This window comes from Anopheles coluzzii, chromosome 2, assembly GCF_943734685.1.
Source record: "Anopheles coluzzii chromosome 2, AcolN3, whole genome shotgun sequence".
NCBI classification, from domain to species: Eukaryota; Metazoa; Arthropoda; class Insecta; order Diptera; family Culicidae; genus Anopheles; species Anopheles coluzzii.
In genome coordinates, this window is record NC_064670.1 from 82,682,660 (window position 1) to 82,971,017 (window position 288,358).

The 288,358-nt window shown below is 40.8% G+C and overlaps 9 protein-coding genes across 25 annotated transcripts; 4 read left to right on the forward strand and 5 right to left on the reverse strand.

The window, feature by feature from the left end:
• The first annotated feature begins 697 nt into the window (after window positions 1–697).
• On the forward strand, window positions 698–5,422 carry LOC120953414 (uncharacterized). Its single transcript, XM_040373312.2, has 10 exons — window positions 698–988; window positions 1,059–1,173; window positions 1,237–1,361; window positions 1,415–1,466; window positions 3,744–3,796; window positions 3,857–3,908; window positions 3,995–4,089; window positions 4,170–4,221; window positions 4,309–4,457; window positions 4,530–5,422. Exons 1-10 carry the CDS (start codon window positions 839–841, stop codon window positions 4,632–4,634), a joined length of 948 nt encoding a protein of 315 aa, XP_040229246.2. The 5' UTR covers window positions 698–838; the 3' UTR covers window positions 4,635–5,422.
• A 1,568-nt stretch (window positions 5,423–6,990) lies between these two features.
• On the forward strand, window positions 6,991–9,440 carry LOC120952857 (optineurin-like). Its single transcript, XM_040372402.2, has 11 exons — window positions 6,991–7,352; window positions 7,420–7,498; window positions 7,579–7,742; window positions 7,810–7,861; window positions 7,956–7,996; window positions 8,053–8,104; window positions 8,175–8,302; window positions 8,432–8,483; window positions 8,558–8,706; window positions 8,770–8,936; window positions 9,013–9,440. Exons 1-11 carry the CDS (start codon window positions 7,110–7,112, stop codon window positions 9,143–9,145), a joined length of 1,260 nt encoding a protein of 419 aa, XP_040228336.2. The 5' UTR covers window positions 6,991–7,109; the 3' UTR covers window positions 9,146–9,440.
• A 15,420-nt stretch (window positions 9,441–24,860) lies between these two features.
• LOC120952239 (poly(rC)-binding protein 3) lies at window positions 24,861–143,692 on the reverse strand. 14 transcript variants are annotated; one of them, XM_049607667.1, is made up of 12 exons: window positions 86,817–87,041; window positions 76,716–76,830; window positions 76,341–76,638; window positions 51,506–51,562; window positions 47,808–47,924; window positions 47,620–47,716; window positions 47,384–47,547; window positions 42,265–42,384; window positions 41,069–41,200; window positions 39,249–39,342; window positions 38,816–39,092; window positions 31,785–36,480 (listed from the first exon to the last, which is right to left on the reverse strand). In XM_049607667.1, the coding sequence occupies exons 3-12, from the start codon at window positions 76,431–76,433 to the stop codon at window positions 35,979–35,981; spliced, it is 1,653 nt and encodes a 550-aa protein (XP_049463624.1). In that variant the 5' UTR covers window positions 76,434–76,638; window positions 76,716–76,830; window positions 86,817–87,041; the 3' UTR covers window positions 31,785–35,978. The 14 variants fall into 14 exon arrangements, with proteins under 14 accessions (XP_040227399.1, XP_040227400.1, XP_040227402.1 ...); XM_049607665.1 differs by having other exon boundaries at window positions 76,716–76,833; XM_049607666.1 differs by lacking the exon at window positions 76,716–76,830 and adding an exon at window positions 78,941–78,981.
• A 31,564-nt stretch (window positions 143,693–175,256) lies between these two features.
• On the forward strand, window positions 175,257–196,933 carry LOC120953151 (uncharacterized). Of its 4 annotated transcripts, XM_040372872.2 has the most exons (8): window positions 175,296–175,568; window positions 178,601–179,182; window positions 182,345–182,488; window positions 183,219–183,380; window positions 185,519–185,695; window positions 186,814–186,960; window positions 191,796–192,082; window positions 192,161–196,933. In XM_040372872.2, the coding sequence occupies exons 2-8, from the start codon at window positions 178,834–178,836 to the stop codon at window positions 192,248–192,250; spliced, it is 1,356 nt and encodes a 451-aa protein (XP_040228806.1). In that variant the 5' UTR covers window positions 175,296–175,568; window positions 178,601–178,833; the 3' UTR covers window positions 192,251–196,933. The 4 variants fall into 4 exon arrangements, with proteins under 4 accessions (XP_040228803.1, XP_040228806.1, XP_040228807.1 ...); XM_040372869.2 differs by lacking the exon at window positions 192,161–196,933 and having other exon boundaries at window positions 175,257–175,568; window positions 186,814–187,466; window positions 191,796–191,936; XM_040372873.2 differs by lacking the exon at window positions 186,814–186,960.
• A 191-nt stretch (window positions 196,934–197,124) lies between these two features.
• LOC120953149 (heat shock 70 kDa protein cognate 4-like) lies at window positions 197,125–199,640 on the reverse strand. Its single transcript, XM_040372866.2, has 3 exons — window positions 199,491–199,640; window positions 199,049–199,255; window positions 197,125–198,963 (listed from the first exon to the last, which is right to left on the reverse strand). The coding sequence occupies exons 2-3, from the start codon at window positions 199,251–199,253 to the stop codon at window positions 197,225–197,227; spliced, it is 1,944 nt and encodes a 647-aa protein (XP_040228800.1). The 5' UTR covers window positions 199,254–199,255; window positions 199,491–199,640; the 3' UTR covers window positions 197,125–197,224.
• A 1,506-nt stretch (window positions 199,641–201,146) lies between these two features.
• Window positions 201,147–203,944, reverse strand: LOC120953150 (transmembrane protein 161B). The gene is made up of 7 exons (XM_040372867.2): window positions 203,741–203,944; window positions 203,131–203,505; window positions 202,982–203,061; window positions 202,683–202,898; window positions 202,490–202,606; window positions 202,279–202,419; window positions 201,147–202,200 (listed from the first exon to the last, which is right to left on the reverse strand). Exons 1-7 carry the CDS (start codon window positions 203,741–203,743, stop codon window positions 201,570–201,572), a joined length of 1,563 nt encoding a protein of 520 aa, XP_040228801.2. The 5' UTR covers window positions 203,744–203,944; the 3' UTR covers window positions 201,147–201,569.
• Window positions 203,945–204,651: 707 nt separating this feature from the next.
• On the reverse strand, window positions 204,652–209,402 carry LOC120953148 (membrane-associated protein Hem). Its single transcript, XM_040372865.2, has 2 exons — window positions 209,267–209,402; window positions 204,652–208,815 (listed from the first exon to the last, which is right to left on the reverse strand). The coding sequence occupies exon 2, from the start codon at window positions 208,599–208,601 to the stop codon at window positions 205,236–205,238; it is 3,366 nt and encodes a 1,121-aa protein (XP_040228799.1). The 5' UTR covers window positions 208,602–208,815; window positions 209,267–209,402; the 3' UTR covers window positions 204,652–205,235.
• A 4,239-nt stretch (window positions 209,403–213,641) lies between these two features.
• On the reverse strand, window positions 213,642–218,259 carry LOC120950981 (uncharacterized). Its single transcript, XM_040369430.2, has 2 exons — window positions 217,834–218,259; window positions 213,642–213,924 (listed from the first exon to the last, which is right to left on the reverse strand). The coding sequence occupies exons 1-2, from the start codon at window positions 217,993–217,995 to the stop codon at window positions 213,769–213,771; spliced, it is 318 nt and encodes a 105-aa protein (XP_040225364.2). The 5' UTR covers window positions 217,996–218,259; the 3' UTR covers window positions 213,642–213,768.
• A 50,474-nt stretch (window positions 218,260–268,733) lies between these two features.
• LOC120952249 (uncharacterized) lies at window positions 268,734–270,616 on the forward strand. Its single transcript, XM_040371486.2, has 2 exons — window positions 268,734–269,817; window positions 269,977–270,616. Exons 1-2 carry the CDS (start codon window positions 269,719–269,721, stop codon window positions 270,535–270,537), a joined length of 660 nt encoding a protein of 219 aa, XP_040227420.1. The 5' UTR covers window positions 268,734–269,718; the 3' UTR covers window positions 270,538–270,616.
• The last annotated feature ends 17,742 nt before the right edge of the window (window positions 270,617–288,358 follow it).

The window sequence follows — 288,358 nt, forward strand, 5'->3', positions numbered from 1 at the left end:
GTCTCATAGCAAACAACATATTTGTCTTACTTGTTGTTTAAACGTTTTGTACCAAACAACACTACAACGCACGATCAAATGGAAGGAACGGGGTAGAACCTCTGCCGCAGAATTGTTTAGCATCACTGCGAATAATTTGGTAATTGTTTATACATTTTCAACACGTCGGTAGAAGAAAACAAAGATTTCTTGCAATTTGAATACCTGAATGATTTAATCACTCTACCATTGCTTGTTGCCTCGAAGAAAGGAAGCTCCGCAAAGAAATAAATATCATACAAGCACCCATGGTTGGTTACCACCACCGTTCTATAGTGAGCAATTGCCACCTATGAGCGTAACGTGAGCGTAACGTGAGAATAACATGAGAGCGTCACCTCTTACTTCTTATTTGTATAGGACGTACTTTCAATTGCAAATATTAAAGCACTAAAAATATGTGTGAAATATTTAAATACGAGCATAATGACGACTCTGTTACTCAAAAAGATCACAAATTTATTTTCATTCAATTGGGTTCAATTTACATGTTCTAACAATCATATACAACAAGCATTTCCAAACACATCATGTTTGTTAACTTTTTTTTAAACCGAGTGGCTCGTACAATGAGTGCAAAATGAGTGTTGCGCATATTTTTTTAAATACAATGCTGTTACACGCATGCGTGATTCTAAAGATTGGAAAGCGAAACAAAGTGCTCAAAACACTCTATTTCCCACTGTCATTCTACAAACACGTATATTAATTGATTCGGCTTTCTTATCGTATCAAACATTTAGTACTTTCCGGTGTTGTCGACGCTGCTAAAGGATAAATCAAAATTTCAAACAATATTATGGATTTAGATGCGATTGATGTGGTAGAAATTGAGAGTAAAAATTCTGGTGATGAAAAAAATGTTGATTCCAAGTCAATATTAAACGATCAAAGTGATAAAGATCTTGAAGACAATGAAGAGGAAAGAAACGAGGAAATTAAAACAGCTGTAAAGTATCAATGGGAGCGACTGTTTTTATCTTATTTTTAGAGCTAATAATTTTGTGTTTCGATGGTAGGAGGTGAATCATGAACAATTAGAAGAAGGATTTTGTGATTGGATAGTAAAAAGTCTGAGCTGTGTGAGCTGTATAACCTGTGCCAACTGCCCTGACCGCTTTGGAAAACACTGTTGTGAGTCATGATGGAAAATATTTCTTTACGTGTTACGCTTAGTTTTTTTTCTCATAACTCCAGGTTCATTATGCAAGTGGGACTTAGATATCAATTTAAATGCAACAAATCATAACACCAATCCATCGCAACCAGTGGCAAATAAGCGCGATGAATCGCTTTCGCAAGATAAAGAAACGATTAAAAATGTAAGTATTTTTTTATCGTAAATACACTGGTTTAAATACTCAATTACTTTCAGTTGGAAAACAAAATTGAAAAGATGAAAAAGATGCAACAAGTTAAACATAATGGTAAGTAGTGTAAACATAATTGTTATAAACAAACTACAAATGTCCAATGGTACTGTCACGTTTTTCATATAGAAATTGCTGCAATATAATCATAAAAAACCGGCCCTCCTGAATAAAAAAGCATAAAAATATTCAACATTTACACAGGACAATATGGTATACTCATGGCTCCTCACACTTTTTTATTACCTGAAAATTTTAAATTTATATTGAATTATTATGTTTAATTATCTACCTCGTAAGCGAACCAATATCTTCGCCTATGATTATATCCAATGCTTAATTTTTATCCTAGCACCTAAAGTAAACTCACCGTGGTCCCCAAAGAATTCCATAAATATTTTATTTACTTACTTACTTATCCGGCGCTACAACCGCTTTGCGTTCTTGGTTAAATATTCTATACTAGTTAAAATAAACAAGAAAAGAAGGAAAATACAAAATGCAGTATATTATTCATTATTATTATTTATTAACCAATAATAGGTACGCCAAATTTTGACTTCACCCGTTTATATTTAACTTAAATTTAATTGTTCTTAACGACATATGGCAAAATAAGGAGGACATAAATAAACGCCCTACTTTATATTAACATCTTATTGAACAAAGCGTAAGCGTCTATTCTGTGCTCGTTGATGGACGGAAGTCAAGGTGCTGTGTCTAACCATTGGAGTGCAGAAGCGTCTGTTGTTGCGGGTCTCGGAGTACTGACATTAAATGGTTCCAATATATCTGATGCATTAATATTGTCGCGAAGGACTCCAGCAACAAACCGCGCTTGAGCATTTATTCGTCTTCTAGTTAGCGTTTTTATACAAAATTTATACAAAATATATACAAAATTTCACTATTTTACAAAATTTCTGCATCAGGAGATGCTGCGACACTTCCATATTCTAATGTTGGTCGGACAAGGGGACAATACAACGACTTGATACACATAGGATCATCAAAGTCTTTAGTAATCTTGAGTATTAATCCTAATGCCCTGTTTGCGCGCCGAATCATCCTGTCGTGAAACTATCTGAAATACAAGTTATCATCCAAAATTATTCCTAGGTTCCTAGGCGCGTTTATAATTCAGTATCGAGTTTGTTTGGTCTGTATCAACAATCATTAAGATGTGATAAATGTTATTCATATCTTATGATGTTCATTCTCTTGTGATACCATAACAATTGCACATAGCCGAAATGGGGGTTGATTGAACACTCAAGCAAGAACTAAAATAATTCTAAGACTATGTTATTATTAAAGACCTTCTCAACGTTATGATTTCCTTCAAGCGTTGTCGTATTCAGAATAGTTTTCGTAGTATACGTCTGTTGCGAATCCGCAAAACAACTGAATTGTTAAAACTACAGCTATGTACAACCAAATTTTTGCGTTAATAATTGTTTTCCATGGAGCTGCACACTCTAGACTCCTTAAACCTAAAAATGAAAATATGATGTATGTGAGTATGTAATACAGGGTTTTACAAGTCATTTTGCAATGTGTGCTGCATATTTTGTCGAGCACGAAATTTATTTTGACTCCTAGTGCGTACTTGGACTGGGCCAATGTTAATTTTGACAGTCCTATCGAGGTGCAGGTTTTCCTATGTTTTCTATATTATTTTACACTTTTTGACACATTTGATGCACAAAAACGGAAAGAAGAAGACTTAAGCTTTAAAATGATGGGTCGTTTGACCCATCACTCGTTTTACAGGGTTTCGAATCATATAAGGGAATAGTTCAATCACTTAGGGGAATGTTGCAAGCAAGCTTTGGAGCTGTCATCAGACTGTGGGTGCCGGTGTAAAAAGCTTCAAATTGATACCGATGTTGTTTTTTCAAAAACATCATTTGGAGTTATTTTCGTGTGCGATTCTGCTGTACACATGATAAACTAAATAAATCCTGCTGTGGAGCCATAATTAAACATGATAAGTTAGTAAGATTGACGAAAATATTTTAAGGTATTTACAGCGGCACCCAAAGTCTGATGACAGCGCCACAGTACGCTTGCAAAATTCCCCTAATCGATTGCAACATTCCCCTAAGTGATTGCAAACATCCAAAGCTTGCATGCAATATTCCCCTACCGATTTGCAACATTCCCCTAAGTGATTGAACTATTCCCTTATATGATTCGAAACCCTGTATTCGCTGAGTCATTAGCGTAGTAACATTGCAAAATGACTTGGTAAAACCCTGTATTACTATAACATAAGTTTTTTTGAGCATCTACTTTATGTACCACGTTTACTGATAGAAAAAAATGTTACAGAATGTATACGATTGAAAACTAAAATTGGAGAACTGTCGGAGGTAATAACGAAGGTATCGGTTGATTGAACAAAACGAAAAGAAAAAGATAAAAATGTCTCTTTTTTATTTCAGTTGGAAGGGCAGCTTTCGACAGTAAAGACCGATAATGCTCGCCTGCAAACAGGTCAGTAAGAAAGTATTGATTGAAAAGAAGTTGTATTGTTTTGATCAATTCAAACTAAATTAATAATCTACCATTCGATTACATAGATTTGCTTGAGTGTCAGAAACAAAATGTAGATCATAAGACAGAAGTTAACCGACTTGAATTGGAACTCACAAAAGCTGCTTCAGAGTTGATTAGGGTATGGTTTTTGATTTAATAACGATAAATGGTACACATTTCGAGGATTACAATAAGTGTTAAACATATTTTCGATTGTAGCAATCAATGAAGACACAGGATCTGGAGGAAACTTTGGAAAGCTGTAGAACAGGTTAGGATCTCGCGTTCTATAAATATAGTATATTCACCTAAAACTTTGTTAACAAGACTACTATTAAAATTACCATTTAATTTGCAGAACTTAATCAAATTTCAAAACAACGCAAGGATCTAAGTAGAGCTTTCGATGAGACGGATGATCAGCAACGTTTAAAAATGAAAAAGCTGCACGAAACCTTGCAGAAATCGGATTATGAGAAAGCTGAACTGGATTGCCAAATCAGACTGGTAAAATCATTCCACACTGTAATCTTTAGATATAAGCATTTACACTATTTCCAACTTGTTGAAAACTAATAGCTTCATGGTGAATTGCAAGCTGCAATAGCACGGGAACATCAGGCTTTACGTGACAATGCGCTACTGCAACAGAAGCTGACAGCGCTTGAAAATCAATCAAAATAAAACCCATATAGTTTGGAGTTCCCACTGCAAAGGCAAATTTCTTTTAAAATTCAATATTATATATATTGTATCTAAGTCCTTAAACAAAAGTGTTTGCTCAACACATAGAATAACGATTGTAAGAAAAGCCGTATCGTATATGGAACGAGTTGCAGCTAAAATCGCTATATAGACCGTTCTTGACCGCATTGTTGGCTAAATTGATCATATTCCAGGACGATGATATAGAGCCGGTAGTCTGTTTATGTATTAAAATTATTGAAAATTGTAGAATGTTAGGAGATTGTTTTCATTATAGAAGACGAAGCATTTGTTTTGCAACCATCACGAATCTCTAGTGTGAGTTATCTAGAACGTTTAGGAAACTTGTTCATCGTTTGTTTTAGGGAAACAGAATAACAACTAATGCAAATTTCCATGTTGATGTTACTGTATTCGTGCTTGTGTTCGTGCTATATTATGCCCTATAAATTTACTCTTGCTCAGAACGAAAAGGTCAAAAATGATCACGGCGAAATTTATATTGTTCATTAGCTACAAAATATAACATGATATTTTTCATTATTCTTTCATCGGGTGAACTATGTTATATTTATAACCTTATTTGTATATTGCTATTGTAATGCATTGCTAGTTCCAATTACATTCAAAGTATGTAATGAATGATAACAATAAATGTTGAGTAATTACTATCATTCTTCTCATCACATGTTGTTTTCATAGGCCAAAATTTAATGTAAAATACAAATAATAAAATAAAATATTGAAATGTCAAATTAAAAGCTCCAGACACTCGGCCTGCCTGTGCCCCTTAGTGTTCGATTATGCACGATTATGTTCGAGTGTGTCAGGACCTAGGAGTACCCCTTGATGAAAAGTTGAGCTTCCACGACCAGCTAGAGCATGTTGTCGCTATGGGAAACTAATTGATCGGCTTACTAAAGCAAATTGCTCGTGACATCGCTGACCCGGTCTGCGTCAAGACGCCGTACTGCACTTTGGTGCGGTCAGCGCTGGAATACGGTTCGGTATGGTGGCCTTCAGCTGTTCGTCTCCTGGCATGTTTTGTGTCGATCCAGCGCAAGTTCACGTGGTTCACTTTGCGCTCCTCGAATGTCTTACTGGGCTATGAGGGGTGCTGTGCGCTGCTTGACCTGGAGTCTTTGAAGCAACGGATCTGCAATGCTCAGAGGCTGTTTGTCGCGGGAATTTTTGATAATTCGGATCGACTTGCCGACGCTTCTTTCGATGATCAACATGTAAGTCTCGCTGCGATCGCTCCGAGCTAGAGCGGTACTCGACGTGGAGGAACGGCGCACTCGCTTTGGCTCTTCTGATCCGTTTATTCGCATGTGCCGTGAGTTTAATGTCATTTGTGGTCGTCATCAATCTGACATGTCGCGCGCATAATGGGTGACAAGACAGCCAACATACATTTTCCAGATTCGAGTTGGGATTTTACGCGTTCAAAACCTAGTGTTACCAAATCGAAAAGAGTTTACGGATTCGAATTGTATGTACGATGTTGACAATCGTTTAACATGTTCGAAAAATAGTGTTAAGGCCGGGCTACATTGATCGTACTCTGTAGTATAATTTTGATTTTCACTAGCGCATCTGGCGGCGGCTGGTGGAAGCTTTTTATGGTCATCGAGGGAATGGTCGTGCCGGATCTCAAAATAAAGTAATATTTCCATCGTTTTTTGATGCGAAAACGACTGAAATTTTTGCACAACATATTTAGCTATCAATTACAAAGCTTTTTCAGCCCGGTTAAAGTAAAAAACATGTAACAATAACGTATTTTCTGAAGCGGCTCCAAATTGTTTGGCAAAATGCTTCCACCAGCCACCGCCAGATGCGCTAGTGAAAATTTAAATTACACTAGCGAGTACGGACAATGTCCCCCGGCCTTACGATGAGCTGGCTTGAGAAACCCTGTAACTTGGGTATATCAATCCCAGTCACCTATAGCTAAGTCTGCTAGGTTTTCTATTGGTTCTACAATTTTTACTTTCAACTGATTATTTGATGATTAATCGGTATTTGATTTTGACTTTACTATACAATATTTTTAAAGGATTTTGCGCAATCCATTTTTTATTTTTAAGCCTCAACCCTTCTAAAGCCGCTAAGTCTTCTCTAAAGACAAAATTTTCCTTCTAGGGGAAGTTTCCTTCACATTGAAAATTAAAATTTTATGGCAAATGTCAGCAAAGTTTGTGTACCCATATTAATAAAGTACAAGGTGTGCCAAAATTTCAGAACGAAAAGCATTTTTTGACAGGCTGTGAGTTTGGGATGCGTAAAACGGTTGCGTTGAACTATTTTCGCCACAAGTTGACTTACGCATGCGCATCACGAAGGAATGCTAATGTTTACGGGAAGCTGCAACGAGTCAGTTTGCCGTCGGTGTGTCACGCAGTACGGTTGCACGATTAATAAATAAACCAAAGTGGTGTTTTCACCTTCAATATGGCTAGCAAACACATTCTAGAACGGGCGGAAACTGCTCTAGAGTTAGCGCAAGAGTTTCTGCTCGAGTCGGAAGATGAAATGTTCGACGAGGATGATATTGATGAGGAGGAAGAAAACGAGAGCGAAACTTGTGATAAGAAGGAAAATGAAGAAACTACCCCAGTGGAAGGTGAAACTGCAGATGACGAAGAAAAGGGACGTAAAGGCAATGCAAATGGCAAAGAAAAAGACTCAACTACGGTAAGGTGAAGCAGAGCAATTAATATGGTAGTTTGAATTTAACCATGAGTGTGTGATTTATTTGCAGGAGCCTAAAAGCAAGAAATCGTCCAAAGGTATGGGCAAAAAGTTGAAAAGTTTGATGGGCGTAGTAATGCAACCGCTTGGTGAGTCATTGTGGTTTACGTCTGATAGAAAAAAAAGACCCGCGTCAAGTACACCAACCGCTGCTCTTTACTGTCTTTAGGTTCAAAGGTGAACTGGAAAATAGATTTCAACTTGGGAGTAAATGCATCAAACCAGAAGGACAAAAGCGAGAACAAAGTGGATTCTAAAATCGAGAAAGCCGGTACACCACACAATCCAAAGAAGAGTGGACAGTTGTCTGAAAATGATAAAAAGATTGCAAGCGTGAGTATTCTGTGGGACTCCATTCAAATCGATAGCAGAAGTGGTTGATTTTCTGCACTTTTTCTAGCTGGAAAACGAAAATAAACGATTGGAAAAGATTGCGCATAAATTTCTTGACGGTAGGTACTCTCATTAACCCACACTATTGACTAACAATTTGATATCTGTAAATGTCTGTTAAATGAAATTATTTTACACAATTCACTGTTACAGAGTGTATTCGACTAAAAACAAGAGTCGGAGAGCTTTCAGAGGTAGTAAAGCATATAATACTTAGACAGATAATTCTACACAAAGATTATGTTTGCAGGTGGAAGCACAACTTACGGCGGTAAAAGCTGATAACGAGCGGCTCAAAGCAGGTTAGCGGGTAAATCTCTAAAAATACTGCATTTTAATAAAAATGCTATTCACTCTTATGCCATTACACAGAATTGCTCGATCAGCAAAAACTTCGCCAAAGCTTGACAGAAAACTTAGCAACCCAAACTGAAGAACATCGGAAGGAAGTCAAACGACTTGATGAAGAGCTTAGAACGGCTAAGACCGACTTCACAAAGGTAAGGGATGGTGTGTTTTTTGTATGCTTATTGTATGATACAATAAATGTACAAAATTGTAAAGCGTAGCCCTGTAACCGGGCCAAATTAAGTGGTATGATAAAGTTAACCAAACCCCTTTGTTCACAGCTAAAATGCAAAAGCCAAGAACAAGAGCAGGAACTACTTCGCTCGAGAAAAGGTGAGCAAAGAAGTTGATATGAGTAGCAAGGTTGTTTGCACCGTAGTTAAATGAGAACTTTATTTCATCCATAGAATTGGAAGCACTTTCAACACAGCATGTGAATCTTAAGAAAGATATGGATTGTAAAGCGGAGCAGTATCTTTTAGAAGTGACGAAGCTCAATGAAAGCTTGCAACAGTCAGAAACGGAAAAAAGTGAGCTGAATTTGCTCCTTGAAAAGGTATTAAATTCAAACAATGGATTGAATTTATCACAGTAAAAATTAATCAATACTTCTTTTCAGCTTAAAGCTGATTTGCAAATTGCACATGAGCACAACACAAACGCAAACACACAAAACGCGCAATTGCAGCAGAAGATGAGAGCGATGGAAAATGATAAAAACATGTTAGGGTTACAGTATGAAGCTTCCAACGCTAAAGTGTCTGAGCTGCGTCGTGCGATACATGTGTAAGGAGATTGGGAGGAAACATTCCAGATGAGCTATTTTATATACTCACAACCATCTTTTTACTTTTTATTTTAGTTTGGAATCAAACGCTTTTACAACGACTACGGCACAAACGTCGAGTGATGGTTCGTTCTCTTGTCCCATATGCGGAGCCCAGTTCACCAGTTTGGCCAATATGCAGCTCCATGCAGAGGATTGTAATGCATAAATGTGCAATGTGGTTCAGCATTTTCGTAACTTTTTTTGAAGTGATCGTAACATTGTCCAACACAATTATGAATTCAGGCGATTATTTTAAGTTCTAAGAAGAATAAAAAAGATTGTTGGAAGTTTAAATACTTTCAAAGGAAATTATTTAATCGATATAAAATCTGATCCTCTAATTGTTTCAAACTAACGAAACATAAGATACAAATGTCTTGTTGATAGTGTGAAATCGTTCCATTAAATGTCGAACGAAAAATCAAACTGCCCATAATTAAATGAAGTTATGTACAACATAATCCTAAAGTTTGTGTTTTAATATCTCCTTGCTGCCACAACACTTTTACGCAAAATACACTGAAGGACCATACATTTATGCTAGTGTAAAATCTCGAGGCTAATTATTCCGTACATTCTATAAAGATAGAGAATATCTAAGCGTTAGCAGAGTCTGGTTCGTTCTAACTAAACAATATGTCAGCTAACAATAGTTGACGATGGTAGGCACAGGCATTCATTAACAACTCAAGGTGGTAAATATTTCATTGTATTTCCTTCTACTTCCCCAACTACTTTGGGCTGGCTCAAACGTATGTTTACTCACTCTTTTCCATATTTTTGATAATGTATGGCTTTTATCGCTAAAACAGATTGGCTGTTTGACCGCTATCCATTTTCACTCTCTTTTTTATGTCTTCTAAAGAGTTTCGATATGTAATGGAAAGAGTACTGCTATGTCAGATCATGCTCTATCAACTAGAACAGTTAGTAATCCCTGGGAGGTTGATCCGGCTGTTAGAGGCCACCATGAACGGGAGGCAGTGCAAGGTGAGAGCATCGATCTTGATGTCGGTATCGTTCGAATCTCAAAGGGGGCTTGAGGCGAGGTGACGGACTTTAACATCGCCCTGGAAGGTGTCACGATATTTCTTGGCATCGCAGACATCGACCTCATCGGCAGGACAACAGCGAAGGTGTGTGAAGCGTCTCACCCGATTCCAACGTGAAGCAGCAAGAATTGGATTGAGAATCAAAGTGACGAAGACGAAGTACAAGCTTACCGGATACTCAGACCATCTGGAAAGCAGTGACAATCTCGAGGTAGTATAGGAGTTCTGCTGAGATCTAGATGACTTCAAGCCCGCCCGAAATGTGAGATATCCGGTGGTACTCTATGCAGTGGCGGATTAAGACGAGAGCAGGCCCTAAGTGGTCACACGAATGTAAGCTTGGTTTGAAGCGTCGAACAGGGACTTGAATCAAATATTTAACAATTAACAGGTTGGCTGATAAGTCCCCGGTCTGACACATAGATGGCGCCGCTAGTATTAAATGCATATTTTTTTTTATATAGTACCAACCTTCAAATGATTCGTGTCAAAATTTTACGTCTGTATGTCAATTAGTTTGTGAGACAGAGCGTCTTTTGTCAAGCAACTTTTGTGTTGTGTTGTTCCACCAAGACAACGCACCGTGCCACAAGTCATTGAGAACGATGGCAATAATTCATGAATTGGGCATCCTTTTGAGGTCTGAGAACAAGAAAAAGTCGCTGGGGGCCAGATCTGGAGAATACGGTGGGTGAGGAAGCAATTCGAAGCCCAATTCATGAATTTTTGCCATCGTTCTCAATGACTTGTGGCACGGTGCGTTGGCTTGGTGAGCGGGGTGTGGGTTCCAATTTCGGGGCCCCACGCGGCTTAGTTTGCCTCTATGAACTCGAGTCTTGGATCTTTCGAGTGGAGGATGCAAACGCTCTGGGCGGTGTGTTCAAGAATGGAGCGTGGAGGAGAAGAATGAACCACGAGCTTGCTGAGCTGTACGGCGAACCGAGCATCCTGACGATGGCGAAGGTTGGTAGGATACGATGGCTGGGGCACGTCATGAGGATGGCGGACTGATGCCCCTCCAAGAAGGTGTTCGACAGCGATCCCCAGTTCGGCATAAGGCGCAGGGAAGCACAGCGAACTTGATGGCTGGATCAGGTGAAGGAAAACGTGTCGGAGATCGGATGTTTGCAGTCGAAACTCTTGCAAACATTACCGATTTGATATTTGATATGATTGTGACTGAATTTAACAGTTTTAAACCTATTGAATTAGTTTTAAACATTCGATCAAAAGGGAAATTATTTGGCATTTGACAATTGATGTGGGGACTGCCTGTGGTAATTTGTTTTATCAATAAAAAAAAACAGAATAAGATAAAAAATAACAAAAATAGCAGGTTTTGTTCAATAAACTAAGCTATTTCAGGGGGAGGGGGTCCATCTGTCACGTAATTTGGGAGACGGGGGAGGTTTCTTCCAACGCTTCAGTTTGTTGTTGGGGGGGGGGGGAGTGTCAAAAATTTACAATTTTTTCGTTACGTAATTAATGGATGACGCCTTATGTACGATGCCGTTCGGTAGCTGTTTTTCTAAATATTTAAAAATAGTGAAGCAGAGCAGGAAACAAATTCAATGTTTCCTCCGTAGCAGAATAACTAGTAGTTGAAATTAAACCCTAAGGATGATTTTTAATTACTGTACAGTCATTTTCCGATATACGCTATCGTACGGGACCGAGCACAATAGCGTATCTCGAGTTTTCGCGTATAGCGGATTCCTATGGAAAAATAGTTTACACTACTGGTTCGAGAATTGAAAAATATCGCCACAGAGTTTTGCATCTAAGTTCTTTGTTGTAAAACAGGTATCTTTTTCACAAATTTAATTGAAAATGCTTTAAGAACAGTAAATAAATTCAAAAAGCGCATAAAATATCTCAAAAAATTAAAACATTTACAAAAAACACATGGAACTGTCCAATTTCGAGGAATCGCGTACTGCAAATTCGCGTAAATCGAGTATCGCGTACTGCGGATAATTGCTGTACAGTCTCTTCCTGAGATACGCGATTTGTGCGTTCCCGGGGCATCCGCGCAACTCAAATACCCGCGTCAGTTGAATATCACGTTTTTCGGCCAAAACTCTTTTAAATGGGTAATGAGTATTGAATGAGTATTTTTGATTAAATTTAATATTTTTATACACTTTATCATTTATTAAAAATTCAGCAAGACAATTGTTATATTTATTGCTTTTGAGTGGTTCAACATTTTTGGCTAAAAGGCTATTTATTTTGCATTTGTAGCCAATTGTACTGTTTGTCTCGTGTCAAATTGTCAAATTAAAAAAAACCGCGAGAGACGAAAACCGCGTATCTCGGAAACGGACTGTAGTTTTAGAAATCACAGTCAGCAAAATTATTAAGTTAAATTAAATTAAATTAAATCAAGTTAAAGCCTGTACTGAAACCACACGAAATTATTTTTATGTATTCCAATAAATAATTGAGTAAATCATTAATTGTAATTGTTAAGCTTTCAACACAGGAAAAATGTCCTTTATATCCGGTTTAGAACAGGAGTACGAATGCAGGAAGAGAAGTAGAAGTTGTCACGTTAGATCAGATCCATATTTTTATCCGAATATGTGTTTTTTTTTCAATGCTTTAAGCTCGATGCTTTTTGCCATCAATTAAAAATGTTTTTTGTGTGTACAATTGTTGTATGTTAGGGACGGACGGACACCTAAAAATGAAATTCAAAGAATATGTTGGATATCCATGAGACTTTATAAATTTCAACAATGCGTATTGTTTTCCGTGTATTGGGACATACATAAAAATGTCCTGATGAGCTACAAAGGGGATGTGCGTTTTGATACCGCTTGTAAATAAATTTCGGAATGCGAGAACTTAAACTTTATTATTGTCAAGACTTTGAGCCTTTTGGCTTCATTTGCCTCTTTAAAATGAAGTTCTTTATATAGCATGACGTAGTTCTGATTCACTGCGTTCTTTCAGTATATCACTGCGCCACTTTGCTTGTTTCCATAATCATGAAAACTATTTCATATAGTAAAACTATCAACATCATCAAATTATTGATTAGATTTAATTATCATAACTGCTTAAGATAAAAAAAAAATATCAAGAGGATATTCACCTTTCCTATCTTACCTTTATTACCAAACAAGCTAAAATGAAGTTGCATCACATGATAGATTACTGAATACACCAACAGATTAATATGGATTCCAGTCAAATTATAGAGTTTTTTTTAAACATATTTCTATATCGTTTGAAAGCAACAAATGAGTTCTAGAAAATTTCAAGAATTTCAAAAAATTTCGGCGACAAAACTATTACCACTATTACTAAATTTTGTGTGTGAAACGAGTTCAGTTATAATTTTACCCAATGATGGATAGAGATTCGAAGATGCGGAGAAATGTTGCCCAGCGCTTTGTATGAATGACGGTTTGTCCAACAACGACGCTAAACGGCCTACTTTGTATACCGCTTGAAATGTTGATAAACGTCCATAAATTGCAACAAATAGCCTGATCGAAGCTTGATGAGACACCAACTATTAATAATTTTGACACATAAATTATACCCACATCCAGCTTGCGCTGGTCGTCGCCAGATGCGCTAGTGAAAATAAAAATTACAGTACGGACAATGTCCTCCGTCCTTAACATGTCACATTTCGGATAATCACAACTAACAACAATGTTTGCTGTTTGGTTTTGGTTTTGTTGTTTCCTTCCTTTATTAAGTGCGTTTTCCATAGTTCTGTATGTGTTCTTCATTAGATGATGAATTAATGTATCCTTTCTGTCTTCTTTCCGTCTAGTTTCTGCATTTTGAACGTAACTTAACGATACACAATGATTTGTCTATTTTATTTTTTTGTTCTTTTTCTTCTTCACTACTTCTCTACTCGTCACGTTTGCTATCGTTTCGGCAATTTGGCAAGAATGTTGCACCATGTTGTACAAAAGTCATTCCCCTTGCATGTAATGTACTAGATAAGTTATTTATCTTCTGTTTTTTTGCATTCGGCATACCAGCCTGCCACTGTACAGTAGTAGTAAGTAGTCTTCAACGATCAACCCTCACACCCCATCACACCTCTACCAAAGTGGCATTCTTCGCATTCGGCACGTTAAAAAAACGGCTCCCGATGCTTGCTTGAATGGTTTTTTTTTTGGCAAATATTGTTTCTGTATATAAAATATAAATATATTTCATATAAACATGTGCTGCTTCCGTTATTAATTGCAAACGCCAGTTCTGTTAAGCGCCGATACGGTTCGGAGCCTTTACTGTGAATGCTCTTGAATCTAGTTTGGGTAATGTAACATACCTAGCGGTTGTTTTCACTATATTGTTTTTTTGTATGTATGTTTCTTTTTTTCTAACTTAATATAACACGAACGAGTACAAGCTTTCACTAGTTTTCTTTGTTTTTTTTTTGTTCGTATGCTTTATTTTCCTAGTTCTTTCTTCAATGTACCGAAATGATTTCCCAACGAGATACAAAATATGATTGGAAATGTGTTTATCATGATTTTGGTTATTTAGTCATGATAGTGTTTACAAACCCCTCTGCAATTGTTCACACGTGGTTGGTTCTTGTCGAACGATATTTCGCTTCTACTGTTCTACTGCAGGCTGTCACATTCAATCGAAGTAACCATCCCCTTCACAACTACTGATTGGCCGCCACAGCTCTAGGTCTACTTGCGTATCTACTGCGCATGTGTGGTTGCCGCAGTTACTTACTAGCACACTACGGACTTCACTGTACTACGCGTTGCTTTCCGTTGCTGACTGCCGCAACACAACTTGCTCCCACGTGCACGTGCATGTAGAGTATTAATTTCACTATTCTTGAAGCTGGTTTGCTCGTCGTGATTGGTTGCAACATGTTTATTTATTTTTTTGTTTTGTTTTAAAAAAGAAGCTCTATTTGTATGATTGCCATGCATTCCTAATTTCTTGTTACGAGACACTAAGGTTTATCATTTGCCATCTTTGCTTCGGTTGCAGTGTAGTCTACGGATGTTTAATTTGTTACTTTCCTGTTTTTTCTTCATTCTCTCTCTCTCTCTCTCTCTCTCTCTCTCTTTCTTTTTCATTTTCTTTCTTTATTTTCCTTTTTCTTTCTCTTTGCAACAAATTTATGCACGAATTACACTCTCTCTACTTTAAGCCTACATGCTATCGGTTTTGTTTGCCATTCCAACATTGTTCTAATATTTGCACCACACTTGCACTAGTTTGCGGGCTTTTCACACTGTCAGCGTACTACCAAACCAATCGAAACAAGCGAAACCCAACAATTAACATCTGGGATGCTGTTGAACGGTGTTTTTGTATCATGTTTTGTTTCTTGCTTTGTGTTCCATTTTTACGGTTCAATTTTAATGGGAGAATTTTTAATGCTTCAAATGCGAGTTTTAAATCGGACGAGGAAGAAATGTTTAAAAAGAGCCGTTGCACAAATAGTTTCTTACCATTTAATTTAATAGGAAGGTAAATAACATTCACAAGAAAAAGGGGTCCCTTACCACATTATAACACAAAAGTGGAAATGCGAAGGGCTGGGGTCTAGCTTTACCCCAGTTTTATACACTTTTAAGGATTTTTTGCTGTTGTGTATATAAAACAACAGTTTTCAGCTCTTTTATATAGTTCCTGTTATTGCCTCAACACGGCGATAAAAGGGAAACGGTGCTCTCTCAAGGTGCAGATGGTGAGAATAAATTGCAACAATTGCTAGCAAATTGTGTGCCCTCTTTTCGTGTTTTTTTTGGTGGTGGATGCATAAAGTGTCAAAAAGCAACACCTTTACTTTAGAAAAAAAATAGCACAATATAAGAGACCTTTCTTCCATACTCCTATCTCGCGTAATCTCGTTTGTGAAAGCACATGTAGAACGTTTTGACTGTTTTTCCTTTTGTTTTGTTTTTAGCACAATAAAGTGAGATGGATTTATGATGGAATAATGAGTGATTGTAAAGTGCACTATGCATTAAAGTGTGCACCTATTTGTAACAATGCATCGGTGTTGAGTAAGGTGCGGAGGAAAGTATTTACTTTCGGAAACATCATTACGTATGTACGTTTCTGCCGTGTTTACTGGGGGGGCACACGGTCATAAAGATTTGCGAATAATGAGACACGTAAATTGGTTGGAATTATTTTAGCACGATTTCTCTGCCACAATCATGTCTTCCTCGGATCGGCTTTATCATATAAAGAAATACGCGTGATCATTCTTCATAAACTGGCACTCGCTTGTTGGCATAAACTCTTCCCACCAGTGGTTCATGTATTTAAATTTTCATTTCAGTTGCTGGGATTACACATAACTGTATTTGTTGTATAGGATTTTGCGGTTGTTTGACAATAATAGATATGTTAGCTTTTCTTTTGTTTATAGTTAGAGCTTATTACGATGCAAAAGGGGTTCACAACGGTTATACATGGATTAATAATATTGAATATCGTTACTTGCGTGTTCTTTTTTATCGCTTTTATCTCTACCGCGTTACTACGGCGAATAGAAAAAACTGGGCAAAACTTGGCACAACTTTCACGTTGAAAAATTCCTGTATTCCGGTTTATTTTGGTTTTTTTGGTTTTTGGCTTCTATTATCGTCCGTACGTCCCGTCCGTCCTTCCGTCCGTCCGTTTGTCTTTTGGGTTTTATTCTGCACTTTGCTTCGCACACTCCTGTGCACTTTTGTTATGTTTTATACGCAAATACATAGAGTTTATGTATTGTTTTTTGTTTGTTTGGTTAAACAATATATATTCTTTTAAACCATTGCGATGTTCTATCAGCATGCTTGCACGGAGCAATTGGGAGATTAGGGTTGTGTTCTGTTCTGTGGTACACGATGATGATATACATGCAAATTAACAGTCGTAAAATTACATTTTCCTACTTCCATCTTTGCTGAACCAAACTGCTGTTTTGCTCGACATAAAACATTAGATCTTTTTCTGTTGCACTGCAGATATCGGAATATTCAGTTTTTTAAGTACATCGGTGTGTGTGTGTGTATATAAAAAAACTACTACCCACGCTCTAGTTGCAGCATCATTTGTTTGCTCGTTTATCAACTCTACACACTGCCTTAACACACTATTCCACCCAGCTGCAACCGTTTATTTCGAGCTGATTTTTAACGATCGTTTCTAATGTTTCAATTGATGGTTGCGTGTGGCAAATGTTTCCTACAGCTTAACTTCATTTTATTGTTTCTCTGTAGGTTTGCAGCATACATTTGGCTGCACATACGATTAGCTTGCTGTACCCCGGTTCTCTTACGTACGCGTTTTGTTTTGTTCCTTTCTCCTCCACACTATCCTGAACTAGGATTTTATTATCGATCCTTTTCTAAACCATTTGCTTTCCTTCTGCGCCCCATGACAGGCGCCCCATTTGCTCTGCACCACGACGTTACGTTGGGTTTCCATTCCATTCATCCATCTGCTGAGCAGCTACTTCAGGTCTATGTTGTTGCATGAATTGCATATATATATTTTTGTTTTCTTATTGATTTGTATATGTGTATATATTCAATTTCTATATATTTTATTTATCATTTTGTTTGCTAAACCTCACGCCTCTCCGGCACTTTCTTATCATGTACGCTCAAACACACAGAAACTACCCTCTTTCTCCCCTATTATGAATTCATGTTCCTTCCTCCTTTCTTCCGTCAATTGTCCTAAACTGTATATTATAAGTATAAAACAGTTCAATTAAATGTAAAGCTTCTTTTTCTCTTTTTTACTCCCTTTTTCAGCTGTTGTTGTGTGTAAATTATGTCAAGACTCAATCAATATGTATCGACATTGACACAAAATATTTCTTTCCAATCTTTGTCTGCTTTTTTTATTTTGTTTTAATTATGTTTCTTCTTTTGTATATATACGCTGTTTCCTTGGTTTTCATTTGTCGGGATTGGGTTTTGCTTTTCTTTTTTTTTATACATGGGAAATTATACTTAAGTAAAAATGTACCAATATTTGATTTTCTATTTGCTTTCGAAGAGGTTTGCATTGTTTTTGCACTCTTGGAAGGAGAATAACACATTTCTACAATTAAAAAAAAACAAACAATCAGATCGAGTATTTTGCTGATCTTTTCAAAAAGAAAGCAGCAAACAAGAAAAAAAAAATTGTAAAATGTTTTCATTATTGATACACAATTGCTTAACATGATGAAACCTCGTTATATGTCGCTTACAGTATCATGTGATCATGGCAAGTTTGTACGATCAACACACAAACAAACTGCCTATCCTGTGGCAACAGGACTGGAAAGTTAAATCTGAACGATCTTTAAATTAGAGATTGAAGTTATAGAAGTTATGGTAGTTTAAAACTTAACAAAAAAAGTGTAAATAAGGAAAACAAACACAAAAGAAAAACTTTACATTTTTTTTGTTAAACGGTTTTATTTATGCAAAGTAGTACACAATGTGAAATTAATGGCAGAATATTTGTTGATAGAATAATACTATTACTATTAAAGTGTCCGACCAAAACCAGCTTAAAACAAACATAAACAAATAAAAACGCATCAGGTGCGCAGAACACACTTCAAAAGACACTTAAAATGTTAAACACTTATTACCTAACCAATATAACGATCTTATCATATTTTGACATTTCGTGTTATGATGTAGGTATAATAAAGGAACATGATTGTCCTCAACTGATCAAATAAAACTAAGACAAGTCAAAGAAAAAAAAAACAACAATACGATCATTCGTACAAGAGCATGAGGACGATGAAATTTTGTGTTGTATTATTCGTGTGGGGAGCAGAGCGAGCAGTGCCAGCTTGCGAATATAGATCGCTCAATACTGAACGAGATGGTCAGGGTAGGCATTGCTTGAGGATCAAGATTGGGGTCTTTCATTTTGTTCAAAGTCGTTCACACGCAGTTGGAAGAAGAACGATACTTTTCGAATGGTATAAAACTTTCTCAGGGATCTTTTTGAGGCTAGTTTTACTAGTTTTACACCATGGTTGCTGGCTATATCGATTGCGTGTGTCTTTTTTATATAAACTTTTCATATCTTTTGCATTCATATGTGTATTTGCTTGCTTACATGACTACAAAGTATAATGGTGGTGATTGCTAGTGGATAGAAATGAAACGAACAATCAATAACCCTTCCTTTTCTTTGTTTTATGCTGATTTTCTTTTTCTCTGCGTTACACTGCCAAACTGCTTTACTTTCTGCTAAAACCTTTGTATTGTTACACTTTTCCGGTCGATCATGGCCTCTGCGGTCAATCTGTCAGTTAGCTCTCAAACAATTTACAAAACAAGAGTAAATTTGGCACATTTTTTGAGACATTCTCGTGACGCTCCTGTGTGTTATTTGTGGTTGAGCTGGCTGTCCCAAGGAGGTCACACAAATAATTCATCGAAAAGTAGGTTGGAATGACTGTTTAAATCCAATAAATCTCCCCTTTGAAGGGAGTTTTGGCAACGTTTTGGCTTAGCTTGGCGTGGCTAGGCTAGAGTAGGTATTAAGTGATCAAGTCAAGCTGGTCAGTCTAGGGATAGATAGCAGGATACGTTCTATAGCGCAGGAAGTCCGACAACAAGATGATCTAAGCCTACGTTCTAATTGCAGTTAAATCTCTTACAAAAAGGGATGATGTTTGGTTTTTTTTTAATTTTTTAGTTATTGGTCTTTATGTATATGTGAAACAGTTACATTGGTTTTTTTTCTTTATTTCAGCATTCTATATTTTCAGCAGAATTCTGAAGCCATATTAAGTTGAATTACTATTACAGGGGTTTTCAGGGGTTCTCATAGCTGTGGGCTACGTTCTTGAATCTTTTTTGTGGGAAATGAGCTTTATAAGATGGGAATTGGACTCTATGGCAACCCTTTTTGCACAGGCTCCTTGAAAATTCCTTTTAGATTCAAATAAGATGCTATTTAATCCAAATCCTTTCATATAACGTTAATTTCCTGTAAGAAAGTAAGTCATGAAAGCATCCCACAAGTATGAAAACTCCTGAAAACCCATGTATTGTGAAACAGTAATGAAAACATAAATCTTTCAAATGATATGAAATCAAAACTGCTTTCCTAGCGTAGTATATAATGTTTACACATAAAGGGACGTGGTTTAGATATTATGCTCGCGTCTGGTGGTGGATGTTGTTGTATACGAGCAAGATGTTGGTAGGTTTAGCGTTCTTTGTATGTTTTTTTTTCATGTTTTACTGTATACAGTAGGTGTTGTTTGCCTTAACTGGAGTGTAAAAGGTGTCAGTGGGTGGTGTTGTAAGTGTACGTCTGCGTGTCTGCGTGTCAGCCAATGGTAGCCTGTTGGAAGGCGATGGAACCGATGGAAGAGTTGTTTGTTTTTTTTTGCATGATTCGCATTTGAAACGGAAAAGGTTCTGTCTGCAGACAACGACCAATGACTCAGTCAGGCGATGGAAGATTAGTGGCGACGGAAGTGGCTTAGTGACTTAATAATTAGGATGGCCAATTATATTACAAATAATACTTGTTCTGTTTTTAATTTAAAACAGTTTCTCGAATTGGTTAAAGGCAATAAAATAGAATGATTTGGATATTGTGTTAATAAAATACACACAAGCTACAATAAAAAAGCATGTTAGGATAAAACATGCTTTATTTAGGAAAACAATTGGAAGTATGCAATGGGTTGAGTTTTTAATACGTTTGTTTTATGGTCTAATTTAGAATTTCAATTGTGAAAGTTTTAACGTGTTCACTAAAAATAGTTCACAAATTGTAAACATCGAATGAACACTTACCAATGTGTTGAAAATAACTCTTCTGTCGTGATGTTTGTCCGCATGTGTGTGTGTGTGTGTGTGTGCATGTGTGTATTATTGGTGGATACCATACTATGTGGATGTGTTTATAAGGTCCTGCCCTTCTTGATTCAATTACATTCTTTTTTTTGTTTGCATTGTACTTTTCCTCTTCGCTAATCACCATCATTTTCATAATCTCAATCAACAATATCTCATCAGCCCACTGCTCACTGCTCCTGCACATCCGTACAAAGCATGCACAGGAGGAGTGATATTCAAACAACGATCAGTTCCGCAAAGCTTTCTGCTGACATTTTACGTTACGAAATAATGCTTTCCTCGTGTGTTTTCGTGTTTTCATCTTAATTTGCTTTTGTTTGTTTGTTTTTCTCTTTTACATCTACCACTAAAATCACAGCCCTTTATGCGTTTTTAGTGAAAAAACGAAATCAATGTAAAAATTCATCACATATATCACTTATAATCATCATCCTGCCTGTTTGTCTTTGTTAGTGTTTTCTCCCCTTTTTGCAACAGAGTGCTGTTTTGTTTTTGTTTGCTTCTTTTTGTGTCGGTGTGTTACTTTTTGTTTTTGTTTTTTTTTAATACAATAGTTAAGAAATAAATCTGAGCTTTTAGTTATTTGTTAGAACGTCTCTATTACTGTTTAGTGAATAAATTTTGAAAAAAACAGCTTATTCTATAAAAAAAAGTATTTCCACAAAGTAGTTTAATAAAAGATAAAACAAAGAGACAAACAAAGAAAAGATAAGAGGAAGACGAAAAAACTAACTAAAAAGCAAGAAAATGCCGTCCTTTTAGCATTTCAGAGATTGTCAAATAAAATAATTTAAAATCAAGATTTGTTATCGCTAACGTCATAAGTAATTCTTTCTTCTGCGTACTGCTTCTAGTATTTTGTCCGTAGTCCGTTGTGTATAACAGTGTATGCAAGTATGATTGATGATTTTTTAATGAATTTTCTTTGGTTATTGATCCCTTAGTCGATTATTTTAACACTTTATTGTTGCCTTATGGTGTGTCCTCATTCTCCCACGAGCACACGTACAAACACACTAGTCTACTTATGTTTGTATTTTTCTCATCCTGTTGTTTTGTGTTTGTTGAGCTACTTTACTTTACTTTATGTTTGTTTGTTTCTCTTTTTTCTGTTTTCTGTTACTACTACTTCTCTATCAACACGCCAACGCCAGTCAACCATTAGCTTTCAATTTGATAGTGATCTCTTTATATTGTTTAGTTGTTTAATGTTCTCTTCCTAATTCCTACGTACATCTTACACTCTAATGAGATGTTGCACAAACTTACGCAGCCTGAACACGACCCTTGTCATTTTACCGTTATTAACGTTCAATAATATTAACATTGAGATTGTTACTGTCATTTCCCCTCAGTTTTTTTTTTGTTTGGTTTGTGTCTTGTGTGTCTTCTAACTGCATTCCGTGCGTGAAATTTGTTACGAAATTGGCTAGCATTTAATTGTAATTGAACTATTACTACAGTGAAGACACGCACATAAACTCACAGACACACCTACACACAAGTACGTACACCTATCAACGATTGTGATCTTAAAAAACGTGAAATCGATATGAAAAACGGCTGCAGTTTTTTTTTATTTCTGTGTCTATGTGTATATTATTAGATTCCTTACCCTTCTGGCAATCGCATAAACTATTGCTTTAAGTTATACAATTTAATTTTCTTTTCCTTCTCACTACAACTATGCTGCTCAGCTACTACTATGGTTTGAAATGCGAATAAGCATTTTGATGTTGTACCAGTACAGTAGCATTTGTAAGCATGCCGGCTCTGAATTGTGATCCTGTGGGTACATAAACCACATAAGGACGTACAATGTCTGAGTGCAACGCTGTGTGTTTTTTCCCGTGCGCACGTCTCTGATCACTATGCATTTGATCCATTTTAATGATGATCTTTGTTCTCTTACCTCATGCCTCATCTACCGCACTATTGTTTCAAAGTCACGTCCTTCCATTCCGATGCGAAGGAAGTAAAGCTCTTAATATTGATTGACATGATTGGTGCCACTTACCCCCGATGTGCAGCTGTCCCCGATGTGTTTTGTGATTTTCCGATCGTATGGCTTTCAACTGTAACTGTTTTAGCATTATGCTCTCGTGTGCTTCGTGTGCTTTTACTTGCTAGAAGTGTGATCTTGAAAGTGATTTGCTTTGTTTCAACACTTTACAAATGATAGTTTGAAAGTGTTTACCAAACCAGTTTGGTCGCTTGAGTGCATGTGAATTCTTTTCTCCTTGTTATAAGTGGATATAAAACTGGTGCATATTAAACAACAGATTGCTTTCTCCTTATTTGTTTGCTTTTGTGTACTTTATTTTCGCAATTATTCGGCGTGCGTGTCTGTCTGGTATGTAAAAAAAAAAATAATAACATCATAGAAACTGAGTAGTATTCCATTTTCTTGTATATTGCTTTTCGATTAAATTCTTTCGGTCGGATTATATTAAGATCTCCACTGCGATCGCGAAAACAGAATGCTAATATAACGTGATCATACGCCTCCAGACTAACTAATGTTATTTAAGGAAAGTAAGCAAACATAAAGACGCTCAGTGCATGTTATACAAGAACGTACCTCGATATTGTTAGTTAAGAGTGAAGAGATTTAGTTATTAAAGAATTGCAAAAAAAAAGTTTTATAGGAACAAAAACACGTGGTCGAGAAATGGGACCCTACGAATTTTACTTACAAAATTAACACGAAATAAACACGTTGAAAATGCTTTAACTTTCCACATTGCCCCGTCTCACATCGTCTGCGTAGGAAACTATCATGATAGAGAAAATCTAAAACTAATTTTATTCATTTGTATAGTGATATATCGTCATATTTCATTGATATGTGGTAAAGCAAAATATAAAAGCCAGGAGCCTGCTACGAGAAAAACAATATACATACTAGAAAAGGGTGAGGGAAGAGAAACTCTTCGAAAGCCCGGATATAATGATATGATATAGTGGCATGGTTTGATTTGTTTTACGTGTAAAGTTTTATTATTGTTGCTTCATTTTGTATGTGTGTATTTGTGTGTGTGTGTGGGTGTATGAATGTGTGTTTGTGTACAGAGGTTTATAAAAACGATCGCTTTTGTTTGGCGTACTAAAGGGGGGGCATTTAAATTTAAATTGATAAACGTGAATATGAGAGCCGTTGGCGTTTATGCGGCTGAAGAATTGTGTGTGTATGTCTAATCATGTCAGCGCCTCCCTGTGTGAATTGAGCCCATTTCTAAATATAATATATATTTATATATGTATATGATTATATAAATGGTTATTACAAGGCATAAGACTTCTAGTGTGTTTGTTTTGTTTAAGATTACAACATTAAATAAATTCGTTCACTACTCTTGAGCCATTTATCGGGAAGAAAAAGGGGGATGATAAAGTGCGTGCAAACACATTAGTATAATTTGTTTTTTTTTTTAATAATTTTAATCTATTCCAACACTAATATTAAATATGCATTTTTTTCTCGTCAGTGATTTCTGTGTTTGCGTGAGTGCACATGCACACCACCTACACTCGATAGTCAGGGGTTAGTTGCATTGTCACGTTATTTCTATGATAACAGTGTTGCTTGCCCGCACGCCACGCAGGTACAGACACATCAAGAGTATGAGTAACACCGTAATTTTGACCCTGTTTTCCAGACATCGAAAATTCGACAGGTTCCGGCCCTGATTGATTGTTTTTAACGGTTTAATGCCGTTTCCATCGCTCTCTTTCTTTCTCTCTATCCTTCTACTGCATTAGCTTTTTTGCATTGTGGCATTTTTGCGTGCAGGTTTTTTTTTTACAGCCATCTGCTTCTACAAACGGGCCCGCTTCCGTCCTACAGCTCTTAAGAAAATGTGACTTTTTTTTGCTAGTGTATGAAAACCCCAGTCTATCATTTGGGGTTCATCTTGGATGTAAGATAGAAGCATTAGCTAATGATAGCGAAAGAAAAGAAAATAAAAACACAAAGCTCACCAAACAGTTAAACGATCATGTCTTTTCATTATTAAATCATGTTGCCTTAAGATAAATTGTCCAATTCGAATGCATACGTAATTATGACTACACTAATTGTTCAACCAATAACATGTCATTCCACATTGAGCCTAACATTTCTGCCGATATACTACTGAATTTGTTTTGGAAAATACGTCAACCATCTGCAGGCTTTGTTTACACGCACGCGCTTTCAGTTGGATTTTTGCTAAGGAATTAACTGGGTGGGGCATATCAAGGGCAAGAATAGATCATCCCGGAGCCGAAGGAGTTTCAGTCAAACGCTGTAATCCATTATTCCTTCCTTATTCGTCATACACCCTGCTATTATCTCACATTTGTTTTTCTATCTCTGGCTATTTCCTATTTATTTTTACTTATTTTTGGCACTTACGTTTCACTTAAGTATTTTAAATTTTCAGCGTAAAGCCCCATTATAACATCCAAAATACTTTGCTTCAGTGTAGTGTCGACCCCAGCCATTTAGAAAGATTCAGCCACCACCAACATCGCGTACTGCACACTGCACTCGTTTGCAATATGTACCCAGGTTTGCAGCAAACCGAATTAAGAATAGTCAGACAAAATGTGAACAAAGTTAAGTTGGAAACATTCACCCTGGGTCCCCATTTACTTGAAACGCGCTCGCAACTCAAATCTTCCAGAGCGCAGTTCAACCAACGTAAGAGAGCATTTTGGTATGAAAGTAAGGTGAAATAGCGCCGAGCTTATTTCAGTACAATAATGTGTTTGTTTGTAATGGCTCTGAAGTATTAATTTAGCATTACGCGACACACTCCGCACCTTTAACTCCCAGTGCCCAATGCGTCGCGCAACATCATTACCGATAAAACTTTAACAATCTTTGAACATTACAAATGTCTTTTTGTCTTACACGTTTAACGCTAAGAGTTTGCTTGTTTTTTTAGTTTCTTCTACCTCGTAGTACATAAAATATAACAAATAAAAATCACCAAAGCAAACCGAGAACTAAAACCAAACCGTATCCTAATTCAAAAATTGTTTTAAAAACTAAGTTACTTAGTTGTACTAGCTTTTTGTTTGTCGTGCTTTGTATAAGAAAACACATTTTTGCGTCATATTCCAGTCTCAAAAACGAGTTTCCTTGCAACACATATTTCCAATCATTTCTAATATGTATTCGATATGGAGCTTCCGTGTATGTGTGTATGTGTGTGGTTGTTTATGATGCCGATGTCCGTTTGTTCCGAAAGAAGTATGGGGAAGATAAACGAAACAGGTTTGTAATTTTCCCTCAACAGGTTGCTCTCAGCATGAAAATTGCACACGATATGTTTTTGTTGTTGTTTTGCTAAATTTCTTAACACGATATGGGTTTTAATCTTCATCTCGCAGTGTCCACGTTTGCTTCCTTTTGTGAGGGTTTTATATTTTGATGTTCTTTTTCATCCCTTTTTATATATGCGCGATACAACTGTGTGAGTGTTTTTTCACGTATTAGGAGATTTTTACGTTCCAGAGTAATCATCATCGTATACATTTTTACTATCGGTTATTTTTCCTTCCCCTGTTTTTTTTACCGTTTTCACATGTTTCTTGCATTTCTGTCAAACAAACAGATGCAAATTATGCTCATGTTGTTTGCAATTCACTCGATTCGAGTCAACCTTTGTTGATCGTTTTCAATAACCTCTACATACGCTTTTATGCCATTCATGGATACTGCACAGAGTTTGTGTGGTTTTGCCTTTTCTAAATGCTTTTCTAAAAGCAACAAAACAAAAAAAAAAAACAAACAAGAAAGCTATTTGCTAGTTACTCTATCAATCAATACAACCCTCATTCTACTGCAATGAGCGCCCGAAAAGTAGAGAGTTGTGTTAAAGCATCGCGGCAATTGTTCCATCAAATCTTTTGGAATCATTCATGCTTTACAGACTGTCCTTATGTGTGTGTGTATGTTTTCGCTTAGTTCTTCCTCCTTTTCTAAGTTACTACTGCATCTACTACTGCCGCAACGATTATTTTCAAATCCTGCTATTCAACACTCTCCCTGGTCTGCAGCTTGCTACTGCTACAATTCGGAGGACGGGCTAGGTTGTGTTAAAACAATCAACAAAATACGGAGAGAAAAAAACATTACAATTATAAAAGGACAGTACAGTACTTGAACCTAGCGATATATAAATCAATTTTAGTATTTCGACATTCTAAAGATAATTGAACTACATAATAATTGTGTAATGTGAATTTTTGCTCTCTGTGTGGCTCCCTTCTGCTTGCAACCCCGTGCACAACAGTCATCCTCCCAGTGGCGATTATTTACGTTCAACGAAAAAAAAAGAGTTCCTTTGCATGCCAGTTCTTTTTTTTACCACATACCGTTAATCGAACGCTAGTGCGCATCAAAACAGGAGATATTATTCTTTTTCTCTTGTCTTTTTCATTTTTAATATGAAGATCTAATTACTCCTATTTTGCCCGTCGCATTACATTATCCGATGGTGATGATCATTGCAGTTTTGTTGTAGAGTGATGTTGTACTGGTTTACACTTTCTTCCGCTTTATAAACCCCCTCGATGGTAGTAGTGAGTGTCCGATTACTTCCGGTCCAGGTTCAAGCCGTAGCGTAGAAAGGGAAAGGCAACGGTCCCGACCGCTGGTGTCATCCCGTTGTAGCCCATGCCGGCTGCATTGCCCGGTCCGGAGGCGGCTGCTGCTGCAGCTGCTGCTGCCGCTGCCGCTGCTACTGCGTTGCCATTCCGCACGCTGGCCGCCGCTGCCATCGTGGAGGTTGCCATCGGTCGAAGGATACTGCTGTTGGCGCTGCCATTGCTACCACCATCACCACTTCTAAAGCTGAGAGGGAGAAGAGAGCGAAAGTTTTAATGGATCGGCGCTTTCACGATGTGATTCGGGGTGATGTAGTGATAGCCCGGGATTGGCATTCCGGCAGTTTCCATCGAAATTCTGAAAGTAAAGGTTTTTTTTTGCGGGAGTTTACGTAGCGTTTGCGAGAAAATAGGCGTTTGCGTTTAAACGTGGTTTTTCATGGATGTATGTATGTATGTATGTGTGTGTGTGTGTGTTTATGTGTGAACATATGAATGTTTGGTTTACGATTAGAGTGACAGTTTTGTAATATCAAATGATTTCAGGTATATATTTTGTTTCAAGTGATCGTAGCATGATAATTGAAATCAAATCAGACAGGTAATCGATAATTTCAGAAGCAGCATAAACATGAGGTGCACGTATTGGAGCAAAAGGAATAAACGGGAATAAATTGGGATAAAAAGAGAAAATAGAAAGAATAGAAAGAGAGACAGAGAAAGAGAGAAAGAGAGAGAGAGAGAGAGAGAGAAAGAGAAAAAGAGAAAAAATGATATATTTTTTTATATTGTTATTCGTATAATTTAAATATTTCACTAGTTGCGCTTGTACAGGACTGATCACTCGATGTAAAAAAAATACAAAAATGTTCAAACTAATACGTGAAATTATGTACGGTGTTTTATTAGTGTAGGTCCATGTTATGTGACAATAATGGTTCTTGTAGTATTGATTGGCAGAGTACTCAAATATATCGAACCGGTGGGATTATAGAGCGAAACGTCTAATGCAAAATCAATCAAACACAACAGACTCTGTTTTGCTTTTCAAGCTTGTTTTGACTATCAACAATAACGTTTGTCTACTGACTAGAGCATCGGTGAATATCAAAACGGAAGAAAATTGGGCTATACGCCAAAAGCACAACGAATATATCAACTAGGGAAATAGTAGCTCTTGAGTTATTTACTAATGTGGCTTGAATGGGCAGAACTTTTGCAACTATTTATATCATGTTGCAAACAAAACAATTAGCAGCGATAGCTTTGAGCAAATTATGTGTCAATATATGTATTGTGTTATGTTGCAATCGTGTGAATACCACGAGGATACATGGGTTTTGTGTCTGTAAAAAATCTGCTCCAAACTGCTCTCAAACAACTTTTACGTGTGGTTTGTAAGCGCTTATAAAGATTTCATTCAAAAGAAAATCAATATAAAACGATATTAAAATAAAAGAAAGAAAAGAAAGAAATCATAAAACAAACAACTATTGGAACGTGAAGAGCAGGTTGAATGGAAACGGATAAAAAAAACAGGGAAAAATAGCAAGATAGTGAGATTGAATGTCGGTAGGGTTGTTAATACAATTGAACGAAATATAGGAAAAACGCACACATCCCTAAAGGACGTGCAACCTAGATAAATATTGGAACAAGGTAATGGGAAAGAAAAACACGAACACGAAACGCAAACACACACACACATACACACACAAACACACACTAGAAAAATGGTATGACGACGACGACCGACTGACTAACTGCAGATTAGCAGACAGAAGAGGTGGAATTTTGTTGTTTGAGGTGTTGATGGTGAAACTTGTCGGTGGTAATTACTTGCCGTTGGCACGAAACAGGATCAGGAAAACTAAGTAAGATATATTGGTACAGGATTTGGGACAAATAAATCTAGGAACAGGAAAGCATCAAATGGGAAGCAACTAACATGTGGTCATAGTTCGTAAAAATAATAAGGAAAGGAGAGGAGAGATAACGAGAACTAGTAGTGGAATAAAAAAAAAAACAGATGAAGATAAATAACGTTACCGAGCTCTATCTAGTAGTGATGGGGTTTGTTAAAAAGCAAAAGATTAAATGTAAAAATACATAACATTAGCGGTAAAATGTAAAAGAAAGTGCTAAAATACGTCGCAACAATGAAAGGAAATCGTTTAGAGAAAGAAAAACAAAAGTATTTGCAATAAGTAATTTCTTACCAGAGGGAACGGTTCATGAAAACTTTGAGAGGGGTTTGATTGAACTGGTTTTTAACGCATGGCTTTGATTTAGTTGGACGGTGATATTTGGGCAATTGGACGTACGTGGTGGACGTGGTGGTGGTTTGTGGTTTGGTTTTGGTTATTGACACATTCAGTGGCATTTTGTTGGACGGGTGGTGGTGGTGGTTGTTGGTGGTTGACGCTATAAAAATGGGAAGAGGAAACGGATTGTTTGTTTGGCACATTGACGATGGTAAAACAAATAAACACGGATGCACAGAGCGTTAGTGAACGGCATCGTTCGTGCGTCGGGCGATTGCGATGGTAATTATGAAGCCAATAATAGTTCTAATGATCTGGGCAAATAGGAAGCTAATGTGCCTAAATTAGTAGCTCTATATAATAATTATTAAGTATTTATTTATTTATTTATTTATTTATTGTATACTTTAACTTAAGTGAATGACAAACTGAAACATTTGTTTGTATAAGTCTCGAACAGAGCTCTCTAGTTTATAGATTTTAATCGACTCATCACTCGCACTGATTTTCAAATTTAATATAATTGTAATTGAAATTGATTTTCTGGGACAATGCTTTGTGTCGTCGTGTGCATGGGTCGCTGATTTTCGGAGATTCAAAACTTGTGATATATTAGTGATGCATGTACGAAGCACAATAGAACAACGATGGATGGATGGTGGTCATGATCATGGAGAGGTGTTGTTTAACCTCGAATGTTGTTTAAGGTGGTTAAAGGTTTAACTGGAAAACAAAGTTAGATGATGCACCATTTTGCAGGATGGGAATATATTAGATGATGGATGTTGGAGTCTTGGAAAACCATGTTTTTCGGGATCCAGCACCATTTAGACAGGAACACAGACGGAAGTAGCGCATGTTGGTGAATGTATGCTGCAGGTGGTCGGTTGACGTAGCAAGGATATAGAAACGAAACAGAAGAGAAAAAAAAAACAAACAAACAAACGTAAAACAATACACAGAGCGACACACAACAGATGGAGTGTTTTGATGGATTGCGTGTTATGGATGTATCTAAACACCCGCAATGGAATGGAATGTTTAGCTTCGAGCTAGTCCATGTCCATTCCATCACATTCCTTTTTTGGACTCGTTAAAAATATTCAAAAATAAATGATTGATCTGCCACCGTTTCTTGATGCTGCATATGATGCGATACACCAACAGCCAATCGTACACGCGACGACTGATTGAGGTGATAAGAGGTGTTATTTTGATTAATTCCCGTCATGAGTCGTCCCGTCACCCCAATGTTTACGTTCTGTAATGTTTACGTTCTTCAACAGTTACAAATGTTTAGAGATAGGAATAAGGAAGCTTTTGTTTTTGTGGCATTTGTGTGCTTGAAAGCTTGTTGGTATATAAAATAATAGTAATTAGTTGTGGATGCGGGAAGATGATGCATTTTTAATTGGTTGATATGTTTATGCTCAGGACACAGGCAGTTATATGCAGTCTGGTGGTGGTGGAATGTGGTGTTGGATTAATCCGATATGGTACGGGCGCACGCACAAAACGGTACACTTCACACATACATCGGGCATAGATAGGGACGTGTGTAGATTTTCGGTGGTTTTGGACATTTATTAATAGGTTTGATAAAAAGTGACACTGGTGGTGGTGTAGAAGAAAGGTCGGAACGGTCGGAATTGTGGACTGAATGAGGAGATGACGTGTAGGATATTCCCATTTGTTCGTTGAAGAAGGCGAATTTGTGATTGCTTTTTTTTTTAAATGGTAAATCCCACGCTGATCCCGCGATGGATGACGAAAAATAGGCTGAAATTGGATTTACATTAGTAGTAAACTAATCTTTCGTTCCCGCTTTTCCTATTAAATGTTTCGTTTTGTTAACTCACAAGATCACTATCAAACGTAAGCGTAGTTCTAAATAGAGAGCTTTCATGAAACAATCAATTCTGTTTAGTGTTTGGAAAAAAACATCTTTCCCTTAACACATCGTTTACGTTTGCTAGTAAACCAGAAGCTTTATGTACAAGAGCACAAAAAAGCAATACCTAGTTCTAGGAAGAAAAAAAACACGCGTTAACTAGTAGTTTTGTTCGTCTTAACTCAAAATCTATTCCTTTATTCGCTTTGAATTTTTCTTTTCTTGACTTGCATTTTTCTTCAATTACACATACTGTGGTTGGAAGAGTCTTTATAATGGGGGTAGCTTTAAACGTTTCTTAAACTGTATGTTCTTTGCAGTGAGCTACAGGTAAGTATGTGTATTGTAAGGATGTGGTGAATAATTGCTTCTACGCGCCTGTCTATGCTGGGATTTTTCTCTCTTTTTGGTTCTCCTTCAGTTTTTATCTCGCTTTCAGAACAAATCCAATCAACAACTGCTGTGTAATACATGTACTATATAGGCTAAATGTCAAGGTTGGATGTGATATACTTTTTTGGCTTGTGAAAGTATAATATGTAAATGTGTATTGTTTGTTTTCTGTTTTTGTTCTCGGCTGTTTGTTCACTCCTGCGCTAAGGGCTTTCACCCGCTACGTTGAAGGATTTCCAACATTCAATGAACTTTCAAAGGGGCTTAGATATTGAAAAGATACACATTAAATGTAAGTGAGTGGTTGTTATATTCATTAATATGGTTTGTATAGAGGTAAAAATTGAGTGATCTGTGAATCAATAGTCTCCAGTATAATATTGTAGCCATGAGCACATATTCTTATCATCTACAATGGATGTTGCTGTCATCAGTTTATTCTATCCATTCTGATATCCTTCGCATATCTCTTAATGTGGAGGAATAAAGTAAAGTACTGCATAGTTTAAAAAACATCCTTCCACACAAATAAGGTGCCATACTGCTTTCCTACGTACGTTACTTAACAACTTTAAAATATTGTTGGCTACGCCTGTGCCTGTATAATTAAGTGAATATTATCGGTTTTGCTGCACTGTTTTCACCGTGTGTTACTAGCCAATCATTAGACATCAGTGTATGTCTGCCATATGTAACTGAAACTGTTAACAAATAAGACAAAATCGAGCGTTGCACTTCTTAACGGATGTCAGTTAAACTCCCTGCATGTAAGATTATGCTTAATGCGATGAGCATGGTTGTGGGCATGCCGTTTTTTTATTTACTGTTTTATCAGTAAATTTATTTGTACTACGCTTGCATTTGGTGTACCTTTTACGCCCCTTCGTAGTATTTTTGATGTTTTCTTTTTAAATTGTAGCTTACAATTTGCAGATGTAACAAGGGCGCCTAGCCTATTAGAGCAACCGAGTAGACAAAAACAATAATATACGGGGCCAGCGACAAGGGATATTTTAACCTTGCATAAGCTAAAAAAAAGTCTAGTTTCTATTATAAAATTTTGTTTTACAATCGTTTTTATAAGCTGAGAGCCTAGATGCAACTATAGAAGAAAATTGACCAATCAAATTATTTCACAATATTCTTTAATTTCTGAGCACGAGAGATTCTTCAAACATCTCTTCCAAATAGCTTAATTTTTGGACGACGCGTTTACAAGAAGAAATTTAACACGATCAGTATACAACCGACCTTTCTTAGCAAACCTGAATCATTGATAGGATCAATGATAGGAATGGCCCCGGTGAAATGCAACGCAGCGAATTGCGTCCAAATTCCAAAGGGCTGCAAATAACTTAGGATATAATTATCCAGAAAAGGCAAAGACCGTTCAAACTGCGAATAAATTTGCGACTTACTGCGATCGGGCGGTCCCAAAATAGGCGTCTGTTTTCCAAATCCGGCAATGCATCGGCTAATTCCTATGCGATCAAGGTATGACTGACGGTTGCATGGTGGCACCTCATGCTCCTCATGTGCCATTTTCTGTCCGGCCCTCTACAAACAACATTGCAAGGGACCAGCAGACCGTCTCCTGCACGGTTTGACAGACTGACTGATTGCGTACGACTCGTATGACCCCCGGAGGTACATTATACTATGTGTGGCAGGCGCACAGTAACAAACGCAAAACTAACACCACTAAAAATAGCCAATGTAATTTGAAATTAAAATTCGAATCATTTCGTAGCATTCGTAGTAGAAGCTGCCTTTCTGTTGCGACAGAGGTACGAAAGTACGATACATCGCTGCAGTTTGCGCGGAGTTTCCCATTTTCCCATCTTACAGTGTAAGAGGTAGGCAATAGAATTCATTAGTTGGAAATAGAGAGCGGTTGACAGCGCAGAATCAATTCACATGTAAAGACACAGACACACAAAATCTGCACCTCAAGGCTGGCGGGTTAGCGTACTATCTTCTATCTGTCGGTCTGCATATCTATTCATCGCAGAGCATAGCATCTCATCTTCTTTTTCGTCGCTAATATCTGGGATTAAACGTAATTACGGACGCAGGAGCGTCCGCTCTTTCAAAGCATTTCTTGGAATTGCCCCACCAAACAGCTGAATTTGAACAACGTGCAGCTGCTTATTTTTAGCGCCTGCAGCTGCATCATGGCAAAAGAAGACGCACTAATGTAGCATTAAAACAAAACACACAAAAAACTAATGACAAATTTGCAAATGGGTTAAAATTAATCCATCGCAAAATCAGTTCTGTATACACGCTAGGGGCTGGTTGGATTTTGAGAACTGACTTTGCATCGCAGCGGTGAACAAATGATGCAATTGCGCATTATCAAGAGCGCCTGAACAGAAGGGGCTCCATTATACACTCTTTCGTCTAATGTTAGGACATCCTTTGTACTGCTTTCAACTATGTATATGAACCGATGCTGTTTGTTCATGATTTCCAGTTGGAAAACCGAACAGCCCGCACACATGTATAACATAATGAAAGAATATATCGGAATGAGCGCCCCGCCGTTGGTTGAAATTGGATTTGCCAGGATGGTGCGTGGCACAGCATTGTGAAGAGTATTGCAAAGAGAAACGCGTTTTAAAGTCCTTGTCGAATTAATGTCTAAAAATAAAACCTCATCATCATAGTCTAACTGGGGTGGTAGCAGCAGAAAGCAGTACAACAATTCTGCTTGTTAGGGAAAGTATTTTTGTCCCTCACATATCTGTTTCTTCATGTATCCACCTTCTCCAGGTCGGCAATGGCACCGTGGACAGATAACAACAGTTACGCAAACAGCACTGAAGGTATCGACGATTAACGATCGTGACGGGGGAATGGAAGAAGAACATTCGCAAAGTTCGTTCTCGAACTCAATTAAAGTTCTACCCATTACTTTGCTATTGTATGATTGTGTATCTATTTTCTTGTTCATAATTTTGAATTGAAAAAATCTCCTTACAGCATTTGCCATATTCCCTTAACCAACAGACACCCATATAACAGAACTGGTACAATTATGAAACGACAGCATTCTTTTAATATTTTTCAATTAATTGAAAATTATCCCGTTTGGTTTACTTGACAAATGTTTAAAAATAATCAACTGATGATTTCTAAGTAAACAATTGCATTTTGTTTGATAATTTCACGGATTTGAAAAAAGCAGCGTCTATTCGATTTTTGCTTTACGGTCACGGTCAGGGGCAGTGATTTTTCCGTAAAATTAAATAAGGAAAATTAAAACGGCAAACATAATATTTGTAACAGATTTTCATTCCGTTCTGCTCGAAAGTTCCATATACTTCATAATGAATAATACATCCTTACGGTGTTTTTTTGTGGCCGACCGATTTCAACACTGCATGCATACGCACGTTTGGTCTGTATAAAATGAGTTTTACTGCAGTAAACTACATGCTTGGCATAGAGAAGCATTCCTAAAACTTATTCGACAAAACATTAAAATCAATCCATGTAGTTGTATGCATACAGCGATTTTGTGTATGCCTTTCGCTTAAACTTCAATCAAATCCATCCCTACGCTTATACCAACTCAGTCACTTACACTAGTACTACAGTGTACGACTCTAAATATTGAATCTTAAGTAGTAGCTGAACCCCCGGAAGTTGACCTACCTACCGAAGTGTTCTTATCTAACTTTTAATAATGAGTTAGTACGAGCATTCTAGTTACTGCTTACCTCTTGCTGTCACCGTACCACTCCTTTCATCCTTTTATACTCACGCTTTCTTCAACATGCTTATGAAAATGTGTAAATTCTGTCGTTACATTGTCTTATTTGCCTTATGAGACCACCTTTGCCCTGCTCTAATGTGCCCTAACGGCTATCTACCAGCTTCGTCGTCCCGCTGTAAGTGCGCTTTGCACCGATATCTCTGATTTGCTCTTTCCCTCCCCCAGGACGACACACTAGCTCTAATAAGGGTTGAACTTATTACGTTCGCTTTTCTTACTGCTGTCACCGTTCATGCTGTTGTTGGTGTTGGGAGAGCGCATACGCGTAGTCTTGGGCCGATTTACACCGGTCGTCTGGATCGGTGCTACCGCGGCGGCCCCGCTGGACAGATTGCCAAGCAGATCGGTCAAGCTACCGAGGGCCGACAGACTGTTCAGCGCATTAAGCGTACCCGGTTTGGCTAGCAACTGTGCCAGCGGGATGGCCGTAGCCAGTGGGTTAGATACCGCCGCAGCAGCTGCGGCCGCGTTTGCACCGGTCGCACCCGCACCGGTAACTCCCGAGTTTGCGGCCGCAGCTGCAGCTGCGGATGCCGCCGCGGTAAGCGTGGCCGCTGCCGATGGCGGTACGATACCGGCCGTGGCCGGCTGTGCACCGGCCACCTGTGCTGTAGCAGCCGCGGCAGCGGCGGCAGCAGCTGCCCCCGCTTCGTCACCTAAATTCGCCTTCTGAAGCTCGACGCTGTGGGAGGATAAGGAGGAAGTTTGTTAGGTTTGAGAAGAGAGAGAGAGAGAGAGAGACAGATAGACAGAGATAGAGAGAGAGAGAAAGAGTAGAAAAGAAACGTGTAAAGGATATTTAGAGGCGGCTATCGGACAGACGGACGGACGGACGGAAGGATAATTGGGCGGCGGAAGTTTATTGACAGAGACACAGATAAAGATTGTGAAAGGTGTACAGAAATTATGAAACCAGGACAGCGGAAAATAGAATGGTTGTTTAAGGAAGGTGGGCTGGTTTTGTTCCGGTAGGATTTTAGGAGTGGTTCTGCGTACAATAAGGATGCATTTGTAATGCACAATGCGATCACTATTATTGGGTAGTTAGTAACGGAGGGTTGTATTAGGGCTGTGTTAAGGAGAGACTGGTGTATATGTCCCACTAAGACGATTGCTTCATCTAGTATCTTTTGATGCGTATATAAAGTTAAAAAAGTAATGTTTCCAAACATCCTTTAAATTTTGAAAAAAATACCTTGTTTGAGTTGTAGGAAAAAGGTGAATAATAAATACGAGCCCTGATCTAATGTGGAATCGTCGTTGTTGTTTAAAGAAAAAAGGAAAATGGCCACTTGCAATGCCTTGCTGTGGAAAGTCCTTACTGAAAAATATAACGTTACTGAGCGTAGGCGATCAAAAGGATATAAACGTAATCACACATTCTATATTTTTAATGAGATTCATTTTTTCTCCGCAATAAGTTCAATGTAGAACGATTCAAAAGATTATCTGGGGGTGGTAATTGCGGTATACATAAAATATCAGAAAATATTGAGAACGGTTTCATTCACGAGCCAAATTAATAAAGTAATATGTACTTAACTGCAACTTCTCGTATTAATAAGCGCAGTTCAGACAATGAAATATAGTCATATTGTTTGATTTAAAAATCCAATTTTAAAGTAATACAGTTAGAAACACATACATATAGATAAGGGCAGGGATTGACATTGAGTTTCACATCTGTGCTCATATGCACAAGTTATCCAAATGACCAAAACACTGTCAGACAAATTTCTTTGAAGAACATAATCACATTAACGAAGCACCTCCACCACCTGCGCTATATAGTTGACATATAGTTTTGTATACACACATATTACACAAGATACTCTAGTCTCGTATTAGTGGGGCAGTTATTGTAGCAATACAATGACAATGGTATTGGATTATGATATGGGTTTCTCGTCAAGGAGGAAAGGAGAACATAGATCACTGAATTCAAGGTATTTGCAGCTTTGGGATGTTCACTGACTTCGGGTGGGTGGATTGGATTGAAATGTTCTCTCTCGCTTCAAAAGCCGGAAACGTAGGAAATTGTTTAAGGAACATCAACATCACCACTGATGGGCAGGGATCGACAGAGTTCAGCAGCGGGGAATGGTTTGGCGAGGGGGAAGGGGTGAAGTGCATAAACAGCATAACCTAACGAACACATAGGAGCAGTGCCGTGCAAATGAGCCAGACCAGGAGAAAGTACCACACGATAGTATCATAGGAAATGCGTAGAACGGAGGAAAAGGATTTTTAATTGTTTCACAGAGCACTGCAGCAGCAGCAGCAGCACAAGGAGGAGGTGCAATTGATGAAAAGATTGAATGAATTGGATATTTTGTTTGCGAAACAGCAGGAATTTGGTATACAAATAAATTGTTTGAGTAGTATTAGTTGAAGGTGGTGGTGTTGGTGAGATGAAGAGAGTCGTCGTACGTCGTGTTTTACATTTCAAAGAGAAAATGGAATTTATTATCGAAACGGGAACATTATCCAACGCAACATAAAAAAAAACATATCGACACAGAGCGAAAAGGAAGAGAACGGAAAAGGACTTCATAGCATAATCACATGAAACGGACCAAGTATCAAACAAATTTAAGAACGGTAATCAATATCAATAGTAGTGGGTCACTTTGAAAGTGGCACGAAGTGACTATAGAACGTGTGGAGAAACTAAAAACATTACTGTTCATTTCAAGAAATAAAACAGCGCATATGTTACGAAACGCAACGACAGAAAGGTGGACAGAGTGTGGTGGGATAACCAGACAGAGATGCAGAAGATGGGTAGTTAAGTACAAAGCACAGAGGAACTGAACATGTCTCAACAATCGAAGAATGTTACTCTAGGTGTCACCCCTGTTGGACGAGACCGCAGAGTCATCAGCCCAACAAAAGCCGCAAACCCTCCAGAATACGCGAAACAACCCCGCCGGATATGTCGATCGGTAGTAACGATAGTAATATTAGATAGAAAAGGCCAAAGTGTATATATATAAAAAAGCTCAAGTATCACCTACCTCATGTTGATCAGATACTGGGCTAGTGCGACCGAGTCCGGATTGCCGGTGATAGTAATCGTTCGGTCTGTGTTGCCGCTGTCGCGCTCCTCGCAGTTGGAAATGCGTATCATGGCGCCGGAAATTTGGCGAATCTCTGCAATCTTGGTGCCACCCTTACCGATAATGCAGCCTATCAGGTCGTTTGGCACGGTCATTTCGTGGGATTGAGACTGAACTGGAGCTACGTTGCGGTTGTTGTTGGTTCGCAGTTGAGAACCGGCCAATGCGGCAAGAGCTGCGTGGGGTATATATTCAAGGGCATTAGCTTTAGTACAATATAGCGGTAGGAAGGTGATAGTAGAAGGTGTGGAAGAAGTAGAGGTACAATTGTGGGGAATATGATGTTATAGGAAATGCGGGACCAGGAAGAAAATACGGCTAGAATACTTACCAGTTGGGTTAAGTCCACCCGTGTTGGAGGGAATCGCACCAGCTAGTCCGAGCGCTGCTAGCCCTGCAAGCGGATTTTTAGCGATTCCCGAAACCTAGAATTAAAATAAAATAATCCAAAATGTGTATTCATTACTTCTCGAATCAGCTAACGGAGTGTGTTCTGGTTTTTTTAAGAAGATTGTTTTGTATTACTTTTATAATTCTATTTTGTGGAAGTATGTTAATCCTGTTTGGAGATAGTAAGGCTTAAAGTGTATAGAAACTATATACATTGCACTAACCAACAACACCATGAAATCTTTAGGCATCTCTTTCATTTTAAATTAACAAACATGTTAATCGACAGTTGCAACATCAATACACCAATTGAGTTTGTGAACCAACATTCCGATATAATATATTATATATCAATGTATAACTACTAGCTAATATGTATCTGAATAATAGTGCAGAATGGTTTGAAATTGAAGAAATAGCGTGCACGTAATCAAAACAATCGTAGAATGTCTGAACTAAACTCAAAAATGTGACGCGCGTTCTCAAATATTTGTAATAACGCTGTAATTTCTTAGTCTTGTATTAAAGCAATGAAAGGATTGGCAAGATTAGCCTAAACGTAGAAGAAAAAAAAAATCGTTGATAAATAAAATGAACCGAAAAGAAGAATGAAAAATTTAAAAATAAATGAAAGAGCAACAAAGAAAACTAGACAATTAATTTAAACTTTGTCGAATCAGGATCAGTAAACATCTAAGCAAAAAAGATGAATGTTATGTCATGAATGAAATTTGCTATAAAATAGTTTCATGTTGAAAGGAACTATGCATGATTCAATTGGAATTGATTTGGAAATGTATTATTTACAAAAGAATACAGTAGTTGCTACATGTTGCTGTCGTTAAGAATGTACATGCAGCAGCATGATGCATAAATACTCGAACGTGTTAATAAAGTGTAGTTTTAATCGTTTTACAGACTGTTTTAGATATGAATACACAACTTATAGCTACATTACTAAAAAGGACACAATATACATGGAGAGCATATGATGATGTGTAGAGCGTCCAACTGAAGATACAGTTGCAGGTATACCACAAGAGGGGGATGGAGCTGGCGTGTGGGGGGGGGGGGGGGATTATTAATCTGCACATTTCCAATTAGTTTACCAGGGGGCCCAGGGGACAATTGTGGATGTCAGCAGTTTGAACAAAAATTGCGAATTTTGCTGGAGGGTTCAGGGAACTACAGCAGCTATTATCTAAAGCTATTGACTAGAATAAAAATTAATATTAGAACTTGCTAGGCAAACGGAAACTGTCTAAAGCAATTGCATTCTTCTCTGCGCTACCCGGGAAGGTGGGAGCTTTTACGAGGGACACATTCATCTCATTCATCAACAACGCTCTTCGTCGGGGGATTGAATACAGTTTAACATTATCTACACATGGGAGGAAGATTAGATGGGGACACAGCCGCAAAGCGAAAAGGTATTATGCTGCCCAGTAGAATACGGATTGAGGGGGGAGTCGGATCGGGATTGCTTAACATGTTATTCAAAGCCACCGGATAACAGTAAGGGACTGGACTGGAGAGAGAGAGAAAGAGAGACACGTGTTACCGTGAAAGAAGTCATCAATCTGCTGGACAAATGACAACTCAGGGGGGGGGGGGGGGGCGAGAGGGTAAAAAAGGGCGGGGCGTGGGGGGTTGGCGGGGTTGGTTTATGATAGTTTGGTGTGAGAGGATTTTGCTCGGGTTGGGTAAAGAGTAAGTTACTGCCAGGCAAAATCAGCACCAATCAAAAACGATTAAACTCACATCAGGTATCGGTTGTAGATGATGTGGAGGTATCGCTCCCTGTAGATGTGTTCCTTTTAGTAATGGATCGGCTAAACCGGAGATGCCCGCATGCAAGCCACCGGTAATGGCTAGTGGATATACTGTGCAGGTCTAAACGAACGATTTATGAGATAGTTATGTAGATAGAGAGATAGATATAGAAAGAGAGAGAAAGAGAGAGATACAAAACAGATAGAAAGACATAGTGTGCGCAATGTTGGGGTGGAGTAATTTGCAATGGACTTCTTTTTCAACTGTCTTTTCTCGTACCATTGACCAAGAAGAGCTAGTCCAATTCTAGGAGGAGGGGTTTAAAAAATCACAATTTTGTTAAACATAGACGTTAAGTAGCAGAGCGATAAATCATCGCTTTCCACAGAGAAGGAAAGATAATACATCCAGTAGGCAATTACAACACAGGGGGGTAAGGCGCGAAGTGCAACAGTAGTAGTTGAATTAGGAACAGAAAAAATGATCAACGAATATGAAAACAAAAACAGAGAAGACACAGAGAAATGGCAAAATGGCACTAAGTTACTGAATGAAAATTAAGCATTTTTTAAACGGTAAATCCCTCGTTGATTAGCAAAACAAGAATTAATAAAATTCAGATATTTAAAACAGTGGTTGATGTTTTACGCTTTGTTAAATAAAGGTGAATTTCAACAGCAACAATAAAAAAAAGTTAGCAGAGACAATAGTGATAAATATACGGGAAACAGAGCACAACCGGACAGGCGAGGTGTAGTGGTGGTACACAAGAAGTTTTCGCTCAGCGCACATGTATGCTTATGAGGAGTTGGTCGTTTGAGCAAATTAACTATAGGTTACATTGTAGGAGGTGTATTATAACCCGAAAGCAGGCGTAGCAGAGCATTACGTTCGTAAAACATTTGGTGACAAACAGCAGCAGACAAATGATAAGGCGGCACTAAATGAAAACTTCATAGATACAGTTGAGTGTACGGATATTAAAGTTCTAAAATAATCCCGCTTCATGTCGAGAGGATACACATATGTCGTAAAAGAATGTCCCACTGCATAGTTTCGTGGCAACGGACACAGAAAGAGAGATAGAGATAAAAAGAGGGAGAGATGGGGATAATGATGGAAAGAGATTTGACTACCAAAACGAACAATAGAGTAAATCATTCCATTAAGCATCTTATACATACCTCCTGTGCCGGTACGGCGTAGTTACCCTGGATGGTATACGCCTGGCCGTTAGCAACTATTACCGGTCCATTCACCTGCGGCTTTGGCCGGTACGGAATTGTGGCACCCTTCGGTGGCGACTGAAAAGGAAATGGGGAAGAAAATTAGAAATGTTGGTTAGAACACTCATCGATTCTATTGTTATGTACACTGGTGTGGGTTCAATCACAGTCTCGCAATAGGCCCGTCTTCAATGCAGTACTGCACAGGAACATTAGATGAATAGAATTCCGATTGAGTTCGATGCGAACTTAACCCCGATCGAGCTCACCACTTCATTGAATGCGAACACGTCGATATTTACTATAGGCCAGATTACTATTGTTTGTTTTCGATTGTCGTGACAAAACTAAGAACCGCATTTTGTCTTATTTAAACCGAGTTGGAAGCTTGTGAAAGCTTTACAGCAAAGATGCATACGTAGACAGCTTCGCACGATCGTTAAAACTCATCGAGTGCACTTGCAACATTGCACATATTGCAAGTAAATAAATCGTAGCTAACTAGCTGTAATCGTAGGTAACTAGCTTTGAATATGTCCTTCCCAACCATAAATCACCCTTTTGGCACTGATGCTGTCCTGTACCGTCGTGCAACGCCAATTAATAATGGACCCATCGATTCGAATTTCACTTATCCATCACATGTTACACTTACCATGCCACACCACGAAACAAGAGTGCCAATCATGCGTTAATGTCCATGTCTGCGAATGTCGTTGTAAGCTAGCAGCAAATTTAATAGCAAAAGTCCTCCAACCCACACCTTCGATCGTGTTGCAAACCTTCTGACTCTTCAGGCTATGTTTTGTCAAAAGAATTCTCTAGCACTGCCTGCACCGGTCGCAATTTCAAATTACGTTCCATGTTGCCTGGAGCAAGCAATGTGTGCGTTAAATTTAGTGATTAATTATTCACCGAGGTTTCATTAGAGGTTTGGTAGAAGAGAACGATGCACATAGCGCGCCATGCTCCGCTCCGAATACCATACCAAAGGCACGAGGAAAACAGAGGGAGTCAGAAAGAAAGAGAGGGTCAGAGAGAGAGAGAGACAGAGGGAAGGGGCGATCGTAAAACGTGTCCTGGTGATTTTTCTTCCCATTAATTAACGTCGTTTTCCACCTTCCGCGCACGTAATTATGCTGCTGGTGCTGGCAGGACTGCTGGCCAAAAGTAGGCCACCACCGCATCTGTTTGCATTCGGTCACATTTGGTGTTGTGCGCGCGTGCTACGTAAGTTACGTCAAAAATTTCGTCTAGTTTTGGCTAACGGCCGAATGGATCACTCGCCTCGAAATGCCAACTGTGTTCGGGCAATGCTAAATGGCGAATTTTGCGTGGAATGGACCAGGTAGGGTTAGAAGCAGCCAGTGGTCTTTACTGTGATTTAGATAGCCTTTTTGCAAGGCTACGAAAAGGTATACACTACAGGTATACTACTAATAGCGCAACGGAAGCGAAATGGAAATTGAGAACAGCGGTAGAGGGGGCAGAGGAGAATTTAATTATGACGTTTTTCTCTCTTTTGTTCTCTACATTTCGAATAGCCCTCTTCTGATTCTGAACATATACGCAACGGGATGGTTCGAATGCAGGGGAAAGGCACTAACTGGCAGCCGAATATATGTAACAGCTGCAAACCACATTAAAGGTCGACCGACACCCTTTTGCCCCGTGTTTGACAGGGCAAAATGCGGTCAAAAGCTTTCTAATCTGCAAATTGAAATATTTCACCGTGCTAAAATTCCATCACAAACCTCAACAATGCCCCAAAGGGTGTTGGGTGGTACAGAAAAATGGAAAGGAGTGATGCTAACCCGCTGTTTCGTTTTCTGGTAGTAGTTCTAATCCGCCCATTCGCTTCCTGTCGCTACTAAAAATGATTTCATCGTCTGATGACAACAACTCCATAAGGCAACACACACCTGTGTCACACATATGAATAATATACAGAATGTGCGGTTTGTCCAGCCAAACGTGCATCCGAAAATATAAAACACGAAAATAAATGTTCTCCCTCTCAGGAGCCTGAAGCCGGGGACCACACCAGAGGATTGGGAGTATTATAGGTTTAATTTGTGGTGCCGACGAATTATCAGTCAAACTACACCTGTTTAGCAGATTTTAGATTCCCCATCAGCGTTGTTATGAGTCGTATTGTAGTGAAAATTGTACAACGTAATCCTGATTGATTTTATTTCAATAGAATTTATTCTCTCTGGTTTGGTTATGAGTTTTAGTTTTAGTAGAATGTAGAACAAAATCAGCAAAATGAATTTAGCAGTGGCGAGTGGTTACCGAAAAATATATTATTCATATTTAGCTTACATGCTTTGTATAAAAACACAATGAGACCAGAGCCATAGTGGTAGACTAGGGCAAAAACTAACTTAAAACAAAATACACTACCTCTCAGTACATCAGCAGAGGATTAGAATGATATAAAGAATTATTTTCTCATAAAAAATTATCCTTTGCTATCTCTCACGGTGCAGTCAATAAGCAAAAGCTCAAAAATCCCTAAATCCCATTTGTTATTATAACTTCATAATCAGCTAGTGGCAGTGAAATGGTATAATTAACGATGCTTCTTTTCAGTTTGCGCACACCACTATTCCTAATTGCCAGGTGGATCGAGCGATGGAAGTACTTTGCCGTGCTGTGCTGTGGGCCAAGAACAGGAAATCCACCCATCAAAGATCTTCTGTGGCTGTGCGGGTAGCAGGTAGGAGTTTTCTTCTCCACTGACTCTACGAGTGAAAGCTGAATCAACTGTAGCACACACACAGCACAGAACGCACACAGAAGAAAATAACAATTAGTTTTTAATGGAAAGTGAGATCAGTTTTGACTCGATAGCACAAAACTCACCCCAAAAAAACGCACTTTGTTGTCCTCCTGCTGGCAGAGCCGTCGTGAGGAAATCCATCGTTACATTATTAATTATCTTCTACCGCGCGAAACGATTTCTATACTGCTTACACGCAAAAGATCATTGAAAAGTTTTGCACTAAAGCGCTTCTCTGGCGCTGCTGGTTGACGGCGAAGGTGGGATGCAAAAGAGCGAAGGGACGCTGCTGCTTGGGCAATAGTCGTAACCCAGAATCATCCCCGCTGAAACTCCGAATAATCGTACCACACCATTCGAAATTACTTCATTAAATAAATTGCGAGTTAACACTAAGCGGATTATTTCTTTCCCATTCGCTTACAAACACTGGCGGGGCTCGTTCATCCACAATCGTTACGAAGAAAATCTTTACCGCCGGGCAGCAGCAGCAGCAGCAATGTACCCAGCGCAGGAAAAAGTAAAGTAGTAAACCACCACTACACACCATTCCCAGGACGATGATGGAAGACACAACGTGCACGTTTTGCCAGAGTTGGAAGTGTCTATCCAGGAAATTTTAAATGAAACCCGACAGAAACGATTGCAACCCGGGTGGACGACGGTTGGGCAGGGACTCGACGGAATCCCAATGAAAGCGACGGCATACGGCCGAAAACATTGTAACGTTAGGTAGGTTCAGCATGGAAGGGGGAAAAAAGGGAAAACCACTCTCGAAAATATTGCTACTTGCGGGTTGGAGGGCAAAAAACCGGAAAATATCCACGGGAAATAATTTCTATAAAATTCGCAGTTCATTTTTCGACCACTTACTTCACTCCGGTATCAGCCGTTTGCGCAATTCATTCGACTCGTAAAATCTCCTTTTCCTCGCTCTACACCTCGCACAGACAAGGGCAGGGGGCCAGTATTCGGCTACTGAATGCTATTTCAACGAAATCTTGAGCCACATCTTGCCAGCAAGTTGGTAGAGCGAGGAAACTGTATAGTCATTTATATTATCATCCAAACGAAACGAAAAGATCATGCCATCCAGGAGCTGGGTGACAGTACAAAAACAGAGAAGGGTACGGATTTGTTGCTTTTGTTAATGGTATTATTTGTGGCGATGGTTTTTGTTAAGGTAAGTCATGCGAAATGTACAAAAGCTTCAAGAAAGTAAAAAGTAATTTTTGTGCTTTTCCATTTTCCACTCTGCTTTGTTTAAGTAATCGTTTAGGCTTACTACCATAATAGGGTTGTTAAATTGTGCAAGCTAAACTTAGTATTTGATTTTCGTAAAAAAAATTCAAGTTTTCCACATTGCTATATATTAAAGTATTCAGCGTTAGAACTATTCTAGCTCGTACATGATAATAAAAATGATATTGAAAAGCGGAAGTGTTAACCTACGTGTTTTTGACCATTACACAATGGGTAAGAATTTAAGCGACCCAATTTGTTATCCTATCGCGAATGAGTGTACCGAGCAATGGCCATGTATTCGTAACTACGACACGACGCATTGAACATACGCTCGCGCTCGCTGCAACCAACAGCAGCTGCCTAGGGATAGATTAATCATCGTGAAAGTAGTTCGCAGCGTTGCATGAAAGCACAAAACGCGGGAAGAGAGTGCATGGCTTTTGCAACGAAAATTTATTGTTGTCATTTAGCATGAATATGTGCACTCGCACGGTGGTGGGACTATCAAGATGAACGGGATCACATTATGGTTGAGCAATGCTAAAGATCATACGCCATTAGTTACAGTCGCAAATGTCGCTTGAAGTGAAAACTCTGCTGAGATCAATGCCGGGCCGAGCGAGCAGAACAGTGCTGCCCCCGGACCAATTAGAAATTCTGAATTGGCAACAACACACGGAGTTACGAAGGTGCGCGATTGTGGTAAATGCCATTAGGGGATAGGAAAAACATGGGAATGTCGACAAAAGAACTATAATTAGAATTTGATTTCGAGACATATTGCATTTGTGCAACATAAATAGTAGTGACGAAAATTGAAGGACAACTAAAAACTATGTTTAATTAAGTTATCCCTATAATTTAAAAAAGAAACACTAATAATAATAAATGTATCGGTCAATAAAGGGTATCATCATCGAATGATGTGTTTAATTTCATCTTGGTGCAAATGAATTAATACACATTAAAAAAAAAAAACTTCCATTTTTGAGCAATTCTTAATTTAGCAATGGTTTAAATAAAATGTAATTCTATATTTCTACTTACCTCCAGCATAACGCAGCATATATGATAGATGCATTGCGTAATGGCTTCAGCGGAACCACTCAATGTCACGGCGCGTTCCGTCGAGTTGGGCAACATTTCGCTCGCAACTTGTATCGAACAGCCGGTGATTTCACGAATTTCTTTAATTTTCGATCCACCTTTTCCTGTAATTGAAGACATTTGGTGAGTCTGCAGCAAAAGGCCGGGCTTTGTTTTAATCTGAATTAAAATCTTACCGATCAAAGAACCACATTGACTAGCTGGCACAATCAAACGGATGGGAATTTGTGGTTTACCCTGTGTGTTCGCATTGTCTTGAAACTGGGAACACCACTGGGATTAAAGTATTAAAAATAAAAAAAAATGCACAATATTTAGATTTTAATTTCAACGAATTCAAATCACTTTATCTTAAAAAACGTACCTCTTCGAACTTCTTGGTGATGAGCGTAAAGGCTTTGTAGATCGCACTTCTGGATCCGGAGACCGTCACGATTCGTTCCGGACACGAGCAGTCTGATATGTTGATTTTTGCGCCGGACTGTTAGGATGAAACAGTAAAGAAAGACAGAGAGTGAGAGAGAGAGCGAAACATGATAAAAAATTAGAAAACTTTATTTAATTATGAACACTTAAAGTGCCAGTACAGTGTTGACCCGAACCTCTCATCGAAGCTGTCTACTAAAACGCTTCCAGCGCTTTTACCACGGACCCCATAGTGAGAAAAAGAGACAGAGAAAGCACCCATCCTCTGTCCATCTTCGGAATTGAAGTGAAACAAACTCTAAACAAAATTTGGAAGCGACAAAACTTTATGATTTGGCGATTTTGGGGCGTTGTAGTATAGGCCCTCCCCGCTCAGGAAACGACAATATAGTCTCCGGGTGGTCGTTTTGGTAGAAAAACACCACCAAACAACAGGCCTATATAGCAAAAACCTCGATTGCATAAAAAACAAGTCCTGGACGACCGTCGACTAGCAGAGGGGTCGGGTCGTCGCAAATATCCAGCAGCAAATCACATGCTCGAGCATAAAAAGGCCAAAAGTTTTCTCGCTTTTAGGCCCGGTACGCGCGGTTGGCTCGCGCAGTATCCTGCGCCATACCCCTTGTATTCCCGACGCCGGAAGCGGACACGGATGTTTATATTCCGGTGAAAAGTTCATGGCCAGGGGCGCTTTTTCCTTTTCACTCATGTTTCAATCTTCTCTTTTTGCTCATTGATTCGCGAAGAGCAAGACGCGTTTCTGTACGCACGTAATTTTTAAAAGATTTCCGCTTTAATTCAAGCGCCATTTATTTAAAGGCTGTGTTAAGGCAATGGAATGATTGTTTAGGCGTAAATGTGCTGTTAAGACATTTTGAATTACTGTTTAATAACAGTCTAGGAAGCATTAAATATGACTGTAAGCTGTTGAAGTAATGCTAAGCAACTAGCAAAACGATTTATTATTTAATAGTATGTTTTACAAATTCAATTGCTGTTTGTGTACAATTTCTACTTCTTTTTAATAAGGAAAACTACACAAACCGGAAGTAACAAAGTAATGATAACACTCCGCAATTCATTGTAGTATTAATATCAGAATCATGCTAACAACGGGTTTTTTATTCTTTATTTTGATGCACTACTACATGAAGCTTTCTTGAAAAGGAAACTTAATTTTTACGTTATTGATAACATTCATTTGTAAGCAAGTTGTCGTCTATTGAACTTATTAGAAGGAAAGAACACGTTTGTCAATAATTAATATACAATACAATTGTACACATACAATGTACTCTTTCTATATTACTTGTCAATGGGTTTAACTTTTTCTTAACTTTTTTCTTCTTCTTTGGCACAACAACCGCTGACGGTTAAAGCCTGTCTTTATCACTAGTGGGTACTAATGGTACATAGTTCTACGTATGGGGACACGGTCTTTTCGGGGCTTGAACCCATTACGAGCATGTTATTAAGTCGTGCGAGTAGACGACTGTACCACGAGACCAGTCGTTCTCTATCTTCTTATGCAACCTTCTAATGCAAAGCCTTTCATAGCTAGTTATGTGGAGCAGTACCCATAAGCAAGATAGTTAGTCCTGAGTATGAAGGACTCGAACAATCTATACTGGGCCGCATGAACTGACTCCATCCATCTGAACATGTGGTTCAGACGTACACTTAACGATTGTACCACAGCATCGGCATGCTACCGCTTTAGACGGCAATATTACATTTATGTCAATGCTACGAAGGCTCCTTTCTCAGACATAATGACGTCATTTTCGGGCGCGAAACTAGTGATATAGTGGTTGTACAAAAGACACGCTACTTGCGAGTAGTTCCTTTTGGCGTATCATGGAACATTGTTAGCAAAAAGGATATGAATAGATGCACTAGGAACGTAAGAGCAAACATGGCGCTGTGGCTCCATGTTGGTATGGTTAGAGATTTTAATAATATTTTCTCTACAGCGTCAGTGTTAGGGGTAAAAAAGAGGACCGTATCGTATCGGTGTGTTGGCAACGAGCAGTTGGCACCGTAAAGCATTCCTCAGGCGGTGTGAAGACGAAAAGAAAAGCATAGAATTTCGATAATGGGATTATTTCATTTCCCTTTCAAGGTAAAGCCAACAATGGGAACTAGAGTTATATGTTCACTCGAAGAATGAATCCATATAAGCGTTGCTTCCCAGTGATCACAAAAGTAACCAGAAACCGAAATAGATATGCTGTTTGGTACTATCTTGCAGTCTGTCGCGATAAACATTAAACACATATCACATTCTATTGACTTTCGTTTGGGTAGTTTGAATGAGTGTAAATCGCATTCTCTTTCTAACCTGTGACAAAAAAACAATGTTTTGCTTGTGTGTATCGAATGAGTGAAAGTAGAAACCTGAACTAAAAAGACGATCGGTGTAAATGAGCTTAACTATTGCTCTTATAGTCATTTGGAGGCGTAGTATAGATTCTACTACCATGCACATAAAGGACAGCAATTGCCCATGAACAAAATGAAATATATAGCACACAAAAGAGGAAAATTGGAGCTTTGCAGTAAGGATTCATTCTGTGAAACACCGTCATTGTTTGGGAGGAAGATTGTGCTATTCGCACAATAATGAAGGCATTTAATGATAGCTGACACCTCCTACAAATTATGAGCCCACTAATTAGGTCTACAGATTGGTGTGGTGGTTTCTTGTGGAACCGTTTTTACATTTGTCTGTATCTTTCTATCTGTTATATAAGAGCTTCAGAGTCCAAGTACTTCTTCTTTGGCACAACAACCGTTGTCGGTCAAGGCCTGTCTGAATCACCAATGGGCTTGGCTTTCAGGATAGTCAGTCCTACGCATGGGGACACGTCTCAATCGTGGCTTGAGCCCATGACTCGCATTAACTTAACAACTTAAGTCGTACAAGTTGACCACCATGTGACCATGACCGGCCCAAGTCAAAGTCAAAGTACAGATGATATATAAACAAAAAACAAATTACTTTCAAATGAAAATTGGATTAGTTGAAAAATAAAAAGACTAAAAGTGTTGGTTATAATGAATGTGCCTGAAATTCAATTTTTCATTCACTTCATTAAATTACATCCAACTTGTGTAGACAACAAAACGGACAAAAACAACGCATATAACAATGTGTAGCACATGAACGAAGTTTTGATAGTTAAAAAAGATTTATTTCTCATTCTCTGCGAAATAAGCTTATCAAAACGAAAGAGGTAACTTACAATCAAACATGAAATATTTCAGACGTGACATATGGCAGCATCGAACAGCAGCGTTATTGGATCATGGATCGTGCGGAAAGTGTTGAAAGGAACGCACAAACATACAAAAAATGGATTCCAGATGGAAGAATAAGATTTACTTCACACAACATTGCACTTTACTTTATCGTTCATGGCAGTTCCGATAAAAGGATGCTTTGCCAAATCTGTTCCTTCAAATACAGGAATGAAAATATCGTCAATGAAAACAAAGAAGAAAGAAATGAAAACAGAACCCGAAGTAAATCATCTGGTACGAGAACAATTGCAGCCACGAGATAGTGTGTGTGAGTGGTACGGCAACGCAGTGGGAAGAAAATCAAATTGCTTTTCGTTTTCACCAAGTACTTACCTCTTCCCTGAATCGCTTGACGATTTCTCCCTTTTTTCCGATAATGCTTCCAACTTCCTATGGAGAAAAAGACAAATAAAAAGAAAACATCAATTTAAAGATAAATCAGCGTTGATGTATGTTTGTTTTACAAGTGATTGTTAGCGAAACTTTCTCTGAATCTTCTGCATTCATCATATTGAAAGTCGAAACGCCTTACTGTCAAAACGAATGCAACCCAAGACATCAATTTGGCAGGCTACAGGTCTACAAAATGTTTTACGGTACTTGTGTGTCAAGAAGGAATAATTACAATCAAATGTGCTAACGAAGACGTCGAATAGAAGGATTTACTGCAACATAATGCACGTTTCGTTTGGCAGAGGTAAAGGATATTAGGGAGAGGAACAATTTAATTGCTCACGTGTTGCATATGGCACCTTGCATGATTAATTATCCATACGTACTGTAGCGAAACGTATTTTTTATGCTTTTTATTGCGTCGTTAATAGCCTTAATTAAATAAATGTTATGTGTGGTAGGTAGTAAATCATTTATAATATTTTTTGCCCATTCGACAATTTCGCCACAAGATCATAAATCTTGAAGTAATTAACATTTAATTCCATGAAGCTAATGTAACATTGTGCATTGTGCACTAAAAATCCAGCATTTGTATTTTGGCGAGCTTCAGTTGTATATTATTGAGTGTGCAGAGCGATACTCAATTACAATAAAGTGTATCAATGTTATTGCACCACAAAATAGAATCACATAATTCATGAAGATTTGAAAATTATTAACATGTTGTTGATGAATTACATGGGACTGGTGAATTTGTTGAGTTACTTGATTGCCATTGCATATTTTCCTAGTGGAAACAAACTGCAAAATGTAATAAAACCCAATAAAAACCATTAGAACTATTAACAAAAATAGGAAAAGGAAATGAATAACAGATTTTCCGCAGATTTTCCTTTTCAAAAAACATGATCTTAAAACACTTGAAATAAATATGGTTACATATCTGCAGCATCTGTTTGCTTTTCTCGTTATATATTGTATTTGAATTATATTAGAATTATGGCATGGGATTATAGCAACGGTATTAGGATCAGACAATTCTTAAAGGCTAGAACATAACCAGGAGATTAGATGAATATTAGATGAATTGTATCATGAATTATAGCATATAAAAATGAACTAAAACGGACAAGTGAATAACCATTAGCAAAGTGAAAGTTCAACTGTCTACTCGTTAATTTCCCCCACTTACACAACTATTCTAAGTCATTTAAAACACATATCTCAGATTGCCCATACTGAAAATCTCAGTAGAACCAGTAGAATATCATTTTCAATCCAACCCGTAATGTTTGGTTTCAACAGGAAAATCGAGAACCTCACCCAGCTCTCAGGTATGTGTATTTCGATCATCAAATGATACAAGACTCGGTAAATAGTTTGTAAAACGAGCCTTTCGAAGCTATTCCTCCGAAATTGACTGACATGTGCGCCATCATTCCACCGCGTCAAATTATTTGAAGTCACAAATAAAGCAGTTGATATCATACGCACGTGGAAAATGTCGAAAATCAATTCCCAGCTTTAGCTAATTAGGATCATGCTCGAAATACTTGTACAAACTGTGCTTCTTTTCAGGGCGAAAAATAAGCATTCCTTTGGCATACTGCTTTGTTTTTGATACGACACTTATAACGTTTAATATAACACAGGGTTTACCAAGCCGCTTTCGAATGTATCCACAGTGGTGATGGTGTATGTGGATCAACACATCAATCTGATATGTCATTTCCATCATCAATTAATAATTTATAATTTCTTCAGCATGATTTTCAACATGTCTCAAGCTAGATTGCCAGTTTTTGTGATGTGTTGGAAATTATGTGTAAAAACTGAAATGTTACTATGAAGTAACTACACCATTTGACAGCTGTTGAAACCCATCTTGGAGGCGCTGAATAATTATGTTGATATTGACAATTATGAAAGAGTAAGGGATATACAGTAGGTGACCGCTAACTGAGAGGTAAACAAGCTCCAGTTAACGAACCATGTTCGCTAACTGGAGTGACGTTTCTATGGATTGATTGTTTTGATTGGCGTTGACTGGAATAAACATACCAAACTTTTTTTCATTTATGTTGATATAAAGTATAGTAATTCGTGTAATAACATAAATTAATAGCAAACGTAGGCAAAAGACCCTAAATTTGCTTGAAAAATGCACATTTGCTATAAATTTCTCTTCATGAGATTCCGGATGTTTCATGTTTTGACGTTAAGTGTTCGTTAACTGAGAGTAACTCCAGTTAGCGAACCTACAGTTAAAAAGCACTCCATTTAAAACACATCCAGTTAGCGGTCACCTACTGTACAGGCTGTCAAACACAAGCCTCTCTTATAAAATAACCATTCCTCTGATTATGATGATATTTCCATCATATGAGGACGATGCTATAACCTAAAGAAGAAGAAGAAGAATTATGTACACATTCGAAAGTGACTTGGGAAACAATGTAATGCTCAACCCCCCTCGCATGGTGCGTCGGTCGTAGTAAGGACTGACTATCTGGCTGAGTAATACTGCTTAAAAAATCTCGAAAGCCTGTATAGGCCGACATGACATTTCAGTCGTTACGTCAAAAAGAAGAAGAATATATTTCTTAATGGCAAAATCATCGGATACCTTGGATGTAGCTAAATATCAATTTTAAAAATTTTCGCATACTTTGAAGCCACTTCATGAGTTCTTCCATCCGGTTGAATAACTTCAAAAAGAAGAAGAAAACATTTGGATATGACAACATCATCGAAAACATTAGCAATAGCTTAATAATCAATTTTAAAAAGAATTTTGCATACACTTTTAGTCATATTATGAGTTTTTCCATCCGGTTGAATAAGCCGTTTTAGTTCTAGATTGGGTTTGATAGTAAAATTATGAGAAAGCAGTTTCATCTTACACCTCCATGTTATTAAATTGTAAATGAGTGGCCGATATTGTAGTCCGAACGCCTCTTAAATAACTCTATCCTGCTAATTCGCATCATCACTAGCGGCTCGTTCTCGCTTCTCATCCTGGGAACATTGTCAAGAGACAATTTTACGCACACCCGTAACAAACTACCTTTTTCCATTAATTGTAACCACCTAAAAGTTAAAAATGGATTAGCAGCTGTCTCTAGCTTCGACCCGGTACACTTATTTTAATTGCACACATAAGCATTTGTTTTCATAGTTCCGCATGCAACTAGCTGTCTGCGCCAGGGGTAGGAAATACAAAGGGATTTAGTCTGTTGCATTTCTGTTTTCGGTTGTGTTGCTGAGAAAAATAGAATGCGCCGAGAAGGACCATCCGCTGCTTCGAACAAACGATTGAGACGGCCACACACCAAAAGATGCAATCATTCCGCATCTTAAACGAGTCCTGGCAATGGAATAGCGAAATTTGCCATTCGCTTTGTTTGCGTTACAAAGAAAGATAAACCAAGCGAGTTTGAAAATAGCTTATTTACTTAAAGAGGTTTGAGCTGCTAGTAGAATATTGTACAATCGATTACACATTGCACATGTCGAAACAGTTATCTTACATTAATTAAGCGTCTCGTCCAAACTATCTATGCAAAACGAATTGTTTTGAAAATAAATATGGCTCAGTTCAACATATTAAGGAAAGATTATTTTAACGTAGGAAGAGTATTTAAACATTTAGAATAACTATTATCAATTGGTATATTTGAATAAAACAAGTTTGAAAAGCTGAACAAAGGTTGTACAGCGTCGTGATTTAATTTTACTAATGTTGTAATGAAAATGAGACTTTTATACACGATTAAAAACGGTAATAAGGTGTACGACTCGTACATTCTAGCAGAAAGCACACGGATAGTACGAGATAGCATTACACCTCTCAGTTGACAGTTACGAGAAGCCATCCCAAAAGAATTGAAAATCTCAACTTAAAATCGATTACAGTAACATGACCGAAAAATCTTCCACCCTAAGGACAGTTAAAATGCATTTAATTTGTTGTTAGCCTCATCCGATTTAAATTAACCAGAAAATACGTGTCGTAGCTGTCTCGACCCGTCGGACCGCTCACCCGCTGCACCGCACCCTTTCTTACACCCTTCGAACTATTAATATAAAGCGTCTAACACACAGAAAGCGGGAAGAACAAAAAATCAGCAGCGCACGCGATGTAACTTTTTGCTTGACACACAATCATTTTCCTCAAATTGTTAGAATAAAGAGCAGTAACACACACAACCAAAAAAAAAAAGATGGAGCTCAGCTCAAGTGAAACTTTCCCTACGTCGGCCGAACAAGGCAAGGTCGGTATATAGGTTCAGCTTTTATCTCCGGTTATTTAATTTTCAGTTATGCAAATGCTCATGTTTATTTAATGTTTTCCCTTTTATCCAGCCGTATCCGGTTTTTTGAGTCCATCTCCACCACTCCTAGGTGTGCGCCCGGTTGCCCAAAAAACCCGGCACCTTGCAGCTTCCTGCTGCCCTCACCTTCTGTACCATCAATTTCAACATAACCAACCCAGCATCCAATCACCGCGCGCGGACTACCCGTTTACGTCGCGAAAAACTGTACAAACCGTTTTTCGTCGCCGGATTTCCGCCGGAGAATATTAAGACACTGGGATGCAAACACCACGCGAAGGGTAATGCGGATGAGGTGCGCAAGGTTTGGCGGCAAATTATGTTTTGCTGATCGTTGGCGGAATTACGGAAGAAGTGCTAGTTACAAGAGAGAAAAAAAAACTTGTCCCCCGGAATTGGCCATTTTTTGTAGTAAAATTTCTTTTCTTTTATTACTTTTGGATCGCTTAACGGTTTCCGACATTTTGCCCGCATATAAGTATTAGTTCACTCTTTTTTCGGTAGAACCTTTGGTTAAAAAAAAAGTCATGTTCCAGCAGCCAATTGACATAAGAAACTGTGCTTCCATCATTTGGCGGAAATTCGCATAAAAACCTTACCTTTTGCTAGTGTTATTTATAGTATCCAAATATCCACTAGGAGGCGATCCCGTGGTATAGTCGTCAACTCCCATGACTTAACAACATGCTCGTCATGGGTACAAACCTAGAATGGATCGTCTTTCCATAGCAAGAACTGACTATCTGGCTGGCTACATGGTATCGAATAAGTCTCAAAAGCCTGTATATAGGCCGGCATGTCCGCGTAGGACGGTACACCAAATAGTAGATATCCACTTGATAAGTCCGACTTAAAGTACTTTTTGTAGACTAACATAATAAATAATAATACTCCAGACCCGGAAAAGTACCGGGTTAAATTGAACGAACAATGATTCTGTTTACTTAATAGTTATTATTTTTCCAATCGATAGCATTCACCGAATGAAAAAATGTATAACACATATTTAAATTAGAATTGGTTGCCGCTCAACAAAAATACACTTGTAAGCCCCTACCCCCAACCCCCCTCCCCCTCGCCGGGCGGTGAACACACCGAAACAGCCGTTAATAATTATTAGTTCTTTTTTATCGCTTATTGTATCGGTCCAAGGAAACCGGACCCCGGACCAACTAACCTAAATGGATAAAGAATGAATTAATCAGCAAACCCCTTTTTCCTCTGGCGATTAATTTTCGAACCGAAATAACTTCATTCGGCCCGAAGCATCGCTCCCAACAATGCCTAAACTTTGGTAATAAATTTAAAAAAAGTATATACACACAACAAAATTGCTGCACCTTGGCGGTCAAGGGGAGCGGACGCGTTATGTACTGTGGGAGATCCATGCGCCCTTTTTTTGCCGCCCAGCCAGCGCTCTGGGACACATGCTGCACCATATACTGGGCTCATTAAGCGACAGAGCAGCGGCGGCCGTTCACTGGGAAAGTGCGTAAAACGGTGTCCACCACCATTTGGGATCGTGCCGAGGAAAAAAGCGCAGGACGAATGAATACTTTATGTTTCTTCAGGTTGGTTAAAATTTATTTCAATTTTCACGCAACGCCGCATTCGCAACGGCGTCATAATCTCGGGAGGCTCCCCGAAACGGTCGACCGTAGGCTTGGCTCTTGTGAGCACGCTGTCGTTCTGGGCCAGTATGGAGAGTGAGAGAGTGTGTTGGAAAGCGGGGACACGATCGGGGTTTCGTCAGGAAAAGCCTTCTATTTGCTTCCTCATCATCGGGGGGGCTGGCTCGGCGAATCCTTTCGCGGTTGTCGTTTTTTCGATTTTTTGTTGCGCCTGGTTTGTTTTCTTTCCAGCGAATAAAGCTGACACTCGTCCTCCGCTGTGCAGCGAAGCAGTTAGAAACCGTTAACCTTAACCCCGACACGCGTAAGCGAAAGCAAAGGCTTACGTGCGCAGGCAGTAGCAGCAAGCTGTGCGCCATGGTTCTCGCCTCCTGCCCACCGCACACGCGCCTGGTTGGACACACGATCCCCATAAATATTCACTCCGGTAATAAGCCAAACAATTTAGTATGAATTATGGCTCTCCTGTTTCTACCCCGCAGGCTGGTAAATGGGGAAAATGGTGTTCTGTGTCACTCTACACACACACACACACACATACACACACACACACACACACACACACAGAGCTCCGGACCATCGGCAAAACATACGGCACGAGTCGGCGTAGCAACACTGAAGTGTCCTTACGCCACGGAAAAAGGTGATTTAGCCAGGACGCACCTCCCACCACGCTACCTTTTTTTGCAGTGGTCTTGTCGACACATGCCTTCGCAGTTGGTTTGCGGTTGTATCCTGTTGGAGGGGGGTTGGGAAAGGTGGACCATAATCCCTGCGGACCACAGAATTTTTGTGTTAGTATCTCGCCCACGACCACCACCATCAGGTCTCGCGCTCTTGCGCCGTCGTTCAATCCTGTACACTACGTGTTTTCGTCGGATTTTGTTTCCGGAAGACCAACCAACCAACCAGGAACAATGGCACGTGACGTGCGCTTGTCCAGCCGCGATTGGATATGCTGGGTGATTTTGATCGAAACTTGTGCTATGCCAAAATTAGGATACATTTTAAACAGCATCATATTTACTTTCCCATAAACGAAGGTACCTCTCTTTCCAGCACCCAAAAGCAGCAGAACACAACTATCCGCTGGGAGACACAGGTAATTGAGTTATAACCATAAAATGAAGCCTTCGTGGAGGGCGATTGCTATTTTTCTCCATGTCAAACAAGCCTTTGAAATTAATTTGCTTTCATACGCTTTGGGCAGCACGAGGGATCGATTCCTTGGTCCCAAGGTAGCTCGAGCTGAGAAAGATGCTTTTCTCCTTGTAATATGACCTGGTTTTCAGTCGTACATCATCCGGTTGCCTGAGTCGTGCCCCGTTAATGTTGTTTTTCCAGCATGCTACCCATTTCCCAACATGGTCACAAAACAAGCAGAGCGTCCAACAACATTGGGCGTGTGCAGTCTACCCACCAGTGCTCAGCCAATTTGTAACCGGTTTAGCAGATGAGCGAGATTCGTGACATAGAACGAAGGAAAATGATTGCTAGACCAATAGCGGCATCGTAAAGTTGGTGTACTTGGCGCGGAAAGGAGCGGTGCGGCATTTACAGTTTTTCACCGCATTTTTTTACCGACCGATGCGAGTTTTCTCCGCACAGTGCACAATGGGAAGTTTAGAACAAATTGCGGGATAAAATTATTTTTGCAGAAATTGTTAGTTTTTATCGTTTGTAGTAAAGTATTATGATAGTAAATAACATTTTATTTGTAGTTCGCATCCATACCACCAGGTGGCGCTACATAAAATAGTGTTTTAAGGGATCTTTGCTTAGTTTTATTAATTTTGTGTGTTTTTTTTTTCTTGTATTATTTGTTGCTAATAGTATAAACCATTTTAAAATATACTGTAATGTTCCATAATGAAGATTGAATAAATAATAATAATAATAATATATAAACAAAACATAATAATTTTGAATAAGATAATTTTGTCTGCTTTATATAGGACAATTGTAGCTAATTCTCGTCACTTTTACTCACAGGTAGTACAAATATTAAAAATTTACATACACAACTTAGGTGGATGCTATTACAAGCTCCTGACGTCTAGTTCACTTTTCTAAAGACATGAATAAAGGCATTTAAATAATTAGATAGAGCAGGTGCATTGAAATAAAGTACTTCCCAAATTCGTAATGAAAAGCAGCACATATTGTTTGTCTTTGAATATTCATTCAATACCTTTCCAAGTGCTGTACTGCCTTCAGAAGGGGTAGTAAAACTAAAAATCCTTCTTGGTTTTACAACTATCTGAAAAAATCAAAATTGCACGATAGCTACAAACTAAGTATTTACTTCATTTGTAAAGTTAAACCCTGTCTTTGTTTTAGTGCGTGTAGCTACTGATATTGAACTGGTTAACGAATCAGAGGAATACAGCTCATTATACAAAATGTCCTTCTGGATGCATTTTCTTTCTTGCAAAATATTCTTTGTAGCATCTCCCCTCTATCCTTATATTTAGTTTGTCATGAGTTTTGGGAGTTTCTTCTCCCAAAACGCCAATAGATGCTACTGCATTCATAACGTTTTCCTGTTATGCGTATAATTTAAGAATTACTTTCCTTATATCCTTCTATAATCTGCAGTAGGACCAAAAGGTATTTGGTTCTGATTTGCTTCATTATATTTAATGATAAAGTTAGGTTAGAATAGAAATTTACATATAAGATGAGCTGAAACTAAGATACACAGCTTCGTAATTGAAATGAAAGTTGATCAAAAGCACGTAGAATATATTTTTGTAGAATACACGAAATACGCTACACTAGGCACCTATGGAGCCGCCTAGTTACGCATGTGTCTGTTTTCAGAAAAAGTTGATGTGAAAAAACTTCAATAAAATTCGCGTTCGCAAACTTTCGCAGAATATTTCTTCACAGATTGATAGTATATATATTACACTATGATGTGACATATATGAGACAACGCCACTCTACGCCACTTTTATAATGACATCAAGTCAAAAATTAAAATTATGAAAATTTTCAGGAGGTTTCTTCAGTTGTTATCGTATATTTTTGCATAAAATTAACTTAGCTCAAAATTTTTCATGTGTTTATAAAGTTGACTAAATATCCTTTATAAAATGTCTAAATTTATCAAAATCGGTTCATATTTGAAAAAGTTACAAAGGTTTAAAGTTTTCCAAAAAGGTGAAGATTTTTCTGCGTTTTTTTAACAAATCTCGACTTTGAGAGGTGTTTTCTAGAGAACCAGAACAGATAAAGAGCTCATATTTGGTATTTTTCTTAGTTTAACCCTTAGTATTCAAACCTATTATTTGGAATTGCGCTATTACAAAGTTGATTTTTTGAATTTCATCCCGGCAAATGCCCATTGTGCAGTGGAAGGATGCTTCGTTAGATCAATTAATGCGCTTCTGGTTCAATTGCTAACATTACTGCAGTGGCAGCAAAAGCAGAAGCAGGAGAGGAAATCCAAATTCCCACTTGTCGTGCCTAACAGAGGAATTAAGAAAATGATGCCACCTTCAAATGGTCAGACCAGCGAGGGAAGGGGAGACCGCATTGAGCGGTTTCCAAGAAAGGGAAATCGTGATCTTGCGCTACACCATCATCGAAATGTGGGTTGTGGTGTAAAGGTGTGAATGTTGGCGAGAAAGGATACGCATAACAACAACAACAAAAAACTCGATTTGAACCATAATCTGACACGCAACATTGAATTCAGAGCAATCGTGGTGAAGATCGCGTGAGAAAATAAATTGCATTAATGTTGGAATGAAAAACGAGTAACACACGAATGTTAAACAAATGTTGTCGATAATTTATAGGATCTTCGAAACAGCCGAGTTTGGTATTGTGGATTGTCTAATTCAATCCAATATGAATGTACACTAGGAAATGAAATAAACTGCAAGGTGGGAACTAATAAACTGCTTCTATAAGGCAATAAGGCAATTAAAAGAGGTTATTGCTTCAGCATGACCGATAATTTCCTATATGTGTGTTGTCACCTCTGTCATATACCGCAAGGCTCAATCGGTCGTTTTGGGGTGTTTTTAGAATTAAATTAATCTTACCAAAGGTACGTGAATGTGACATGATGTTTAAATATATCATTTTCTTCATTACCTGCAATGAAATAAAAGATAAAGGCATATATTAGTTTAGACCAACAGATACATAAATATCGAATACTATATAAAGTAATACAAAAGATAACACGAGATCAAATTTCGTCGGTTTGACAGGTGTACATTACAGAAAGCGAAATTTTATCACAGAAAATATGAAAATGATCTATGTTTATCGTCATGATGGTCGGCTTGCATCGTGGTACTGCGACCAACGAAATACCATCACTATTCGTCGATGGAGTAATAAATGGTATGGGTGTAAAAATTTTATTGCCGAATTCTGTCAGCATGCTAACACACACCAACCACTCTCCCGCAACACTAACCGGCATTCGGGCCGTAGAGAGAATGATGATGGTGCACGCGTTGGAGATAAATTTAGAATAGCGTCGTCTGGCTGCCCCCGACAGTAGCGGCATGAGACTTTCTCCCAACCGTGCAGCTTAGCTTTATGCTTAAACTTCAATCCTTCCTTTCCCCCCACATGCGTCGCTTGATACGACTATGAAGAAGCAGCAGTACACACACCTTGATGTATTTTTTGGTAGATATTTATAAACAAAAACTCGCGCGTTCGCGAAAACGAATTATCATTCTTCGTTCTTTGATATGTTTTGCGTTGTTTTTTCTTCTTCTTTTCGTACATATACACCTTCACATTTAGATGCCTTCCCCCCAACTACAGCATTCTTGCCCTATTTTTCTAAGAAACCTGTTCCGGCAGCATATATATCCGTGGACACTTTAATAACCTTTCCCATGCTATTACTAACAGCGGTCTAGTGTAGTAGCCGTAAATCTGCATTTATAAACAACAAGACGACCGAAGACGTTTTCGTTTACGACAAGGAAGCGGACGCACGGCAACAAGGGTGTTATACACAACGGTTTTGAGTTGGGTGGTGGTGGCGTCTACTCCAATTTTTAAACGCGATAGATGAATGTATGTTTGAGTAAGCAATGGGAAAACGATGATAATACACAGAATTAGGATGCTCGATGAGGTGAGTTTGTTTGCGGGGTCCGCCGATATAAATGTGGCACATCTTTAGAAGAAATGCGAAATAAGTTCTTCTAAAAACAGCTTTGATGCTCAATGCAAGCAACGAAATATTTTTGGAAAATGCTGCACTAATAACCAATTATAGAATGCCCCGGTAGCGACCCGCGCACAGCAATGGAGATTTTGGAGGCCTAAATCATGTTCGTTTGTAACAAGGCCGAAGGCAAATTGGAAGCAATCGTACACGGAAAAGACGTTCTAATGAGGGATCAAGAGAAATAATTCCCATTGATTTTTGCCGTCAAACTTCATCGACGCACTTGCTACTGCTGCTGCTACTGCCACCGCCGATACACAATTACCCTTATTCACATAATTATCGGGGCGATGATAGCATCGCCTTTTATGCCTCTCTGCTCTGCCTTCTACAATGCGTAGTACCGCGGCATGTAAATGAAAAACTGAGGGTGGGGCGGCAAGCATCATCTCTTGACTATCGCGGTACTGTTGAGGTGTTGGAGAAGCTCTGACTGGAGGCTTCCGTTTTACCTTATTGATAGAAGGAGGCTTGCATTTGGTGGATTGTGTGTGCATGCGTTGAAATCATGTTTTTGAATGAGTCAATGCTACACTGCTCGGTGGGAAAATGTTTCTCCCTGAAACACGGGGTACAGCACCAATGAACAGGGACAGGCAAGGGAGAAATTTGTGTTCCAAAATTTCTTTTTCCAAACGTACGGAACGCAAACGCACACACGCCATCACTTCCGAATCAATAGCGAGCACAACGGACCCAGATATACATGCGCTTATTGGCGGAAAATTGGATACGCAGCAGGACGAATTAAGATCTGCCATCGGCGGAACCCGAACTTACGATAAGCACCAGCCGTCTGTCTCGTTTTTGCCGCTTTGCTCCGTTTAGAATGGTTTATCTTGCTGGGCGGAGATTTCCATTCCACGCTAGGGTGAAGGCACGTGTACGCAGGAAATTAGGCTGTAGGAAGCAATTTGTAAATCTGTTTCACACCCTTAAGCAGAGTACTTGAGCAAACGAACGGCGCGTACCTTGCGTAATGGTTCAATGTAATTTATAGTGAATTTCAGCCCAATAATTAACTGCGTCAAACTATCGGAAAGTTCATAACACGCGTCATTTACACAATTTTATAAATGAGCTGTAATTTAAACGGTTTCTCTACAAGTAACATCATGTTCAGAGAATGTATATATCCAGGAACTATAAGACACGGTACAAAAATAAACATCATCATGTGAAACTTTCTATTAATATCAATTTACAATATACACTAAGCAACAAGGTATTCTCCCGGCAAATATAACAAACAACTAATAACTTTCTCCAAGAAAATCTGCTATCAGTGGAATCCAATCCAATCTGCTGGGGGATAAGCTATCGAGTAATTAATTACAAATCACTTCCATCCTGACTGTCAAACGTCTTCTTCCTCTAATGGTGTGTTGTGCTGTGGGTTGGTTGGTGTTACCTCCTCGGCTAAATAATAAATTCAGTCCATTTGACTTCCACCGTACTGTCTTGTGGCTTATTGTTGAGACGCGTTTGGATCTACTGAATGATTAATGAAATAAATTTAGCTAGAATTTGAGTGGCTTAACTGAACAAATTCATGTTTGTATATATTTCGGGAATATGTACAGACAGTATATTATGTTTTGATTTATTGTATATCGCTGTATGTTTCTAACCTTCATAGCCAACGGGTATTTTTAAAGCATCGCAAAAAGCTGCCAACCCCGGTGCATAACAAAACAAATCGAGCATTTGGGTAGTTCTTGTCAATCAAGAAACTTTATAGAATCAATATTTATAGCATCGTTCATATGTTTCTGTTACACAATACAGAAGAAGGGAAGGTACTTACACGAAACAGCAGGTCTTTGGACTATTTAAATTTCTTCAATTTTTTGGTGCTTTCTTTGATCATGGCCCCCCTTTGAGTCCGAGACCAAACAGTAGCAACAACGAAAAAACAAAGAACCTCCCAACCGTTTTCGAGAAACGGTTGAATGCCGCTTCTAGCTGGTTTTTAATTATGGGAAACACATCAGGTTACGAAAACATTACTTCTCATAGCGAAAGCCCGGAGCTGGAAACCGTACAACCGAACTAAACATATTCCTTTGAAAATTATATTCCACTTTTTCGGTTTCGTGCGCCTTTCCAAACATTGCTAGCCAATTTTACAACGTCGTCGAAAGGTCCTCCGTACCAATTGTGTGGGCGTTGTCGGGGGTGTTTCAAGGATTCGAAAGAAAGTTAGAATCTAGCCTAGCTGGGCCTGTGTGTTTAGACAGCGAGAGGGGCTCGCTTCAGAAGCACCGGAGCCAAAGCTGTGCTTGTCTTTGCCTTAGGGTTGATTTTTTCTTTTTCCTTCGTGCAGCACCCACCAGTGGGTTTTTTTTGTTGTAAAACGATATCAAACCAGCAACGGGAGTTGGGCGGTGGGAAGTGGACTAGCACACGCTTGAACAATTTTCAGTTCAGTCATCTATTGTGGATGCTGCTTCTGCTGTTGCTGCTGCTCCTGGTTTCAATCTTTTCGGTTGCCTCGAGCAAGGCATAAAAGATACATCAATTTCGTATACCTTCTAAAGACGACATGATGACGACGCGACAGTGCGAGATGCTACACAATTCTCTCCCCCTTTTTTTCAAAAGTAACTTTTCCGAACATGGAAAATAATGGTAACAAGTTTCGTTTGAACATGATCGAAAATGGCTGGGGGATGACAAATAAAATGCCGTCGCACGGTAGGAGGAAGATCAGGCAGCCTCCTCCTGGTCTGATGAGTTTACAAACTGAATCAAAATCAAGAGTGACACACTGGAAAGGAAGGGAGAAAAACAAGTTCTATAACTTGACCATTGCCTTCATCCGAATGTTTCAAACCAAACACGATAAAAATTTTCCCCATCCGTATGACGTTATTTTGTACAAGAGCACAGAGCTTTTCATCGCTGTACAATGTAAGCGGTACAGAATAAAACCTTTAAATTAGAAATAAATTTTAGCCTGCAATCAATAAATATGTTTTGCTATATTGACACCCTTTCTAGAATATTGTTACAAGTATTCTGGAAATGCAAGATCATTGGAGCAATTTCTGTTAAATGAAACGCCTACAATCCTGTTCAATTAATAGCCTTCGACCACAATCACTCTTGCCTTTGTAAACGATGGATTGTATTTGAAACTCCAGTAGAAAGTGACTCGCAAAAAGTTCCAACTCGACCACAAATTAGTCCAGCCTAATTGGTTTTCTTCAAACCATCATCACCACACCGCTATCGTTCATCTCCGAGGACGTTATTTTCGTCACTTCAGCAGACATCTCGGGCCTGCATCATGGGTGTGTGATTTGAGATTCCAGGATTAGCTGGTTCTATGACGTACCGAGCCTGTCACTGACACACATAAACGCGTGCATACCTCAACTACTATCGTTGAGCAACGCTGACGCTGAGCTTGACCATCAGAATGTCCGTTCAGTCAAAACATTTCCAAACAAACTACTACTACGAGATAGTCCCAAGCACCAGAAAGTATTATCCACCATGATTATGATGCTGCGAACTCTTATTCCCAGGTAGTACTGAGGTGGAGGAGGGAGAGGGGCTGCATCAGCATCCCCTGAGTGGGGTTGCTAAAAGGCCAGCAAATAGCTTCGTTCTGGTCTCTCGGCACAAACGACATGAAAATGCAATAAAGGCGCCTGCAATGCCTTTCTTCCAACAGCACATATACATACACCGTCCGGTATACACGCAAAAAAGGTGGAGGATGAAAAGACTCGGTTCTAACAAGTATACTTCAGCAGTAAACGAATTCTAAAATGAAAATGAAAGGTTCGACTACAACCACAAGCGAAATGTGTGTAATTTTCTTGACCTACGAAAATGGATAGTGAGGGACGCCGGCTAGGCAAACTCCGTTATGAGATTTCCTTCTGTGGTTTGAAAAGCGGCTTATGGCTAATTTGTGAAAATAATTCCCAACCCAACCAATGAACAATGTGGGGAAGAAAAAACTTGTACAAACACAGTTTCAACTCGAGTACCGCACACATTTCTTAGGTAAAAATCTTTAAATGTTGTTAAAATGTGTTGTGCTAGGGGAAACCGAATTCGACTATACAAAGGGGAATACGTTTGCAAAGATCTTAAAGAGACACAACATCATCATCGTCGCTGTGGCAAAGCCAGAGAAAAGTTGCTGTTCGTGCTGCTGAGAGCACCAAATTCCTTTCAATAGGGACATTTCGAAAATTGGCGACGCACTGGCAAGAGAAAACAAGCAATCAACAAGAAGGAAACAAAAAACACATACAATGAGGCGAAAATAAGAAAAAGTTAATTAAAAAAGTTTCGATATGTAAACCGAGAGAAATATCGTTTTGTAGGTTCGGGGCGGCTCTGTGTATACGACGACGCTCGGTGTGCCATGCCAAAAGCATTCACCCACATTTGTTTCTGTCGCGTGAAGAAAAGGACTTGCCTAAGGCACCATGGGTACCACAGGTAGGCAGGATTCAACCACACACACACATACACATTCCCATCTAGACTGACTTTCCTATCGATGATGGTGGGTAGGTGGTAGCGATGTTTGTTGTATTCTTTCGCTTTATTCACGATATTACGTGCTGGCTACGTGGCAAAGGAAAGACCTGCTATCCATCCCTCGCGTGCGCACCTCTCCACACGGGGAGAGTTTCGCTTCCGGGCCAATTGTTGTTTGTTGCGTTTTCCTTTGCCGAAAAACTCTGCTCTCCCGGCTGCTACAGCTTCGTCCCCGGGAAATTGAAAACCACGCGCATAGGTTTCTTTTTGTCACATTTTGCTTCCCACACACCGTTTGAGCATTTCTCCTCTAAGCCTCTGCTGCCATCACCACCACACTCCCTTTATCACATGCGGATGATGGCGCTGTGTTTGCTGTGTCTTTTGTGGCAATGACAGGACACAATCGTTATCTAAACTTCTTTTATTTCGTGCTGTTGTCCACAAGGTGGTTGGCCAACTTTCTTCTTTTCTCGGAAATCGTTAGTCTTAAACAGAAGCAAATACTTGGTAAAAGAAATACTTATATGTGGATTCTACTCTTCCATTAGCCACAATTGTTGATGCGAGCACACGAAAAAGGTTTGGAAACATGTCTATATTAAAAACACACTTCTTCATAATACCGATCGAAAAACGCTTTGAACGTAACACAAACACAAAGTAAGAGAAGAAACTTCCAACCACGAAACAAATTGCAATTGACGTCCCTCTAGCCACGCATCTGATGCTAATTCATCGCAGCTCACCATATAGGGAGTTTCCCTGCATCTGATGCGCTGCATACAATGAAAGAAAATGTCAAATGTTTTCCCCATTTGCCAAGCATATTATTGTACATCCACGTACAGTTTCCTTTTACGGAAGGCAAAGCTTGCTTCAACGTGATGCAAATTTGGAGAGCTACAGCCCCCATTCTAGCAGCACACGATAGGATCAACATAAACAGCAACAAAACGGAGATGCATTGAACCGATATACCGACGACATCAGGGGGCCGCAGCAGCCGCACGCCGTGATGCAATCGCAACAAATCAAGTTATTCGCGTTATCAGTAGCGCGGCGGCATGCAAGTTGTAGACAGGAAAAGCGGAAAATCGTGCAAAGGAGTACTCACATTCCTTCGATTACAAGCAAACTATTGTGAGTATCTCTTGCTCCTTCTTTCTACTCGCGTCTCTCACGAGTCGTGCTATGCAGGGCACATCTTCAACACGATGATCTCTTAATCGGGCTGATCAATAGGTTCATAGAGCGCAGCACGGCTAGTGTGTGTGTGTCACCGCTTTCAATCGATACGAGTGCTGCCTGCTTTCGACATTCGAAGATAACGTGACGGCACTCGACTCTGCCTACAGTGTGTTATGTTGCCAAGAGGAAACGGGCTAGTCTGCAAATGGAGATGGTCGATTACGAGCCCACAGACCTCACAAAGCTTACAAACTGGTCCCCAACACACACAACACAAACCCACACACGCACACACGGTACTACCAAGGATAGCCAATGTAGCATCAATTATTTACCGTCCAGTGGATGCAATGCAAGACGCATCCGTATCTCATTTGTGTAATATGATGATGGCAGCTCGGCATGCCCTGAACGGCCACAGGATTATGCGATTCCACCTGGTGCGGGGCACACTATGGTTCGGGAGCGTGATTACGATAAGTGGAACAACAACGTGCCCTAGACGACCGGATTTATGGTAGTTCTAGCAACTCATGAGCGGTAAGAGTGCCATAGTTTTGTATATGTCTACAACAATGGTAGTCCATGAACTGATTGCTTAAGACATCCCCAACAATCATTTCTGCTGTGGACTGAACTAGTAAATTGAAAAAAAAAAAAATCGGAAGCTCATTAGCAGATTTTATTTAAGTTATCGTTCGAAATAAAAAAAGGTATCATCCACCATCTGATAATTGAAAAGAAAAACAACGAAAAACTAATTGTATGTTTACATGCTTAATTCAAAATTCATTCAAGAATACCGTTTCTCTAAGAATTATCTGGTTTTCCAATAACATAAAATGGTTCATGTTAGCTGAAAAGCAAGACAATATCGCCTGTCCTTTCTTTGCTAACCTGCACCACAGTTTTCTTGGGGCAAGCAATTAGTTGATTGTATTTTTGTGTTGCCGTAGTGCCAACACATAAGCATCTCTTATGGTCAAGCAATAGAACCTGTGTCGGAAAGACGCCTTCTGAGAAAGCAGAGCCTATCATCATTAAAGTTTTCGAACCGGTAAGCATCATCCATCGCAAATAGTGGAGAGCATGCTTAATGAAACCAGCTCAAGAAATAGAACACGAACCGGCTTCGTACAGAACTTGTGAAACGGGTTAAATATTTTTCTCATCGTTACACTAAGGCAATGCAGCAGTTTGCACACTGTGTTTGATGATATCGTTACATAATATCAACATTTTGAGTTCGTTTTACATCATTAGGCGATGAGAAGGAGATAGAAATGAATTCTCTTTCGATTTGTTTTCTTTTTTCTACAACGTGCAGCATAGCCTTGCATGTAGATTTCAACATAAATTACCATACATCTTACCAACTGCAGAAACAACTATCTGGTTGCACGGTATCTGCCAAAAATGTTCCAAATACTGGTATGCTAACATTTACCGTACGTCTGGATTGAAAAAATAGTTGCAACGGTATCTACTAATCAAACATACCGGTGTCTGGTGGTACAAGGTTGATGGTGATTTGTTCAAGGAAACTACTAGGAAAAAAACTAGACGGATGATAGCAGCAGTTCCAGCATTTCTATGTTTGACGTTTCCCCGGAATACACCACTACATAGTACGTAGTATTAGCGTACAGAGCATAGACAGCACTGTACATGAACAGGAGCAACGATTCAAAATGTTGTTTTTTCGGTACTTCCTCCAGCGTGGGTCTGCTAGTTTGAAATCGATCGGAATGAACTTTTCAATTATGAGAAGAATGAAACCAATTCAATTAAGGGGCAAATCTCCGCACACTATCCTACCTTCATTTTTCCTACCAGAGCCCATTTATTGCTCCTGGTCGGTCTACGAATCTTATCAACGAAATACAAATATTGTACATCGGGGTATGATGTAAGTGTACATCGAAGTACATTTGGAAAGTGTAGAGAGCACAGCAATCCAACATGGCATAAGGTTATAACCACCGTTTACAGAAAGCGTAACAACGGAGACGCACATCCGCATGTTTTGGAACATATCGTTTGGAACATCATACTGTAATGTAATTTGCATTAAATTTGGCAACGGTATTTATACTCTAATAATAGATATACAATTGAAAATATAAAAAAATATCAACATTTTTGGGGAATAATAATCATTTAAAAACACCGCACATTTGTTATGCGTACAGCTAAAAATGCCGCCTCAAAAGTAGCCCCCGTATAGTTTACCAAGCAGCAGAGCAGAACATGCCAAACAAAGGCAGTAATTAGATTATGAAATTAAATTTTTCAATTTTAATTTACACACCATTTGCACGACACATTAGATTTAATTACGGGCAAACAACAGTCTCGGTACGCCGGTAACCAGTGAAACTGAACCATTTTGCCTGCAAAGTGAAGCGATAACGAGTCCAACGTTCAAATAGTACCGCGCTCGCTGGTGCTTTCCCCGTTTCACAATTTTCATGACACCCTTTTTTCCCCACAAGTCATCACTAGGTGGAGGAAGGCGGAAGAACGCGCGGTACGGAGGCATGCAATGTAACAGGGCATATACACACACACACGTTCCTTTAAATTGGAAAGGATTTTTGCAAAAATCACATGCCAGCTTTTCCGTAATTCAATTGCGAGTGAATCCGTAAAAATGCGCCAACACTTGTGAGTATCGTAAGCGGGGATGATGGGTACTGATGCTTCACTATGGGCCTCCTCCCACCAGCCTAGGACAACGAAAAGGGTGTAATTTTGTATCATCGCACAAACACACAAACACACACATCATGCAAACGCTACTTAACAGGAATCAGTCAACGGTGAAAAGTCATAAAGTCGTCAAGCTCAGCCAGGAGTTAACACAATTTAATTAAATCTAGCTACGTTTGATGCAGGCGTGCGAATCAGCAGTAGCAGACGGATCCCTCCCTACGGGGTGAACTCAATACAGTGAGCTCAAAATGTGCATTATAGAGACTATAGATATCCTTTGATGGATAAAAACAATATTGGGGCCCTTCACGATTCTAGTTAGTTTTTTGTATGGATTTTGACATTTTGAGACTGAAATCATGTATGGAGTGTTATACAAAACCACACACAAAACTAGCCTGTAGCCTCAAAGGTAGAATTAGATTTGAGTACCTGCTCAAAAAATGGCAAAACAAGGTGGTGTTTACATTTATCCCAAGGTGCATTAGATTGCATTAGATTAAGTGCAAGAGATTTGTTGATGGAATCCAGAACCAAAGTGTATGTAGTCCAGGTGGTCTCATAGCATGTTTTTTTTATAACTAAATTTGAAAACACTTTTTGACAGGATATGTGATTTTTTTTGTTCAAACAAGCTTTCTGGAGGCTTGACGAATACACAAAACACCTTTGCAATCTTCATTCAGAAGCAGAAGCTATAAAATCAACCTTCTAAATTCATACACCTTGGAATAAGTCCACCTGTATATCATACCCACTTAGATAGCAGCTCGAAAACTGCTATACAATGCAAACAGCTAATAGGTTCAATTTCAGCCTACGAACTTAAAACGGAAAGGGCCCTATTATATATCTTTTTTGTTTTACAATTCAGTGTAATAATTAACACAAATACAATAAATTCCAAAATTACAGGAATGCATTTCAATCAAAACAAGAAAACTTGATACATTGAACACTATCTTACGTATACCTTTAGTTCATGTAACCACATGCTTGCCCATTGCACGTGTACTACACGCATAAGAAATGGAAACATCTGCGAACGGCAGCTTCATGACGGCGTAGCAAGAGATATGCTTGTTTCTGACAGCTCTGTCTGATTTTTTTAGTAACATTATGCTGTAATCTGTGGTGACGACAGGTGTGTTGTTCAGTGGCACAAATGATGGCCTAACAATAGCCTCTAAGGATAATTTCAATTGCCATTGTGAATGATACATAAAATTGATCCAAAACAATAGTGATCCAAAACAACCGTTTCACAATTGGCCAACACAAAACAACTGCATAACTTGACCACCAACCACCAACGAAGCGGGATATGAAACGGCACACACTAATTCTAGCTGGCGTGCAATTCAATTAATTTAATTAACCATAAATCACACAGCTCACGATCACCTTGACACAAACTTTCACCATCATAACAGCTTGCATCAGTTAGTTGTGGGGACTGGGCGCAGTAGACCGGTGTCTGCTACCGTCAACTCTCATCGTGCGCCAAAAATCTCCTAACCATTTGGCGAAATGAGCTTCACATTTTCTCAGGAACTTGTCGCATCGCCCTAGCACAAGAGATGGGGCAGCGCCGCCTACCACACACCGCGGGCCAAATGATCAACACATTCCTCTGTTGGACTGAATTCCGCTTGCAGCTAATTAGAATTCAGTGACCGCGTCGCGGCACAAGGAAATGTGGAGATAAAGTGGCATTTGATGTGGCAATGCAGCACAGCGCAGCAACAAAAGATTCTAGCTCGAAATGCACAGCCTAACATTAAAACCATAACGACACTCCACTCCTCCCCGTGGAGCGTCGTGTTTGTTGTTGCCATTGCTTTCTTCCGCCTGTCGCTCTTAAAGGTGATGCGTGCATAACCAGAAGTGCATTCTGCATAGGGTTCACCACAACAAGTCTTCCCGCCTGGTTGGCATGTCTAGACGTGCTTTAATAGTTGGAACGGTTCGCCGTGCACCTTGTACAATTCTCTCTACATTTAATCCAAAGGACGTATTAATCTAACGTCACCGAGTCGGACAGCTCATCCAAAAAGTTGAAACACATTCTCCCCTCTGCCCGCATTGGACCACCATTTCACTCCGCCCAGAGTTACAGCGAGCAGGAGAGCAGTACAGTTCATGAGACGAGCCGCTAGGAGGCAGACTGATCAGACCGCAAATGAAACCAGACAGTGCCATTCCCCCAAGCTGTGAGGACAAATACACACATATACCTGGCATGATATACTACATTTTTCATAAGCAATGAAATAAAAGCCACATGCTGCACAGGCGCGATCATTGCCGTTGCGCACACGAACCGAAGTAGTGTGAACTGGCATCAGTCATCTCGAACAACCACGAGATACCGAGAGACCGAGACACAACAGCATCTAAACAGCGCGCAGCACACGGTAGCGGGAATGATCTTTCTTCTGCCGTGTGAGTGTGCTGTTTTTTTTTTCGACACACGACTAATTAACGGAATAGTCCTTAGATTTAATTTTAGAAGCAACCCAACTCTAAGCACATGTATTTGGCATTTTCACCGCGGTGATTGCAACACACGCAAATAGTGTTGTTGTTGTTGTTAGCCGGATTTGGCCACACCTTGGTAAATACTATTTCGACGAAAGTAACCATACAAGATAAAGGAACTAGACAACTATTGCCTATTGATTGGATTTTTATGTTTTTATTTTTTGGTCAGTGTACTCCGGTGGACATATGATGTATATAACACCAAACAGTGAGTAACTACTAACGCTTGCATGTTGAAATGAACTTCCTTTTTGGTGGTGTAATTATTAGTGGATTAGAAAATACAATGAAACAAAAATAGGCGCTATAAATCATTGTAGCATATCTAAACAAAACAAAGGTTAATAATGTCATTAGATGGTTGGTCCCGTGGTACAGTCATCAACTCGCACGACTTAACAACATGTACGTCTTGGGTTCAGGCTTAAAATGGATCGCCCCTTCATAGCAAGGACCTACTATATCCGGCTGTGTGGTCTGTACAAGTATGTACAGGCCGGAATGTCTGCACAGGGCGTTACGCCAAAAAGAAGAATAATATCATTAGAATAAACCATTCTTTGTCAATATCCATTATGAAAAGAGTTTTATTTGCAAATTAAAGAAACTCAATTATTAAATAGAAACATACTGATCCAAACGTGTGTAGTTAATGAAAATACCCGAAATTTTACTTGTTCAATGCATAAGCCAACCTGCTGGCTTTCATTACTAACGGGGAACTCACATCATAATCATCGTGTAACCGCTACCCGTCCCGTCTCTTGTCCTTTCGCATGGTAGCAACCGAGCGAAAAGACCCCTCTGGTGTGCTTCGGGATTTTTACCTTTCAAACATGCATAAACTCTTGAGCAATGATATCCTCCTCCCATCTACGGCACTCGCTCTTCAAGTCCCGTGTAGGAACGTGAGCGAGTGGATTTGAAAGTGTGGGAAGCAGACATCTCACTCTCTCTTTCTCTCTAGTTCCTAGGTTGCTCTGACGCTCTGCACTCTGTCCTATTTCTATTGCTCCTTTGTGTGTAGTGCCCTCAGCTCCCAGGCTCCCGAACCTGATGTTTCGTTGGATATCGTCCTTGCTTTTTATAGTTCCCCTACACACGTTCCAAAGTCACCCCCGGTGAGAGGGGGATTGGGACTACAGGAAAAGTAGCAAAAAAAAAGGCCCGGAAAAGAATCCTTTTGATGGTGGTGAACGCTCTACGGTGATCATGAAAATGATGAACCTGATGATAGGAGCAGCGCCCACAGAACTAAGGGCCTCAGACCCCCCTTCTCCTCCTCCTCCTACTGCTTACAAATACACTCACACACTCGTATATATACGGTGTATGACCAGAAACAGCATGGCGGATTCGAGAATCGCTGCTGCATCTCGCACCATACCCCGGCGTCGTCCGTTATTATTGCAGACTATGTATAAAACATATCCATCATGAGAGACGACCACGAGACAGGCATTTTCTGTCCTCCTTTTCCACACTCTCGCCCTGAGTGGTACGGAAATCGTGAAGAACACTTTCCAGCAACTGGAGTTACTGCCGCGACTCATGGCAGGGAAATGACAAGAGTGCGACGACAAGAACAACGTGTACAGAAGACACGCGAAACGAGGCGATTTCCCTCGGTGTTGGGTCGGTTGCGTACACCATGCAGCCTCCATCCCTTTGCCAAACCATTGCTTCAAGTGTTGTATAATTAAAGAGTCTTCTTTCTGCCTACATGGCAAAATCTCCACAGCTGCTAAATGAAAAGAACGCGCGCGGCGTGCATACTCAGCCACGCGCGCTTAAGGATTTCGGTGCCATGCGTCTCCTCTCTTTACCGATCTTATCCTTGTTGCTTCCTTCCAGCACGTTCCATGGAGAAGGTGTATGTAATCTACAAAGGATGACTTTTCTCAATCATTTTTTTTTTGCATATACCAGTATGGCAATACATATCCGGCCATTTAACGATATCCAAGCAAACCATGGTACAATTAAACTAGCTATTCCATGTTTAGCGCATTGCATCGTCGGAGTCGTCCAGAGTCGTAGTCGTCCAGAGTCGTAGTCGTCCAGAGTCGTAGTCGTCCGGAGTCGTCCAGAGCCTCTCGGAGAAATCCGGAGTCGTCCGAAGTCGTCCGGAGTCGGAGTCATTCAAAGTCGTCCAGAGTCGGAGTCCACAAGAATCAGCGTTGGTATGAGTCAACTGGAGCCGTTCGGTGCATTGTGCTTGTAATCAGGCATTTTATTTCGTTGTATTTTTTTTTTCGTCTTTCCCTTAGCGCGTCCCCTTCTCGTACAGGTCTTTATTTTAACGACCGACTCCGGCCGACCATGAACGACTCCAGACGACTGCGGGCGACTCCGGGCAACTCCGGGCGACTCCGGGATACTCCGATACGACTCTGAATCCGAACAACTCCGGGCGACTCTGGACGACTCTGGACGTCTCCGGATGGGCGGACCTACCTTCCCGAAATTAACGGAGTCGGATTGGAGTCGACTCCGGATTTTTGCCAACTTTACCCATCACTAGTCCTGCAAGCTTGAAGTTTATAGCTATTTAAAGTAATTTATTTTCAGTCAATATGCCCCGAAAATACCACACCCATGTCAGTGAAGTCGTTAAACAAACAGTTGAAAGAACCTACCTTTCCCTGCATGATGAGCCGAATGGTGAGGGTGACTGCCGGATCGTCGGACAGGTTGATGTCCCCGATCTTGACCATTTTTGCGTCCTCCATTTCGTTGAAGGATTCAATGATGCTTGCCTCGAAGGTGGTTATTTTGACTGATTTTAAGCACACGGGTACACTGGATATAATAAAGCGTTCTCACTGGGTTATGGGTTGAGCGCAGTCACTAGGTAGTGGGAATTACAGGATCCGTTTTATACGCCGTTGTATGCCGTTGTTCTGATGCGAAAAGGGAATCTGGTACGCTGGAGAACTGAACAGATGCGAATATTAAGTGGCGATGCGCGTAAAAATGCACCACGAGAGTGTAATAAAGATTGGTTGTATTACATAACAAGGCCGTGCAACGACACCGCTTATTCTATCCTGCTCATTGCGCAACAAACATCCTTAAATCGTTTCTCCTTTGGGTGGTATGAACACTGGTAATGGTGCAGTCAATTTTCTGCTTTAGTTACACATCAAACGAGGAAAATTATTATGAACAGCCTTACGGTAACAAAAAAAAACCCAACAACGATAAAAAGCACCAAAAAGGGGGGACCAAAGTTGATTAATTAAAAACATCCTCCAGAAAATAGGCAAAAGCGACTTCTTTCTCAAAGCTTGGCACACTTCTTGTTACACAACCGACAGGCAACATCATCTTGAATCAGGTCCTGCATTTTAACATCACGCCCAAAGCACACACACACACACCCCATCCATACGCAACGTGTTTCGTGCGTAACTCGAACGGCTTGACAAAGTGACGCACAAAAAGCAAAATGTCCTTTAAAACATTCCGGAAGAGTTCGTAAGTCTTTTGGGGAGGTTGGCGCAACGTTGTCATCGCCCAAGATAGATTAAATAAATTAAAAGTAAATCTCGGCTCCATGGTTTTCCACTCCAATCCATCTGAAAAAAAGGTCTGGAGACACTGATGGCTTTAGCTTGTGCCTAAACAGAAGAAAAGAGTGGTGGCTTTCCCGATTTAGACGAGATTCTCGTTTCTTCTTGTCTATCAAATCAAAAGGATGGGTTAAAAAGTTTCAAGTCACTTTTTTCTTCCGATGTTGTTGTTACTTTCTTGACATTCATTCGCCTTTTGCTTGAAATACGTTGAAATGGGCTTATAGAAGCAGTCATTCTGCTAGTGAGGAAAAAAAAAACTCAAATCTAGGTGATTTTTTCCATCTTTGGAAAACTCCAGACCCATTAATGCCACCATTACACGGTCAGTGACATTTGCCCTCATCTCGCTCAAAATGTAGGGGAAAATCTGATGATGCGGAAAATTGCGCTCTAAAATCATCACCTACATCAGATTCAATTATCCCGCTAGGGGGGAAAATGGCGATCGACTTGAACTTTATCAATAATATTAACATCTTACAAGGCGCCAGCAGCTCGCGGTAGCACACCTTAAATTGTTTAAACGAAAGAATAATTTAAAGAAAAACTCTCAGCAGTCATAGGAATGTTGAATGAAGGGATAAATGTTATTTTACATTAATGTTATACGTTAAATTTTAAGATTCCTTCCTAATAATATCTAGTTGTACGCACCGTGAAGAAAATACTCTACGTTTCCGTAAGCGAAAATAAGTCCACCGAGCGCGCATACTTCTTAGTCGTAAAATCCATTTACACTAAGCAAAACATCCTTCCAGTACGTAGTAGTACCACACTACGCTTAGGTAAAACCGCCAATAAACCGAAGTTAAAGTAGAAATAAGAGGGAGACGGGATTGATAAATTGCATCAAAATTGGGTTTAATGGCAAACAGTTTGTCCGGAAGGAAAAGTTTTCGTTAAGCTGCCGTGTCGTTAAGACGGTTGTTCTTATGCGGGTTCGGTGAGGATATAATGTGTGGGTGATGCGTGATTTAAAAAGGAAGAGCACAAGCGCATGTTGCCTTCGGTGGGTAGCGAACCAAATGGAGGGTATCATCGTGTGTACAACACATGTCATTACGCAAGAAGAAGAAATTTAGCAAGGTTGTTGGGTAAAGTGAAAAAAAAACACACACAGCAACGGCACATGTCGGGCAAAACTAAATGGATAAAGATTCAATTATGCGGCGATACGAGATGAATATTAAATTCTTATCCATCCTGCCCACATTTTACCACGAAGCTATCACATTCTACTTTCGCGTCGTAACTGGTAAGTCTCTCTGCTGCCCGTAGGCTTTTGAGAACCTTTGCAGCGTGATGTTTCTTAGTGGCTCTGTTTTTTTTGCCAGTCGATTTCTCCCTAGCCTATACGACGGGAAGGAGTTTGACAGTGGGTAAAGTTGTGTATTCCCTTTACACACTGTTTCTCGCTAGTGTTTCTTGAGATGGTTTCACTTTCAGGTGGTTAATTGCACAGTAACAAATACGCTTTGTTTAAGTTTGTGTATGTGTGTGCACTGTTTCGTTGCTTGTTCATTTTTTGTGTGTTTTTGGTAAGCAGGTATATCTAACGGGTGGTTTTTGACGGTCTTAAGCAGGGTCTAAGCACTTCCACTACCACCACACTACCACCAACAACACCGGGGGGGCTGATATTCAGGATGGCGGCCACAAACCGTTGATGGTCTTGTTTGGGATGGATCGAGGGTTAATTCGTCTGGAAGAAAACGGAAAGAAAAGTACGTGTCAAAATAGGAAGGAACAGGATAAATTTTGGATTAGTATCTAATCTACAACACATTAAAACATCAATCAACTTCAAGCAAACATTGGCACGGCAGGAACCTATTGCACTAAATTGCTGTAAGCGGGGAAACAAACAGTATTGCCTGGACCTCGCTGCAACGGCGAAAGTACGTACGGAGAATTAATACGCTCCGGATTGGGTAAACAGGAAGAGGAAACGTGCAATCGATTTGGCGGACAGATAACAATCGATGAGATCATAAAATTCGTTCAGTAAATACTACCCCTCCCCTCCCAGCCGAGTGGAGAGCAAACGCTTTTTTCACGGCAAATGTTTCTGGAAATTTTATACGCTACATGATATGGGTGCAAAACTATGATGAACACAAACAAATCCTCTTTATCTAAAGGGATTATTAGTTGAAAGAGCAGAATGTGTACTTTTGAATCGATTGTATTTGATCAGTCTGGCGAGAATCGAATCGCAATCTAGATGTGTTGTCGTGAAGAACTGTCGAACAAAACATCAGCTTCAGGGATGGGCTTAGTTTCATCATTCGATATCTGAACAGTGATGTGTAATCATTCAACATACTTTTTAAAAGTTTTTCACGTGCTCTTCCCGGAAGGACCGGCCACGTGATGCTGAACATGGTGTAGGAAGAATCCCGGAAGATTTTGTATACAAGCTTAAATGGCAAAGCCCATTTCACTGCCACTGCTTTGATGTGCTTCAAATTCAGATCGGCGGTTACCGATGGATCCCAATCAAAAGGATTTCATCAATGTAGCAATGTTGAACCGTAAACTCTTACCGTAATTTTGTACATTGAGCGTTACGGCACAGCATTGTAGAAGAGTCGCATTAACATAAAGTATAACACCAAAAGCTCAGCATAACCGCTCTGTCTTGCATAACGAGAAGAAGCAGCAATTGCTGTGCGGGATTAAATAAATTGTGTTGGATTTTAGTTACCTTATACATAACCAACGGTGGGTGCTGTTCGAACGCAAACGTTACAGGGGAACAACACCACTATCTACATCATTTGTGAGCAAATATTTGCAATAAAAGTATAACGCAACCACAAGCGCCCATAAATGTTCGCTATGAGCATCACACAGCTTGTTGTTCGAATAGAATTTAGCCTGCTTTTCTCTACTTGTTTCTAAATCCAATACTGCTTGCTGCTGCCGCTGCTGCTACTTGCTGCTATTTCGCGTTCGCGTTCATCAGACAACGAAACGCACATATGTCGCCAAGTGCCTTCCATAGCTATGGAGCAATAAAACGCGCTTGGGGAGAATGAGCTGGTTGGAATAGTGGTGGTGTGCAAGCGCAGCCTGTCCTGGGCCACAATTTGAAGCTTCTTTTTTATCCCACTGCAAACCTGGGCAGTGCAGCGGACAGCATAGGTAGGGATCTGTTAAGTTATGTGAGATAGAGCTGAGAACCAACCAACCGTTTTGCGTTTGGCATTGCTGCTGGCTGGTCGATCGCCTGGACCCATAGCAAACACACATGGTATTACGGTGGAATGTGCGTTTTATGCTACAGCAAAAAAAAAAAACGCACACATACTCACAACAACACTAATACACGCACAGATCACACGGAGAAACGGAAACGCAGCAAGTGTAGCGGCTTTTGTGGCTGAGCCGGTATCAAGTTAATACCGTTACATGAACTAAACCGAACCAAAGAATCGCGCAAAAAAACAAAACTGGGAGAATCGAATATCCCATCCATGATGGGTGGTACAGTCGAGGAGAGGCGATACACAGCATCACGACCGCAAAAGCAAACACGCGAAATAAGTTATTCGAGAGAAGGCAACGGGGACAAAAACAATGCAAAAAAAGGCAGGCACAAGGGAACATATTTGGCGTGAGAGACGAAAAGAACATGATTGCGACAAATGATCATACATTGCCGAAGCTACCAACGCAGAAGCACAAAAAATGGGGGTTGGGCTATTGATATAGGTTCTTAAGCAGGCTCTTTTCAATAAACTGCGTCTCTTCCTAATATTTTTCACTTTACCAACAAAAGACAATAAATTACACGATTTAGTTGTATACAGCAACCATTTTACTGCCAGGTTATTTTGATTAAAGTATCAATTCGAGATGTATGTAAACCTAACCATTACAGGATAAAAACTGCATCCATCTAAATATTAATGATTGGTGGCAGCAGAGAGAAGGGCTCAAAATGATGATTACTCCCTCCAAAACAACGATGATCGTCGTAAAAGGAAGTAGAAAGCAAAACAAAACACAAATGCATGATCATTGGATGGATCCACCCCTCTTGGCGGTAGTAGGGAAATAACGAGAAGAAGCTTTATTGCAATCTCGATCTCCATCGAACTCTTGCAGCGGGCGAAGAATTCGATACAGCAAAAAATAACGAAAAAGGCTCGGCAAAACTGAATGCTTTGTTGAACACTTCTATTTACGAAAAAAAAAATAAGTGTGATTTAGATAATTTTAAATATTTCATTTCATTTCATTTCATTTCATTTCATTTGAAATATAAAGAAATTTCAGTCAAAAGTGTGAAACGCGTGGTGGAAGAACTTGAAGTTATCGAAAATCTTTTCTAAAATAAATAATTTAATTTAGTTTATTCTAATTTAATGCTCTCTACCCGAAATGTATCCCAGTTAATAATAACTTAAACTTTAAAAAATGACAAACAGAATGGTAAATTGGCTATTTTCGAGGAAAAAAGGATCAATGAATCTCCCAATTTTTATTTATGTGGTGAGTTGTGTGGGGTGAAATTACCTGCAAATAAATCAGCAATGGCACCCTACCGTCGTGGCTAACTAAACTTTCATCGCAGCTGTCAAAACCTACTGTATTTTGGCCACATTCGAAAAATACAGAAAAAATAACACCTTCATTGTTATTTCAAATATAACATAAATAACTAAAAACTCAACCAAATCGAAATGGATGAGGTCAGTAATAGTATGAAAGTAACGCCAACATACTGTTGTTGCATAGTATTTTACAACACCAGGGGAAAAAATAGATAACAACGTTCCTATTGCTGTAAACAGCTGGGAGTAAACCGGCAGCAACATCACCCCGTCCGTCACGATACACACTACTTCCTACGCAGTTGACGCAGTTAGGGAGAACATATGTCATCGGTTTGGTTTTACATGTTCGGGAACTTATCGATCACATTTTGTTGATAACAAGCAGACGGCAGCAGCAACTGGTGGTGGACATGATAATGGCTTTTGTAAACAGGGCGGCAGGTCGCTAACCTTATCTACGACCGTGTATAAAAAAAAGAGTGTCAAAATATTCAAATTGCACATACAAGTAAACGGTCAGCATTGTATACTGCTATACTTTTGATTTTCCTTGTTGAATGAATTTAATACATTTAAAGGCGATATACTCATAAATAAAAAGAATTGTTCATTTTTTAATCAATTACTCCCCACCACAGCCACAGAGGCTTATACACAACTCGCTGCGGTCAAATCGGAAAAGTGGACATCCGTCATGCGTGGCGCGATAAGCACGAGACTTCTCTCCCGATCCCAAGTGGCGTATCGCTTAGTTGTTATTTTAGTAGTTGTTTTTTAAATTGCTTGTAAGAAAAGGCAGTCCCAATCGACGGAAGAAACAAAGGCAATGCATAAAAGCAAGCACACATGCACATGTGCATCGCTGCACTCCACCATGCTGCCCTACAGTTGGCGCAGAAGAAATGTGACGATTGTAATGAAGAAAACCGACCCCCAGGGGAGGTAGGCTCGGTTCGGTGGTGTGTCTTCTGCTGATATCGGACGCGAAAGATTTCTTTCGTAAAAGTGGATCAAGCCTCAACGCGAGACAACGGCATCCATCACACGCTGCCCGGTCCAAGATTGTGATGACAATGGCCAGTACACAGCACCACCACCACCACCATCAGTAGCAGAACCAGCAGCAGCAAATGAAGGCAACTGAATATACGAGTCGACCAGTGGCCCATCGACTGTTGCAAGTAACAAAAACAAAACAAAAAAAAGCGTTGGGAATAAATCCTCTTATCGCCTTACGTTCGCAGTACTGCAACAACACCACACACCGACATAAATATCTCTGCTGCTGTGCCGTACTACCTCCTCCTCCCGGTCGGTGTCCGGTTAGCTGGTTTCGCCCGTTACAGGCTTCTGGATTTGGTCACACAGACACGTCGTCCCGTTTTTCCGATCGATGACCAAGCCGCTCTCTCTCTCCCTCTCCCTCTCATACCACACTGGACGGAGGCTCCCCACCCGTCACCATCATCATCATGTAGAGGTGCATCTCTGCACAGCAGCTTATGGCATTATGAGCCGGATATGGTATGGCTGGAGAAAAGCAACCCTCCTCTCCTCGCTCATCCGCCGCAAGGAAGCCTCTCCGTTTGTCGCGCTAAGGGAAGCCCTACAAGGGGCGGATACGGGCGCCTCTTCCTCCGCTCCACATTGGTGCGAAGGGAGCGCAATACATAGCACCGCTGAAGGCTTCCGAATGAGGCTTCTAAAATCAATACACACACTGAATGGTGTTTTCCACCACCACACAACAAGCAAACGCGTTTTGTGTTGTCACAAAGAAATGTGTCTGTCGCGCCATCGTTTGTGCCTGGTTGCAACCTGTTTCCGACCCCGTACCTTGGCGCGCGTGTGTGTGTATCGATTGCTCCCCGATATTATTTTTGCCCTACCGGCCAGAGGGGGGAAATGGAGAAAATTATCGACTATAAATGTCTCATTGGCACACTTTTGCGCTCGGAGTCGTACACCAGTACACACCCAAATTCGTGAAGCTTAGCCAAAATGTGCACGCAAGGACCTCAAAAATACACTTTGTTTGAAGATTCGGTGGCTAGAATGGGCTCCAGCCGTAACTAAATAAAGACCAGATGCATTGCACGATTGATTTCCCTTCACCTGCCAGAAGTCCACCGTACACGTGTGTCGCATTGTCGGCCAATTTCCGCCCTACAAGAAGAAGAATATTTAAATGTTTGCAGCAATTTGGAAGCAACGGCCAACAAACACCGCACGATGAGGGGTTTAGTGCACTAGGCTCGATAACGGTTGGACGATAACATAGCACAGAAACCCATCCCTTCTCCCCGTGCTGCCATGTTATGCATGCACATGGGCATGCTTTTGGCACCGTGTGCGAAGGGAAAGCATCGGACTGCCCAATGTGACCGCAGCGAGCGCGCGCACAAGCGAGATAAAGTGTAATACACATTATAGTGCAGTGAAGGAAAGACACAAAAGAACGAACCAAACCGACGTGCACCAGGGCGTTGTGGACACGCTGGGAGAGCGCGACTTTCCCAAACCGGTCACATTCCTTCCGGTCAGTATCAGCCCGCAGCCGCCGTGAGGCGACATTTTACAGTGAGCGGTGCTCTGTTCGGTAGTGCCAATCCCGGTTTGGGATGGTAGTGCCGGGGTAGTATAATCGGGAGCAGTTAAACCATCCCAATTGTGGCAGCAGAAACCATCACACCGGGCGAGAGAGTGCGCGCGATGCTGAAGCAAACTGTCACACTAGTGTGTACGCTCTCTTTTCGGGGGGACGGATGATGCTGCCGGTTCGAGCGATTCTTACGTCGTCGTGCATCATCATCATCATCATCACCGTCGTCGTCGTCGCCGCCGTGTGCCCTCTTCTCAAGGGTGAGGTACCCCTTTCATTGAAGCATCGAATACGTAAGATGCCTGTACTGACGCGAAGAAAGAAGGAAACTGCGAATGAACGGAGCAAAAGGACCGCAAGAACTGATTTCGTTCCGAATATGTTTGTGTGTGTAGAGCGGCCGCTGTGTAGTGCGCGCTGCTGTGCATACAAACACATACGGTCGCTGCTCTGCTCTGTTTGAATCGCAGCAGCAGCAGCACCAGAGTACCAGCACACGTCACATCCGCTTGGGGCGGAGGAGATTGACACGAAAAGGGGTGATTGTAAGCGTACCGCCGTGTGTTGTGGCTCTCTGTGATTGATTTCCCCATCCCGTTTTCTCTGCTTTCCCTCCCCGAACAGCCCGATGTGTTGTTTTGCTTCTTTTTCACTATCGAAAGTGCTCACTTTTAGCCACCGAAGCCTCTGGTGTGGCTGGTGTGCAAAATCACGCTCCCTAGAATGAATGGACGCCCAGCAGCACGCGAGCGGTGATTGTGTTGCTATGCAGGGACTTTTGCGTCTGTTTATCGAGACAAGAAGAAAATGACATGCCAGGAAATGAAAGAATGAGGCGTTGGGAGATGATGCACTTACCAGAAGAAACGAATGCGGTGCGCGAGAGGCCGCGTCCTTTCCAATGCACAGGGAAGGACACTGCTGCTACGTGGAGATGGGAGTTTTTCCTCCTATTTTTTTTTTGTTCTTGCAACCGTTTACACACCACACCGGCGAAAGAGGGTGGAAAATCCAATCGATCGCACTATCCGCGTGCATACCGCACACACACACACGAACACAAGCACGCGCGAGCGCATACACTTGCAAACACACCATGGAAACGTCAAACGCTTTGCTTTGCGGGCAACACCATAGAGCGAAGGAACGCGGCCGCAATGGAAACAAAACATTTATCACCCCGTAAACTACATCACCAGAGCGCACTGCTACGACCGCCACCGTCAGTCACCAGTGTCCCCTCGCTCCACCCTGACTACCCCCACTCCACCCGTCGTACAGTTCATCATTCAACGATTCAGCGTTTTTTTACTGACGCGAAAGGGAATCGAACACAGCACAATCCCGCAGCACGAAAACACGTAGTAGGAAAGAAGCCGAAACGCGATTCTTTGCGTCTCGAGAACCCGGGGGCCAGTACTACTTCATGCAAAGTCAACGCTGACTGCCATGCCTGTGTGTGTGTGTGTGTGTGTGTGTGTGTGTGTGTGTGTGTGTGTGTGTGTGTGCGCGCGTTTGCGGGAATGTGAAAGTGAGCAAGAGAACGAAATCCACGCTTGGGCCGCGTGCGCGAGAGTGAGCGAGAACGATTCTTTTTGCGGTTTCCACCACACACAAGCGCGCACGAAATATTTCACCCAAGAAATGGCCGCACGGGGTTTGGTGGTGGTGCATGTGCCGAATTTTAGAAGCGCAATGAATCTGCCTTTGGTCGTAATGAGTTCTGGGGTGGCAACTTTGCACTTTTCTTTCTGCTGGCTTGTTAGCCATTTTCCACCAACATCTTCAGGGGGGGTCAATTGAGCTGCAGGCTAAGCGCACGCACCGGTTTTCTGTCACACAGGCAGTTCCAAAGATAATCTTTCAGTACCGCTGTCCCCCTCTCGTGTCCTGCTTTCTTCACGACCGGACGCACCACCGCAGGCTTGACGGGATAAAATCCGCCTTGATATGTTCGCGACGCAGCATCGAACCACGGCGTAGCAGGCATGGGAAAAACTTCCAGATCAATATACACACACATACACGCACTTTCCTCCCGCGGTCACGAAACAAGCGATCGAATGTTCAGTCCAAAAACACTTGCACCCCACGAATGTGTCACACTTTCTTCGATATTAATATGATTGCGTTTCGTAGGTCCAGCAGCACCCGATTACAAATCACTTTTCTTACCGGATGCCACCAGCCGACCCGGTAGAAGCCGTCTGTGTCGCGGGTACAGCAGAAGCAACCGTGTACGGTGGCGAAAAATCGAAACGAATCAGAGAAAATCGACCACCACACAGACCGTCGTCACACCACGCGCGCCGCAGGTAGCGAGACACCGAAAACTTGAAAAAATGCCGAAAAATGCACCGATCTGCTTACCGGAAAGCGCTGAAGGATGGTGGGTCGGCCTTAATTTGCCAGTGTGCCGCGTTGTGAATGGTGTTGAAAAAACTACTATTTTCGGGATTAATGAGAGAAGTGTGGGGAAGCGTGTGTAGCTCAAAACAAAGATAATACAAAACTAGCGAGCGGTTCTGAGGGAAAACACACTCGCAACTACGTACGGCAAACGGGACAACGCGAATCACTGTGACAGGCACGATATCACGCACACTAGCGCCGGCAGGCAATCGGAATACGTCTGGGCGTTCTATGTGTGCGTGTGTATGTGCAGTGTGTATGCGCATTGCCACCTTGCACCACTACAGCCCAATGGCGTGTGCTTGATGGATGCGTTTTCGCTTGCTCGTTGAAAGGTTCGAGCCGGCTTGTATTATATGCTGGAGGGAGAATTTATATTTACTGTACCAAGAATTTGGCTTAAGTAACGAGAATGATAGGATGAAAATGAATAGTTTTTTTTTAAAACTGCTAAAAACGTCCAAACCCGTCCAAATACTAAAGAGAAGCCACTCAAGGTAGAACATGTGGAGCTGGCTTGAAAATAGAAATGGAATTGGCACAGCAAGTAAGAAAACTTTTGTAGCATATTTATTTTTCAAGAAAATATTTGTGCTGTTCTTATTTGATTTTTTGAGACATCGTTACAAGTACTTATAGCATTGCAATACATTTGACCAATTATAATGATAATTTTCAATAAACAACCTAGACTGATTTTACTTCATAAATTCTTTTCGGGCCACTTGTGCCAAAAAGAAAATGCTGGATTTGTGTTCCTCAAACGAAATCTTGACGACTGCTTATGCATTGTCGATTGAATGTGCCGTTTGGTTCTTCACGACGCTTTTGTTCGGTACTTAAACTTTGTTTAATGGGCATGCTCAATCAGATCGGTGTAATGATTATTTTTGCACCACGTGGTCGCTCTCGTTGCGGTCCAGTTCATCTGATGAATTGAAGTTTCAAGCTCGTCTATCAATTCAAACCCGAATAGCGAAAGCATTTGGGAGGAAGCCGATGGACGCTATCAATTGTTTAACAATCAGAACCGTATCAGCGTGAAATGTAATCTAGATGATGATTTTCTACGGCTGGTAATTCGTAGACAGCAATAAGTGAAGTAAACTTAACCAACAACAATAACAAAAAATCCCTTTTTTGGTTTTGGCGCTATAAAGCGGGTAAGTTTACCCAACGAGTATGACGACGAAATTGCTTTCTCTGCAACCCGTGCGTTCGGCGCGGTTTAGGTGCACTATTGAACCAATGCCAAACGACAGAATAGTTCAATAAGGATATCTGTCCTGCACGATTATTTCACCTTTGTTCCAATGTGCTCAGGTTCCTATTATAGTTGCCGTCCGGCCATGGGGATCACATTGCGCGAGACGCAGAAGAAACAGCACAATAGAAGGACCGCTTTTATCATGACGAACGTGCCATTCGCGAAATATCGGAAAAATTGCTGCATAAGCTTATATTTTGATCCCTTCACTTTCCTTGCTCAATATATCTTCACATCTTCAGTTGTTTGAGCAGGCAGCAAAAAAGGAGGAAAAAACAGCGGAAAACGTGGTGGACGGTTAACACAATCGCTTTTTTGTACACCTTCGAGGTCTTGTTCCATACTCTGTCCGATGAATTCGTGCCGGTATCCCGGTATCAGTGCCTAGGGAAATAGAACGGTCCCCCAAAACGAGTGCTACTCACGAGATAGAAAAGCTTTCCACCTCGTCGAGCATGTCGGTACTACCAACCGGCGCGCTGTTCCTTTTCTTCGGTTTTTCGTCGATTAAACAATTGAACGTGGAAACGATTGGGCAGTACAACGGGGAAATTCCGGCATAGAAAAACGACAACCGATTTCAGCGGATCGTGTGGGAGGCGAATGATATTTTGAGTAAATACTTTGCGCTTAATTTTTTCCGCCAATGTTGTTTCAGCAAATAAATCTGTGGTATGACGGAAATTGAATTTGCGTTTGTCTGGCACGTTTGCTCGTGAGAAATAAACGGAAGAGAGTGCGGCAAAAAAACTGTTTGCTCAGCAGTTAGTGCCGATTTCCAATAAAGATAAAGGAAGCCTTTGCATGCAAATATGCACAGGTAGTGTTATTTTATTGTAAAACAAAGTTAGGGATGGGGAGGTGGTTGAAAAAGGAAAATTAGATAGCTGGTAAATAGTAGTAGTAATAGGCACTATTTGTTTTAAATTAAACAAATTGTTTCTGTTGTCGTATTGGTGAGATGGATATGGAAGTTTTTGCTCTACACGAACTTTTAAAATGATGTAGAAGGATAGAAGAATGTAGTAAATCTGTTTCAGGCAAGTTATTTAACTGAAATGTGCACATAGGAGCTTGCTTTGCTGGATATTCCCTCTAGTACAGCGGTCGCCAAAGTTCGGCCCGCGGTCCAAATGCAACATTCAATCCAGCCCGCGAACGAATTTCAGTGATTTTGAAAGATGGGAATAAACTATTCGTAAAGAACTACTAAAGATCTATTAGTGTGATATTTTGTAGTATCGTACTCTTTCAATTTTAATTAAAGTAATATGAAATGACAGACCGATCAGTATTTCGAAATCGTGGTCAATATCCACGTATGTAATATAAACATTGTTCCTACGAAATGTAGTATAGAGAAGATACACTAATGTCTGGTTGCAGTAAATTTATTCAATGTTTTGAATGTGGCTTTGAGACTTAGCAATACAAAGTTTTAAATATAGTGAAATAGCTCCATGCATTAGCTCTTCTTAATTTCACACAAATTTGTTGGTTTCATTTTTAGCTATTTCAGAACTATTTTCGATCGCATTTGAAAACCAATTCGACGATTTTAAACTCTGTTGTTTTTACGAGTACGACGATCCCACACGGTTGCTATTTACGAGTACAACGATTTTCAAAGTGCTTTTTCGTAAGGATTCAGTTAACAATTTATCTGCCATGACATTACTTGTTCGTAAAGCATTTCAATAGTTACTAAAGGCACGTTTTTCTTGATAAATTCAGCCTATAAAGCTTTTGTATCATACCCATAATATCTTCAATATTTTTTGCGTCTTGGAGGATGCTAGATGTCAGATGATATAATTACAGAAAACAACAATTTCACCAATCACATTGCTTAACATCATTAACCAATTATTTTGTTTCTTAAATTGTTAAATCTAATAATTTAAGCGCACAAAAACTTCATTTTTCTGGCCCACGGCTTTCTATCATTCGCTAAATCTGGCCCTTTACTTCAAAAGTTTGCCGACCGCTGCTCTAGTACGTTTCTTCTCACCGCCTGAAGGTATGCAATATGATATTTAAAAAATGATATTTATTTTATGTCTGAGTTTCTGAACACTCGATAACCATTGAGTAAGCAATTTTATTCATTTCATCACAGGCCATTCATTTCTCCACATCATCAATAGAGCAAACTAAGGGGCCCCGAGCTCAACTGAGGTCCCGAACTAAACGAACATCTTGTCTTTCAAACAGTTTCATACGCTGTACAATACTAGACGGTATTCAACCGTATTTTAGCAGGTAAGAAGAGGAGAGCAGGTTTTTTAGGTAAGAAAATGACCAAAGTCAGATGTAGGAGTTTGTTTTTACACGGGTGGAAACTTTTCAATTGCAATGCAATGTTTGTAGAATATAATGACGAGGATGACACAATTGATAATTCGTCTAAAAGCAGTGCGCTCGAAATTGAGCTATTGTATAAACTGTTGATTAAATCATTTACAATGATTTTGGAAATCAAACTTATTATGCCAGGTTATGCCAATGGTCCTCTGTATTCAGAAGTGTACTCTGAAATTGTTGGCTTCTAAACCCAATTAACTTAAACAAAGCCGAACCCATTAAAATCCTTAAAGAGATACTAAACCCATACCGCCCCAAGAGTTGATACTGAGTTTATAACAACCCTTAAATCGCTCATTAACCTGTAACAGTCCTGGAACTGTTCCTAAACTCATACTAGTCCTGGAACCGATACTGACCCCATACCGGTCTTGAAAGTGATACTGAGCTCATACCGGTCCTGAAATAGCTCCCGATGTTATTCCCTTTCTGAAGCTATACCTTGACCTGTTCCAAATTCTGTACAGGTGTGGGTAAAATATTCAGGTCCGACCAAGTAACTGATTCTGCTGGTCACCAAATAATACCCAGCAGTACATATGCAGCGTAGGAAATAGTATAGGAAATAGCGTAGGATTTTTTGCAGAATTAGTATAACTAAAAGTAACTAACACTTTTTTTTAAACTTTTAAATACTCGCAAAAATATGGTGCCTCAGCCTGACACTATATTTCTCATAAAAAAATTATATAGCGGGCTTACCCAACCGACTGTCCTTTATTACACTTTATTTTTTATTTTTACCTAATTATTAACAATGCGTTTGACCATGCGGTTAGATAGTACGAATGGTGAACGTCTGTTCTGAATTTGTTGGTAACGTAGCGAGAATAAATTGGCCCAGTCTGTAGCTGTATTGATGGTGATAACACTAACAGTCTTACTAACAAATTCATACTTTCGTAGGGATGACGTAAAAATAGGTGAAAATGAATCGCACATTTATTTATTTTGTTAAAAATATGTGCTACGTCAAAAGTCCCTGTCAACTTATCAACTTACCGCTTAGGACCTGCTTTGCTCATGATCTGCGACTGCATATCTAGTGCTAAAAATTATCTAGTTCCGAGCCGGGTAAAAGCTGGAGTATGCCGATAGCAATGAGTTTATCGGTTCTATTCATTACATACTCTCACAAAACACATATTGGAAAATGAAATTGAACCTACCTTTAGTTATAACAGTAATTATCAAAAAGTTATTATGTTAATTACATTGTATGTTTCTATTATTTTACAAACAAAGCTGTTAATAATCATTGTTATTAGAGCCGAAAATCTGCAAATCTGTAGGAGTAATGGGGCAGAGATGAACAATAGAATCTTATCTTTTCTTCTCATCTATAAGTCCTTATAAACAGGTGTAAACAATCGTACAAGATTAGAGCTACAAAAATAGTGAGATGCTGATTTTTTGTATTTAATATCTATAATTTAATTCCATCGAAATACCGTATCGGACATCTGGAATTATATTTTTTAAACAATGAGTAGTTGGATTACTTAAACCAACTAGATTTGTCATTTAATTACGGACAGTATTCTCACTTCGATTGACAAGTGTGAATTTTAATATAAGAAACGCTTTAAAATCAATTGCATTCCAACATATTGAATCGATGAAATGAAAATAAAACAAATTCCCAAGCACTCTCCCACGTGTGCTAAAACGTAATCGATCTCTTTGACTACTTCCTTGCCCCAAAACCTGTTGTATTCGCAGAAATCGCGAAAATGTATGCGACCATCCCGTCTGTACAAGAGCCAGACCAGACACCATCTGACAAATCCAGATCACGCGAAGCCAATAAAAGTACGACTAAAATACAACCGTAAACAAATGGGTCAAAATGCCAGCACATCAACATTTGATGGACGTGAACGTCGAGAAGCAGAGCAAATCTCGCAACAAACGAGTATCGATATCCGGATGATTAATATGTCCCTTTATCCTGGCAGTAATCCTCGCAATATGTGCTCCATCCTTCCGCCGGCCAAACATACTTAACACCCGTACCCGTACCACTGGTGGTGGCGATGTCTGAAGCCACGTCCGGGGGGAGTTGTTCGGGGTGGATCCAGAAGTCGCATAAAACCTAATAAAAGTGAATCCTACAACCGCTGCGCACCCTGTGTCTGGCACACTCCATGGCACCCCTGTAGCGCTCGTGCTAATTTATGATTCGTCCCATTCTTGAGCTTTGCAAAGTCATTCTGTCTTGTGTAGCGATAAACACGGATGCTTCGCCAGATAAGCGGGGCAGGGAGAATGGGAGCCTGTTCCCCGGGAAGAAGCTGAACAAGTATATCACTCTGTTCGTGTGACGTTTGTCGTTTTTTTCATTTATTTTTGTTTTGCTAGTGACGGTGTGGCGGGTGCGAGAACGCCGAACCGAAAATGGAACCATTGCAAGGCGACCGCGGTGTAGGTGGCACTGGCGCAAGGACATCAACGCGATTTCAATTTTGTCGCCTTCTGCAGGCGCACTTTTGTGCCGGGGCCGCTTTTCTCGGGCACAGCATCTGTTCATTGGCAACGGCGACGGTTGGGGTATTGGTCGTGTGAGGGAATGCTATCACGATGCCCTCCGGAGCATGGCCACCCAGTCTTTGACTTAATGTGTCTTCGCGAACAAAACCGTTCTACCGAAACACATCCGACATCTGACGCTGTACACCGTTGTGCTCAAGTTGACGGATTGTGGCAGCTCGCAATAGAGCTGCTACATTTAATCAGCGCCGGGTGTTTATTGCTATCGGTGAGACCGGGTGTCATTGCTTTTGTTTGGCGCGTTTTATTTGTACGTACCGGGGGCCGGCGGTGGGTTGGCGTAATGAGCAGTTAAAGTTCCAATAAAAAAGTAAGTTTAAAATGCTTCCAAGTACCTTCTGGGCTGCGCGCGGCAGGGATAAAACAAATCCGACCCCATTAAGCAAAAAAGTATCGTACAGCTCAAATGTTAAGGAGCTAGGTCCCTCTTACGGTGTCCAGGTTAACGACAGAGCGGTGGAAACGGGTCATCCTTAATTTATGGCTCATTCATTAAAGATTTCGTCACTAATGCGCAATCGCGTGCTGCGATAAATTAGCAGGATGCTGAGGGACTTTTCTCATCTTCATCCGTTGCACTTCATCTTGTTCAGACTTGTAAAAATGTTACACTGCGTAAAAAAAGATCAGGCAGGACACAACGAGCACTTGCTTTTAAAGGATTCGCTGCAGGAATGATAAGTATTTGATGTAATGTAGGAAGCAATAAACCATATTTTACACATCCCATAAAGTCACTAATTGGGATGGATCGAAATTTTATACACTTATTAGAAACTCTAAATTTGAATAAGATAACTATTTGATACCACAAGCAGAGTCACTTTTTGAAACTGGAAATAACTCTGTAATGCAGTAAAATAATATATTCATAATAAACAAAAATCTAGTATTTACTCGGCAATTTGCATGATGCGATACTTTGTTCAGATTTAATCATGTTTTTATTACACATAAAATCCTTCCAATTAATATAATAACATTTGGAACAGTTTGTGTCCAACAAGAGGTATAACTCTTTGACTATGCAAACTTTTGTTGTGATTCCATTTTTGGTGTTGCTCAGTTTAATCGATTCTCCCTGCTGCTACAAGGGCGTGATACCAGTTTTATTACTATAATCGTGCTGAGTTTATGTCAACTTGCAATAGGGAGAAACCCCAATCAAAACCAAAACTCAAGATGAGTTCTTTTCTTTTAGCCACGTTCGCTCTTCAACGCACAAACGCAGTCTCGCAAAAAGCGAAGGGACCAGCGAGTTTAAACATCAAACATTTGCACCCTTGTTCTGTGGGAGTGCAAAGCGAAGGAGAGAAAGAGAGAGATAGAAAAGTACCGTAGTTCTTCTTAGGGGAATGCGGGAAGAGCAGAGCACGCTTGTCAGGAAGCATCACCGATCAACATCAATCTCGTCGTCCTCCTTCCCCAATTTTGACAAGGGCGGCCTCCGCCACATCGCTGGATGCTGGCTGGATGGTATGCGTGTCCCTGTGTAAGGACGCTCCACACAAATGCGGGTCTGCAGAGCATAGTGGAAGCATTTTATTTTCCCTTATTTCCCTTCAACTACCAACGACAAGTGTCCCGCACATTGAATGCGGCAAAGAAGGAGCACAGATTTTACAGCAGCAGCAGCAGCAGCAGCATCAGCAGCAGGGAGTGCAGAAAGTAAAAGAAAATGTGTTGGAGTAATAATAATATGCTCTGACATTGGATCGAAAAGCAGCACGAGCCCAAAATCGGTAGGGGACTGTCATTGTGCAACTCACGCTCGGAAACGATATTCCAGGACAGGAATTTGCTCGCCTGTGAGCATTTTTTACACAATCCAGCGTACGCTTTACACACTTTGCGTTCTCTCTGTCCCCCTTCCGTTATGATGGCGGTGCGACACGACCAAAAGGGAAAACTTACATTCAAACAACTTGGGACAATGGTGCCGGCACAACACCGTACGTAAATGGTGATAATCTTGAAAATTCTTTCACACTTGTACCGGCTTTCCGACGGGTGTGTTATTGCGTTATCTGTGTGCAGGCTGAAAAGTGTTGAAACATAGCAGCTTTGTTCGGTGGTATGAAGAAAACAAGGCAAACACACATACATTTTCATAACAAAATCATAAACGGCTCAATATTTTTGACGATCTTACGGACAAAAATTCATGTTTGCACCAACATTGCACCTATACTGGTATGAATGTAGAAATTAAACTTTACATAGAACTACTTGCTATAACGTATAACTATAATTCTACTGCAGACTGCATCTCTAAGATGTATTAAAACATAATATGTGAAAAATGAGGAAAAAAAGGAAAGTGAAAATAATTAACTATAACCTATGTAACGCCTTACACGGTATAGTTACACTCAACTGATTCATTACATAAACATAAACATAAACATAAAAATATAACTACGTTTGAGCAGTTTCATTACATGCCGGCTCCATTGCTCTTCATGTCATCAAGAAGTGAGGATTTTTGTTTCTCTCCCTGCATTACCATCACATCCTATGTCAAGTTTTTACTCTTGAAATGCGTCATGCGCAGAGTTGATGATGCTGCTGATGATGCTGTATTTATACCTGTGAACAGCTGTAAAGGTGCATTATGTTCTGTTGCTGATTTTACATAAAATGTAATCTAGCTTCATCAAATGTAAAATACCCGGCGAGGCACAACATGCACCGAATCTGTGAAGAATTTAGTGGAACAAATATTTGTTCAATAATTAACCTCCGGAATGCATTCTGAGTGCATGTGCTTTGTGCAGTGCCTTTGTTGGATAACGTTCGTGGGTTGCACGTTATGAGCAGAGGGGTCCATTGACCATTGATTCATATCTGGTTGATATGAGGGTTTTTTTTATCCGAATGCATATCATTAAAATAACGTAGCGATTGGACTCTCCTTTACAAAGGATCGTAACACCAAAGCACATCATTTGTGAAGCTAACAAATGAGCCTTTTTTTAGAGTAAACCTTTGAAGCTCACTCGCACAAATAAAAGTACACTGCAGGCATGCAGCACCCACAAACCTACGCATTCTTTGAAAGCGTCCGCTGTGGCATCAAATATATCATAAATCCTACCCCACATAAGCCTCTTACTAAACATAAAGGATAAAGAAGACCTTCGCTGAAATCAACCTTCTCTTGCTTCATTTCTGCACCAATGAAACAGCGAACGTTTTGTGGAGGGAAAATATTGAGAGTTAACGCTTGACGGCAACTCCTGGTACATGTAGTGAAGGTGGGAAACACGGCCCAACGATGGGTGGAAGGTTTTGACAATTTTAGAACCTACACGCTCAAACACAGAGGCTGATGATTATAATCATGAGCATGATGATGATGATGATGATGATGATAATGTTGATGTCAGAAAGTCAAAATAATGATCAGATCGGTTGGGTTTCGGTTTGCTATTTTAGTTCTAGTTTCAATACGTCAAGCTCCCGCGAAACTGTTTATCGTTTCAGTTGAGAAAAACAGACCCAATGCGCCATTTGATGATGTGATGTTGTGGCTACCGCCGCACAGGTAAGAATCGAATCCGTTGACAAAATGTCCTGCATCTTCGGTGACGGATTCGGATGTAGTTCACTGAGCACGGTCGAAAATGGTGTCCCGTTGTCCGGGTTTCCCGCTTCATTTAGCGCTGCGCTGCGTGTTGCGGGTGAACGTGAACGCCTGTCTATCCTGGAGCTTGCGGTTGAAGCGTGTCTGATTAAATTTTCAACAAAACTGCCAACATAAGCTTAAATCATTAGGCAATATTGCGCTCACAGCTCTGGTTCGGGTTCATCTTCGTCTACGTGACAAGTGCCAGCTTATACTAATTGAGGGCTTAGCGGGGATGGATAGATGCTGACATGCCGGTGACGTCTCCATGATATCGTTTTCCGATTGGATCGAAAGTTTTTTTTTCTATAGTGGTTACAAGCTTAATCAGCCGATGGTAGTGCACGGAATGTATCGGGTTGGTCTATTTCTATCAATAGAGGAATTGGCAGGAAGCCAATAACTATCAGAGCTCCAGCCTTGCGCATCTTACAAACAATGCTTAATGCTCTGCCTATCTGGTGCTGTAGTTTACAAAAAAGTGTCTCAAAGTTCCGGTATATATTGATACATTATTGAACAAGACGACAACACTGAAACCTTTGCTGAGTGTTTGTGTCATCAGTAGCGATGGTCTGTTGCTATAACGTGTCTGCTGAGCAGGATAAAATTCGACTAGAATAAGTTTATTTAGAGACGCAACAAGAAAAGAAGCTTCAGCAAGTATAGTTAGTATTTCTCCTATCTTATAGTGTTTCTAGACGTAGTAACTGACAACGTGTATGGTGGACGATTCGTGCGTTTTCTTAACGACAGTCTTTAACGGACAGATACTTTCTTGATCTTTTGTATCATTACATTTTTATTGAATTAGACTAGATGATGCACTAAGCCGGTCTTGTGGTACAGTTGTCAATTTGTACGACTTAAAAACATGCTCGTCATGGGTTCAAGCCCCAAATAGGCCTTGCGGCCATACGAAGGACTGAATATCTTGCGATGGTAATCAATAAGTCACTGAAAGCCAAAGCCCGCAAGTGGTATAGGCAGGCCTTGACCGACAACGATTGTTGAGTTAAAATGCAAAACACCTTTTTGACATTGCAGTATAAACACTATTCTTCTTCTGCTTCTTTTAGGCGTAAACGTCCTACGCGGATATGCCGACCTACACAGTCTTTCGAGCCTTTATACAGTACTACTCAGCCGGATAGTTAGTTCTTGCTACGGAGGGATGGTCCATTCTTGGCTTGAACTCACGACGGGCATTTGTGGCACGAGGATTAACACTGTACTTCAAAATTCTTCATAAAAGCTCCGTATGAAACAACCTATTACACACAGTTCAATGATCTACGCAACGAAACGTGCTTAATTTCGAGATAACCATAACTCTCAATGAAATAAATAAACAAATAAATTAAGTAAATAAATGTCAGCTGTGGTTCCTTGTGATTGATTATAGATGATTTTTGTAAGAAATAAAGTATTAAAAAGTATATTAGCAGTATCATGCTGTTATAATAGCAACGAAACGTGCTTAATTTCGAGATAACCATAACTCTCAATGAAATAAATAAACAAATAAATTAAGTAAATAAATGTCAGCTGTGGTTCCTTGTGATTGATTATAGATGATTTTTGTAAGAAATAAAGTATTAAAAAGTATATTAGCAGTATCATGCTGTTATAATAGCAATACACGATCCCACACGATAATTGTGACAGAAAGTTTCTCACTAAAAACATTGGTATATGTTTTAAAACGGGGAAATAACATCGAATAAATCTATCTGATAGCTACAACCAATAACACCTCAATAAAACTTTGTTACTATATACTTCCATTTCACCAAGCATAACACTGTATGTACGAAGATTCACCGAGTGCGACTGTTGTACTCAACCCCAATAGACAGCATCGTAGGTCGCTAAATGGTCGCTTTATAATGTTCAATTAGCATATCTCATCAATATTCTTCCCCCTGTGCCATCGACTTCACTGCACTGCCGATCTTAGCGATGTTCATTATAAGGAGGATCGTTTTTCCCTTTTTGCTTTTTGCCCCTCGGGGGTGTTTGGGTGAATTGAAAAGGAATGAATTATGCTAAGTTTAATTTCGATTCGAATCAGCAGTGCAAGATCTGTGTCTCACTTTATCGCAATAAAGTTGAAAGGAAGATGAAAGGGGATGGATGAAGGTGGTTCCGATTTTGCCGGGCGCCAAAGAGCAGATCCTACGCTCGGAGGGAAATTTAAACAACTGTGTCAATGGCGCTGGAGAAGCTCATTAATGGATTTCCTGATGAAGCACCAGCAAATCCAGCCAGTGCTACAATGCTGTCTGGGAGCATCTTGAAAGAATAAAATAGCAGTAGCTCGTAATGTACTTAATAATAATAATAAAGTTTAAATAATGTATGCTAAGAAAAGGTTTTATATTAAAGATGTATGTTTGATATGTTGTATTGTTTGAATATAATATCATTGTAAGTAAAAATATATTTTATAATATGGTGTTGTGTTAGAAAAATGTAATATTTCAAATTTTCTTAGATTTTTAACTACGGATGATGTAATAAATAAACATAAAAAGAAAACATGTCCATGTTCAAGTAAAGATCCTTCCTTATTCAGCTTCAGTGTTGTTTGGTACTAATACCATAGCGAGAATCTTCTCGGTACATGATTTTCGTATGTTGACACGTACGATTCAATTAGAAAGCGATTTGCTATACATTTGATTTATGTATGGTGCTGTACGACGCCTCCCACTATACCTTAACGGTACTGTGAAGAGCAACAAACAAAATCAAAACACCTACAGTTCCCATTCCGAGGGGAAAAGGTGTGCTAACGCGTTATAACGTTGACGACCTTGCTAAATAATTCCTATCAAAACGACTCTACCCAAGCCGGGGACTTTAAAACCATAACGTTTCACGCCGATGGGTAGGAGGGTGTGTGTGTGTGTGTGATTTTTCACTTCCCCTGAGGTTAATACATCCGGTGTGTTCGATCGTAAGACAGAATGTAAACACCTCATATTTGCTCGATGAGTGGGGCCATTTATGGGGCTGTTTCCGCTGCTGTGTTTATGTCGATCCGACCGAGTGCCCAAGTACTGCCTGGGTACGACTTTGGGGATTTCACTATCGCGACATCAACGCAAACAACGCACCCGTATTAGGTTGTTTGTGAAGTATTCGAACAATATTTCCACCAGATTGCGTCTTATCAACTCAATCTCGCCACACTCACTCAGGTCCCTTCTCCGGTCTCATCCATTTTTCCTATATTGAAGCTGCACAGCTGCTCTTCACCGGTTACCAGAGAGAGCAAGATAGTGACGAGATGCTAGCAGGATTCTGCCAGTATCAAGCTTAGCTACGAGACTCGGACGGAGGCAACGGTGGAATATTAATTCAGGGAAGAAACAACGTACGAAAAACAGATTGCTCTTGGCGTTTGCTTCGTCCCAGCTTGTAGCCTTAGCGTCACACGATAGGTTTCTTTTTTTAAAGAACGTTCTCGGTGTCGATGTTGCATGGGAGTGCTGGGAGACCTGAGAATAAACAACATTCTAAAACCATCACGACTCGTACATATGCGGTGTAGCAGTACCCCGGAGAGCATCTGCGTTGACGTTTACTGGTGAGCTGTGCGCCGGGATGTTCGTTTTGATAGCCTGCTCGTGCACATATTCAAATCGAATCGCATACGGGCAAAGGGTTAAAAAAGATGAAACCTTAAATCCTCCCAATCAATGGAGCTCCCCCTCGGCTCTTCCCCGATTATCAACTACGGTCAGCAAGGCAGAGGGAGAAAGAGAGCAAGAGTGGTTTTGTTTGATTTTTAAGGGAACGGTTTTGCCTGCCTCAGTTTTTGCCATCTTCTTCGCATCTTTCCTTGTGCTTCATCCAATTTTGCAACCGAACAAAACACAGAAATAAACATGAATAAAAAAGCACCCGAATAAGGATGGGAGCCTGCTTATATTTATCACCATTGCAGTGACAAATTTATTCCCCCCGGGGAGTATATTTCCACAACCGGTAGAAGAAATGGGCCTTTGGCGGAGCAGTCGAACTGGGAGTGGAAAAATAAACTGACAATTGAATTAAGGAACCGAGGACGTTTACGTCCCTGCTTGCCTCGAATCCGGAGTCAAATGCCAATGGTGGGATGCACGTAGGTACGGAGAAGGTTTATCAACTGCCTGTTTGGAAAAGATGAAAAATGTGTGAATACGTTGTAGGGCCTAGGCTAGAAGTGGGATAAAGTGTAGGTTGTAAAGCGGGTTATGTTGGGGTAACTTTATACTTCTTTCTTTCACTAGCATAGAATGGTGTGTTGAAGATGTGGCGGTGTTTTTTTCCAAAGTAGTGTCACCAGTGAAGAGTGAGTTTAAGATGCCCCTGTTGGGAATTTGGCGAACTTATGGGATACGTTTTGGTTTTGTGTGTGTTATTTTTGTGAAATTTTCTAATAACACAATTGTCCGGTTAAGTAAATATTGACTCTTTTCTTTTTCAAGTTTGTGTGGCTTACTGAACTGCTATAAGGGTAGAATGGAATTTATAATTCAACCTCAAAAGGACACTATTTGAAGTTAGAATGATCCACAGTTGAGTAAGAGTATTTGTGCTTCCAATCATGCTAGAAATAATAGACATTCACTTGCATTTAACGTGTCCGAGAACTGGCCATTTATGGTTCGATGTGATACCAAAGGCCTTTTTTCAGGCTCACATAAAAAAGCATGTACTATTAAGTCATGTGAACCAATTGAACAACGAAAACCTATTGTCTGTTAAGCAGAAGCGTAAACGAATTCACTGTGACATATAATACTCCAGGGAGAAATTAGCCCACTTCAGTCATGTGAGCCTCTCGAGCCCCGTAGCAAATGTTGTCCAAATACCCCACCATCGATAGTTGTCCCCCAGGCTGATGATCGACTCCATATCAGTGAGAGATTGTTGATGAATGCATCATTTCACACTGTTTGACCATCTAGAGCACCCAGACGCTCTCAAGGGTTTGCCACTTTTCAATGAACATTTTTGGCCACCCACTCCACGTGGACAGGAACAGCACACGAACAAGGAAAGTGGAACGTAGGCCGGAAGGAAGGAAGGAAGGAAGGAAATGTGTTGACAGGAACACCCGCCAGCATATCCGCCAGCAAGGAGCCCAAACATGGCACAACTGCCGAAGCGCAGTTCGGTATCTTGGGCAGACGTGAGCAATTTGAAACGTCGGATAAATTACCACGATGTATCAAGAGAGCGTTCCCGTGTTGGGGCCATCGGTGACGATGGCGAACGTCCCATTTGCCCATGGACCGCACGTAGTCCTCCGGGTGTAAACAAAATATAATAAATCTTTATTAAAGTCACCCTCTGGAGGGTTTTGCGGAAATTACCTTTCGGAGCAGGCCGAGGCCGACGAGGCCCCACCGACCGGTTATCGACAGAGGAGCGGGGACCTTATGATACCGCACCAGTGTATGAGGAATGTTTGCCCCATCATTGTCCATGTGGCTTCTGCCTCTTGGTGTGGAGGGTGCCGCCAGCAAGGAAACACACACCGTTTTGGTCAATTGCGGTCAAACACATAAGTCATTCTGGTGTCATCGGTGAAAGTTAATTAAGATGATCAACGGACAAGTGCGTGGCGGAATAGCATTGATTTAGTTTTGGTGTTTTAGGGCACTGGTGTGCGGGAGTCAATTCGGTTTAGTCATTGCCGTGCGGCGAACAACCGATTGGAATGTGCATCTGCTGGAAAAGCCAGCGATTGCTGTATTATGTTTCTGAAGCAACACAATTGTTCACGGTTTCTTATTATTGTGAGTCAAATTTGAAGTTTCATTATGTCGGCTAATGTTCGTACTACGGTGGAAAGCAGAATTGTTATTTGTTTCACCTTTTTCTCGACCACTAAATTAAAAGCTCCTATGGTGCGAGATATTGCTCAGTTCTTCATTGTTGCTCATTATATATATTTTTTTAAATGAACGAATACATTAATGAAGCTGGTAGACAAGTCAGTCAGAGACCTTTCAGCTACACAACAGAAACAAAATTTCACTTCAGTTTCATTTCGCTAGCCGTTGGGATGCTAGGGTGAGGAATAAACATTACACGAAAAAGTGGCCAGTTGAAAAACTTCCCAAGTTGAATACGTCCAACGGCTAGGTAAACAAGACTACTGCACTATGCGAGCTGAGATTCTCGAGCAAGGTATGTTCATGGAAAGGTGGGCGAAGCAGGCCCTGTCAGAAAGTATGGAGAGCCTTTGGGGAAAAAAGTCTCTACGGATAGCAAGGTTTCAATTACCGAATGAACAGCAGCAGAAAAATGTATCTGTTATGGCGAGGAGTATTGTTGCGAAGAATCTGTGTGGAAAGTGAGAGATGGAATGGTGTTTTTTTGTATTTAGCTTGAACCCCGAGCATCTAAAATCGGGGTGGAACCGAGTGGAACTTAGTTCACAGAAAATGGGCCAACAAAAACGGAGCTTGGTTCACAGAAAATGGGCCAACTTAAAATATAGCCTTTTTAGTTGCGGTACTTAAATTACGAAACAAATTTGGATGTGATGGCTATTTGCGCAACGAATAGCTGTTACGTTAAATTTTGTAAAAGTCGTACAACAAAGCGTTGAAGCAGTTGATCAACACACAAAAGGTACAATAAATGTAAGGTAAACCCCATGATTTTTTTTGCTTAATCACTCAATGTCCAAACCCTACCGGCGTGAACAGTAATTACATTGCAAGGGCAGACATTATCATCACCATTATGCAGCGAGTAAACGAAAAGAAAATGGCAGCAACACAAAACGGCACGCCAAAAACGTCCATGCAGTAAAGGCGGGAAGCATCTGGTTGCAGGATAAATCATCCTGATTTTTTGTTGCTTCCCATCCTTTTTGCATAGTAGAATGGTTGCAGTGAAATGATTCAGATCTCGTTTCAGGATCAGAGCTTGACGGTGGGAGGGGTCCGATCCACCACGCTGCTAGATCTCCGAGATCTCATCTCGTCTCATTATGCATCGGACGGTCGGGTTTGTTGGTCGGGACGGTGGACCGGTGTTGAAGCAAACTTTTCGACTTCGATGACGGAAAGGAGCTAAATGGAGCAGTATTTCCCCTATCTGTCTTTTGGTTGGCGTACCGTTAGGGGCAGCTTTTGGCAGCTTCCGTGCACACGTGCATACTTCATGCCACCCAGCAGCATACCCACGTACCTTCATGGGAAGCCAAACTTTTTTTTCAGACCATAGAAGTGAACCAGGAAGCACCGTGATTGTCCGTAGCAACGAACGGAGCGCATGCTCGCCGAACGTTCGCATAGTGAATTAAAAAGATAAACTTTTGGCAAAACCGTTCGTCTACGGGCGGTAGACGCGAAACCGCTCGACCACTCGACTCGACCCAGGTCGACAGGGACGCGTTTTTATTCATCTAGATAAATTAAGCTCATTGTTCTTCATCATGGAACGAATGGGTACGGAGAGTGGACAGTGGGCGATATACAATGTTTGTTACAACGGCGAGAACGAGAATCGATGCTTTGCGTCCAACAGCAGAAGGGTCATGTTGGTTGGTACTAAAAAGTTTACTGTTTTTTTTTTGCTGTTGCGGCTGCTGGTGATGCTACTCTGCGGAGTTTGAGCTGCTCCCGGCACTGTCAAAAGCAGAGCTTTCGGAACGGTAAATCCGTACAGCCGGGTACAGCACAAAAGTATCGGATTACATTACCGCTTCGTGTTTGTTATTGCAAGCCTATGGAAGGCGGGAGAAGGGATGAAGTATAATTTTACACACGCTCTGGGGGATTTGTGTAGAACTGGCGTAATGTTAAAGCGAAATATTTTAGTTCAAACAATGTACGGGCTATGGATTGGAGCCAGTTTCAAGCGTTCATGCGTTTCGTTTAATCGAGATGTAAACTGCGTGCGGAGGTTCGGCATTGAAACACAAGAGGTATTCGCTCACAACCGACGATACGGAGGGAAGGAGAGAGTCGTGCCTTTTACCTTGATTCTAATTATAAACAATGGATTATTATACAATTTACAGCAAATATGCTCTCTGGCAGCGCTAATGAAACCATTTAGCGCCATTTCAACCCATTCTCTGTCCCCAAACCTGCCTCTTGTCTTAGTATCGCAGCTTGCCCAGCCCGCCCTGATACCTGATATTTGCTGTCTTCAAACAAAGAAGGCACTCCACCCATTAAGGCTTTGGTTTTTCCCAGCGACCAAAGGGTGAAAAATGCAAATTAACAAACATTTGCCCAGTGTTTGCCGGCCTACTACAATGAAGACTGCTCGGGCGACGGTGATGGTAGGATACCGTGGAAATGTTGCAAATATAATTACTCCCGAAACGCGCGGCTGGTGCTTTCCGTTTCATTACTACTCATTAGGGAGCCGCCGATCATAATGGAAGGAGGGATGACGCCAGCCACCCCCCGGTGAGGTAGAAGCGGTTGACTTTTGGGAACACAATTAGCCGAAAACATCTGCCACGATGCTAAGTGCCACTTCCGTTCCGCAGGGGGCAGATAAGTCGCAACACAGCCGTTTCCTCGCAGGAAGCCACCAGTTTGCTACTGTAATGGGAGAAAGCTTTCTTCTCATTTCCATAAGCCACAAATCGCTGTCCCCGGTACATAGGGTGGATGCGGAGGGGCAATGGCAGTACGGGAAGGAGGACGATTGAAACCCGGGTAGTGTCACCAGCGTTTTGGATGGGAGGGAAATTTGAAATTTAATGCATGTGTATTAGCACACGATGAGTTCCTCCGAGGGAGAGCAGAGCGGGAACAAAAGCTGTGCTAAGATTTGCAATAGTCAGTGGAAATTTGCAACTTTTGCTTCTAGTTGGTACGTGTTGTCGGGAGAAAGCACTGCATCGAAGGACGCCCAACACCAAGTTTGCTACTGTACGGCGAAGTTGGAAAGGTTCGCCTTGCAACGGAAGAGTATTAGCACTTGGTGTACTGAGGCTGGCCGCTGCGTGTTTTTCGTGGTAAAACTTTACCATTCTCTGATGTTGTTTCACAGGAGAAAGGTGATCATTCTTGATTTCTGTCAAACGGATGACGGGGAACCATTAGGAAATCTCTAATTCAGCCCCATTTTGCTTTTGGTTTTGAACTCTTTCCCTAGAAGGATGCCAATCCATGGAAATGAGTGAAATTTTGAGCACATTACTTAATTGGAAATTTCAAACGCAGTCAGTAGTAGATGCGAGGAACAATTCACTGAGCACATGTGTTTACCTTGATTAAAAAGTGTGGCAGTGTTTAGGCAAGGGAATGAATAAAACGGAATATTATTTGAGATAACTTTAAAAGTCAATTGTGTGACTCGAGTGTTAGTGATAAAGTGTCAAAAATGCTGATTTGGTGCTATGATGCCTGTTGGCCAACTTAATTAGACTCTCGTTTGACATAACTAACTAAGCGTACGATTTTGCCAAGCATTTGCATTATCTGACTCCAGCTCTGATTTAAAAAAAAAACTGGTGCTCTGATACAACAGGTAATAATATAATATAGACTAAGAACTATATACTAAACAAAAAAAAAAATCAAAAAAGTTTAATTATTTTGCTGCTTTAATGCTGCTTTTACGTTATTATGATGTTTGTTTGTTCTGTAAAAACAGAAGCATTTACAGAGCAATGTGAGAGCAATTTAAAGAGTAGTGCACGGTAAGAGTAGTTAGTGAATACCCCATTGAATCGAATTACAGACACGTAATGCAGTTTTAGCATGTTATTTTTCCTTAGTAATTAAAATTCAATCGGTCATAGCTCTTCATTATTGGCTTAACTGAAGCAAACTTTCAAAATTATGGCAAAAAAAGATTTACTATAGTTTTACTCAAAACATTCCAAAACATACATAAAATTGAAACGATGTTTCAATTAAGTCCGTGATTCAAATTCAACAGGTAAAAAGTCTTTTAAAGTCCTTCTGGACCGACAGCATGACACACTTACTGACAACTATGTTTGGATGCTGTTTTTCTCTTATTAACGTGTGAATTGAAGTGAGGATTGTATCGAAATACTGCTGCGAGCATTAACGATCTTTCCAGTATGGTCATCAAGGCATTTATCAAGGCATCAAGGCAGGTTGAATGTTACTAATACTGTCTAAACGTCTACTGGTTGAATGTTACTAAACTGTCTAAACATAACATGCATTGTTATGTAATTAATTGTAACTTTGGTTGGCCGGAAACTCAAACAACATGAAAAATCTTGCTTCAAATTCTACACAGAGTTAAAAACTTGTTAAAATAAGAGCAGAATATGAAAAAAAAACATTATTATTTCAACGTTGGTAACCACATATATAATGAATTCCGATGCATCTGGACCAGATTAATAAAAATTATCAAATAAATTACACTGTAGTTGTTTTAAACTAAAACTCACATTCTCAACAGCGAAGCGGTGAACTGAGCGACAGAAAGTATATCGTGGCATCAGCACCTACTACACGTCAGACATATGTTTAATTCATTCTAACACCATGGCATCATGGCAATTATGTAAAATAAAATAGCGGCATGACCATGGACTGGATATAAAGAAGAAAAAGGAATGTCTGGAGTTTGAAGCTGTCTGTAATTTGAATTAAAACGGTAGTAATTATTAGTAACCAAGGTAAAAGAACACCATTATTTGCAACTTTAACCTTTGTGACTTTTGGTTCACTTTGGCTCACTCTGGCTTAGTTATGTTCTGGAAGTTAAGAGCACCGACGAACCGATGTGACTCTTCGAACAAAATGAGCTTCAAAAGTTGTCTCCTTATTTCGAATGAAAATACGTTACACACCAGCACCATCTCTATAATGATTTGCTTACTACTTTGACACTAGCGAAAACCTGCAGGACCTCCTTTTTGTTCTCCTCCTCTAATTCCAACGCGCGATGTTTTGTCCACTTCTCACTTCTTTTGATGTTATTTATTTGTTTGTTTTTTCTATTAGGGCCTGGCCGTATTAACCCCTTTCGAGGAAGTGTATTTTGTTAAACATAAAAAACCCTGTCTATTGTAAGCTCTATTGATTCTGTAAATGTAATGTGAACAATGTGAAATGTAATGATTATATGGAAATATTTTTATTTTTCATAACCATGTGAATAATTTTAAAATAATCTATATCTAACATAGCTAATAAGTCTCGAACTGGGATGAATGGTGTCTTTTTAGAGTTTTCAATGATGCAAGGAGTTGATAACTAGTGTTTTGGTACGTTTGACACAACCACGGTAAGTGGTCAATGTCATGGTGTCCTATACCACACGGACACTCTTTTGTCTTAGACAAGCCGATGCGCTGGAGATGAGCGTTTAACACATAGTGATTTGAAATCAGTCTTGACATAGCGCTGATAAAAGAACGTCCAACCTTCAAGCAGTGGCGGATTTAACGGTGCGCGGACTGAGCGGCCGCGGGGGGCCCCGTCAATGTAGGGGCCCCGTGTATGGTAATTCCAGCATATCGAACAATGTGTACAGTAGTCTCAGCAAGAGCTTCTGTACTAGTTAGAGGCCCCATGTATGAAGGGACTCATAAACTACAGTGAGCCCTCTCTTATTTGACACCTCTCCAATTTGAAAAACCTCTCTTATTTGAACATTTTGCACAGTCCCTTGATTTCCAGTACATTTTTGTTCCTTTAATTTGGAAAACCTCTGAAATCTGTGTCCCTCTTATTTGTGTATGGTGTTGCCATGGTTATTGAAAGATGTGTGCTCAAATTGGCGATTCTGTTCGCAGTTTCCTATAGCAACAGTTAAGGCTGCATACTAAATGTTCTGTCTCTTTCTTGTTTGGATGGACCTTTCATTCACTTTTCACCTCTGTAATTTGAAAACCACTCTTATTCGACAGTCCCATCGCCTCTCAAATAAGAGAGGGTTCACTGTATAGGGGCCCAGCAGAGGGATTCTGAGCACCAACCCCCCCCCCCCCCCCCCCCGTTCAACACCAACCTGGAGGCCTCCACTCCTTTTAACGCTTAGGGCCCCCAACACCCTAAATCCGCCACTGCTTTCAAGCCTCTAACCCATGGGTGTATATTAACATTCGGTAAAATGGAATGACAATGGCGACTAAGATCATCTTCACTCCAGCTCTTTAGATGATAGTTGAAAACGTATAAAATGGTTTTTCTGTGTGTTTTGTCTAATTATTCTCCAATTATTATTAGAAAAGATGTTTTTCCATCTAAGCAGCTGCGAACAGAGCTCATTTTGACAGAAGTGATCGCCTCAATAGCAAATTACAGTGCTTACGTGTGGGACACTTTTGTAACACAAGTGTCAAGTCAGTTCGTCGGTGTTAAGAGACTCTGTATTTGTATGAAATAAATGTCGTTGCCTATTTTTCTTTCTAATATATTTATAACGCTTACTAAATGTGACTTTATTAGTCGGACCCAAGGGCGTTTCTTATAGTGACGGAATCGAAACTTATGTTAGATAGTTAGCGAAAATAGTTATTAAATAAAGAAATATTAATTGATTTTTATCACAGCTTTAACTAGAAATCTGCACAAAATGCTGGGAGCCCTATTTGACTTTATTAAATGATTATTAAATAATCCGGTTGTAAATAACAGCTATGCTGATTTATTTCAGACAAAAAGGTAGACATTGTTTGCATTGTTTGAGCTGGACGCAAACGAGGTATGTTTCACGCATGACTCTTGTGTTTCTTGTGCATGCATAGTTGTTTTAGTACAATGTACTGGAATAAACTATTCAGATATACTTTATTTAAGGTAGATAGATGGCGTAACTACAGTTTTCAACTTCAATGTTTTAACTATTTTTAAAGTGACGATTATAGCACATAGTGCACCAAAAACGAAAAAAACCTATAATGATGTAATTGTTTCGAAACAGCAGAGCGTTATTTAATCTCTTAAAACTTAATTACAAAAACTTGTGAATAATTAAACTTTCTTAAAAATCGCTTTAGCTTTGCTGTAGTTGATTCTCTACAAAAAAGAATACATTCTACACGCAGTTCCATTAGCTAAATGAATGCACCAGTGGTGCATGCCGGCAGTGTTAATATTTAATGCACAATTCAAACACGAGTAAGCGAATGTGCCTTACAATTGTTTAGGAAAATAAAAGTACTCTCAGAACGGAAGCAAACAAAACAAACACGCTCCTTTTCATAGCACTATGGGAAACCTGCTTCCGGTAGAGGAATGTGTGTATTCATCCCTCCAGCAATGATTGCGTCGTTGGACATAATTCTTACTTGCACCATTTCTATGTACGTACGGCGTGTTTGTGTTTTTTTTTTCATTCTTTTTTACACAACGTCTTCAGAATCCACACATGTCTACAGCGTCTGGTACTATCATGTTGGTGAGTGGCAAAGCCTGCAAGGCGTCTAAAAGGCCGCGAACAACCGAAAAATTGTGTAGAAGTAAAATCCTTCGCTAATGGAAAATTGCTTCGTGCGCTGTAAATGCATCATTCCCTCATACACGCTTGTATTGAAAGCGATTTAGTGGGCACTTGTAGCTCGGGTGTGTAAAAAGTGCTTTGGAAAATAGAAAGAAATCACAAATAGCCGTCGGAATGCGCTGAATAACTCGTCGGGAAGGATGACTGTTGTCGTTGCACGGTTACGTTGATTCGTCCTGGATAGCAATCCGCGTGCAGCAGTGAAATACCAAGAAAGCAGTTTTATTTTAACTTTCCTTCTTTACCGTCAGTGCAACCAGAGCTTATTGGACCGCAATAACTACTATTAAACCATTGGCAAAGAAAAATTGGCAGTAGCGTATCTATTTCACAAGCGGCATTTTGCAAAAGTTGGCCAAAAGCCTATAACCTCACCGCTTCTGTCAGTTCTCGCTCACGTTTCGCACAAACATAACAGCATGCCCATTATGTTGTACATGGCATGCCAGGGAAGACGTGCTCGATGCATCGTTCACACGTGCACGCTATGACAGAAGTTTTGGTACGTGACTGTCCTTTGTTGTCGTCGGCAAACATAGCTGTGAAACTATAAACGATACACTTTCTTTTTCAAAAGCATTGCAATCTTTCTGTTATTGTTGGAAAGGTATCTTTTACCCGTCCGTTGTCAACTCATGCACGAGGATGTATCTATTTCCGGTATGATAGGATATGAGCGTTCCCATTAGAAGTTGGGTGCCGTTTGTTGGTTCTTTTTTCTTTTTTCTTTAAAAAACAGCTCGAAATGTCCTTCATAAATGGGCAAGCATAGGATGCGGTCTAGTTGTAACTCTTTACTTCAAATGCCAAGCGTAAGTGATGAATGTTTTGCAATACAATACAGGAATCTGTTTGATGGAACGATAGCAATCTCATTTTGTTTGTGACAAGGCTAACCAAAGCAACTTTATTTATTTTTAACCTTGGTTTACATTATGGTCCTACTGTTATTAACATACGTTTTTAGTTGATAGTTCCTTGAATGTGAACTATTTTTTACCCCTTATTACTTAAAATGTGAATTGAAATCGAATATTAACCCGCATTACATGTAATCTTTTAACAAATGATATGAATTTCTTATTCTTTTGAAAAAACACAAGTTTTCCAAACACCAAGAAAACTTTTTCTCGCCTTTTTTCATTAACTTGCACAATAATGACCGAAAATGTCATTCAAGTTTTCCTTGTTTTAAAAATCTTTTAAAACAACGTAAAATTTAAATAGTTGCTTGTCTACCTGTTTGTGACAAGAATACAGTCATGCGTGAAACATACCTCGTTTGCGTCCAGCTCAAAGGCTCTTCAGTTCAGCTCGGAGCAGACCTTACTCGAACTTTTCAACTTTTCGACTCTCCAACATAAGTTATGCAATTTATAGTTGAAATGCACCTGGTGTTTATTTGGGAACTTTCTCGTTTGGCTATGATACGATTTGGAAATTGGTTTGCCGTGCTTGTTGCTGCTCAGTGTCTTGCTGCAGGAAGTAAGATGGTGTGCATTTACAGTTTATGAAAGCGCGAATATCAATTGGACGGATGGTAGTTGTAGAGTACTTGTTATAGCGAACTGCTACCCATGGTGAACTATCCTTTTGCAGAAATATGGGATATGGCATCCTACAAAAATACTTAAAGTATTGCTTATTTAGTCAGGTTTCAAGTCAAAGGAATTGTTGCAAAAAGGCTTTGCTGAATAAGATGGTAGAATGAAGGCCACGCATCACATTTGAAATCATAAGCTTACGAACATTTGTGTTAATCTGTAAGTGAATAAATATAAAGGGAGAACTTCTGGATAACTTCAAACCAGAGCACAAATTTATCGCAAACATAATATTTGCAATGATTTTGCACTAGGGCTTTCGAGACTTTCTAAGAACCACACAGTCCTTACAACCGGATAGTCAGCCCTTGCTACGGAGGGTCTGTGCCCACGACGGGCGAGTTTACAAAAGCGTTAGTACGACTATAAACGTAACATAATTAAAGTAATAGTTTACATTTGTTCAGCTTCAAGCTCAATATTTATGGAAAATCGAAGATTTATAGAACTCGATTTAAGTTATGCATGTAATTTAAACATAAATGTAATATACATCAATAAATTTTATGCTTTACATTAGAAGTGAATGACCGTACGATACCTGATACCTCAATACCTGAAAAATTAGCGAGCACATTTATCGCTAAATTGTATGCATGAATTTTCAAATTCATGTTGAAAACATTTTTGTAGACAAACAATTTGTTGTATTTTTGTGGGGCTGGCACATTTGTGACCCGAATTTCGTGTGTTTGAGCAAGAACATCATTCAAGAATGCATTAATTTTGGTCGTTTATAAATACAAATAGTTTTTAAATTTAAATATTCAAGTACGGGTAGTTAAAGAATCTTCATAAATGGGTATGAAACGATTATCAGTGAAAATATATAAAAAATACAGGTATTCCCCGATATACGCTATTAATGCTGAATGGAGGTAATCACGTATCTTGAAAATTCATGTACATCGAATTTCGAGGATTTCAGTCAAATTACGGCGAATTTTTGTGTAATTTTGCTTGTAGTCGTAAGTTTTATTTGATTTTAGTTATTTTACTAAAGTAGTTGTTTGATGTGATACCAGCTGCAAATTAAAATTTTGTACCTTAATATGTACCTTAAAATAATTTTTGAAATTCAATCACAAGGGCATTGTTATTATTATTATTTTATTTATTTCTTTTATTTATTTATTTATTGTTTTGCATTTGATAATTAATATTTCAAATCAGTAAAATTTGTTAAAAAAACATTTAAACTTAGAATATTGTGTTTTTGGTATATATCGATGAATGGCATATATCGATGAATAACTGTATCAATTACAGCTAAACGTCAAGATTGAACTGTCAAAACCAAAATAATCGTAACTCGATTGGTGACATAACCCATGATCCCCAAGATTCGAGGCTCTATGGAGGCATCTCGTGGCATAGGAGGACAATGCTATGACCTAAAAAAAAATAATCTCGAGGCTATCCTGTGTATAGGCAAATTTGAACGAGTTAAAATTGAACTAATGTTTCTGCAATATTTTCATGTTCCTGGGCATTCTATCAGAAAATCAGTATTATTTTGTTAGAAGTAGATATAACAGCTGTATGCAAAAACGAACTGATACTGATTGGGGTGGCAAAAGTGTTCAGCCTCTAATATTGCCAATCGGAATGGATTTATGGAAATGGAATTGAAATCCTAGATATAATTGGTACATTTGTTGCTGTATATGTGAAAGTCTATTTTACCCCTTGGCAGCATTACATTAAAGAGAGCTATTGACAGAAGAAGTCCTCAAGTTTTCTTCTCTATGTATATCATGTGTTCTGTTTTTTTTTGTACTCACCTACACAAACCACAATAAATAAGCTTTCGATGAACTTAGGAATCAATTCTCATACCATTTCCTTATGTGTTTTTTGCCTACACATACGAACAATAGAAAAAAATAACGAGGGCAGCAGAATGAAGGGGCAGCAATAGCAAAAGAAAAGGGGAGAAAAACAATTCACTTCTTGTTTTCGCCTTGTGCAGTAACGAAGCATGAAGAAGTATCAGCTTATCGTTGATCTCCCTGGCGAATGGTAGTGCTTGCCGGTTTTTGCTTTATATTTCTTACTAATTCTATATTTTTTGGAAATGTTGAGCCATGCTATGTTATTAGGGGAGTGTCGGGAAAGATATGCTGATAGCAGTAAAGTGAATTGAAAAGTTTGTTGGATCTTGAAGAGTTATAAAAATATAAAATTAGTAAAATAGTTAAAAAAGTATACACGCCAAATAGGTAACAAAGCAAACCAGAAAATAATTCAATAATTTGAAATAAAGCGAATAAAACAAAATTTACTTAAAAACAAATATGGCTCATCATAAATAAACATTTCAAAATAGTATTTTTCTAACTAGCCATAAAATTCAAATTTAGCTTGACTGGAGGATTTTCATTTCCTTTTCTCATGATTCAGGGAATATTATTCGACGAACTTTTCGTCGTTTGTGTTCTAACCTTCCCTCTCTCAGTTCTGTCCCGCACCATTCCACTTTCACACACATGAAGAGAAAAAAGTGGTTCGTTGGCTGAGTTACGAGGAAATAACGACACCCAGTGGCAAGAGATCGTACGTTGAAATTGATTATTATGAGATTTTCCCTCAGAACGCAAAAAGTGGAATGATGTATATTTGAGTGGTTTATTCAAGTGTGCACAAGACGGCAGTAGCGGTAGCAGCAACGAGGTTCAAGCAGCGGGCTCGGCTGCATGGAAATGGCGAGCGAAAGAGACAGCGAAGGAAAAACCAGTCGAACCACCCAATGATGATACTCCCCGCACTGACGATGATGCTGATGGACTGGAAGCCGTACTTGAATCGGTACGCTCGTGCCACACTGTGAAGAAAAGCCGGTGTGTGTGTGTGTGTATGGATTTTCTTATGTTTCACCGTACGTTGCACATCGTGCTCGTGTTGGATCACCTGCCATACACCGCTTGGCTTTATTTGCCATGGACGCTGTCTTATGTTGTTTTTTTGTCGTTCTTGTGCGATACGTACCGTCAACTTGGTGGGGACGCTGGTAGTAATGGTAACACGGGTAGCCCTGTTTAGTATTTCACCCCTCGGATCAAGCGTTTCGACAATTGCGAGCTTTCGAATCATCATCGCCGGCACTTATGAACGTGTTATTTTATATGTTTTCCAATTTTCCTAAGTATTCTTTTGTACGTTTTGTAATGTCATATAAACTTAAGTTAATTGGACAAGATGGAGGCAAGCCAACGTAAGCCTCGGGCAGGGCCTCGGAGTTTACGACAAGCAGTTTTATTTCTTGTTTTTGTTGTCATCATCATCATCCATTTTGTAACATTTTGTTTGTTTTTGGAAGGCAGCGGTTTTTATGGATCAAAAATGATGATGGGCTACATTAGCCGTAACGGCACATGCCAAGTACATGTATATTCGTACCTTTAAACAGAGGTTTTTTACGATTCTGTGAGTCTTTTTTCATGATTTATTTACCTTGATGTAGATTCGTAGGATAGACGCAACTTTATTGTTTGCGAGAGCTGCACATGAGACACAAATGAATCAGATTTTGGTCGGGTTGAAAGGTTCACCATACCCCAATGTACCTAAGACTTAATTAGTATAAGAGCGTTGTGTGTGCATAAAACATCATAACGCACTAATTGGTTAAACAACTGATTACATACGTCGGAAAGGAGGAAAAATAGATTTATTTACGTACATTATTTTGGACATTCTTAACGTGAGATTCATTTCTGGCAATCTTAAAAAAAACAACAGTTTTAACAAGATAATTACCATTTTGATGGTTAAACTTCAAAAGTAGAAAATTTCAACCTTTGCCAGTGGAAATTAAATTGTTTCATTGATCAATAGCAGTGTAATGCAATAATACAAATTATTGAAAACTTTGTATTTATTTGGTTTTATTTTAGCTCGATAAAAGGATATATCACTTTTACGGAACTGTAAAACATTGTTCCAAACTGTTTCGAGATTTTCTTGATAATTTGAAAAATTTAATCATACATGAGCCTCCCTCATCAATGTTTTTGTAAATTTACTTTCAAATTGAATAAATGTAAACTATGATGCTAGCTTGATGCTAGCCTGTACATAATTTCAGTAGTAAAATATATACAAAAATCCATACAAAAATGTACTACAAGTATTGAAATTTTCTAGTGATAAAATGCCAGGTGTTTAGCATTAATTAACTATACTAATTAGGATGATATAAAGAATTTACCATCTTTCACACCCTTAGAAAGTATATTTTTGTTCATATGTACAGACTATTCATAATCTATAAACTATTCATGAGCTTTTACATCTTTCTGTGAAGGGTAGGTTGTTTTTTTAGCACGAAATAAAAAAGAATACTACAATTATACTCTATCAATACTTGAGCAACGACCCATCTTTTGATAATACGGTATCATAACATTAAAAAAAAACCCGTGAACTTTAGTAGGTGACTCTCTTGAACATACTGTAACATTGGCTTTTGCCACGTTCCATTACGCTGACATGCTGTCAAACTGGGCAAAAATAACCCAACAGCAGCTTAGGTCGCACCATACGACATCATTTGCACTTTCTTGGGATGGTCCATGTTGCTTTCCGTTGCGAAGAAGTTTATCACAGCCAACGCTTTCAAGAACGTGTTAGAAGCATTTTTTGCTCCTTTTCTTAAAGGCACCGGTATACAGCAATTATGTGGCAAGCGTCGACTAAATCGGGACGACACGCAGAGGCTCACTCAGGTTGACAATTTCCCTTCGTGAGTCTTGAGGCATGAGAAGTGAAAAGAGGAATGAAAAAAAAACGCTAAAAGCTTGTCTAATTGAATTTTCTTTCCTATAATTTACCGTAAAATGATTCGCTCTTACATCAAAACCCCACACGATGACAGCACAGTCAAAGAGTGCGCATAGATGAATGGCACACGGAAACGGTCCAAGAAGCGGACTGTAAAATCTTCCCCTTTTCCATGCGACGCTTCTAAGAAAGGGAATCTTTTTTAAATCCATTTTTATTTAATTTTTTATTCCCGCCTAGCAGTCTACGTCGTTTCCTAGCAGTCAAGAAATTGGTAGAGTGAAGCGAACGAGCTTCGCGGCTATTATCACTTACTTACTGTCATGGTGGTTTGATCCTTTCTCTCCTGTTGGGCGATGACGGACGGAAACCCTTGATGGGCCTGGCATTTTTTAGTACGATTCAGTGTAGAAATCGTAATTCTAGTAATAACGTGCACAATGCATGCGGAACAAATGCGTACAGACCGTTCTTGCAAAACAATGAGCTGACTGCTATGGGCACGCTAATGAGATAGCCAGTTTATCCTACTTACCGCAAGTGACGCAGCGAACCGGGATCTGAAAATGAAAGCCAACATAAAAGAAACAAAATGAATAATAAAGTACATCTATAAATCCCGAGTCTATGAGCTATGGCGAGATTACGCATTAGTATACGATCCTTGGTGGGATGGGACGTAAATGGAAAGTAAAGGGAATAATTAGATTGAGTCCTAATGCCTTTTGTTACGACTGTTGCACGACTGACACTTCCGGCGGTGCCAGTCCGAATCGGGCGATTAGGAAAGTTAACCATCCAAAAGCTGAATTGATGAAGGGGGGTGGTGGGGGGTGGAAGTGGTCGAAGGGATGATGTGAGCAGCTACAAAAACCCTAGGTTAATTTCCGTTTGACTTAACCTCATCCCTTCCTGTTTGCCGGTTAAAGCGGGTTTAGAGAATATGATACGATGTAATACAGGCCAGTACGGCTAGTAGCGTCAAGGAGGTTAAGGATCAGGGCAAGTAGTGATGCATTGTGTGACATTCGCGTCGATTGGAAGGGACAGACTGAAGTGTGTGATTTTTCTACCGCAGTGAGCGCGGGTTCACATTCCAGGCACGGACGTACACGTGTCTGGCGCGACGCCATGGATATGAAGCTGGGCTGCTGGAATGGGTACGGACATGGAAGGTTGATTTATATTCCGAGCATGACAGCGATCACTTTCGGCGTTTTGTGGGGGAATGGAACGGTTAAGGATACTTGAGGTAGATCAGGATTCTTGCCACATGGCTCCTACTGGGGGCAACCAACTAAAGTATACCTTGTTTGACACATGCACAATGTTAGCGGTATAGGTAGCGGTATATACTGCTTGTTTTATTATTTTTGATATCAGAGCAATTGTGCGGATGCTAGGGAGAATATTTCTCACAATGCAGATTTGCCAAATAAATCATATTAAATTGATATTGCAGTGTTTACTAACACTATTTTAGAATAAATATTTTTAATACGTTTGCATCTTGGGTCATTAAATTGAGTGTTGTTTCTGAACATCATTCAATTTAGTGACTTAAAAATGAAATTAGGCCGGTCTGGTGGTACAGTCGTCAACTCGTACGACTTAACAACATGTCCGTCATGAGTTCAAGTCTCGAATAGACCGTGCCCCCATACGTAGGACTGACTATCCTGCTATGGTAACAATAGGTCACTGAAAGCCAAGCTTACTTCACTAGTGGGTAAAGAGGCAGGCCTTGACCGACAACGGTTGTTGTGCCAATGAAGAAGAAAGAAATATATTCATTTTATTGGAATCAACATAAAATATGAACAAGCAATTCTAACCAAGATAAAATACACAATAGCTTTAGTTGTACCTCTACCTTACATTTATATTAGGTTTATGCGTACTTATCATCATCTCATTTACGTTCATCTTGCCGAATTGGCCTTCATCTCGTTGGTGTTTTTTCGTTTAGGTCCTAGCTAATCGTCTAATGTCTCAATCGTTTCTATTTATAAAATGTAATTCTTATATTAAATGATTGAATTTCTACAACAAACGTCGTGATGAGATTTTGAGATCGCATAAAATGTGTTGTTTTATGAAATTGAGTAAAGTTTATCAAAATTGATGTAATGTATTATGATTAACTAGGGATTTCAATATAATTCCACTTTGGACCGTTTTCCACCTCAGTCGCTCTTAAATGAATTGACCATAAAGTCACAACAAATCAATTCGTCCTGCGATATTGGTGACATTCACTGTGCAGCTCTTTTGAGCAGAAAACCGCATGCGGCGAACCACCGTTTTGTAACTAGCCCTAGTTTCTACGCTCGCAATAATAACAGCTTCGACTTCTGTACAAATATTGACTTAGTTCAAAGTTAAATGAGAGACGGCCGCACGGTAGAAGCGATCTATTAGCGGTGCGGAACGAAAATTGTCATCGAGCAACTTCGCAGCAGCTTCTATGCATCCCGTTTCACTCCATCCTCTCCACATCGGGCTTCGGTCAATATTTGGTTTGCGAGTGAAACCACGAGTGCAAATAAATTTAATGATTTGCAGCCAATTCAAACCGACCGAGCTACCGAGTCAGCCAAAGACATGCCCACCAGTTTGAAGTCCCTTTAGGTTTGACTTAATGAAAGTGATTGTGAACTCGGCCAAATCGGTATCACTCCCTCCTTCCCTAGTGGCAGTATGCAATCGGAGCGTAACACGGTTAACGAGAACTCTTGAGAAATGTTTCTCGATGGTGCGTGAATGATGGGAACGGTGAGAATGAGTGTACGTGAAAAAAACTGCAAAATGTTCATCCTTATTAGCACGGTGTCCGCATGAACCGACAGGATCATTTCCACAGCTTCATTTGTATTTCTAGGAAGCACCGACAAGGTTGTAGACTGACAGCAGAATGTATTTTTCAAAACCTCACCTTGGTCCACTTAGCCCGGAACATGGTTTGACAGTACTTAAGGTTGGGAAATCTAGTTCCAAATTCAAATGAGTTAAAAAAAACAACAGACACACATTTCGTTTCAGTAGGCCAAAGGCTAAGAGCATCGTGCCGAAAAAGAGTGGGCATTTCAGCAGCGATGCGACTGGCATGTTCCATTTGTGCTCACCGTGTTCGATAGAGGCAATCTAAAATTCATGCTGCATTAAAAGATAGAAATGACAATTTTAGAGGTACACTTTTCCTCCTTCACTGACCCTCGTTTTCCTTCATAGCCTACCGGTGTTTTACTTTGGTATCGAAGCAGCAAGTTATCGGGCGGGAGCTTTCGCGACTCGTACGTATAATGCTTAACTTTTCCCCTGCTCCACAAAACCTCACCGCTCTCCGTTCGGTCGCCAATGTCAACGGGGACATGAAGTGTCGGCTCGTCTGACTCGTTGACTATTTTGTAAAATGTTGCTTTCCTACCGGTCCCGAAGTCGGTGCGCCGGTAGCGGGCTAGAAGAGTGTTCTGAATCCTGGTGGGACTGAGAGGCTGAAACATAAATTGATTTTGCTTGTTTCGTGCGACAGTCTCGTTATTATTCAATTACTGACTGAAACTTTCCAAGCTTCGCTGTTTCAATTTCGTACATTTTATCCTCGCCCCCCCCCCTCCCTCCCTCCAACCCCTCATCTTCTCGTTTTGGTCATGTGCTTTTTCTCTCTCGCGGTCGTATGTAGCCTGGCATCGTATCTAGTCGGCATTGGTTTATGTCACTGTTTTTCCTTCCTGTAATGATCTTTGCCTTTGGCAAGTGTACACAGGATAGGCAGGCGCAGCAACAGCACTAGCAGCAGCCTTGCGTGTATGCCTAACAGAACAAACGCATCCTGCCCCCTCCCACACATGCCGGTGATAGGTGCATGCATATGGGAAATGCTTTGTTCGATTTCAAATTTGCAGCCACATCCATCTTATGGCAGCTGCTCTGAAGAGGATGCGGAATATTTTACAAGCTACAAAGCACCACACGTAAACTTGCAATCGAAGCGACAAGTCGGTGATCGTCTATACCGTCTTCCGGTTCCGTCGTAGCCCAACCGCAGAGCGACGACTCAACGGAAATGGGACTCCAGGCTCATATGGAAGGGGATGTGAAGTGCCCAACTATGCTACAATATGGTGGTGCGAGTGATGCGCGAGCGTTCGGGGATTTCTGGCAAGCATGCGGAGGCTAACCGAGGCACTGGGATTGATTTTGATAGTGTTATGCAGGAAAAGAGCAACGAACACTGGTTTGGAGTGTTTGGGAAGTTGATAATTATTTCACACAGTCTGTTACACCGATCGATAACAAAACCACCGCCGAGGAGTACAGAAAGAAGTAAACGGGAGGAAAGGAAGATACCATGAACCTGATGTAAAAGGCAATTGACGCGCTTACTGATGCGTCAAACATTTCTATCAAAATTCATTTTCCCATCGGTTCTTGTGTTTCTACCATAAGCTGGCTGATAAATTGTAACGTTTTAAACAGGAAAACACCCCACTCGATGAAAGTTTAAAGGTTTATACAACTATATATAGATGACTAGATATTCCATTATAAAACTATTTGTTATTTGTTATTGATTGACTAAAATTCAACAAACCGCGATTGGCCCTCTTGGAGCGAATTTGGTTACTTACATTACATTACATATATACATGGTTTAGTCTATGTTGGATATGATGTTGGAGAACATCACTAGAAACTTCTCTTTCGTATTCAGTCAAAAACACAATTGCCAACTTGGACTTTGAATAATTTAAGTTATTGTATTTAAAAAAAACATTTACAATTTTTGTTTAAAATAAAAAAAAATATTGCCATTGAATGAGAAAACGTTGCAAATATAATATATAATCAAAAAACTTGAGGAAAAATGAACATAACTAATATTTTTCTTACACTGATATCATGTAGCGTATTCTTGAACTAGTTTAGAATTATTATTCAATTAAAAACGTGCGATCCCGTGGTAAAGTTGTCGCACAACTAAGCATTATGCTAAATGTGGGTTCAAGCCTACAATAGACCGTCCCGTAGGATATGACAAGGATTGACAAGGCATGTCCGAGTGTGACGTTACGCTGAATAGAAGAAGTATTATTCAATTCTGCTTAAAACGACATTTATGTTACAATAATTAACATATGCTCTTGGCAAATTGTAAGCCATACAGTATATAAAAAATGATAGAAGTAGAGTTAGACCTGTTTTATATTTAATTTGAAAACTTGTGAATAACAAGTGCATAACACCTTTTGAGCTATTATTATATTATTTTAAAAAAATCATAAGTTTGTAATAAAAAGAATATGTAGCTGAAAGAGAATGAATTGGAACATCATACAGCTTTGGTGTAATGCTCGCAATATATAATTCCGATAAAATACGTAAACCGAATATGCTATGCAATCTAAATTGTAGTTCTTGTTTTAACGTTTGATTTTATCGTATATTCGTATATATGCGTGTTTAATGTTCTATTAGGAAAATGAGAAGAGTTATAAAGAGTAAAATAAATAAACATAATATTGGTATGTCAAATATGTCCTACTGAAAGCAATGCTATTCAGTTTGAAATTCAATACAAACCATATTCAATTTCCTGAAATGGGCTGAACTATGCCGTAGTAAAAAAATCAATGAAACAATATATTTTCATTCCAACAGCAAAATAATTCATGATAAACAATCTTTTCAAACAATGAAGGACATTTATACCGATGAATTAAATCTACTACGTTTCTTTGATCTCTTTTTCACACATGACAAAGCAATCGGCAGACATGCTCTCTACATTGTTCCCTAGCTAATGAAATCGTACTGTTTTGTTTCAAAGCAATGTTCCAAAGCACTCCATCTGACCATATGCTGATTGCTTTTCTGTTGCAATCGGGTGACTTTGCGAAGCGGAATACAAAAATTGGTTTCATGGCTTCATTCATGTGGTTTTTGTGATACTGCTTGTCCACCTGGTTGTCTTACGTAGGGAATCTGTTTTATTTGGGGGACTTTGCTAACAACAACGAAGCCGCAGCGTGGGCAAAAAGTGAACTGAAAACAGAAGTCAAATTAAAAAAAAAAGTAGAAAGCCCCGGACACCCGCCGTCCCGGTGAGCGATAGGTTGTGACAAGCCAGTGTCCGCGGGCATTATTTTCAATTTTGATTTATTTTTCTTGTCCGTGCCCAGTAAAAACCAATCTGTGGTGATGTTACCATTCTCTCGTTTCTGTTGGTAGAGCTTACTGCGTCCACAATCAGGTGGAAGATGATAGCAGACGTAGTAGTAGATGGGAGTGAAATGAAAACTGCAAGTTTCCATATTTCTTAATGCAACCATTAAGGGAGACTACCAATTGGTAGGGTAAGCGTAGGACAGGTGCTGCCGTGCGGAGAACGAAGTCCTTTCACTAACCAACACATTCCCAAATAGACACACACACACACATTAACAGTATACGTCCATACACGTATAGAAATAGTAGACGTTCTTTCCTATTGTTGTCCTGCTCGGTCGAGTCTTGCTGTGAGGTTGCAGCGGGAGTATAATCGTGAAACTACCTTCTGTCGAGTGACACTTCTCCACGACAGATCGTGACTGGGAGTAAAAATACAACCTTATAAATCTGTAATGCCGCTAGAATATTGCTTGTTACAGGTCGTGCCTGCTCGGTTTAGCATTCCACCAGTATTCTGCACACCGCAAACCACCCGTTCCACTGCATGGCCAGCACCGGAAGGACCATTACCGGGCGATACTTTCATTCTTTATCACCAGCACCGTTAGTATTCATCTTCATGTCTGGCATACTTCTATTAGCCTCTTCCTCTTGATAGCTTACCGCAGTTGCTTCACACAGCTCGGAAGCCTCATATAGCATTGTGAGAGCAACAGAGATTGTGAAAAGCAATGGCATCAGTTCCATCCGCGCTAGGAGCAATTGCTCGCGCTGTAATGAAAGGAAGGCGCAACGTCTGCACCAACACCATTCAGATGGAAAGGAACGAACCATAGATGAATATTATTAAAAGGCGGCGCGACTTCCTCTGTTGTCGCTGTTGTTGCCGCTAGTAGATGAGGAAGGAGTTGAAAGGTCCCCTTTTATCGTCCTCGGTACTCTCATCGTACCTCCCTTACCACAAAAAAGATTGTGGTAGCGGGAAATAATGCGTGTACTAAACATAACGACGAAAAGACGCGACCACCCATTCCATTGCATGGGAAGCGAATAAAATACTAACCTGTAGCGCCACAGAAAACACGCACACACTGTTCTCGCTGAAGGAGAGCGCTATCGGGAAGAGAGAAAATGCTATTCTTACCCCGTTTACCAACACAAACCCACTCCTTTCCCGTCTCATCAAACCTACCATCGCATGCAGAAAACAGGCGAAGACATTAAGCGTTCGTGATAAGAAATAATTATTATTCTTTTATGACTCCATTTCATTCCACCACTTTTAGGGAGAAACACATCGCACACCGTCCCAAGGTGGGTCGTATAGCACGATCGTAAAGCGCCTTTGAATGCCCCTTTTGCTTGCTGGGCCCTGGGTGTACCTGTGTTATTGTTTCGCAGTTGCTTCGAGCACGCAGCGCGTAATTGAATTATTGAAAAGTATTATAAATTGAATGTAATGTACACCGGTTCACCCGGTATGTGTTACAAATAATTGTTATCGCGGGAGCCACTGTCGGGAGACAGCTCGCTGAAGTGGTTCTGTAGACCGTTTCTGGGTGCAGTGGAATTTCAATAAAACGCGATGAAATTTCTTTAGGGTGCGAAGCGGTTGAAGTACGTGGCTGTCATTAATGTTTTATTTTACTTGTTTGAAATGGCTTTTAACAACAAATTTTGAAAAATTGGTATATTATATTCATTCAGGAGGGACGGCTTTGCCGTATTGCTTATTGGAAAATTATATAATATTATATAAAAAGGGTTTTCGTTCCAAACTTTTGCTGATTATTTTCGGTTAAGTAGATTAAAGGAATGTTTAAAAATTGTATTTAATATTAAAGCTGAATACTGATTATTAATGATTAAATCATTGGATTTTGCATTTAAAAATCGTATTTTTGCATTGCAAAATCGTGTTTTGGCAATTCGTGATATAATATTTGTAGTAAAAAAAAAAAACAAATACATTTTGGCCAATATTTGCGAGTACATAGCGAATGAGCATTTGCACCCATTATTTAATGCTGTTGATATAAAATAACTACAGTATTTAAAATGTATACAACTCCAGCTGAAAACTCTAAGCTCATAGTAAATTTGTAATTATGATTGAAAATGCTGAGATTTTCACAATATAATCCAAAAACGACCAAACAATTTTTTTTAAATTAGTTCTACTTTTGATATACTTTATAAATTACAATCATGTTTTTTATTCAGGAGGAACTGTTATTTGACTTTATGTTTTTTTATTTAACATGTTTGTTAATATATCTGGTTAACATTTGATTGGCTACTAAGAGAGGTCAGAGGTCCTCTCGTGGTTGGCTTAATTGTTTTATGAATTACTCAACGACGAATTTAATAAACAACTAACAGCCGAAAAGCTATCAATCGACTGCATAATAACATGCTATCACAGTGTAAGCCGGAAACATTAGTTTGTAAAAAGTATTGCATATTACTTCTTCTAATGATACTAATTTTGTAGGCAAAGCACACAAATAATATGAATATCAAGTATTGAAATTATTAAAATTTCATTGAGTTTGTAAAAACTCATTATTTAAATACTTGATATTCATATTATTTGTGTGCTATGCCCGTAAAAAATAGTACTATTAGAAGAAGTAATATGCAATAGTTATTTTACAATGAAGTACTAGAAAAAACATGAATTTAAGAAACTTTATTATTTTCACCTTGTTCTAGACAGACATTTTTATTTATCTTTAATTTTCTTGTTAAAGCTATTGCCATAGCTCTCTTGAATATTAAGTAATTTTCTTAATAAGACATTCATTTTAAAGGTTATTAATTTACCTTTCAAAAACACTGTTAACTCTGAAAATCAAAGCATTTTTTTTTAAATATTGTCGCTGAAAGATTCACCCTTCATTTACCATATGAAAACGGTGAATGATTGAAACAATTTTCATGTTTGAAATTTTTTTCCTTGCGATTCACAGTATTAAGAAACATAAGTTTTTGCCTTTTTTAATGTAATAATATCTAATAAAGCAAAAATACTTCGAGCATTAAAATCCAAAAATAAAAATAAAATCATCCCGGTCTACTTGCACTGTGCAATGGCCCCTGACACATACCCTGGGCTTAGCTGTCTACTATGCAATTCTGCGCTTGAAAGAGGCATCTGGGATGCAGTCTCCGTTTCTTGGTAAATGTTTTGATTAATCCCATATCTGGTCATACGCTGATGAAATCGACAACATTGGTTCGTGGTTGTTCTATACAAAGCCTTCCAAATAATAATGTAATTTTGGATTGCAGATAAATAAGACATGAAACCAAACTGATGATGGTTCTACTATCACCATCACTACTAACTAATCCAGGCCGAAGTAGCAGTGTCGTATTGGTAATTGAATCTAATGCGTTCAGGATATCATTAATATCTGATCAAAGGTCAGCACCGACAATAGAATGGAAGTTCTGCGCATGGGTGTTGGCAGCCGCCCGGACATTCTACAGCCAGATGAGGCAATTCATCTCAAATAACATATCCAGACTAGCGTTGGGAATTTCGTTAAAAAAAAGGAACGGAACGGAACTAGTTCATTTTTCAAAAAGAACAGAACGTGAACCTGGGTTGCAAAAGAACCGTCCCAGAGCCTAGAAGCCAAACTGTCATCCAAAGGAGGGAGGGGGGGGGGGGGGGAGATTTTGTTACTTGTTACAGGGCATGAAAAGGCGTTTCTTCAATCTGAAATCATATCTGACACCAAATCTAGATGGGTTCAACCTTTGCCCAGTAAGCTGTACAAGCTGTGCTAATATAAAGCATGCATTTATTATGTAGCATTTTTTAAACTTTTTAGATGCGATGACCATTTTCGGTCAAAGCCTTCCTGTACCACTAATAGGCTTGGCTGTCAGTTGTAGTCGCATACGCATCTAAGGCATGGACATGGCGGCCAAATATGACGAAACTCTTCAAGTCGCGATCGAGAGGCTGAGTGTAGTTGATTTCGATGCGTCGCTGTCCAAGTCGCCCATAATAGTAGTGCCGCTATCACATATAAAGATGTAGCTATAACTTTTATTGGCGTAGGAGTCTGCCGTACGGTTTTAGCTTGGGATTTCGGGGTGCGTGTATGAATTTCACTGTTCCGAACGTACCACACGTTTTTTTCAAAACAGTTGAGACCGTAATGCAGAATCTTAACTTTGTAGCTGTTCTGGGTGGAACCCATCTGACACCTTATCACATGCTATGTGCATAACCAGTTCCATGTGGACAATGTGTATTCCCGAAGGAATGCCAGGTAAACATGATCTAGCATCCAAACCCTGCGTTCGTGAAGATCTATCCAAAGTTGCCAAGATTAGAGGAAAATTCCGTGTCGGGAATTTCTGGTTGGCACATTACTTATCTTGATTGTTTCATCCTCCATCTCGATTGTTGGTGGATTGGTCAATAGATGTTGTACTTATTTCTCTCGTGCATAATGAAATGTTTCCCAATCTCATCATTCACGATCATCAACACACGTTCAAATGTAGGCATGGTAGCATAGACTGCACTTTGTGCAGAATTCCTAAGGTTTTCACATCAGTTTTTAGGACGATAAACAGGGAATCCACCATTCAATTCAAGGGATAATTCCGTCTAAAGATGTACTGACTTCGTAATGACATTAAATAATCAATCGAAAAATGATAGAAATAAGCTAATATGACAATAAAAAAAGATATTCATTGAAACATGAGTCATACGTTTTGTAAAATTGTAGCACTCATTTATCATAAAGCGAAATGTGCATATGTTCAACAGTGAATTTTGCAAAAACCGGTAACTGTCAGTAAAATTATTTGCTGCTTTTAAAAAACCATAATGACGTTGGGAGTTTGTGTTTCCATTGCCAAAATGCACCTAGCACGGTAATTGAAATCCCGTGTGTAGTACTGTGTGTTAATTAGTGCTTACCCATGACATCCTAACATTCGAGAAAGGAAACGGAATTGGCCGACAGCGCATTGAAAACGAATGCATTGATCTGACGTAAAATCAATATGCACTTTGGGCCATAGGCAGGCAACAGTAGCCAGCATATTAAACTAACCAACCAACCTAGACCGAATGAGTTTCCTCTTTCTTCCAACAGATGGAGAAAACCAACCATAACCGTATGTTGGCTATAAAAACGTTCCCTTCCATCACAATCCCGTACACTGACGTAGTAATCCTGATGGCGAGCGCTATACCAAGGTGGATAATTAAACCCTCACTGACGGTGCTGATTCGTAGCTGCAAGAGTCGTATAAAGCATAGTAATGTGCAATTATTTTCTTCCACAAATTCGTGGTCGCTAGTTGTAGTACGCTAATGCGAGCTACATCCCTCCGACCGGTAATTGATGTTTGGCGGTATTTTTAGCTTTTACTGCGTAGGGTAAGCTACTGATATTTCCTATAAATATTATTGACTTATTTATATCAATTTTGCCAAACAATAGTTCATCGCAAACCGATGCGAAATCGTGTAAAAAACAACACACATAAATTATCTATGTTATTGTAAACAGTTTTAAATACACTTAGTGGAAAAAATCTCTCTGTGGTACCATCGGCTAAAGCACTTCGTTGACACATGACAACACTGACGACAGGGCTGAGATTAGTTTATCCTCTCGCTATGGACAATAGCTCCGTTTTTGTGTCTGCTTCCCACCCACCAAACCAGCTTGTCAGTGCCAGATGCAGTGGCCAACGTTTTAGTGGGACAAAATGACAAACAAAGCTATCGCAGACAAAATGAATCGTATTGATAAGTAAATGCATATGTGCATGGGAGGTATATAGTGAGGTTATTTGTTTCACGAACGAAAGTGGGATTAACACGGTTTGAAAGGTATAGCGGTAGCAGAGCAACTCGCTGCAATTCCCACCAAGCTTAAACCACGTTTGCTGCTGTGTCCAGCTGCTGGTGGAACTGGGCTGTGTATGTGGAGCAACACGGGAGAGATCTAAATTCAATTTTCTGATAATTTGATTGAGTGGTTGTTTGCAATGTTTTTAGTAGCGAACAATGGCCGTCAATCTGTGTTTTACTAAACCTTCACTCATCGGGACGGTGAAAATGGTAAGTTTCTGTATGTCGTTCAGTAGCTGCATGGTGAAACTAGACAAACGTTGTTTGTTATTGACGCTTTGTGGTGCATTTGCATAACCAGGTAAGTCGATCAGTGTTGACCTAGGGATAAGTATAAGGCTTTAATGTATAAGGCTTACTACTGTTTACAACAATAAATAAACGATGCTGTTTTAGTGGCATTTTTCATATTTGCAATTATATAACTTAGAAAAAGTAAGTCTGAAATCTTCAGTTACAACTGTTTTACATCGTACATGTTTCAAGAATACATAGTTGTTTAAATACCTATCGAAAGGCTAATAGGGTTTTTATGTGTAAATATTAAGTAAGTACGGTAGCGATCATAGCCTAGTAATGGCCAGAGTTCAATGAATAAGTAAAGACTATAAGTATATAATTAAATATTTAATTAATAATTATCATCAGTCGCGCTAGACATGAAGATCATTCTTGTCACCATTATTCAATCATTCTAGTTCTCATTCAACACTCTTTTGTTGTGAAATATCCGCAACTGCCATAATGATATGTTTTTGAACTTGTTAAAGGTGCTGTTAACTTTAAAATTATTCTTGAAAATGCTTTCAACTTCCAGGAAATAACAATTTGCAATAAACGCATGGAAAATATAAATGGAAATAGAATGTTTAATAAGAATGGTACGCTATTAATAAACGAACTCAGCTCTGTCCCCAATGTTTCGTGCGATAATCATGCTTATACTATATGTGCAGGGCGCGGGAACTGCGCTGCCTATGGCATGAGTCACATAAAGCTTACCTTTATACACCTACAAGAAACCCCCTAGAGTGTATAGAAAAGCAGAAACTGGGAAACGTCAAATAGAAGGTAGAAAAATAACCTTCAGCCTCAGCTTACCATACCAACATGCAGGACCTATCCTCCGGTAAATGCATTCATTATAATACCAACCTTTTTCAAACCACCAAGCTGTCGAGGGGCACGTTGGATGGGCCAAGAACGTACTGACGAGCTGCGCGTTTGATAAATATGTACCACAATTGCTAAAGCGCAGCCAAGCCAAGCCAAGCCATACACACATACACACACACGGGATCATGGCACCCATGGGCTCATCCATGGAAGTACACGGCTAAATGCCGGTGCAGTGTGCTAGGCCTTGATGCTGAAGAGTGGAAGAGTGGCCGTCAGCTCACCACGAACCAGTGCCCCGCACTGCTCTGCTGTTGCACGTGGGTACATATTTACCAAAACCAAACAACGCCTGAATGCACACCGAAGCAGCGCTAGTACAAAGTCGCTGCTGCTACGCAAAGCATTCCCATTTCTCTTTCTTTCATCTGTGAGCAGTGGATAGGTCTCTCCTTTACTATTCTCCAGCGGTTCACTCTGTTTTGTCGGTTAGATTCGTAGCAAACCGATTTTCCGATTTCCATTTCCCATGGTCCTCCGCATCGTCACACCGGGGCTAGTTCATCTGTGCAGGCCAGCTCGCTACCTCATCTAAATTGTGCAGGCAAAACCTGAAAGACTGTGCAAACACTGAGGCACTAAGCATACGCCTGGCTCGTACCCTCATATGGCACTTGCATGCTGACATATTGCCCTTGTTGATGATGTTGTTGATGATGATGGCCGCCGGTGGTAGTGCCGCTGTCCCTGATGCTACTACTACTACAACAGCTACTACTACGACTACCACTACCTACTGGAACACGCTGCATAGCGCATGGACATGAAGTTGTTGAGTAGGCGATGAGAAACGCGAGCTCGTCAGTGTGTGGTTGGTTGCTATGGAAGAAGCGACTGGCGGGCGATTTTTAGACGAGTGCTGATACAAAATGAAAATGTCCAGTGGACATGGGGCCGGAAGCGGTGTGAGCCAACGGGGGTGAGGCAAAAGGTAGACAACCAGGGCGCTGGCGTCCTAAGCGTTGGAATTAAAATATCTCCTTGTCAACTCTCGTTCTAGTTTTATGTTCGTTTGTTTTCCCTTTTTTTGTCGTTGGTTCTCGTGTCAGGTTTTTTTTTGTTTTGTTTGTCAGCGCCTCACTGCAACATCTCTTGACACTCGACACTCGCCTGGACAGGATTCACTACATGCTCTACAACAGCAACAGCTTCTAACGATTCTCTGTTCGCACAAGTCCTTGTCAACTTCCCCTGTCGGCAACTGGGTGCGCTATTTGGGTAGGGCACATGAGAGGAATTTCATCACAGCTAAAAAAACGTGACACTGACTGGAACTTGCCGAGAGGATATTGCGTTTGTTTCGCATTGGACATTGGTTGGTGGGCGCGCTGAGTTTGGCTCATCCAGCCGATGGAAATAACGGTGGCAGCGGGTTGGTTGAATGTTTGCACCAGCTAAATGAAACTCTCGCACTCAATCCGATGGAAAAATCGGCTTACAATCTTTCGTTTCACCGGACGTGGTACAATCCACTTTCCACCTTTTATAGGGAAGGTATACAGCATAGGACGTGGTCCGAGGTATTCAGGACAAGAGAGAGAGAGTGAGAGAGATAAAGGAGAGAGAGAGAGAAAGGAGAGAGAGAGAGAAAGGAGATAGAGAGAGAGATCTTTCGAGTGGGACACAAAGACAGAGAGAGAGACAGGGCCATAAACAGAGCACATGCCACACAATCAGTGCAGTTCAGGCGGACGGATTCATCGATCTATTATATTTCTGGCTGCATTGACTACCAGGACCGGCCGTAATGTGCTTTCCCCGAGATATGTTATTATGATAATATGACGGCTTAATAATTGATCGACTCTCGACGTCACTGCAAGCCCGTTCCATGCATTGTCCTTCGCGGATAGATGCTGTCTAATGCTAGCTAATGGGTACGTGAAATCTCCATTAAGCTGGCATACATTTAACAACTTAATTAACATTCAATTGCCAGTAGAACATGCAGACTACTGGCGTAGCGAGTTCTCCGGAGGCCATCCAAGTAGTAGGTACTATCAAGTAGCGAAAAGTTCACTTGTATAAAGTTGCTGACGGTGCTCCCTGTTGACGGGACTTACTGCACGTGCATTACAAGCACCGGCTAAAGCCGAAACTCGTCCGGGGCCGAGGATTAAACAATCATGTTGCAAAGTTGTTCGTTAAGTACTCGGGTACATGGAAAACCGGTGCTTTAGGTAGGTTAAAAACTAGAATGAATAGGTTTATCACGAGTGGTAAGGGGTATGTCGAGGTAGTTTCTTATAAAATGGACATTTGTTCAAAATCAAGAAGATTGTGAAAAGAAAAGGAGTTGTAGAGGAGACAGGACCGGGAAGAGCATGATTGGAAGTAAACGCACGCATAGTTAAGCTTTTAAGATTTTCTCCGTAAGACAGTTTAGCGGACACCTGTTTTGGGGCAAGATTACAGTAAAATGGAACAAGCAGTTCAAATTGTTTGTATTTTAGATAACAAAGATAATGAAATAGTGCATGAATGTACCAATCGATGTTTTGTAGCAAGGAATTAACCGTATCACTTTTACACTTGTGTTGTTAACAAAATATGGGAAAATTGATGTATTAAACACATTATCTTGTTGCCCCTTAATGTACTTCTACCTAATCTAATTTCTAACAATTCAATTGAAGTTGCTTTTGTATTAATATTAGTAAGAGCCAATTAATAAGTTTAACAAAAAAGCTATTGTATGTTTCGATCTCTAGCATATGATAGTAATAATTTAAATATTGTCTCTAAATCAGCAAGCGAATAAAATTTTGCTTGCGGTGCATATATAAACATATTTTGGCACTCCTCCTCTGATATTGAGTGTATCAGTACCTTATGGTTGGATAAGTTGTTTCAACACTTCAGGTACCACTATAAAGCTTTTACACGCCCGTGTCGCTCACCATCACAAAGTGTAATCAAACATTCCATCTTTGCACGCTCGAGAATAACCATGAGAAAATGGGCAAGTGGTTGGCGTTTCAATTTCAGCTCAACCGAAAGGAATTTTACTTTCATGTTGCTGGCACAGGAATATTACGCCACTCGCTAAATCCTGCGTGATGTGGAAAAGGCAGGTGCGAGGTGTTTTCTTAGTTGGGTAAATCCTAGCCCTTGCAACAACTTACAGTGTGATGTGTGTTTGTGCGCACATCAAACACAAAAAGAGAACCTAAACCCGAGCATTGCTGTTCCTCGTTGCAAGTGAGCTAGCTGCTGAGCACGATGATGCTGAAGAAAAATTGTAGACCAAGGATCGAGACCGAACGCTCGGCAGTGTCAAGTGAAGTAAAATAATATTATTTTATGGCATAATAACGATTATGTATAAATAGGCGAGCGCTCAAGCTCGAAACAGTAATGACGATAATGTCGGTAATGACGATTGCTCTGTGACCGTTTTAGGCTCCAAGCAACGCTGCTACACGCTGCTGCACGGTGCATCGGCGTGTGGTACGGTACTTCGGGCGGTGGATTTGGTTGGTTGGAAGCACTGCACTCGGCTGGATAGACGAGCGTGCGGATTACGCTCAGTGAGGTGGAAATTTTCAGCTGTATCTGCTTCGGAACAGGCAGCACATCGTGCGGTGTGGCGTAGCATAAGGGATGAAGGTAAAGCTTCCGCGCGAGGACGAAAAGTACCGGGATCCAGGCGTAAGGTGCCCGTGCGGTTGACCCGCCGGAAGGGTAACGTGCGGTTTTTGTCCATCCGATTACGCTTTATCATAAGAGCGTGACTAAGCACTGGGGCGAGAGTGGCGAACTTGAACAGCTTTTGCGAGCTTTGCGACGGCTCGTGTAGGAAGGTGTCACTACGCTCTACAGAACGCACAGTCTAGCCGAAGCGTTCACCGTACTGGCATAGGCATGGTGGTAGATATGATGCCTCTGCCGTAGTTGCTTGCCGCGTTGAGCATAAAGCATGTCTCTTTTGCTCACGCAGCTGATTAGGGAAGCAGGTCGGTGAGATTACACCAATTGAATTTTTCAATGTTGATTATCTACTGCATGTGCACCGACTGTACTGTGCCAATCAAATTCCATTCGGCAAACTGCTCCCTGCTCTTCATGGCAAAACTGCATCGAATGGAACGGTCTCTGAAGTGTCGTGCCATGAAGAGCAGTAATTAATTAGAATCATATCATATTTCCAGCACTGGAGGCAACTCATCCGAACGATGACCGGGTGTGTGTGTATATGACCGACAAGCGTGCTGGTCGTCGGTGAGAGTGATAGGTAAGTACGTGCAATTAATTCACTGTCACCGCATCGACTGTTCCATCATCAAAATGTACCCGTAGGTAAATTGAGTCATACATAGGTTCCATCGTTTCTATTTGCCCTTGGATACGAATGGCAAGACTAATCAGCTGGAAACGCGAGGAATGTAGAATTACATCTTATTGAGTAGTTTGCTAAATGCTATTTCGTAGCTGAATGTTTCTTACAAGGGTTTATAGCTATACATGCTTAATTGGCTTGCAAATTCGAATGTATTAAATTGGTTGGAACAATATGAAATGTCATTAATTTAACCAAAACAATACTCCTGTTCTCTGAAACATGTTGAAGCCTTCTATAGCCCGGTCCAACACATTATTCTTCAATTAGTTTGGATTGACATTCATACCAAAAACTATTTAGAAGACCTACAATTAAAATCGTTCATCATATGTTGTTACGCACACAAACAGGCGCAGAACACGCCGACTGTATCGCAATGAGAAGAACGCATCAATCAAATCGTAGCAAGTGACATCTTTATTCATCAAATTGTAAGCTTTAATACTAATAATACTAAATGCTAATCTACTATTTTGTTAACGAACCATTGGTGAACTGTTGTTTCCGATCCATTTTCCTGCCTGTTGGCATGTTTATTTGGTTTATATTTCATATTTCATATTTTAACATCGCAGGCACATGGCAAATAACACGTACAGTGCATTTCACAAGTAATTGATTTAGATATCATTATCAGGTATGATGACATGTTTGGTTTCATGCGTCAATTCGACTTACAAATAGAACATTACATCAGGCAAATGTGTGTTAAAATGTTATATGTTAAATTATATTAGGTCTGTAACCTTTAAATTACGGGGCGATACCATGGTAGAGTCGTCAACACACGCAACGTAGCAACATGCCCGTCGTGGGTTCAAGCATCTTATGTATCGTCCCCCGTAGCAAGGACTGACGAATACCCGGCTACGTGGTACCAAATAAGCTTTTTAAATCTTTATACGCTGGCATGACCGCGGGGGTCGTATAGCCAAAATGAAAAAAAACCTTTCAATGTCCATCATATTTCTAAAGATGTAAAAAAGTAAAACTATTGTTTTGTAGACTTGGTCTCGAATTTAAACAAAACTTAAACATATAAGAGATATCTATGTAACTGTAAATGTTGGTAATGGTAATATAAATAAAGAATATTAGATATTGTGGGTCTTCTTCATTCTATCAAGTTCACGGAATGTCGTAAAAGACCATGCGTCTCCATAAACAAAAATGGCGAGAATCAACAAGTAAAACTTACGCACGGAGGTAGCAAAATATGATAAGGTTATATATAAATTATTGTGCTATCGAAATCGTTGAAAATTCAAATATTTTTAATTTGTTTGATTTTTCTCTTTCGTTTTATTTGTAATGCATTACTGTATTGTACAGGCTACTCATAGAAAACAAATTGGTCATCCGTAGGGTGTGACAGCTTAATGAAAATATTTTTAAAATTGTCACCACAATCTTCACCATGGGATGTCAATCTGTCGCACAGTAGAACCTTGCAGATTATTGTTTTTTTTTTGTTGTTGCCCGCAGTACTTTTCCCTCCCATTTGAATGGAAAGCCAAATTACATCGCGTACCATAAGGATGCAAAATTCAATGAAAAATATACAATACACTCGGAAGTAAAAAAACGAGCTGCACGCTTGACATCAGGGGACAAATTCACTCAATTAACTTTTGGAAAGTGCCGGTACGATACGGTGCGGTGTTTATGGCACTGTGCAGAATCTTTTCCATCATGTTTATTGAGCGACCTACCGCTCCTGCTGATCCTGCGCGAAAGCTGTCACTGAGACATAAAGCTTGGGCAACGTGGCAGGTAGCGTGGCTGGAGCAAGAAGCCTGGGGTAGGGCTTTTGATATCTTTTTCATGCAATCGCGCCTGTATGTACCGCTTAGGTTGTTCCTCGAAATGAAACAAATTGAACGCTAGCGTCCTTCTGGTTTTTGAAGTAGCGAAACACTTTGATGGAATGTCAAGCATGCAGAGCAGCTGCCGTCTAGCTGCTGGGCTGTTGTATATTTGCCTCACTTTATCCGTGTTCAGCCCACATGAAAATGTCAAGTATTTTGTTGTGTTAATATATCTTCTTTGACTTGCCGAATGGGATTTTCTTATCATCGCTTCTGGGTGAGCTTTACATGGCAAAGCATAAATAAAAATCTTGTCTTAACATGGATTCTGATGTTGTCGTTGTTTTTTTTTATTGATGAACAGAGATAGAGACGTCAAACATCATGCTAAAACAATCTATCATCAAGTACTTCAAGATTATGTACTTGCTTCAGTGTAATTATTAACCCTCTAGTTGTTAAATTAATGATGTAGGAAAAGTTAATGACTTATATGCAACATTGCCAAAAACCAAAGAGCTAAATGTAAATCCAAAAACTCTGTCAATAAAGACGTCCTTAAATCTGGCAAAGATTTTGATCCTACAGCAAATGTGTCATACGTTGTAAGTGCCAACGTATGACACATTTGCTGTAGGTACGCGTAACCATACCGAATAGTAGCGTACTAACAATGTTCATTTGCCGAAATAGACAGAAAAAAGGTAGGATAACAAAATAGCACCAACCCAACAAATGCTGTGTGGGAATTTGTTTGGAAAGGGTAAATGTGTGCCTAATGCTTGTTGGTGTTTGTCTTGCTGGCAAAGGATGGTAAGAGACCTTCTCGGCGAGGCCGTTTTGCAAACATCAAATTGACGCAAAACGAAATGAACTGAGTTAAAATGAAGCAAAATCAACATGAAGAGAAGAAAAAAACACACGTAGAAATAAAATAAACCATTACCGCCACCCCAGCCTCCGGGTGGTGACCCAATGCCGCCCGTGCCGTACGTGAGGTGTGCACCCCAACGCCAAAGTACGTTTCAATAAGTCATTCCCATCTCTGATTACCGACCATTTGGGGCCTGATAAAAAATTCAGCAGGGTAACATTCAATCAGCTAACAAATTATCCGTAGAGAAGTTATTATTTTCTAAGGTTTACTTTCATGCCGATAGCCGCATTGTAAAGTGGTGAATGGCTGTGTATGTGTTTGTTTGGGATAGATTCCCCAGATACTTCGGGCATCATTGCTAGTGGTGTGCATAAATTTGTGTCGTACTTTACTGTTCACCGTCTGTTGTGCTTTGTTTGTGGCGGTCGCACTCTGGAAAAGTATGGTGAGTTGATGGCCAAAGTAATGTGAAAATAAGAAGCACCTTAAATTATTCGCGGTTTTGGACCAATGTTTGTTTGAATGGTTTTAAGCCCTTTGATATGAGCTTAAGTAATTCAGCGTACAAAATTGTCATAAGAATATTACAATTACAATTTTCCCTCATATAAACCACATTGTATGTCACGCAAACGCCATGACGGTTGCACTTGGAGCAGTTAGTAAACAAATTCTTTGTTGCAGTAATTATTTGCACAAAGACCGCTTACGGGATTACGTTTTTCGTGCGGCAATCACTATGGTGCTCGTATGTTTAATACAGGAATGGTTTGTTTGTGTGTGTGTATGTTTTATGCTCACTCTCATTGTTACTGAATATCCTTTTCTACCGGCAGATCCTTTCAAAATCGACACCAGGTTGTGCTGCTACAGAGGTTGTAGCAGAAATAAAAAAGCATACCTCACGTATACCCTTCACTTCGGTACCCTTCCCAGTGGATCGACCAGCGGAGCCTGTTCCTTTTTTTTCACCGACCATATTTTTCGTTAAAAAAGTATATTTACGCATACTGAATATTTAATGCCCCGCAGAGGTTCGCTCGCAACGTAACGGACGCCAAACGGCGGTGGACTTCGCGCAACGAAATGGAGCAAGCAGCAGCGGTACCACCAAGCAACTGGCCGGGCTGCTGGTGAGGATCTGCTTTCTTTTGCCGAGGTTTGTCCGGATGACTTGATTCTTACGGCACTGTTCGACAGTACCAAGGCGCACAAAGCGTTCCACTTTCCTGCCAAGGGCGCCCCGTCAGCATTGACGCTGCAGGAAGCTGGCAGTACGGTGAATCCGGGTCCACCTGCTGTATTTTTATTTTTTCTTTGAACGCACGAGAGCAAAGAAAGGATCCTTTGAGAGTAGATTACACAGCGGGCGGGCGAGCGTTCAGCAGAAGTCAGAGATCAGAGAGACGTTTGTTGTTGTTGTTGCTCGTGTGTTTGTCAGTTTTACAGCTTCGCACAAGGGGTAGAATCCTTTTCCAGTGGGTTTCAGTGGGTGCAATGGCGAATACCAGCCGGTCGGGATGGTAAGGATCGAAAAAGGAGCAAATTTGGTTACAATTTACACTATAATTCGAAATAATAAATATTTCTCCACCGCCCGTATCCACACCGTAAGGGGAGAACCATTTTATTCAAATTGATGCTTTGATGAAATTGAATATTCGCACGACCGGTGTTGTTTCGGGAGCGGGGTTGCTTTTGTATTCATGACTTTGGTGCAATATATGTGCGAAGGGAGAGATAAAATATGATACGAATGAGATGGATGTTGGTCGAAGTGGATGAAAGTTCGGCAGTCTCTGGCGTGAGTCGTGGCTTCGTAAATCTGGTCGTCAACGTATGTTTGGTTGGGTTATTGAAAACTTTTGAAACTTTTGAAATGGATCTTGTTATTATTTATTCTGGTCTATCTTTATGCAAGCACGTATTATATTTTCTATGTTTCTACAAAGTGATACCAAGTAAATACGCCAAACTTCAACCTTTTTTAAGCGTTGGTAGGTGACCGCTAACTGGATGTGTTTTACTGGAGTTTTTTTTAACTGGAAGTTCGCTATCTGGAATGATTCTCCGTTAAAAAACACAGAAATGTTAAACCGTGTAACATTCGGAATCTTACGAAGAAAAATTCATGGCAATTGTCCATTTTTCTCATAAATTTGACCACTCACTTCGATGAATTATGGGAAAAGTAAATATTTTTTAATATAATTACAATGATTTTTTACAAATATGTTAAAATAAAATTTTATTTTAAACGTTATTTGGAATACATTTTAGACTTGACATTAAGTATGATAGTTTTTAGTAAAATACAATTAAAATATTGATTCGTTACTTATTACTTATAGAATACTTTCTCTTTACTGTGACAAATGCAATCTGATTAAATGATGAATAAAAATAACAACAAAACCATAAATATGTTACCATATAATGTTAAACGAAAAACCCTATCCCACAATATTATCCGGGTGCAAAACTAAACCATTTCTCATGGATAATCCCGATCAGGTATCGGTAAAATAATACTAATTCTTTCCAAATTTCAATGGCATTGTTGAAATTTCTCGGAGAAGTAAAATTTCGTACATCCCCTCTAAGTAAAAATCACTCCACCCAATGAAACGCCTCGAAACGTAACTTGAACGGCATGGAACAGCCTATCAAAGGATAATCAAAATGGACAGACAGGTAGCTGCTGCGGTGAGCTGCTTTGACGTATCATGGGAAGTAAGACAATACAACCGCGCTTGAAATACGAGCCTTATTGGAAGTTCTTGCTGAAGAACCATTGATGTCTAATTTAGGGCAACTGGCGGAGAGCATCTATCTTTCTTTCCGAATGTAGCATACGGCAAGCGGTTCACCGAAACCCATGTTTATCACTTTTCCATCAATACTTCGGTTTCCTGTTACTCGAGTATGCAAATCAGACAAAGAAATTCCGGGCAAGCCGGTCGTTGAGGTTGTCGGTCTCCAAACGGAGCGACACCGTCGTCAACTTCGAAGGGTGAGTAAATTTCTTCTCGAAATGAATTTGCTGGAACTAATTATTGAACAACAAAGCTGGGCCTAAAAAAGTGTGATCTGCTCCAGCACGAGCTGCTTGAACGGAGCGAATCTAAATCTTTCCTGAAGAAATGTGACTGTAAATAGCAGGAAGACTTTTCAATCAATGGCAGTGGCATGGGTAGGGGATTAATCATTTACGGGAATAATCGGGATGACAAAGAAGGTTTAAATTTAGACTTTCGAAGGCGTAGAATGTGGTTTAAGTGCTTTCGGTATCGATTTCATTTGCTTCTTAGCCTTGGATCAGGCGCAACGAAAAATTGCGTGAAGATGGAGAAGGATAAAAGGAAAAGCCAAAATAGAACACAAATTCATCGACAAAGTTCAGGTAACTTGCGTTACTTTTGACGGGTTTATTGCAAAATATTGATTTACTTTTGGAGACGACTATGGCGAAGGAAATGGACGCTTGCGGAAGGACCGGAAAATGAGCAGCTTTTTCACATTTTTTGTTTGGTGAGTTTGTGTGTTGCCAAAAAAATAAAGAAGGAAGAGCAGAAAGTAAAGAGCCCAAACTGAAATCATCAAAGGGAGACCACGTTTTGCCTTCTGGGAGACGGTTTCGTAAGTGTTTCATTTTGGTAAGATTTTTCAAAGCCCACAGTCTTCTTGGTGGTATGCTTAAAGACTACCCACCATTGCTGTCGCTCAATACCCTTGGTACGGGGAAGCAAAAGCATATCTATTTTATGGCTTAGATGTTTTCTCAACTACGCGACGTAGTCTTGCGGGAATAGATTTTTCCTTTTTCCACCAGTGAATCCGTCAGATCCGTGCCAATGAAGTGATGTAATGTAATGGGCCAATGAGGTGGATAAGAGCTGGAGGACAAGCAGCAAGATCTGGCCGAACCTCAAACCGGTCTCGGAAGGGACGGAGCAAATGGAAGAAATATTTGTGATGGGAAATTTGTGTACTCCACCAAGAGCGGCTCCTTTTCATCTTGCAATTTTTGCTGAACCTTCCGGAGCTTTCCCATAGGTCGTTGGGTAAAGGTGGGCTGACGACTTTCGGACCCATACACAAACTGACGTCAGGTTGTGCTTACCTTTCGACTTTCTCAACCCGAGGGAGTGGTCGGAGACTGTGAATGGGGGATGGAAAGCGAGAGAGAGAGGGAGCGGGAATGGTTGTTTTATGGACAAACCTAGCGCAAGACAGCAAACTTAGAAAGTCGTTTCACAGGCTAGAGCATTCCATTTCCGCTTCGATCAATTCTTCCCGCATTCTCATGTTCGCTTCATAACCCACTATTCCCACCCGAACCGTGCTGATCCGGCTACAAAGGTGCGCTTTTTCTTTTTATCTCGACCATGAAACACCTTTTGCCGGTGCAAATCCGCCGCGTGGTTGCGTTAACCATCCGTACCATCACCGTTCTGTACCATAATCAGAACCGGGATCGAACCGTTGCAGAACGGTCCATTGCCCTCGTGGCTAGGGAACGTTGGGCACAATCGACGGAAGAAAGCCAACGGTACCGCAGGGCATTTGTACTGCTAGGCTGCTAGGCAAAAGTACGGAAAAAAATCCCAACAGCACCGATACCAAGATCACAAATGTGCAATGCCGCAACTTGAAAGCGTAGAAAAGAGCAACCGGAGCCAGTTCTCACACTGATTGCTACTTGCTGTGCGCGGCTTCGTTGGCGGACCATTTACGACTGGACGGAAACGCTATCGTAAGGGAATGGAAGCGGGAAAGGCAGTGAGGTGAAAAACAAACCAACGAACCAACCAGTAAGAATGAGGAGTGAAAATAATAATAAATCTATAAATATCACGGATTACGGCAAGAAATTTGCTTCCTCCGATTGCTCTGTATCTCGGGGGCGAATATCCTTCTTTCTTTATCAGCACGATTCGAAACGGTTCGTTTCGCCGTCGATTTGATTACCATCCAGCGATATTTAAGCCTGGCTGCACTAACGGCACGTTAAAGTAGGTGCAAACGTGGAAATGGTAAAATCTTAACGTACGATATCGAGAAATCAGTTCGACCTGGAACACGTTCATCAAACCGGTGAAATGCTTGCTGAAGGTGGTGTCGGTACCTGCACACCCCTTTTTAATGGTGCAATTTGTTAGCGAAGAGGTTGCAAAATGATGCAATGCAATGGAAGTCGTTGGATGATGTGTTGGCAGTTTACGTTTTACGGGTTCTTTAAACTGACTACTCATTGATAGTTTTTGCGTTTATATGCTCCATATATTTAATTTACAGTTTTCTAATGCCGTTACAACATGATTTGTAAGGATATGAGTTTTATACTGATCCGTGCTGCGATTCACTTCTAAGTTTTGTATCTTTTACCTTGGTTTTGGTTGATGAAAGGCATTAATATTTTGGGTAAGGTAAGGAAAGGTATGATTATACATAAAAAAGGCTTACCTCGAACATCAAATCCCAATTGGTCTCAAACATGATCTTACAGACAAATATATTGTTTTATTTCCAGTTGTAAAAGCAATGAAGCGCACCACTATCCTTAATTGCTTTAAAAGTTGTATCGTTTTTTTATTAACAAAACATTACCACGTTCAAATTCTCTATCTTCTACATTATTTGCCAACATGAAAGGCCAATGAACAGAGCACTTACAAAACAAAAAACAAAAAGGTTCGCACACTTTGAACAACACTTCACTATCCTTTTTGGAGTATTACCTTTGGTGTAATACCTGCTTCTAGGCACACTAATGGTCTACCATTGGATATTTATTGTGTCACAGTAATCGATTGTTGTACGATAAAGGTAATCCATTTAAAGGAGTTATTTCGCACGAAATGGCCACCAGCACTAAATGATTTTGACACAAACAACTTCCGACCATTAGACTGTTTTGTAGGCAGCACGTGTCTATGGCATTAGCGAACGTGTTGAGTTTTGTATGGAAGTTTCCTTCCCTACCGATGATTGTGCACGTGTTAATGTTTATTACATAGTTTGTAGAGCGGTGGACAACGCATTTGGGAAGTGTGGCGGATGATTTTGGTAAATAAGAACCATTATTTATTGGTTCACTATTAGTACGATTTTTACTGTGTTTCTACACGTTAGGTTGTGTTATAAATTGTTTATATTGTTTTGTTCATTATTACCAATTTTGAACTACACTGAACACAAATACAACTTAAAATATATGCGATACGATTTAAAAATAGGATTTTTTTTTCAATTCACAGCTCAATGGAATCAGATTCTCCGTATTCTCCGTTCAGATGCAGTTATGCAGATATGCTATGCGTTTTCAAGAACTCCACAATTTCCAGCACTATATTCAATCACGTGGTTTGTTCGCGTTTTTACGAGAAAAGATTGGTTGTAGTTAAACTCGCGTAATATGAATTATCACACTGCCTGTCTGTGATCAAGGAATCGAATAATACGATGCCAAAACCGACGATTGTCCTTTGTAATGACCGGTGAGCATATAGCTATCAGCAAACAATCAACTATACCAACCCGAGCTTGCACAGGAATGCACGAGGAGAAACCGTAATTCGGTCGAATCACTATTACACGGATGTGGCTGCTGCTGCTGCTCGCGCTATGGAGCGTTGGCGGGTTGGGTGACTGGTTGGCTGACTGGTCGGGAGGACGATGTAATGGGATTGTAATGGAAACTGTTGTGGTTTTGTTGGTTTGGCGGAATAAGAAAATTTATCAAAAGCGTTCAGCGCGCGCGGCCGTACGGGTCAGAACTGCACAGAAGACTGAAGCGTTCGGATCGGCTCCGAGAAGGAAATCTCATCTCACCCAGCACACTAACTTCAGCATCCAAGCTGGGGAGACCGCCCCATCACCACCATTTCACCTGCTCGTCCAGCGAGTTGCCGTGTAGCTTGTAACGTGCTGGGCACCTCCATGCGCCTCCATCGTTGGGTTTCACTCCCGCCAGCAAGAGCAAGGTGCTTCGTTTTTCGTCTCTCTTGTTTTCTCGCATCTCGTATTTTTATTGCTTCAGCCACATGGTTTGCCAACGTTCGGCTGGGATGCTCGGCCGTACGTCGGTCGTTTTTATCCCCTCGCCGCCTTTTCGGCCTGTTCGGCCATGCATCGGCAGCCTTCAGCCACCCACAGGAAGCCGGTTTTTCTGCCTGTTAACTTCATTTGCCCGTAACACCACGTCGTCGTGCCTTCGACGGTGTAATACGGTGTGTGAGCGAAATGCACGATGCGAGGCTGTGTGCGAAACAGAGCGCGAGTAACGAAGCGAGCGGTTAAACGGAAAACATCCCGCCAAACAGCCCTGCACGGTGAGCGGGAAAAGCTCTCACACCGGGCATCCTACTTCGGGTAAAGCTCCGATCGGAATGTGAAGGAGAGGACAAAAAACAGCTGTCAATTTTGCGTGCTCAATGCACAGTGTATGGGAGAGAGTGAGAACACCGGACGTCGGCACGTTGTACCTCGTGGTTTGGGATGGCGCTTTTCTGCATTGGTATTGGTGTCGGCGAGTGGTGATTTCTGCTTTTACTTGCTTCGTTAGCTAACGACGGTGGTGTACGGTTACCGATTGCCATACAGGTGTGTGCGCTGTAAATTTACAGCATAACCAAGCAACAGAACGGCACTTTTGAGTTTGTATGTAAGCAAAAGCAGGATGCAGGATAGAAAGTGCAATAGTCTAATAGTTCGAGGAAGGGCTGGGACGGAACGATGAGAACCCCGAAACAATGTAGGGAAACCCGTCCCGAATACCGAGCAAAGAGTTATGTGCAGCATCGTCTGTCTCGTGAAATATCCCTCGCTCTTTCCAAACGCTTCCTCCTATCCCTGTTCCCGCAGTTTCCCGCTTCTGATTGCTTGCAAGACATGCATTTTCACTTCGGGAGTCTATCACTTTCCGCACATTGCCGCCAGCCTCCCTGACCGTAGATGCGTTTGTGGAATGATTTCGCTTGTAAGTTATTTCAACCAAATTGTTTTGCATACGTCAACCGTCAACCGGATGGGAGAGAACCGGTTTCAGGATACACGGGAGAGAGAGGAATGGGAGAAATGAGTGATTGGAGTCTGCAGGGAAGGAACTACATGGTGTGGCGTGAGAAAGGGGGTGGCAAGCTGACGCAGTACATGTTTGTGCGAGTCGCGGAAATTAACTGTGGAAAGCTAATCGATGAGCACTGAGATTTTTTTTCCTTCTAATTCTGTCATATACACTTTCCTTCAATGCATACAAAGTACATCCAAACGGTCGCTTAGGTGCGATCAAGCAACAGCAAGTGTAACAGCACCTCTAAATGGGGTATCTATCAAATGTTGACGTTGGGCAATTTAGACCTTTTAGCTTTATCATGATAGAGGCTGTATAGGCGCGATTTTCAGCCAAAATATAGCTATCTTTCGTGTAGTTTAAATAGTTAGTGTATATTTCGTGTAGTTTGAAGCGATACGTTTTAGTCACTAAATTAATTATTTGATTTGATTAAGACTAAAGAACATAATATTGTATCTTTTTTAAGTATTCTTAAATTTGAACTGACCATTTGTATTTAAAAATTGATGTGTTAGACTAGTACAATTTGCTGTGTTTTTGGGGACTATCTGTACAGTAGAACCCCTCATAACGAATTCAATCCGTTCCAATGACTCAATCGTTACGCGAGTTGATGTATTTTCGGTTTAAATGATGCGAACACTTCGAGTTCCAGATTCTAACTGTTTTTATATGAATATGAATATGAATATGAATATGGTGCTTGGCTATAGCTATTGGTGAATATAGTGGTATGTCACATACACATAGGATGGTTAACTCGCGTAAAACTCATTATGCAGTAGGTTCTTTTTATATATGCATCACAACTATACGGAACACCTCCAAGATTCTTAGTATTGAAATTCTTGTCTTCATGAGCAAGTAGATCAAGAATTCATGCAAGAACACACCATTCAAAACACCTCACACTTGTGAAACACACACTTTTTAGGGAACACTACACATTAAAATCAACGTCCAGCCCACTTCGACAGCCTAAGCCGAAGAAAGCCTCCAATATTGTCAAATAAGAAGGAAAGAAATGAAGCTATTACACTGAAGACACTACCTCACTTACTCTACTTTTCGATAAGCGCAGCAACACTCTCAGCTCCACTATTTTAAAGAGTTATCTATCATAAGAATATTCGTAGAGCATTTAGATTAGCTCGATATGCGATTATCAAGAGCTCGTTATCAAGAGTACTCGTTATGAAGGGTACCACTGTAGTTCAAAATTCAGTTTGGCTGTAAAAACTTGTTGTAGTACATAAGCTAATTGTAGTACATAAGTGGTTAAAATGGAGGATAGTAAGAAAGCATGAATACCTTTTTGGCAATGTTATGCGATAGCTATAGTACAAGTTAAATTTGCAAAATTGTTTCAGAGCTGAACAAATCATAAATAAATATAAAAAATAACATATCTACTTCTTTTTAGCCGTATTCTGATATTGATTACTTATATTATAAAAAAGGATTTTAATTGTTTTTTTTATGTGTCGCGTTCTTCTTCTTCTTCATTGGCACAACAACCGCTGTCGGTCAAGGCCTGCCTGTACCCACTGGTGAAGTGAGCTTGGCTTTCAGTGACTTATTGTTACCATAGCAGGATAGTCAGTCCTACGTATGGGAGCACGGTCTATTCGGGACTTGAACCCATGACGGGCATGTTGTTAAGTCGTACGAGTTGACGACTGTACCACCAGACCGGCCCATATGTCACGTACTAATAAGTAATAACTTTACTTGAAATCCATCGGATAATACCATTAAAACAGAAAAAAGACAAAAACAGAAATTGGATATTGTTTCTTCTGTATTATTTATTCTTTACAGATGAATCGACCAGATGATTTTGCATCGAACAATCATTTTCTATTTTTCAGTTGAACTTCTTGTATTACAACAAAAACTAGGTGTTAAACTTTAGTACAAAAACCGAAAAAAGAAGATGGAGCTTTTTTGTTTCGGTTGACAAAATAATTCTAGTTTAGCGGAAATCTTCAATCATACATGTAGTAACCTAAGCACACAGGTAACACCGATGTTATGTTACCTTTTTTCTGGTTAAATTTCTTATTTATATTCTTTTTTGATAAGCCATCATGCTACAATAAGCCTATATAGAAATATTATTAACTTGTTTAAAGGTATGTAAAGCTAGTCCAAAGGTGTTACGTAAAATTGTCTTAAGAAATTTTAAGACATAGAAGACATAGACTTTGGAGGCAGCAGCCTCCAAACTACTGCCTACAGGCTGGACCTATAATGCGGCCCATAATAGCTTTGTAAACATTTAAATAAATATATAATGGTGTATTGACTTATAATTATAACTTATTAATAATTAATTTTGATTATTTGAATCTAAGTTTCAATGTTGACATTTTAAAAACAAGTTCATTAAAAGCAAGTTCAAGAACCGCCATAATAAGTAAGTATTTAAAAAAAGTCAGTTTCAATATTAGATTTACAAGTAATAAAAAGGTAAAAATGACCCTTTTTTTTTTTTTTTTTTTTTTTTTTTTTTTTTTTTTTTTTTTTTTTTTTTTTTTTTTTTTTTTTTTTTTTTTTGTTAACGAAGAGTGAGCATATTCCATCCCCCTCTCCGACTCACCCAACTCGGCCGGTACGCTTGTGGTGCGTATTACTTCATGCGGAGTCGTGTGTGCGGTTGCACCCTGGGTCACGACGCATCTTCTGCGGCGATCTGGTCTGATGATTCTGCTTATTACGCTGCTTACCGTGGTGCGACGCGGTCCCTTTGGTCCTATCGCCCACGCTTCGGGTGGGCAATGGGGGGTCGGCATCGTTGGTCACCACTCCAAGCACGTAAGGCAGTTCTCCTGAAACGAGATTTGGATAGAGGAAACAAGAAAAAGGAGAAAGAGATAGAAGAAAGCTGAAAATAGATGAGAGAAGAGAAAAAGAAAGCTGGAAAGAAACGAAAATAAATAAAAGATTAATAACTTTCCAGCTTACGGTGGCCCTAACGGTGCGGGTTGTTGCCGTGCCGCATGGCCTGAGGGACCACCATTTGCGTCCCTCGCCCGCCGTCTGGCCCGCCTGCGTCGCCTTGCCGTTGGTGGACGCTCAACATCCCATCTCGCTTGGAGAGTGGAGAAGATTGTCCTGGCGGCGGCGCGGACGGCCTCCCACGTTTCGCTGCGGGTGCACATTTCCGAGACGATGTTATCCATTGTTACTCGGGAATGGCACCGCTGCTGCATCTCATTCCGGATCCGATCGAACCGTGGACAGTGGAACAGCACGTGTTCAACGTCTTCCACGGCGTCACCACATTCAGGGCAGTTGGGCGAGCCCTCCAGGATGCCTTTCTCGACGAAATAGGAGCGCAAGAACCCGTGCCCCGTGAGGAGCTGGGTGAGGAAAAAGTCAACTTCCCCATGCTTGCGGCTGACCCAGAGATTAATGTCTGGAATCAGCCTCCTCGTCTTCAGTCCTGGTGCTCCTGGTTGCCCTGCACCCGTTGTCCACTGGTCCTGCCAGCGCCTCATCGTCTCCTCCCGTTGCCGCTTTCGTATGTCCGATTGAACTCCACCACTCGCTACCTTTTCGTCGTGGCAGCGGATATCCTCCTGCATGAGGAGGACTAACGGGGTGGTGTTGGCAACAACGCAAGCGGCATCATAAGAAACGGTCTGGAAGGCGCTGGCGACTCGGAGAGCCCCCGGTCGATGCGCCCTTTGGACCGATTTGCGATGGGTCTCCTTGTCGAGCACCCATCGCCCCCAGGTGGCAACTCCGTATCGGATGATACTGTTGCCGACGTTTACGAGCTGTCTCCTACTGCGGCTCTTAGGACCACGCTTATTTGGCATCAGGCAGGTCAAGGCATTCGTAATCCGTGAAGCCTTATTGACCACCCTCTCCAGATGCCGGCTGTGGTGCTGTTTGCGGCAGAGGTCCACTCCCAGGTACTTCAGCGTTTCCGTGGATTGGATCGAGTGACCGCCCGCTTGAAGCTCTGCGAGCTGCGGGACATGATGGGTACAAAAGATCATGAACCCGGTCTTTTGGTGGGCAAGTTCCAAACCGACTCCTTGCAGCCACCGCTCGATCCTCTCCAGGTTAGCCGTTGCTAATGCGCTGACCTGTTCCGTGGTCCTTCCCAAGAATGTGAAGGCCACGTCGTCAGCAAACCCGATGGTGTCCGCTCGTAGTCCCTCGAGCGGCAAGCGGAGTAGGTCGTCGTACATGACGTTCCAAAGTGTTGGTCCTAGAACCGAACCCTGAGGAACGCCAGCAGATACAGTCCTCGACACTACTCCTTCATCCGTATCATAGTGGAGCGTTCGGCCAATGAAATAGTTCCGCAGCAACGCCTGCAGATAAGGCGGAGTGTTTTTACGCTGCAGAGCTTGGCCGATCGCTGTCCAGTTTGCCGAGTTAAAGGCATTCCGGACGTCCACCGTTACCACCGCACAGAGACGATCCCCCTTTCGCTTTTTGTCTAGAGCGACTTTACCATTGTCCATCACCCGAGTGATGGCATCAACGGTTGAACGCCCTTTACGGAAACCGTACTGGGCGTCCGAAAGTCCCCCGGTCGACTCCAGATGGGTTGTCAGCCTCCGCTGAATCAACCGCTCTAAAATTTTCCCCAGCACACTCAGCAAACAAATTGGCCGGTATGACGAGGGCTCCCCAGGTGGTTTTCCCGACTTGGTAAGCAGCACCAGTTGTTGCCGCTTCCATGCGTCGGGAAAAATGCCTGCCTCCAGTAGCTGCTTGTAGCTTTTGGCAAAAACTTCCGGAAAAGCCAGAATTGCCGCAGCTGCAGCCATATTTGGAATATTGTCGTCCCCCGGAGCTTTCTTGGGGTTGAGTGAGCGGGCAATTTCCTTCAACTCTTCCGCCAACTCCTCCTCCGAGACCGGATCCTGTGGATCCTCACCTACTTCCGTCTCGGGCCACTCCATCGGGGGACGATCGGGAAAGAGCTCATTCACGATGAACTGGAGCTTGTTGGCATCCCGTTCCATCGGAACCCGAGCTCCTTCCCACTGCTGCTTGCGGATTTGGTAAGCAGGGCCAAAGCCGTGCGGTTCCAATTGTTCCGGCAGATCCTGCTTGTGTTGGTCCTTGCTGAGCTTGATGGCCCGTTCCAGGGCAGCGCGTGCGTCCGACTTCATTTGACGCCTTTCCTCGCGCTGCTCCTCGGTCCGGGCCCGGTTGAACCGCCGTTTCATTCCATGAAAATGGCTGCGCAACCGATCAATCTCGGACGTCCACCAATAAACTGGCCGCCGGCCCTGTCGCCTTGGGGGTTGCCTAGGCATTGTGCCATCACAGGCCACCGTAATGGCTTTGGTCAGCTCCTCTGGCGTAGCAACATGCCCAAAAATGTCCTGGTCCCTCAAGATTTCAACGAACAAATCCTTGTCGAAGAATCTTGTGGACCACCTTCCCCCATTCGCTGCTGAGTGTACCTCGTTGTTGGCGCGCTGTCTCGGAACCCTGCCGACCACAAACTTGATAGTATTGTGGTCACTTGGGGTTTCGTCACACACGCGCCAATTGTTGTCCCCTACCAAGGAGGGGCTGCAAAAGGATACGTCCACGATGGAGTTGCGACCATTTGCCCCAATCCAAGTGCTCTGGTTGCCCTGGTTCAGGAGAACCAATCCCAGAGCAGCCGCCGCATCCATCACAACTCCCCCCCTAGATACCCTTTCCCCGTCGTTTGGCCTCCGCTCCATCCCCCATGCACCTGACCAGGCGTTTACATCACCCCCGATCACGGTGTCCCGATTCCGTGGAAGTACAGACACGATTTCGGTCCATTTGCGTTTGTACTCCTCGACAGTCAAATCGGAACCCACGGGTGGTAGGTAGACAGAACAAAAAACGATTCCCCGCATCTCGACCACAACGAAGTCCTCGCGTTGGTTGTCAATGATGCGCTGAAAAGGATAATCCCAAACTGATACCACTGCTACCCGACCAGTGGTATCGGTAACCCAATTGCTGTTATTATTCGGCACCCAATAGGGGTCCGAGATAATCAGAATATCACAACCCTCGGCACGAGCACTTTGCAAAAGCAAGTCTTGTGCCGTTTGGTCATGGTTGAGGTTCTGTTGGAACACTCTAATCATGACTGGGCTGTGGGGTTACCTTTCCAAAGTAGCGGCAACTGCGCTGGCCCAGCGAATGCCCGATTGCATCCGGGCCCTCGCATCCCAAGCACTTCCGCTCCCTAGTGCACGGTCCCTCGTGCTTATCTTCCGCGCAGCGATGGCATTTGCTACTGCGGTCCTTGCCACGGCAACGGGCAGCAGTATGCCCGTATTCGTAGCACCGGTAGCATAGGTAAAAATGACCCTTAACATAGTTATTTTCGAAGCAATGAGGCCTGCAAACTGAACCTAAAGCATTTTACGACCTAATCATACCGGATAGTGAGAATCTTCTTCTTATTCTTCTTTGGCACAACAACCGCTGTCGGACAAGACCTGCCTCTACCTGCCTTACCACTAGTGGGCTCGACTTTCAGTGACATATTTATTACCATAGCATGATATTTAGTCATACGTATGGGGGCACGTCCTAATCGGGGCTTGAACCCATGACGGACATGTTGTTAAGTCGTACGAGTTGACGACTGTACCACCAGACCGGTCTGAGTGAGAATCAAGAGAGAATAATTTTAGCCAACCAATGTTATACTTCGTACAAATGAAGCGACTACAATCGTAAAACTTCCCATTTGTAGTGTTGTAATAATGCTATTCACGGTCCATGTATTTAAGTGATGGAACTAATTAAGAAAAATTAAAAATATAAAAAATCTGCGCAGAAAATGTAGGCACAAAGCAGGCATTGCATTGCACTATATTGCGAAAAACAGAAGAGAATTTCCATCTTTCTCGTTGTGTCTAGAAAACGACTGGTCTAAAACATTCGCCGGCCTGATATCGATCCGTATCAGTCTGACCTTTACATCCATGTTTGAATATCACCAACATATGGAATTAGTTACATAATATCACATTCCTAACCTATTGTGCATGAGATAACGTAAAGTAAAGGTGTGTTTGTGCCTCAAAAACCGCTCACCATCACCTCCGAGTACATGCACCAGCACATGAACACCAGCCCCACGTTCACTCGAAAGCCAAGGAACTCTGTTCAGGTTCCAACGGTTTGTTCAATTGGCATCCCTATTACCCGGGAGCGGGAGCGTGCATCAGTTGCACGCATCGTATCATTACAGGATCCCTGCCCGACGTCAGTCTGGCCGAGAAAATAAACAAATGGCATCGCGGAAGCGTTTGCTGTTCATCGATAAAGTCAAGGGTTGCTGTTCATTGATATGATATGGCGATGGTCTGCAGGTCGGGATTTGAATCCCGAGGGGCACTAGTTCGCATTTAAACTGAGCATGTAAAGAGCCAACCGTTACTGCTGTTGTGATGAAAGCTTGCAGCGTTGGTTTATGGTTAGCTGTGGTACAGCCTACTCAAAACAGTGCATCCCGATCGAACGCGTCAGTCGGCTTGTACTAGTGAAACACTGCCACGCGCTCGCGTTCGATGGGATTTATGTCAAACTACATTTTTGGTACCGTTGTGTACCGTTGCACGCTATGCAGCTTTAGTGTAAAAGCATTACTTTCCAGAGGCATCACCGACGCTACCACTTCCGGCTTGTGGGTTTCCCTTTAGCCTCTGTCGAACAAACTGCTCGCCGGTCGGTTCGATGGAAACTCGCACCATAAGCATCTCGCAACGTACTATCCGGAGTACATGAACGCACATTCTCATACATACGTCCGGAAGTGAATCGATGCAAATCAAGGTGTGAGAAGCAGGAGGAAAGCTTTAGAATGAACAAAAAAGTATGACAAGTTAAACAATGTTTTACGTTGAATAGAACGACGTATGCTTCAAAACGATAACAGCGAGCTTAAAATGAAACTAGCTCTCAATGCGAAGCTCCTGTCTGTTCAACGTAAGGTTATGGTTTGCGGATCACTGGTTGAAGGTGTGGTGCAACAGGACAAAAGTGCTCCTGTTGTGGAATGAGAAGGGGTTATTACAAAAATGGGAGAAAAAAAACACACCCACCCCCACACATACATATACCGAAAGTGAGCCGGAAGCAATGTATGCGAACAAGTAATAGCGAGAAGGTGTATGTGTGAAGAGCGAAAATATGCGATGCAATTTAAATGGAATATTTCGATACTGCATTTTGTCTCTTTCATAGCAAATCATACCATCTCACTTTTCGCTCGGGTATAAAATGAGCAAACGATGTTTTTTGCCTTCAATGTACCTACATCAAAATGATGCCAATATTCGCATTCAACAGACTCGTATATGGAAAGCTGGCTCGGGCGGTTGTGGAGGTATGTGGGTTTTATTGATATTTAATGTATCGAAAATAGGTTCTTCCTCCGGTTGGGCCAACTCCTGAATTCTTCTCCCGTACGCCCTTTCCGAAAGGTGTGGAGTTGAATATGCAAAACGATAGTAATAACCGATTACCATGAGGCGGAGAAGCAAGAAAAAAAACACAAACTGCGGTATGAAACAATTACACCAGTGAGCGACGCACAAAAACGTACCAAACCCTATATAAACAGCCACAGATAATAGAAATAAATTCGTCCCAATAAAAGGATGCATCCAATGGGGTTGGGAAAGGTGATGCTTTTTTATGGGGAAATGTGATGCGGAGTGGAGCAGCGAGTGGATGGAAAATGAGAATATTCCAACCGCAGATGACTGGATTTGGCCGTTTATCCATTGCCACCGTCCGGCGAGGCTGTGGTGGCTTTCCAGTGGGCCTTAATTAAGGCATTACAAAATGAAATGCTTCAATTGACACCCATTACCCGGCGGGTGGGGACTGCCTCCAAGTGAAGCGGAATGGGGGAATGGGATGTAATAATACGAATGTTAACATCCTCATCGTTGTTCGTACCTTCGTCAAGCTGAGCTCCGAGTGCTTCGAGTGAATCCTACCCTACTTCAAGGTCTGGGGGAATAACACCATCCCACCCTCGTTACCCTGTTTGGTCTTTGTTCTATCTGCCGCTTCCCTATTGCCTGTTTACTCGTGAGAGTGGCGCGAGTGGTTACATGACCCAAATTCATCCAATCGAAGAATTTATTCAAATGAAAAGATTATGCTACTTCAGCGACCTTTGTTCCGACCGGTGGGCCCGACCGACCGTGGTCCGAGTGAGCGATCCATGATATTTTCGAGAGGTGCTACGACCGAACCTCTTTTCTGCCGACTGGCTGTTTGGGTACTGTGGCAGTACAGGGTAGGGCCATGCGGATGCTGATGATGGAAGCAGGGCTTGAATTTAATATCCTTTCGGCCGGGGACGAGCGGAATCCTATGAAGGGCATGGGAATCGAATACGTTCGTATGCACACGAAACGGACACGATAAAAGGTTTTTGATTTCGTTAAAACAGTGATGATACCCGGGGGTTCAACTGAAGAAGCCCCGAGAAGAGCACTGTAGTCCTTGTGGATCTGTTTTTTCCTTCATTTTTGTTGTTGATTCATACAAAAAGGGTACTTTAAGGGTAACTCTAGAGACTGGTTGTCTTGGCAATATCAGTACTACTCTGTGTATCATTTGCTGCTTTCCGCAGTAAAATATATGATTCGGATGAACTTGTATCGGTAATTGATGAGCTTTTTGATCAATACTTGACGAAGGCATTATTGTGCCCGACTCACAAGTTTGATGCAATCGTTTATAGAGCAGCTCAATTTAAGAAACGTATTGATTGAGGTAAATTTTGAAAGCGAGAGTTTCTCTTGCAAAGTATTACTCTTTGTTGTGCTACTTCTTATGGAACGTATAAATAGACACTTAGCTTCTGAGCATAAATATAGACATGTGTTCGGAGTAAAGGAAAATGAATAAACATCACATTTCACATTTATTTTGAACGGATAGAGTGTGGGTACAAAGTCGCAGATAAAAATCCTGTTAAAGTATGGACATTCAACTATGGCAAATTTAGTTGTGCTGTTAAGTAGTTTTTAAACATATATCCGAGTCAACTCGTTTGGATAGCTTAGTTTAGATTAGTTGATTAGACGTGGGCTTTTATCTTTATTTTGAATTTATCTTGATGTTTTGATTTACAAGTTACCAAGAGAATGTTGGCATCAATATTATTCAGAAATCAAATTCTAACGAGAATTACAAGTTATTTGGAATGTGGCATAATTACAATTCAATATACACAGTTACAATAAAATTACCGATTTATCACCTCAAATCACCCATCAGAGACGTATTTTCCAGATTATTCGGTTTACGTGCATAGAGTATGTGAATTTAAGAAATGTTTTTATTTCTCACCTGCAGCATTCGATGAGTCCATCTATCTGCTAGTAATTACAGATAGATCAATCAATTTAATAGGGAATGGACTAAAAATCATTTCAAAACTTTAGTCACAAATAGAAAAATATAAGATACGGGCTGAGGGAATTTTCAAAGTTTCCAAAAACGCAATGTACACTGAACAAATTTCAAAAATACAGATGATTTGAAACAGGTAATGGTAATTTCATCTTGCTCAATCAAATACACAAGCTTGCGTGCAATACTGAGCGTGACTGACCTGCCCTAATCGAACAATCTATCATTTCCTTAGCCGCCCAAAAGATACTCGATATCGATATACCTTCCAACGAATGTGTACTTACACCGTGTAGGAGCGTGAAGTATCCTTTCTTGCAGCAAAATTTATGACATTTATTAAGCAATCGTACGATGAAGATTAATGGTCAACGAGTAAAGAGGGAATATTCGTTGCGCGTCAGGACAAAAAGTTTCGTCTACCTGCCGGAGGATTCGGTCAGCCTTTAATGCCCATCATGGTAGCGTGCGTCTCGTGGGATTCCCAAATCCGTTCACCATTCGTCCCGGGATCAGAATTGGTAAAGTGCAAAAGTCTTTCACGAAATTCGATTATGTTTGGTACCGTACTGTGACTTAGCTCTAGCGCAGGGTACAGCCTCGAATCCTATTGAAAGAGTATCGATTGAATCGTGAAACGTTTACAGCGGTTTGGTGGGATTTTATTTTTCATCCCTAGCGCAGATGAAAAGACAGTTGGCGACGAATAGCATGAAATGAATGAGCACGAACAAATTTTTACATTGTTTTGAATATATTTAAAAAAAGATAAAAAAAAGTGTTTTTTGTTTGACAAGTAGATCAGGAAAGCAGTTAACAATTGGACATTGATTTAAAAAATACTAACGACAATATGAGCATTGATTGTACATACGTCAAATAGGAATACTCCCTCATATGAACGTTACCGTGCCGTAGATTTAGATATTTGGATAAACAGCACCAAAGTTTGGCAAACAACCGATGGATGACGTCGGAAGGATATAACTTTTCGGAAGTTGGAAGCTATTCAGTCAGGTGCCGGTGTCTACCGTGAATCGATATCGCCATCTCGCACGCTTCATAAAAAAATCATTCCTATAATATATGATATCAATCAAATTATCTACTTTTGGCCATCAATAATTGACCATTTTCTCGTTCAGCATCGTCGTCGTTGTTGTAGTGAATGCGACGACGATGGGATTGCCGGTAGGCGCGCAGCAGACGGAGGGAATGCAGAAAGACAACATAGGAAATGCTTCTGCAACAATCTCGCTCTTTTCGTGCTGCTGTCGTTTCCAATCGGGAAGCACGGGCAGAGAAAGATTCACAAAAGCCAAAAGTGTCATACCAACGAAGTGGGATAAAAGTCTTTCCCACTTCATACGCTTCAAAACGAATGGGCCGTGTTGGAACATACAGAACATACAGACATACAGAGCAACGCGACCGACCATGTCCATGTGTATCCGCGAGTTTTGTGAATATTGAAAAGTGTGCCTGTATGATACTGTACTTGCTATGGAGTGACATGTCGGGAAGGAAAAATAATTGCAATGATTGATGTCTTTCGAACACTTCAATCAACAGCAGTGTTTGTCACAAGTGTGCAAGTCACAAAACTGGCCGTTTGGATGTTTTCGCACAAAGGTAGATTGATTTTTTTTTATAAATAATATCGGTAAAAGTGTGAAGTTAGTTGATGATACTGTTACTGACGTTTATGAAGTGTCCCTCATACTTTGACGCTTGTTATCCCGAAGCAAAAATTTTGGATATCAAAATTGCCATTTCAAAATGTATCATTCGTAAATTGATTCAGGAAAAGCATAACATTCGTAACGTTTTGTTTGTAAATTTTTGTTTGGATGTCAATATCCTTTTTCGACCATACGTCAATTACGCGTGTTGATCTGCTAGTTAACTAATTAAATTGAGTATCTGTAGCTAGACATATTCACTCTCATCACGCAATCTTAATTCGGTGCCCCTTTTGAATCACTGAAGCTGTTGGTTCATGCATTTTAGCAGTGCTCTTTGTGCTAACAATTGGACACTTGTTAACGAAGTATAATTCTGTCAGCAACTTTTACTCTCATACGTTTGTGTTCCTCCCTCGTGGAAGCATGCAGCACAATCCCATGCACGCGGGGCTGAAAATGTATTCAAACAGTTGCGTATGTAAGTTTGACGATTGACTGAAAGTACGCCACTAGATAGTGAGTGTGTAAACCAGCTTGGGGAACGGTTACGGCTAGGTTAATGTAATTATCAATGCTATTAAATTATGAGAGAAAGCAAATTCAATTTCCTGTCCCCGTCCTGCTTTGATGGGGGAAGAATTTTAAAAGAGTCTGTAACCGGGACCGGGTCCTGTCATTGAAACTTCCTGTTGCACGGTAGCCCCAATGGCAGTGACAAGATATGGCGATTTTTCAGTGCATATTGCTGCCAGTGCTTTGATGATTGTGGCATAGGCAACCGGCCTGGTTATATGCACTTGTGCAAATGTGTGTATGTGGGTGGGGGAGGATAGGGTACTGATATTGCACACATTTTGCAGGGTAATTGCAAAGTGTTCGGTCAAACGGTTGGCGAATAACTAACGATGCGGAAAATATAGTAGGTATGGCTGGGGTGGAACATGCGTTGAAATGACCATTAATGAGCTGCTGCACTATCAAAGTCTAGGAGCTGCTGCTCCTGATTAGCTCGTAACTCTTTGAAATATGGAAACTATAACTGATGCTTCCAATAATGACATGTATGTCTGGAAAGGTAAAAACAGGAAGCTTAATGGCGAAACGTTATTTATCGTAATGAAATGAGCAACTTGTTGATTAGATTGCGATTTGGATGATTACCAACGATGACGTTTAACGTTTCACAGTTAATATCATGATATCTTTTCAAATTAATGTATGAAGCTGACTGAGCACATACATTTATTAAATGTAATTAAATAGATAAATAAAAAATTCTATTTACAAATTATTTACCTACATCCATCCATTGCGATTCATGTGGTCGGAATATGAATGATATTAAATTGGTGCCTGATCGAGACGAATGTTTTACAGAAACTCCCATAGAAGACGTTGCATAAGTCTTTAACCATATTTTGATGGACATGACAATGCCTTTCCTCCAGTGCAAACTCACAACCGCTTCAGACCAGTATAATCCCAACACCAGGGGCAAAATGACAGGATCATGACGATGCGCGTTACCCTTTCCGTCCGAACTCGGCAGCGCCGTATGGATGCATCATTTTAGCTTGATGCAACGAAATACAACAAAACTCATCATCCTGCCAAACGGAATGGTACGGAACAACGGTGCCCGGCGGAAACCGAGATATGAAGTTTTCATATGGAAAATAGAAATGCCCAACAATCGACCGACGACACCATGATGCCTAGGATGGCGTTTGCCAACATAAATGACGCCCTCGCCGCATCTTTTCACCCGAGCATCTATGTGCCTAGAGCCTCCCGATGATTCTGTCAACTTTGGCCATCCGTCTGGCATCAGTAGCTACTCTGTTCCTTCGTTCGTTTTCCTTCCTTCGTCGTTTTGCGGCCACTGCCGTGAATCTGGCTGTCACTGGGCATTAATATCAGTACGGTGTGGTGGAAACTATATTTTTCCAAACTAATGGAAACATTTATTTCACTTATGGTGTACCGACCATGTGGGAGTTGCTCTGAGCCGATGTGCAGTGAAAGAGTGTGCGAAAACGTTTCCAGATGGATAGAATAATGGACGCAAACGAGACGAAACATACTTCACCTCCCCCCCCCCCCCCCATCCCTCCCACCATAGGGATACCAATGCCTGGAGAGTTCGGGATTGAGGTGTTTCTATTGTACATGTATTATATTGAGGGGGACCTTCCTCACACATTACGTTTTTCATTGGCCCCACAAAGCGTTCTTCCCATCGTGCAGTTTGATCGCATGGATGAATGGTTAAACCTTCTGAAATACCTACAGCACCAGCATCATCGATCCTTCTCCATTCACGTTGTCCCGTGCGTACCTACGGCTATGCGAAAAATCGAAGTATCGATGACATACGTCACCTTTACGCACACTTCGATGTGGGTTTAAGAGTCGGCATCGGTTCTGGTGCCTAGATTTTAGCCCCCGTACACTCGAAGGTTTCACCCACTCAGGCAAAAGTGTCATGATTTTCGCATTTAGAGCTGTATATCGCTACCTGTATCTGAATTGAATTCACTGAGTTCAAGCGCTTGACTATCCACCGCATGGAATACTCAATTGATAAAAACCCCCCAAAAAAACAAAAGTGTAGAAGGAGTGAAAGGAATCGTAGCAAGAGAGCTTTGTTATGTTTTCATTTATGTTTTGGTTCAATTAAAATCCTTTTCTATGTCATCATGCTACGGCAGTACTTTTTAGCGTGGAAGAGAAAGACAGAATGCAGAAGAAAACCTTTATGCGTGATGGGATTTAAATTTCCCCAAACAAACGGTAGAACGGGCTTGATTATGGTTAGAACAGGATTTCAATTTAATTGGTTTGGAATCGCTTTGCTGCATCTGCGCATGTTGGCATGTATATATGGATGTCTTTGGTTTTCATATAAAATGTCAGCATTGACATGCATATTTTTTACTTCAGTTTAAATTTCTTCAACAACGGACATTTGCAAGCAACCACAATGAAGCTTCGAATTAGGAGGAATATGTTAACATTGTAGCTGTATTTTATATTTAGACGTAACATTTTCATGTAGTCATGTTTCGTTTCATTTTATTAAAATGTAGCGTGCGTGATAAAGTCTTTATACTGCTTTAATTCATCACTACTATAAGTCATCGCAAATCAAGTCACTAGCCTTGATGTGTGTCAGAATTAAATTAATATACTTTTAATGTTTAATTTTCATGGTACAAGGATTTCCAGCTCACAATTATGCTATATTGATGTGTTTTCCTAATAGTCATAATTAATGGCATAGATATTTGTGATACAAAAATCGTGAAGTTCAATGGGTTATCATAAATGTTCCAATAGCTGAAAACTGAAACTTTTTTTTATTGTGAATTGCTTGATGTTATACTTTTGAAAGGATATCCATTGATGACATTTTAAACGGAACATTTTAATCGTATAAATTTGTACATATTTTTACTACGCTGATTTGATGACGAAAGATAATTGTTATTTCATCATATTTGAGACATACATATTTGTTTTAATACTTGTTTTAGATATCCACCGTGTGGACTGTTGTTGATGATGAATCATTTAAATTATTGTAGTTTATGATACACATTATTTAATTTGTTTTAGATTAATTTTACTAATATTTTATCGTAAATATTAATATTAAAAATTGATTTGCAAAAATAAGAAGCAAATAAGCACAATTATTTGTTTTATCCCATTTATTATCCATACAACTATTAAAGGTGATATATATATGGTAGAAAACAAGCGATGTGCAACGTATTTATTAAAATCAACTAACGGTTAAAACATTACGATTTTGAGTACTAACGTTTTGTAGTAGTTTGTTCACAGCAGGCACCCTAATTTGTTCCAAATCTTAAACCGTGTGTTCATTAGCATCTTCCGCCACTTCAACAAAATGGGCCAAGTAGGTTGCTATTAATTTTAAAGTCGTTTTTATCACTCCCGCTGTAACCTGGCATTAGAGGGTATTTAGAGGCTCTAAAAAACCATGAATCAGCAGTTACCCAGCCAATGAGTGTAGGTTGGAAGTTGTTTTACAGTCTCACGCGCCCAGCAGTAGCAGCAGGTGGACTCCAGCATGCAAAGCAGATGCCATCAAACAGACTCATTTTAATTAATTAATTAATAATTCACACAACAATACTCTCGCAGCAAGAGCACCCAAGACATGCCCGACACAATATACACACCTGGCGTCTCGAACCGTATCATAGATCATGGGCCTCTGTGAACCGGGCATCTTTGAATTCAATCTACGCTCGCATTGTCACCCGGAAGTTGGGGTTGTGGGGAGCAGGACTTGATGCTTCCTTCTCGTCCCGATGTTACGACAGAGTGTTCTACCGTTGGCCGAGAGTATTTTGTTTGTTTAGATACTGGCTGGGTGCCATTGGAGTGAGAATACCACCCGACTGTGGGGGTTGGTAAACAGTTCCGGGTTCTTCAAATGATTATCTGAACTGGTCGCCTTCCAAATAGGTTCAATAAGACAGAAAGGGAGAGTATGAGTAAGCATTGGCTCACGAATGATCTTATCTCGAGGCTCGTCGAAAGTAGGCAAGATTCTGCCATTGAGTCCATATTTCCAAGCACTCTCTCAAGCTAGACTGCCTTTCGATGTGGTTGCTGTTCAGGCACTGGCACCGTTTGGGGGATGTTTGCAGCAATTCTGCTGTGCTGTGAAAGGAAGCCAATTAAAATGGAAAAACTTGTCTCTACTTTTGAACTTATGCTGACTATTATTCTGCCAAGTGTATTACAATAACAAAAGAGGAAAATTAGTGCTCACCAGAACGACAGGCTCTTCGACCACAGTTTTGTCTGGTACTTGCGGAAACGTTACAAGGCGGTACCGTGTGCGTTATGATGACAGAACGGCACAGCTTCGCCAAAACGGAGTGAGTGTAGTGTTGTGAGCGTTACGGCAGGATATGAAGCATGGGCGAATTGACAACAGGAAATCGGGTCGTGTCAAGCGGGAAACTTTAGCCAAGAATCGGTGGTGTGCTATAGAGCTATGGTTTAACTTACTAGTTCACTGCAAACTTCATCTGCTCGACGTTCTAAAGCAGGTTGAAGATGAAAGAAACGATAGTTAGCTGCACATTGGGGCGATTAATTCTTATGCAGATGTGTTCAGATTTTGAGATTCCGTTTTACCGGTCGGTTGGATACGAATATTTTTCCTGCAGTAATGCCATAGAGAAAACGGCGTTTTCCAGTTTTCACGAAAAATTGAACATTGTATTGTAATATGGCTGGTATCAAATCAAAATAATTTGGTCATGACCAGGATTGTAGAAGCTTCACTTTGCTGTTCTATGACTAAATCAAAACCATTAGATACGCTCGGGCTAGGCGGCAGGCTCACTGTAACTAAACTTTACCAACACAAACCATGTGCAAAGTTAAGCTTGAAGTGAAATTTGCTTAGATAAGGATTTTGATCGGATAATCAAGTTATGGTGAAGTTGAAACACACTGCACAACATAAACTTTCATACATCCCACGAACACGAACTCTCTTTATGCACTATTCCGTCCCGAGCTAGAGGTATTGTTGATCGTACGAAGGAGAACTGCCAAGAGATGTCCTTGCTGTACCGCATGGAATGGAAACTGGCGTAGATACCCATGCCATTGCCACGAAACCTCCCTACTTCTACTACTTTTCCGTTCAACTGGATGGTTCTTAGATTTTTAGAACTTGTTGAAGAGGTTAAAGCGTGAGCTTTCGTACCGACCGAATCATGATCAGCATGGTTTGCCGAAGAGAGGCAACGAAAATATAGTTTCACATACGCTTTTTGCAAAACCTGCCCTTCGGTATAGCTGCTAAATTCCACTGAAACTATCGTCACGGATCATAGAACGATATTCGCGGCAAGTATGTAGATTACATATTTTTGCGCCTGAACGAATTTTGCTCACGCCTTCGGTTAGACGATTTGTGCTAGGTTTGTCGTACTGTCGATGTTTTTTTTATTCAAAACGGCCTCAACTGTGTTGCTTAAAACTGTCGACGTAGATGTGTGTTAAAAATAGGCTAGCAAACCGCACAATCTTCATAGCAGCAACCGCTTAAATAACGTTTTCTTGTTGTTATTGTATCATATGAATAATCATGTCGTCCTTGTTGTAAAATCGTGGAAAAATAAGCAAGTAAAAAAGTATAAAGTATAAATATTTACAAAATAATATAAAATTTTCAGTAATTTTCAAAATCAAAATCAAATAGATACATGTTTTTAAAAGAGGTGATCCAAAACAGTAAAGCTTTTAGAAAAGGAAGAACTTTCAAGCACGCTTTGCCCGGGAATCCTTAAAATGTTTTATTAGATTACAAACAAAACTAATTAAGAAACTAATCAAATCGTCCCAAAACCGTGCAGTCGTGAACTAGATTTGCTAAATTAAAATTTAATCGACATTAAAATAATTACCCACCATCAGATCTGCCGGTGAATCGGGGTGCTGCTGAGAGTCCAAACTTGTCGAAAAGTCTTACGTCGTAGTGATTGGTTGGGGCGTGCGCTAACCGCTGGTCTTAGACCGACAAGTATCAGAGCTGACTGACAAAAACAGACAAAAAAGATAACAGCGAAAAGACGAAAGAAATAAATAAAAAAGAATAACGGTTACAGTTTGTGTCTTAGCAGTGTGTGGTTGATGGTGAGAGTTAAGAGCAGCATTGCTATTTAAATTAATGAATGTAAACGGGTGATGACTTTCTTGATATTAGTAACCAAGTCAATTACTCTTGATGGTTTGTAATAGTTGTAAAAATATTTTGAACTCACGTTAGATAAAGTTTAATCACAAATCATCGTGAACTTTTCATACTATATCATTAAACAATATTTATAAAAACCATATACTACCAAAACTTTCATCGGTAAGTACAATAATCGATTATCGTTAAAGCAGTAAGAAATCAGCCTACCATTAAACATTAACAATCCTTGGACCGATAATGAAACTAAACGTACACTACCAACAAAAGTAAACAAAGCCCTCGTTCATTGTGGGAAACAACCCGAGGGCAAAGAAAATGCCGCTAAAAGCCATTAAGAGGGATTTACGCGACTATAATTGCCAAGCGCGTTGCAAATTATGTAAACGTCTACCAGTGAATATCCGCCAAGTTGTTGTGCAAACTTTGTTTGCATTTTATTGTGCATTGTTTCTCCTCGTGTTTCTGTTGACTACAACCGAGATCTGAAAGTTAAAGTTGCCGTACTGCAAACCAGGATAAATTATTCCTTAAAAAAACAATGTAACACTGTCTGTCCAAGAAATGTTGATGTTCGTCGGTAGGGTTGTGCTTTTTCTTAAACGGAGCTATTTTTAAATCGATACTGTCGAATACTGTCATATTTATAGTTATCATAGTTATCTCATTGGTGCGTTTGGTTATCGTTGGTTTGGTCATTTTATTAAAATTAAAACTTATTACTTTGTGATACAATAGTATTGGAATAGTTGTCTTTGCATTACCTTCGCGAATTGAACTTGATGCATTTTCCAGGTGTGGTATATTGTTCACTCGTAGTTATCACATCGGGCCGGTCTGCTGGTACAGTCGTCAACTCGTACGACGTAACAACATGCCCGTCATGGGTTCCAGTCCCGAATTGACCGTGCCCCCCATACGTAGGACTGACTATCCTGCTATGGTAAAAACAAGTCAATGAAAGCGAAGCTCCCCGCTGCGCAAAGCGACGGAAGAAATCATGGAGTTCTGAGAATTTTATCATGCCCTCTTTTTCTCTCCAACGGCAAATTTGTCGAGCAGCTCGTCGAGCTGCCCGTCCCTGGCTCCGCCTCATTCCCCTCGCCTGAGCGCGCTGCCGAAGGTTTGAATGTGTTGGTGCGTCAGACGGCCAATCGCTATCAGCCATCGTCCGTGCTCTTTCCCTCCCTAGCGCTATCTCATTCTCGCTTATGGTCAATGCTCATGAGCTGCTGTGGCGCTTTAAAAAGCCGTTAACAAACATTGCGGCGATGAAGTTGCATTTTCACAAATCAAACCAAAAAATTGCAATAAGTTCAATTGCTGCAATATAAAAATGACTAAGGAATTGCTAGTTTACGCTGGAGGGTTTGCTGTGCAACGCGCTGAGCCTTAATTCGCATTGACACGATCAGCCCGGCGCTGATTTTCATCAACTTTCCGTTCCACCTGCACCTAGAACGCAGGCAGGAAAGTTCACCGGCAGTCCCTGGAGCCTGCCATCGAACTGAACGTGTTAAGCATTAAGCATAACTTTGTTACCCTAAGCTTTTGCTTTCGTATGCTGTATATTACATAGATATCCTGAGCCATCTGCGCGTGGGTGTGAGCGTGCGTGTGTGTGCAACACTTTCGCCAAATGTGTTTTCTTTCGGAATGTTATGATCCATCGGTCAAAGAAAGGAAGGTGTTCATGAAAGGCGGAAAGACTGAGGCCATTGTCAATGGTAACTGATGACCGGTAGGAGGGGGTACTGAGACACAGCTGTTGGAAGATTGAACGGTATACTTAAATTGCCGGCGGGGGGGAGGGGGGGTTGGCGATGGAATCCCTACGATCATCGGTCACAGGTCCTAAGATTGTTGCCGGCGGGGGGGGGGGGGGGGGGGGCGGGGGGGGGGAGTGCAGAAGGTTCTCCAGCGACGGGGCCCCAACGACCATCTTTCCGGCGGCCCTTGTCGCTAATACTCTGTCCACTTGTGGATATACGGCATACTACAGCGTATGCATCGGGAAGGAGACAATGTGGCAGTATGCAAGTTACCCGCTGGATAGGAGCGGTCGCGCGGCAACGCCATCATTCCGCACATCTGCATGCCCGTCGTGGGTTCTAACCGCGTATGAACCGTCCGCCGTAGCAAGAGGTGACTATCCGGCTACGTGGTACTCAAGTCCTGAAAAGGCCGGCATGATCGCGTAGGCCATTACGCCAATAATAATAATTATAAAAATAAGACGAAGCATAGCAGTCCACACTCGGGGAAGGTTTTTGTTTTGACTTTGTTGCTGCCGGGTCTACCGCTGTGACGCGACAAATGCACGGAATGCACTCGACCAAAACATGGACCTACCGATCCGAACCCATTCCAAGGCATTGCCGGTCAATCGGCGTCATGATAACTACTCCAAACCAACAAGCCACCAGATTCTGGACGGACAGGTGCAGCACCATACGCTCACCATAATAAACAAATCCAGAATCCTCTTTTGTATGGATTCAATTCAAAATGTTGTTTCCACTTGCGTCCGCTAGCTGAATTAGAAATAAATGTGCAACATATCACACGCACGTTTGCTTAAATCATGTGTCTTTTTAATACCCCCAACAGAAGAGCCGATCGCAAAGATGCCAATGGTTGTGTTGTCTCTCAGGTAGCGAGATCGAAAATGCGTGGTATTTTGTAGACGCAGTGGATGAAAATGTACGCATCAGAATCAAATAGTTTTGGGGTTTCCAAACGCACGTACACACACAAACACACAAACACGCGCGCGCAAACTCACACACAAACACGCACGCGCAAACTCTCTCTCTCTCACACACACACACACACACACACACACATACAAACACGCGCGCAAACTCACTCAAACACACACACACACACACACACACACACACACACAAACACATGCATGAACGCGCGCACGCCAGCACGCACGCACGCACACACACACGCACGTACGCGCGCCCGCGAGCATGAAAGCGCGCACGCCAGCGCGCACCCACGAAAGCGCGCTCGCGAGCACGCACCCCTGAAGTCGCGCAAGCACGCACTCCCCCCCCCACTAGACCCCCCCCCCTCCACGCATGATCGATTACGGCTACCTTATCGGTAGAACGGTTGGTTCAGCTTTCTTGTAGCATCCTCATCCTTAGCGCCGGGCGGGGTGGGGGATCGCGACATGATAGAGTGAACGGCCACTTTCCCCGCGCTGTGTGTGTGTGTGTGTGACGAGACCCAAAAACTCGAGAAAGATTTCGGCACATTAAAAAAAAAAATTATAGCCACTATACACTGTGCTACATGATGCATAGAAGGTCGTTGAAGCATCAAACATGTTCAAATTAAAAAATATTAGATTAGTGTTAGACGTTCTCCTACGCTTGTTTTAAATAGGCTTCTTCACCCTCAATTGGCAGGGGCATCGAATGGTCTCATCAGCAGCGGCACGAAATAAAATAATCCATCAATACACCGATAACACTTTAAATCCCAATCCAGCTTCTCCCGCATCGTCCCAAGGACACACACTAATTAATAAATGCTAACACCCACCAATAACAATACATAACCGCAATGCACATATAAGTATCAACGCATACACCACAACACCCAATCAGCTGGCGGCGGAAGGCACGGGCTGAAGCTCAAGTAAGGCAAGCCAGGGTGAAGGAGGGAGAGGAGAGGAAGAAGCGGACGAAAAAATGGGCGCCATTATTTTTTTAAATTTTTTGACCGTTTTTTTTTTTTGCTCCGCCGCCGCCCGAACTGTCCGAACTGCGCGACCCAGCGCAGAAATCGCTGAAGAACAGCGCGGGAGACCAGGCCAAATCTGCGCTGGCCAGCGCAGATTTTGGTGCGTTTTCTGCGCTGGAAACTGCTCGAATTTGCGCAGCGGGTCACTTCACTAGTGGGTACAGGCAGGCCTTGACCGACAGCGGTTGTTGTGCCCAAAGAAGAAGAAGAAGTTATCACATGCATCGTGCTGATATAAGCTTATCGTTTATTGCTAACGAAGTATCCATCCCAGTAGACAGCTCATGATTTAATAAATTTGTTCCGGGTCCGACGACCAAGCCGACCGCGAAGGTTTCGGTCACTCTGGAGCTCCGTAAACCGTCAATTGCCAAAGGGTTTCAGATGCGTCGACGATTCAAATCTCCTTCACCACACTACTTTCAATATTGGCCCACCAGGCTAGTTATCTCTTTTACAATGTAAATTGGGAAGTCTATGCCGTGGTAGCCCCGCTACTGATTTTCTAAGATGTCGTAGAGAAGGCAATTGTATTCTCCCAAACCTTCACCCGGGAAATCTTAGCACCAGGCAGATAAACTCTCTGCTCAAATACGGGTGTAAAACTAATTTATTACAATAATTTCCCTCCTTTTATCCCTTATTTACACTTTATCTTAGCCTACCAAGAATGAAATAAAAATTAATAAAAGCATCAGTCACCTTCGATGAATCATGTAAACACTCCATACAAAACCACACAAAAAAATAGCCTGCAATTTTCAGTCTAGATTATTCTAGCCACAAAGCTAGAATTATATTCGAGTACCTGCTCGAAAACACGGGTTTGTTTACATTTATCCCAAGGGGCATTAAAGAGATCAGGTGATGCAATATAGAATCAAAGTGTATGTAGTCCAGGTGGTCTCATAGCATGTTTTTTAATAACCAATTTTGAGCATCACTTTTTAACAGAACGAGTGAAAACTAGCTTTCTGGAGGCTTGACGAATACTCAAAACACTCTTAAAATCATCATTCAGAAGCAGAAGCGATAAAAATCAGCCTTCGAAATTCATACACCTTGGGATAAGCCCACCTGTATATTATACTCACTTAGATAGCTGCTCGAAAACTGCTATACAATGCAAACAGCTGACAGGCTGAAATTTCAGCTTACGAACTTAAAACGGAAAGGGCCCCAGTAATAGTCAGTGAACATCGAGCAACAAGCTTTTATAATTACTCTGTAGGATGAGAATGGTATTGCTTACTGGCATAGTCATCATGCAAGACATCTCCAGCAAACTTTCAAAATGAGTAAAATTTAATTATTATTTTCATTATGAGCGATTGACTCGCGAGGTCACAGAAACACAACATTTATGGATGCTCCATATATCTAACTCTGTTTTCATTGTTACAGTGTTTGGATGACATCGTCTTTACTAGTGATGGAAGAACTATTTCTATTCTCGCATTAGTTAGGTTTTCTTCCTCAGTTCTTGAAAATGAGGTAGTTATCATTTGTTTCACGCCCGATGGCCACAGAACACATTTGCGTTCCAAGTGCGTAATGCGAAAGAAAGCTATAAACTTGCACATTCCTGTGCCCATATTTTGTGTGTGAACCATGTGTTCTTATAAACATTCATGACCATTCAGTTATGATCAGCACTACAACCCATAATAATAGCGTGCATTACGTCAGCAACAACACTGACACTGTCGACCAAAACCAAAAAGCACTTTGCAAGCTTCTTTCCAGATGATGGCAATAGATGGTTTACCGGGCCACGAACACACAATAACATCTCGCAAAATGCAGTCTCAGCCAGCGGATGTACTCAGTACGTATATGTGTGAGTGTGTATTTTTCTCCATACAGAACCGGAAGCGAGTCTCTTGTCCGCCTACGAAAAAGCATCACCTTCGTCTGTACAAGCAGTGGAGCGTGTAAAGGCACGTTTTGAGAAATTTCCGGCGGCAGCAGTAAAAAAACGCGCAGAAAATAAAATGAAGACCACAACGCAACGAACCAACACAGCAAAAGCAAAAGGGAGGGAAGAATTTAACAAAAAAGTAAATGTGACATGCTGTCAAAATGCCACGGAAATGATATCGTTAGGCAAAAATTGCTCAATATCTATAGCTCTCACCCGCATCAGCCAGTCTGACGTCATGCCATGGGAACCAGATGCAGAAAGAATTACTGCACAATCCCGTTGGTCTCTCGTTTTCCCGATGCATATGATCCCGGGCAGAGTTTGTGTACGACCAAAATTGACTTTGATGAATTATTGCAATCACGGGTAGCTTTTACAGACAGGTCGTTCTACCCACTACACGCATCCCGCTGCTTCCTGGGCTTACTATACGACCATACTTTTGTACCATTTTTCTCGGCTGAGTTTATCCCACTGTCACCCATTTGTTGCACGCTCAATATGATGGGCAAGAAAGTTTTGTTTCCCGCTGGTTTATTTTTATTAGATTTACGTCATTTTCAATTAAAGCTACAAGATCCTACGCAGTATGGCGTATCGCTTGTGCTTCAATCTGGGCTGCAGAGAGCTTCAATCTGGCACAACAGTACATTTCACTCTGTTTTGAATAGAAAAGAATTATACAAGAACAACAAAGCACCACCATGCTGCAAATTATGTTCGAACAAACGGCTAGAGCCACGATAGCACGTTGCCAATTGCCAATGCGAATAGCCGACAGCGAGAGTGTCGATTATAATTACTTCATCAAACAAACCATGCATGATCATTAAAAGTTTTATTAATTCACATCGCAAAATCGAACCAAGCAAGGGCGGGGACACAGATCGGTACGAGTGTGAGTCGTCGGAAGAGAGGTGTGCAATAAACGGGTGGCACAGGATGGTACCAACCGTTTGTTTGGTGTTGTTCAATCTCCAGCAAATGGCAAAACTCAGCGGCAAAAGTTTTAGAGTACGTTCTTCTCCTCTCTAGGATTCTATTTTTTGCAAGGGAGGAAAATATAAACAGAGCCAAAATTTGCACACCTACCGGTTGTTGATTCATTTTAGCTGCACGTGGCGCTTCAAATACCCGCTTACACGCAGCAAGCATTAGCACCCGCAGTGGCATGGCAAAAAAAGTAGTGTCGTTCTCAGCACTCACCCGTCCCGTAGTTTATATAGGTAAATTTTCACCGTTCAGACCCGGTGGTAATGGAAATGACGCAAATAGCTGGCATTTCGTAAGGACTATATAAAAAACCCGACAGCTCAAAATACTTTAATATTTTTTCGATTTCCTCTTTGTCTTACCCTGCCAGCGTTCTTGATGGTGTGTGAATGACTTGTTTTTGTTTCTTTTTATTCCTGCTTATACACAGAGTTTTACATACACACACTCGCACTCACACGTTCTCAAATTTAAACTCCCTTACACGTTCGGTGGAAATTGTTTGCGCTGACAGGAAAATTAAGAACAACAACTTAATGACAGTGATTAATACTGGGTAGGTGGAAAATAATTAAAAAACTGCTTCACTAGTCGCTGCATAGTTTCGGGGCAGCGATCGAAACAAGCTGAGGTTTGCTAATAGCAGGTGTGAGCAGAGTATTTCCTTGGCTTGAGAAACTTGATTAATTTGGGATAGTTTCAAAAGGGATAGCAAGAAAGAGTGCCTTCAATTATTTCCCCTGCTTTCGGCTCTGGTGAAATTTAACTTTTAATTAATTGCACGTGAGGTGTTGTGATATTTTAGTTTTTGCTTTTGTTTGGTAATGGTTAAACCAAACCAGCTAAGGCAACATTTTTGAAACCTTGAGTTTGAATGCGGTTGTAATTGCAGAACAGGTTAAAAGCAAAACAGTTTAATTTAATCGGTAATATAGTATAACGCAAATATAACAGTTTGTTGGGCGTATTACGTATTATTTTCATGATGTGAGGAAAACCTTTGATTGAAAATAGTTGTGTTTATATTTTTGACGTGATAGACACATTGTCTAATGTTGAAACAAATTTACAGATTTTTGTTTATTTTCTTTGATTCTTTGGTTTGATTGCATATTATCGGTGTGGCTTGCTAAACTATGCATTATTTCATAAGCTCTTATGGCAATGTAGCATACTATTAAACCTATGTTAGAGAGCCAAACTATAATAAAAATAAATAATAAATAATAAAACTGAATATCATTCATTCTTTCGTTTAAGCTATTGCCTATGCATTTTTTGCACATAGAATGTGATATTCGCTAGTTACGCTCATAGTTAAAGCAGATTATGTTTTGTAAATAGATAATGTGTTTGAGAGTTAAGTTAATATATGAACGTGTATGTACACGTGCTGTTTGAAGATTTAATCGTTGAAAAACGTTTAATCACACTCACCACCGACGATGACACTGTGTAGCAAAGCGAAAAAACCTACGCGGATGGCTGATAAACGGGTCCGAGCATGGTGATGGCCGTGATAAATCGGTGACGATGGAGTCGCCTGGTAGCTCGTAGCGGCAGCGCTACCAATGAGTGTTTTCAAGCATGTAGTTTTAATTTCAAAGAGCATCATTTTATGCTCCAAATAATAATATCAAAGCATGCTTTTCTAGATACCTGAACATTGCCAGGGAGCTATTAATCCGGTTAGGTGAAGCCGGAACCGTCCTGCCCAATGCTAGCAGGAGGGTCCGTCGGCGTCGAGCGTGCGGCGGCGATGCACAGGCGGTGCTGGATTTTTTCCCTGTTATTGTTGTTGTTGTTGCTCTTGTGCTATGTGTGAGTGTGTTTTGTTTGAATCTTTTTGCACCACATCATAGGACCATGAACTCCTGTAAATGTATCCATATTAGTGTCGGCTGAATGGGTTTTATTTATAAATGCTTGCTTGATACATCACGGCTGAACGGCCGAGACGGGGGTTCCAAGCCTCTACGTAACCAGAACCATGCGACTACTGGCAAGTCAGCTTGCAGACCGATATGAGGTGGTGAAATAACGCTCATACGAGCATACACGTTGTTTGGTACATTCGGATGAAGCAAGAAGCAGATATCCGGAACCATTGGTGTACTTTTTACCTGGTGAGGGTTTCATTTATACGGTCGGCGGTAAGGGTATATGAAAGGTGCCTACGTATCTAAGAAGAAACGAGAAGATAGAGATACAGAACGAGAGTGTGAAGCCGACAAACAGAAGAAGGGGGAAGAAAAATAGCCACAGGAAATCGGATACATATGATAAACGCCACAATGTATGTAGATAGGACGGGAAAGATTCCTCCAAGCGTAACGAAACATAAGCACAGTAAACTGTCGACAGTGCACACGCAGTACGTAGAGGATCAGGATCACGAGCTATTCGTCCGCAGGCCGATGGGAGCAAGATGCTGAATGTTGGGGGTTATCCAAGGACCAGAGATAGTTCAGTTGCCTATCCAGAACCCTCCAAGCCTAGTGGATTGTGCACAAATTACTGTTGATGCCGGGTGAAAGGTCGTTTTCTTGCGCACCTGAACTGTTTACCGGCAATGTCCTTATTACCTTGTTTCTTTTCATGAGGCTCAGTGTGGTGTAGGAAGCGATAAAAAAAACTCCCAACAGCTACTTAGGCGTACCAAGCGTGCAAACTGACTCATTGAACGCCGTCTATCAGTACTTTTCTGTCGGTTTCTTTTTTGGCGTTCCGGCCCACACATATACTGCAAGCAGCGGGCCCACACACCAATAGCCAACAGTGATATTAACACACATTCTAGGCAATGCAAACAAACCTTCTGCCACCATAATTATCTCATATTTTATTTAAACCTTAATTAAAATGCTGTGTTTTCGAGCACGAGAAGTACGAGTGGTGCTCACTATCAGGCGTACTTGCTGTGGCATACCGCTGCTTCAATTCACCGAAGGCGGAGTGAGTTCATGGCGAATGAGTGCCTATACAAAAACAAAGATCAGTTCCGGTGCGTTCTGTGACAAGGTTTTCATCTTAGCACTTTAACCTTTTACCTGAAAATGAGGTTATTATTGAAGCTAAACTATGTCTAGAACTAATGCACCAGTGTATTTCAGCAATGTAACGCAGCTAATTAGTTACCCGTTCATTAAACTCTAGACAGCATACAATAACTCAAATGACAAGATACTGCTAGTGTACTCAGTGTTGTTAAATTCAGGTGTCAAACAAGTTTCATCACTAACCAAAATCTGCTTGGAATTTTTTAGAAGAACTTTTACTAATTTTACTGTTACTCTTATTCGACATCCTTCTAAAAACAACAAAACCAAGAGAACTAAACAGTTTTTGAGCAATTAAAACGCGTTTAAATTGTGCTATAATTGATAACCACTCCTTATTCTACACCTTAGCACAGTTATACATACATCACGTGGTTTTCGTCGTTTCAAAGTATGACTTTCATTATTCAATTTGATTGTCATTCACAATTTATTAATATTTGTAATGTTCGTTTTGTTGTATTGTTCCACTAGGTATTACATTATTTTTTATATAAAAAAAGCTTTAAATTTTTGTCAACAACATGATTTTTATACTTATTGCAATTAATATGGTCTTTTTTAAAATGGCGTAAAGTTTGTTTTCATAATTGTTACGAAACACTAGTGTATCAAGCTTTTCATGCTCTAGGCTTTTTAGAAAAAGCTCCGATTCGAGGAAGCTTCGAGTTAAGTATTACACGTAAAGCTCCATTGTGCCAAACAAACTTTTTACATCTGAATACATTCCTGCTATTAGTACATTCCTGTATTATTGTTAGTACATTCCGGCATTGCATGGTTGTTCGCAAAATTTGAACTGTTTTCAGTGTATAGTTTTGAGAATAATTTATCAACATGTCATTGTTTGAAAATTAGATCAGGCAGACAATAGCTGCGCCTATAAATTTTAAAATCACTCGAACGGCATTGTGCGTGTACTCAAAGCACATAATGTAAGAAAAATTCAATTAATTGTTTGACCAGAAAATCAATCAATCTTCTTGTGTAATAAATTTGTCTGTTTTATGACTGCAAATAAAAGCAGACGTTTGGGTGTAACTAACGGCAGAAAAATCTCAACAGCAATAAGTAAACAAGTCGTTCGATTGTGTCTTTCAACTCATTCTCCATATTGTGTATGTCAACATTTAGAAAGCAAAGAAAGAAATTGTTTTTTGCATACACATTGTGCGGCACCCTGCCTCCTGCTTCACTGTATATGTCGTGTTTGCAGCGTGCTAGAATTCTCTTGTGGCCGACTTTTCGCTATCCTATTACATCTGACGTTAGCGTTATTTACATGAAACCGATATGCGGCGCCTCGTGGACCAGCCTGCTAATTTATTGTTATTATGCTCTTCTTCTCGGCAAAGTTTCAGTCAAGTGTAACGTTATCTCCATCTCGCACATTCGGCTACACTTCGGCCCGCAGGCAATGCTAGTGGTCCTCGGCCACTTCACTCCAGTCGCCGGATGCTAAATCGTGACGATGCTGGGAAGTACCCTTGATACACGCTTCTGTTGCCATTGTTTCATTCTTCCGTTCGGTCCGTTGCGAGGACGCACCTGCTCGCAGGCCCAATCTGTTCGCCCAAGTTACATTTTGTTTACCTTTCGCCTTGTGTGACAGTTTGCAAACAAACCAAAACACATGTCATTTTCCTGATAATAAACATAGCATTCACCTTCCTCGTTCAAGTTCCCTGTCCCTGGTGAGATTGCTCGTGGTGAGTGGTGAGAAAAGCATGAGCAGTTGGAAAGCTGAGAGAGTACGAGAGCCTCTGCTTTTTCGGCGAGCGAACTCAACCACACCAACATCGGGTACTGGTGAGGGAAAACTTGGAACCGAATCGAAAAAGCCCGTTCCACCGAATCAGTTCACGTTGTACTACTTTCCAAGCAGCACACACAACCAGTTGACGCTGGGGCACACTCGCATACACACATTTTTTTTTTCTTCCTGCCACTCAAACACTGGAGGAAAAGGGCACCAATTATACTTCACTGCTGCCTGAGCAGTCACACACAACCTTCTTTTCCTCCAATTGTTCTTCATACACGCACACACCGTGCAGCAAGCATCGTTTGTGTAAAAGTCAAAAAATCAATTTCGGGCGCAAGGATTGAAAGTAAAAGTTCACATTCATTTGCTTTCCTGCTTCCTTCGCTTCCTCTCTTCCTTCCCCGCGTTGTTGTCCCATAATCAGGAAGTGAAGCAACAAAACGCTCTGCAAACGAAGCCCCGGGCCAGTGATTTGTGTGACATTTTTGATTTTCGGAATGGACCTGAATGATTGGTGTGAAGTGTGCGGGCAGGAAATAAGAGTGTTAAAATCAAGAATAAAGTCCGCTTCACACTTATGCTAAAGTTCAAACACTCATACACACACGGTCACACATACACGCGTGCATATTTACGCATCCACCGTGTACCGATAGGGTGCCCTCTAGTCAGTTTCTCCAGGACGAAAGGAAGGGATCCCGAGGGGCCGAGAAAATGCCAGCGCAAACGAGACGATAGCAATGGCGCCATCGGTACGGCTAGAAAGCATTTTGGGGCTGGAGCTGTCTATCAGAACCGTCTGGTGAGAAGCGATAGTGAAATTCTCGCGAGTGGTCTTATTGCGATCCGCTAGTGCCTATATGCGTGAAAATTTAGTTCGTTCGGTAAAGCACCACCGAAAGTGATGATCGATTTATGTAATGTATCCAAGCGGCGATGCATGGATTTAGATTGTGCCGTGATCGCAGAAAACGCAGAAGATATTGTTGTGTAGGTGCTGGCAGCATTCTAAGTGCGTGTGTTAGTGTCTATGTGTGTGTGTAAATGGACATTTTGTGGTAGATAAGACAGTTCGACAGTTCGGCTGAAGATGGTGCTCGTAAAATCGATTACACCTTTGCCAAAGATAACGAAAAGCGGCAGTAGTGGGGAAATCCTTTGGTAAAGGTGTAACAATTTTGTATTTCATTTTTTCCTGTTGAGTGAATAACTCGAGTGACGATGAACCTGCATGCATTTCAATGATATAGAAAGTATCTTTTTATGTGTTTTTCGACCCACATCTGTAGGAAGATCCTTTCTGGATTATCGGAGACTATCGTAAAATAAAGATAGGTACAATAATAATCTTTTCTACAGCAGATCATTCCCCAAAAAGCCGATAGACGTGCGAATCTCTTTCTGTAATCGGATTAATAAATCGTTTACGGAGATTCGCTTGCTTTGATGTCGCAGAGAGCTTTATTGAAACAGTCTAGGAATTTTCTTTCCTATTGATTTGGAGTGAATACGCAAGTACACTACAGCACAATGTTAATGCATTGCATTATGTAACCTGATAAGCCGGACTGTTGCAGCCACGATGACGGATCGACGGTCTAATATCGTTTTTAAACTGTAGCTCACATTTGAAGTCACTGAATATGCCGAAAAAACAGACAAAAATCCCGTTTTTTTGGAGGGCATTGTGCGTACCCGTTTCGCCTGGCTGGCTGCTGCCAAGCGCGCTCCTCCCCACCGATTTCGCATCATTCATTCCCGTCCCGTCCACGTACTCCTGCCGAAGCTCCTAGCATGCGAGAGCCAGTATGCAACTCTGAGCATCTGTTTGGGCATGTGCAGTGCGAACCAGTCAAGTGTTCCGAGGACTAGTTACGGAGAGACAAAAAGGAAAATAAATAGGGAGAGAGAGAGAGAGTGAGAGAGAAAGAAGGAGAGAGGGAGTGAAAGAGTGAGTGTTTGTGCTTGTGAGAGTCCTGTCGGTCCTGTCGCCTGCTCATACGGCTGATAGAATAACATTCTGGAAAATAACATACCGGCTTCATGATACAGCAACACGATGGGCCTATCTAAATCGACCAACTTTGATAAGCGGAACGCTCCAGTCCGGGTAAACATATAACAGCGATGAAAATAGCACACCGATCGAAAACCGGAGTTGACGTAAGCAAATGTCCAGTTGTTGGAGCAATTTTATTTCGGGAGTTCGATTCAACTTTACCCAACAAGGTACACTTTCCCTTCCGTAGGTAGTATACTGTTGGGTGTCAGTGTTAAGGCGCTAAGTATAGCTTGCGGTTCGTTACCTGCACTGGATTAGCACTGGTTGACGAGGGGCTACGGGCTCGAACTACGCCAAAGTTTTGTTGGAGCACTTCCAGCGAAGATCTTGTTGCTGCGAGTCTATCCGCCTCACAAATCTAGGCTGTCCCAAAAACGACGGCAATTTTACGCCCGTTCAAGCCTGTTCAACTCCCGCCAGGCTATGCTGGTGGGCCTCCTGTTGATGATGTGGCCAAGCGATACCGTCGTAGTCCGTTGCTTCCCTCAGCCCCTAGGCACTGCGATGCGAGACAATGCCCGGTATGGCAAAAAGGGAAGAAGAACGAGGGAAAAGAAGCAAGAAAGTCAGGACGGAAGTACTGTACCATACGCTGCTACGTGCGCAATGTAGGTCAGGCTAGGGTGGCTTATTGGGGCACGATTGTTGTGCCGTGTGTTCCGTGTGGCTCTTCCGCTGCCACCGAGTCCGGCCACTAACTACGTTAGGCAGATGAGGTTTGGCTAGGAAGGAAATACTTCATTTCGTTTTCCTATCTCTCTAGCCTACGACCATAGGCTTTTTTTTTGTTTTGCTCCTTTCTCCAACCGAAAGCTTCAGCTAACTAGTTGCCGGAAGCTTCTTAGTTTAAGAGAGTCCGAGTATGAGCGATATGCATGCAACGAGTTGAAGGCATCTTGACGGTTGAAGAAGTAGCACGAGCTCGCCGACCGTGCAGGACCGTAACGCAGCGTGAGGTGGATTATAATTAAGTGTTTAATCTCAAGACCAGTCACGGTCGTGAAGGTGCGTGATTGGTCATAAACTGATGAGTGTGCCTCACTGTCAGTGCTGTTTTATATCATTTGCATAGGAAAGTGCTTTACAAAGGGCAAAAGCAATGAGGAAAGACAATGGCATTTTTACATTCAAATATTTATTTTAAGGAATACAGTTTACATTAACGTAACCTAACGAAAAAGCCGTAGCAATTTTGGATAATTATAAATTGAGCCTGGAATTAATGTTATTGTGCCTCGTTTAATATCCTTTGATTAAGATTTATTGTAAACAATGAAAATTATAGTTTTTTATCGACACATTTAAATTGTCAACAGAATCGACTTAGACAAAGATGTAAAGTATGCAGTTGCTAATAAGTGCTAGAACTGGCTTGCACAGCGTGCGCTACCTAACACAACTATCACCAACACTGCCGTCAGTGAAGTGAAACGTTCCGGTTCCCTTTGCTACGGTGGAGCCTCGCACCATCAGCCACCGTCTAGGATTGCATGCGTTGTTAAATGAGTCTCCCGTCACGCAATGCCCAGCCTGGTGTAACTCATCAAAGATGATAGTGAGTTTCTTCCCCGACAGTGTCTGGGGATGTACAGTGAAGCAGCATCAAAAGCAGAAACACCTCCTGTACCATAAGATCATCTACACCCTCATTAGCGATAAGTACAAAAACCGAATCCTGCGCAAGTCGTCCTTTGCGCTGCTCTATCTGTCGTACGTGTTTATCAAGATGCTTCCGGTGACGCTCGCGATCGAAACGCATACTGGCACCAAATCGATCACCTCGCTTGCAGCAAAGACGCGCCCGCTGCCAGAAATGGTTGCACCACCACTCGACGATGAGGACGACGATTACTTCGACGACTACGTTGATGAGTACGACATAGTAAACAATAAATCGGGTAAGTGCTCATAAGCTTCTCATAGTGGTTAAAACACGTAGAACAATTATTTAAACACGAGATAAAAAGGAATGCATTTTCGATAGGCTTCAATAGTATTTTATAGCACAAGCAAAAAAATGATTTGGAATGAAATAATAGGCAAGACATTAGTGATTTTAATTGACATATTTTAAAGGAAGTAAAACTGAACGTTTTACAAGCAAATGTTTAAAAGGTGTCATCCATCAATTACGTAACGCAAATATTGCAAATTTTCAACCCCATCCCCCATCGGATCCTCAGCGCCGTTTACGATTTGATGCAAGACACCATCATCAGAAGCGTTATATATCCCGCCATCTTTCTGGCCATCTCCATAAATTTGTCCATCTTTGCAGAAAAGTTTCTTTGGCTTTTTGATATTGTATCATCATCAAATTGAATATTCAATTTCACATAAAATGTTATATGCTTAATATGTTACGCATGTCTTATTACTATGTATTAGGAATAGAATTGGTACTGTTTGCAGAAGATTCGGCTGTTTTTTCGATGCATATTCCGTTGAATTACGACCAATGAACAACTGTGAAGAAAAAGGGCTAACTGAATTAACTTCATCTCCAGCTTTTTTTTAACGAATTGGGTTTGAAAATAATTGGATTGGTATTACACCTGTTTGCAGCTTTATAGATGAATCTAGTGCCATTTCCACACGACAGTGAAAAGTGTAGTTCCCCCTCTGCACCATGTAACAAATCTTAACGTTTGACTACACCCCCCCCCCATTCAGTGTTACGTATTTGATGAATGACGCCTGTTTAAAAAAATAAATAAATTACAAGCCATAGTTTAGGTGTTTCTTAATATGCTACAACTTCTAATAACTATTACTACATGTATTACGAAAAAGCTTTGCAAAGATAAGCTCATAAAGTCCATATTGTTTTGAGTTACATCTAAGTTTTTAATTATATTTTTCTAATGTAGAGATGTGCATTAAATTTATCATTTATTTACATCGAAATAAAGAAGCATTAATTCTTTAGTTGAACTCTGTCTAGGAAGATATATACAACTATCACTATGATTGTGTACAAAAGTGTCATAAAAATTCTTTGTATTTCTTTTGTAATTCCGCGAAACTAATAATTCATTATTCAATGCAGAAAAGTATAGAAATATGGTCCTATTTTCTAAAAGTTTGCAGCTTTTGCCACAAAGGGAATTCTATCGAGCCATATTCTAGACCCTAGTGTCAGTACTTTCTCGGTACTGTTGAGTCAAATTGCGTTTGTGACAAATCCAATAAGACACGGATACTTTTGATGCCTTGGTCTGAAAAAAAAGACTGAATAAATAATCTAATGCTTTTCCTCATCCGCTTGCTTTCGCTTGAAACCGTAACGTATAGCCATGGAAATAACGTATTCATGGTTTGATACTTCCTGCTTCTAAGAATAGGTTCAACTCGTTGTTTCCAATAGATGCGCAATGCTAGATATAATAACTGCGGATTAGAGAACGTCTTGGCACAAAAGGCGTTTTTTTTCTAAAGAGACGTACTTGAAATATTATCAAATCACAAACATATGACATGTTTAACAAGCGAGAAAAGACAGATATGAAACATTATTAGTTTATTCTGCATTTAAAACTAGAAACAATTAGCGGTTAATTTTCACAACTTCGAAGGAAAAATACAACTTCTAACATTATTTTCAATCTTCATGTTTATGTACGTTCTGTTCATTATCTTAATGCAACATCATAAATGCTTAAAAGTAGCAACGCATACTTCACGATTGGATCGGCCAAATCTGTCTCCTTTTATTGACATACAGCAAGATTACAAAAACTAACAAAGAACAAAAAACACGAAGCGTGATAGTGAGTTAAGGAGCAAACAAGAGCTTTTGAAGCGATAGCAACTGTGCGGCAAAAAGCTCTCGTGAGGATTCAACTTTTCATGTTGTCACGCTATTGGAACGCGATGCGATTATACACTCTCGCGTATCTGTCTGTCTCTCACTCTCCTTCGGTCATGTTGTGCCCTTTCCTTGTGGCCTGTGCCACCAAACTTCAGGACGTACAACGCTTTCATGCCTTATCGTGTTTTGATCGTTTTAATGATTGCCTTTTATTGCTGCGTGTTAAACGAGTAATCGGCAGCATCGGCAGGCAGTGGTGTTGTTGTGGTTAGTCACTCATTAAGCGAAATAAGCAGCGGTGTCAGCTAAACAGGATGTACATTAGTTGAATGTTTAATGCTGTCCGCAGGCAAGCTCACGCGTCCGATTCATACGCGTCGAGGGGAAGAGCTGCAGTGGTGAAACTTAACAGGATGTCACGCGGATTTTATAGTAATATAGGGAGCGAGGACATGGATCACGTGTGTTTGTTATTGTTATTGTTATTGAACTAGAGTGCTATCATTTACAGTCGATGTAGATGCCATAAATTTGGAATCGCAAGGAACTACCATTTATGTAAAGGATTACATATTCATAAGCCTTTGGCAAGCAGCAGCAATCAATTGCGACATTAAGTACCGCCCGCGCTTGTTTATTTGTTTGCATGCCAGCACCGGGCAGCAAAGTAACGACTCGGGGAATTAGAGGTGACAACATTAGACGGTAATATGGACACCCTGCTGGTGGTTCGGTAACAGTTGACCCAAATTGTTGCCACGCTTCGTACACTTTTTCGCTGCCCAAAAATTGGCAAATTTCCAACGTTCCAGCGAAGCTTTCAACCGTGCACCGTGGCAAAGATAATAAAAACCAAAATTATGGCGTACATTGTAACTCTTTGCCACTTTCTTATGTGTTTTTCATCCCCGTGGTGCCATGCCTCATTGTGGCTGATGGAAGGCAACGTGACTTTTTTATAATTTGTTTTTGTGTGCTATTTTATCATTTCACTGCATAATTCATAATGATATTATGTTGTGCAAGTGTCTTCAAAAGCAACTTTATCGACCCCAAGTCGGAAGGGGCGATGTTTGAATTTCCAGCGAAAGCTTACGAAAGCTTACGTTCATACATCCAAAACTACGCGACAAACCTAAACATCGCACTACCATCGTGCTCAATCGATCAAATCCACATCAACGCAATCAGCGAGCTCTCACAATTAATTGTTGATTTTTTCTTTCCCGCTTGTTTGGCTTCATTTCAGCGAAGGGAATGTACGTCGGGGCACCGTGCGAGTTTACGTGCCACGCCAAGCTACATCACGTGTACTGTGATCCTACGACTAACACCTGCAGCTGCGAGAAAGATTACGTCGTGCTGATTGGAATACTGAAAGGATGTGCCAAGCGTAAGTTTTCCCACCCGAGCATCGCTCGCATCACACGGGTAGCATAAGTCAGTCCGATTTCCATTAGCTCTTCCCCCGTGCAGCTGAGACCACGGGCACGGGTATCGACGTCAAATCCCCCCCACCGGAAACGCCAATGTTTCCGTCTTCCTGTTTCATTTATTTTCTTTTCACCTTTTGTGACCCCTTTTTGCTTCCGCTCTTCCGCCTCTGCTCCAGCTCTGACCGTGCCGGCTTGACCACTGCGACGTGGTGGGTCGACCGCAGACGAAAATGAACGTTTTATAAGCGGTAGCCAATGCTGGGGGGTTTTGGCCCAAGGCCAGCGAAATTCTCAAATTATCCCCGTGGAAAAGAGCACTCGCACGTTTAGAACGTTTCGACCTCGTTTTAAGTCGGCAAACATTGCTTCGAATTGTCTTCGCGTCAATGTACGTTGGTGCCGTTTCGGACGTATCATGTTTCGCTTGATTTGAGCGTTTGCGGAATGTGTGGGCAATATGTGGGTAAGTGAGTCGGATTGGAAACCAAACAGAAACTGGAACTGCTCCTATAAAAAGGTCCGCATTGTTTGAGGTAGAAAAACATGCTTGAAATGGCATTGACATGATTGGTTGTCGAATCGCTAGAAATGTCTTCTCGTAGATAAATAGTATTTAATCATTCGTGTAATGTTTCTTCCATTTTGCAACACACTCACACTGACATACCCGGATCACATCGGAATCAGCCAAAAAACTTGGGGAACAATGCTTCTACCATCAGACTTGCATCTACAATGACGAGCACGCGATGTGCGTGCAGATCGTCCACAATGCCATCTGTCAATGTGCGCCCGGTTTCCACTCCGTTAGCTATTCGAAGCCAACGAAACGTGTCTTCTGCACACAAGGTAAGTGCGGCAACGATGATTAGAGTGTCTGTAAGAATGTAGCGCAATGCCGCAGTAGTCACTTGTGGTTTCTGTGCCGCACACAGTGTCATGGAACAGTGCATACAAATGGTGCTGAGAATCCTGGTTTCGTGATAACCTGGCTGACATGCAATGCTAAAGACTGCATGTGTGCAAGGCCGTAGAAAGTAATTGCAGCTATAGGATTATCTCAAAACGTGCGATAGGCTTGAAATAGGTCTCCAAAAAGAAATTGTTTGTTGAAAAGAACTAAAATTTGTCTCATTTGCTCAAAGTATTCACCATAGCTTACATTTTGTCCGATTTCAACTAGGAAAACATACCGAACTCTGGAAGAATAATGTGAACACAGTAGAAACAGTTTGTGACCTTAAGTTTTCATTTGCAAGAAAGCCATAATATATAAGTATCGATTTCATATGAACTGGACCTTGTTACAAAAAGTCCTTATGAAAGGCATTTTGGTTAGTCTTTTTATTGTTGACTTTGTAAAGGTTTGGTAATAACAGTAAACGATCAGAATGTTTAATGGAATATCATCAAATACTTTCGGCGATGGAATGTAATGTTTTAAATAACTTTTATGCCAATATTTGGATGTAGATGGTGTAAATACAGGGTTTTCCAAGTCAGTTTCGAATGTAACTGTTGTTATTCGTAGTGTGCAAAACGTTAATCCACCTTAATCTGATATTTCATTTCCATCATCATAATTTTTAATTTCTTAAGCATGATTTTCAACACGTCTCAAGCTGGGTTGAGTTTGACACATACTGGGTTTTCCAAGTCACTTTCAAATGTAAACATTGTTATGCACCGCGTGCAAGTTGTTAATCCACATTAATCTGATATTTCATTTCCTTCAAAATAATATTTAATTTCTTCAGCATGATTTTCAACATGACTTTCAGGGATTTTCAAGTCAGTTTCAAATTTAAAAATTGTTATTCACCGCATGCAAAATGTTATTCCACATCGATATGACATTTCATTTCCATCATAATAATTTTTAATTTCTACAGCATGATATTCAACACGTCTCAAGCTGGATTGAGTTTGACAGTTCTTTGTTATGTGTTGAAAATCATGTGTTGAAGCTGAAATTTCATTATGAAACAAATAAACCATTTGACAGCTGTTGAAAAACATCTTGGATGCGATGAATAACAATGTTTACATTCGAAACTGACTTAGAAAACCCTGTAATAAGACATTTTTGAAATACATTTGCATGTACAAGAAATGATCTATTTTGTCAGGATTTATTAAAATTGCACCAAGTCACGAAGTTTTCTAATATTCAAATAATCTAATTCTTCGCGTAAGTGCGAGGATTTTTATTGATCGATCTACTTAATTCTTTAATAAAATGGCTCTTCCAGAAAAATGTTTGGAACAAGCAAAAGTAGATATATACGGTTTATTTTCTTGTGTTTGACTAAAATGTTACTTTTTTTACTTGCCTGCCTTATTCTTATGGAAATGCCAGGTGGAATGGCATAGAGCAAGTAGACCATTAGATAAGCGTCCAAAATTGCATCTTAAATGATTTAGCATAATAAAACAACCGTTTCGAATTCAACACAATATATTAGAACATGTGATGTCCAATCATTCCATTACATGCTTGAGTAAAAATGAAATTGAAAAAAGATATTTGCATTTCATTCCACCTTTATCCATCCTGTTCACCGTATGAAGTTTCCGTTTGATAGGTGATGTTTGATTTATGCTTTAAAAAAAAAGGATTCGCTGTTGCAGCAAATGGTGCTGCCTGTGATGATAGTACGATTTACGTACGCTAGCCGGAAAAGCGTGTGTGTTTTTTCAGTTTCCAATTGCACAGACCGTTGTTGGCAGTGGGCCCATTCTCAAAAGGGAGCAAGCTTTCTGGTTAGTAGAAATGAACGAAAAAAAGAGCAATAAAAACTTCGTCGAAAATATAGTAAAATGACCATAATCCACAGGGCTTAATAGCTGTTACACATGTGCAAGAAGGGGGTACCACTCACATAGACAGGTCCACAGTGACACGCGGCATTTCGCGCAGCTAGCAGCACAAGCGTTGCGGTTCCGGCATCCGCATCAATCGTTTAACATTTTAATCTACTTCACAGACATGGCCACCATAACTGCGGATCTTCCGACGCTGTTCGGTGTCACGAGCGGCATTGCCGTGCTGGCGGGGCTCATTTGCATGGTGCTGCATTTATTTAGCAAAACAAAATATCCTCGACCTAGGCATTTCGGCGATGCGAACCTCGCACCGCCCATACTCTTTTCCAGTGATACAGGTACGGTATACCCCCGGGTCAGCTCAGGCCGTCGCTGCAGATCTAGATTGTCGTTCTCCCTCTTTCCCTCACTCTCTCTCTCTCTCTCTCTCTCTCTCTCTCACTTCCTTTCTGTCTCTTGTTGTCCCGGTTTTGGCTATTTTTATCATTTCTTCCGTGTCAGACCGTTCCGTTCCTCTAGCTTTTAAACCTTCTCCCCTGATTCGGAACGGTTTCTATTTCTTCCGTTGACATTCTTTCTTTCGGCTTTCGGCTTGTCTTGCCAATTCGCCAAGACCTTGGACGGGCCACGGTAGCGCTGGTGGCGCGTTTTTCGGTTCCATTTCCGGAGGTACTGCTACAGTTTGCAGTTCTGGTCCGCGGACCGGTAGTTGCTTTTTAGCAGTTGTATTCTAAGCCCATTTTTTGTGTTGTCCTATTTACCGTTGCCCGTTTGTGACCGTATGACATTCCAACATTGGGCACGAACCAAACCCGGGGTCAACTTTCTCCTCCTAGGCGATTTTCAAAATGGTCACGAAGAATGTGAAAAAATATAAACATTAAAACTCGATAGGAATAGTTGAGCTGCATGATGAAGCATTAGGCATTTTCCTGTCGCTTTTTCCTCTAATATTAGTTGAATTGCAAACGAATATCATGGTCACGGGATGCTCATAATAACAATACAACGATGGCATATAATATCGCACGATAGAGTTAAGCTAGGCCATCCTTCAACTGGGTTTAATAATGCATAGGCTTTACACTGGTGCGACACATCGTACATACATATCAAACATGCATTACACTGCAATAACAACTATTAAACCACTATTCATTCTTCTGTTCTGCGTAATGGTTGACGTGTGATGATTGATAATTTTATGCATTAATTTCCGTTCTGTTTTGTGTATCGATCTGGCTATCTATCTCTCTTTCTATTTATTGCTCTTTCTCTCTATTTCATGCTGACCATGTTTTACGCTCTAATTACACACTTTACACATCACGATGGCAAATGAACACACACGCTTGGTGCCGATCCGATGGATGGTGCGAACCTGTTTCGAAACGTGCGCGACGACGCGCAAACGTCGGTCACCGTTCGTGCGCTCATCCGTGCGGCAAACCAACAGGGATACCATTGACAATACAGTCGGCAAGACCGTCATCTCGTTCCAGTCAGCGCTCGAGCGGTTCCATCGGTTCCTATGGCAATCGGCGATCGTCCAGTGCGCCGCTGCACGGCTCCAAAGGGGTCCTGGTGTCGACCTCCCGTACAGGTGCGGCCCGTTCTGCCGCCATATTGCTTGTATCATGTCACATATCTGCAATTAGAAATAGTAAATCCACTAGTACCGATTCCCAGCACCCCAGCAGCTATCTGAGCGACGACAATATGACCAAATATCTCGAGCGCCAGCTGGAGCACCAGAAGCAGCTGCTCTACCTGGACATACCGTCGCTCAGAACGCACAATAAGTTGTTTTCCAAGTTTTGCAAAGCCACCGCGCTGATCGGCAGCAACCACACCAACGTGAATGTCGGCAGGGACAACGGACCCGGCACCGGGAACGCGGCCGGCAGCAGCAGTGCCGGCGGCAGCAATGGTCAGTACCACGGACCATACCATTACGGTACCTCCACGAACGACGACTCGAGCTTCGACGGCGAGGACGGACACGGCACGGCCGACCCGTTTGTCAATCACTGCTACAGTTACGATCTGCACGACAGCATCGAGCTGGGCGCGTTGCCGACACCGGCGAGCGAGGTGGCTAACGTTGCGGTAAAACACATTCACTCCATCCAGGCTATCTCTCTTTCTGTCTCTCTCTCACACCTACTATCTATCTATCTATATCTGTCTACAACTCCCTCCGCTCCAAAACCAGCCATCTCCAAATGACTGTTGAATGATAACCGGAACTCGTAGCCCGGAAGTTTCCCATGTCCCTCTGCTCTTCTACGGTCCCTATCCCGTACCAAATTCCACGCGGTCCTATCCACCGTTCGCTCACCAACTTTTCCACAAAAACGGGCGGACGGGAACCCTGCGCTAGTGTACATGTATCGGTGTGTTTTAGATGTTGCGTTACGTTGGCGTTCCCTTTCTTTAGTTTGTACCTCCGTGTGTCGTGTCACAGACTTCCCCTCACTGACTGTTTACTAGCTCACTCCTTTCCGACCATTTCCCGAACCATAATTCCTCTACTGTTCTGTGGCTTTTAAGGGGAGTGTGTGGGGCATGTGTAGCTGTGATTGTAATCCGGTCCATTGATTAGGTGCGGCTGGGACCAGGTTTGTAGGAGCTGATTGTGAATAATCGTAACTCAATGGAACAGTAATTTGTAACCATCCGGCTGCTGATGTACACCACACAGACATTGCCGTTTGGCTTTGTACGAATGGTGCCATAATGGCCGGCTTTACGTTGTGCTTGCTCCATAGCTGACCAGTGATTGTGTCTCTGTTTATCTACCCATTGGAAGTAACGCTTTCCGGTGCAGAGGAAAGCATTTTATTGCTTTTTAATTGTCTTTGGAGTGTCTGTCTTCTTGGCTGGATCTAGAGAAGAAAATAACGATGGCAGATGAGGAGTCGCTATCTCTTGGTTAACTTAACGACCTACGTCGGTGATGTTTATCTTTTTATAGGCTTTTGGCTTGATTTTATTCCGTAACCGGATATTGGATCTATTGAAAATTATGGTTAAGTTTGCACTAATGATCTGTACTACGTATATGGTCCGAAGAGCTGACTACAGAGTTTGAAAGAGACTCATTGGTATAAAAAATAAATGAAACAACTGAGTACATATTGAGGATTTTTTAGAAAATATTTTCTAACAATTTCAATCGAGTCCGTCATTATTGAGGACTCTTTCTGAGGTATATTAAATATTTCGTATACCTTTGATTTATTGGCCTTTGAATAATTATATTGTTACTTCATTCATATCCCTAATTTCTTCCTAAAATATGGCCAGAAATGAAATCAATTGCAGGCTTGTTTGTAAGTTATTACAGGGTTTCCTAAGGTTGTTTTGTTGTGGTCCGAAAATGTTTAGTTGTTTCCCATATATTGTGTGGGTGTTCTTTTGTCCGTTTCTCAGAATTTTTTGATTCAATGGTATTGATGTTCCGGTCGGGTATGGGCCGGTCTCGTAGTACAGTCGTCAACTCGTACGACTTAACAACATGCCCGTAATGGGTTCGATCCCCAAATAGACCGTGCCGCCATACGTAGGATTGATTATCTTGCTATGGGGGGAAATCAATTAGTCACTGAAAGCCAAAGCCCCACTAGTGGTTACAGGCAGGCCTTGACCGACAACGGTTGTTGAGCCAAAGAAGAAGAAGATGAAGGTATTGATGTTCAATGGGACGATACAAATAAATCGTGGCAAACCCTGTAATATGCAAGAAATTTAATTTATCTACCCACCATGACATATTTTGAAATATTAAAAAGTCTACTTAAAGGCGCCTTTTTTAACTTAAAGTTAGTTTAGGATAATTTTATGTAATTTTTTTCTTTTTTTGTATCAAATGTCAATTGATATTGAGCAATAGTTTAAGCAAAAATGATTATCTTGCTTATGCAAGAGGCTGCACATTGTGCACAATATTTCAGTTTCAATTTCAATCCAATGGACAAATTCCAAAGTTCATTGCAATAAAATACATAGCATTTTGCACATACATGTAAGTACATTGTACTCTACATAGTGGTAAACTGTTGAACCAAACATGCACACAAGTGCAACAGATTACGTTGTGAAATGTATAGTGTACAATCCCGAACAAAACGACAAATCCCATCCTATCGATCAATCCTGTTAATGTACACAGCAAGCGTCACACTTTCGCAACAACTTCGTTAGGCACGAGAACATGCCACGCAAAAGTACGTTCAAATTCTACTCACACCTGCCAAATAACCAGCCAGTCGTGCCGTTTGTTTTTGTGACCGATTAGAAAAGTAGTGCAATTGCGTGCCCGCCCAACACACTGTTGCAGGTGTTGGGTTAGGAGGGAAAGCCGGAACACGGCATGGAATGACGGCACGCGCTGCCGACGGCACAAAACATGCAAACCGCAACAATTGTCAAGGATGTTTCGTTCTGGGTTGGCTGAGCTTTGCGTTTGCCTCCTGCCACGGGATTCCATTCCTGTAGAGTTTTTGTGTGTTGTCGTTAGTGTTGTTCTCATTTGTTGTTTTTAGTGTTGTTGTTGCTGTTGTCATTGTTGTTGTTCATGTTGCAAAAAAAAAAAACAAAACAAAACAAAAAAACAATTCGGTCGTCCTTCATACATTTCTATGTTGCCATTTCTAGGGTAGAAAGACACGACAAAGACAACACTCATTTGTAAACAATAGTGTACGTGTGTCCTCACGTTACGTGTGCATAGCTGTTTGGTGTGTTTTGGGTGTGCTCGTAGCTGTGTGTTTGTGACTTAGTGTTTGATCATTAACCGTCTTTTTATCTATTTGGTTCCGTTTCGAAAAGGAAGCGTAAGTTTATGTTTTTCTTTTACTACCCTCAATGACGAACTAATTTCAGAAGTGTTTCATGCATATAAGCAATATGGCGCAAATGATTTACGTAATAACACACACAAAGTACACACGAATCTGGTAATGAAACTGACATCTACAAGCTGTTGTCATAGTTTTCGGTTTTCTTCAAATGGCTTTATTTTGTACGTTTCGATAATCTGTTTCATAACTGTTATGCTTTTCACTTTCTCCTATTCTCAATCTTGTTCTTATTTGTGTTTTTTTCTTCTTTTGCTTCTTTTCTTATATTGTTTGTGTTTGTCATACAGTTACCCTTTATCGCTCGTATTTTGAACCTTTTCTGCGCTATCTTTGAAGCATCTCACAGCACATCTCCTCATGCTTCGTGCGCTGATTGTGTCAAATGAATGATATTAATCTTTACTTCCATTTTACTGCCTTTACCGCTTATCGACACGACATAAAACACACTTACAACACATATATTTGTTTATGTTATGTTAATTTTGCATAGCACATCATAATCTAAACAAACACAAGTCTTTTATAAAAAAATCCTCTAAAAGTGTGTGAATGCATACGTCAATATATAAAATAAATTGAAATTTTTCCTATCTTGAATAATTCTATTAATGATAAACTACTTTCTAACAACTACAATACAGCTCAAATTATTCAAGTTTTTTTTCCATGCAATGTTTTGAAGCTAACTGTGCTGCTACTCAATTGTGCTTGATTAACTAACGAAACTAATCATCTCACACAATGGTTATTGCATTGTTTTGTATATTCTATATTTTTTTTTTTACTTTTGCCTTGATTTATATCAGTATACATGTTACTCAAAGTTTTTTCATTGCATTTTTCATTTATATTATTGTTTGAATAAAACATATGCAATAAACATGTAACAGCTACATTTAGCCGTGAAAAGAGTCACCTGTGCAAGGCGATGCTAAGGCATTGGTTCTAATGATAGTGGCGGGCATCATTGCTGGTCCCAAAATGAATGGATTCCATCGCTACAACAAATGTGTTACTGGTTCAATTCAATTGAGTATGTTTATACATCTTGTTTTTACCCTGTCTTGCCCGCTACAACATTTAACCATTGTCTGGGACTAGTTTTTTTTTTGGTTCTGGCAAGCACCCTCCTACGCTGCCCTGTTGTACTATAATTTATGTTGCACATACTTTACCACTACTGTTCGTATATGGTACCATGCATTGTTTTGTGTAGCACTGCCAGCTTGTCAGCATTTCACAAGTGCAAATCGTATATCGTACTTTCTACTACTACTACTACTACTATTACCACTGTGTTCTACATCTATTTGTCACTTTCAATGGTTGCTCACATGCTCAAGCCAATTGTAACGCGTAATGCACACGCCATTGGTTCATTCGCAATCCCAGAAGAAATCTAACACTAGACATCAGCAAGGTTCAGTCAAGGGACAATTCAGTAATGGTGAAAATATGTTTTCCTCTTTTCTCTCTCTCTCTCTCTCTCTCTCTCTCTCTCTCTCTCTCGCTTTCTTCATCTCTTTGTGTGTCTTTTTACATGTTGCCTGGGCTGCTATCAAACCATCAGGTTCCCGAAGACCCAGTCTAGCTTCCGTGCATAGCACCAGTTCGTCCGTGCGGAGCTACAGCATGCGTCGGTTTGAGCAGGAGATTCAGCAGAAGGAGTTGCGGCAGGAGATGAAGCGGCACCTGGCACGGCTCCAGGAGCAGCAGCAGTTACAGAAGATCAAACCCAACATCATCATCGGTGATGTGATATCGTGCCCTATGAACAAACCGATACTGACGACCCCCAGCCCGATGACTCCGAACTCGGTCGACGACATACTACCGTCGGTGGACGAGACGCAGGAGGTCGGTGACATTCTGGCACGATCTGCCAGGGCGAAGATAACAGTTCTGTACGCTTTCTATCCTTTCCTTTAATTGCAGTTCTCGCCCAACCTTAGCCAACGATCGGTGAGCGATAGTACGGGCGGATGTTTTGACGGACCGTGCAGCTCTACGGAATTGTTGAAATAGTGGATGCACTTTAGGCAAGGTGATTGTAGGCAAATGTTATATAGCAGCCCATTTTATGGAAATTTTTTGACGGATAAGTAAAACAAGTAAACAAACAAGAAACCCCCGAACAAGCAACCGAAACCTAGACGAACCGAGCGTGGCGCAAATGGTGGCAAACGTGAGCACTACATGATGGTCACGGAACTTTATCTGCCCTCGCCTGCCGAATGGAAAACTTCCCCGAGCCGCTGAGAACATGCTGGAACGCGCGCTTGGGGACGTAGTCGGCGAACCAAAACGGATCAAGTAAACGAAGCTGTAACTAAATCAAAACGTTCATCGTGACGTTGGCTGTATCGGTGCACGTGTCACCCCGCAAATCGGTTGAAATTGTGTGATCTTTTCCTTGCATTCTAATCTGTTGTGAGCTATTACCGCAAAGCAATAATAAGATACAGACAGACGGTACACGGTCCTCATTATGCGCGCTTGCGACAGTACTAGTTTTCATTCAGTAACCAATAATCAGCAACACCAAAACGCATCGTTAACCTTATATTTTCTCACTTTTGTTAGGGTACAAATGATCGGAAAATTATCCAATTTGCTATTATTATGTGACATTTATTGCTAATTTACACTAGCGGTAGTTAAGTTTAAATCGACATCACATTTTACACCTAATCACAGCAGTTCCCTGCGAGCAAAGGAATACGGCCTCAGCAAACGTGTGCTTCGGTGTGCGACAGCACCATTGGCGCATCATTCTTATGACTACCTTCAACACGAGCATAGCAGCAAAATGCGCTAGTTTCGGCGAGTCGCTATATTATGGGCAAGCCATAGTTTGTAATACCAACCTATATCCCAAAACGCCCCAATAAGACACACAAGACACGCACACAGATTACAGAACACTATTACGATAAATGCCCTTACTAATGTTGCAACAGTTATTGCCAGTAGCCTTTGACCAGTCAGACGCGCGCGCGAGTTGTGCGGTAATGTTTTTTAAATTCATCTATTCAAACCAGTTTCAAACCATTTTTGTAAACAACCGTATTTCGATTTGCATACGATTTCAGCTAAATCTATAGTAAGACAAAACTACTTAAAAGCAAAGCAATTTGATTCCAAGTTTTCAATAGTATTTTTACGTAGACAACAAAAAAACGCATAAGGTAAACAACCCAGTCAGTAGCAGCAGCAGCAGCAGTAGCAGCAAATTGCAGCTGAATCAAAAAATCAGAAACTATGTTGGGTGTGCAACCTATATACGAATGATACGTCGCTATTGCACACCGGTACGGTGAGCCGAAACCGACACGCGGCAGATATAAACCGAAAGCAGAAAGCAGAAACTCAGTAAAATTAGCACGTTCATGTTGACTTAAATGTTGTATTAATGTTAAGACAAGTAATAAACATCAACGGGATTATTCGTGCTCAGCCTTAGGCATAACATATAAACTGATAAGGATTCTCAGGATCAGGATTTGTTTGGTTCTGGGAGAAAACTGAAGAAAGACGAGCTATAACATCGGACAGGCGGTCGGGAGGAGTCTACGGAACTGTTTCGGCTGGACTCCGGCTCGAGCACTGTTCGAGTAATGGGGCGGAAAGGGAACGTGACGATACAGTGAGGTGGATGAATTGATTAAGAAATAATTCTAAAATACAAAACCATTACTTTATACAAGTAGCGTGTAGCGTGTAAGGCGAACTGTTCTGTTGACGTGGAATGTGATGATGATGATGATGATGATAAAGGATGTAGACAAACAAAAATGCATTGTACTCTAGCTCTTAACTTTCCCATGTGCGGCAAATGCCATCCAAGCGATTCGTGTATCCAAGCTGTCGTGTTTTAGTGCCCTGTTGGTGAAAGATGCAGGTTTTTCGTATTTTATATTCGATGTTTTTTTATGTTTAATTCATCCTATGAACGATTTGACTACAGTACTATTTGATTTGTACTGTAAGGTATTACGTTTCAATTGTGATCGAAAGAGAATGTCTCTTGGCTGCCGTTTAATCAGTTGAATCAGAGAACTTTGACGAACAAATAAAATTCTAAATTCTTTGTTTTGTAGCATACGCATAGTCATTAGACTAATTATTATTGCATTTTCAGAATTAGTCCTTATCACTGGAGGACGTTCCGGATCGTAAAAAGTATAAAAGTCTTGTCTTGCAAAAGTGTTTGCTTGCTCCAGTTTAACAAAGAGTTGAAATATTCAAATCGATAAAGTCAACATTTTAAGATGTAATTTTGAAATGAGAAAATGAAATTGATTTATTAATTTTAAGCTTACTTTTTTTATGTTAAACTTGAATAATGAATTGTGTTTGCATAATTCGCATACGCAATCGACAGCAACCGATTTCTAGAGGACAATCGGCAAGAGTTCTTTCCTTTCTTATACATTTATTGCTATATGGTTATAGCTTTCCGAAATGTGTTGCATATGATAGTGAATCAATCAGCTTAATATTTCATTCATTGTGAATTTTCTCATCGCAACAAATATTGATTATACATGATAGTTGGGTTTTTATTTTACATTCCATCAATTAATTCTTTTGTTGAAAATGAGGCGTGACGTGCATTCTTCTTCGATCATATTTTCAACGTAATAACTTATGTATATCACATCTCTCTCAATACGTCATCAGACTAACGCAGTTCTAACAATTTTCGATAAATACTCTAATAAATTAACTGTCGGACGAGTATGTTTTATTGTAATTAAGTCAATATCAAAGAGACGAATTTAAACTAAACAAGTTTAATTGGGATTTGTATTTTTTACATACATACACATTGTGAAGTTTTGTAAAAATTATTTAATTTTGGTTCGTTACTGTAAGCATTTAAAGAACTTCGATACGATAGAGATAAAAATCCACAAATTGATACAAAAAGATGTCAAAATAGACATGCTTGAGATAGCAGAAGCTTTGAAGAAAGAATTAATTCATGTACAAATTGGAGTTTCTTTACAAAAAATATGATTGTGATAATTATGATACAATGTCAATGGATGTTGAACTAAATATTTTATAATTTCATCTAATTTAGCAAAGTACCATGTGTCATTATTTGCAAGGTATTAGTAGCTGCCTTTTCTGATGAATGTCATAATAATTTATCATATTGTTGTATGGTTCATTGCGAATAAGAGTCCCAGCCAAAAACTACAACGCTTTGAGTTCAAAAAATGTTAGAACTGTGTTAGACCGGGTACATATGGAGTGAAGATTAGTCGTTTACGTTCGATTTTATTCCTACTTATTGATTGCAGGCCAAGACCGCAAAGCGGTTGTAGCGCCGGATAAACTAATTGATTGACCAGTAGAGCTAACACAAAATGTTTTTCAGAATTGTTCGGAATTGATTACAGCATCTTACACTCTAGCAGTACGCTTCTCGGTGAGCCTCATTACAATTAGCCTCACTTAAACTGCTTTCCAGATTACTAGTTGTGAACATAACAAAATCGCCATGGATACCATTTTGCTCTCTTTCCAACCAACTCTTCCGTATGTACAAAAATGTTAAATGTTTTTTCGGGAGAGCGGGCGTACACATTACATACCTTAAATCTTCCCTCTCTTCGTTCTCTCCCGTGCTTGTGGAGTGTGTGTATGTTGGAGTATATTTTAAATTAGGACAGATTAAATTAAACCAGCAAGTTAATAAATGAAAAAAAAACAAGAATATTTTCGGGAAGGGTGGACAAAAAATTCGAACCAATTAAATAGCAAGAGAAGGTTTAAAGATACAAAAGTTTAATCCACTTAAAGTAAAACTTTGATTACCATTCATGTTTTCTCTCGGTTCTTGAACCTATTTATATGGCGTTGAGAAACAGAAGTAAAGTGTATGGAAACCGAGAAGAAGCAACTAGAGAAGTAAACAGAATGAACAAACCCCTTTCTATACACGTCAAATGCATTGATATTATAACTTTAATATTGAAAATAGACTGATATATCTATAGACGAGTCGAGGATACATCACCGTACACCAGAAGCGCAGACCAGCAAACTTAAACGTGCAGAAATGAGTGAATGAACAAATAGAAAAGACAAAAAAAAACTCGCAAAAAACGACCACTCCAGCAAGATCTTTGAGCAGGAATGGAAACAAAGTACTAATCAAACAATCCCAGGCTTCTGGTAGAAGCAAGTTAAAAGAGTTGTCAGCAGGAAACAAACTTTGTGTCGTGCTTGATCGCGCAGCATCGATAAACGTTATTGCGCTTCTTTTCGTTTAGGCGAAGCTATCGCAAACTCGTCGTTGTTAGCTGTGTTGTTTGAGCACTCGCTGCGCAACGATACAACATGGTTGCCATGGCTATGGAACAACATTCTCGGATGGACAGCTTCTTGGTAAGCAAAGGGAAAGTGAACCTCATAGTCCCCAGGGAAGTTAGTTATGCTTTGCCGCATCCACAACCGGTGCGGATCCGTGCGGACGGTATGGGATGTTCGCAGTCCGGTGCTTTCTAATCGCTTGCGCAAAGCTCGTTTAAAAAAGCTTCTGTGTGCCCACGTGTCTTGCAGATGCATGTGAAAGCATTGCTTTGGTATTGTTTTAGGGTACTCACTTGTTTAAATCGATTCATAATGGAACACAGACACCCACGGTCACATGCCGATCTACACAATAGCCCTGGAATCTGATAGGTATGAAAATCTGAGCGCGCCTGACTCGAACAAAAAATAGAACAAAAATAAAAAAACAAGTTCATTGAGCAAATTGGAAATAATGCAAACAAACCCCCGTAACATGTACTAAACCCCTCACCAACAGGAAAACACAGCGAAAACCAGTGATTGAACCAGTAATTGTTTTAGGCCTGTACGACAAGGAATGAATAAAATGATTTTGTTTAACAGTTTTCACCTTCTTGGTGGTAGATTGTTTTATTCATTACATCCCTCATCCCGTATGCTTTTCCCCAGCACATATGCTTCTGCCCTTCTTTAATCCACCTCCTCTATCGTTGGGCCAGCGCCGGAGGTTGGCGGAGCTCCACCGGCACCGGGCATACCGCCACCGGGCATGCCACCACCGGGCATACCGCCCGCTCCCTGGTACAGCTTCTGAATGATCGGATTGCAAACGGCCTCCAGCTCCTTCTGCTTGTGCTCGAACTCTTCCTTCTCTGCCGTCTGGTTGCCATCGAGCCAGGCAATCGTCGCGTTACACTTGTCCATGATGAGCGTCTTGTCAGCGTCCGGGATTTTGTCCTTAATGTTCGCGTCCTCCATCGTCGACTTCATGTTGAAGCAGTACGCCTCGAGCGAATTCTTCGCGCTGATCTTTTCCCGCTGCTTCTCGTCCTCGTTGCGGAACTTCTCCGCCTCGTTCACCATCCGATCGATGTCCTCCTTGCTCAGGCGACCCTTGTCGTTCGTGATCGTGATGCGGTTCTCCTTGTTGGTGGACTTCTCGATCGCCGACACGTTCATGATACCGTTCGCGTCGATATCGAACGTCACCTCGATCTGGGGCACACCGCGCGGTGCCGGCGGGATGCCGCTCAGCTCGAACTTGCCCAGCAGATTGTTGTCCTTGGTCATGGCGCGCTCACCCTCAAACACCTGAATCAGCACGCCCGGCTGGTTGTCCGAGTAGGTGGTGAACGTTTGCGTCTGCTTCGTCGGGATCGTGGTGTTGCGCTTGATCAGCACCGTCATCACGCCACCGGCCGTTTCGATGCCCAGCGACAGGGGCGTCACATCCAGCAGCAGCAGATCCTGAACCGCTTCCGATGTGTCACCCTGCAGGATAGCGGCCTGCACGGCGGCCCCGTACGCGACGGCCTCGTCCGGGTTGATCGATTTGTTCAGCTCCTTGCCGTTGAAGAAGTCCTGCAGCAGCTTCTGCACCTTGGGAATGCGGGTCGATCCACCGACGAGCACGATGTCGTGGATGCTGGCCTTGTCCATCTTGGCATCGCGCAGCGCCTTCGACACCGGCTCCATCGTGTCGCGGAACAGGTCCGAATTGAGCTCCTCGAACCGGGCCCTCGTGATCGAGGTGTAGAAATCGATGCCCTCGTATAGCGAGTCGATCTCGATGCTTGCCTGGGTGGACGCGGACAGCGTGCGCTTTGCCCGCTCGCAAGCCGTGCGCAATCGGCGCAGCGCGCGCTTGTTGCTCGTAATGTCCTTCTTGTGCTTGCGCTTGAACTCCTCGACAAAGTGCGACACCATGCGGTTGTCAAAGTCCTCGCCGCCGAGATGGGTGTCGCCGGCCGTCGACTTCACCTCAAAGATACCGTCCTCGATCGTGAGGATCGACACGTCGAAGGTGCCACCGCCGAGATCGAAGATCAGCACGTTCCGCTCGCCGGCCCCCTTCTTGTCCAGCCCGTACGCAATGGCGGCCGCCGTCGGCTCGTTGATGATGCGCAGCACGTTCAACCCGGCGATCGCACCGGCATCCTTCGTGGCCTGGCGCTGAGAGTCGTTGAAGTACGCCGGCACGGTGATGACGGCGTTGGCAATGCTCTTGCCGAGGTACGCTTCGGCCGTTTCCTTCATCTTGGTCAACACCATCGAGGACACCTCCTCCGGGAAGAACGACTTCTTCTCGCCCTTGTACTCGACCTGCAGCTTCGGTTTGCCGCCGTCGCTGATCACATCGAATGGCCAGTGCTTCATGTCGGCCTGTACTGTGGCATCGTCAAACTTGCGACCGATCAAGCGTTTGGCATCTGTGAAGGGGAGCGAGCGAGAGCGAGAGCATGATGGTTAAGACATACTCAACATTTTTATTAAGATCCTCTTCAAAATACTTACCAAAAATGGTGTTGTTGGGATTCATCGCCACCTGGTTCTTGGCAGCATCTCCAATCAACCGTTCCGAATCAGTGAACGCCACGTACGACGGGGTGGTCCGGTTGCCCTGATCGTTCGCGATAATGTCCACCTTGCCATGCTGGAACACACCGACGCACGAGTAGGTAGTGCCAAGATCTATACCGACAGCTGGTGTCTTTGCCATTTCTGACCAGGGGAAGAAAACCACACAGAAGGACGGTTATAATTTTCCTCACACTCACGCAACACACAAATTTCGCAACACACTATTTTTAGACCGGCCGGCTAAAGGTCACATGCTTATGAAGACATTTATCCAGCTGCTGATGGGTGGAATGGCTCGTTGTCAATCGTTTTGCACGAAGCACCATCCGGGAATCAGGGAAATTGTTTCAACTCAACAGAAAATGGCTCTACATACCTGTGTGATCGGTCTTATCTTTTTGTACGGCTAAAGAACAATGTCACCGATTTACTGCACGTGGTTTTCTTAAACCTTGTTGCTGAACGTGCTGTCCGTTCGCTGTTCAATTGTCGACTAAACGGGAGGTCGCTCTGCACGATCGCTTAAAATAGTATTGTCGAGTCGGGCAGATCACGTAACCATGCGCGAACGCGGCTAGTGACGGAAATAGTGACGGAATGCCCGTTGGCTTGGCTGGCAGGGCCACGCGGCGCTCCGCAGCGACAAGATATTGCCGTCTCAAAGCATCTAGAATGATCGTCATCAAAGTGGCGATGTACCATGTGGTTCCCCGCTGCGTACAGTTCGTGTCCCAAAGAGTGGCCAGGAGCGTCTGTACAACGAAAGCGACCTGGGTAGAACACGTACTAAGGGTTCAAGAGCTGGCGCAATGCGCAGGGAGACGGAATGCGCCTCGCAACAGTGCGGTCTACGCGCATTTTTTCTTTGGGACCACGTGTTTCTGAACAGCTGTACGTGTTCGTGGGGTAGGGAGAACGAAAAATAACAGCTAGAAGAGCATAAGCGGAAGCTTATTTATTTATTTATTTGGTTAATTATTACGAAGTGTGTTTCCGAAGTAGTTTCCTCCTGCGGTACAGCCTTACCCCGGGCTTACTCGGTTATTAGCTGTTTTTGATGCTTCGCAGTGTTGTGAATGGTGAATGGAGCTTCCTACGCTAGCAGAGAATTGTCGTCTTCGTTGATCGTTCTTGTTCTGCTATCGCTGTTTCCTTCTACTGCTATGGTATGGGGACGTAAGGGTAAAAGCCCTCATCGTTCCAACACCCGCAGTGTCCACAGCTGATACCCTGGAATGTCACGATGGAAGGGATGTTGCAAGGAATGGGTAAAAGGGTCTAAATTTACACGGCAAAATCACAGTCTTTGGCGAATATGTAGACAATCCTCATGTATGCGAGGGCTCTGCTAGATAAGATATCCCTCATGGGGGTATTTTTTGTTTTTCGGCTGCCTCCATTGTCACTAAGAGGATAGACCTTTTATTAGTATACTCATCACAAGACCAGAGGATGTGGTCCAAGTCATGATAACCTGCTCCACACTTGCAGGCCTTTGTTGTTGCTAAGTTTATGCTCTGTAAATGCGCATCTAGCGATAAATGGTTCGACAAGAAACCAGCTGTTCTAGTGCTAATGAGGATTAGTGAGACAAATATGGCTGCCAATTCTGCTGTAAATATCGAACACGGTTTTTTTTTAAATTTTGTAAAAGTCTTCCACTGAGGTGTTATCTATACCAAAGCTAATGCCTTCTAGTGATGCTGAGCCGTCGGTGAAGAATTGTTTATCGTTGTCTGTATGGCCAAACTTATCCATAACAGTGTTGGGAATGGTCATCCAACGGAGACTGTTCGGAGTGGTCTTAGTTTCCTCTGTTATCGAGGTATCTATACTTAAGAGGGAACTGTAGGACTCTGGGAGTTCGACACGGTCTGTTAAAGTCATGGTACTAGGGTGCGCCTGTGAAACATAATCAGATAACAAGTCAAGATTAGGCTTTTGGATTCTAACTCATAAGCGGAAGCTGTACAATATTAAAATACGGAACAAATGACACAGTTTTAACATTGGGAAATACGACGAAGTCAAATGTGTTTAGAGTAAAATGGTTTTTATTGACAGTTTCTGTGAAATGTTATCTACTCTAATGACTTTCTTGTATCATTCACTTAGACCGAAGCGAACACGAAAACGTAAATAATAAATCTACAAACAAATAAACGAAAACCACAACAAAATTACGCGACCGGTATCGCATTAAGGCATAATCGCAAACACAAAGCCAAACATTACGCACAAAGGAGAAAAGTTAAAACTAGTAGCTGATTGACGATTGTGTTGCGTTGGATGGTGCAACGAAAATGCCGGCCCTCTTCATCGTACGGAGTCGGCGGAAATGAAGCGACGACTAAACGATCGACAGATGATTGCTTGCTATTATGTACATCGCGACATCTGCACCAGAGCTCGGTGGACAATGGCCGTGGAGGGCGTTTGGAGGGTAAGGTCTAGCTCACGATTTCGTAAAGTACGACTGATACACCATACCGAGTGAGCTGGCCGCGAACCAGATGAAGCAGCTCCACCACGTGGCAAAGCCAAACAGCCCACGGTACACGTCTTTGGTGAAGACCGACTTGAGACTTTGCAGCGACAGCTGGAAGCTCTGCGCGGTGGTGAGTATGTTGTCCTCTACCGGCACCTGCTGTTCCCCCTCGCCCTCCGGCGTGATGTCTTGGAAGTCGAGCGCATCAACAGCCGCTCCTGGCTCGCTGGCCACCGTTGCCAGCATCGCCCGTTCGTACTCCAGGTCGGCGGAGCACTCGTCCAGCGGCAGCGACTCCTTCAGCACTCCGCTCCACGTGTACTCGCCGAGCGTTTTGTACATGAGCGCGAAGAACAAGCACATCAGAATGGGCGCCACGTACTGAAGCGTCACGACGCACAGGTAGTAGAAGATGGAGGAAATTTTCTTCTGCAGCTCGACGTTCGTGATGCGGCCCGCTTCCTTCTTTTGCTCCTCGACACGATCGTACGCTAGGTTGAGGTAGGCTTGCAGGTAGACGGGCATTAGGAGGAAGCGCAACACAACCGCAAACACCACCGCACCGAGGCGCATCGTTTCGAACGCTTCCACCGAGAGGCTAAATGGTTCAGCAAAGAGAGTAAAGGAACGGTAGTTCGCTTTGGTTCTGCTTGAAGCATAATAAAGTAATACTTACATCGGTGAGCTCATGCCTGAGAAAACACGGCCAGTGAGGTAATCTCGTGCGAGCGGTTTAATCCACAAGACTACCAACAGAAAAGGCATTGCGAAGCTAACGTTTAGCAGCAGCTTCAACCAGAGACGATCTTGACAAAATCTGCGTAAAACGTAATTTTGTAAGTTTCATTATCATTGGCCAAGCAAAATGTTTCCCCAAATGTGCTCACCTCAGCGAATCCCAGTGCATGCGTGCCATTCTCAGTCCGGGGAAGGTAAAGAGCGCCCCTAGGATGCCACAGCTCACTGCGATGAAGAACTTTACCACGATCTTGGAAGCAGGACCACTGGAAATTGCCAACAAAAAATGATGTTTACAAGTTTTTATTAAGACTTTGTAGTGGATGCGTGGGGCAAACTTACGAGGAATTAAGCCCCTGTCCTTCGAGGAAGCTCGAAGCGCTTGTGTTGAAGCTATGATATGCTTTATCTAGGCCGACTTCTAGCGTGTGCTCTGGTACGATCAGAATGATCATCGCGATCAGCAGGTAGGCCAGTCCCGTAACGATACAGGTGGATCGTTCACCAATAGATTCCTCGCTCTTGAAATACTGCACTGTGAGAGAGGCAAGCAGTTTGCTGTGAAGGTATTTTCGTTAAGGAAATATGTTTTTAAACAAGTTTTAAAACAAATATTGAATGATTGTAGTTGAAAAGGATACAATGCGAAAAACACGACCAGAAGGCACCAGAGCATGCTCAAATTGACCTCTTCCTTTAACGGATAGAAGAAATGATAAACCTAGAAAAAAAAAATCATGGACATTATTAGCTGAATAGTTGAGTAGAAACTACTTTTCCTTGCCGTTACCTCGGAAACAGTGTACACGATGGCGGAGTACAAGCTAAAATCGACTAGCCACTGGTACTCGGTGTAGAAGCGTAAATGCACAATATCGTACGGCGAGATGGGAAGCGTGTCCAGCCGTATGTCCAGGCTGCGAGGAATGTGGAATGTCGACGACCGCTCGCCATTCGCCTGATGCCCGTTGCGTTTGTCCTTTTTCCCCTTGCCCTTTTCCCGCGGCACCCCGGACAGCTTCCGCAGCTCGTCGTCTGTCGGATGCAGGTAGCGCGTTAGCCCGGTGGAGCAAAGGATCCACTTTGCGAGCGAAAAGTGTGGACTCAGCTTTTGAATCACGCTGACCATGATCAGCGTGATGACCAGTTGTGCGCCAAGCAGTGCCTGGAGAAGGTGGGAAAGAATCGAAATGTGAAATCATGTGTGCTACATTCATCTAATGTAGCATCTCGCCGTTGCCCGGTTGATGCCGGCAAGCGCGCGGCCGAATGCATCGAGGAAGCTATTAATTTAGCACTAATTATAGAACCATGCTGCGACCTAAAAATAGGTCAACCGATTCGGGCGTTTCACAGGTGCGGCACGAGCCTAGGCGCAGTCTAACACTGTACATCCTTACCATTCTGTGGTGTTTTATCGCTTATCCTACGAATGTGCGTTAATGGTTTGTGCTCATCGGCATTACGAATGGCTGGCGGTGGGACGGATATCTGCAAGCGCCGGCTACGAGCACGTTTTCATACACGATTTCACGCAAGTTGGTTAGTTTATAGGTTCCTTCACGTAACAACCAATTTACTGCGGTAATGTTTTGATGTGACTTGGATGACAGCAGACGGCTTGCGGAATGCCGCACGGTCGCGCGAGTTGACACAAAGGACATTTATTTTGAAAAAAAAAAAACTCAATAAATGTTTATAAAAACACACAAAAATAGTTAAATGTACATGTCATAAACATTTAACTAAATTGCAGCGCAGAAATGGATTAAATAAGAAAAATTCCAGTTGAAAGTCGAGAACCGAACCTTCTGGCCGACTTGACGAAACAACTTAACGAAAGATGCAAATCCATATTAAAATGTTCGACAAGCTGCAACCGACCTTTGGAATCTTCAATTGCAGAACATTAAATATGCTAATTGCGGAGTTGCTTTACTCTGCACGTTTCCTGTTCTATCTGCATATTGAATGTTCCATTGCTATCCATGCTTTACAGGGTTTGCAAGGAGTTCTCATAGATGTGGGACACTTTATTGACTCTTTCATAGTGTAAGTTAACTGAATGTAATAGAAATTGGACTCCATAGCACCCTTTTTGGACAAATCCAATAGGAATTTTTTACGAGCCTGTCCAAAAAGTGTTCCATAGCCCAATTTCCATTATATGAAGGTCACTTCCCATAAGAAAAGTCAAGGAAGTGTTCCACAACTATGAGAGCTCCTGGAAACGCTGTATTCTCCCATTTTCGAAATCTTTACAACGTTTTTACTTCTACTTTCGGAAGACGGCAACACCGCAAAAGAGGTATGAAATTGAACTGTGTTTACTTTTATTTTTTAATAAGCTATACCTAGAGCGAGTTTATTTCATATTCGAAATAAAAAAAAAGTATTGCCAAATGATGGTTACACTGTGTAATGTGTGTTTTGCTGGATGTTTTTGTTCATACGATTTGTTTTAATGATTAAATGCTTTTCCCTTATGAGTGTAGGTTGTTGCACAGGTAGTTACGAACGGACGGACCGGGGCAGGGGAGCTCTGCTGCATAATCACAAAGACCGCCCCTGTCCCGAGCTCATCGCGGACCTTAACCGAAATTAACAGTGGAAATCGTACATCGATTCCGTTTCGCATCCTAAATTTGCTCTAAATAAATGCATCAGATGGAGGCTAGGCGTCGATGGGCCACCCCCATATGCGTGGATGCAATAAATAAATGTGCATAAAAATATGTGAAAAAGTTGCAGTATTTTTTGTTTCGTTTTCAGAATCGCCATGATTCAATGAAGAAGAGGAAGGAGCAAAAGTAGCAATCCTAAAATGCAGCGAATAGTAGTTTTGGTCACATCGGAGGGTGTTTGGGGAAGTGGGAATAAGGGAAGGGTCGTCTTTTAGTGCATCAGCTGCTCCTGCTTGTACACCGCGTGGTAAGCGTTGCGGATGAGCGCGTACGGGAAGCAGGATTCGAGCAGATCCATCGTGAGGAAGGGTGACTCCTGCACGATCTGATCCAGCAGCAGGTAGATCGATTCCCGGTTCTTGATCGCTTCCTTGTCCGATTCCTGTCCGAGCCGCAGCAGCGAGGAGCTGGCCAGCGCCAGAAACTCCTTCATCCGGTCCTCGATGTCGTTCTGCCCGCAGATGGTAAACATGGCGCCGAATATGTTGTTTATCGCCACCGCCATACAGTGCGTATTGTTCGTGTGCGCCTCGAGCGACGCCCGGTAGAAGGAGTTTTCGTTTTTGGCCAACTTTGGAATGCTTACCGCGACGAACACCATCAGCAGACAGATGTTCAGGTGGTCGCCCTCGTCCGGTTCGGACTTTTGGGCCTTCAGCGCGTTCGACAGGGCCGGATCGACCTTGCACTTCAGCCCGGCGGCCGACGCCATCTCGGACACGGTTTTGAGCGGATCGCCGCCCGGCACGTGCTCCTGGAAGTCCTTGATCGAGGAAAGCAGAAATGGGACGCGCTGCTCCAGCACGTCCACCAGCGCTTCCTGGGCGAGCTGCCGGAAGCTCAGTATCACGCCGATGATCGTCATGCGCTGCAGCAGATTGTCGACCTGCTGCAGCCGCTTGAACTGTTCCTTCATGATCTCCGGCTTGTCAAAGTTGCTGCGCAGTATCATCAGCACCTCCTTGTTCTGCACGACCAGCCGCTTCAGCTCCTGCACCTGGTTGGCGATGTGCCACATGAGCGACTCGTTCAGCAGCTTGATGCCGTACGGCCCGATCAGCTCCGCCAGCGCGCGCAGCTCGTTAAAGTCGGAAAACTCCTCCGGATTGAACGGTATGTAGCCTTCGGGGGAGATCGAAACGAACGCTTTCTGGTTGAGCGAAAACACAATGTTGCCACCGCTGACCTTGCGCAGCAGCGCATCCGAGTACCAGGTGTTGTAGAGCGCCGCGATCGTCTTCTCGCCGTGGCTGTCCTGGGGCTGCGTTTGCTGCAGCAAGCAGTTGTTGAACACACGCGTAATGTCGATATGCACGTAGTTTTCCACCGTTTGCAGCACGTTCATGTACGCCCGCACCGAGGCCAGCAGCTCCGACGGCTTGGCAATCTCGGACGTGTCCGGGCTGTACATCACCATACCGACCAGCGCGCGGGAGAAACGCGTCTCCAGATGCTGGCACAAGTACTCGCGCGGTGCAAACGCGTACTCCCACACGTTCACCGTGGGGCAGTAGTTGATGGCGTAGCACAGCTCGGTCAGTGCCATGTGCAGCTTGTCCATCGTGGTGAGCAGCTCGCGCGTTTTGCGGTAACTCTCGTCGCCCGGTCGCCGGATGTCGTCCATGTGCTTCTTGTTTTTGTCCTTCTTCTTGCGGTTGGCCGCCGCCGACAGGATCTTCGCGCAGTGCTTCGGCAGCAGCGCGTCCGCCATCATGCACTGCTCGTCGCAGATGGTGGTGATGATGTTTTTCGCCTCCTTTGCCATCTCGTCCAGGAACATGTTCACCACCGAGAGCGATCGTTCGCGGATGTGGTGCCGCTCCTCGGGGCACATCTCGTGCGTACAGTTCTGGAAGTGGCTGCAGATCAGCGGGAACGCAATGATGTACCGGTTTTGGGCCGGAAACTCGAGACACATGTGGAACTGGTCCTCGAACATCTTGTTGTAGAAGCAGAAGATCGACAGATCGGACGTCTCGACGAGCGACTCGTCCAGAAAGTCGACCATCTTCGTGTGGAACACCATCGAGTCGAGCAGCCGGGCCAGGTCGGGAAAGTCGGTAATGCGCACCGCCGATTTGGCGCTCATGAACGTTTGCAGCCGGAACCAGTCCAGCCGGAATGCGCGAAAATCAAACACCTCGTTGTCCTCGACCTGCTTCACCGACAGGCTGACGGCCGTCTTGTACAGCGACGACAGGATGATGCTCTCGTCCTCCGGGCACATCTGCAGCTGCTGCATTTTGTAGTTCAGATCGATCGCATCGTACCCGGACAGATACTGCACGTAGTAGCGCTGCATCACCTGGCTGTACTTGCGCACGAGCGCGCGCAGCTCCTCCATGTGGAACAGCAGCTCGGGCAGGTGCCGATCGACCAGGTCCTCCGTCGACTTGCCCTTGCTCTTCACCACCGGCGGGTTGTCGTTGTGCCGCAACAGCCACAGGATTTCATCGCGCGCATAGCACAGCCCAATGAACACGAGCAGTGCCTTCGGGCCGAGCAGACCCGGCTGATCCGTCATGATGAGCGCCAGCTCTTTCAGCGCCGTGCGCAAAAACTTGCGCCGCTCGCGATGCAACAGTGCTGCCTTGGAGATGGCCTGGTTGTAGCACTCCTTCACCTCGGAAATGCGCTTCCCGTACCCCTTGATGCCCTCGAAGTTGGTCTGTATGTACTGGTGGATGTAGATCACCTCGTCGCGGAACAGGGCCACCACCCAGCTCGAATCCAGCGCCGATATCCACATGTTGCTCACCAGGCCCTGCTGCGAGAGCGCTCGATGGTCCAGCATCAGCCCAAAAATAACCCATCGGTCGAGCGTTTCGAGCGAAATGTACTCGCATGACATCGTGTCCGTTTTGGTCGCTTTCAGCAGCATCGCGGGCGTACCGATCAAGCTCAGCACCTGCAGCTCGCGCCACTTCTCCGCACTGAGGTTGCGCATCGAGTAAATCTTGGTGAGCGAGTTGATGGCGCTCGACAGCAGCCGCTGATGGGGTACGAACTCTTCCGACAGCTTCTTGATCGGCATGTCGTAGTCGATGATCATCTGGCCGAGCCGCGGGAATGCCTGATCGCTCTGGGTGTGCTGCATCTCGTACGCGGCATTGAACAGCCCCAGCACGGCCTTCCGGTCCTCGACGCGGGACAGCAGTATCATGAGCGACACGTACGTCGTCACCAGGTCGAGGTAGTTCTTCGTCAGCTCAAAGTTCAGCGTAATGTCCAGATGGATCTGGAGCGCATCCATCGTGGTGAGAATCTCGCACACATTGTCCTTAAAGTCGAGCAGATCGACGAACGTGTAGTAGTACAGCGAGAGCGACTTGATGATTTCCGACTTGATGCTCGCGATCGCCGTCAGCCCCTTGATGTCGATGTTCGGGAACCGCTTCACGATGAATTTGATCGACGATTCGAGCGACTTTTCCGAGAGGAAGCCGGGTTTCGATTTGGTGTCGCCGCACGCCTTCTTTATGTTGTAGATGCGCGTCAGTATGCCCACGCCGCGATCGTTCAGGATGATCAGCTTTTCGGCGATCTTTTGCTGGCTCGGATTCAGCTGGCGAGCCATCGTGGTTTAGCTTGCGTATTTGCGTGTTGCGTGCGTGTGTGTGTGTGTATGTGTGAGTTGCGTACTGATACGGGCGCGTTCTGTTCTGTGCAATCGGCAATGCTGCTATCATCCGCCAGGTTGGTTCCCCCGCCGACTAACGCATTGCTCTTGCAGATTTGGATGGCGTTATGCTCGGTTCGTGCTTCGTGCGCCACGCACAACACTGTTTGGCCTGCAACAAAAAGGGGGGGAGTTGAAAAAGAGGGAATGTTAATCAACGGAAACCGAGGGTAGCAGGCAGTTTAAACCCAATAATCATTCGACCGGGAAGTGGACGCTGGTGCGTGCTGGGAGCTCGCTTCGGCATTTATATTTTCCACCCTCTTCCTTCTCTTTCACTCTAGTTACATTGTTTATCACATTCCAGCATCAACAACAAATGCACTTTGATGCTTAGCTCATCGCGGCTATGGGGGAGGTATTTTTTGCTTTTTTTCTCTTCCTCCTATTTCTCTGCACCGTTGTTGACTCATGTGCGGTCGACGGGTGGTAGAGAGGGAGGAAACCAAAACTGGGCGAGTCCATGGCAAACATCGGTAGGCCCTAGTCTTGAACACATAATTTCACTGGCTACTGCACAAATGGTACAATATTTTTAATGCATTTCATGAAACGACCATTACCTCTGCCGTTTAACAACACTTTCAGCGATTAGTATTGGCTTTTTACACTAATAAAACACTTTGTATTATTCAGCACCACATTAAGCATCGGAACACTCTTCGCACAAACACAAACGACATAGGGGGAGAGAAAAATGCTGTACGTGTGCTGTCAAACTTCGGGTAAAAAAAATTGCTTCGTGCTGGTACAACGAATGACATTATACCAGCTCAATTTTTGAATAAAAATTGCCTTACAAAACTATTGTTTTTATAAATTTTGCAAAATTTATAATTTTGAAAAAAAAGTTAAGTTTTTTTCTATAATTGTTGATGCTTTAAATTAAAAACATTGTTCATTTTCACTTTTGTAAATGGATCGCCCACTGTGATTGTGCAACGCAATGCTAACGCCATCTATTGGCTATTTTGTAACAAAATGGTTTGTGTATATGCTACAAGCAAAGAACCAAATCTAAATTGTCGACGTTGTGTGATCTAGTGATGGGCAAATCCGGGTTTTCAGATCCGACGGTTCCGCCTGGCAAATCCGGGTTCGGGAGGGTTCGAATCCGAAGGTAAAACTGGATACAAATGGAGAATCCAACAAGAGTGAGTCCCTTGCCGACACATAGAATGAGTGAGTTGGATCTTTAGGGTCGCCATAAATGTGGTCCCTATTTTTTTTTAATTGAAAATCACAACACACCTTGCGAATGCGTTTAGCACAGTTTACTCTGTTTTATAAAAGTTAAGCTTTGGAACGGTATGCGAGAATAGACGCGAACTCAAGCGTCACATGTTAGACTTCATGTTAGAGGGTGGAGACTTCGGGAACCATCTTTTATAAGTCGACCCAGATCCAGGCATACGCTGATGATATAGCAATAATTAGTCTTCGGCTCTCCTATGTAGCTAAAGCCCACCAAGGGACCGAGCAGGCGTCAACCAACCTAGGACTGTAAATAAACGAGGAAAAGACCAAACTGATGGTGGTTACATCAGTGGCCCTACCAACAAAACCAAACTTACGCAGCGGTGACGTACAGATAGGTGAACACATTTTTGAATTTGTCCAAGGTCTCAGGTTAACGAAAGTTCAACAACGACAATAGCATGGAGTTACGCGCAGGATGCTGGATGCCAACCGGTCATTCTATAGCCAGAGAAAGCAGTTCACTACAATGAACCTGTCACGACGGACGAAATTGGGACTACATATTACGCCATGTGATATCTCAGCGGATATTTTTCTCTCAAACAGTGGACACAATATATTTCTACGCCCTAGAAGAATATCAATTTTATTTGCTTACGACTTATCTTTACAGGAGTTTCCAAGTTTCATTTCCATCATAATAATATTTAATTTCTTCAGTATGATTTTCAAAACTTCATGGATCTATTACCATCGTTTTTTCACGTTTTCTACAATATTTTGAAAATCAATATTACATGCATTTTGATGCATTTTGATTACAACGTTGTATCATTTTAGAAAGGTTTACCTTTAGTTTGCTGTGTGCCGTGTAAAGCGAAAATCGCATTATGATTTACATAATGATCAGTTTAAAATAAAAACACGTTTTACTGCACTAAAATCAAATAAAAATCGTGAGGGTTGTTTTATTACTCTCTTCTACCATTAGAATTTAAGTTTAAATGGATGGAGTAATGAAGCTCGCTCTCATCGTACGGATGTGGTTTTCGCGAAATCCTTGCTGGTGTCAATGTGATCGAGCATCAAATTGTTGGTATCGCCGCTTTGAGCAATTGTCCTCAAATGTCAATCGGACAGCTCCTCTCAGACCGCACCTTCTTAATCGAACCAATGGTTGGCAGAGCTTATGCTCATGGTAGAGTTTGATTCCAAACTAAAAATAATGAATTTAAGTTTCTGAGTATTGTAAATTGATTTCTATATCGAAGGTCCTTCCTAATATGCCTACCCATGTGTCGCACGATGCAGCTCAAACACTTTATATTCCATCATTCGTAACTTCTGCTGTAGTTGCACGTTTTCTGTATTGGCCGCATTGTTGAGCTCAATTGCTGCTTGCAAATCAGCAGTAAGCTGAAATGAATTAATTATCAATTAAATGCAATTTAATTCAAGATGCTGTTTAAGTTTAACACCTTTTCATTGTGCAAATTAAGATCTGTAAAACTTCGAGGCGTTTACAAAACCTTTTTTGGCTCGATCAGACGATAGATCGAGTCCGTTGCCAACGCGCTGGCAGTACCACCTTTTGAAGACGAGGAAAAAAAGAACTTCCGACGCTGACACACAGATCTTTTCTCTTTTAGATCTAAATAGCAAGTGTTTATTCAGAATCAAAATGAATTCTTATATACTATTCTTCTATTGTGGGAAGGTTATTTTATTTTCCTTTCACGCATATGTTCGTGTCGCTAGCCTTTTCCCTTTTCGCCACGCCTACGCATTCTTCTGAGAGGTTTTCTGGTTCTGTTTTATGTCAAGCGTTGTCCTGAAGGAAATGTGATCCCTTTTTTTTATTGCTTTCTCTGGTGAGAACAAATTGTTGCATTGATTGCAGGCGTTGTGGTTTTCCCTTTTTGGCGTGACTGTACCTAACACTTGAATTCTGTGGTGCATGTTCCGGATGTGTTGCATCATTTACAAATACTTGAACTTATTGCTTTCGAATTCATGATCTGGTTAATGTTATTAACGCATCTACGTTTGAGTGATTTAGGTTTAACAATTTTATGGCCGTGAGAAAAATGGATGTAGAATTTTTCTACGCTTCTCGGAATTGGTCTAGCTTGACACACGTGCATGCTGTAATAGTAAGTTAACCGTTATAGGTTCGAAATAAATTGAAGTAATTGACCGCTAAAAAATGCAAGTCAAAAACCAGATGGCCCTACTTGAAGGGTTTAGGATAACATTATGTTTGATGGTACGTCTGTTCTCGAGTACTTTTAAACTATCATATTTTAGTCTATTTTATGGTTAGAAAGAAATATAAAAAATCTGGATTGTCGCGTTCTCAACAAGATCAGTTTTCTCCTTTTCGGTCTGTTGCAAGCTTTCATTAGGCTTCGTCGCTTCTGAAAGATGCTGCTCCGTTTTACAATCAATTTCTTGCTGAAGAATCACATTTTGTATAGAAAGTGTTTCTAGTTCTATAATTGAAATTAAATTCAATATAACTGCGGTACAAATAACCAGTCTAATTTTATAAACTTCTACACTCACCTTTTCTAAACTGACTTGTTTCCTCCTCTTGTTCCCGGCTTTTGGATTTAGCCTAAGTACAGTAATGGTTTGTTTAATATTATCACCTAATAACCTATCATTCAATCATCTTTTACCTTCGCAAAGTCGATCGCAGCTATTTTAAGCTCTGCATCAAGTCGTTCGAATTCTATGCGATGTTCTTCGATTTGTTTTGCCAAATTTTCTGACAAGTTTCGTCGAAGCTTTTGCTGCTCAAGCAATGCTGTGCAATGGAAATTGAATTGAAAAGTTGTTATTTGAATGTAGTATATATAGTTATTTACACACCAACCTGCTTTCAAATGTTCGTTATCAGTTTTTACTGTCGTAAGTTGTGTTTCCAGCTGCAATGATAATTATTGAGATATATTAGCTCTCTAAGCATTTCTATAAGCAACACATCATTAAGCTGCAATGAAGTAATTATCACTTGAATATTTTAAATTCAAGACGTTGTTTGAGTTGTATACCCTTTCAATGTGCACATTAAGATCATTTTTCTCCGTTTCTGTCTGTTGCAAGGTTTCATTGAGTTTAGTCACTTCTAAATAGTGTGTCTCCGCTTTACAGTCCATCTCTTCCTTAAGATTTGCATGCTGTTTTGAAAGCTCTTCCAGATCTATAAATGAAATAAAATTCTCATTTAACTACGTTGCAAACAACATTTCCCCGCATCGATGTGATAAACAATGTTCGCATCGAATTAAAATGGGTTGAGAATATGGATGCATCCATTAGCAAGCCGTGTAAAATATTGATATCGATGTCGATCAAAGATGTTGAGATCACTGGCAAACGTTATTTATTCAATTGGAAAACCCTGTGATGATTTTAAATCTTAATTTATTCTTATAGATTAGGGGTATTTTCATGACATTTTGTAATTGTTTTACAGTTTTAACTTAATAATGTATTGATACCTTTTAATGGTCAAAAATATAAAAAATGTAAAACGAAAATATCAATTCCTTGCACGAATATATTGTAGCCACACACATTTAGTTGTATTTTGAATATCTCGTGGATATTCACGTGTCATTCACGTGCAATCTGCTCTAGACGTTTATTTTCAATTACCAACTGGAACAAAGAACAAAAACGAACAAAATCCACCATTACTATCTCTTACTATTATAGGAGCAGTACAAAAGCCTTAAGTTTGCAAATTTTTCATAGTTTTCAGGCCACTGTTTAGATTCCACTTTGTCTTCTCTTTCATCCTTCTGGTTTGATGCTTTTACTCCCAGGTTGAAATCTACTTTCCATTTCACCTTTGGCACTAAAGACAGTAAAGATCAGCGGTTGGTGTGCTTGATGCGGTGTTATCACCAGACGTAAAAAACGTAAATGACTCACTGAGCGGTTGCATTATTGCACTCCCCCATTTCTTCAATTTCTTATCTATGCCTTTGGACGATTTTTTGCTCTTGGGCTCCTGCAAATAAGTCATACCTTTTTTTGATTTAAAACTCTTAACATCAACTATCCAAGTACTTAAACGACAGGGAATTTAAAAATTAAAAAAAGACCTACGCGATCATGCCAGCCTATACTACAGGTTTTTGAGAACGATTTTGAGAACTTACTAGGTTAATACAATCGCAAGAGCCTACCGGCTCTCGATGGACTGCCGGCCGAGCTCTTCAAGATGGGGCCGGAGAGGCTTACCGTCGAAATGCATCAGCTGATCGTGAAAGTCTGGGAGCTGGAGGAACTACCGGAGGAGTGGAAGCTGAGTGTTATTCACCCAGTGTACAAAAAGGGCAACAGGCTGGATTGCTTGAATTTCCGAGCCATCACAGTCCTGAATGCCGCCTACCGGATTCTGTCCCAGATCCTGTTCTGCAGACTTGCGCCCCTTGCTACAAATTTTGTCGGCAGCTACCAAGCTGGGTGTGTTGGAGCCAAATCCACCATCGACCAAATTTTCACTTTACGGCAGATCCTCCAGAAGTACCGAGAGCGCCAGATCCCACCACACTATCTGTTCTTCGACTTCAAGGCGGCCTACGACACCATAGACCGGAAAGTGCTATGGAGCATCATGCAGCGGCACCACTTCCCTGGGAAGTTGATCCGGCTTTTAGAGAACACCATGAACGGGTTGCCTTTTGCTGCAAGGTGAGAGTGTCGAACTTGACGTCAGAATCGTTCGAATCTCACAGGGGTCTGAGGCAAGGTGACGGACCCTCCTGTCTGCTCTTTAACATCGCTCTAGAAGGTGTCATTCGAGGCGTAGGGCTAGACCACGACATCCGTGGCACGATCCTTTACCGGTCTCTCCAATTTCTTGGCCTCGCGAATGACATCGACATCATCGGTAGGACAACATCGAAGGTGTGTGAGGCGTACACCCGACTCAAACGCGAAGCAGCAAAAATTGGATTGAGAATCAATGCGACGAAGACGAAGTACCTGCTTGCCGGTGACTCAGACCATCTGGGAAGCAGTGTATTAGTTGACGGCGACAGTCTAGAGGTGGTAAAGGAGTTTTGCTATCTCGGGACGGTCGTTACTTCGGACAACGACATCAGCAGCGAAATCCGGAGACGCATTGTGCAAGAGAATCTGGCATACTATGAGCTTTACTGACTGCAGAGATCCAGAAGACTTCGATCCCGCATGAAATGTGATATATATCGCACATTGATTCGCCCGGTGGTCCTCTATGGACACGAGTCCTGGACCATTTGAGCGGAGGATGCAAACGCTCTGGGCGTGTTTGAGCGACGTATCCTCCGGACCATCTTTGGCGGTGTACTCGAGCATGGAGCGTGGAGGAGAAGGATGAACCACGAGCTTGCTGAGCTGTACGGCGGACCGAGCATCCTGACGGTGGCGAACGGTTCGACAGCGATCCCCAGTTCGGCAGAAGGCGCAGGGGAACAGAGCAAACATGATGCCTAGACCAGGTGAAGGGAGACATGACGGAGATCCAGTGTCTGCATGGATTGGAGGCTACAGCCAGGGACCGAGGATCCTGGAGAATAATTGTTGACCGGGCCATGTCACATCGACGTGAGCAGGCCAACAAGAGAGAAGGAGTGTACTTACAGGGTTTCCCACGATATATTGGTTGGTTCCCATCAATTTTTGGTGGATTCCCATATTTTTTTGGTGCGTTCCCACGATTTTTTGGTCGTTTCCCAGAATTTTTTGGTCTAATTGTATTGATATCCAATCGGAAAATACCAATAAATTATAGGATCGAACCAAAAATCTATGGGATACAACCAAAAAATCGTGGGAACGCACCAAAAAATCATGGGAACTGACCAATAAATCGTGGGAAACCCTGTATTAGGATAAATGTACCATAATTGGTGCGATTTGTAGTGGTACAGGTGTGTTTTAATGGATTTAAAATGTCGGGAGGGAAAATTTATGAATATTTTACCACAGAGCAATTGGAATATGTTTTATCTTCGCAATCACATCCATGTTTAACCATCAAACACAACAAATTTACGAAGAAATACATATTTTCGTGGCTGCTTCGTTGTACATATTATGGTGGAATGGTTCATATAGTCGTCGTATTGTGTTCATATAGTGGTGGTAAACAAAGATACCTCAAAACTGTGTATCATATAAATTGAACTTAGTTTTCACGCTTTGTTCGTATGAATAGCAAGGATTACTGTCATAATATTGATTTCTTGCGTCCGGAAGGAATTTGATCGTAAAAAATGTATAGATTTGATGAATGATTTTTTTTTACTAAAATACTGCATACCTGTCTTCAACTTACACCCGAAAGAGTATGCCTGATTTGAAGTCAATTTTTCACTCGGCTAGATATGCGAATTTTGGCCTTTTTTGGTAAATTACTTACAGGAAACTCATTTATGTTGCTTAGTTTAGTGAAAACAATAAGACATGCTAAAAGATCAGGTAAAAATCTAAAATCTAAAATTTGAGTTTCGTTATGAAATCCTGGATTTTGAAAAACTTTTAAACCCTTTGTAAAAAACCATACCATACCATACCATACTCATACTAACATAACTAACTTAATTACTTTTAATTTATCGTATGCAACGCATATTAGTGCAACACCTCCATTATTGGTACTACTACCACTATAGGTACGTTTACCCAACGGAGATGATGAAAGATTAACAAATTGTGTTAATTCAAATAATTTTCCATTCAAATTAGGGTTTTTAAAAATCTATATGTAACCATATGCGTTCTAAATTGGTTTTTAGCGATTAGTATCCTTTAAAAATCTAAAAAAATTGTCAATTTCATTGTAATTTTTTGATACAACAATGTGCAAATGCCTCCATGCTTGTGTTTTTTTTCTTTTTGGCGGAATATCCAAAACAATCCAAAAACAATCATTCTACAGCCTGAAAAATCAGTTCATATAGTACCAGTTATATAGTACCAGTCCTCACATACGCCTCTGAGACATGGATACTGTCCAAATCTGACGAAACCCTCTTAGCCGCGTTCGAGAGGAAGATGCTCAGAAGGATACTTGGCCCCGTATGTGTGCAAGGACAATGGAGGAGCCGCTATAATGACGAGCTATACGAGATGTACGGCGGCCTCACCGTCGTACAGCGTATCAAGCTCGCCAGGCTCTGGTAGGCTGGCCATGTTATACGCATGGAAACGGACGACCCAGCCCGTAAACTCTTTTTAGGCCGTCCACAAGGACAGAGGAGGCGTGGTAGGCCCAAATTGAGGTGGCAAGATGGCGTGGAGACGTCCGCCATTAAGGCCGGGATAACGGACTGGCAGACGAAGGCGCGAGACCGTGAGCGGTTTCGGACACTCCTGAGGCAGGCCAAGACCGCAAAGCGGTTGTAATGCTGGATAAGTAAGTAAGTAAGTATCCAAAACAATCCATTAGAATGTGTTCTACCGTAGTATCACATGCACAAAACGGGCAGATTAAAGGTGATTCCTTTTTTAGTCTGTATGTATGCGTGTCCAATTCTCAGTCTTGTTTCTACTCTTTGATCGCTGTGATCTAGTGGATCGTTTCAAGGTGCCGTAGCCTGATTAATTTTTGAGTAATTTGTTATGGGTGATTTGTTCCATATGTATTGCCAGCTCTGAGTTATTAATTATTTCCACCACTAGGAGGCATAACCTCTGGACGCTTGAAGGCGACAGTCATGACAGTGCTGAAAGCTCCACATTTAGCTGATTTTCCACCAACAGGTGACACCAAAAGCTTTTTTGGTATGTTTTTAAATGCTCCAGTCATTTATCGTATGCAAAACGAAGTCATTTTTGATACCGCTTTCACTGGGTGCTTGAATCGTTACGATCCCGTTTAGGAGTCGTGTTAGGTATATGTAGCGCTTCAGTATCTGCTCTATCTTACCGTTATTGACCTTTTTTCTTTGGTATTCCCGTCGCCTTTACGCCCATTTTCTTCGTCTTCTGAATTTTCACCTTTCACCGAGGTAGTTTCGTTATTTACCTCTTTAGCAAAACTTTCATTGTCACTTTCTTCCTCTTCATAAATTTCCTCCATGTCCAACATTTCATCAACCGATTCGGGTATAAAATCTTGCCCGAGTTCTAGAGCAGTTTGAGCCGGGTCTAGAATGAGTTAGCTAGCCATATTGAAAGTAAAAAACACCGCCAAACGTGCAACCATGCACCAATGATAAACTGACTCATTTTAGCTTCCCGTGAATATAATCATTCTTGCGCGATGCGCATGCGTTAGTGACTTGTGACAAAAATAGTCCAATAAGCCGTTTTGCGCATTACAAACTCACGGCCTGTCAAAATATGCTTCTGAAACAGCGTCAAAGTTCTTGGTGGATCTTTTAAATATCGCTTAAGTAGCATCGTTATACCGCATTGAAAGAGATTATATTTATTGTGTTTTATTTTCAAGCAAGACGTCATCGTTGAAATATTTGCTTGTTGAAATATGTGCATGTAAATTATATGTACGTAATTTTGACATCAATTACTGTAGAATCTGAACATTAACTTCAATGAATAACTATCTGACTTGTTTTCAAGTTACGAGGCGATTGATGATATCGCTCTTTGGAATTGAACTTCGACAAAAGACACCTTGTTCTGATGTCATTAATTAAAAAGATTTACAGTTTTATCAAGTATTATAAACATTCCTAACAAATTTCTAATTTCCATCGTGAACCATACACATCATGCTAACCAGCAATACTGATTAAATTTTTTTTAATCATCTCTTCGATTTTCATCTCTTAAATAGACATACAGTACGATATAGGAACGATTTTTAATTTAATAGCCATAAAGTAGCAAATTCGTTTTTGGGCAACGGATATTTTGGGAGTGTGCATGTTTGTTTGAGCAAGGTGAATCGTTATACCAGGTGGGCTTATCCAATCCAATTTAACGTCTGAAGAGTAGTTTACTGATCGAGTGAACATGAACGTGAAATATTGTTTGTGGGATGTTATATCAAAGAATATTCATTCAATATATAACTTTACACACCAAATAAAAGGCTATTATATTCCTGAAACATTTGTTTTATGTTTACGTTAAAGTGCACTTAATGAAATGTAATTATTCTTTTATTGTTATTTTCTACTTGTTGGTTGACTATTATCCTTAAAACTATTCATAATGAAGGTAAACAAAACGCCAAATATTTAAATCGTAATGAGCTCTACCATCAAACATAGCATCTTCATCGCCGACATTGCCACCTTCAAAGTCGTCTTATCAACCTTGGCTGAAATTCAAATTGGTCAAAAAGAGTTAATCCATGGCCTTGAAGGGCACGAATCTTCTCTTCCAGGCTTCTGCTCAATAGTCTCCCGTCTGGATCAGTAAAAAATCCACAACATTCCTCGTTTTCTGTACTGCTAGACATGGCAAAAGAAAAGGGCAGCTACCTAGATCCCAACTGAAATCCATTATTATTCGCTCTTGGGCTTTGGAAACGGCTCCTGCCAAGCATCGCGCTTATCAATATTCGTTGCCTTTGAAAAAAAAACAAGCTTCACAAGTAAAAGTGCAGGGGTATGGAGAAAAAGGAAAAAACAAACCATCGCTTTCAGTGAAAGTGAGTGGGAAAGTTATGATCTGCTGCTTAAAAACACATCTCCCGGGCTCGGTATCTTGAATATTTAATTTTATTTATTTGTTTCCGTTTGCAAGAGGAAACTTCCGTGCTTGGGATGATTTTTTTCCTCGAATTGGTTGCACAAATTTTGGTTCATTTGGTACCACCGGTTGGGTGAAGAATAAAACGACAAAAGCAGAAACCGAAATAATAACAATAAAACATCGCCCAAAGAAAGGCCATCGCAGAAGTGGGCTAACCACTTGGTAGCAACAACCTCGAGAAAACACGAAGTGAAAACATGAATAGAATTATCAACTGATTTCATGTTTCTTTCGAGCATCTTTATGCTTGTGCTCGTGTTTTTTTTTCTCGGTCTCTATCCGGACAAATCGAAAAAGGCCCTCGCATACCGAGCAAAACCAGTGACGTATCTGTTGAGCTGATCTTGGGTGGGCCGGAAAATGATTACGAATTTAACGGTAACCCCTGCGAGGGTCCGTTGGCAGCAAAATATGGTTTACAGTTTTTGCCACCGAGAAGAAGGGACAATCTCCTGTTGGGTCGTGTACATCTTCTCACGAGTAGATTTTATCATTGACATCGTTGACGAGGCAGAACGATGATGAATTTTATCGGTACGGGTGGTGAGGTCGATGCTCTTTCATTCGTTAACTGCACTAGGGCCAGTTAGATCCATCCGATTGAATTAGGACTGGACTGTGCTTTTGGTAGCACAGCTCCTTTTCGATGAGAAGTTGAATGAGATACGCAATCAGATGACGGAATGAAAGTGAGTGTGAGCGATGCTCGTCTGAACGTGAATGCAACAGGCAGCATCGGTTGTTTATCGAGTAAAATTGTGACAGGGTGATCGAAATTGGATTCATTTCGATAGTGGTAATCTGTATTGCAATGGATTATTATTAGTTAAAATGACTAAATACATCAAATGATTAAATAGAATCAAATTCGTGGCAGTTATGTATTTTGAATTTGGTTTACTTATATATCTATTAGTTTATATTATTAGTCGTGTGGTTACGTTACTGTAACACTGTTGCTGCTCGAGTATGGAGAGGGCAGAGGGGACTAGAAACAGAAAGATCTGTCATGTCTCCTAGATACTACCGACACCTCCTAGATATTTTGAAATGTAGAGCGTTCATAAATTATCAAACGTACAGGGCCATGCGGATCAAATGAATAATTTTATTTGTTGTGCTATCAAGCAGAATCAAGCGGTGGAGACACCTGGTACTTTGTACATATGAACAAAAATATGAATTGCAAAATATATGATCTGTATCTGCTAAGTAAATACGAATACCTAGGCGAATTACGAAAATTAGGCCAATCATACATGTTAATCGTTAATAACGTTTTAATATGTCGTTTATAACACAGTGGGACGCCGTCGTTTATAACACAGAGTACCTTTTATCCCAGCTGTCAAAAGAACACAAAGTTGACATTCCTTGCTGAGGAGGATATTTGGAAAAGCCATTATCAGAGCACATTGTCATCATTAAATACATGGCAAATTTTAAATATTCTCATTAAACAACCTTCTTCTGCTGTTTTTGGTTCAAAACCCGTTGTCGGTCAAAGCCTGTCTCTGTACCACTTGGGGATGGAACCTATAACGGTCATATTGTTAAGTCGTACGAGTTGACGACTATACCTCGAGATCGGCTAAATTGAACGACCATAAAAAGAGACTAGGTTTTACCAGACATAAGTAATACAAAATCAAATAAAAACTTGTTTGTGATAAGAAACATACTTGGACCCGTTGTCCGTATTATTCGAGTATTCGAGCGAGGTTGAGTCTCGATAATCCCGGATAAAAGGCGTTCCACTGTAGTTGTTTTTTTGCTGAAGAAAATAAAAAATAGGCAAAAATGAAAAATATCAATAATGAATGAGCAACAAATAAAAAAGCATTTTTTTGGTTTTGTAAAGATTTGTTTCCAGCATGCGACGGTCAAACTTCATTTTAAAGATAAAGCTACAAAAAAATGATCAGCTAGGGTAAAAATGATCAGGTTTTATAAATAAAAAATATATGTGTTATCATAATTTAAAGCATGCATTTGTACTACTTAAAAATATGTTAGTTTTTTTTATGAACATCTTACAGAAACTACTACAATTATGATATTTTACATCAATATATTCGATAAAATGCGATAATTTGTTTCTACAACTACATTGAGCGCTTATGTTTAAATTAGATAGTTTTATATATTGTTATAACTTGAAACTAAAACTATTTACTGACATTCAAAGCATTCAATGTATTATTTAGTTAAAAAAAAAGTTTTCAGATATTCTAAAACAATCAGAGTCATAAGAGATAAATGAAAGTTTGATACACAATTTGCAAAGTTAAAAAAATATTGTTTCTTGATCAATAAGCTATAAAAAAAATGCATTGATGATATCTTACAGCACATGGGAAATTATTGTTAGTAATTTTGGGTCTCCATTGTATGAAAACAAAGACTTAAATTATTCTTTAAACCACTATTACTCCTTCGTTCGTGCCTAGTTATGTAAACACTGTCCCTTTTGACCATCACACTGACATCGTTATAAACACTCTTGTAACTGTTAGGGTTCCACAAACTCCTATCCGAGCCCATAGCAAAGGATACGAGTCAGCACTGATAAGTGATCGTAATTAAAGAGCCAATCAAAAGTAGATCACGATTGCTGTTTCCCAATTTAAACTCTTGCTACTCAACCGACAAATCCAATGGAGGTCTTATCGGGGACACGTTCGTAAACGATCGATATGGATGAGAGCATTTTCGTTTCTTGAAAGCCAACGCTAAACCGTTGTGAGACGCTGCAACCAAGCTGAAGCAATGTTTGTTCATTTGACCGGGTATATAATTAATTTCAGATAGAAAGCAAATCTAATTTATGTACCCATAGCTAAATTGAGGTTTATGCTAATCTCACTTGATAAAAGAGTTTAATTTCAAACCCTGAATAATGTATCTTCTATTGTATCAAGCACTTCACATATATTGTCACATAAACTACTGCACGTAAGTTCTTGAAATTTGATCTATTACAATTATTAGAAGAATATTTTAAAGACTGTAACTTAAATATAGAACAAACAGAAACACTATAAATTGTTGATAAATGTAGCAGCAGTATGTAGCATTGACATTTGAAACAATTTGGCAATCATGAGTGCTTCAGAAATAATTAGTAAAACAGGATTTTTTTTTGTTTTTTTCATTAGAACAGGCTAGTATTATTTATTTATGTATTTATGTGTTTAGTTATATGTTTGTTTATTAGTTATTATTGGGCTGTATTGACTTTGAAAGTTTTCCTTAAAATTCGGACACTTAAATCGCGTCTTTCGAGTTTGAATCAAAACGATCGTGACTAGTTTAGACAATTACATATACCAGGGGTCTCCAAACTACGGCCCGCGATGACTTTGTAAAGACTAAAACAAAAAGTTTATTAATTTGATTATTTCAATCACAATTTAATTTTTTGCTTTTGAGGTTTCAAATTTAGCTGTAATAATAGAAGGCTTTAGAATTTTGATACATTCATTTGGCATTTTCTCATTGAAAGGAGGTTTAAACGTTCGTCCGTTTGCTACAAGTGAGGTCAAAATGGCCCTCAGCAACGATATTTGTGAAGCAATGCGGCTCGCGAAGTGAAAAGTTTGGAGTCCCCTGGCAAATAGGATTGAATATTGCAAATCCGAAAACATGCCACATTCGAATCTGGTTTCGTGAGGCTATCCGGATTGTGATTATAGACGATGCTTCCATTATTATTGCCATGATCAGGCACCAAATAAAGCCGGAATGTGTGCGACTACTATGATTCGCACCAGAAGCATCAATGGTACGCCGGCAGTGTGCCAGTAGCGATAGGCATATTCTTACCCACCTTTCCCTGAAGCTTACCGGTTGGTCGTAAATCAATGTCAGTAATGCGCTGTAATTAATAATAAATTATAATGTGAAAGCTTTAAAAACAATTATAAAATTATTGCCTATCGAAGAACGCAACCCAAACGCGGCCAAGACGGCGTGCCCGTGGATAGTTCTGGCTAGCGTCGATATTGGACCAATCCGGGGACATTCATTGTTCGATGGAACGGAACTTTGATACCGAAGGATACGCTTATTGGACCGGGATTATCGTGGACAAGCCATGCATCATATGGGGACGACGGAGATTGTCTTCTTGGGATTCGATCGCCGAAACCTCCGGCAACCCAAACAAGTGTTTCCATAAACCGAACGGCACGGGTGCACAGTACAAACGCTTCTGCCACTAGCTGTCAAAACAGCAAGCAAAGGACAGTAGCAGAGACAGGGCCCGCATAATAGTGTTGGGCATTGCCGAATGGCAAAATGTTGTTCCACTTGGTCGGGTTGGATGGCGGCCCGTTGCACACTATCGGATCGGTTCGGGCCGCTCGGGCCCGTTCGAACGGCAATGCATTATTATGATTGTTATGTTATCATTTAATTATGCTCTACCAACATTGGCATTATATTACTGTAAATTAATTCTCAATAGACCATTTAAAACGAAAAAGCCAAAACCCCAGCGTCGGTTAGTTTGGCCGGTTGCGTTTGGATCAGGGCGTATACGAGATACGCCCGCTCGTTGTGCAGGCCACGGCCTATTGTACCTCTCGTCCCGGTGCGATAGTAAAATAGGGAGCCAATTGCCATGGGAAAAGTTTGTTGCTTGTGAAGAAAATTATTTGTCGAAAGTGGTGTTTGTGTCCAGGAGTGGACTGCAAGGGAACAAAACGGATTGCCCGTAACGAATGGCTTGCAGCTCGCTGTTGCTACTGTTTGAGTGCAGTATAATTCATGCAAATCGTTTTGCAAAATATAGTTCTCATTTTGCCAATACATTCTTCCAAACATTGCCCGGAGATGGAATGGGAGGGGTCCGGGTTTATTGATGAATAGTGTAGCACCACTTCCAGCGAACGGGTTGGAACAACAGGAAGCACAAAGCAGAGTAATCATGCTACCGGTAAGCGCCAGTACCGAACCACTTGCCCGGTAGTTAGCAGACGAGTTTAATGCCGAACGACATCGACCAGAGCACATCAGGAAGTCTATTATGTTTCGTACAAACATTGCACATTCACTCACGGTTACTGAGCCGAGTGCAGTGCTTTATGGGTGCAATAGTTTGGCAAACTTTTGCCACCACTTCGCATAGGCTCGGCCAGCCTCAGCGTTTGCAGCGGCTATGGGGGCGTTTTGTTCATTAAAAAGTGGGTACAATATTACGACCCATATCAAGATTATGTGGTAGTACATGAGACAGTTTTTTCATACTTTTTGGTATGTGGTTTGTTGGGGCTGTGGTTGAATCGATACAATTACGGTAAACAAGAAGGTTTGCTGGCATGTGTTTCGATTACGGTGAAGTTGAATTGAATGAAGATACATTTCATAACGTTATCTACAGAATATAATACTCATCGATCAAATATTACTAAAATATTTTTATTTTAATGCATCTGCTTTGCTTCTGTTAAGGTGAAGTTGGTTATATAGGAACGTGCAGATAGCAATAAGAAGAAACCCGTTAAACTTGAATGTTGTATCGATTGAAGAAACATTAAAAAAGGGAAAATAAACGCGGAATTAGGCCTTGAGTGTAGTCCCATAAAATATGTTTATTTGCGGTCACAATACGATTACGCACTCAAGTACCAATTCGTTTGATTGAAAAGTTTTTTAAGAGCTAGAATTTTTCTCTTTTGCGTTATTTATGCTGTCTCAAACAAATCTAAAATTACCCGTACTCGTAAATTACTCGTTTACTTTTAGAATACTTTACAAATTCAAATTGTTGATGTTTGAAGTTTTGAATCAATAATTTGTTGATAATCATGGATTTTTGTACTTTTTTTAATATAAATAAATAAATTTACTCTCTGTCAATGCTTTTTTGTTCAAGAATGGCACTAACGGCAGATTCGGCAGATTCGGCGTTTAAATATTTTCATGTTTATGAAACGAAACGTAAATGAGAGTATTTTCAATTATGTGTCCGAATATGAAACGATTTGAAAGTTTGAGAATCGTAAAAGACGTTATGCATATGTAAACAGTGTTGTTTAAAAATTTCAATCATGTTGGATTAAAAACGAAAACAGTAGTACAAGAGATAAAAACATAAAGTATCGAACAATCATGAAGTGATGACCAATCATTACCAGTTTTGAATTAACTGTTACTTATTTAGCTACACAACTTTCTCGGAGGCATGATTATTTGTGTTTAAGCATTGTTTTAGGTAATAATCAAATATAATAAATTCTTATTTTTATTCGTTTATAAAATTTAATCAAGGCTTCAAAAAATTACCTACATAATTGCTATCATATATGGTACTTGAGTGTGAAGCATACACTGTCGTACACTGTACAAGACATATTCAGATAGCGTTCGTTATTGGGTACCGGTGCTTTATTTTCTTCACTCATTAGACGATGCTCTGCCGGTTTGGCGAAGATGATTGTTTGCTTATTTCTTCCAGCTGGCAAGACTACAAAATTAATGAGCTATGTTTCCACTCTCAGTACAGCATGGCTAAAGGCGAACGCCCACTCTGACCAACGTTCTTAAATGGAGTTGAAGGATTATCTAGGATTTAAGGACTGCTTTGACCCGACCAAGCGTTCGCCAAAGCGCGTTTACATCATCAGCCATCCCGTTGTCCGCATTTGCTACATTGCGCCTTCACGTCCATCAGTGCAAACAACCACCAGCCGTAGCTCTACTATCATATTAACGTTTGTGACGCTTTGGGGATTTTGGGCCTCGTTAGCGATTGGGTTTAGCTGTGTATGTGAGTGCGAATGAGCCAAATAATGGGGGGACAAAGACCAGAACTAGCAGCTAGCTAGTCGCTCGATGTGCACATTATCATAATAACATTAAGCATTTCATTATCCCGTTTGTTGGTGGGATGGTTAGCACGTAAGCTGGTTGGGGTTTTCGGTGGATGTTCTAATCCTGACACATGTTCCACCGTAAATAGCCCGTGTTTTGGGCTAGAAGCGATGGTGCTGGAAGGATGCACACGTGTGCACGTACACAGACACAAATGTAAAAAGCGTAATTAATTGATAATTAATAAAATCCGATGGGATACTCGATAATTGTGTACGCTCGCGGGAAGGTGATGCAGATATAGATTTCAATTTAGCTTGCCACCGTAAACGGTACATTTAAAATCAATTTTCTTCACCTGTCCTAATCCTGTGGACGGCGCTCCGTTGTAAATGGGTTCTAATTTCTGACTGGTGAGGAGAAATGGTGTTTAACGGATTAATAGCTATTTTTTGTGAGATGTGATAATAGTGAGAGCAAAAGAATGATTTGTTCTGAAACTGGTTGGGATGAAATGAGAAATTATATTCAAGGCAGGGGAAGGTTTGGCAAAATGGCTGTTGGCACGATATAAACCGCATGGATCAAGAGAGAAGAATAATATTTACAAACATACAGCTGTCACGACAGCTCAACATAATTTCTATTTTTTTCCAACAGATTGCATACTAGTTACACAGAAAGAGGCGACAGGATCTAGTTTGTGCGACAACTAGACCTCCCATATGAGGACCAATTAGGAAGCGGTTCAAACAGAGTAAGTTCATACAGCTGATCGAGAACAGGGTGCCGTCGCAAAACGCAATTAGTTGCATATTAGAATACGGAAAAACGACATTTACAGTGGAGCGCCGTTTATCCTGGCTAATCGGGACTCGACCTCGCCCAGATATGCGAATAACACGGATAATGAGTTAATGGAAACATCACAAATTTCTGATTTTTTAATTGAAATTAATGTTATGTTTTGATAAAAATTACCCAGTTATATGTACTTCATGTTTTTTCAATGAGAATATTTGAAATTTGCCATGAATTATAGTGTTATTGTCATGGTCTGATAACCGTTTTTTAAAATATCCTCCTCAGAACGCAATGTCACCTTTGTATTGAACTGTCATTTCTCAACACCACAGATAAACGGATTGCCGGATGAATGGTAAGCGTATAATCGGTGCTCCACTGTTTTTTTAAAACTGCTCGGCGATATACTGGATGCGAACGACAGTTTATAAAATTATCTTTACCGTTCTTCTTCTTCTTCTTTGGCTCAACAACCGTTGTCGGTCAAGGCCTGCCTGTACCACTTATTGATTTATGGCTTACGGCTTGGCTTTCAGTGACTAATTGATTTCCCCCCATAGCAGGATAGTCAGTCCTACGTATGGCGGCATGGTCTATTTGGGGATTGAACCCATGACGGGCATGTTGTTAAGTCGTGTGAGTTGACGACTGTACTACGAGACCGGCTAAATCTTTACCGTTACGACTCTAATAAACAGATTGCTACCACCGTAGCAACAATGGCACGGTTAAGGAATTTGCTCTGTATCTCATTGGATAAATCACTATATACTGATGGATTGACGGTAATCGATGCTTCAACATTTTATTAATGAAACAGTAATAGTAGTAGACGTATTAACAACAAATATAAATGCATAAAATGGAATTTAAAAATCAACATCAAAAGTCGTAAAAACGTATTTTGCGGGGAAAATGGTCTCGCTATGGGGCAAAATGGTCATGCACAAAATATCAACACACTTCAACAAAAAGAGGTAAAATGGACCACAACATTGGATTGTTTTCTTTGGTTTTTTTTAGTTCTGTCAACTAGGTAAAATTGTAAAGGTAGAGAATTTATGTTGCGTATTAGAATGTTATTTAAAAAAATTTAGTAAATGAATGGAATATATAAAAAATGCCCGTGTTGTCAGTTTTTTGTCGATAGCGTATGCAAACAGCATAGTTTTATGTTTGTGAAACAAATATATAGTAGCGACCTTTGATTACACCACAGTCTTATCATTTTGCTCCAATCAAAACATGGCAATTATTTTGCCCCATGCTGCAACATTTTGCCCTAACATTGCTCTAACAAGTATAACACATTACAAACCTTAACTTAAAAATATTAAATTCAATTAAAATGCTTACATTTTTCACGTAAATCATAGATAAATGTCTTGTGCATGGGTACACATCCTTTTTCTTGTATACTATTTTGCAAAATTCTTCTTTTTCTTTAGCACAACATCCGTTGTCGGCTAAGGCCTGCCTGAACCACCAATGGGCTTGGCTTTTAGTTACTTATTGATTACGCATTGTATGATAGTCGGTCCTACGTATGGAGGCACGGCCCATTCAGAGCTTGTACCCATGACGGGCATGTTGTTAAGACGTTCCAGTTGACGACTGTATGCCTGCGAACAAACGGCGTCCACGGGCCTGCCCACGCCCGAATGCAGAGCCGATGGCATACGATTCTATCCTTACCATTAACATGAGAGGGACAGAGCTTATACCCCGAACATACCCGAAAGGTATGCATGCTTCACTCATCAGGATCTAAAGGCAAGGACAAGGCAAAAGAGACACAGAAAAAATTCCTCACGGCTACACATGTCCTTTTGATGCGTTGTCTATGCGTCTCGCTCGGTATCACAGCGGCATACGGCAGGTAAGCAGTACAAATGCTGCTACCTGATACGCACACATGTTTATCGAACACAACTATTCGGTTCGGCTCGGTAAACTTCACGAGGATGCCGGAACAAAAGGGCACAGACTTTTTCATGATTTTGTATTACTTCGGCTGTTTTGGACTACGTGTGTAGGCGCTCGCTATAACGCGCCCGGACTTGATAAATTCTAATGAAAGCTTATTTTCTAGACGGTGAAAATACGTGGATATACAATATGGCAGAAGATCATGACCTAAAGTTATCAAATTACACTTACTCATAAACAAAATCGCTTAGTATGCGATTTATATGTACAGCAGAGCTACCCTATCGGAAAGCAATTATAGTATCAATTTATTACAATCGTTCAACTTTGGCTAAAGGTGAGTTCTTACCGGGATTACAAATCGTAGGAAAGTCTAACAAAGAATGACATATTTTCGAGCAGTTTTAAGAATTTCTTCCGCTCACTGGCGGGCCCATACGACTGCAATCTGCCCCCGCCGGTAGCAGTGTGGTCAAATCGGAAGTATGAATCATTTCGGATGCATAGCCACTGCCAAAAAGGGATCGGATGGTATTGGTTGAGGCAGAGCAGGGAAAATTTGGCAAGGTGATGAAAAAATGTAATAAATTGTTCGGATAACTGTAGCCAACAAAACCATGCACCAGCGCCATATGTGACGTAATAAATATTCAATTTTTCCGGTATGAGATACGTAAAGAGTAACAAAAAAAAACTGACAAAAAAAAGATATTCAGCTTAGAGAAAAACGGCCAACACTATAGGACAGGCCGACTGGACGACAATGAAGAAAACTTTCATCCCGAACAAGCTCAGCCACTGTAACAGGGGACCTCCTCTCAGCTGAGAGGGATAGTTCGTCGTGGATGGGCACAGGTTTTGGCTCGGTTGCACTGTTGGCTTCGGGGCAGAATTTTCAGGACTGGGGACGAATCCGATTTTCCACTCTTAGGCACAGCACAGTTTGTGTCCAGTTTGTTTTTCAAATTGATGGTGAAAAGTTGGCCAGCGCTCGTGCCAAGGACTCCTTGCCTGCTCGATGATGCGATATTTTTCGGGTGTCCTGTTTTCCCCGTCGGAAAATGGCCTTCCATTGTGGCAATGGGCAAATAAAGGGCGTGCTCATCCTTTTGTTTGGTCAGAAATAACGAGCGTAAGCAACAGACTAGCTCAGGATGTGGATGTTGAGCAGAGTTTGGGGCTCCAATTGGGAGGCCATATTTTCCCGCGCCAGTGAATGGAAATGTTTGCAGCCTCCCGGATGGCAGCGGAAGGAAAAATGCCATTTAAATAAAATTAAACTGGAAACTATGGAAACATTTATAGCTAATTGTTGCTTTTTCGGAGAAAATTGATGACTGGTAGACACTGGGAATAGGAGGGGAAATATCTGCTCGGCCAGCATAGGGAATTTTTGGGCCGGCATTGTTCTTTTATGAGTCTGCCGGTGAATGGCATCCGGAAGGCTAGATTTTTATTTCCCGCCACACTCTCTAGCTGGTGGGTGGCATGGAAATGCGTCGGTTGGGTGTTATTAGTCGTCCAATTATGCTGATAGGCAAACCAAAATTTATTACATTTTTTTTCACCTTATTGAAACTCTTACACAAAGCACGCTAATGAGTCTTTGGTTTAGTAGCGATACTTTTTGGGGGTAATTAGGCGCGGTCTTGAAGTGCTTTGAAGAGGAAAGAGTAAGAATGCTTTAGACGCTGTGTATAATTGAATGAATTTATTGTTAATTAGTAACAGCTATTGAGCTATTTTAAAACGATAGTTTAAGTTCATTTCTGGACTTGTCATCATCTTCCAAAAAAAAAGTAGTAGTAAGTAATATAAGCTAATTTGAAAAGACCGTACATTACTCCGACTGCAGTGGGTATTATGAACGATTACCAGTTATGTTTCCTTGGAGGAAATGGCTATTGACAATGCGCATGTTCATGCTATTTTGCATTCTCAAAAAAAAAAACTGCGTTGTTAGCATAGTTTAGTATGTGGTTTTAAATAATATTGGTTTATTCAGTTTTGTTTCATGTAACTTGGTGATCTTGTGAGCTTTCATGCGCTCAAAATATTCACTCAATTGTTATACATGTTGTTTGTATGATTACAATTTCCCTATCATCAATGGTACATATTGTGTACAACAAATCGACACTACTTAAAAATGATGTATATTCTCCTTAACAATACATACAATAACAGAAAACGAGAAAAAAGTAAAACTTTTCATTATTTCGATCACTTTTAAGTTAAGTCTGCGTTCGATTTCACTTCTGTAAAACCCAAAAATAGTCTGGGACTTAAAGTGGTGTACGACCAATAAGAATGCATCGGTAACTATGCTTCCCGGGAGAAAGAATAGGTAGATTAGCGTGTTTTCTCTTTTCATTGGTTTGAATGTTCTCTTTTTGTTATGAAGAGTACGTATCATTGAAATCATGGTTTTCATGGAGCAATACTTTACATGTGTTGTCAGACCCAGCACAACAAATAATGAATACATGCTGAAAGATAGTAAATTTTGAAGAATCCAACTCTTACGGTCTCAGTCTCGAGGGTAGCTATTGGCATTGCATACCGGTTGCCAATTTTGTACGATAGGCAATGGAAATGCATCACCGATGTTGATCTATTGAGCGTTTATGTACGTAGCGGCGATTGGGTTTGGATCATTTCATCGAAACGGATTTGTGCTGTTGATGATGTGCGCTTCAATATTGAGCCGAATGTACCAACATCTGCTGCTGAAAGCTAATGACCGAAGGGCTGAAAAGGTACAAGCACTCGATGAAATGCTTTTTCCCTGCATACTCATGAAGCTTGGTCTGTAAAAAGCGATGACGGTGAATAGCGCGATTCGATGCGTTGGCATGATTCGTGCAACGGGTATGAATATTTAATTAGCATCTTGACGGATGAAATATGCTTGGAAATGTAAATTAATAAAGTTTGATCTTGATTTGTGCTCGCACGGTATAAAGTTTGCATTGTGGTGATAGTCGGCATGTTTGCTGATGATATTCTTCCCACTATCTTTTCCATGAGCCATGGGTGTGTAACTTTACTGGGAGAGTAACGTCGGAGTGCGGGTTTGATGTATGAATAAATTTTATTGAAGTCTTATTTTGCCAAGTCAAACAGACGCTCGGTGCTCTGGGCCTTGCTGAGCTTGTTTATAGCGCAGTGGTTCAACACTGCGGGTGACGGTTACAGGAATCGCGAATGAAGCGCCTTCAACAGGGCAGGATCTTCGTAATTAAATGCATGCATTATAATTACCTTCACTGTGAACACATATGGGCATCGCATGCGTGTGTATGATGCGGCCAAATTGTAGTGCGCTCGAGCTAGAAGCCTGATTGCATAGATGAAAGTTTTGATGCAATTGGAAGTTATAAAAGATATGCTTTGATTTAATGATAGTCGTCAGTTAGCCTGGTTGATATGTGTGTATGAATGAATGTATGATTTAGATATCTGTTTGTATGAATCTGTTATAGTCGTGCAATGGAACTGTTTTGTTGTGCAGGATTGTGTGTGTTGATGTTGATTTGCATATGCACGTTTAATGGCTTTATTGTCTATAGTTCGTACTGTGAGAGATAAAAGGGTCAGCATTACACGATAGACCAATAAGACCATGTGCAGTGACAGATTTCATAATAAGATATCTAAACAACGATAAAAAATATTTAAATAGATTGAACTGTAATAACTGTAATAATTTTAGATTCTAATTTTCTAAAAAAAAATTTTTTCTCAAATTTTTGATAATTTGTGTTAATTTTTGTTAGGTTAGGAACATAGGCAATAAGTATTATTTAAGCATTTGTGTAACCAAAAGGTAGACAAATAAATATGAATATGAATATGAATATGAATATGAACCGTCAACCAAGGCGTCATTATCAACCACTTTTGTTAATCGTTTCCATACAGTCTTGTTATGGTGATGAATTATGGATGTTAATACGTGTAGAAACAGTTAATATTTTGTAAATAATCGAGCGTTGTGTTGATTAAACTGATGCTCAAAAGACATATCTAAAGCCATATTTTATGCGTTAAATTTTCCATAATCCTTTTGCGTATAAATCTTTTTTTTTCAGAAATACACGCCATCCCACTCAAAACCCACTCGCAATCGCTTGCTTCACTAAAACGCAACATACTTTTTCTCCCTAAAACGCGAAGAAAACAAAACCCGGCGTGCAAAAACACAAGCCCATCGAAACGGGTGAACGTGCTCGTATGAATTTAAAATTTCTTCTCAGGCTGGCTGCCACATTCATCCATCATCATGTCGAGTGAAATGGAGGTTGGACTTTGATTTGTGTTTCAATTTTTCTTATTCATTATTCAATTTGAAAAGTTTCGTGTAGCGTTTACGAAGCAATGGTTTGGTTCAACCATTTTAGCGCCACCATGCAACGCAATGTGGGCCTTTTCCCTGAAAGTGTTCTCGCTACGATCCATTTAGCTGGCCGTTCGGTCGGCTGGGCTCCTCTTTTGTGGTGGCTGCGTTGCTAACAACGGCAACGAGATGGGCAAAATGGGTACAAAAATATAAAAAGCACCAAACAAAAACAACACAACAACCAACATCGACACAAAAAAAAAAAAACATGTCCTGAGGAATATGCGTACTCATCTTGTGTGTGTGGGCTTGCGTTCGACGAAGCTCAAACTTTATGCATGAAGTGATGTGTATGAGCGTAGGCATATCGCGCGTACAGTTGAGATGAATATTTTTCGGTTACATGGTTGTCTCGGTTGTCCCCCCTCCCTCTTTCTCTCTCTGACATACACACTCACACACGCACATTCAACATACATACACATACTGGCCCACACTACCGTTGGTGTTTCATAAATCTTGGACCCTTTCGGTATCGTGGCAAAACGGGACATCTCATTCATCGCGATGCCGCACACAGTTGTTGGGTGGGAAAGAAACTCCAGCCGCTTTTCCCTGGATGAGCTATCACTAACAATAGCACAACGAAATGCTGCTGCTGCTGCTCTCACAGGGTTTCCTTTACCACCTTTGCGCTTACAATGGGGTGATATGCTTTTGCGACGATTCGGCGGAAGGTGCTGTGCTTTTGGTCGAACAATCCTGTTTACATATTAACATCAAGCGAATAACATTTATTCTCAAATCCCATCCCGTCTGGTTTTGGTGAGACTCGCCGTGGCTCGCACCGCGAAACATGCTAAAGGACGCCATTACACGCCAGGACGAGTCGGGGTGGCCCCAAACACCGGGTCGCTGTATTTGGGCGGCTTTTCGCATGGCACACGAAATGGGTGTTATGGGAGAGGGGTTGGAAAATCCCTTCCCTACACCGCTCACAAACACGCATGATACTGTATGCCACCCCGAGGGAACCGGCGGACAGATGTCAGCTTCATTTTTTATTTTGCTGCGTGATCCATGATACCGTGTGCACCATCGTGGGCTGTAGTAAAACCCGAGCCCGCCTTTTCATTCGTCGAAGCGGCTCAGCCGATCGAATGGACGTAAAATGCTTTGAAATGAATTATGCCACTTTGCTCCGTTCTAGTCATGGCCAGTTTTTGAGGGATGGATTGTTTTCGGCTGTGATCGGATGGAAAGTTCAAACAACAGCCATCCAGAGCGTGTGTTTGGGTTGGTATGCGTGTGGTTGGAGAGGAAACTGGGAAGGTTTTTATTCGAAAAACATACAGAAAGTGTTTCGAATGGGAAAGTAAATACACAGGGAAATCATGTCTTTTACATGCAAATGGAAATGAGAACCCCTTGTCCCCCCCCCATGACTGTAGAAAAATATGCCCAGAATGTAAAACATGTTTTTGTTGCTTTAGAGTGCAGATAGCGTACCTAAGGGAGGCCAGCGTCTACCGTTAGGCCACGGTTGTGCGTAAGAGAAATGACAAAATCGAGGAAAAATAAAATTCAGTTAAAGTGGGCCGAACAGATCCAAATACGCGAAATGAACTATACCAGCGGTCGGCAAATTCCGTCCCGCAGGCTTGATGCGGCCCACCGTAACATTTGCCTGATTTTTAATGGTAGTAAAAACCTATTCGTATACAAATTATAGAACATCTTAGAGTAATATATTTCATACCGTGGAACACTTCCAACATTACCTATCGTTATATGAATTGACGGACTAATCATTATGGTCCAATTCGGGGATGAATTTCCAGCATATAGCAATAACGTTGCTTCTGCTCGACGATAAGATGAGTATTTGAAAAAAAAATCAATATTTAAAATATTTAATTTTTATTTTAACGAGTAAGACCATTGCACATAGTTGCTTTTTACAAGTACAACGATTGTAAAAGAGCCTTTCCATAAAAAATCATTTATCAATTCTTCAATTATTGTTGTGGCATCGGAGGACGGTTTTGCCAAGTTCTTCCTTTGTTGTTTTTACTGATCATACTTTTCCCAACTATGTTGGCGAGGCTTAACAGACCCTATTTTATCCAAGATGGTTGTGAGTTAAATTCCGTCATACCAATAGATTACCGTCCTAACGTGTTGAAATAAGCGTATGAAGCTAATGGATTCGAATTCAGACATTGTTTTCTCTGAAACTGAGCTGACAACCAGCACGACTTAACGATAGGCCCGATGTTTTTTCTAGTCCCGTATTAACCGAGCCCACATTTGTCAAACTTGCCTTGCTTTAGACTTGATAAAATTGTTGCACCAAATAGTAATAAGAAGAACAGGGTTTAAATTACAATGCTACACTGTACTCAAACATAGGAAAGCAAGTAAAGCAGATCTTTCTCCTGTAAAACCTATTGTCAATTGTAATTTGCTGTTGCTTGTTCATTATTCCTCTAGATTGCTTTTCAAATATACCACATTTAGATATTATCTTCAATGTTCATAAGATCCATCGGAGCACTAAATATGCTCTCTAAAATCTAATTTTTAAACATTATTCGTTGGTTGCCGTGTGAATGATTTTTTTTCTCGGCATTAAAAAAAAATAAACGTAAGAAACGTTAAAAAATATGTTAGATCTTCAATTAGCTTTAATGCACGTTGTTCCAATATGCTATGTGAGGTTTTTACTCACGGAGCGATCCCGTGGTTCAGTTGTCAACTCGTACGACTCAATAACATGCCCTTCATGGGTTCAAACCTAGAATGGCTATCCGGCTGTGTGGTAATGAATTAAATCTCGAAAGCCTGGTAAGACCGGCATGTCTGCGTAGGACGTTACATCAAATAGAAGATGAAGAAGGGGTTTACTCAATACATACAATATCATTTATGATGAAGCTTTTATATTTTTTGGTGATTTCTGTATTCTGTATTTTAGTAATTTGGTATTTCTGCAGCAAGTCCAGATACTGTATTTTATGATAATGGAAATCATGATACTAATAGTTAATCTCAATAAGTGAAGGTAAAACTAATTGAAAAAAAAGAAAATATTGTAAACATGTACGAAACCAAGGATCAAACATCTCTGATTAATCAATTAGTAATTTTATGATGCTTTGGGTAAGTATCATGTCCAACAGTGGGGCCCTTCACGATTCTAGTCAGTTTTTTGTATGGAGTTTGACAGTTGGAGGCTGAAATCATGTAAACACTCCATACAAAACCACACACCAAACTAGCCTGCAATTTTCGGTCTAGATTATTCTAGCCTTAAAGCTAGAATTAGATTCGAGTACCTGCTCGAAAAAATGGCAAAACAAGGTGGTGTTTACATTTATCCCAAGGTGCATTAAAGATATCTGGTGATGGAATCTAGATTCAAAGTGTATGTAGTCTACGTGTTATCATAGCATGTTTTTAATAACCAAAATTTAATATCACTTTTTGACAGGATGGGTGAAAACTTTTGTTCAAACAAGCTTTCTGCAGGCTTGACGAATACACAAAACATTCTTAAAATCTTCATTAAGAAACAGAAGCGATAAAAATCAGCCTTCTAAATTCATACACCTTGGGATAAGCCCACCTGTATATTATACCCACTTAGAAAGCTGCTCGAAAACTAAGTTCAGGCTACGAACTTAAAACGGAAAGGGCCTCAGTATCGTTTTTTTTTTCAGAGTAATTATAATCGATTTCTTCGAAATCGAAATCGAAATTTCGAAATCTATCTATGGAATCTCACAAGCTAAATACAACCAAACTAACTAACGATATAATTTTCAAATAATTGAATCAACCATTAAAGAGCAATGGATGTGAACAGTAAAAGCTGAATTAATTTGTACTATATTGAACTGAGTAGTCTATAAGATTCCAAAAAGAACTCCATAAAAAGATATCCTATAGGCGTTTAAGCAAATGACAAGCGATGATATAGAGCATCATTTATGCTCACATGTTTTATGTTTTAGTGCATTACCCAGAGCAAACCATATTATACATAAGAATTCATTTCTTTTTTTAATGTTACTGCTGAGGTACCTTATTCGCCTATTCGCGGTGTTGGCACGATATCTACCTCGTGCAGAACAACGGCGGTAATGTTTATCAAAACAACGAGCTGTCAAGGACAGCTCGAATAGTTTATTATGAAAACATCAGATGGCGCTGCTGGACAGACAAGGGCAGAAAGATAACCCTTAACATGAGACAACTATATTAGCGATTTTAGGGCCAATTAGAAATAAGTTCGACTAAGGTCGTTAAGCAGGGTCAAACGGGTTCAACATAGATCAGCTGTTGAACAAAAAGGCGCCTTCGAGGCAGTAGCAAAAGTCAAGCGACAGAAGACAGACTAATTTTTAAACTGCGCAATAAAGTCCAAATAAGCCAGTTCTAGAAAAGTCTACCCAGCTACTCATATACTGTTACACACGTTCACATTCTTACACATTCTTACGCCTGTACAGGCACACACCTCGAGCATATTACCCTGATGGTCAGCTGGTACGTACGTACGTACGTACGTACGTATGTACGTGTCACCGAATCCAAGAGTGACCATGGTAGGAAAACTGCCCTTACCGTCTTGAGCAGGCCATAAATTGTTTATGTCGTTGTGTAAAGATTTATACTCTGGAAAATGATTTACGTCCCAGTGCGGGCGGACGGGAAAGTAAGTGAAAGTGGAAACGCAACTGTTTATCTGAGTGTGTTTCCTTTTCTCTCTCCTTCGGGGACTACACGAGGGTAGGGGCAAAACTGCTCCACTGTTGATTTGGGAATGCATTCGATTAAGGTTTCCTCGCCCTGTAATGGTGATTTTTATGTTCGCTTTCATGGGCATCTTGGGTGGTGTTTGTAAAATGAAAGTAAAAGTGTCTTGGGAAATTGCTTTTTGTTGATGTTTCCATGTTTTACAATCACAATACCACGTTATGACACGTCGCACGACCGATGACATGACACATTTGTTAGATTGCCGTTTGGGAAGTAGAAAGTAAAAAAAAGTAAAGTTTACCAACAAACAGCTTGCGAAATTTTAATTCACATAGCTCAGGTGTAATATATTTTGGCCCTATATATTGTCAAATTATTTCGATCAAAACTACTACTACCTCTTAGTGTTTTAGAAGTTGCCCCAAACTAAGATATGATAGTTGTGTGGTAGTGAGGCTAGAGTTGGTATGGTATTAGTAAAACCTACGATACAACGCGCAACAAAACCACCAAAACCGAATGTTTCATGATACTATACCATGTAATGCGTGATATAGCTTCAGGCGCCGCAGGTAGTGGGCATGGAAATGAGGCAAATGGTGGATACTTTAGCAAAAGCTGAGATGTGGTCTGCTCGTGTGTAACACTCCTACGCCTGCACGCCTGCTGTGTCCCATAACAAGAGCACAAATGTTTTGCGGTCGATGCGTAATCACGAGTGCAAAAAGGACGCGGGTATGCGTTTGGTGCTGCTAACAAAGTAACAAATAATTCGATACAAGCGGTTTTGGGTGATAGTTTTGACCAAGTGCATCAGATGCAGCCGGGGTCGTTCGTGATGATGCGTTTTCGGTTAACCGCATCCGATGTATGGGTGGTTAGGGCCGTGTAAGGTGGAAATGAGTACGTTTGCTCCGATAGAAATATTCAAATGGGTGGGGTGAGGGAGGAGGGGGTTATTCAACATTGCTTCCTGTCAACTATCGGCAATTCTTATCGGTTATCGGCTATGCTTTCATGCTCCATGATGCACTCTTGATTTTGTTTAAGAACAATTTGGAATAGCGCCCGCGGTCGTAGACTAAAGTGAAAAACTCTGTATTACCGTAGATCAGCAGTCTTCGGAAGAATTAACGTTTGCGAAATCTTATGGTTTCCAAACTATTGACGGACACTTATGAGTTTGTTATGTTTGCAATAATAAGACTTATTATTATTATTATTATAGTGCCGGTCTGGTGATAGAGTCATCAACTCGTACGACGTAACAACATGCCCGTCATAAGTTCAAGTCCCGAGTAGTCCGTGCCCCCATATGTAGGACTGACTACCCTGCTATGGTAACAATAAGACACTGAAAGCCAAGCTCACTTCACTAGTGGGTACAGGCAGGCCTTGACCGACAGCGGTTGTTGTGCCAAAGAAGAAGAAGATGATTATTATTACTAATCATATCCAACATCTGTTATTAACTTGACGGCTGTTTTTTACGGCAATCAATATTCATATCATTTGACAAACTTTAGTTTCCAATAGTTACTTCATTGGAACCAATTTAGATTTTTTTATATTATTTACATATTTATTAAAATTTATGAGACATGTGGAGGATAATCAAAAATGAATTAGGAAAAAAAGAGAACATTTTTGATTATAGATTAAAAAATAGCCGTGGTATAGTCGTCGACTCCCATGACTCAACAACATAACCGTTGTGGTTACAAGCCTTATATGGACTCCCCTAAGTAGAGACCCTGTTCAAGCTTATTAAGTCTGTCCCATTGAAGGCCTTTATAGGGAGGTATTTGATCATGTCCCGCGGTATAGTCGTGAACTCGAACGATTTACAGGGTTTTCTACGATTTATGGGTTTGTTCCCGTAATTGTTTGGGATCGTCTCAAGAATGCTTGGAAACGTCTCTTTTGAAGTCAGTAAAATTGATAAAAAAACTGAGTTACGGTGAATAAATCGTGGAACGATCCAAAAAAACATGGGAAGCATCCACAAATTTCGGGATACAACCAAAAAACTTTGGAAAACCTTGTGACATGTCAATTATGGGTTCAAGTCTCCCTCCGTAGCAAGGACTGACTATCTGACTACGCGGTACTAATAACTCTCGAAAGCCAGTATAGGCTAGGATGCTCGCGTAGGACGTAGGTCGCGTAGGTCACGGCTTCTTTGCCTCTGCATTTGATCTTCCTTTTAACTTATTCTTAAAAAAATGTTGTTATTATTTAGCCTCATGTATGCATCCAAAGTCTAATAAAGTCTTACAATTCTTTAAGTTGTAGAGGACGCTTTGTTGATTTAGTTCGGTTAACAAATAATCTCCAAGCAATTGTTCTTGATTTGCCGCTTGCTCGAAGTGATGATACAAAATGAGTTTTGGTGATTTTGGTGTAAATTTCAATTTAAAATATCATCTTCTGAACCCGACTTCAGCAACAAACACAAGCAACAATGTGACAAAAATATTTGAAAAATATACATCCAATGTTTGAACACATTTATTTTTTTCTACATTTTTGGTCTTGAGAGCAATTTCCTCTATTAGAACAATCGAGTCTTTGCAGATTGTATTTTTGTAGCAGTTTTTCTTGCCTCATGTTACACAAGTTGTTCGTTTGATTAATTGAAACAGCAACAGGCGTGTAGCAAAATGCTCTAGGATTTTCACTAGGTATCGATGCAATTGCACATTGCCAGCATCTCCCTCATACTTTTTAAGTGGCAACAAAAGTCACAAGCATTCCATTATTTATTAATTGATTAATTGATTCAATTCAATCGATCGTAAATTTTAGTCCACGAAAGCCATAAATTCAGTAATTATTATTATTATTGTTGTGCCAGACGAGTGCATACTGGTGTAGCTGCATCCTGAACCGAGTCAAGTATAATTGCGAACGAAATTGCACAGAAATAATTGCACAAAAATGCAACGCGCGTATCGAAAGGTCAACCAGTGGGACAATCACCTTCAGGGCATGAAAAGTATTTCGTTTTGTCGGTGTGTTACGCTGTTTCATAATGAATCATGCCGGTGGTCAGCCAGTTGCCCCGGTGGTGGTGGTGCAAAAGGAGCGTGAAAAATGAAGCCAGCTGGCAAAAGGCGCATACAAGTGTGAGTCCACGTCGATGCACAGGTGGAAGTGGCATGCCTTAAGCCACGCTCGATCCCGCCCAACGATGTAACGCTTCTATTGTGAAAGGGTCGTGCAAGCGAGGAAACGCCGGTGGAAATGTTTTCCGATTTATCGTTGCCCGAGGGTGCCAAATGTGCCCCTTCCGGGTACGGGTCGGTTCGGTGGGAGGTTGTTTCCATAATTTTTCAACTTAGTACACCTGATGGAAATAAATTTCACGTGCTGGCAAGATATTCATCAGTGCAGCTCGCACGCTGCTGTCCCGGGAACTAATGGTCGCCCGGCGGTGGCTAAAACTTTCAGCAAGAATTCCGAAAGTGCCCGGTTATGGCAGCTCCAAGCAGCAGTGGGACAAGAATTTATATCCCTCAAACATGATATGCCACTCGAGGTTTGGGAAGCAAAGCAGTGGGTGTGGTTCAGGCGTTAGAATACAACGGAGTTGGCTGCACGCGGCGCAAGCAACAATTGAGCAACTTTCCTGGCCCATAAATAAATAGACAGTGCAATTTGCGTGCGCTTTGGAGTGCGAATGTGCGAGGTTTACTGGGACGCATGACAAGATCGGGTGTGCATGCGACTAATACCAGCATGCTGTCCTGAGGTGCCTCCGTCACCCTTTCCAGCAGGATAGTGTGTGATGGTGGCATAAATCATAATTCCGAAAGTGCAATAATTTCTCCACGCTTGGATTATGGCTTTTCCGTTTTGGTTTTTATCTCGCCCCGGGAATGTATCGGGGCCTGAAGACGCCCTGTCAGTAACGGGCAAAGACAACGCCAAGAAACCTGCAGAGCAGTGAACGATGGGTTAGGGGTTTTTCTTCTTTTTTCACACTCTCCATTTGTAAGTCGTTTCCGATGCGATGTGCTAAGCGTGACTGTGCCGAACAGAAATGCTTGGTAAGAAATGTGAAGCAACTATGGCACAAATAATTTTCCTTACTACTTGTTCACACGAACAGTTTTGCAAGGGAAAAGAATGCTGGACAACAAACGGAGCAGTTTTGGTGTGGGAGAATTGTGATGAACAGCGAAAAGTATTTCATTGTAAAAAGATAAGTTCCTGTACGTAAGAGTTGCATTCTGGCTGTTCCATTACGTGTAATGTAATTGAATTTGTAGTGCGTGTTGGTTTGAGTTTGGGGTGGATTGCGTGTGCAATTCGTGTGTTAAGATAGTTTGTGTTTAGAAAACCATAGTAAGCAGATCTTGTGTCTGCCGAAACAAGGAAACATTTTCACGGATAATTAAATTCTGAAATTAATTCACGCATATTCTCAATCATATGACAGGAAGTTAGATATTCAAAGTAATGTCTAGCGTTTACATATTATATTATAGATAATCTTAATAAACTTTAGAGTTTATGTACAGTTTGTACATATTGCGGCGGTCCCGTGGTACATTCGGTAGCTCAAACGCCTCAATAACATGCCCATAACATGTCATAGGTTCAAGCCTGAAATGGACCGTCCCCCCGTAGCAAGGATTTGTCTAACCGGCTGTGTAGTAATGAATTAAGTCTTGAAATCCTTTATAGGCCGGCATGTCCGCGTAAGACATTACGCCAAATAAAAGTTGTACATATAGTTACTGTGGCAAACGCGACACTTTTTCTTCTTTTGGCTCAACAACCGTTGTTGGTCAAAGCCCGCCTGTACCAATCTTCTTGTGGGCTTGACTTTCAGTGACTTATTGATTTCCCCCATAGCAGGATAGTCAGTCCTTCGTATGGCGGCAAGGTCTATTCGGGGCTTGAACCTTTGACGAGCATATTGTTAAGTCGTTCGAGTTAACGACTGTACCACGGTACCGGCTAAATGCGATTGATTAGAATTCATAAATTTCATTAAATTCATTTTAAACTTAACAGTATGTTGCAAATTCGTATTGAAAGGAATGTTGAGAAAGATAAAATCAATCGTGTTTTAAAATCAACATTATATAACACGCTTTTTTTTTCTTCAAAACACCTAGACAGGAAAAGCAACGCGAACAAGCGCACCATAATTAGGTTCAGATTTCTAGAAAAATGTTGCAGAGTAAATTTTGCTATAAGAAAGCAAGAAATAATACCTCGTTCAATATAGCCGAAACGTTAAATCGGGAGGAATTATTATCATTATCCTAAAACATTGATCCCCTGTTAAAACACAAAATAAGTTCGACATACAAAATAAGTGTAACATAGTTTGCATGAACGTTCAAGTTGGTGAAATAAATGACATTATTACGAGTACAACCAACACGCGGGACCAGTAATACGCACAAGCTGCATACGCACAAGCTGCAGCTGGGTTTCCAGTACTTCAAGATAAACCTAAATTACAACCAGTGAAATACGTATTTGGTAAAGTAGATGGAATCGAATATTGGTAATAAAACATATATGAAAGTGGTTAATACATGAGATTTATATAAAATAGAAATCGCAAAGAGATCAACAGCTAACAGGAAAAGCGATTTTTTCCTGTTAAAAAAAAATAATAATAAAAAATGAAAAGGACCTGGTAGTTTAGTTTAGAAAATCGGATTTTATCTGGCACAGTTTCGAACTAACACCAATTCAAGACTGTTGAATACTGTTCAAACTATTTTGATATAAGAATGAATATTATTAAAAATAAAATACTTTAATTTTAAAACTCCATGAGGGCGGTTACGTCAGTTTGTTATTGCTATTCTGTTGAGTATCCATTTAGCTGATGCATGAAGCTGAAAAAATTATTTGGACCTTCTTCGCTCAAAGATATTCGGGGCGACTATGGGCTTCGAACGACGAGATCCGTTCGCCGCGGTTGTCAGAAGGCGCTCACTTGGCGCTCAGTTTTAAAATAACGTACCATTGAGAGACCGCAAGAAGCGCGCGAAAGAATGAGTTCTACCTGCCGGGGTCGAACGTTCCCGTTTGTATGGGGAGAAATCCGCGAGGTTTTGCGCTGCGGATTTGGAACGAATGTTGTTTTCAATGAAACGTTTTGCTTCAAATTTTGCTTTAAATGATTGAAGTGAATAGAACTTAAAGGTATGTAACATTTTGAAAATGTTTTGTGATCTATTTCCAATAAAACAAGTTTTCATCAGGTTTGAAAATTCATATGAAATGTATATATATATATATATATATATATATATATATATATATATATATATATATATATATATATATATATATATATATATATATATATATATATATATATATATATATATATATATATATATATATATATATATTCATGTAAAGGTCAAATTTAATGGTTTTCATAAAAAATTGTTTCACTGCTGAAAACTTTATAGAAAAATATCGCAAAACATTTTCACCATGTAAATAACGTTTATAACTCTTTAAAATAAAATCAATCAATATTTTTATACATTTTTTAAAGTAAATCCAATCCTGTCGTCCCTCCTAAACTTGAAATAACTTAAATTCAAATTTGAAGAAAGTGAGTAAAGCTACCTGACAATTCATAACAAATCATCCAATAATGATGTAACGAATGAAATCCAATACCAACGACAAAGAAAATCAAAATTCAAAACTTTACCATCCTTGAATCGTAGATATAAACGTCTTTAAATGCTTGACAGTTGTATCTTATGATTCTCATTCTCTCATGAGCGTCGAACGGATTTCGTCGTTCGAAGCCGGTACTCGCCCCGATTAAATGTTTTTTTAGTTTAACATCACTATAACAGTTACTTTTAGCGAGATAAAATGTCAGTGTAAATTTTATATTATGTGAAAGAATTGAAAAAGCTATTTATTTGTATTTAAACGGAATCCGAATCGACTGATTTTTAAACATGTTTTATATAGTATTTCTTCCATACCATATAATGAATAGCACTTCACAAATAAGTCTAAATCATTCAGCTAGCGTGGTGAGGAATCCACTAATTTATGTTACTTACTCACTTACAGGGTTTCCCACGATTTATTCGTGAGCGCCTATGATTTTTGGTGCGTTCTCACAATTTTTTTAGCGTATACCATGGATTTTTGGTTCATTCCTATAATTTATTGGTATTTTCTAATATCAATACATTTGGACCAAAAAGTTCTGGGAAACGGTAAAAACGTGGACCAGCAAAATATGGGAAACCACCAAAAATTGATGGGAACCAACCAATAAATCGTGGAAACCCTGTATTCGGCGCTACAACTGTGGTCTTGGCCTGCTGCAAAAGTGTCCGAAACCGCTCGAGGTCTCCAAGGAAGACCAGACTAATTCATATTCTTATTCATACTGTTCCCCATTGTAAGAACTGACTATCCAGATACATAGTACAAAAAACAAGGATACAAGGATAAATATATTGATGGTAATGCCACAAAGAACGAAGGCAGTATGAAAACCGTTACACTGTTATTTCTACACTCATTCAATTGTCTTTCAAAGAAATTGGTAGCCCATTCCTTTAATAATAGCATACTAAATCTATTGCGCATCTTTAACAAATCTGAAAATTTACATGACATGAGAATCACGGCTATTTTTTCATTTGTTGTACAATATACCTGAAGCTTTGCGGCTCGGCACGACAAGTGCTATAATCGCAACAATCGTCAAATGCATCGTTCAAATCAAATATCTCTCGTGGTGTTTCGCGTGCTCCCAGCATAAGCCCGCTAGATGATACAGGAATAGTCCGACGTTTGACTTGGCTACCGGAAACATCAGTCAGTCGGGTGCACGGTGGTACGAAGACATTAAAAATTGCTTTCGGAATACATTCGGGTGGGTGTATATTATGATTAATAACTGCAACTCTTTTGTTCACCGCTGTTCTACTCTGCCTGCAAATTGAGGCGGGGCGTCGTTGAGGGACAAGAGGAATATTGGGTAGGGGAGAATGTTAAGGGGTGAAGATGGCACTTCCGCTCACATGGGACTGATGGGCAATCTCGGGCAAAAGTGTATCACGATGTGATGTATCGTTGCTGTTGTGATTTATGATGCAAAAATAGTTCTTTTTCGAGCATTTGGCCAGTGACGGCAGGACCTGTCCGTGTTCGTTGGCGAGTAGCTCGTAGAATTGAACTTCCCTGGAGGCTGTGGTGTGTGGGCGGGAGTCGGTTATGTTTTTAGGTGCTGCCAGAATATGATGTGCTCGTACGGAAGCGTTCATCTGGATGCATCCCGGCTTAGCTCAGGTTTGCTGCTGACTATGTCGGCAAGTGTTTAGCGAAATTCGACACAAGAATGCTCACACAGTCCACCATGCACAGGGCAGGGCTGGACGAGGCGGGCTGATGGCATGTATGTGGCAGTGTTATAAAGCTTTTTGTCAGCGGTAGATTAACGACAGTAGCTGTCGTGCTATTTGGCGGTATGTTTTGGAGGACTGTAATAGATGAACGATCATTCCAGGGAAATGATCGCTTGCAATATCGTCCACGAAGCATTCGTAGCACTCTGCAATCCTGACAGTGACAGCAAGTGGTGTGTTGAAACAATATTTTTTTATCCTGGTTCCATCAGACCAGACCTCACTGTCTGGGTGTTTTTCCACTACACTGACGGAAGGTAGTGCGGAAATGAGATTTTGATTATTCCCTCCCCCACGAGGAAATGGTTTGCACGGCGAGTACACAAATTGATGTTTATGGTTGCAAATTATGTAATGTGTCGGATGTAGTTTGATTTTTTTTATGCAACCCACAAAGATTGTCAATCACTTCAGCTGCTGTCGAGATTGTCAACAAATGGGTGAACTCAGTTGAACTACGTTCTAATATTATGAAATATTAATGGCAGATTGTGAAAGCGTTTTTGTATGTGCAAACAAATAGATCATTAAACTTTTATTCAATTACTTGTGCTTTAGAAAATAGTTTTAAATTAGTTTACTTTTATAAAACTTATAATTTATTCAGTTACAGTTAGTCACAATTTATTCTTTTTTTATTAAACAGTTTAGTATACACTTTAAAGTATAAATCCTTTAGGCAATGTAGCATTTTTGCTATCAACAACGTATTAAATATAAATATATGTTATGCTTATAATCATTATTTTATTGCCAGTAATAAAAACAGTCAATATAAATGGAGTTTCAATTAAGTTGTACAAAATAAAATCAAGACATACAATCTAAAATGCTGTTCTGTAGACTAGTTGATGGACCAGCTGGTTCTGTCAAGATTGATTGAGAACGTTTACTATCTGAATCGTTTTATCGTAGTAAGAACAGATTATCCGGTTGCGTGGTGCAATAAGATTAGGAAACCAGTAGAAGCTGTGTAGTTAGCTACGCCAAAGAAAAAAAAAGATACACTACAACAATCTACAACAATCATTACAAAGACGACATACAATTTAAGCTTTAACACTATTAAACAACTGCTCGAAAGCCGTTGTAATTAAAGAATCACCTCATTGGATAATTTATAGCCGCGTTAGTTGTTGTCGGAAAGTGTTGCTAATGGTAAGAAAAATGTGATGCATTTGCTAATCCTTCAACAGCCCTAAAGATTATACCATTAAGGCGCGAAGTGCGCTATGCACGTCATTGAGCATATGTTGCATGTCATTAGCAACCTGTTACCGTTGATGCACATTAAATAGTGTTGTCAATATGCATCAAATGCAAGATTCATTTGGCAGCGAATGAAGCAAAAGTAGAAAGGTAAGCCTAGGACTCTCGGATGATTATCGAATTGGACAGTTTTCACAGCGGATTAGGATCGATCATGGAGGAAAGTCATTAAATCAACAGCCCCTGTGCTCCCTGAGGGAATCAAACTTTTGAGCCTGGTGATGCAGTACACCTCATGTTGAAAAGTGTCACTTTAATTAATAACCAGATTAAAAGCCATGTTTGACGAACGCGTTAGAATGATTTATGATTGAATTGAAGGGAACAGAAGTGTACTATTTCATTTCGGTGATAATGTTACGCTGCGTGTATGGGATGGACGTCGGTGCAACGCGACAATGATGGTGTGTGATGATAGTGACGGGAGCCCATGAAGATAGAAAACATTAATTCATAATGAAGTTTTGGGATTACACAATTTGTTTGGTTGGTTCAAATGTTTTCTATAAATCCATATTAATTTTGAAAGACCTCATTCATATAGCCATTTGAGCTCATTTCCGAATGCAGGAGATTCGCTTAAAAAATAATTATTTCTTCCCGCCAGGCAAGAGCAAAAGCTGGCAGTTTTTTCCCCGCTTGTCCGTTTGATTGAATAAACTTGGCACGAAATATGGCACGGCAAAGTTTTCCAATCAATATTTACCACTGGCATAAGCATTTTTCGTCCATTGTTCTGCGAGCAGTTTGTGGAATCCCCGGCGGTCTGCAACTGTCTCCCACTCAGGGATAGCTTTTCCCGATCCCGGGGAATCTGATACTCCGCGCTTAATGGGGAAAAAATGAAACCGAAATGAGCAAGATCGTACACAAAACGCAATGATTAAAACGTTTGCAGAAAGAAGCACGGCATCCGAAACGGCATTAAGTGTAAAAAATGACTTTTTCCAACTTTGGCAAGCGGAAAAGTTGTATTGTTATGAATTGCTTTTCAAATTCTTTACGAGGTCAGGGAGAAATCGGTTAGAACGAAAAGTTGCCTCAAACATTAATAGTTGGCAGGATAAATGGAAGAGTTAGAGTGAGATGAAAGGGTGTGGGAAACCAGTAGGGCTGTTGGGCGAAAGGAAAGATAGAGGTAGAAAGAGTTTCCAGGGCAAACATTCAATGAGAAATCAGTGATGCAGAGAAGCAAGAATGTTAGTTATTAGTTATTTATCATTTTTCTATTTTTTTTTGTCTCGGAGCAAAAAGTACAAAAAAAAACAAACAGCAAGAAATCGTACAATGTACCGAAGACGGAGGAAGATGATTTTAAACCAGTTGCGAAACATAATACTACAGCAGCAGCTCGGATAAAAGACCCAAACATTATGAGTCCGTTTTTATGAACCACGATACCCTAATTGCTTACATAAAATAAACTTTTTACTGAATAGCTTTTTGTTTGTAGTTGAAAATAATTTATCTATAGACGAGGTTCTTGCAGAATTTATGGAAAATAATTGTTTGAATTAGCAAGTTTATGTGAAATTGTTTGAATCAATTATTTTGTTTTTTACTTTGATGATCCAGAAAATATTGTTTCTTTTATTTATTTATTAAGTTACAGAACATTATAATGTTTCTGACCAATTTGATTCGATTTAAGTCAAGCAAAAAAAAAAGAGGCAATGAACCCAAAGAATAAAGGAAAGGTTTTACCCAAACTACATGTTACATCCTAGACAGACCAAGCTGCGGTGCTTTTTAATACAATTTCGCGGTTTAGTATTTGTTTGACAAATAGTAGGATGCTTATTTTGCTGGCTTCTTTTTTTCAGCATAAAGAACGTTTGCGACCTTGCTGGAAAAATGCTTCCAGCACTCACACGGCGTAGTGTGTGGGTAGTGGTAAAAATGCAGCCCTTTCGGCATGGCAGTTTGTTGATGTTCGCATACTTCAGGGAATTTTATCCCGTTTTGCACAAAATTCACGAGTCAAATTAAAACTCCGGGAGTGGTTCATTTATGGCGCAAAAGAGTTTTCACAAGCATCTACCAATGGTGCACAATTCCTTGCTCATGTACATACACACGGAAAAAAATCTACCTCACTTCAGTTGCGAAATGATTTCCGAGTACCTTTACGATTTGAGAAACGTGCACTAAAAAGAGAGACGGAGCAAAAAAGACAGAGAGCGAGAGAGAGAGAGTGAGAGAGAGAAAGCAAAAACCCTTATGAAATGGAACATTTCCTCCCTTTCCAATTTAAAATGTTTAGTTCAGAAGACATGAATGAGAATAATTTCAATTGCACACTTGATGTTGGCGCACTTTTCCCGCAACGTTTCACCGAATTAATGGGACGCTATGAAAAGTTCTTTTTTTTCTTCGTTCTGTGCACAAAGCAGTAATGTAAAGGGGAGCGTGTACGAGGAGCTTGCGAGTCAACACAGCACACGGTTAAATTTCGATGCATTTTTTCGTTTGTAAAATTTTAGCAATACCCACTATTTTGAATGCAAATATGCCGTTTGCTTACGCGTGTGTTTGATGGAGTGTTTGGTTTAGTAGTAAATGCTTCCTATCTTCGGTTCATTGGCGTTTACTGGCGAGCCGCTGCGTGCCACTAGCACATTTGCTTGCGTTTTCGCTTTTGATAAAATGTAGTGAAGCACCCCGAAGGCATTCCATTTCCCTCGATTACAAAGTGAATGCCGGACTGGCCTTGGCAAGCCCACACCAACCGCCTGCGCTGACACGTGGAGTGCGTGCGCAAACGAGGGGCATTAATGAACATTCTCTTTGATCACGGCTAGCTGATGGCGTTAGTGAATCGAAATTAACATTCCAACGCGTTCGCATCAGCAGCCGCCACTGATAGGTCTCGGCGGACAAAACGGTCGTGAGCGCGCGCGCCTGCCGCCAGCATGCAATGATATTAATCATTGAGACGGAAATAAAGCCAGCGGGGAGCTTTTGGGGCGAGTGGGTTAGCACCCGGGCCACCCATCCGGCAAGGTAGGCTGCAAAACATAATTAATCATCCCGCCGAAAGGAGCCGCGCAGAAATTACCGAAGAGTCCCCGTGAGAGCGGCGCATTCCTGCTGTGATACAGGCCCGCCCAGCACGGTAGTGTCGCACACGAAACACCGTGAACCATACACGTTTGCTCCCGCTCTCGGTTGGTTATCAAAACATCGAGAATTTACATATAAATACACGAAATGTTTGGCTAGTTGTCCATCACAAAGAGGAATGGAATCCATGTTTTATGATGTTTCATTGATTATCTTCCAGCCGGGACCGGGTGCCGTTACGGGTGCACCGTCAACGGCAGGACCGTCAGCTCACTAGTGTGTAGTGTTCGCGCTAATAAATACGAAGATGGGCGCACTCATGAATATGTAACCGGCCCAAGAAAGGTAGAATTGGACGGTTAAAGTCACTGTGCGAAATGCAAGGATGAATGGTTGCTTTATTATCGCCAGCAGACAGATACATTGTGCAGGCGTCGGACTACTACACGGAGCGGCGCTGGCATGTGCGCCTTTGTCGATGTGCGCTGCAATTGCGGCCGATGGTTTATTGCTTCATAGCTCAACGAGTGCATCATAATTGGCCCTAATGTATCCTCGGTCGCGCGTGCACGGAAAGATGTGCTAAATCACTGCCAGATCGGACGATAGAAACAATGGATGAAACCGCATCTGCATGAAACATAAATTAAACCCAAAAAAGGTAATGCGAAATGCACATTCCGAAACGGTGGAACGCGTACTTCGGTAGAGTGTAATTAAATTAGTATAATAGTAAAAAGGTGCTACCAACACGACAAACGGTAGCACTACAGCAGTTGGTCGTGTTACAATATTCATCTTTTTGTAACTATCAATGATACTGAATGTAAAAGAAATTGTATAAAAAGTAAAATAAGAAAAGGATGCTAAAACTTGTGGAAACATTAAAATTCAAATAACTTTTTATCTTTTTATTTGTAATCTTGAGTAACTAAATGTATTGCAATATAAAAATATGTTTTGTCAAATTTTAATATTTTTAATAATTTTATTGGTAAGAAATATTGGTTCGAAATACAACCAGAAAATTTAAGAAACTTGAGATTTGTTTCACACATCTTTTTCATATAAAAATAAACCATTACAATGAATATTGATTTATTTATTTATTTATTTATTTATTTAATATTGTTGCATACATTGTTACAAGTCTTCTTTTACTATTTTTGAAATTGTGGCATGCATTTGGTATTTTTTTAGTTAGGGTAAGTGTACCAATAGTGGTGCAATTTGTAGTGACACAGATGTGTTTTAATGGATTTACATTGTCAGGAAGGTCAATTTGTGAATATTTTAACACATAGCAATTAGAATATGTTTTATCTTCGCAATCACAACCATTTGTACCCTGAAATACATTAAATTTACGAAAAAATACATATTTTTGTGACTGCTTCGTTGTACCTATAATGGTGGTATGGTTCCTATAGTCGTCGTATTGTGTTCCTTTAGTGGTGGTAAACAAAGATGTATAAAAAACGGTATATAATATCAATGAAACTTAGTTTCGAAGCTGTTTTCGTATGAATAGCAAGGATTATTGCCATAATATTGGTTTCTTGCGTAATTTGATCGTAAAACAATGTATAAATTTGATCGATGAAACTATTGACTAAAGTACTGCATCACACCTGTCGTCAACCTGCACCCGGAAGAGTGTGCTTGATTTGAAGTCAATTTTTCTTTCAACCATATAAGCGAATTTTGGCCTGTTTTTGGTAAATTACCTACATAAAACTCATTTCTGTTGCTTATTTTAGTGAAAACAGTACGAAATGTCAAAAATATCCTCGAAAAAATCTAAAACGACCTGTTTTTATAGATTTTATAACTATAACCACTATAGGAACATGCCTGTTTTGTGTACCTATAATGGCACTATGGTAAAAAACACTTAAAAATGCATAAATATGGTCAAAAGACCAATAATTTTAGTAAAACAATAACATTTCATAACAATCATGTTGAAAAACTGGTAATTGCGTGGGTTAGTGATCATTTAGAACGTTAACAGAAATATGAGTTTCGTTATGAAATCCTAAGGATTTTGGAAAAATGTTGACGTATTTCACAAAATAATGGATTTTTCGGCCACGAAGAAACGGAATGGTCCCATTTATCTTTTAAATTCTTTGTAAAAGGCTAAAGAACATTTCACACTGACGAAAATAACTTAATAACTTTTAATTTACCGTATGGACCGCATTTTAGTGCAATACCACCACTATTGGTACTACCACCACTATAGGTACCCTATCTGTTTTTTTTTTCAAATTAACATTAAATTAGAACAAGAGTGAGGAGCGCTCCACTATTTTTCACAAAAAGGAAGCACACCAGCAAACAATTATAGTAACAATAATATAATATAAAGTAAGTCTGTCAAATAATGTTTATGAATTGTAAAACTTAACATGAATATTAACTTTAACAGAAGGACATAGGGATCTTGCGATGAAAGTGGCCATTCAAAGTTCAAATTAAGAGTTTTACTTAATTTTGCATTGGCACGTTCTTCTCCTTAAAGCTCATTTCCCTGAGCTAATTCTAGGTGGAAAGAACATCTTTCAAACGGGCCCAGCACTGGAAGTTGAATAAATAATATCTTAGTTACTGTTTCACCAACGGCAAACATTGAAAAAACCTTTTCCGGATTAGCTGGCACACTCCGGTCGCTGCACGAACGGCGAACGGGTGCAAATGTGGCAAATAAATAAGCAAAGACAGTAAAAAAGAAACATAACACGAAAACAACAAGCAGAAACACACTCAAGGGCAGCTGAATAATTGAAGTTCAACAAATTAAAGCCAACGCCAGATTAGCATTCATTATATTTCCATAATATAACAACTATTATGAGCTCATAAAAATTTCTCGCACAAACCCTCCTTCCATTGCGCCCGAAACGAGTTAGAGTGTGCAGGAGAGAAAGAGAGCAGATAAATCCGTAATCCTTCTAGCTCGGATTGCCGATGAGACTCAGCGCGAGAACGGATGGAGACGACAGAGACGGTGTATGGCTGGTGAACGCCTTCGAGGCTGCGTTTTGCACCGTGGTGTGTTAAGTTTATTTTGGCAAATCTGGTCGAGATTTCCAAACGTCCGACCGAGACCGGGGACCTTCCGTTGGGTTTGGGGAGGGACGATTCTGAGCGCAGGAGATTATTTCATTATTATTAGCAACGTCAGGGTTGTACAAGTGCTTAGCGCTTTTGCTGGCACTATCAAAACTCTCCGGTTCCCTTCCACGCCCCATTCCTCCCCACACACTGCTGCTCCTCCTTCGGTAGTTTCTGTTAATGGGGTTTTCCTCGAGCGTCCTTGTGGCAACCGTCACATTTGAAGCGTTTCAGATGCGCCTTCATTTCTGTTGAACGCTGCTGTAGTCTGGGTTTTAGTAGCAAAGCATAGATTCGGTGGTTTGGTCAGGGTTTGAAGTGATTTTTCTAATTAAATCAAGATTGATTCACGTTATACTTGAGCAGCGTTTGGAAGTTTTGAGCAATGGTAATACAGAGAGGTGGAGATCGACTCCTCACAAAACCTCTCCAAACGCACACAACCTCGCATTCGCTTGAGGAGTGGGTTCATTCGATCATGCTTTCAGCTCGGCTACCCGCAGGATGTTGTTTGAGGTTCACCCGGTGTGGCAAACGATGCGTAAAATCAACACCCATAGAAACGGTAGTGACGTCCTGCGGAAGTTGACGTCCTGCGTTCCCGTCACGTTGCCACAAGCCGAGTCGGTTAGATTGCAAGCCCTTAATTATAGCGATCCATAAATCGCTCAAACCGAGACAGTTACACGATCGAAAGTTTCCGCTGCTGGGTGATTCTGTTCTTATTTCATTCTTATGTCGCTTATATCCTTTCTCCAACCACCTTTTTTGTTTGTTTTTGAGACTGCATCCCCTTATGCATGGTCGCGTGGATGAGCTCTGATTTTGTGTCAACTCAAATACGCTCACTTGTGGGACGCGCGTGTTTGCCACATTACGTAATGTGCTCGGGTCAGCTCCTTAGTAGCATGCACTGTACCACACAAACAACGGTCCCCAACCGGAGCGGACCAAACATTACATACCGCGCACGGTGACTGACAAAAAGTGGTGAAATTTTAGAATCGATCGTAATATTTTACCGCTTTCTTGGAGACAGACGAGGAGAGCAAGATTTATGTTTGTTCGTTGTAAGTATGCGTGAGCCCAGAGTGAGGTTGCTGACGTGTAGGTAATGCCAGCATGAAGCGCGAAGAGAGCTTCAAGCAAGAAGTCAGTTGACATATTTATCAAGCGACCGACGGCATCCGATCTGGGACGGAACTTACTTACTGCACTTTCACGGCACAACCGGATTAGGCCTACTGGTTGGATGATGCGAAGACGAAACAGGACAAGTGTAATCTTGATTAATGTAAGGGTCTTTGCAGGAGGCGCTTTGCGGGGGTTACTTGGTTATTTTGGCGTATGGCGGAAATACGCTTTCTACGTGTATGTGTGAGCCGGCGCAGGAAGGAGAAAGACTTTTATTTTATCCACCATAGTTTGTTTAGAGGGCAGGAGTGGGACTTTGTAAGACAGTGGGGGTGCTTAGGAGATCGGTGAAGACGAATTACTTCTAAGAGAGTTAGGTTTGGAGCTAGCGGTATCCCGGCGGCGTAGGAAGACAAAGCAGTTTGGCAGTAAACTTGGACTAAATTTGATCATACTGGACCACCGTGATGTGTCTTAGCGTTGCGTAATAAGTTTGAATGAAAGTTCCTAGCCGTTTGAAAACCAAATCATCGAGGATTGATTAATGTTCAAAGTTTTCTTCATTTCAAGCACCTTAAATGTATTTATAAATAAATAATAGTTTTGGGCAGAGAGATTAAATCCTTCAAACATATTAAAGCTGATATATCACAATTGCATCGCCAACCGTCCTATCATATAACCTGTGTCCCAGGTCAAACCATCCATAACAGAGGCAGCTGCTGATGCTAATGATTGCATGGAATCTATCTCAATGCCACTGGCATGGAAGGGATTTTAATAAACTTGTCAAGAAAATGCGCAGATAACGTTACGCCCAAGTGGCACTTTTAAAATAAACTCCTTTGCCGGAAATCGAGTGTCACTGTCGGGCACTGCCAGGCTGCCTCCACTGGTCCGGCTGCTGGGTGGGAAGGGTTTGAATTGGAGTTTCTTATGGCCACAGTCACAGACTCACATCATGCGTCTTGCAATCCATGCAAACGCCCATCTTGCATCGGTTCCGCCACTCATTTACATTCATCTTGGGGTAGAAAGTCTATGAATTCTTTGCTGAAATTAGGCAAAATGTCATTTGTGAATGTTCGTAGAGCATTAACATCCTCCCAAGGCATGCTCATGGTAGTACGAAACCGTACCAGGGTCCCATTTTGGCCCCGAGCCCGATGACTTGTCCGACTTCAGCTTCGGTTACTTCCACTCCGACAGCTGTGATTGTCATTTATCCTGCCGTTTTAGACACCGCAGGCTACATACCGCACCGGGTCGCCTTGACTTCCGCATTTCCCGGGCCCGGTACGATGCGCGATCACACTAACACGAGGCGACAGTTTCGGTTTCCAGCACGAGCAAAACCAAAAATAGTATTATTACGTAATTAAGAAAATACTTTCCTCATTAGACGAGACACAGATGTTACAGGCCACTCGAGACAATCTTTCTCGCATTGTTTGCTGGTGGAGGTAGTCATCATTAAAAGCTCTGCTGACGGTGGGCGAAAGCAGAGCGAAACATTTAACCGGTTTTTGCGCCTGGTCCGCAGGGTTCAACTTCTACCGCGCCTTGGAGTGCTGGCATTGAATGCGATACTGGGTGATGGGTGTTGTAAGAATGGCTCGTTTGTTTCGGGTTGCTGCAAGACCAAACGGAACAAAATTAGTCTCATACTTAGTTGTTCTACATACCATAGCTCGGGTGTCACCAATTAGCTTGGTTTTGTCGTTTCTTCTACCTTTTTTTGTGAAGAGCATGCTATTTTGGCAAAAACTCAACTTTGTGAAATATGTGAAATAAAGATGATTAAACATCACAAAGGTTGAATATATTGTTCTATTTCTATTCAGCATCAACTATCGTTTTGTAGTACACATTCTAGTAAGGAGTCACGCGCATTATTTTTGTTACTATCTGGCTAGTTTAGTTTAGTGTAGTATTTATTAATCGATGTCTCTCTCAAGTCTAATTGTGTTTGGAATATACCATAGATAATGAACAGAAAAATTATATATTGTTTCGATTGGTCGCATTTCGAACACATAAACGTGAAGTCATACGGCACATTTGGCTAGTTTGATGACTATGCCTAAACAACAGCTATCAAAAATGATCCATTGGTCATTAGGTTCTTAGATCCCACGACCACGGGGCTATTTTAGTATATGAGTCCCTGCGTCTATGGGGTACCATTTAGAGAAATATGTTACTCGATCGAACTAGGTACTGAAACGGTTTCTGGATCAGAACAGGTTTTTGATCCATTCCATGGCTAAGACAGGTTCAGGTACATATCAAAACTACAATTATAATAAGTTCCAGGAATATTATGGGTTGTAGATTAGTTCTAGGCTGCACGTTTAAGTATGGGGTCAGAAGTTCGATTCTGTAAAAGTTCCAGAACTGGGATGGTTTTTGAATCAGTTCAAAGAACGATATCCGGTAAAGATCAGGTCGAGGACCTGGATGAGTTCAGGATATGTTCCATGACCTGAATAAGTTCAGAATCCGTTTCAAGACTGTTATGAGATCAGAAACAGTTCTAGGAGTGTCATGATTTCGGGAAGAGTTTTTAGACCCAAAGTCACATCTGTGGGATCAACTCTAACGCCTGTATGGGTTTGGGATTTGTTCCAATGGTTCTGGTACAGGTTCTGCAAAAGTTCCAAGGCTTAATTTGATTGAAAAATATTTGCAATTGAACTGTTAATTTACTTCTTGTCTGAAGATCTTGACTAATTTTACATTATTGATTTATCTGTCTAGATAAATGTATATTTAATGCGATATATCCTTGTCAAAAATTTCCGAGTTCTAACTGTTTTTTTTACTACCAATTGTTATTTATTTATTTGTTTGTTTTATGAAGCTTATGAATATCTGTCATTTAGTGCTATTTTGTTTTTTCGCGGTCCCAACAGTCAACTTTATGAACGTGCTACGAGAAGGACCCACTGCTGCAAAATGTCAGTGTAAATGTCATAAACAATTCTGACTGAAACAAAATCCATGTCAGCGTCATGTAGAGTACATTGTAATAATCAGAGGTGATGCTCAAACAGTTGCACAGTGGGCAGCTGCCGGGATGAAGCCCAACATTTAATTATCATTTTTCTTTAATCCAAGAAAAGCAGTGAAATCTACAGTATCAAACTAAGAAAAACACGAAATTTCAGTCTCCTAGTCGCATTAGTTGTTACGATAGAGACTCCTAATGTCTTCGGTCTTGAAAAAACTCAGCATAACAACCTGTTTTAAACCACTGTAACTTAAAAAAAATCAATTAAATTTTTAAAATGAATATGTTTTGGAAATGTCTTAATCTACGTAAATGGGATACAAGGATATTTAAAAAATAATTTTAATTTACCATATATACATAACACATTAATATTTTGTTTAATGTGGAATTTCAACGCTCTAATGTACCTAAGAAATAATGTATTCAATGACAATTACTTTTATCCCGGTTTTTGTTCTACGGTGTCCACTGTGAGTTGGTGTGATCAACACGTGCTTAAGATTTTAGAAACCAACGCTTGAGCAGTCACTTAGACATGATTTTTTTTTACTGTGATCAGTTCTGCAAAATGTCATTGATATAGTCATGACCAATTCCGACTGAAACAAAATCAAGTCCGCGTCACGAGCTGAGGTGATGATCAGAGGTGAGACTCAAAAAGTAGGTGCGACCATCACGTGCTTGGTAACATTTTTGCAATCAACTATCAACTATTAACGTCAAGCTAACACGGATATGTTTATTATTTTCAGTGGTGATCGTCACGTGTAGCTCATGACATTTTGCAGCACTGGAAGAGGCTTTTCTTGCATGTATCTTGCATATACAATGTATTCTATATAGGTGCCATATATGTCAATATTTATTCGTTTTGAAGTCATCCTCATATTTCTGTTGAAACTCTCATGCAATTTTTCTTTTCAGATATACTTTATAAACTTTATAATTTGTATGTTGCTTATCATAATATTAAGTAACTATACATGCAATATATTGTGATACAATAAACACGTCTTCTTTATCGATTTGACTTATGTGATCGTTTTAGATTTTCAGGCCTATAGAAACCATAGGTCGGATTTCCAAATCATTCCACAAGTCAAAAAAGAAGTTCGCAGCCCGCTTGTGCCCTGTGGGCCTGGGACCGTTAATGTATTTTTATCTTTACTATTGAAGATGACGATTCAAATTACAACATTGATTAGTAAACAACAAAAATCATGCACCATTCCCGTGTGACTTCGCTGTTGTTGTTTGCATTACAAGTAAAATTTAATGATATTTGGTATGACTCCCTTAATTTCTACTGATGCTCATTATTGCATTTTAAATTGGGGCTCGTTAATCTATAACGATACATTCAATTGTTGAATAATGTCAATGTTTGGTATGTTATTGTCTTTATCTCTAATTGTTTTTATGGGCAGATTGTTTTTTCTTCTTCAATTTGTTACGAACAACCATATACGTGTTGTTAGATTGAATTGTTGTTTAAACGGTTACAAAAACACGATATTTCTGTACAAACATTACTTAGTTTATTTCTCAACCTTTAGAACTGCATGTTTGATTTCTAGTGATAATACCAGATAGAATGAAGCCAAATTTTCCAGTGTATATTCTCTATGAGCGTGTTTAGTTTCCACTTTCGTGCTGATCTCAAAGATAATCGGGCAAATGGTTGTCTGCGGCATTGAAAGCACTTTGCTGCACATTAAAATAACGCTTGATAGTACGCTGTTGTCGTTGATGGAAGTGAAAAGTGCACATGCGGCTGTACCATACTCATTTTTATATCGTTACTGACTACGTGTTGTAAGGCGTGCGGCGGGAAGTAAGCCCAAGCAGTCGCTATAATGTTCTACTCGTTTTTCTCCTTTATAAGAAAACGTACATTTTGCAAACGCTGTTTGTGGTTTCCAGCGAAAGAATGCAATGCCAGCGTGTGTTGTATGTACGACGAACGCCAGAAATACACGGGCTTTCCCCATTGGCCATTGGCCGCGCACGGTGGGCAGATAATGGAAGATTCTCAATCTTTTGGGACGACACCAACTCTTTCTCGTGTAAGCAAAAAATGAATAAAGGAATAAAGGCTATAAAGGCTAGTGCTGATGAAACGGTGCGATACGCTTACAAGAAGAAAGAAACACGCCGTCCGTTGTACCGCGAGCCTGTAGAGTCTTAGCTAAGAGTAAAAGCATATATCAGCAGGGAAAGTAAGCAGACCACAAAACGCATGGTCAGAAAAGAAGCTAACCATAGCCGTTGGAGCATTATATTTTTGGCTAGTTTATGTCTTACGTACTAAAAGAGTGTTTGATACAGGAGACAGGAAAAAGCTAAAGGAAAAGAACAGTCTTATTTGATTAGAGAATTTACTAACCTCAGATGTCATTATTATGTTGCATTTGAGAGTGTTGTATCGAGTAGATTTTTCATGGAAGCATCCAACGTATTGCACACAAAAACATAGCGAAAATAATAAACTTTTTTAACATTTTCTCTTTAAGCCACATTTTTTATTGGCGGTTGCACGTTTGAAGTTGAGGTTTTTTCTGTATTTCTTTTCCTACAGCTTAAAGTTAAAAAAACAACTTGATGTTTCATAAAAAAACATACTTTTTTTGGCGTGTTGTAACCATTCGCTGCTTGAAGAGTTTTTGATTAATGGCAAATACACCTCTGAGCAATATTTAAGGATTTAGATGCTTAGCAAGTGCGTGCGATAAATGCGAAGGAAGGATAAGCGTCTATCTGTTTACCTTGCAGATGATGTGTCAGAAAGATTGTGGTTAACTTTCAGGCTGTATTCTCTGGAGCCAAATGATAGGGAAGCTCAAACAATAGGCATCTTTGTGTTTTGGTGCCACCGGTCTGCCTTCCCCGTCCAACATCAACCTTAATTTGCTCGCATGAACCAGGTGGAGGAAGTGGTCGGACGCCGATGGCAAATGTTTTGTTAGCCCCGTTTCTTGGCACTGTGTGCGAATTCCGGCGTGCATACGATTCAACACCATGAGCTTCAATTAATTTTGAAAATGAAATATGCCAGCGGTAATGGGAAGTAATTTATATCTTTGATTGGATTATTTATGTTTAGGCGTGCGGTTACGCCAGGGCGGTAGCTATGGCAGGATCGCAGTGCGTTCAGATTCGGGCCACCATGCGGTTGCGGGGTAGCCTGAGGTTTTGGTTCAAAGCCAGCTGCAGAGGGATACCATTGAGGATGTCTTGGTTTTGTTATCGTGGAAATTATCTCATTTTTCTTGAGTTCGCCGTGGTACGCCCCTTTTTCCGACTTCTTTCTATCTTCGGTGAAGGGCAGACGATGGCGTGAAGGGTGCGACACCGAAGGAACGTGAAATGTTGCCAATATATATATTGCTTTCCATCTGCAACACACCTCTCACTTGGATGATCTCGTGCGTGGCAATCAGGGTCAGAAATACAGGCGCACTAGGGAATTTGTCGTCAGCAGTAGCAGTAGTCGACGAAGGCTAATGACAGGTAGCAATCGTTAGTGGAATCGTTATGCTGCAATGGGAGAGGGAAGCGCAGGACGGGCCGGAAAATCAACACTTTGCTCGCTTGCGTTTGATGAGTTTCTACATTAATAATTTACTTTATCGCCACTGAAGCTCTCGCCCGTCGTCACACGTTCGCAACCGCTAATATGTGATGCGTTTAATTGCCCGACACAGCCGTCGGCTGGGATGGTTGATTTGTGGTCACCACTTAGTAATGCTAATAAGGACGGTTTATAACACTTTTAACAGCGGAAAGCTGCGGCCGACCGTGAGGAATGTTTCCTCATTTACTACATTGCACAATGGGCAGTTTAGAACAAATTGCGGGATAAAATTATTTTTGCAGAAATGGTTAGTTTTTATCGTTTGTAGTAAAGTATTATGATAGTAAATAACATTTTATTTGTAGTTCGCATCCATACCACCAGGTGGCGCTACATAAAATAGTGTTTTAAGGGATCTTTGCTTAGTTTTATTAAATTTGTGTGTTTTTTTTCTTGTATTATTTGTTGCTAATAGTATAAACCATTTTAAAATATACTGTAATGTTCCATAATGAAGATTAAATAAATAAATAATAATAATAATAATATTTAAACAAAACATAATAATTTTGAATAAGATAATTTTTTCTGCATTGTATAGGACAATTGTAGCTAATTCTCGTCACTTTTACTCACAGGTAGTACAAATATTAAAAATTTACACACACAACTTAGGTGGATGCTATTATAAGCTCCTGACGTCTAGTTCACTTTTCTAAAGACATGAATAAAGGCATTTAAATAATTAGATAGAGCAGGTGCATTGAAATAAAGTACTTCCCATATTCGTAATGAAAAGCAGCACATATTGTTTGTCTTTGAATATTCATCCAATACCTTTCCAAGTGCTGTACTGCCTTCAGAAGGGGTAATAAAACTACAAATTCCTTCTTGGTTTTACAACTATCTGAAAAAATCAAAATTGTACGATAGCTACGAACTAAGTATTTACTTCATTTGTAAAGTTAAACCCTGTCTTTGTTTTAGTGCGTTTAGCTACTGATATTGAACTGGTTAACGAATCAGAGGAATACAGCTCATTATACAAAATGTCCTTCTGGATGCATTTTCTTTTGTTGCAAAATATTCTTTGTAGCATCTCCCCTCTATCCTTATATTTAGTTTGTCATGAGTTTTGGGAGTTTCTTCTCCCAAAACGCCAATAGATGCTACTGCATTCATAACGTTTTCCTGTTATGCGTATAATTTAAGAATTATTTTCCTTATCTTCTTCTTCTTCTTTGGCTCAACAACCGTTGTCGGTCAAGGCCTGCCTTTACCTCTTGTGGGTTTGGCTTTCAGTGACTAATTATTGATTTCCCACCATAGCAGGATAGTCAATCCTACGTATGGCGGCACGGTCTATTTGGGGCTTGAACCCATGATGGGCATGTTGTTAAGTCGTACGAGTTGCGAGTATTTTCCTTATATCCTTATATATAATCTGCAGTAGGACCAAAAGGTATTTGGTTCTGATTTGCTTCATTATATTTAATGATAAAGTTAGGTTAGAATAGAAATTTACATATTAGATAAGTACATGAGCTGAAACTAAGATACACAGGTTCGTAATTGAAATGAAAGTTGATCAAAAGCACGTAGAATATATTTTTGTAGAATACACGAAATACGCTACACTAGGCACCTATGGAGCCGCCTAGTTACGCATGTGTCTGTTTTTAGAAAAAGTTGATGTGAAAAAACTTCAATAAAATTCGCGTTCGCAAACTTTCGCAGAATATTTCTTCACAGATTGATAGTATATATATTACACTATGATGTGACATATATGAGACAACGCCACTCTACGCCACTTTTATAATGGCATCAAGTCAAAAGTTAAAATGATGAAAATTTTCAGGAGGTTTCTTCAGTTATTATCGTATATTTTTGCATAAAATTAACTTAGCTCAAAATTTTTCATGTGTTTATAAAGCTGACTAAATATCCTTTATAAAATGTCTAAACTTATCAAAATCGGTTCATATTTGAAAAAGTTACAAAGGTTCAAAGTTTTCCAAAAAAGTGAAAATTTTTCTGCGTTTTTTTAACAAATCTCGACTTTGAGAGGTGTTTTCTAGAGAACCAGAACAGATACAGAGCTCATATTTGGTATTTTTCTTAGTTTAACCCTTAGTATTAAAACCTATTATTTGGAATTGCGCTATTACAAAGTTAATTTTTTGAATTTCATCCCGGTAAATGCCCATTGTGCATTGTGAAGCGTGTAGGATGTAATATGTCCTGGCAAACAACGTTTATGGTGTGTGTAATGTTTGATTTTTATCTGTTTGACTTTAAGCGTATACGCACGATGCAGGGAACTTACACAATTTAATGTTTTGAATTGTTTTATTTTTCGTTGTTGTTGGGATGATTAGACACCGATATCTAAAATAATAATATTATTGTTTATAATTGTGAACATTTTTTATTTTAAACTGAAAAATTGAAAAAAGCTCAATCAGCTAGAAACAATGCTTCATTTCATCTATAACTGTTTTTAAACAATCTATTGAACATTTACACGGGGCTAACAATCTGAGAAATAAATAAAAAGAATTAGTGAACTGAATCAATCATGCCAAAGTATTTGTTGAACTAAAAAACACAATGCTTTTAGTAAAATATCACAATGTACGAAATCATTAGATATCTTCTTATGACTTACCAGCTTATTATAAAACATCATAATTCTTGAGTGTAAAACAAACCTTGAACCTTTTGAGATCAAAAATATATACTAAAGTAATAAAAAATAGGATCGTTTGGCCATATTCGCCAGCTGCGGCTTACAGTAACAAATAATACTGAAGGAAAACCAAAGTGTGCTAAAATTGCTACGCGGCTAAAAACGGCAAACTTGTGTAAGGCGTGCTGAAGTAAGTTACAAAATTTGGAAACTGCCACAAAAATTCGATATGAACAATACCAGTCCCACACAAACACACCTCACTTGGGGTTCGTTCAGTTCACTGCCATTAAAAACAATGAATAAAATTGCTTTCAAGCCAGCCGCAAAGTTTTGGACAGTGCATTTTTCGTCAGGTTTGATGGGCATTAAAAGATGAAAAGTTTCGTTTTATCGCGCCATGATTGATAAGGTAATAATTACGTGTAGCAAAGTTACGGTAGCGAACATTAAAGCTGCCTGCAGAGAGCATCTTATTGTCTACGGTCGCTCAACAACCACCGTCGTTGCCACAAGATTCCAGCAATGAAAGTTCGCTCAAGGAACGTCTTTCGAGACGTGCTGTTTGAGGGGTACCCGTAGGCGAGAAAGCAAACGGAAGGCTGCAATGATACCTTCGTTAACGTGAGGTTAGGGTACGAACGTAAAAGAGCTCACAAGGACAATTTCACTCAATGATGGTGCTCAAAGGGACAAAACTTCCCCTATCGGAACGCTGATTTTCTTTCTCCATGCCGCTTGCCGATGATTAGCGTCGCTCACTGACGGCAGGGGTAACAGCCAGAAGAGTGTGCATTGAGCTTCCGAGATGTTCATACATGCACTCTTTCAATGTAACAGGCTAACCCCCTCCCACTTTTTGGCAAAACACTCAGTGCGATGAGTGTTCTACCAGTAGGCCTGCAAGGGAGAGTGCGCATGATCAACGTTCGGTAACGCGTTTACCAGTGGAAACTTCGTCCTGTTGGTAGAGACTTGCCTTTTAGTGGACCAGCAGTCCGATTGCAGAAAATAGCTAAATTGTGCGTGTTTTTCAAGCAGCTATAAGTTATCGAGAAATAAGTTTTCTATGATTCCAAGGATTTAAAACAGCTCTGTCTGGAAACACATCAACCATACCGGGAGAAAGTTTATCGTTTGGCACGATGTTGGAAATTAGCAGTCGAATGGTGTCGTTATACAGTAAAGATGGTTTAATCTTAAGGAAAATATTTGAAAATTGTGTCGTAGAAATATTGAAAAATATATTTGCAGTACCAGTATTGTATCCAAACCAGGGGAGGAAAAATATCATCTTAAGGCATCTCGGTCGTTCTTCATGCGCTCCGTGAATTGGTGTATGTACACTGTTCATTTTCAACCAGTGACAGGCTAGGATGAATTGAAAACCATTCGTTGAACGATTGCCCTGCCCGGTTGGCTGTGGTTGTGTGCAAATGTTGATCGATTTACGAGTTACTTCTCAAACGCTGTGCCTGTGTCGGCTGCTGGGTGATTGCCTGTACCAAGTAGGAGAAGGCTTACAGCTCCTAGACACATGATGAAAAGTGTAACATTGTTTCTGCATTATTCAGAGGGCTTTCCCGTTCAGTTTCATACTTTTAGGTATAATCAAATATTAAATCATTTTGTGGTTTGAATTTTCTGAATGGTTGATTAATCATTCCATCAGTTCTGTACCGTGAACGCAGCAGCGACTCTACCAATTAGTCACATTTCGATTAGACCGTTGCCGTATTTGCTTTGGCTAGCGGCTGACATGATAGGGTAGGATAAAAGTGCCATGCATGTAGTGTGGCTTGAAATATTCACAGCCTTAAAGTACGGGCAGCCGTTCCTGTGTGGCCGGAAATTGATGCCATGCCAAGGCGAGTATCCGAGCTTCAATCGGATTTCAGTGAGGGTGTTACATAATTTATGTTTCTTAGCATTACTAGGGTGTTACATACCTAGCAACGAGATCACTGAGCGGGACAGTGTGACTCCGTGTACCGGATACTTTGTTGGTGTGCGTTGGTTCTTCTTGCACGTGTAAGTTGCCGTGTTTTGGGCAGTTTTATTTCAGAGATGTGGTCTTGTGAGAGCACATCATCATTAGAGTAGGTTTTCCGGTTTTAGCTGAAGTTTCTTTGACCTGGACAACGCATGGGCCTAGGTGGTGACAAAAAGCCCAATATAGCATTAGTAAAATCACACACGAACACACCTTTTCCCTGTTGGGCAATGATTAAGTGTAGGCTTCAGTTTTTGTTCTTCGACATTGTGCGACAAACGTTTATATACGGATGTGTACAAGTACACAAAGCTATCAGTGTGTTTTGTGTATCTCTACAAATGAAACGTACATTTTTAGGTACATTTGTCAACTCAAAATTATTAATTTTTGATGGTGTTATTTGAGATAGTTTACGTTAAAAAATAATATAAATATTAAAGGATGTTAAATATCTTTGGCCTTGTTACTATTCATCATATTTGTTGATTTTACGAGCTCCTATTCTAATTTATCTTTCAATTTCTAGTGCATAGCATATTTCTATAGTAAGCTTATACAGACACTCAAAACAAGCGATGCACCACATTAGCCGTGTAATTTGTACTATTCACTTTTATTTGGTTTAATTCCATGCTAAACTAAGCCTCAACCTCAGCTCCTCCTGTGTACTGCTACTAACCGACTAATAGCTGCGCTTCTTCCCATAAGTTCCTGCCACCGCAAAATGTTTGTGACTTTGGCCAAGATTTTACCACATGCAGCGCAGCCACCTACGAATGCTGTGGTAACCAACCCGGCGACGTTAGTTTCGTGGCGGATAACGACAGCAATAACCGTTATCATTTATTCCATTATGGAAATATTTAAATAGGATTTTATCAAAACCCCTTTTCTGCAACGGTCAACGGGAAATGAACCGGGAATACCGGGCACCGGGCAACGGGGACTTGGAATGTATGTGGTTGTTGTGTGATTGTCGTCGAGTTCGAGGACGCCATTGGCGTTTACTAATGCTACAACCGTGTGCGGCTGTAGCTTCTGGCTAAAAGCTGGTGGAAATAAGCATCCGTGTTACTGCCGCAATGTAGCCGTACAATGGTATAAGAAAAACCACAGCCCTGTTGCAAGCGTGCACTTTAGACCTGTGCACCGTTCTGGCTTAGAACGGTATGTGCTGTCTTGCAAACACTAAAGACGTTGGAGCTTTTTTATCGCTACTGGGGCGAGTTTCGGGGCGGGTGTTTAGTAGTTTAGTTTCTTTTTTTCTGTTTGTTCCTTCTCTAATATTACAGACAGACGGAAAGTTCATATCTAATCCTCTTTTAGCTGCTGCACCAGGTCCGGACGATTGTCGGGATTAGTAAATGGTCCACAACATGAGCAAGGTTGATGGTTTCTGGGGAATTGCAAAGACATAACTAAGCTAGATGTTCCAATTTTGTCACTCCAAGTGAAAGAGCATGCAAAAGAAGTTTTTATGCTGAACATTTTGTGCTAATGCTTTTTCTCGTATTCCAATTCTAGCAGCAAATAAACACTACAACAGTGGTTATGAAAGTGAATGCCAATTTAATTAAAATCCACCACGTCTACTGTCGGTATGGTTCGCAGTTACTTTTATGCGATTACTTATTCTTAAAATGTGCATATAAGTTAAAATCTGCGAGTGTATTCGTTTATAATTATAAAACTGTGGAAAACAGTGGTAAATAGTTTTCGTCCGTGCTTGGCATTTGATGCAATTGTTCACCAGCAATGTGTGTAAGTACGTGATTTGAAGTCCCTTCCGCTCTGGATGAGCATACAACGATGAAGTAGCAAGGCAACGGCAACTCTACGGCATAAGATAGTGAGCAGAAATGCCTGCACAACATTTTTCCGGACAAAAGAGTACAGCTTTAATTTAATTTCTATCGATCGTACAGTCTAAATTTAGCTTTAATAACGTAATGGTGCACTGTAACAGGATTCCTCATTTTCTGTGCCATATCGCTTTCAGGATGTTGAGCCTAATTGACTCTAAACTGGGCGCACTAGGCAGTAGAACGGTTTTACGAGAGTGACCGATCCAGACTGGCCATCAACTGCTGAACTGCTGAAGGCGATGCTGTACCTTCGGTATGCTCTCATTGGAAGGATTCGGATCTATCTATCCTTAGTTACTAACTAACATCACACATTTTTATTGTTTCCCCGTAATGTACGTACAGCAGTGTGCACCATTTAATGCACGCTCCTGTGGTCATTGAAACGAAAGTATCGTTTTACGGTGTACGCTATGGATTCCAGTCCATTAAAAACAAATTGCCTAAAGTAAACATTTGAATTACGACCTCCATACAAGATGGGTTTGTTTTTCATTATGTCAAGTCTTACAGGCAGGGCATGATAGGTTTACCACTGCTATCTTACATGTGGAGAAGAATATTTAGCCGCATCGTTGGGAGGGCATGAAAAGTACGTATTACACACATACATTGGATTTGGTCTAGGCTATTGTACTATCGGTGATAAGACATTTTTTCCATTGTGTTGTGCATTGGGAGAAAGTACTGAGGCGTAAAGTTGCAGATGATACGGTAGTGTGCCAGTATTGGGTTACGCTTGATGTAAACTGATGAATGATAACCAGCAGTTATGTGTATTGCGTTAGATTTTCTGCAAATCATTGCAATGGAGCAGTTTCACTACAAGATCTTGTACATCGTCTGGATATTGTCTAGTCTCAAAGGCTTTTTTGGCACGATGTAGTAGCCCAAGAAGATGAGTCAGCGGAGCAGGAAGCTCCGCTTCAGCCAGGAGTGAGCAAATAAGTGAGCAAGGGCTGCTAGTATAATTACAGAAAGATGCATGCCGTCAAAGTAGGCGCGGTGTGGCTTTCTACTGTGACGTATAAACGTTCCCAGCCTGCCTGCTGGGACCATAAATTACTCGATGGAAGAAGCCCGACACATTTGGGTGGCAGCTGTGGAAGTTGTTGCTAGTTAGTTGCATATTGAGTAATCGTTTACTCGGTTGTTTTACTCACATTCGCGCACGTTGGTCGATCGAGTGTTTCGAGGTATCGACGCAGGGAAGGTGAGCACGGGAGAGAAGAAAAGGTATCTGCTGCTGGTGTTAGACGGTGGCTGCCAAGTCATGCCAGAAATTGCCGCGGGAAGTGGTGTCCAAACTGAGCGAGATCGCACACGGCAGCAGGAAAAGCAGGCGTTTCTTGGAATGAAGCTGGTAGAAACCGTAAGCAATAGGCGGGCATCGTTGTTGCTGCCGTGTTCCATCAAATTGACTTGTCATGTTAAGACAATTTGTTCTTTTTCTCGGCTACGTGTGGTTCATTGCGCTGCTGGTGACGGTGTTCGATGTGATGCGGTTGCTGTTGGACGTCGTGGTGCGAAGATTTGCTGCCTGATTTGCGCCGGGCTGCACATCCAGGGATTCCTGCACTATCCGGAACCGTTTCCCCACGAGATGTTGTTCTGCGGTCTGTACGCCAGCTACTTTCTGATCTCGTTCTACTCGTTCCTGTTTCTGTACAAGGGCTGCTGCGGGTTAAACTACACCGTCGAGGCGATAGTGTCGGGCGCTGCGTTCCTGCTGTTCGTGGTGTCTGCGTTTGTTTCGATGTACCACGCGGAAAAGGACATCCATCTTCAGTACCTGACGGATGAGGAGGAATGGTATCACCCGTTTTTTGTTTATTGCCGATTACAAAGCTTGGGTGCAACAATTACGGCACAGATGTTTCTGGTGCACTGTTCACTTGCGCTGGATTTGGCCGGGCTGCTTGACCGATGGTTTGGACGACTCGGAGGCCGTCGGTCGGTTGCCGAGGGCGGTTTTTCGACGGAGGATGTGCAAGCAAGTGGAAGATTGAAAATCAACCCATTCTGGATGCCCGCATGGAAAGCTATTCTCAAACGGCTCCCATGCGACTGTAAGACCGAATCTAGCGGTTGAGCGATGGCCCTGAAAATTATATAGATTCAATTCGTAGTTGAATAACTGCTATTAATAATAATAAAGTTTTCAAACGAAAGTTCGAAAATATTTATTCTTGCTGTGTCCAGGTAAGTGTAAATTGTGTGAAAGTTGCATTTTCAAATCAATTTTGTCGAAAGTTAGTGCAGTTTTCTTGTATAAAAAATAAATAAAATTAATGTATATTTGTATTTTGTGTATTTATATGTGTGTTTATCTTTATTTATATAAAAAATAATTGCTTTTTGCTGATTTTTTTTTGTTTCAATGTATAAAATATAGTATTTGAAAGAAAATGGACACATTTTAGTCAGGCTATTTATCCACACTCCTAAATGAATCAATGTTCTCGTAAAATACTTACATTTTGCAAGTGTTTCGCCATGTAATCTTAAAAACAAAAACCACATACACACTCATACTGCTTGGTAGTCTGATACATGCATGTACTAGTAATGTGTTAAGTTTTGCATAATGCTTTCAACAGGTACAGACAGTTTGTCCTGGCAAAATACACTGCTAATCTTCCAGCACTCTGCTCGCTCAAACTAGTAAACGACGTAAACATGCTGATAACGTTACACGCTAATTTGAAAAGATTATTAACAGGTAGTTGTTGTTCTTCCGTTGTGTGCTGCCGACCTGAAACGACGTGCTAAATATGGTCGGTCCTGCCACGTGTATAGAGCTACTATCCACGTTTTAATTTAATCTCGTCAACAGCAATCTTCTTCATTGCCAGTTTTGATGAAGAGATTAGGGAGAAACTTTTTCGCTTTACATGATAATGGGCGCATGGATTTGTGGCACAGTGCTTATTTATACGTACAGAATTGCACGAACAAAGATTTGGCAGAAACGCATTTTATGAAACCGGCACGCACATTATGCCGCGTTAAAAACAATGAGAAAAGTTTCAAAATCTGTACTTTTGAAGTGGAACAGCAACTAGACACTACATAGAAACTGGGGCAAATCTTGTCAAATCTTGCACGTTTTAAACATGATTATGCAGATAATAGATAATATCACAGTCTTATAATGTTTTATAGATATTGGCCTGATACGCTGCAATGATTTGTTTTGAATATTATTCAGGTTCTCACTGTTGCAATAAGTTGTGTGTGATGCGAAAATAATAAATGCTGTTTTATTAAAATAAATTAAAGATAGTGTCTTTACAAACATGATGTACAATCATTTTAATTCAACAAAATGTTTATTTACACCGTTTCCCGATCCAGTTTATAATAGTTTCAGTGTAAGTAAACACCACTAACCAGTGTTTAGAATAAAAGCACCGGGTTGAACATATTTGCTATCATAGTGTTTGATCACAGTTTTGAAAAAAACATGAATTATTTAAATGAAATGCTATTTTCCATAATGAAGTTTTTTTCTTCCTTTTATCTTAACTTTTTCTTCCACTGACCATTATACACCGTGAAAATGTGGGGAATCACATGGAAATGCATTTAATGTATTTATTCAATATATTCTGTAGTCTAAACAGTTGGATGGGATTTAGTAACCTTTCTTATGAAGTACGATAAGCCATATTCTGATAAATATTTCATGTAATATAGCAAAAAAACCCTAAAATTTCACGTTCAATTTAACTGAAACTAAAAAAGCTTTACATGACTCGAATCATACATGAATCATAGCATCTAGCATTAAATTAATGACATCTGAACATAAACTACTTTTTCTTCTTATTTGGCACAACAACCATTGTCGGTCAAAGCCTGCCTGTGTCATGAATAGGCTTGGCTTTCAGTGATTTATTGATTTTTATTACCAGGATAGCTAGTCCTTCATATGGAAGAACGGTCAATTTGAGGCTTGAGTGTAGTAAGCCTTACAGTTTCAACGTGTATTTTGAAGATGCTTAATAGTCTTTAAAGCTGTTAAAACTTTAAAACGTTCTGAAGGCGATTATAAGACTTTCTGTTAAAACTGTAATAGGAGTCACATAGTTATAACATGTATTTTAAAGATGCTTAACAGTCTTTAAATTTGTTAAACCTTTAAAACGTTCTGAAGGCGATTATTAGACTAATAGAGTTATAAGAGTTATAAGATGCCTGGCTTTAACCATCCAGCAAACGTATTCTCGAGCATGTTTTAAGACTCGTTATTTGAGACTGGGACATAAAGATCAACTGATCTTATTAAATGCTTATTAAGTCTTGAATGAAGGGAACTTGGAACAAACTATACAGGCTGTATCTGAGATACGATATTAACGCAAATCGTGAAGAAGCGGTTTTCAGGCATTATATATTTATTTTTCTTTTCCTTTTGCTTGCAGTGGGTGGTTATTATTCCAATTCTAAACAATTTTTGTTTTTTTTTTTTTTAATCATGTTGCTATTAACTGATATTGTATCATATCAATAAAATTTGTGCAAAGAACTGTCAAATTCAGAAACCCACGATTGTGTAAATTTACATATACCAGGATCCGCGTACCTCGGCACTACATGTACGTGGAGAGCCTTAAAACTTGTTAGTCTGCATAAGTTGTCTTTAAAGCAATCTGCTGTTTAAAACTATCTTAGCCACACATACAGCACTACAAATCGGCTGAACTTGTGATCAAGAAAGTCCTCTTGATCTTAAGCCAATTGAATCCATTTTAATGTATAAGATTGTTGATTTGTGCATCCAAAATGTGTCAGCCATGTTGATGTGTAAATAAACTAATTCATAGTTTACAAGACAAATAGAAAAATTGCTATTTCCCAAAAGTGTTTCCCCTTTTTTTTGTTATGCCACAGCCTTGAAAAAGCTTTTTGTGCAAATTGAGGGCGTTTTAATGAAAACTACATTTTTAAAATAATTTTATTTAAGCTAAAAAGATGCTTATTATTGAGGCGCTTTGATATTTTTTAAATAATTATAACAACAGTGAAATTTTCTTGGCATGGATTTCTGCTCATACGCGAGCGATTTCCGAATAAAAAAAAATTAAGACAACATAATAACTCTCAATTAATTGTCAACCATTATTATGACTTCATAATCATTACTTTATTGCCGTCTCAATAACATATAGATAGCAATAAGCTGTAATTTTTGATAATTTATTTACGCCTCACATCTTAATGGTCTAGAAATGGTTTTAACAAGTAGTCTTAACAGAGTTCTGTCGATGGGCCCTATCAGTCTGAAGAGAGTTTTATTATAGTTTTATTAGGTCATACAAGGTATTCAAATGAAAAAGGGAGGCTTAATGGAATAACCGTAACAACAACGTAAAAATTATGATAATATTTAAAATGTTACTTGGGTTGTTTTCTTTAGTCGTAAGAGATGACGTCTGTACTAGTGATGGGAAAAATTGGCAAAAATCCGGAGTCGACTCCGATCCGACTCCGATAAATTCGGAATCGACTCCGGAAGGTAGGTCCGCGCTGCAATATCCGGAGTCGTTCGGAATCGTCTGGAGTCATACGGAGTCGCCCGAAGTCATACGGAGTCGCCCGGAGTCATTCGGAGTCGTTCGGAGTCGGCCGGAGTCGTTCGGAGTCGCCCGGAGTCGGAGTCGTCCGAAGTCGTTCGGAGTCGTTCGGAGTCGTTCGGAGTCGTCGGAGTCGTTCGGAGTCGGAGTCGTCCGGAGTCGTTCGGAGTCGTTCGGAGTCGTTTGGAGTCGTTCGGAGTCATTCGGAGTCGTCCGGAGTCGTCCGGAGTCGCCCGGAGTCGGAGTCGTTCGGAGTCGTTCGGAGTCGTTCGGAGTCGTTCGGAGTCGTTCAGAGTCGTCCGGAGTCGTCCGGAGTCGTTCGGAGTCGGAGTCGTTCGGAGTCGTTCGGAGTCGTCGACTCCGGACGACTCCGGTCAACTCCGGACGACTCCGAACGACTCCGACTCCGGGCGGATCTAGTGGTTCCATTTTGCCGGAGTCGGAACCGAACTAACAATAGTCGGAGTCGGATCGGAGCCGTGGGTGCGCTCCATACAGCACATCACTAGTCTGTACCACGAGACCGCTCAATATACATAAACAACTGTGATTTACTAAATCTGAACTTTATGAGCTCTGGGCTGGGAATCTCAAAAATCGCGATTGAATTTGCAAAACCATGCGAAAGGCCTCTAAAAAAACAACTTGAACGATTTAAAAATCAAATTGCAGTTTTGAAAATAGCATCGGTGCAGTGAAACAACAATTTTTGACCGATAAACTGCATCTTGAGGTTCTGAAATTGTTTTGCTGACATTCGATTATGGCTTGTAAAACTCTGTAAGTACCGAGCTGGTGACAGTGTTGTATTTGAAATGGTAGATTTTTTTTTAACTTGATTCAGTGCCTAAATTTGCTACAAAGAAAATAAACATATCCGATGGTTATTCTTCATGTTTTATTTTTGGAGAGCGGGTATATTATCCTTCTCCTTCTTCTTCTAATTATTATTATTGTAGTGACGACCTATGTGGCTATTTTGGTCTGCACTGGCTATCAATATTTTTGTATTACCCCGCAGCTGGATGGCCAGTCCTTGTTATGGGGAGATGGTCCATCTGAGGTTTGAACCCACAATGTTATCGTGAAGACTTAAGTATACTTAACTACTGTACCACGGGAATAGCACAATATCCGTATATTAAAACACTAACGTTTGATATAGTATTTCTTCTCAGCTCTTTTGAAGTATTCGTGGATTTTTAATTGTCTATGCCAGACATAAAAGCAGAAGACGTCTATTGTAATTGCTGTATTTGATTTTTTATATACACATATACTAGTACCTTCACCAAGCTTTTGCGCTTATTCAGCATTTATTAAAACAACCGAGGGTAACGAACGATTTACACTGAGAATCAAAAATTCAAAGAAGCTAGTGTCTTTAAAACATAAACCGAAAACCATCAGCAACAATTACTTGATGGTGGTTAGGCTACAACAGCATCAGGAATAATTTAATCGCCACGCACAGTTAACCATTAGTTTCCATTTCACTGAAACGTGCGAACATTATTTGCTTAGCTGTTGAGGCAAGTCTACTTCCCGGGGTCGTCCCAGTTGGCAACAAACGATGCATGGACGATCGAAGCGCTCAATGGACCACCCATAAGAACGAAATTTTCACTCGCTTTTCGAGGATTTGTACTTCTTAGAATGTTTTAATTAGAATCCTTTCTTGTGCCGTATCTTTAACACCCCCACTCCCCCCCCCACTCGCGCACTTTAACCACCGACGGACGCAACGATGTGAGAGATTGAGGGTAAAAACGGTAAGTAAAACACTTATGAGGATAGTAATGAGACAAGCAGTAGTGTTTCGTGGGAAAAGGTCTCCGTTCCTTTTATCGAGCTGTTTAAGAAATGCAGGCTTGTCCTGGTCGGGAAAGAATGTATCCACCGTCTTTATCCATCGAGTTTTTGGGCTTTGTATGGTCTTTTCTTATTTCGTTGGACCAATACAAAGCCAGGGGTTGAGTGTGGCTGCCGGTTGTGGATAGAACCGCTTGTAGCACTGGTACCGTCGTAGCCGGTGTGACTTTATTTTACTTTCAATTATTCTCACGATAAAGTTTCTTCGTATGACTCGGTGAGCCAACGTGCTACGTGGTGGTGTGGATGGTGAATCAGAGAACCCAAATGAAAGGGGGTGCCTCGAGTGGGGAAGAAGAGTATGAAGCAGGCACGAATCTTAACGAAGCTTGGACGCATTTGGAAGCTGGAGCATGGGCACTGGAAAAACGCGGACAAAGGGAACGCAATGGAGCCGAAAGCATCAAAGAACTATCTTCACGCTTGAAGATAAAACTGTAAGCTCCCCGATCAGCCGGCGCACGAGCTGAGCGTGGAAAAGCTGAAGTAGCGGGCAAGTAGCAAAGCGGCAAAGCGGATTACTAGAACAAGCGCACCTAAAACCCATGCCAAAAGGGATAATGTTACGAGGTGAAGCTACATGAAATAATTAAGAATGTTCGCCTTTTCTGGACATCTTTTGAGAGAGTGTGTGGCGAGGTGAAGTCGTTGAGTAGATTTCTTGATTAACGGTAAGCATAGTTTTTGTCATCGAGGCGAATGGGGAACTCGAATGCTCATAACGTGAATGGCATAGATTGTGAGATGTTAATGAATTTCTACCAAGACCCTGAGATTAAATTTTATGAAGCTGCTATGCTACATGAGCTTTTGTGAGCTACAGTTTACGCAGGCAGGCAGGACAGGTCGTTTGATAAATTCTGTTGCGATATGGAATGGTCCTACGTTTGGCTAATTTGTAATATTTCGTTGATTGCTGCAATTGAGGCGGCTTAGGAAATTATCTACTTCTAGGAGCAGGTTGAGCTACAAGAAACTTTCGCCTTAGCAAGTTTAATCCGAACTTTTAATAAGGTGGGTATTTCGCAAAGGGCAGAGCATCGCTTGGCAGGTTTGAAGCACTTAGTAAAGTATGTTAAACACCGGTTATTTAATTGAATGCTTGTTTGGGCGCATGTACAACCATGTACTGCGTCATTAGTAGGCCTCTGAAACTTTCATATTTCCTGCTAAACTCCAAGAACAAATCGCTTGTCTTTGTACCGGATCCGAAACATGTTTGCTGTCCGATTTTGGATGTTTTTCGGTAGTGGCTACTATCCCTCAACGGGGTTGGTGTTTTTATTTTTAATTTTATACGACATGATTTACGCTTCGCCCGTAGGGATGCCGAGCGTCTTGAGCGGGGTGCTGTTTTTGCGGATGAGCAGTTTCAACGCTCGAGAAGGTTAGTTCGTAACGAGCCGGTGGTCGATGGTGTAAATTTGTGCCAGCAACTTCCGGCCAAGAAGCGGCAAACGGTTGTTTTGCCAGGAAGCGTGGACCTGCTTTCTCGAAGTGAACCGTGCTTAAAGAAATGGTAGAGATCGAGGGAAATGCAGCACGAGACAGAAGTGAGATAGGGTGAGAGCAAGGAGAGAGAGTTAAGAAAAACTTGTGGGCGAAATATTCCCGAGCTTATGCAGTTGAGTGAAATTGCAAGTGCATTCGGGAGCGCGGAGCAGAGCGCGATTTGGTTTCCTAGGCAGTAACTTTCGATAGATTCCGTTCGCTCGTACATTCTGTACCGCGTTTGCCCGCGTGTTCGTCCGTCGCTTCCCGATCGGCACGTCGGTCGCTCCTACCGCAACCGGAAGTGAATTGAATTTCTCCAGCTGGTCTGGATCGGCCAAGCGGGACCGTTCGGTACGAATGAACCTAAGCGCAGCATTACATTTACGGGGCACTTTTATCGGTAGTTTATGATGCTACATATTTTAAGCGAAAGCGAAAATAATACCGAACAGGATTACGGTGGCTGAGCGCTTAGCGAACAAACTTTCCACCCAAAGAACGGGAATGTGTTTTTCTTTTTTAGCTTTTTTATATCGCACCACGCTAAACCATGCTCTTTCCGGAATGCATCGGTTACTGTTCCAGCGCTAGCTCGGCTCAAGCTGCGCGCTCGTTATTGGATACATTCCCGTTATTTTCTGTACTTTTTATTCTCATTTTGTAAATTAAGGAAGCCTAAGATCGGGATGTTGGTTTTAATAAATTGTCTCGACATTACATTGCCTCTTCCAGCTGATTAGACTATTTCGATACGTTGGAATACATTTGTTTTCGAAAGGTTTATTATAAAGGGGGATACGTGTAGTGTATGTGTGTGTGTGTGTGTGTGTGTGTGTGTGTGTGTGTGTGTGTGTGTGTGTGTGTGTGTGTGTGTGTGTGTGTGTGTGTGTGTGTGGTTTTACCAGTGAAGAGCGGGTAATTATTCGATAATGAGCTGTTTTAATACTTAATTCCGTTTGTGTGAATAGATATCATCAAGTAGCATAGATTAGGGATGTTTTTGTTTCTTTTAAATCTATCGCAGGTAATTTAAACTACACCAGGCAGTTGCATTTTAAGCTGGAAAGTATGCTCGGTCGATTTAAGAATTTTGCTGTTGGAATATGAGAATTAACTTTAAGAACAGGATTAAGAACAGGAAATTAATATTTTAATTTCAAATTGCATATTTTGTTTAGAAACGGATTGATCATATTGATTATATTGTCCTTCAAACTGAAGTTTCATTGAAAACAAAACCTTGTCATTTCTAGAAGTGCCTAACATCGTACATGCTACATTGTCAACAGTTACAGGACTTTCTTTCTGTGCTGCCTCCCAGAGGATCCATTTATAGTTTCAAGATTGCAAGGAACAGGCTATCCTCTCTTGCCGGAAACAGAAAACCTCTGGGAAAGCTCTCTGATGAATGCTTCGGCTGCAAATGAATATAAATAAACATGAAACATACTTCAAGCTAGTTTTTATCCTGCCTTTCCCTGCCGGCCTTGCTTGCTTGCTTGTTGACACAGTGCTGGTAGTCGCCCGACTCGAGCGTTGTCGGCAAATGTCCAAACGTTTTGTCGTGCCGCTTCTGGGCTTAGCAAATATGTATGTGGAAATTTGATAATTTATGATCATTTAGTTTTCTTTTGTTCCTCCCATTTGGCCGGAACTTCTCGAACATCTCTCGAAGCGAGTGCCGAAGGGCAATCCATTCTTGTTGAACGTTCCCCTCTGTTGAGTGGTGCACAAGTCAAGCCAGCAGTTACCACACCAACGTAGAAAGAGACTGAGCACAATGTCATTCTATAGATTTGGCTGCAAAACAGGTCGAAAGTTTTCCTGTATCTATGTTGCCTGTGTGTGAAGAGTCATGCGTTGTGACAGAGAATGGTGTGGCATAAGGGTAGCTTTAATAAGCAAATGAAGAATGTTAGCCATGTGGCAATAAAATAACAAAATGCCTAAACTAAGGGAACGTACAACTTTATTCTATGAAGTACAATGTTCAATACGCACCTGTTGTCTCTTTTGAGCGAATGGGAAATTGTTGAATGGTAATTGGAAGTTTTTTTGAAGTCACAATTAATGAAATAGAATCATGACATCTTAAAAGATTGACAATCCAATGGTAAACCAAAATGAGAGTTAAATGAGAGTTAAATGTGGATTAATTTAAAAAGTTTTTCAGACATTTGAGAAAGCAAACTCAATCAAACAGTTGTGTTACATAAAACTATGTAACTTTACTCGGTATTTGAACTTATGTTCCGAAATAATTATTGTTTTAGCAGATAAATGTAATTACTGCAAAGCATGAGGTAGTTTTTATCCACGAAACACGTAATTCAATTATTTATATACGAACAATTTGCTATTAATGAAACACACTGATCTGGTGTGCTAGATGACAAAAAGGTGGGCTGAAATATTTCAAAAATCTTCCCCTGAATTTGCGTGTATTCGAACGTAACCGTCTCATCCCGTATCTTATTACTGGGTGTAAAACTGTGAACAGCGAAAAAAAATTAATTATCCTTTCTACGATGGTTCACCCAAGCATCCCGGTTCACTTCCTTCATCGCGTTGTATCGCGGTAGACGGCGGCTGGCCGGTAATATGGAAAAAGTTTTTCACCCCTTTTTTTGGTTATCCCATTGCAAAGACCAACGAAACAAATTCTTGTGAATTTTACGCTCAACTTCCAGAACCGTGACGACCGTAATGGGGAATACCTTTGCTTTTGCCTGCGACGGCATATCGCAAGGCACGGTAAGTTTAAAGTTTTATTAAAACGATACCTCTTTAATGAAGATGTTCGCCCATGTGGTGTGGAAAGGTTCCGGTCAGAAAGTAACGCAAAAGAACGGTCCCGAATCTTAATGGGCAAGCATGACGCTCCGCATGAAGGCGCTGTTGAAGGGGACAACATTTGGCTAACAGAGAGCGGATTGCGAATAAAGGAGAGAAGGAGAAAGCGATAGTAAAAGGAAAAAAACGGGCCTTTGAGGTCCGAACGATGAAGAGACGAAAGCGTCAGAATGAATTTCAAAAAGTCAGAAAAGAGAAAAAAATAAAAATGTAATGACTGGATAGAAATTCTAGCACACGATGAAATGCGCTTAGGGTGAGGTGAGAAGGAGAGAAGGACGCGTTAAGGACAGGGCATATGCAAAAATGGCTGAAGAAAAAAAATCGGAAAAGTTTGGCTAATGTAATATGGAAGATCTTAATGGACTTAATTTGCATAGGGTGACGCCTGTTTGGTGTAAAATCCAGTTTCGGCAGTGAATTTGCGGCGGTATGGTGTGCAAGTAGCGACTTGCTCGGGAACGCAAATAGTCATCGTGCGGAACGACAAAGAAGAGGATAGCAGCGACGATACCGACTACGACAGCGAGGACTACGTCACATCTTCGTTCGGAGCGGGGAATCTCTGACGTTTTCGGGAAGTTCCTTTTCACCTTGACTGCTTTTAATAACGGTTTTAATGAAAGTTTAGATGTTTTGCAATAAACATTTATTTTAATGGTTTCTAGACGGTGTACAGGTGCGACCGAGTTTCATTTAGGAAGTCGTGGTCCAGTTTAGAGGCAGAACCCCACTGCCCAGTGGGTTTTGGAGGATGCCTAATCAAAATGACCCTTGAAATGGGTCGTTTAATGGGTTTGTGTCGATTGCTTGAGCTATGCTGGTTTGGTTGTGTCCTTCACCGTTTGCTATCGGATTGGTTTTAGTACATTGGATTCATTGATATTGGTAATGCTGATGACGAAAATTATGGTAGAAGTTATAAAAAAAATCCCGTTTCACTGCACAGCAATTTGAGGCTACATTGAAGTAAGTGATTGGAAAATGATTGCATCCAGACATTGTAATGTGCGCGTGCAATGAAAAGTTATTACACATTTCACATCTCAATTGCATTACTCGCACTTCTCATTTAGTTTAGCGAGATGTACGTGTGATGAGTAACGTAATTTAGCCAAAGCGGGACTTTGACTGCTTCGAGAACGGGTCATTAAAACCAATAATTAAACATTCGAATTTCGCATTGATCGTTCGGTAAACATTAAGCGGATACAGTTTGTTCATTAACAGAAGCCCACCAAATCCTGATAAACACAATCAGCACCTCCGTTAGTGTGGCAGTTTTCGTGCGATGAATGCCTACGCCCCTCTCTCTCTCCCAAATTTACCTTTAACTCCATGGAAAGCGCGGTGCTAGCAGAAATGCATACAATGTTGTAATCCAGTCACCAATACACACGGGCACCCATTAGCAGATCGAAAAAAGTCGAACAAATTAAATTAATTGCGAGATTAAATGCGATCCAGCAATCGCAACAAAAAAAGATGCGGGAAACATGAAGGGAAAGCGATTTCCGAACGGCAAACGGGAGCAAACAAATCCGAGCAGAATTTTGATTGGCTTCATAAATACTGAAATAATGTGTGCGTGGTGCTGATGGCAAATTATTTACCGCGTTTGATGATGACCACCATGGCGGATGGAAAAAAATGGCAGCAAAAATTCATAGCAATAAAATAAAAGGGACATGCTTAATTTAGTTACATCTTTCCCTGGCCACCAGCAACCCTGAATATGGCTGTTGTTGGTCGATAGTGCAAATCATTGTGTTGGTTTGACTTTTTCAAATTGAAACGATTTACCTTCATATTTGCGTAATGTTAGGCTTGGGTGCATTGCGACAGTGAATTGGAAAGGCAAATTGAATTAATGCTGAACGGATTGTTTTTTTTCTACATTAATCACTGGAAAAATCAATTCCGAGCATAACAATAATCCTCCCAAACATCCCTACCCATCGTCCGGCATGAACAACTAAACCGGCATCGCATTACGGAAGTGTGGAATGCAATTGGAAAGTGCACTGGATAGGTTGTCAACGCGATGAGGTCTCATTGAGGCGGCACCCAGACAGCCGGTACGGATGCACCACCATACGCAGTGACGTACGCAGCTTGCAAGCTTTTCAGCTGTCAGCGGAATGTGTCCAATTCATCAGTGGCATTTACTTTTCGAGTTAACGCATACTCAACCCATCGAAACGGACCATCGATGGCCATTGTCGGGTGGTGGGTACGTTCGGTATCGCGACGGCGAGTGGTTTAGAGTGCTTAAGTGTGTGCTGATGATGGCGCTAAAAGCTTCTCTGCACGTCGATCGTACTGCGGATCCCGAGCACTTGTGCACCCGAAGAGTGCACCGTACATGTCCCAAATGATGGTCGTTCAGGGGTCCTTCCCTGCCCGACTGACGGTACCGTGGAGATGGTGATGATGGAGATGATGGTTCTTCAAACTGGTGCTCTGACAGCGCCATATGAGCAGAAAATGCATATCTATCACAGACTTCCGGGCGGGCCGGAAACACTACCCTCTGCGCTGATTTTAGTCGACTCATTGAATGCCACGGAACGTTTAAATGGAAGAAAAGTTAACATATCGTCGGACGGGAAGAGTGCAGGAAGAGAAGAAATTATTTCGTGATTACAAAATTTTCCCTCACGTTAGCAAACCTCGGCACTCGTAGTGCTCAAGTAATGGTAGACCGAAGAGAGTAAGGGAGGCTGTCATTAGCTCACGATAGTAATTAAATTTCATAGTACATACGTTTTTACATGAGTGCGTTCAACATGGGATGGATTGATTCCAGCGAGAGAGAGAGACAGCGAAAGAGAGAGAGAGAAGAGAGAGAGAGAGAGAGAGAGAGAGAGAGAGAGAGAGAGAGAGAGAGAAAGAAGTAGTCTTCTGCTGAGGCTCAATAATATTACCAAGAAAGGTTAACATTAACAATTTAAAAAAGACATATCAATCCTAGCAGAACATAGCTGCATTAGTACATTGTTGTTTGTCTACAATTGATTCCGGATTCCAATATGATGGGACCCCAACTGACATTTTATAGCACGAATAATCGGGAATTTGAGCAAATTCCTTTAAACTGGAGCCTTAAACTTCCCTTAAACTGCACCAGTTTAAGGGAATTTAGAAAAAGTCCTTTAAAATTAAATGTGATGCGGATTTTTCGTTACTTTCTTCTAGTTTCGCTCGGAAACGATGTTTCCCATCGTTATAGTTGGTCATGTACCCATTTTATACTTACATAATAACCATTTTTTATAGAATAACGTCAGACAAAATTAGCTTTTGTTATTTATCAAAAAACCATAGCTATGAATGAAAAATGAGCTCGACGGCATCGTCCATCGATAGAAGAAAGTCTAATTTACGATCATACCAAATCTTGGCGCTTTTAACACACTTGATCACACACAAATCCACAATTTCAGGCGTATCGAGTACTAATCGAGCAGATATGGTAAAACAATTTCGAGCAAATGTCACTTGGGACGCAACTGTCAACAGTATATGGAGTTATTATTATATATTCCGTTTGATAAATATTTACACTAAAAAAGCTGAAATTCCAGGTACTGTTTTCACATTTTTCGTATCCGACTACTGATCAAAACAAACGTATGGTATTCGATGAAGATGTTCTACAACAAATCTGTCAAACTTTTTGGAGCACCTACATAGAGTGCTAACGTATGAGTCAAAACAAATTGACCATCCCTGCTGCTTTGGTAGTACCGATCTATTCCACGAGAGGACGGTATAAATAAAGGATGATCAAGCTCGAAGGCCTCTCATTCGGATATCGGAAGACTAAGATAAAAGCGGCAATAAATTTAACATCACGCAAAGTGTATTTAAATTTTTCCTCATATTCAGTAAATTTATCCGAAAATCTGACAGTCTCATGATTTTTTTGATTTTGATGAAAAAATGTTTTTTTTCGAAAGGTTATAGAAACAAAACTAAGATAATTGCTTTCCATAAATATCCTTTGAAAGGTTATTATTTAAGCTTTTTTGCAAAAATAAATATACGATCTGGTGAGTTGCCTTCCGGAAGTTATCCGGAATTTTCGCCATGACAGACTAAGACATGCGTGTAGTCATGTTTTAAGTTATACTTTCGATTTTTATCAATTCTTCCTCAGTTTTCGTGACAAAGCTGTTGGAATAGAGCTTTTGTATCATGTTAGTCCAGAATACTTCGATGGTACGCAACTGGGATATTTTGGACTAGTTCACTGGCTAAGGTTTCAAATCGAAATTCAGCCTAAATTCGCTAAAATGATGGCTTTGAGTGTGTGCAAAGCTAGTGGACTCGATGTCTACTTCCTGGTATGTTTGTTCATGTTTTCAGTTTCCCTGTTTGGCTAGTTTCATCGACTTCCTAGCCAAGTTGACGCAGCTTTGTTGCAACACGGTCTTCATCTTCAGCTTCCTTTGAAGCGTCAAGTCGCTCAGAGTCTCTGATTGTTGTGTAATAGTGCCAAGATGTTATAGATGGCTGAACGGACTTAACCGATGTTCACAAACTGCCGCAGGATATCCATTTCCGTCGTGACGTGGTGTCTTTCTGTGATCGCGCACGCTTCTAAACGAAGCTGCTTCACTTTCATACGGTTATACGTGTGTATTTGATCGGCTGTCGGATAGATAATAGAGTAGTATATCTAGAACAGTGGTCTCCAATCTGTGGTCTGCTGACCACTTGTGGTCCGTGGCGTTAATAGATGTGAAGTTAGCTGTGATATGGGGAGTAAATAAGGACACCGGAAAATAGAATTCTACGCGATTTATTTGCACTCGTTTTGTAGTTCACATTTAACCGTTCCCGTATCGTTCCCCAAACTAACTCCCCGTCCCCAAAGCGTGCACCGCTTTTATAGTTTAAACTATTCTGTCTGTGTTAATTTAAGAATTCTGCCCATCTTCTCTCTCGCTCCGCGTTACCCGCCGTAACCGCGTTCTCCTTCCTAGCTCATTCTCGCACGTTCTCTTTACATCTCCTTCTCGCGCACATTCCGTCGCTCGCGCACGCTTCTTTACTCTTCCCCTTTTCACATAGATGTGGTCCGCAAAAGAATTTATTTCTGAAGAAGAAAAGCTAATTGCTATACATATCGTGCATTTTTTCCCCATATTCAAAAATAAATTTTTAAACGATATATCTAGAATAAGATTTCAACATATTGTTGATCAAAAACGTTGAACTAAGTCTACAAAATGCATGCCCTCAATCGATTTGGGCCGCGGCAAATGTATTTTCAAAGCCAAGTGGTCCGCGAACCTAAAAAGGTTCGAGATCACTGATCTAGAGTACTCCATCCACGTTAAAAGTATATATGTTTTATCTAAAACCATGAGTCATTTTAAACATAATCTAAAAGTCGAGTAAAATTCTCCGATCTTCAAGGAAGCGTTGTCTATAAAATAAATATCTTAACAAAACTGGTTAGCAATATTATTTATGATTGTAATTCTGATTATATTATATTGATTCTAAATAAACTAAATGAAATCCCACCATTGCTGTCCCGCCAAATGGTATCAAAGGAATGGAACAAGCGTATGTCAATATGTACCAATATTGTCATTATTCAGTTTAATTCAACAGAGATAAAAAGCGCAGTATAGGCGGGACAAAAGAAGGCCAGAGATTTGGTTACAAAATCTTTGATGCAGACAAACTCGATAATACAATTTGGAATAGTAATTCTATTTTCCCATCGCATAATGAAAAGCTACGTTGACGTTTCATTAAAAGTCAATGCATCGACCGGATGCACAATTCGTGCCAAAGCAGTCTAAACTCTAGGCAGCTGGGAAAAGAAGGGACACCCAAATTCGATACCGAGTACCGAACATTCATAATTCAGTGCAGCTGTTGCAGGGCATTTATTTATCATCAAATCATGCTTTCGTTTGTTCTCTCGGATGCTTCGAACACCGGATGCAACTGTGGGGTGGCTGGGTAAAACTTGTATGCTCCACCTGCTCGACTGTTCGAGCGCATCCTACTTGATTGAATTTGGGCCGTGTTGTAGCTTCAAACTTAGCTGAAGCGTGTTTAGAGTGGGGATCTTGAGTAAGTTAAATGCAGTAATGCGTTCAGGCGAAAGAGTCCTTTTATTGAAGTGCTCAATACTTCCAACCCACTGGGGGAACGGCATGACGTCGAGGCGTAACACTCACAGGGCAGAGCAGTACATGGCCGAAGTACGTTCAACTACAGTTTGTGGCACCGTTGTCAGACGGGTTTCCGATTAAAAGTTTCATTTTGGACACAAGTGCCTGTGGACGCCGGAAATGGTGAGCACGTTTTGCCGCTACGTGGCATATACGGTGGGTCTCGCAGTAGAGCGACGCAAGACAAGAAGTGACAGGAGGGTGTCTGAATCGTACCGCTTGGAAACATACTTACATGCATGGGGCTACAAATTCGAGATACTTTCCTGGAGATGTTGTTCCAGCAACTAACGAACCCACCCACTCAGTACTGCTAGAGGATACACACACGTGGACACGTTGTATTCGGACGTTTGCTGGGAACTCGAGGCCCGACCAGTACTGCCCCGGCCGCCGTGCCGTGGAGTGCAACGCTATGTATATGCAAATTGAGCGCTATATTCGTGTGGCGCAGTGCAGGCAGCATTGGCCCACGAATGATACTTTCTTCGGCCTGGCTGCTAACGAACTCGCGTGTTTTCGGGAGTGAAAACGAAATTAGTATTCATCGCCCGGAACGCATCATCGTGCGGGAACATGTTTCTGAATAAATAAACTTCTTAATAGTATATTTATAGGACAAACACTATTATCCGTTCGGTTCGCGATGCGCCATCAGGTTTTGCCGGGCTGCCGATGGGCTTCTGTCAATGCAGAAGGGGGGAGGATTGCTTGATGCTTCTTGGGCGGCACTGCCGGAGGGAGACCCAGCTATTCCGAGACCATCGTCACCATCAAAAAACTATTTCTGAAGCCAACCATCTTTGACGTTTGGTGCAGTAATGGTGTTACCGTATCGGAAGCGTATGCGATCCCATTGTGTAAAGCTATATCACCGTATCATATTGTTACATTGTATGTTTGTTTTTCCTCGGATCTTAATATATCTGAGCTGGTTTTAGTATTCAAACAACATTTTAACAGGTTAGATTTTCATCACGATTTCATCTTGGAAGATAAAAAGCAAAGAGATTTTTTTGTGTGAACAAAAAAATGTAATTTCGGTTCATAACGACCACTGTTTTCACATCAATCTGTTGAAACTATTTCAAACTTTCAAACCCGGAACATTTCAAAACATGGCTCATCTTTGTACGTTGCCGCTCTAACCATTCTTCGAGAGTTTTATTTTTTCCCCTTTTACAACAGATAATTAGTCAGTCATGAAAAGACACGGGTGGTAAATGTATGCGAAAACTTTGGCCATTTGTTTATCTAAGATGGGGATATTGTTTAACTTACATGAACACCAACAGCCAGCGGGTTTCAGCCGTAACGAGAAGGTGACCTACGGGGCTCAACTCTTTGTTCTTGGCTGCTTGAAAGTAAACTCGTTCGTTATACGATCTGCCAGCACATACATGATAGCACGAATGAATGGTTCAAAATGGCACAAAGCCATCATCCATTGAGGTTTGCTTTATGAAACCAAATTAAACTTTATGCACCGGCACTGCACATAAAAGCTGATGTGAATTTGAAAGGAAAGGCTGGGATTTGAACTTCCCTTAAAACTGCATCCTTGCCACCCTTGTACACACTTTCCGCTTCGTAATCTGAGCGTTAAATCAGGGTTCATGGAAAGTGCATTTTCGTTTGGTATTTCCATTGCACCCACCCAGCGCAAGTGGTAGTGCTGAGGAATGTGACGCGTGGGCTTTTGCCCAAGACGTCTGATGTGATTACTTTCAACCCCATACGATACGAAAGCATCCCGTAAGCTCAACCAACTGAGCGGAGGGTAGCATAGAGTGAGGCGCACCCAGCTCAACACGTTAGTGAAGTATGATTGTTTTATGCATTTCCCCTTACACTGTGCTCCACGTTTCCTCGCGGAAGCGGTGTCGTTTTAAAATTCTTAAGCACTGGCTAGCGA

What these genes read in the sequence shown, in the direction of transcription:
- LOC120953414 (XM_040373312.2), top strand. Translation starts at nt 839, where the DNA reads ATGGATTTAGATGCGATTGATGTGGTAGAAATTGAGAGTAAAAATTCT. An exon ending in ACGAGGAAATTAAAACAGCT is followed by an intron (nt 989 to 1,058) that starts GTAAAGTATCAA and finishes TTTCGATGGTAG; the next exon opens with GAGGTGAATCATGAACAATT. An exon ending in TAATGCTCGCCTGCAAACAG is followed by an intron (nt 3,909 to 3,994) that starts GTCAGTAAGAAA and finishes TCGATTACATAG; the next exon opens with ATTTGCTTGAGTGTCAGAAA.
- LOC120952857 (XM_040372402.2), top strand. Translation starts at nt 7,110, where the DNA reads ATGGCTAGCAAACACATTCTAGAACGGGCGGAAACTGCTCTAGAGTTA. An exon ending in TGCGCATAAATTTCTTGACG is followed by an intron (nt 7,862 to 7,955) that starts GTAGGTACTCTC and finishes TCACTGTTACAG; the next exon opens with AGTGTATTCGACTAAAAACA. An exon ending in CTGCGTCGTGCGATACATGT is followed by an intron (nt 8,937 to 9,012) that starts GTAAGGAGATTG and finishes TTTTTATTTTAG; the next exon opens with TTTGGAATCAAACGCTTTTA.
- LOC120952239 (XM_049607662.1), bottom strand. Translation starts at nt 76,433, where the DNA reads ATGGAGGACGCAAAAATGGTCAAGATCGGGGACATCAACCTGTCCGAC. An exon ending in TCACCAAGAAGTTCGAAGAG is followed by an intron (nt 47,717 to 47,807) that starts GTACGTTTTTTA and finishes CTTTAATCCCAG; the next exon opens with TGGTGTTCCCAGTTTCAAGA. An exon ending in ATCTACAACCGATACCTGAT is followed by an intron (nt 39,343 to 41,068) that starts GTGAGTTTAATC and finishes TTTTAATTCTAG; the next exon opens with GTTTCGGGAATCGCTAAAAA.
- LOC120953151 (XM_040372869.2), top strand. Translation starts at nt 178,834, where the DNA reads ATGATAGTGAGTTTCTTCCCCGACAGTGTCTGGGGATGTACAGTGAAG. An exon ending in ACGTGTCTTCTGCACACAAG is followed by an intron (nt 183,381 to 185,518) that starts GTAAGTGCGGCA and finishes TCTACTTCACAG; the next exon opens with ACATGGCCACCATAACTGCG. An exon ending in GCGAGGTGGCTAACGTTGCG is followed by an intron (nt 187,467 to 191,795) that starts GTAAAACACATT and finishes TCAAACCATCAG; the next exon opens with GTTCCCGAAGACCCAGTCTA.
- LOC120953149 (XM_040372866.2), bottom strand. Translation starts at nt 199,253, where the DNA reads ATGGCAAAGACACCAGCTGTCGGTATAGATCTTGGCACTACCTACTCG. An exon ending in TCCCAACAACACCATTTTTG is followed by an intron (nt 198,964 to 199,048) that starts GTAAGTATTTTG and finishes TCCCCTTCACAG; the next exon opens with ATGCCAAACGCTTGATCGGT.
- LOC120953150 (XM_040372867.2), bottom strand. An exon ending in TCGTGTACACTGTTTCCGAG is followed by an intron (nt 203,062 to 203,130) that starts GTAACGGCAAGG and finishes TTTTTTTTCTAG; the next exon opens with GTTTATCATTTCTTCTATCC. An exon ending in ATGCACTGGGATTCGCTGAG is followed by an intron (nt 202,420 to 202,489) that starts GTGAGCACATTT and finishes CGTTTTACGCAG; the next exon opens with ATTTTGTCAAGATCGTCTCT.
- LOC120953148 (XM_040372865.2), bottom strand. Translation starts at nt 208,601, where the DNA reads ATGGCTCGCCAGCTGAATCCGAGCCAGCAAAAGATCGCCGAAAAGCTG.
- LOC120950981 (XM_040369430.2), bottom strand. Translation starts at nt 217,995, where the DNA reads ATGTTGGACATGGAGGAAATTTATGAAGAGGAAGAAAGTGACAATGAA. An exon ending in AAGAAAAAAGGTCAATAACG is followed by an intron (nt 213,925 to 217,833) that starts GTAAGATAGAGC and finishes ACTTATTTGCAG; the next exon opens with GAGCCCAAGAGCAAAAAATC.
- LOC120952249 (XM_040371486.2), top strand. Translation starts at nt 269,719, where the DNA reads ATGCCAGAAATTGCCGCGGGAAGTGGTGTCCAAACTGAGCGAGATCGC. An exon ending in GAATGAAGCTGGTAGAAACC is followed by an intron (nt 269,818 to 269,976) that starts GTAAGCAATAGG and finishes CGTGGTGCGAAG; the next exon opens with ATTTGCTGCCTGATTTGCGC.